This window comes from Anser anser (assembly GCF_964211835.1).
Source record: "Anser anser genome assembly, chromosome: 21".
NCBI lineage: Eukaryota > Metazoa > Chordata > Aves > Anseriformes > Anatidae > Anser > Anser anser.
Window position 1 is genome coordinate 9,795,652 of NC_139742.1, and position 278,749 is coordinate 10,074,400.

At 49.4% G+C, this 278,749-nt stretch overlaps 12 protein-coding genes across 52 annotated transcripts in view; 9 read left to right on the top strand and 3 right to left on the bottom strand.

Moving 5' to 3' along the window:
• Window positions 1–481: 481 nt before the first annotated feature.
• On the top strand, window positions 482–41,521 carry NOTCH1 (notch receptor 1). 3 transcript variants are annotated; one of them, XM_083808017.1, is made up of 34 exons: window positions 482–765; window positions 2,373–2,454; window positions 17,695–17,957; window positions 18,286–18,624; window positions 21,453–21,575; window positions 21,743–21,976; window positions 22,109–22,264; window positions 22,369–22,554; window positions 23,023–23,136; window positions 23,829–23,942; window positions 24,906–25,139; window positions 25,473–25,583; window positions 26,355–26,547; window positions 26,647–26,792; window positions 27,014–27,127; window positions 28,069–28,188; window positions 28,315–28,467; window positions 28,856–29,084; window positions 29,232–29,433; window positions 29,602–29,755; window positions 30,051–30,235; window positions 30,416–30,548; window positions 30,863–31,120; window positions 31,220–31,332; window positions 31,799–32,370; window positions 33,074–33,502; window positions 34,280–34,428; window positions 35,024–35,240; window positions 35,595–35,685; window positions 35,962–36,127; window positions 36,896–37,191; window positions 37,514–37,661; window positions 37,763–37,860; window positions 38,221–41,521. In XM_083808017.1, exons 1-34 carry the CDS (start codon window positions 708–710, stop codon window positions 39,685–39,687), a joined length of 7,647 nt encoding a protein of 2,548 aa, XP_083664143.1. In that variant the 5' UTR covers window positions 482–707; the 3' UTR covers window positions 39,688–41,521. The 3 variants fall into 3 exon arrangements, with proteins under 3 accessions (XP_083664143.1, XP_083664144.1, XP_083664145.1); XM_083808018.1 differs by having other exon boundaries at window positions 31,001–31,120; XM_083808019.1 differs by lacking the exon at window positions 30,863–31,120.
• On the bottom strand, window positions 11,154–17,687 carry LOC310885128 (uncharacterized protein; the record flags this gene model as incomplete). The annotated part of the gene is made up of 2 exons (XM_083808073.1): window positions 15,339–17,687; window positions 11,154–14,963 (listed from the first exon to the last, which is right to left on the bottom strand). Exon 2 carries the CDS (start codon window positions 12,363–12,365, stop codon window positions 11,154–11,156), a length of 1,212 nt encoding a protein of 403 aa, XP_083664199.1. The 5' UTR covers window positions 12,366–14,963; window positions 15,339–17,687.
• Window positions 41,522–45,990: 4,469 nt separating the features above from the next.
• SEC16A (SEC16 homolog A, endoplasmic reticulum export factor) lies at window positions 45,991–76,294 on the top strand. 16 transcript variants are annotated; one of them, XM_083808022.1, is made up of 34 exons: window positions 45,999–46,158; window positions 48,771–48,927; window positions 49,865–52,447; window positions 53,204–53,710; window positions 54,258–54,403; window positions 56,573–56,658; window positions 57,515–57,650; window positions 58,421–58,619; window positions 59,394–59,571; window positions 60,322–60,464; window positions 61,249–61,310; window positions 61,543–61,681; window positions 61,923–62,165; window positions 62,460–62,557; window positions 63,243–63,324; window positions 63,514–63,631; window positions 63,865–63,976; window positions 64,249–64,354; window positions 64,827–64,967; window positions 65,083–65,196; window positions 65,775–65,979; window positions 66,184–66,432; window positions 67,077–67,165; window positions 68,146–68,193; window positions 68,381–68,539; window positions 69,099–69,176; window positions 69,349–69,405; window positions 70,089–70,200; window positions 70,516–70,653; window positions 71,367–71,467; window positions 71,889–71,963; window positions 72,720–72,779; window positions 73,698–73,772; window positions 74,665–76,294. In XM_083808022.1, the coding sequence occupies exons 3-34, from the start codon at window positions 49,940–49,942 to the stop codon at window positions 74,731–74,733; spliced, it is 6,633 nt and encodes a 2,210-aa protein (XP_083664148.1). In that variant the 5' UTR covers window positions 45,999–46,158; window positions 48,771–48,927; window positions 49,865–49,939; the 3' UTR covers window positions 74,734–76,294. The 16 variants fall into 16 exon arrangements, with proteins under 16 accessions (XP_083664147.1, XP_083664155.1, XP_083664157.1 ...); XM_083808029.1 differs by having other exon boundaries at window positions 45,993–46,158; window positions 49,865–53,710; window positions 70,519–70,653; XM_083808034.1 differs by having other exon boundaries at window positions 45,994–46,158; window positions 49,865–53,710; window positions 59,517–59,571.
• Window positions 76,295–76,666: 372 nt separating this feature from the next.
• On the top strand, window positions 76,667–87,461 carry INPP5E (inositol polyphosphate-5-phosphatase E). 2 transcript variants are annotated; one of them, XM_083808052.1, is made up of 11 exons: window positions 76,667–76,796; window positions 77,569–78,638; window positions 80,186–80,309; window positions 81,024–81,121; window positions 81,780–81,904; window positions 82,060–82,179; window positions 82,578–82,685; window positions 83,445–83,606; window positions 84,178–84,293; window positions 84,771–84,907; window positions 86,052–87,461. In XM_083808052.1, the coding sequence occupies exons 2-11, from the start codon at window positions 77,782–77,784 to the stop codon at window positions 86,182–86,184; spliced, it is 1,980 nt and encodes a 659-aa protein (XP_083664178.1). In that variant the 5' UTR covers window positions 76,667–76,796; window positions 77,569–77,781; the 3' UTR covers window positions 86,185–87,461. The 2 variants fall into 2 exon arrangements, with proteins under 2 accessions (XP_083664178.1, XP_083664179.1); XM_083808053.1 differs by lacking the exon at window positions 76,667–76,796 and adding an exon at window positions 76,840–77,389.
• A 198-nt stretch (window positions 87,462–87,659) lies between these two features.
• Window positions 87,660–94,525, bottom strand: PMPCA (peptidase, mitochondrial processing subunit alpha). The gene is made up of 13 exons (XM_083808058.1): window positions 94,368–94,525; window positions 94,081–94,271; window positions 93,794–93,873; window positions 93,327–93,409; window positions 92,929–93,023; window positions 92,667–92,767; window positions 92,020–92,283; window positions 91,683–91,775; window positions 91,298–91,416; window positions 90,732–90,822; window positions 90,430–90,492; window positions 89,833–89,977; window positions 87,660–89,491 (listed from the first exon to the last, which is right to left on the bottom strand). The coding sequence occupies exons 1-13, from the start codon at window positions 94,418–94,420 to the stop codon at window positions 89,322–89,324; spliced, it is 1,548 nt and encodes a 515-aa protein (XP_083664184.1). The 5' UTR covers window positions 94,421–94,525; the 3' UTR covers window positions 87,660–89,321.
• ENTR1 (endosome associated trafficking regulator 1) lies at window positions 94,500–98,449 on the top strand. Its single transcript, XM_083808072.1, has 6 exons — window positions 94,500–94,872; window positions 95,423–95,496; window positions 95,806–95,917; window positions 96,509–96,571; window positions 97,098–97,237; window positions 97,516–98,449. The coding sequence occupies exons 1-6, from the start codon at window positions 94,612–94,614 to the stop codon at window positions 97,607–97,609; spliced, it is 744 nt and encodes a 247-aa protein (XP_083664198.1). The 5' UTR covers window positions 94,500–94,611; the 3' UTR covers window positions 97,610–98,449.
• SNAPC4 (small nuclear RNA activating complex polypeptide 4) lies at window positions 97,911–114,555 on the top strand (the record flags this gene model as incomplete). Of its 3 annotated transcripts, none has more annotated exons than XM_083808043.1 (23): window positions 97,911–98,061; window positions 98,936–98,973; window positions 99,338–99,496; window positions 100,024–100,149; window positions 100,986–101,064; window positions 101,666–101,747; window positions 102,601–102,705; window positions 103,355–103,427; window positions 103,750–103,914; window positions 104,122–104,269; window positions 104,602–104,708; window positions 105,057–105,151; window positions 105,902–105,996; window positions 106,162–106,247; window positions 106,691–107,086; window positions 108,155–108,244; window positions 108,474–108,717; window positions 108,824–108,894; window positions 109,207–109,302; window positions 109,424–109,451; window positions 110,035–112,136; window positions 112,935–113,065; window positions 114,043–114,555. In XM_083808043.1, 22 exons carry the CDS (start codon window positions 97,911–97,913, stop codon window positions 113,052–113,054), a joined length of 4,656 nt encoding a protein of 1,551 aa, XP_083664169.1. In that variant the 3' UTR covers window positions 113,055–113,065; window positions 114,043–114,555. The 3 variants fall into 3 exon arrangements, with proteins under 3 accessions (XP_083664169.1, XP_083664170.1, XP_083664171.1); XM_083808044.1 differs by having other exon boundaries at window positions 106,694–107,086; XM_083808045.1 differs by lacking the exon at window positions 97,911–98,061 and adding an exon at window positions 98,463–98,592.
• A 1,131-nt stretch (window positions 114,556–115,686) lies between these two features.
• On the top strand, window positions 115,687–125,245 carry CARD9 (caspase recruitment domain family member 9). 4 transcript variants are annotated; one of them, XM_083808056.1, is made up of 13 exons: window positions 115,687–116,501; window positions 117,914–118,137; window positions 118,746–118,883; window positions 119,282–119,607; window positions 120,031–120,210; window positions 120,404–120,553; window positions 121,033–121,158; window positions 121,296–121,487; window positions 121,808–121,849; window positions 122,298–122,343; window positions 123,777–123,847; window positions 124,611–124,693; window positions 124,860–125,245. In XM_083808056.1, exons 2-13 carry the CDS (start codon window positions 117,954–117,956, stop codon window positions 124,954–124,956), a joined length of 1,635 nt encoding a protein of 544 aa, XP_083664182.1. In that variant the 5' UTR covers window positions 115,687–116,501; window positions 117,914–117,953; the 3' UTR covers window positions 124,957–125,245. The 4 variants fall into 4 exon arrangements, with proteins under 4 accessions (XP_083664182.1, XP_083664183.1, XP_083664180.1 ...); XM_083808057.1 differs by having other exon boundaries at window positions 115,690–116,501; window positions 120,407–120,553; XM_083808054.1 differs by lacking the exon at window positions 115,687–116,501 and having other exon boundaries at window positions 124,611–124,705.
• Window positions 125,246–125,542: 297 nt separating this feature from the next.
• DNLZ (DNL-type zinc finger) lies at window positions 125,543–134,032 on the top strand. 13 transcript variants are annotated; one of them, XR_014574562.1, is made up of 8 exons: window positions 125,544–125,774; window positions 126,444–126,583; window positions 129,984–130,164; window positions 131,003–131,098; window positions 131,565–131,637; window positions 131,894–132,002; window positions 132,944–133,100; window positions 133,875–134,032. XR_014574562.1 is itself a non-coding variant. In XM_083808064.1 (7 exons), the coding sequence occupies exons 1-7, from the start codon at window positions 125,589–125,591 to the stop codon at window positions 133,933–133,935; spliced, it is 894 nt and encodes a 297-aa protein (XP_083664190.1). In that variant the 5' UTR covers window positions 125,543–125,588; the 3' UTR covers window positions 133,936–134,032. The 13 variants fall into 13 exon arrangements, 8 of the variants coding, with proteins under 8 accessions (XP_083664190.1, XP_083664192.1, XP_083664193.1 ...); XM_083808064.1 differs by lacking the exon at window positions 131,894–132,002 and having other exon boundaries at window positions 125,543–125,774; XR_014574563.1 differs by lacking the exon at window positions 133,875–134,032 and having other exon boundaries at window positions 131,025–131,098; window positions 131,502–131,637; window positions 132,944–133,085.
• On the bottom strand, window positions 132,384–204,550 carry GPSM1 (G protein signaling modulator 1). 6 transcript variants are annotated; one of them, XM_083808051.1, is made up of 14 exons: window positions 204,361–204,550; window positions 182,351–182,572; window positions 181,685–181,820; window positions 181,268–181,410; window positions 179,281–179,404; window positions 177,976–178,091; window positions 177,539–177,694; window positions 175,691–175,799; window positions 172,767–172,893; window positions 159,191–159,261; window positions 155,787–155,966; window positions 137,069–137,228; window positions 134,715–134,923; window positions 132,384–134,580 (listed from the first exon to the last, which is right to left on the bottom strand). In XM_083808051.1, exons 2-14 carry the CDS (start codon window positions 182,569–182,571, stop codon window positions 134,392–134,394), a joined length of 1,941 nt encoding a protein of 646 aa, XP_083664177.1. In that variant the 5' UTR covers window position 182,572; window positions 204,361–204,550; the 3' UTR covers window positions 132,384–134,391. The 6 variants fall into 6 exon arrangements, with proteins under 6 accessions (XP_083664177.1, XP_083664175.1, XP_083664174.1 ...); XM_083808049.1 differs by lacking the exon at window positions 204,361–204,550 and adding an exon at window positions 204,190–204,353; XM_083808048.1 differs by lacking the exon at window positions 204,361–204,550 and adding an exon at window positions 203,836–204,096.
• A 13,317-nt stretch (window positions 204,551–217,867) lies between these two features.
• CCDC187 (coiled-coil domain containing 187) lies at window positions 217,868–259,532 on the top strand. The gene is made up of 33 exons (XM_083808081.1): window positions 217,868–218,556; window positions 218,921–219,004; window positions 219,753–219,796; window positions 220,603–220,696; window positions 221,753–221,822; window positions 222,314–222,813; window positions 224,510–224,608; window positions 227,366–227,494; window positions 228,108–228,856; window positions 229,216–229,307; window positions 229,949–230,622; window positions 230,983–231,082; window positions 235,558–235,748; window positions 242,052–242,158; window positions 242,615–242,725; window positions 243,582–243,685; window positions 244,330–244,463; window positions 244,863–245,008; window positions 245,122–245,309; window positions 245,869–245,956; window positions 246,679–246,825; window positions 247,262–247,434; window positions 250,091–250,275; window positions 250,849–250,961; window positions 251,494–251,662; window positions 252,592–252,713; window positions 252,966–253,105; window positions 253,609–253,688; window positions 254,098–256,973; window positions 257,192–257,533; window positions 257,857–258,000; window positions 258,462–258,587; window positions 258,872–259,532. Exons 2-33 carry the CDS (start codon window positions 218,962–218,964, stop codon window positions 259,061–259,063), a joined length of 8,472 nt encoding a protein of 2,823 aa, XP_083664207.1. The 5' UTR covers window positions 217,868–218,556; window positions 218,921–218,961; the 3' UTR covers window positions 259,064–259,532.
• Window positions 259,533–262,933: 3,401 nt separating this feature from the next.
• The window catches only part of QSOX2 (quiescin sulfhydryl oxidase 2), a 26,181-nt gene continuing 10,365 nt past the window's right edge, over window positions 262,934–278,749 (top strand). The window contains exons 1-9 of the mRNA XM_083806933.1: window positions 262,934–263,197; window positions 267,215–267,315; window positions 268,246–268,294; window positions 269,423–269,528; window positions 269,725–269,815; window positions 271,664–271,809; window positions 272,801–272,944; window positions 275,123–275,252; window positions 277,412–277,534. Of these exons, the coding sequence (XP_083663059.1) occupies window positions 262,957–263,197; window positions 267,215–267,315; window positions 268,246–268,294; window positions 269,423–269,528; window positions 269,725–269,815; window positions 271,664–271,809; window positions 272,801–272,944; window positions 275,123–275,252; window positions 277,412–277,534 (1,131 nt within the window). The 5' untranslated portion in view covers window positions 262,934–262,956. The remainder of the gene's footprint in view (window positions 263,198–267,214; window positions 267,316–268,245; window positions 268,295–269,422; window positions 269,529–269,724; window positions 269,816–271,663; window positions 271,810–272,800; window positions 272,945–275,122; window positions 275,253–277,411; window positions 277,535–278,749) is intronic.

A 278,749-nucleotide genomic window follows, 5' to 3' on the forward strand; every position in this document is an offset into this window, starting at 1 on the left:
GGGGGGGGCTGCATGGGAGGGGCTGCATGGGGGCGAGGGGCTGCTCTGGGATGGGGGGGGGGCTGCACAGGGGTGTCCGGAGGTTGTTTAGAGGCCTGGGAGGGGGTTGCATGGGGACCGAGGGGGGGCTGCATGGGGGGGGGGGAGCTGCATATGGGGTGCTGCACGGGGGTGAGGGGCTGCACTGGGGGGTGAGGGGCTGCACTGGGGGGTGAGGGGCTGCCACGGGAGGCGGGGGCTGCACAGGCGTGCCCGACTCAACCCCGGACCCCCCCCACCCCACTCCCACCCCACTCTGGGACCCCCCTCTCCGTTCAGGGTGCTCCCAGCGGCCTTCCCCCCCGCTCCCCCGAGGGCCGGGCAGGGAGGGGCGTCCCGTGCCGTCCCCTGCCGTCCCTTCCCGTGCCGTGCCGAGCCGAGCCGTGCCGAGCCGTCCCGCCCCGCACCGTCCCGCCCCCCCCTCCGCCCTCCGCCCGGCCCGGCCCGGCCCGCCGGGGCTGAGCAGCCGCGGGAGGCGCCGGCGCTCGGAGTGGCTGCGCTGGGCGCTGGGGCGCGCTGTGACTGCGGCTCCCGGAGCACCGGCTCGGCTCGGTTCGCCTCGGTTCGGCCCGGCCCGGCTCGGCCGGGGGCCTTCCCCCCCTCCCGTCCCCGTCCCCGTCCCCCCCCCCTCGGATCTATGCGGCTGTGAGCGGTGGGAGCAGAGCGGGATGAAGCGGCTCCTGGCCACCGGGCTCCTGCTGGCCCTGCTGCCCGCCCCGACGCGAGGTGAGGGCCGCGGGCAGGAAGTTCGCCCCGAGAGCCCCGGGGAGCCCGGCGGGGCGGCCCCGGGGGTGAGGGCACCGGGCTGGGCTCCGAGGGGGGGCACCGAGGCTCGGGGCCGTCGAGGGAAGCGGGGGCCGGATCCCCGGGGAGGACGGAACCGTGCCGGGGGGGGGGGGCCCGGGGCTCGGTGTCCCGGAGGAGAGAGCGGGAGGGGAGCGGAGCTCGGGGCCGTCGGGGGGGGAGCGGAGCTCGGGGCCGGGGGCACCGCCAGGAGCGGGGCCGTCGGGGGGAGCCGGAGCTCGGCGGCGCGGGGGGGGGGTGGGGGGACGGAGCTCGGGGCCGTCGGGGAGAGCGCCGGAGCTCGGTGGCGGGGGGCAGCGGGGCTCGGGGCCGTCGGGGGGGGGAGCCGGAGCTCGGTGCTGCGGGCTGCCGGGGGGGCCGGAGCTCGGGACGGGGCTGGGCTCCGCAGAGGTGCGAGCAGCAGCCGCGCTCCTGCCCGTTGTTCCGCGAGAGTTTTTGACCGTTTTGCAAATTTTTTTTTTTTTTTTTTTCTCTCGGTTTCCTGTTTCTTGAAAGTCAGCCGGGTGCCCCTCGGGCCCCCCCCCGGCGCCGGCTCCGGGTGTTTGGCCGCAAAAAGTGCAGAGCGACCGTCGGGGGGCGGCGGCTGGCCCCGCGGGGTGGCAGCGGGGTGGGCCGGGGGGGGGGGGGGGGGGGGGCAAGGCCCGTCCTGTCCCGTCCCAACCCGGCTGGGGGAGCCGGGGCTCTGCAGAGCCCCCGGGGAGCAGCAGAAAACCCCCACATGAGCTGGGGGGGGTGGGGGGAGCCCTTGGGGAACGCAATCAGTGGGGACACCCCGACGGGGGTCCCGCAGGAGACCCCATCCCGGAGCTTGCCCCCTCGGGGGTGAAGTTTGTAGGGGCGCGGGGCGCACCCCCAGCTCCCTGCTGTGTCCCTAAAGCAGGGCCCGGGGGGGGGGGGGGGCTGGGGAGGGAGCCCCCCAGGCTGCGGGGTGGCCCCGGGATGGCAGCGCCTCGGGCTCGGGGCCCCTCGGGGAGAAGTTGGGTTCGGGCCGCGGCGGCGCGAGGCTGCGTTCGTTCGGTGCGAAACTGCGAGGGCTGCACACGAGCGTGGCGGAGCCGGTTACCCTGAGGAGCTGGCGGGGACAGAGAAAGGGGGAAGAGCGAGCCCGGGGTGGAAATCGGAAGCGATTCTGGTACTTTTCAGCGAGTTGCTGTGGTAACTGCGCAGAACTCGGCTCCGAGGGCCAGACAATGAAACCTTTACTCAGAGCGAGTTGCGAGGAGCCACTCATTTCGCGACCGAGCTGATGGTAACTCACGGGCCCTCGGGCAGGATGGTTTTTCCCAAATGGCGTTTGTCACTCAGGGCCCGGCCCGCTGCTTCTCTCCCAGCCCTGCTGAAGGCGAGGGCAGTGCCTGCCCGCCAGCCCACCCCGAGGATATTTTTAGGCCGGCCTTCCCGTACCAGGACCCACGTCACCCCCCCGGTGTGGACACAAGCCCTGTGAGCCCGTCCCCGTGCCGGGGGGTGCCGGGGCCTGCAGCCCCCCGGGCCCTGCGCTGTGGCTGACACTCTGCTTCTGTTCGCAGGTTTGCGATGCACGCAGCCGGCCGAGTCCTGCCTCAACGGGGGCAAGTGCGAAACTTTTCTCAATGGGACGGAGGTGTGCCAGTAAGTATGGAGGAGCCGGAGGATTTTCATCTCCCTCGACCGAAGCATTGCCACGCGTGTTGACTTTGCTTTGAAGGCTCTGGATTTAATAGGGGCAGCGTGCGTTTTCTTTCCTTGAGTGGCAAGAATAACCTGCTTGTGTAGGAGTCGCCGCGAGTTTGGCAGGATCGGTCTTTGTTCCTAGCTGGGTGGAAAAACATGGGCAAAGGGCCATGTTTTGCTGGTGTTAACCTATGCAGGCTGCCCTGCTGATGGAGCAGGAGGTAGGGCCAGCCCGCGGCGCTCACGGGCCTGTCAGGAGGGCAGGGAGGCTGTCTGCCTTCCAGCTACCCGCCCCGGTCCCCAAAACGTTGCCCTTCAGTCCCTGGCACCCTGGCAGCTGTGGTTTCCGGTACATCTCCAATAAATGTTCAAGAGAAGTTGCGTTGCATGGCTCTGGCTGCCGGAGCTGCCCCACGGACGTCCGTGTGTCCACGGGGCAGGTGGCAGAGCGGGGCTGCGCTCTCCTGCGGCCCCACGGTGCCGGTGCCATGGCACGGTCCGGCCCGGCACTACCCGCGGGTCCTGGCACGCGGGCAGGATCCTTCTCCAAGCTGATTGTGGGGAAACGGATGTGAGAAGCGTTGGGACTCTTTGAAGGACCAACCGACCCACCGCAGCGATGGCCGATTCACTCCAGGCTCCCAGGGAACAATAACCAAGAGAAATGAATAAGGCTGCAGCTCCCTTTTTAAAACTATTCCATAAAAGAAATCTGAATGGGCAAGGCTCTGTTTTCCGGCCAGATTTCCCCTCTGCCTGTTAAAGACGGCCTGAGCTGAGAGCAGGCAGGGAGACGTTCCCACCCACCCCAAATTTCCCAATAGGAAGCTCTCGGTGGAGGAACCCGAAGGCATTTCCAATCCCGACCTGTTGAATGGCAGTGTTCCTTGACAATGTGTGTTGCTTTTTTGCAAATCTGCCTGGGTGCCGTTACTCTGCCCAGTAGCCGGGCACCTCCCGCCCCCTTCTCCAAGCTGAGCCCCCCAACCCTTTGGTGAAAATAAATCAGCAAATCAATCAGGCACATGAGCAATTTAATGGACAAAGGCTGGGTCCTTTTGTGAGCCACTAATGAATGCACGCCACTTTTTTTTGCACAGAAGCCCTTACCAACGCTTGACGCTCTAAATCTTGTTTTCTTTCATTCAAAGAGCGACAGCTGGGATTCGGTCGAAATTCGGCAGCTATTGTTAAGGGAGGCAGATTAATGCTGTGTGACTAATCATGTATGGCTTCCCAGAATGCCCAACCCTCCACCCCCTCCCCAACCTTACACCCCTCCTTTTCCTTGTGGTCATTCTTTCCTTTTTTTCTTAAGTCTCTGCAACTCCTGATTTACATTTCATGTGCAGATGGTGATGGAATCTAATTAGATCTGATGTGTGCAAGCTCTATTTGGACGAGAAGCCTCCAAAGTAGGCTTGGGTTGCTGGTGTGGCTTTTTTTTTTTTTTTTGGTTTCTTTTTAAGAGAAAAAGTTAAGTTTGCAGAACTACAGAACTTCTTCATTGCTAGCTGTGAACAACCGCCTCTCCCTTGGCTGCAGACACCAGGATGGCTTCGCAAGTACGTGCAAGTTATTCCTGCAGGAAGCTGAGGTGCGTGCTCACGGCGTGGTGCAGCAGTTGTGCCATGCCGTGGCATCTCGTGGGCGATGGAGGCAGATTTAGAGGTGCTGGCAGACCGGACGAGATGCAACTTTCCAAGGTGTCTGATAGCAGCTTGCAAAATCCCGCTTTTCACTTGTTTGAATATCTCTTTACGAGGAGTTCTGCTTCCAAGCTTCTTAAACAAAGCAGAGCCAAGAGCACAGATACCAGACGCAGAAAAGCTGGCACTGCCCTTTGGCGCCTGCGTGAAATGCACCATTTTGGCTGCTGGCCACATCTCCGCTCGGCCTGGCACTTAACAAAGTTTGGCCATAAAGCCCCATTGTGCTGTCCCCACAAATCCAATTAGAAAAGTGGAGTGAAATAAATAGCGTACGAGGGAGACGCTCCTCGAGTGGACGAGCGTCCCGGCGCTTGTCGCAGCGGAGAGCTAGCAGGGTTACTTGAAGGCGCCTCTGATAACTCCAAACCCCAGTTATCAGTTCTGTGGCGGAAAGGAAGTCACCGGTGCGAAACGAGGAGCTTTCTCAGCCTTTATTATTTTACAGTGGTAGTTTGTAAAGCTCCAGGTGCCTTATCTTGCTTGTCCCTTTGCCAGGCAGTCGGGGGTACACAGAGCTTTAATTGAACGCGGAGGACTGAGCATTTGATCGGCTGGAGGGCTTGCGGGAGCAGCGGCCTAATTAAGCCGCCTTTGGAGTTGCTTTGCACCTTGGCAGGGACAGCAGGCTCCGCCAGGGCTGTAAGAGCAGTGGCAAAGCTTCGTGTCCCACGCGTGGCACTGGCACAGACCTGTAGCTCTTCAAGGTCTGCCTTAGGGACGGCCGGGACCGGGGGCGGTGGCTGGCGGCTGCGGTGTTTGAAGTGTGGTTTCGTGGTGCTGGTGAGCTGTGGCTTTCCAAAAAGGCGCTCGCCTTTGACTGAGGCGTTTTCCCAGACGAAATGAGAAGGTTTTCCAAAAAATCGTTCCGACTTCCAGTGGTAGCTCCTAATTAGACTGCTGGATAACTGTGTTTTTGACTGGCAGCCCTGCAGATGAGCAGGGCTCGTTTTAGATTGCTGTGCCATGTGACTTTTATTCCCAGGACCTCCCTTGCTCCACTAGTTAAAAGCAGATGGCATGAAAGGGGGCTGAATTTCAAACCCTGCTCCACCAGCATTGCCCTGTTGAAGTCGGAGGAGCTGTGTCTAGGTTGTCGTACTCTTGCCTGGAGAAGCAAAATAGTCTGCAACGGAAAAGAATAAGTTAAATTAATCACTAGGTTTGCCCTGAAAAGGGGGAAAAGTCAGTTTGCTAAAGTACTTCCTCTGTTTATGAATCAGCGTAGTGCTGTAGTGCAGTCGGGGAGGTGGGTCCTGAGCCGTGCCCACTGCACCCCCAGCTTCCAGGGCCGGTGGACCAGGGCTGGTTGCGCCTGGAAGAAGCATTCAGAGAGGGACCACAGCAGCAAGAGGTGATTATTTCAGCTCAAAACTCTTTCTGGAGACAACCAGGAAGGCAGAGGAGCGATCTGAGTCCTGCAGCTCTCCGTGCCCTTCAAGTTATTCAACTGCTCAGTCATTGTTATCTCGTTGTAAAGGGCGGAAGTTTCCTTCTGGTTTGATTTTTTTTTTCTCATGTGCTTTAACTCAACGTTATTTCCATGAAATAATAACAAAGAAAAAATGCAGTCTCCGCGCTGGAGAGGAAGAGGGTGGAGTGTTGAACAATCGAGCAGAGGAAGCTCTTAAAGAAGTAGCCGAGCGGTGATTCAGCCATGTTGAGAACTCTCGATGGCTGTTTCAAGTCTGATCTCATTCTCGGGAAAGAACAAGGTGGAAATGGGTAAGAGGGGAGAGATTAAAAAACACAAAAGCGTCACCTGTTGCGAATTCCAGTGGAAGAGAAACTGAGCCGAGGAGCTCAGCTGGTGAGGTCACTGGGACAGCGGGGACATTGTGTGGCTCTTTTCGAGAAGAATCTGTTTATGTCCCTCCTCGTCCCTCCTCGCCGCAGTGGTTATCAGTTGACTCAGGTGGTCTCGCTGCCTGCTGATAACTCGCCTTGGGACTTTACCGTTTGGACTGTTTTTTTTTTTTCTTTTTTTTTTTTCTCACGGCTTGGATACCTGCGACGGATTTCTCTGGGCCGGAGGCGTTGCCCTGCGTTTGGGCAGGGGTCGGCTCTGGTCGTGCACCAGAGGAGACGTCTTGGTAGGGCCCCCAGCGGTGCCCGAGGTGAAGATGCTCGGGGGCTCCCCAGGATCCAGAGGGGATGAGGTCTTCACACCGGCGCGGTCTCCTGCAGTCACAAATGCCCATTTGTTCCAGCTGGTGCTGCACACGCTGGTCTCACCTCCAGGGCCGTTATGGTTTATTGTATGTAGCGTGCAGGTGACACGTATAAGTGATTGCAAGACCAAGCTATTCACCAATTAGGAGCTTGGATAACATAATCAGTAGGCAGTTAGCAAGTTTTAAAATAACATTGTTTGGAAATTAACTTGCTCTTTCCAGGCCCGGAGGCGTGGTGACCCTCGTTTTTCTCATGTTTGTTGGTGTCCTGAGTGGTAACTGCGTGTGTACATGAGTGGAATGTGAAATTTATAGAGCACCGGCGTTTTTAACGAGGGAGTAGCCTCGGGGTGCAGTTACCACCAGCTGGTAAGCTCTGGATCTGGATGGAGAGTTCCCCGTGGTTAATGTAAGCTCTGGATCTGGATGGAGAGTTCTCCGCGGTTAACGTATCTCCAAACACCAAGGTTTCAGACCATGTGGGTACGGAGTGGAAGAGTCTCTGGGATGTCCCTTAGAAGTCCCAGGAGACCTGCAGAGGGGTCTCGCGTGCACCCTGCCTCCAGCAGGGGCCAACCGGCCACCTCTCTGCCTTTGGTGGGGTCTGGCTGCTCCTCTTGGTGCCTCTGTGCGGTTTGGGGTGCGTTGGGGCAGGAGCGCGGCTCTGCGTCCAGCCAGCCCCGGGTGCTGCCCAGCTCCTGCTGCCTCCAGGGTGGAGCGGTGCTGTGGGGCTGGCCTCCTGCCTCCTGTTGTTTTGGGACCAGGGTTAGACCACCAGGCCAGAACGGGGCAATTCCAGATGTTTCCCAAATGGGGTTTCCGTTTCGTTGCATGCCCTTGGGACGCGGCTGTGCTGAAACCCCAAAGGTGCCTGATGCTCCCAGCTGCCTGGTGCCTTCTTGATCCAGTTGTGCCGTGGGGAGATGGTGTCCTGGCTGTCCCTGTCCGTCTGTCTGTCCCTGCTGGGGGATGACTGCGGTTTTACCATCCTTCATGCAATTCCTGTCCTGCAGCCAGGTTACGAACACAAAGTGGTGATAAGAGAGGATAAACACGAACCTTGTTTGTCCGCAATGGGGTGGCAAGTAGCTCCTTGGGGTGCTCCATCCTGCAGCACCGGGCTCCTCGGGGCTGTCCTCAGTGGGTTTTGGCAGCAGCACATCCTTGTTGCCCCCATCCCAAGGACCCCCAGCCGTGGGCGCTGTGTTGGGTCCTCACCAGGCCAGGGCTGAGCTCATCTTTGGTCTGGGGCAGGACTGCTGCTGTTTGCCTCAGCCAAAACTGCTGGTAAGCAGCATGTGGTGTAGGTGGCAGAAGTGCTACTCGTGCGTTGGGGCTTGCAGGAGCAGAGGCTCTGTGCGCATCTGTAGGGTGCGATGTTGGGAAGTCTTCGCAGCACCACGGCAGGTCTCAGAGGCACCGGATGAAGGCAGTGAGAGATGGCCGCCTGGTGACGCCTGGCTCTTTGCTTGGGCGCCTGCGAGGCTCGCTGGTGGAGCTGCTGGGTGCTGCTCCAGCTGGCGGGGGCGCTGAGCTGCGGTGGTGCCCGTTTATATGGGCACACCTCGCCTGGGGTCTGCTCTCCTTTAGAGGTGCACGGCAGCAGCTGGACCCGTGGCAGGGTCTCCGTGGACAGCTCCAGCACACGTCCCGCAGGTGGGCTCACCCCGGAGGGTTTCCTATGCTGGGTGCTGCTGTGTGCCTCAGTTTCCCCCGTTTGCTCTCGCCTATCTGAGCGTCAGGGCCCGTCTCTGTGCACGACGCACCCCAGCACACGAACGCGGCTAGCAGAGGCGAACTGGGCACCCGAGGTGCTCAGCGGGAGCGGTGCGGGATCGTGACCACGACCGAAGCCCCTGCGTGGGGCTCAGGGGGGGCTCCCCGTGACCGAGCAGCATCCTGCACGGGTTCGTGCAGTGCTCGCAGCCCCCCCCCCCGGCACGCTCGTGTGTCTGGGCACTGCTGCTGGGAGCATCGCGGCGGCGAGGTGCGAGCAGCGCGTGCTCAGGGCTGGGTCGCACAGCACCAACACCTGCTTCAAGCTCTCACCCGTCACGTCCTCCCCTTCCCCCACGGCAGCCTGGAGTTAATATTGGAAAAGTCGGTTAAACAGTTAATGTTTAGGCCGTGGTTATTAGGCTTTTGCACATTTCGAGCGAAGGGAGCGGAGTTGCATGTTAATGGGAAACTTTCACGCTCAGTCAAGTTGCAAAAATTTATTTGCGCCTAAGTCGTTTTCTTTTAACAAGTTTTCACCCTAATTCCCTTCCCCAAAATCTGAATTTAATGGTATTTATATGGGAAATGGATTTATTAAGTTTTAATGACGCTATAACGTCGCCCTTACTTAATAGCTGGGGCTCGCTGCGGGCGAGCGGCCAGGTGGCGGTGGGCTGGGAGCCGGGAGGAGCACGGGGCTGCAAAGCCTCGGGCTTTGGGCTCGGGTGAAAGTCGGCGTGGCCACGGGCAGCGGTGCCAGGCTTTGCTTGGGCCACCGGGGCTGTGCAGGATCAGGCCCGGGCTGTTGCGTGGGCTGGGGCCGCAGGGCTGAGCCTTGCCGGCTGCTCGGCGCCTGGCACGCCGTGGTGCTCCGTGTCCACCTACGGCTGTTCCCGGGGGAGAAGCAGGAGAGCGGGGGGGCTCCGTGCTTCCCTGACCGCTCTGTCCCTTGCCAGGAGATGCCGGCAGGGCGATGGGGACCTCCTGGAATTTATACTCCCCGCTGGCATCGCTGCGCGCGAGTTGGGTGTTCCTGGAGGTGATGGATGTCAAGGTGGGAATTAGCAACTGGCGGCTGTGCGAGTCCCCTCTACTGCCTGGCTGGAGCGTCCTTCACGGAGGAACCCCCAAAAAGCCCCTCCTGAAGATATTTGCGGGCAGCTAAAGCACTGAACGACCGCTCCTGGGCCGGTGGAGGAGCGTGGCTGCCGACAGAGGCATGCCCAGCGCCGCCAGCTCGCGCCCCTCGGCGCGGAGAGCCCCGCGCACCCGTGCGGGCTGGGAGAGTGACCCCGCGGGGGGACGGCCCGCGAGCAGGGGGGCCTTTCCCCAGCCCCCGGCCCCTATTAAAATGTTAGACACAGGCCTCGGAGTCAAAAGGCAGGGCGACAGACGGCCCTTTCACAGGGCCCGCTGCTCCTGGTGAAAGGGGGTTTCTAGGGGACGCCGGGCAGGAATGCGGGCGCCGGCCGGAGGGCAGCGCCGCCCCTATTGTCCCCCGGGGCTCAATGGGGCTTCATGTTGACACAGGGATTTCTGCCGGCAAAAGGTGTCGGAGGCAGCGCCTTCCCTCCCTCCTTGCTGTTTCCTTGGTTAAACCCGGCGGCGGCAGCAACGGCGGGCTCGGGGAATGCCCGTCTGCTCAGGCGGGCTTCGAGCCCCTGCGGCGTTGCTTCGAGGGGCGAGGGGTTTGCTGCTGCTGGCTGTTTTTGGGGAGCTTTGCTTGCGGAGAGAAAGCAAAGTGTGAGTTTGGGGGTGGGCTGCACCCGTCACTGTCCGGCCGTCCTCCTCTTTGCCTCCCGTCTGTCTGTCTGTCTGCTGCACCTCCCCAAAACAGCCCCAGCCCGGTGGCTTTGGCTTTCAGCGGGTTTTCGCGCTGTAGGGGCACTGCTGGGCTCTGTAAAACCCCCTCCTCTCCTCCTATTTATAAATATCGGAGCTAAATATAGGTTGTTTAAACTCTCGGTAGCTGTTCAGATCCTAATCGCAGGTTTTATTTCCAGGAGCGGAGGAGCGGGACGGAGGGCTCGCGTGTGTTCCTGGGGGAGTTCTCCATATACGGGGAGATCGGGCGGCTCAGTGTTTAGCCGAAACTTGGCTGGGGAGGGGGGAAAAAAAAAAAGTAACAGAGTTCGTTCGTCATCGCTGAGCACGGCGGTGACACCGGCACTGCCACGAGCGCCAGGGCTTTCATCTCCCCAAGGGACAGGGGATGCAGGGTGGCCTCGGGCTCGGGGTTGCCCCGGGGATGTGGGGATGCCCTGGTCCCCCTAGTTCAGACTTTCCTCTCTGCTGGGTTAAAGAAGAAAGTGTTTTGTATAGGGAAAGAAATTGAGGAACCGGCGCAGGCAGGGGGAGCGTTTCCTCCCAGATGCTGAAGGAGCTCTGCGGCCCGAGACGAGCGGCTTGACGCGGCGGAGACCCGAGCTCTTAGGGCAGCGCAGCCCCGCAAACAATCGGGTTGTGCGGATTTACACCGGCAGAGGATATAAAAAGCGTCAGCTGGGGGGAAAAAAAAAAACAAAACAAGTTCCTAGTACCCATTGTTGAGGGTGGGAATGAAGCGAGTTGTGTCTTGGTCTCTTCCTCAGCCATCTTTCATGTGTATTGTGAATGAAGCTCCATTGAAAAGCAGCTCCTTCCCAGGTAGCTGCTCGCCACTCGGGGTGAATAGCCTGGCCACTGCGCTTAGTAATGGGATTATATTGTTTTTCATTACAATGGGAACGTTGATTCCCAAACTGTCCTGACTAATGTCTGCTGAAGAAACAAAGCCGTATAATTTTTTTTTTTTTCCTTCTCTCTGCTCCGTGCTGGTAGGAGGAACAGCGGCTCTGGTACGTCTCTCCCCGCTCCTGTCCGTGAGCGTATCCAGCTTTGGGAATTCCTTGAGTTTCTCTCCAGATGAAAGTCTGGGTCTTAAAATCCCAATTAGATGGCTTGGGCTAGGTCAAAAATGAACTGGAACAAAAAAAAAAAAAAAACACATCAAAGACTTTGGATTGCAGCGTGCTTTTTTTTAATTAAACAAGACCGTAGATCGGCTCTTGCTTTATTAACCTGATGTCACTCGAAGGAACCCGCTGCTTTGCCAACCACCCTCCCTAGGTGAAACTCTGTTTTTTTTTTTTTTTTTTTCCCAGGCTGGTGTCCCGGCGCGTTTAATAAAGCAAGACCTGGATGGGACTTTGTAAAGAAACCGCCGGTTCAGCCCAGCGCCGCTTTTCGGTGCCGCGGCACGTCGTGTCCCACGCGGGCGAGGAGGAGCCGGGCGGCTCTGCCTGGGCTTTCCTGGGAGCGCGGCGCAGCCTTTGCTTTCCTCCCGGCTGCGTGTGCCAGGAACCGCGGGGCGAGTGGCAGGAGAGGCGCCGTCAGCCCGGCCGTGCCCGCTTGCTGGCACGGGGTGGATGCCGAGGGGTCGCGTGGGCGAAGGGAGCCATCCCCTGCCTCCTCCGTGCTGCTGAGAGCTCAGCGCGGCATCCCCGACGTTCCCGATCTCCCTGCGCCCACCTTCTGCCCGCCGTGTGGTGCTGCGGGGCCCCGAGCCATGCGGCGGTGCCGGGGCAGCAGCTGAGGGTGAGGTGGGAGCTGACGCGGGACGTGGGGCTCCGCTTTGCCGGCGGGAGAGGTTTTCCTTCCCCTCGCCCTGCGGGGAGCTCGGTGGGGCGTTCCCGAGGGTGAGGCTGCTGGGGAGCTGTCCCGGGGCCGGCCCTGCGCCCACACGGCCCCCGGTGATGCTCCGTGCTGGAGGGGCCAGTGGGGAGGCAGGAGGATTTCCTCCTTTAGCCAGTAGCGTGCAAATAAAACCAGGAGAAAGGTGGAAACACGTCCCCTCCCTCTGCGGCACGGTGACGTTTCCCCCCGGGGGGGAGCTGTCGGGGGACGAGGGTCCCCGGTGGTGGCAGCGGATCTCGGGGCGAGGGCCGGAACCTGGGGAGCAGTCGGGGAGCTGCTGCCAGGCTGCGCCGGGCAAGAAGGCGCTGGCACGACTGGGAGAGTGACTCCTCCGCGCGGGTGCCTGGTGGGGCAGGAGGGGCTTAGCACGCAGGGCCTGCACCTGCCGGGCTTGCCCCGTTTGCATACGGGAACGTGCAGCGGCAGGCGGCCGTGCTTCCCGTTCGGCTCCGCAGGTCCCTCGGTGGGGACCCTCTGCACCGCGCGAGGTCCTGCCAGTGCTTTCTGGCCCCCCTTCCCACACGAGGCCACCCCTGGGTGCTCGCTGAAGCACTCCTGGGCTCCGCTGTCCCTGTCCTCGAGGTATTTCCATCCTGGCAGCGTTCGCTCAGCCCCAGCGGGGGGCTCACCCGGCCCCGTGAGCCCGATCGCCCCGAAACGGGGCTCGAGTAAAGACCCGAGCCGTCCTTCCTCGGCTTTCCCACGGTGCTTTTACCTTGGGGAGAACAACCACGGCCGGTTATGCTTCCAGCAGATGAGGGCGAGGAAGAGGTTACGCGATGGCAGGGCAGATAAGGGGCCGCCTGGACGCGGGGCCCCACAGCCTCCGTCCCCTCCCTGCTGGGGCTGCCCGCGGGACGGGGACACGGGGACACGGGGACAGCCGCTGCGTGCGTCTGGGGGGCCGTGCTCCGGTTTGTTTTGTGCGTTTTAAGCCCCAGGGTGGGTTTTACCTCCAGCCTGGTCCCAGTCCTTGGGGGTGATGAGCACCCGGACCCTTAGGGCCCCGCCAAGGCTCAGGGCAGCACCGTGCGGGGCCGGCGCGTCCCGAATTGGAAAAAAGCCGTGGGGAGCGAGCGTGCCTGGGGCGGGGAAGGGCCGCGGCAGCGCCCGGGTGTCATCTGCGCCGGGGGGGGGTGGCAGATGGCAGCTTAGCGCGGAAAGGAAAACAGCAAAACCCCTTGAATTAGGCGGGGGTTAAAGGTCGCAGGAACATCTGCCTCGGGATGCTTTCAGTGCCCGCATTGCTGCGGAGGGAGCGCGCCGGGGACGGAACCTGTTGCTGGCGGGCTGGGGAAAAAGCCCGCGCGCTGCGGACAAAGGGGCGGCAGCGGGCTGAGATGCACGGGGGGGGGCAGGAGGGGCGTCCCCCCCTTATCCCTCCTTCCCCTCCCGCCCCCAGCACTGCTCTGGGAGCCCGGCGTGCGGCTCGCACCGCGGGGAGCGGCATGGCGTGGCGTTTTTTTTTGGAGCCCTGCTGGAACGCTGCTGGTCCGTGGCTCGCGGAGGATGTCCAGCAGACACAACAAACGCACGTGCCCGCGCTGAGCAGATCCAGATTTGGCCTGGGCTCGGCGCTGGGAGCGGGTTGGGAGTTTGGGGCCGCTGTTCCCATTCCCGGGCCGTCCCAGGGGATTTGCTGTCTGCCCTCAGCCGAGGCCCTTCTGCATCGCCCTTTGCGCCGCCTGCGAATCGTGCTGGAGATGGCTGGGTCGGGAGCCTGGTGTGTTATAACCGAGCCTCCTCCACGCAGCAGCCTGTGCTCGGGGACGGCGTGGAGCAGCCCGACGTGGTGGGAATCCCCCCCCCCCGCAGCCTCTGCCTCGGCCCCAAAACACAAAGTCCTGGGGACAGGCAGGAGCTGCAGGCACTCGGGCGGGGTAAATCAGCGTGCTCGTGCCTGCAAGGAAAGCACTCAGCATCCCCGTCCGCGGGGATGGGGACTGGATCACCGTCCCCTGTCCTGCCTGGCACGTAGGTGACAGCCCTGGTCCCTTGGGGATGGGGATGGAGGGAGCTGTGAGGCCGTCAGCCCACCTCGCTCCTTGTGCCGGGAAGCTCGTGGTGCATCACCGCCACCTTCCAAAAGCCCGGGGTGGGTCGTGGCGGGGGTGTTCGATGCTCCCAGCGGGTTAGCGGTGAGCAGAAACGTTTCTCAGCTGCTGCTCAGGGCGGAGAAGTGCTGGTGTTTGTAGGGTTGGGAGCGGGGACATCCAGGAGGCTCCTGAGCAGCCACGGAGCTTGGCCAGGTTGAAGCCAGTTTCTAATGGCCCTTTGGAGATGTTTTGATGCTGAAGCACCCGCCCCGTCCTCTGCCAACACTGAAATCTCTAATTAAAGCCTAGCTTTAATGTCTCTTATGCTAATTTCCAGAAGCTGCTTCGGGTTTGGACTGGGTAGCCCTTGCTTGGGAAATGCCAAAGGAAAAACCACGGGGTGATCTTCCCTGGGCTGAGCGCTCAGCCCGCGGCGACGTCGGCACCCAGCGCCCGAGCGTGCACCAGCAGCACCACCAGCCAGGCGTTTTTTTTTTTTTTTTTGCAGAAAGCGAAGCTTTGCTCCCTGGGCTGGACTTTGGGAGAGGTTTTTAGCCCCTGAAGTAGGTGGAGGTGTGACGAGGTTTGCAACCAGGCTGCGTGCCCGAGCGAGGCTGGGAGCTGGACCCGGCGCTGCTGACTCCGGGCTTCCCAGACCTGGGAGAGCTGAAAACCGGCCACTGGCTGCTCGCTGCCTTCATCTCCTGGGTTTTGATCTCTTGCTTTGCATGCACCGCCTGGATCCAGGCTTCTCGCTGCAGCCAGGACTCTTTAATGCGCTGTGGGCGCCAGGCTTTTAAATGCAGCTCAGGAGCCTCCGCTTGTGAGCGGGGAGAAACCACCGCTGGTGGAAGGGCTGGGGGCACCGAAATCCGTCCCCAGCAGTGCTCTGCCCTGCCTGGTGCCAGACCTCGTCCCAGACCTGCTGTCACAGCCGGGGGCAGGAGCAGCACGACGTCGGTGTGGCAGGGACAGAGGTGGCTTTCGATGGTGCCTGTGTTGTATCGCTTATGTTCCGCTGTACCAGTGCTTCCCAGCGTCTGGAAATACTTCCCTTGCGTGGAAGGGAAATCTGATGCTCAGCATCCCCCAGTCCGCCCGTCCTGGCGTCTTGTGCCCGGCTGGGACGGCCGGGGGGCAGCAGCACGTGCGTGCTGGCGGCGCTGCGGGGGAAGTTTTGACGCCTGTGGCTTGGGGGGAGCTGGTGCTGGTGTCGGGAGGGAGCCCTGTGGGGCCCTAAAAAAGTCATACAAGCGTGCGTATGCAGCGAGGCAGCGCTGCAAAAGGCCGCAGAGCTCCCTTCTGCCTCCAGGCAGGGGGCGGCCGCCTCCCCAGGTGAGTTCCTGCGATCGCTCATTAACCTCCCTGCTAATAACCGTCCTGCAGCTCGGCCTGGGGTCTGCCCTACTCCGGCTTCCCGGCCGCGAGCTCCCGACGCCTCTTGCCGGCGTTCGGAATTGGAAACGCTCCAAAACCTAATGGGGTGGGAGGGGAGGGCTCCCCCCTCCGCCCCGCGCCGCGCCGCGCACCCAGCCTCAGGGCAGCCCCGCGGCGCCCGGTCCCGTGGGCGCAGCGTCGCCCGCGCTGTCCCCGGGCTCTTTGCCCAGCATCGCTTTTATTTTCCCTCTTTTTTTTATTTTTTTTATTTTTTTTTTAATTTTTTTTTACCCCCTCTCCCATCGGAGAACCTCGTGACGCTGCTGCCCCATCCGCCAGCCGGCCGCGAGAGCGCCCGGGGGATTGTTTTAAGAAAAAAAGCGTGTGTGGTGCGGGCAGGCGGGGGCCCGCGGGGGGGGGTGGGTTTAACAGATGACTGCACACTCGAGCGCTTTGCCGGCGGCGTGCCTTCGCCTGGCCCCGCACAATGGCCCCTCTCAGGCGGCCGCAGCCCCCGGCCCTCGCGTCCCCCCCGCGCGGGGCCGCGGCGCAGCCACCCAGAAGCGCCGGCGTCGCCCCACGGCCGCGGCGCCCCGGGTTCGGAGCCGCCGGCGAGCCGGGCATCGTCCGTCCGTCCGTCCATCCGTCCGTCCGTCCGCGGGCGCCGGCAGCTGCTCTCCCTCATTAAGATGCACACCTGCTCCCCGCCGCCCTTTGTGTGCCGAGCAGATGCCCTGATTTATTATTGGACGCGTTTTCTTTTTCATTTGGCCGGGATAATGCCGTCTCATTAACTCAAAATGTCTCCGAATCCTGACAAATTCTCACACAATCCCCAACAATGAAATCAGAATTGGGTTAAAAAAAAAAAAAAAGAAAGAAAAAAGAAAAAAAGTAGGAGAGGAGAGGGGGAGCGGGGCAGGGACGGGGTCCTGCCTGCGGCACGGCTCCGGGGCTGGGGCCGGCTGGCGGGCGAGGGTTTTGCTGCCTGTAGGGTCCCCGCGTCCTGGCTTTGGGGTCCTCAGGCTGCGGCGTTGCAGACGGGTGCTCTGTGGCGTGGGCACGGGGCTGTGGCTTTGTCCAGGATGGTCCCCGGGGCCGTCTGTCCCCGGTGCGCCCCTGGGTGCGTTGTGCCTTGGGGACACGAGGTGCCGCCAGCTCTGTGGCTACGGGTGCAAGCACACAGCAGGTGCCCCAGCCCCGTCCTGCCAGAGCAGCGCCTTCCCCGGACATCAGCTGTCTTACTATTTATTAGCCTGCATTTATTTCTGCTCTCGAGGCCTCTAATGGCAGCACAGGCGTGGGGCTGAGCGTGGCGTGGTGGCATTGCCACCCTGCTGCGGGACAGGGCTGCAGCATCGCCCGGCTCCTGCCGTGCCCTCCCCACACCAGCGCTCAGCCCCGAAACTGCCCCTCGGGGCGCGGTGTGCCACCAGCAGAGCCGCGCAGGGGAGAAATGAAACGAGCGGCAGCTCGTGTTGCAAACACAAGAGGGTTTGTGCCAGGGAGGTGCTCGTCCCCGGGCTCTCCGTTCGATATTCGGGTGCCCTCGGTCTCTCCACGCGCAGCTCGGCTCCGTCCTCCCCTTCCCAGAGCCAGGTCCCCCCCCCCCGCAGCCCTGCGTCCTGCCCAGCCTCTCCAGGCGGCGTGGAGCCACCGCCGCAGGGTTTGCCCTCGTGCGCCGCGTCCCCGTCCCTGCCTCGTGGCTGCTGGTGACAGATGGCTGAGCCGGTGGCCATCGCTCGGGGCCTTTTCTCAGGGCCCCCATGCGGGGCCGCGGGGCCGCCGGGAGCTTGGCGAGGGTTTATCTTGGGGGGAAGACCTCAGCTGCGCCGAGCTGGGACGTGCCCCACCTGTTACCAGCCAACGGCAAGCCCGCGGTTGTTCGCGTTTGGCCGATTTCTCGGGACGCAGGGAGGGCAAAAGCTGCAGGGACCCCGCTGCAGGGACAGCAGGCGATGCAGCGCAGGCGTCCTGCACGGCTCAGCCCCGGGGCTGCTGCAGGGCTTCCCCCCCTGCGCCGGGTCCGGGGGTGTCTGCATGGGGGGGGACAGGGATGGGTTCAGTGCTCCCGGCTCTGCCGTGCTGCTGCCGCAGGCGTGGGGTGAGCCACGGCCGCGTCCCCCCCTTGGGCCCTGGTTTCCTCTTCAGCGAGGGGTGGGGGGAGCGAAAAAAGCACTTAGCGCCGAAAAGCAGGATGTCGGCCCTGGAGACTGTGGTTTTGCAAGTCTGTGCAGGCCCCTTGATGGGGGAAGCCTTTGTTCCAGGCGCCTCTTTCATCTTCCTCTTCTCTCAAGGTGCAGCTCGGCCCGGAGCCGTCAGGGTAGAGCCTTCAAACTGCCAAAGCAGCCGTGCTGCGGGGCCGGGCACGGGCAGCGTGCCCGCGCGGCTCCACGCACGTGCTCCCGGAACCGGTGCCGGTACCCGACCGGGGTACCCCGATCCCCCCCCCGGGGGTTTGGGTCACGCTAATGACATCTCTCTCTTCTTTTTTCCCCCCGTCCCCAGGTGCAGCAGCGCCCACGTGGGCGAGCGGTGCCAGCTGCCCAACCCCTGCCTGAGCTCCCCCTGCAAAAACGCCGGCACCTGCACCCCGGTGGTGCGCGGCAGCACCGTGGACTACACCTGCGCCTGCCGCCTGGGCTTCACCGACGAGCTCTGCCTGACGCCCCGCGAGAACGCCTGCCTCAACAACCCCTGCCGCAACGGGGGCACCTGCGAGCTGGTGACGCTCAGCGAGTACAAGTGCCGCTGCCCGCCGGGATGGTCAGGTGAGGCCGGTGGCGCTGCCGCCGCGGGGACCGGGGGACGGGCGGCCCTCGCTGGGGGGTTTGCTCCTGGAAAGCTCCCCCCCCCCCCCCCCCAGGCGCCGGTTGCTGCTTCCTCCCGTGGTGCTGCTGGGGGGAGCGGAGAGGGTTGGCAGCGCCGAGCGTGGAGGTGCCCATTTAGCTGCAGAAATCCTGCACCGATGGGGGTTTTAAAAGGGTGGAGGTCGGGGGGATTAACCGCAACCCCCTGTGAGCACAGCGTGGTTGTGCGCCAGGACTCCCAGCGCTAAGAGCTGCGGTTTGCATCCTCGCCCTCCTCCTCCCTCCCCAGGTAAAACCTGCCAGCAGGCCGACCCCTGCGCCTCCAACCCCTGTGCCAACGGGGGCCAGTGCGTCCCCTTCGAAGCCCACTACATCTGCCGCTGCACGGCCGGCTTCCACGGGGCCAACTGCAAGCAGGACGTGAACGAGTGCAACATCTCGCCGCCCGTCTGCAAGAACGGCGGGAGCTGCACCAACGAGGTGGGCACCTACCAGTGCTCCTGCAAGCCGGCCTACACCGGCCAGAACTGCGAGCACCTCTACGTGCCCTGCAACCCCTCGCCCTGCCAGAACGGGGGGACGTGCCGCCAGACCGGGGACACCACCTACGACTGCACGTGTCTGCCAGGTAGGTGCCCGCCGGGTGCTCCCTGCAAAGAGGTGCTGGGGAACCGGGAACCAGGGTACTGGGGGCCCTTTTGTAGCTTTTTTTTCCCCCAATTTGCTTCCTCAAGCACGTAGTGCCCGGCCTTTGCTCGCATCACAGCTCTAGGGAGCGACAAAACCGAGTGGCCGGAGCAGGGCCATCCCGGGTGTGTTTGGGGAGATGCTGGGCAGCCGTGCCTTTAGCAGAGAGGTCATCTGGGGGCTTTTTATACTTGGTGATTCACTAAAATAGCTCTTCCAAAACAACTGCTTCAGCAGAGGCCCCTCTGCGGATGCTCATATTCCAGAATAAGAGTGCCTTTTTCCGTTTTAGCTTAATCCACTTCCAGAATGGAATAATTGTCCCGGAATAGCTATTTTGGAAAGTTTCTGAGTGCAGGCAGGCTTGGGGAAGGGAGACCCTGCCCGTGCTCGCTGCTGCTCCCTCTGGCGAGCACGGGAGCAGCCCAGCCGCTCGCCGCACGCAGGGCAGCGCCGTGCAGGCTGAGCTCAGCCCAGGCTTTGCTTGCCGGGAGGACAGCGCCATTTGTCACCCGAGCCAGCCCCACCAGCTGTGTCCTCTCCCGGGGAGAGATGCCGTGAGCAGTGGTGAGCTGCCTGGGAAGTTTCTCGTGGGGTTGTTTTATCTCCTCTTGTCACCCATATAAGCCCGGCTGGGGCTGGGGCAGGGTGAGGGGCGAGCGGCTCTTCTGCTCTGCACCCCGGGTGGTGCGCAGCGTTCCCGCGGGAGCCCCATCCGCCCTCCTGCCCCATCTGCGTGGAGCATCCCTCTGCACGAGGTGGGCACGGGGTGTCCCAGCTGGCAGAGACGTACCCGCATCCCGGTACCATCATCCCGGTACCTGCCTCCTGCCAGCAGGATGGGCTGGCGCTGGGGAAAGGTGCAAAATCCCCTGGGGTGGCATGGGGGAACCTCATTTTGGTCTTCGACAGACTCAGAAACCAGAGGCTCAGCGCCCATCCCAAGCTTCTGGCTGTACTGATAGCCATCGAAGATACCCAGGGCACTGTAGGATCTCCTGCTTCCCCTCCACGCCTGCTTGCCCAGGCTGGAGCAAAGCTCCCGTCCTCGCAGGCAGCGAGGTGCCGGGGCTGACCCGGGGAAGGAAGCCTTTCCTTCCAGGACGAGCCACGAGCCGGCAGCTCCCACGGGAGCAGCTCCCAGCGCGGGCAGGGCGGCGCGGCGCTGCCGCAGGGCCGGGCAGGTGCCGGGTGGCAGCAGGAGCGGCGCTGGCCTGCCCCGCCGTACCGCTGACAAGGCACTTTTACCCCCAGCAGCCTGGGCGTCGGGCACGGCGGGGTGAGGAATCGCCTCGGGGAGCATCCCTGCTGGGGGGTGGGGGGGGGAACGGGGACCGGCGCGTTCACACCCAGCCGTGGCTTCGCGGGCGGCTGCAGGGAGATTTGCATGCTGCACGAGCCGGTTCGCCTCCCGCGGGGTGGCACGGCCCCTCGGGAACGCAGGGTGGCTCCAACGGGGGGAGACTTTGAGGTCCCTCGGCACCTCGTGGCTCGCTGCGAGAGCTGCCTCGGCTTTTGGCAGAGGCACGAGGAACCGGGGGCTGCTTCTCATGATAAGAGGGTGATTGATACGCTGGTATGCAGCGCGCCCGATCCGAAACAATGTCCCCTTTTCATTTCCAGAGAGGCCTGGCTGTACCGGGTTTCTTCAAGTTAAACTAATCTTGTCTGGTTTATCATGCCATCGCTGCAGAATGTAACCCGGAGTTTAAAGTAATTGCAGTACTAATTACTCATTCAGGTGGTTCGAAATGAGTTAATCCTGGTAGCTAGGACGTTGCCGGTTGTTGCTGCTCGGTCTCAGACCAGCTGCTTGAAAACAGGGCGCAGAGCAGTGCTGTCTGCTTTGGGCTCCTATCGGCGACCGTAAATCACTGCTACTGCTGCTCGTGTAGCGGGGCTGATGTAGCGGGTCCCCAGAGCAAGGGCCTAAATTTGTTCTAACCCTGGAGCAAGGACGAGCGACAGTCCAAGGGGGGACAGGGTGGCTCGACAGATCTCCTGATAAGGACCCGGCCGTTTCGTTTCTGCTGCACGTGGGGAGAGGTCAGGGGCCGCGCGGCTTCATTGCATGCCGCGCCGTCAGATGGAGGCGATAAAACAAACCTGAGCAGCCAGGCTGCAGCGAGGAGAGCTGGGACCAGCGCAGCACGCGGGGCCGTGATTCATGCTGCCAGAGACCGGGGAGCGAAGAATTCCCCTCTGGGGGAAGCACTGCTTATTAGGCTCTTTAAATGCGAAATTAAAACATGGTGATTCAGTGCTGGCTGCCGCGAGCGGTGGTGGGAGCAGCCCCGGTTCATCCCAGCTCGCCGTGGAGGCGGCGGGGCTGGCGTCCCCAGCGGAGCCTCCGCTGCTCGGGGAGAGCATCCTCGGAGCCGGGGGCCTTGGCAGGCGCGCCCCGCGCCGGGGACGCCCGTCTGCCCCGCGCAGGGGATGCAGCCCCTTGCCAGGCCCGGGCGATTGCTCCCTTCCAGGGTAATGTGCGTGTCGGAAAGCAGCCCCGGAGGAGGCGGGACGGGGCTGGAGATGAAACCGGGCGGCTGGCTTCAAAGGCGGCAGGGTGGAGAGCGCCTGGCGGGCTGTCTGCGTGCTAATGAGCAACCGGCTGCAGCGGGGAGGGCGGCGGGAGGGCAGCTCCCGAGCCCCAGCCTCGGTGCAGGGAGCCCTGCAGGGGCTTCGGGGCTGTCCCCCGTGGGACAGTGGCACTGGACGAGGGCAGGGGCACGGCTGGAGGTTGGTGTCACCTCGGCTGTCTCTTCCGTGCAGGATTCGCGGGCCAGAACTGCGAGGAGAACATCGACGACTGTCCAGGGAACAACTGCAGGAATGGGGGCACCTGCGTGGACGGCGTCAACACCTACAACTGCCAGTGCCCCCCTGAGTGGACAGGTAGCACCGAGGGTGGCAGGGCTGTCCTGGGGGCTGGGGAGGTGGCTGGGGAGAGCCGTCCTGCTCCGCTGAGCACGGCAGCACGCATCTCTGCAAGGAGCGTGGCTCACCAAGCCGGTGGGAGTGGGTCCATGCCAGCCTCACACCCGTGTCCCTGTCCCTCGCAGGCCAGTACTGCACCGAGGACGTGGACGAGTGCCAGCTGATGCCCAACGCCTGCCAGAACGGGGGCACCTGCCACAACAACCACGGCGGCTACAACTGCGTCTGCGTCAACGGCTGGACGGGCGAGGACTGCAGCGAGAACATCGACGACTGCGCCATGGCCGCCTGCTTCCAGGGGGCCACCTGCCACGACCGGGTGGCCTCCTTCTACTGCGAGTGTCCCCACGGCCGCACAGGTGAGGTCCCCAGTGCTCAGGGTGCGGGGTGGCAGCTCCCCGAGCATCCCCTGGCCGATGATGGCAGAGGTCTCGGTGCACGGAGACTTGCGTGCCCAGCACCTTGACGTGCGCTTGCCGTTCGCTCCCCAGGTTTGCTGTGCCACCTCGATGACGCCTGCATCAGCAACCCCTGCAACGAGGGCTCCAACTGCGACACCAACCCCGTCAACGGCAAAGCCATCTGCACGTGTCCTTCGGGGTACATGGGGCCAGCCTGCAACCAGGACGTGGACGAGTGCTCGCTGGGTGAGTGCCTTGTGCCAGCCCCGGGGCTGGGCAGCTCGTGCAGCAGAGGAGGGAGCTCACTGCACCTGGGAGCACGTCCCGTAAGCAACTCTTGTGTTTTGCAGGAGCCAACCCATGCGAGCACGCAGGGAAATGCATCAACACCCAGGGGTCCTTCCAGTGCCAGTGTCTGCAGGGCTACTCGGGCCCTCGCTGCGAGATAGACGTCAACGAGTGCCTCTCCAACCCCTGCCAGAACGACGCCACCTGCCTGGATCAGATCGGGGAGTTCCAGTGCATCTGCATGCCCGGTAGGTGGGCGGGCGGCCCCATGGCCCCCTCGTGTGTACCCCCTGCCCTGGTGCCGCATGCAGGCAGGGGAAGGCTCCAGGTGCCTGTGAGCATCAGCTCACCGTCAATTTGCACTCAGAGCTGTGAGAGGCCGGTGTGCCCGTGGGGAGCACTGAAAAGAAGCGCGCTTTGCTCGGCGCAGCATCCCATGGCAGTGGGGGCAGGGGAGCGGGGAGCTGGGCACCACCAGCCCTCCACACCCTTCCCCTTGCCAACCCTGCTGGCTTAGGTAGGGAAATCCCCGGTGGACAGCCACCCAGAAACTTGTGCGTAAGGCCGGATGGGCTCCCACCAGCTGGAGCACGGCTCCTGGGCTGTCTGTATAAAATCCCAGTGCCTTCTGGTGTAACCTGCACGTGGAGGGGGCACCCGTCCTGCTGCGCCCCGTGCCGCCGAGCTGACGGGGCAGTGGGTGGGTCTGTCCGCAGGGTACGAGGGTGTTTACTGCGAGATCAACACGGACGAGTGCGCCAGCAGCCCCTGCCTGCACAACGGCAACTGCCTGGATAAGATCAACGAGTTCCACTGCGAGTGCCCCACCGGTACGTGGCATCCAGCGCGGCGGGAACCGAGCCGTCATGCGTCCTGCACCTCCCGGTGCCGGCTGCTCGGGGTCCTCAGCAGCTCGGGAAAAAGGGGCTGCGTTCCCCGCGGAGCCGCCCCGGCTCTGCAGCGACGCGGGATGCTGGCGGTGAAACGTCGCCGCGAGCCGCGTCTCCCCGCGCGCGGGAAGCGTGGTGCAGAGCCGGCGGGAGCTTTCGGGGAGGTTTATCCCATTCTGGCGAGGGGCTGAGCGCCATGCAGGCGATGCTCCACCAAGCCATGGGAGAGGGGAAGGAGGATTAAACCCCTCGGCTTTGCACTTGAAAAGGCCCCTCTTTGGGAAGGAGGGCCGGGGGCCGGGGCGGGGAGGGGGGGCCTCGCCAGCCGCTTTGAATGCGGTGTCAAAGTCACGGGGTGGAGCAGAGAATGGGGAGACGGTTAATCTGTGAAAGGAGGTTTTGAAGTTCAGAGACTTTGCTCCTCTAGAGATGTAAATAAGATGCTCTCAATGGCGGGTCGCAGCCCCGCATTCAGGGCCCCGCGCAGCCGTCCCCATGGAAACCCGGCGCCCCGGCTGGGATGTGGGGGGCCCGCACGGGACTTGCCCGGCACAGGGAGGGGGCAGCGGGCGGCCCCCCGGCAGGTCTGGCCATCCACGCCGCAGGGGCACAACTTCTGCCTCCCGTTTCAGGCTTCAACGGGCACCTGTGCCAGTTCGACATCGACGAGTGCGCCAGCACCCCCTGCAAGAACGGGGCCAAGTGCGTGGACGGCCCCAACACCTACAGCTGCGAGTGCACCGAAGGTGAGGGGTCCCCACGTCCCCCCCCCCTCCGAGGAACAACCCCCCTTCTGCCCCATAAAGTGCCGTAAAACCGCAATATTGAGTTATTAACGAGGAAAGTGCCCAAATCCCTGCTTCCAGCCAGCCCCGTACCGGGTGTAACGAGCGCGGCGCTAATGAGGTGTGGCCCCGCAGCACCCGTCCCGCTGCGCTCCCCGCCGCTGCGGCAGGCGGCGGCGAGGGGGAAGGAAGGAAGGAAGGAATAAAGCTGCCTCTATGGGGACGCAAGGTGCAGGGCTCCGGGGGCTCGCGGACCGAAACCCAAGGAGCGATTGCACAGAACGATGACTCGAGCCCTGGTGGCAAACAGTGGCTCTTTTGTGGAGCAGCTCCCGCCAGAAATCTTCCAGCTGAATGGCCTCTAATTAGTGTCTTGCTAATGCCAAGCCCCGATGAAAAGCTGCTATGTGGGCTTGGCGGGGTCTAGTCAAAGCTGTACTTTGTCCTCGGCTCTCCACCCCCAGCCCGTCGGGGAGGGAGCCGGCCAGGAGAATAGGATCTGCCGGGGGGGTGATTATTCGGGGGTGCATGCGGCCGGCCCCCCCGCACGCTCCGGGACGAGACGCGGGCGAGCGCGGGGCCCCGCTCCTGAGCCGAGTCGGCTTAATGCAGGTCATTGTGTGCCCCGGGACAAAGCCCGCGAGCCGGGCTCTGAAAGGCCCCACAGCCAGGGGGGATCCAACCCCTTTGCACCCCATCCCCAGGGGGTTCCTGCTGCACTGGTGGAGTGGCTGGGTGCTGCCCAGCACCCGCCTCGGGTGGGCAGGAGCATCCCCCGTCCTGATCCCGCATCCTCCATCCCTCCATGCTCACCCTGCACCCTCTCCATCCTCCACCTGCATCCTCCATCCTCACCCCACAACCTCTCCGTCTTCACCCCACAACCTCTCCATCCTCACCCCACGTCCCCCTGTCTGCCCCCAGGTTTCTCGGGCGCTCACTGCGAGATCGACATCGACGAGTGCGACCCTGACCCGTGCCACTACGGGACCTGCAAGGACAGCATTGCCGCCTTCACCTGCCTCTGCCAGCCTGGCTACACGGGCCACCGCTGCGACATCAACATCAACGAGTGCCAGAGCCAGCCCTGCAAAAACGGGGGGACCTGCCAGGACAGGAACAACGCCTACAACTGCCTGTGCCTCAAGGGGACCACAGGTGAGCAAGGGGAGCGGCCGGGGCAGCCGTGCCAGCGAGGTGCCTGGTCCCACCCCTGGACAGGTTCGCCGTGATGCTCGGGGAGGCCCTGGGCCACCGCCAGCAGCCACCCCGATTTTGGGGACGGCCTGGGGCAGGGGTGTCCTCGGCCAGGACGAGTTTTCCTGGTTTAGCGCCCTCGCCCCAGCCGGGAGCCTGGAAGCTGCCTGCGGGGGAGGCTCTTTGTTGTGGAGCGGGGAGCAGCGCGGCGGGGCCTGCCCGCGGGTTTTGTTTTGCCTCGTCAGCAGGGCCGGGGCCCCACAAGCACCTAACGCCCCTGCTTTCCTCCTCAAGGGCCCAACTGCGAGATCAACCTGGACGACTGCGCCAGCAACCCCTGCGACTATGGCAAGTGCATCGACAAGATCAACGGCTACGAGTGCACCTGCGAGCCGGGCTACACAGGTGAGAGAAGGCACGGCGGTGGCCGCTTGCAGCCTGGCCCAAGTTGGGACGCTCTGGGTGACACGGGGATGGGGCGAGGAGGGACGGCGCTGCTGTCCTCCAGTGGGGGACTTCTGTGGCAGGGAGCAGCCGGGGTGACCGAGGTCCCAGGGAGGCCCTGCCCCGGCCTCCTGCAGCCGGCGGTGCTGCCAGGAGCCCCGCGCACTCCCACCCCAGCCCGGATCCCCTGCGTGTCCAAATGGGGCGATTCCAGCTCAGGCCAAAATCAAAGGGGTTCCAGTGCCGCGAATTCGACTCCCGGTGCATCCACTCCCATGGGTATCGGGTTGCTGCCTTGTCTAACTGGTTTGTTTGATCACCGCTGGAAAAAGCCAGCGGCTTTGATAGCAGCAGACCCCGCTGGCTCCCCGCTCGCGGCAGCGAGGGCCGCACGGCTCTTTGTGCTCCTGCTCGCCAGGAGCCTTCAATAAAGCCTTCCTTTGTCAGCCGCGGCAGGTAGGGTTACGGGCTGAAACTGGCTCCCTTTGCCTCGTGGACCAAAAGGGCCCATGGCACGGCCCCCTCCCAGCTGCATTTCATTAAGCCAGGAGGGCGATGCAGCGGTGTGAAATCACCGTACCCCAAGGGCAGGCCTGCTTGTACGTGGCTGGCACACGTGCGCCTGGAGATCCGAGCTCTGATGGCACCCTCAGCACGGCTGGAGGGGAGCCACGTGCTCCGTGCCCCGAGGAGGCTCCTCGCACGAGGTAACGCTTCGCTGCCCCTTCCCAGGGCGCATGTGCAACATCAACATCGACGAGTGCGCCAGCAACCCCTGCCACAACGGGGGCACCTGCAAGGACGGCATCAACGGCTTCACTTGCCTCTGCCCCGAGGGTTTCCACGACCCCAAGTGCCTGTCCGAAGTGAACGAGTGCAACAGCAACCCCTGCATCCACGGGAGATGCCACGACGGGCTGAACGGGTAGGCTGGGGGCACGGGGGCTGCTGGGACCAAAGGGCGACCCAGCAACGTTGGGTCACACCAGATCCTCTCCTTTACGCTCTTAATTCTTCCCCAAAGGTACCGGTGCGATTGCGACCCAGGCTGGAGCGGGACAAACTGCGACATCAACAATAATGAGTGTGAATCCAACCCCTGCATGAACGGTGGCACCTGCAAGGACATGACCAGCGGCTACATCTGCACCTGCAGGGAAGGGTTCAGCGGTAAGGACGTGGCCAGGGCGTGGGTGGGAGCCCTGGGAGATGTCACTGTGGGGTGATGGAGATGCCTGGTCTGGGTGGAAGACGTGGCAGTGCCATCAGCCCAGGGACCTTCAGCTGTGTCTGGGCTCCCAGGGCTTGAACTTACAGCAGGAGGCTCCCTTCCCATGAGCACCCCTCCGTCACGGCCAGTTTTGCACCTGCATTTCTGTTTTCTTTCCTAGGACCCAACTGCCAGACCAATATCAACGAGTGTGCTTCCAACCCCTGCCTGAATCAGGGCACCTGCATCGATGACGTGGCCGGCTACACCTGCAACTGCCTCCTGCCCTACACAGGTGAGGGGGCAGCACCCCACGCCCCCAGCCCTCCCGTGGGGCTGCCAGTGGCAAAGCTGTCCCGGTGTGCGTGCACCGCACGCGGGGGCTTCCCTAACACTGCCCCGTGGGGCTGCCCACGGCTCCACCTCCCCGTGCCACAGCACAGCTGGAGGAAACACCGAGGAGCTTTGGGAAGCAGCCGGGCAGAGCTTCCTCCTTCCTCCTCCTCCTCCTCCTCCTCCTCTGGGGCACCGAGGTGGTGGCAGGGCCTCGGCCGCAGCCCGCGCCCTGGGCATCAGCACCGGGAACCCTCCTCGCTGCCAGGGGGGCCCCGTTTGCTCGCCCGCCCTGGTGCCCCCGCTGGAAAAAGCGAGCCGAGGCCGGGGGCCGGGGGGTTCTGCTGAGCCGATTCCTGTTTGCCGTCCTCCCGCTTCCGCTCGCGCAGAGCGGCCGCCGGAGCACAATTGCAGGAAGCTCTGAGCTGTTTCCTGCCTTCGGCAGTGGCCATAGAAACCCCTGGGGGGGGGGGGGGGACGGGACGGGGCAGGCGGGGAGTGGAAGGCTCTGGAAAATAGCAAAGGCCAGTTTGGGAGATACTGGCTGACAGGGAAGATAAGGGTTCGGAGGGAACGTGTCCCTTGGCTGGACGTAAACAGGAAAAGCAGCTGAGGGGGGGGGGGAGCATAAGGGGGAAAGCCACCCCAAGCAGTGCTTCCCCTTCCAAAGGAAACGAGCGGCCCTTTAACGAAGCCCAGATTTTAAGTGTTTAAAGGGTTCCTGGGGGACCGGGGGTCACAAAGGGCTCAGGGATGGAGGAAGCAGCCCAGGGGAGGCTGCCCAAGGGTGGGATGGGGGGGCCCAGGGCTGGCAGCAGCCCCAGGGGTGTGAATGGGGACTGTGGGGACTTGGGCTACCCGTTATTTGGGGGAGGGCATCAGCGGCCACTTGTGCCTGCACAGGAGCCACCTGCGAGGACGTGCTGGCCCCCTGCGCCGGCGGCCCCTGCAAGAACGGCGGCGAGTGCCGGGAGTCGGAGGACTACGAGAGCTTCTCCTGCGTTTGCCCGCCCGGCTGGCAAGGTGGGCGCTGCTGCGGGGGGCGCTGCCCTGCTGCGGGCTGCGGCGGGTGCTCGGGGCAAGGCGTCCGTCCCCAGGGACGTCCACCAGCGCCTCCAGCTCACGGTGCCCGACCCGCTGTGTCCGCAGGTCAGACGTGCGAGATCGACATCAACGAGTGCGTGAAGAGCCCCTGCCGCAACGGGGCCACGTGCCAGAACACCAACGGCAGCTACCGCTGCCTCTGCAGGGCGGGCTTCGCCGGCCGCAACTGCGACACCGACATCGACGACTGCCAGCCCAGTAAGAGCAATATGCCCCCCGTGCTTTTAGCCCAGCGCCGAGCCCCCGGCTTCCCTGCGCTCCTGGGGTTGGGGTCAGCCTCCCCGTGCACAGGGAGCCCTCCGTGTGGGTCTGGGTCGGCCCCGTTCCTTTGGGAACGTCTCCATCCCGTCCCGATGGAGCTGCGTCAATCCGGGCCAGGTGGTAGGTGGCAGGAAGGAGGCTGGGGGGGGGACAGTGACGTGCAGGCAGTGAGCAAGCGTGTCCCACGTGCCCTCCGCGTTCCCAGTCCCCAGCTAGGGCTGGGCTGGCCTCTGTCCCATCCCTTTGCGTGGCTGGGGGACGTGTGTGTGGGCAACACCAGGGCTGGACCCGCTGCATCGTAACGTGCACATCCTCTCCCGTCCAGATCCGTGCCACAACGGCGGCTCCTGCTCGGACAGCGTGGGCACGTTCTTCTGCGAGTGCCTGGCCGGCTTCCGCGGCCCCAAGTGCGAGGAGGACATCAACGAGTGCGCCAGCAACCCCTGCAAGAACGGGGCCAACTGCACCGACTGCGTCAACAGCTACACCTGCACCTGCCCCTCCGGCTTCAGCGGCATCCACTGCGAGAACAACACTCCCGACTGCACCGAGAGGTACTGCCGTGTGCGACGGGGTCCCCGTGCTGCCCTATGGCCCCAGACGAGCCCTCTGGGTCTGCGGGGGCTTTGGGGCTGGGGCCTGGCACGGAGCACGTCAGCCAGCGGCACTGGCTCACACGGATGCGGCGTTTGTGTTCCCAGCTCCTGCTTCAACGGTGGGACCTGTGTGGATGGCATCAACACGTTCACCTGCCTCTGTCCGGCCGGCTTCACGGGCAGCTACTGCGAGCACAACATCAATGAGTGCGACTCCAAGCCGTGCCTCAACGGGGGCACCTGTCAGGACAGCTACGGGACGTACAAGTGCACGTGTCCCCAGGGATACACCGGGCTCAACTGCCAGGTAGAGGAGGCTTGGGCGGTCATGGGCACTGCCCCCGGTCCTGTCAATGCATGCCAACCGGGGGGATTTCGGGGGTCTCTGTGGTCTCTGCCCTGGGTGCAGGGCTGGGTCTGTATCCTGTAGAAGCCCCACTGGGTCCTGACTCCATCCCCTGCTGTCCCCTCCCAGAACCTGGTGCGTTGGTGCGACTCCTCGCCCTGCAAGAACGGGGGGAAGTGCTGGCAGACCAACAACCTGTACCGCTGCGAGTGCAACAGCGGCTGGACCGGGCTCTACTGCGACGTCCCCAGCGTCTCCTGCGAGGTGGCTGCAAAGCAGCAAGGTGCGTCCCTGCCGTCGTTCCCTGCAGCCGTCTGTGGTCTCACAGGGCTGGGGGTTCCCCAAGATCTCCCGTGCTGGGCTCCAAGCGGGGTCTCTCGGTGGGGACCACGCTCAGGTCTCTTGGTGGGGACCTTTGCACAGTGCAGAGCGATCTCAGGGTTTGCTGTCATGTGCACCCACCGCCCTGGGGCTGTATTTCCTGGTGGGGGACACAGTGCAAAGGGTGGCCAGGACATGGCCCTGCAGTACCTGGGTGTCACTGAGGTCCCCGCGTCTCTCGGTGCTCTCCCCGGCAGGTATCGACGTCGCACACCTCTGCAGGAACTCGGGGCTCTGCGTGGACACCGGCAACACTCACTTCTGCCGCTGCCAGGCCGGCTACACCGGCAGCTACTGCGAGGAGCAGGTGGACGAGTGCTCCCCAAACCCCTGCCAGAACGGAGCCACCTGCACGGATTACCTGGGAGGCTACTCCTGCGAGGTGGGTGCTGTCCTCTTGTGGTGCCGTGGGGCAGGGCGAGGGCAGCGAGGGCTGTGTTGGGCCCTTTCTGGGGGTTGTGGTAGCGCCAGGGGCAGGAACAGAGCAGCCGTTCGTATGTCCCAGGCACTGTGTGGCAACTGGGTGAACATCTCTGACAGCTCCTCTCTTCCCTCCTTGTAGTGCGTGGCTGGTTATCATGGAGTTAACTGCTCGGAGGAGATCAATGAGTGCTTGTCCCACCCGTGCCAGAATGGAGGAACCTGCATCGATCTCATCAATACCTACAAATGCTCCTGCCCCAGAGGAACCCAAGGTAAATTAATTCCCCAGGCTGGGGCATTAGCGGGTTGAATGCAGATATCCTCGGTATCTGCTCATTAGCTGCTCAGGCTAGCAGAAGCAAACGCAACGATAGAGGATTGTGTTTGCTCGCGAGCTTAGCCATCAAGGCCACGCAACCTTGGACACGAGCTGCACGGTGCTGCGTGCTTCCCGCCAGAGCGGTGGCTCAGACTGCCATTGAGTTGGTCAGGCTCAGCCCCTTTGCAGGGAAGGTTCGCACGAGGGACCACCGGGCACCCCGATACTGTTTGATGAGCTGTGTGGGTTGTTCCCCCATTTCTCTAGGGGTGCACTGTGAAATCAATGTGGATGACTGCAGCCCTTTCTTTGATCCTGTCACCCTGGGGCCCAAGTGCTTTAACAATGGCAAGTGCACGGATCGGGTAGGTGGCTACAGCTGCATCTGCCCCCCTGGCTTTGTAGGGGAGCGCTGCGAGGGAGACGTCAACGAGTGCCTGTCCAACCCCTGCGACGCGCGCGGCACCCAGAACTGCGTGCAGCGGGTCAATGACTACAAATGCGAGTGCCGGCCTGGCTACGCAGGTGAGCGCCGCGTCCTTCCCGCTCCCTGCGGCGCCTGGCCACCCCGAGCACCTCGCACGCCTCCCTCCGCCCCTTACACCCTCCTCTCTCCCTCTGCAGGGCGTCGCTGCGACACCGTGGTGGACGGCTGCAAGGGCAAGCCCTGCAGGAATGGGGGAACGTGCGCTGTGGCCAGCAACACCGGCCGCGGCTTCATCTGCAAGTGCCCCCCGGTAGGTACCTGCTGCTCTCCAGCTCCGAGCACGGGGCATTGCACGGGCCCTGCAGGTCGCAGAGAGGAGGAATATCCGTGCATTTGTACCTTCCTTACCCCCATGGGGATATGGTGCCTGTCAGGGAGGAGGAGGAGGAGGCTCACCCTGTGACACCCAGCTCTGTAGGACAGGCTCCTTGCCATCTTGTTGGTGGACGATGAATTTTCCGTGTTGCACCACATAAAGGTGGAGCAGGCAGCTGTGGAGAAGAGCTCTCTGTTTTCAGGGGGATGCTCTAACGGGGTTCACATCCTAGATTATCCTTGCCCGTCACTAGTTTCAGGGGAAGCGCCAGCGCCGTGCCCTGGCCAGGTCTATCTGATCACCCCTGCGTTTGCGCTCAGTTTCCCAGAACACGCACGTGGTTTAGGACACAGGGCAGCGTCGCTTTATTCTGACTCCCTCTGTGCTGTCACCTGCCCAGGGCTTCGTGGGTGCCACCTGTGAGAACGACTCCCGCACCTGCGGGAACTTGCACTGCCTGAACGGCGGCACCTGCATCTCCATCCACAAGAGCTCCAAGTGCATGTGCGCCCCGGCCTTCACGGGGCCCGAGTGCCAGTACCCGGCCAGCAGCCCCTGCACCTCCAACCCCTGCTACAACGGGGGCACCTGCGAGTTCCTCAGCGACGCTCCCCCTTATTACCACTGCAACTGCCCTGCCAACTTCAACGGCCTCAACTGCCACATCCTCGACTTCGATTTCCAAGGCGGGTTCGGGCAGGACATCATCCCACCCAAAATTGAGGAGAAGTGCGAGATCGCGGTTTGCGCCGGGTATGCCGGCAACAAGATCTGCGACGGCAAGTGCAACAACCACGCCTGCGGCTGGGACGGGGGCGACTGCTCCCTCAACTTCAACGACCCCTGGAAGAACTGCTCGCAGTCGCTGCAGTGCTGGAAGTACTTCAACGACGGCAAGTGCGACTCTCAGTGCAATAACGCGGGCTGCCTGTACGATGGGTTCGACTGCCAGAAGTACGAAGGGCAGTGCAAGTAAGTGACACTCTTGCTCATTGACCCTCTTGCTTTAAAGCCCCGATCTCTGAGATCTTCTGGTTGTATCTGCTAAAGTTCCTCAGTGCGGAGCTGTTGTTGGCTCTCTTCGTTCTCTTCTCCTGCACATGGGGCTGCATCTCAAGCGACCACGCTTCCCCATGGTCATACAGTTTTATGTATGCTTTGAAGCTTTCTGTGCTTGGCTTCCCTGCCCTGGCCTGTATCATGCCACAAAAGTGAATTTTGCAGCTTGCAGTAGTGTCACAGTCAGTTTCAGTGTAGTAAGAGCTCAGATGGAAGACCAACCACAAAACACGGTATGAACATCCAGGCGTTTACCAAACGTTGTCTTTGGCAACAGCAGGAACTTGATCCCAGATTTCTGGACAAATGCTGGTCTGAGCAACTATTCCATGTCCCCATGTCTTTTCTGAGTCACTGTAATTTGTCCTCGTTTTCTGGCATCTGAATTGTGACTTACAATTTCACAGCTGCTGTCTTTCACCCCAGATGTGGATGCTTTGCAGTCCTGCATAGAACAGATCCCTTCTATGTAAATTGCTTTCATGTTCATTAGGATAAAAAGTGTTGACCCAAAAGAGAGGTCTTTGTGAAGCACGAGTTATTTTCTTAGCAGACAGGTAATATGCACAATGCTTAGCCTAATTCATTCTTCTGCCTCTCTTTTTCTTCTGCCCAGCCCTCTGTATGATCAGTACTGCAAGGACCACTTCTCAGATGGTCACTGTGACCAGGGCTGCAATAATTTTGAGTGCGAATGGGATGGTCTGGACTGTGCAAACAATATGCCGGAGAAGCTTGCAGACGGCACCCTGGTGGTGGTGGTGCTGATCACCCCCGAGAACCTGAAGAACAACTCCTTCAATTTCCTGCGGGAGCTGAGCCGCGTGCTGCACACCAACGTCGTCTTCAAGAAGAACTCCAAGGGAGAGTATATGATCTTCCCCTACTACGGCAACGAGGAGGAGCTGAAAAAGCATTACATCAAGAGGTCAACAGAGGACTGGTCAGATATGTCCAGTGCTGTCATCAACAAAGTAAAGACCAGCCTCTACTCCCGGGCTGGCAGGAGGCAAAAGAGAGAGCTCGATCAGATGGACATCAGAGGGTAAGGGGGACCAGTGGGTTCCTTTTCGCCGAGCAGCGTTTGTTTTGTGTGTTGATAATAGTAACACGCTATAAAGAAGAGGATGTAGGCCAGATAATTGTATTTAGATGTTGCTTTCTGTGTGAATAGAAACCGGATTTTGCTCTCATGTGGGAAAAGCGAGCGATCGCTCAGGAATCGCTGATACAATGCTGCGCCGACTCTCACGGTTGAGGGAGCCTTGTGCATTGTTGGGAGCCGGGCTGGGCTGGGTGGGACCTGGAAGCCGAGGCTGGCCTGACCGTCTGTCTGACTGCAGGAAGTCATTAAGCTAAGCCTCAGTTTCTCCCTGGGAAATGCTTCCTAGAGCTTTGTTGTAAAGCTCAATCGCTGCAAACTGTGTTTGGAGATCTCTGGTATAAACATATAGATCTAACCCTCTCCCTCTCTGCGGGCTCAATCAAAAGTCACCAAAACCAAAGGAGTTCGAGCAGCGAAACTGATGTGAAAGGTTTTAAGGCTCCCAAGCAGCATGATTTAAGACACTCTGGTGTCTGGGTAGTCTTAAAGCATTGTGAAGCAGACACTCCCCTGCATTCCCGTGGATAAGGAGTCAGGCTTTGTCGTGTTCATTGAGATAAATCCAATAGACCACCGGTGTGAGCTCAGGGAAGCGGGGAAATGGGTTCCCACCTTCTAATTCCCACTGATGGGGGGTTAAGGAGGGGAGGGAGACGGATCTTGCCTGCCTTTGCAGCGTGATCGTCGCACCTCATTTCTCATTGACTCTTCTCGCAGATCCATCGTCTACTTGGAAATTGATAACCGTCAGTGCATCCAGTCGTCTTCCCAGTGCTTCCAGAGTGCAACCGACGTGGCGGCGTTCCTGGGTGCCTTGGCCTCCCTTGGCAACCTGAACATACCCTACAAAATAGAAGCCGTTAAAAGTAAGCAGGGCTGGTCGGCTGGGGGAGAGAGCACTGAAACCTCCCAGTCTCATCCGTGTTTCGTTCTCTGCTGGCTGGCTCAGATGCCGCAGTTGAGCAGAGCCTGGTTTTGAAACCTTGCACCTTGTTTTTAAGTCTGTTTTTAAAAATGATACAAAAAACTGTTTATTTTTGATTATTCCTGGTTTATTTCAAAATCATTATCACTATAAAAGTTTAAAAAAAACACAGCCCAACCAGCTCCAATCAATCAGTGACATGCAAGGAGTTGAAGTTTGTATCTTGAAAATCCCCCCTAAATCCTTTTGTCTTAACAGCTCAATGCGAGCGCAATGATTTGAAGTTTGCTAATCCTTTTCCTTAAAGGAGAAAAAAGTAAAGCTGTCTCCTGATGCAGGCTGGCTTGTGCAGCGGAGAATTTGCCGATAGTTTGCAATTCTGATTAATAGCGTATAAAATGACCTTATTTTGGGGGGGCTGATTTAGATCAGCCTTAGGTACCTTTATTAACTAATTTTGCTTCATTTCCACTCTGTCACTGGTTTGCTATGCAGCTTAATGTCTCAGCGTCTCCTTGTGCCCCACTGTTTTTCAGGTGAAACGGCTGAACCCACGAGGAACTCCCAGCTGTATCCTATGTACGTGGTGGTAGCTGTGCTGGTCCTGCTTGCTTTCATCGGAGTGGGAGTACTGGTATCTCGTAAGCGGCGCAGGGAGCATGGGCAGCTTTGGTTCCCAGAGGGCTTCAAAGTGACAGAGTCAAGCAAGAAGAAGCGACGAGAGCCGCTTGGGGAGGATTCTGTTGGACTGAAGTGAGTAATTTGCGTGTTAGCCTGTTAAACACAGCGGAGTGGGGCTGTCTGGGGGCTCTTCTGGAGAATCCCATCAGAGTTTTGTCCTCTAGTGCATCCTGGCAGAGTAGTTGGGAGGAGAAAAATTGGGTTTCGTATTGTTCTGCATGGGGAAAATCACGTTCTAGTTTGGAGGAGGTTTTTAAATGATTCTTGATCCATTTGCACTTGGTAAAATATGAAAGGCACCTCGAGGGGAACTTCCTGAAAATCTTCTTTTGATTCTTCTTCTGTGCATGTGTATAAATAAGCACAGCCCATCCCGTACCAGTTCCTGCGGAGGAGCTAATTTTTTGCATGGTTTTGTTTTTAAAGACCCCTCAAAAACGCTTCAGATGGCACACTGATGGATGACAACCAAAATGAGTGGGGTGATGAGGAGACCTTGGACACCAAGAAGTTCAGGGTAAGCTACCTGCAGGATTTCCTTTCTGTGCTGCAAGTAGTCACTCGCTCGGCTGTGGCACGGAAGGGCAGAGCACTGGGAAAGCAGCAGGACGGATTCCCCTTCGGGGCCCGGTCCGTGCTGCTCACCACGTCTGAAGGCTGCTTTCCAAACCTGCGTGTATGGCGAACGCGCCGTTGGGGCTTGCAGAATTTTCCGTGTTGCAGCTCAGCTCCCCCCTCCCACACCTGCCTCGTGTGTTTTTCGTGGTGCTCATCCCCTTTTGTCCTCCCGCAGTTTGAGGAGCAGGCGATGCTGCCCGATTCAGATGATCAGACGGACCACAGGCAGTGGACCCAACAGCACCTGGATGCCGCCGACCTCCGCATATCCTCCATGGCACCTACTCCACCGCAGGGTGAAATCGATGCAGACTGCATGGATGTCAACGTGAGAGGTCCCGGTAAGGCGGATTCCTTGCCTTTGCTGCGCTGCTCCTCGGCTAATCCGAAATCCTCGCTGGCTGCCTGCAGATGGGCAGTCCCAGACAGACCTGCCCAGCTCTGTTCCTAATGCTACTGTCCCTGCCCTCTCAGCCCCATGTCACAGTCACTGCTCACCACTCTGCATCACACGATTGCTGTTCTGCATGAGAGAGGGACCCTGACAAATTTTGCTTTCCATAAGATCTCTTTATTTGATCACAGAGAGGGAAACTAGAGGATACAGGAAAAGTGCCTATTAAATCCTCCAGCTTCCCTCCCTGCCGCTCCAAGATTCCTCTCCTCCCACCGAACTGCACATTTAACGGTTTTCCTTTCAGGTTTTTAACTATGTTAATAGTTACTAGACTTTTAAATTATTTCAAACATTTGGTCTTCCTCACCTCTGTGCAATTGTCTTCTCAAATACTGAAAATATTTAAGGCTGCGCTGTAGTGCGCTAAAGTTTGCTTTGAGCAACCTCCCGTAGAAATTGCACCTTGCACGTTGCAGTGTGCAGGCTAGCAGATGAAACAGGAAAACCAGCGAGCGGTGAGATAACCACTAAGGAATTTCACATCCATATCAGAGGAAGGATATTCATGTTTGATGTGCAGAGCCAGTCAGGAACTCGGTCTTTATGCACCCCTGAGAATAAGCATCTCTTGCAGGCAGAACATCTCGCTGAGCCGCCTGCATTACAGAAAGGTACAAAAAAAGCCTTTTTTTTTCCCCCCTGTGCTTTCCAGATGGCTTCACCCCCCTCATGATCGCCTCGTGCAGCGGAGGCGGGCTGGAGACTGGCAACAGTGAAGAGGAGGACGATGCCCCCGCCGTCATCTCGGACTTCATTTACCAAGGCGCCAGCCTGCACAACCAGACTGACCGCACGGGCGAGACCGCGCTGCACCTGGCCGCCCGCTACTCCCGCTCCGACGCTGCCAAGCGCCTGCTGGAAGCCAGCGCCGACGCGAACATCCAGGATAACATGGGCAGGACTCCTCTCCACGCGGCCGTCTCCGCCGACGCCCAAGGAGTCTTCCAGGTAACCGATCCCTTCTCCTTCGCCGCCGGTTTTCTGCAGAAGGTACTCGTGCTGCACGTCGGGTCGGTCACAAGGCCGATCTTATCTCGGTGTCGCCAGTTTGTCCCAGCAGGGTGCGTGGTGGAAGTCTGGATAACCAGAGCCACCCGAATCCCACGAGGCAGCAATCCTGGGCTGCCCTCCTGATGTGCACCCAGGGCAGGGAAGGGACGGGAGGGACCAGCCCATGGGAAGGGGCTTCTGGGTTCTGAGCTGTGGGTGTCTCTGCTGTCTGTCCTGCCTGACGTTTGTGCTTCCCGTGCTTCGATCCTGGTCCCGGCAGATCCTTATCAGGAACAGGGCAACCGATCTGGACGCCCGCATGCACGACGGGACCACCCCTCTGATCCTGGCTGCTCGCCTGGCTGTGGAGGGCATGCTGGAGGATCTCATCAACTGCCACGCAGACGTCAACGCCGTGGATGATCTAGGTACTGCAGGCGACTGAAACACGGGCTCGAAGAAAAGGGCTGTTTTCTGGTCCTCTAACCTCTCGCTAATGCTCGGTGTGTTTCCTGGCCTTCCTCTGTAGGCAAGTCAGCACTGCACTGGGCAGCGGCCGTGAATAACATTGAAGCTGCAGTCGTCCTTCTGAAGAACGGTGCCAACAAGGACATGCAGAACAATAAGGTAGGGGGCTTACTGTGTTGTTCTGCTGTGACTCGAGGAGTGGTATTCAGCTCGAGGAAGCAATGTGGGGTTTGGTGTTACGGGTGATGCCGATGGCCTGTGCAGTGCTTGGTAAGGGGTTTGATACGGTGTTAGTGCGGCCATCTCCCTGCGTGTTCTGGGGCACTCATGGGGCTCCTGGTTTGGTATCAGTACAAGGCCGTGGCTCAGCAGCATAAAAACAGGCAGCGGCAAAGCCTCACCAGAGGAGGGGCAGTTACAGCCTCTGCACCCAGCTGCGTGGTGCTGGGCGAGGAGCTCAGGGAAGCGTTAGCCAGGAAAATCTGAACACGAACCTAATCATCTCTGCTGGGTTTCTAGGAGGAGACCCCGCTGTTCCTCGCGGCCAGAGAGGGGAGCTACGAAACGGCCAAAGTCCTCCTGGACCATTTTGCGAACCGCGACATCACGGACCACATGGACCGGCTCCCGCGGGACATCGCGCAGGAGCGCATGCACCACGACATCGTGAGGCTGCTGGACGAGTACAACCTGGTGAGGAGCCCGCCGCTGCACAACGGCCCCCTGGGGGCACCCACGCTGTCCCCGCCGCTCTGCTCCCCCAACAGCTACATCGGCAACCTGAAACCCGCCGTCCAGGGCAAGAAGGCCAGGAAGCCGAGTACCAAGGGCCTGAGCTGCAACGGCAAGGATGCCAAAGACCTGAAAGCCCGGAGGAAAAAGTCACAAGATGGAAAAGGCTGTCTGCTTGACAACTCCAGCGTGCTGTCCCCAGTGGACTCCCTGGAGTCGCCCCACGGGTACCTGTCAGATGTCGCCTCTCCTCCGCTGATGACCTCTCCGTTTCAGCAGTCCCCTTCCATGCCTCTGAATCACCTGCCGGGCATGCCCGATGCCCACATGAGCATCAACCACCTCAACATGGCGGGGAAGCAGGATATGGCCATGGGAAACTCCAGCAGGATGGCCTTCGACTCGGTGCCGCCACGTCTCTCGCACCTCCCCGTCTCCAGCCCCAGCACAGCCATGAGCAACGCCCCGATGAATTTCTCCGTCGGCGGAGCCGCCGGCCTGAACGGGCAGTGCGACTGGCTGAGCAGGCTGCAGACGGGCATGGTGCAGAATCAGTACAACCCCCTGAGGGGCAACATGCAGCCGGGGGCGCACCAGCAGACGCAGAATCTGCAGCACGGCATGATGACCTCCCTGCACAACGGCTTGCCCACCACCAGCTTGTCGCAGATGATGAGCTACCAGGCCATGCCCAACACCCGGCTGGCCTCCCAGCCTCACCTGATGCAGAGCCAGCAGCTGCAGCAGCTCCAGCAACAGCAGCTGCAGCAGCCCGGCATGCAGCCGCAGCAGCCCCCGCAGCAACCCGCGCAGCCGCCGCCGCAGCAGCCGCAGCAGCACCACAGCGCCGGCTCCAACGCCAGCGGCCACATCGGCCAAAATTTCCTCGGTACCGAGCTGAGCCAGCCCGACCTGCAGCCGGTGAGCGGCAGCACCATGGCGGTGCACACCATCCTGCCGCAAGATTCGCAGCTGCTGCCCACGTCCCTGCCGTCCTCCCTCGCGCAGCCCATGACCACCACGCAGTTTCTAACGCCGCCCTCCCAGCACAGTTATTCCTCCCCCTTGGACAACACCCCCAGCCACCAGCTCCAGGTGCCCGACCACCCCTTCCTAACGCCGTCTCCGGAGTCGCCGGACCAGTGGTCGAGCTCGTCTCCTCACTCCAACGTGTCCGACTGGTCCGAGGGCATCTCCAGCCCCCCGACCAGCATGCAGTCGCAGATGGGACACATCCCCGAAGCCTTCAAGTGAGACGCCGGGTTTCAGAGACGCTGCCGCGCGGGGGGAGCTGGAGGGAGATCTTTTTTTCACAGGACGTTGGATGCTTTTATTAAAGGATCCTTTTTAAATATGTTTTTATACGAGAATAAAAAGACAAATTAATTCTTTTTTTTTTTTTAGTATTTATTTATGTACTTTTTATTTTACATGAAAACACTGCCTTCTTATTTATATGTTCTATTGTTAAGAACTCAATGTGAGACACCAGTTGTGTTTCAAGAAATCAAGAAACTAGGTGTTTATAGGACATTCTCTTTTGATTGGGGGGTTCGTTGTGCTGTTTTGAGAGAAAATGTTTATGTAAAGCTATAAGCAACCATTTGGGATTCTGAAATGCCATTAATTTATTTTTTTGCTCTTTCAAGTCAGAAAGAGATGTAAAAAAGAAAAGAATTGACTAAAAATACCACTCCTTTTGGGGAAAAAAAAATTAAGCATGGACAGATTTTTGAAATGTACTTTAAAATGTTTCCTTTGCTGTTCTATCTGAGAGGACATTTTATGGTACCAGTCATGAATCTTTGTTTAAATTTCAGTATTATATAGTTGTATATTTGCCTTGGTAATAGAAATTTTTGTTCTCTCTCTTTTTATATATATATATAAAAATATATTTAAATGATTTTTATGATCTAAAAAATAAATAAATCAGGATTATGGACCTGTAAGAACAGGATCTAAGCTTAAAAAAAAAACAAAACAACAACAACCTTACATAACACGAACACTGTTCCCCACCAAAAAGAAGAGTATCTGCCAAACTTTCTAAGACAGCAAACCCATAACTATGGAGTATATACCAAACCCATAGCTGTGGAGTTTATACACAAAGGAGACTTAATTTTACTTTGAATATCTTTATTGTGTTTTTTTTTCTTGTTGATGTTTTTGTGTTTGCATTTGAGGAACTGTTTAAGAAATAAATGCCAATATAAACTTGTAAACCGCATCCTTATTTTAAGGATGGCCTGCCTGTTTTAAAGAAGGCGTGTCGATTAATGCAGACAACCTGAGCGAGACTGCGAAGCATTACAACGCTGCCACCACCGCGTGCTCGCCCGTGCCCCCGGCTCCCTGGCTGGGTGTTGGGCGAGGGGCACGGCCGGGTTTCGTGGGATGCCGGGCTGTCGAAGCAGGGGGCGAGGACAGCACAGCTGAGCCTGTGCTTTGAAACGTTAACATTTTGTTCTTGTTAGTCTGGAGTGATGCATCTTTTTTTATACTGATGTGCACTCGTTCTGTGTATCATGTAAAATATAGTATAAGCCTGTGGCAGATTTAATGTTTGTAAATATGTTTTTTTTTAAGAAAAGGTGGATTTTGTTTCAAAAATCTAAATGAGCAAGTCTTAAATATATCATAAATATATCACCTTATAGAGGTGTTGGAATATCACTCGCTCGGGTGCGAAGGCAAGCAGACACCCTCCGACTAGACATGTATGGGACAGGCAAATAGAGTGCAGTTAATCCAGAAAACCTAAGAAAAAGGTTCCTTTTCCTCATTCCTTTTTATTAGAACGCCAAATAAAATGGATATTTCTCAAGGCACAAAGCTTTGTTGAGCACTCATCTTAGCAACATTTCAGACCACAGTTATTGTGACATCCCTAAAATGAGTGATAAAAACATCACGTGGTGTTGAATCTTCCTATGTTTTATAAACTAGAGTGTAGTTTAAGAAAAGATATCTTCTGTAATAAAGTTATCTACATGCAAAGTTGTAGTTTGCAAAAATGATGTATTTTTTTTGGTTAACTGATTTGCAATAAATGGTGCTTCTCAGCATCTAGATTTTACTAAAACTGGAACTTAGTGTTTTTGTTACCAATCGACTGAAACCTGGGCTTGACACCCGCTGTCCTTCAGTACCGCAGGGCTGCCTCGGCACAAAGAACTGGCGCTTTCCTAATGTTGTTCTCCTAGACACAGCTCAGAGAGGGCCTTTGGTCAATGAAGCTTTCTCCTTACCTTGTGCCAAACTCTCACAGACGCTGGATGTGCGGTGTGAGCAGGGCAGGAGGGGCTCTGCAAGGCGTTCGGCCTCCAGGTCCTTCGCGGTGCTGTGCGTGCCTCGATGTCCGCTGCTGCCTCTGCCGTGAGGTCGGGATCCCAATGGGCTAACACTGAAAATGTGTTTCATGTGTCTTTCACATCCATGCCAAGCACTCCTCTGTTGCTTAAAAACATTGTCTCCTGATCGCTAGCAGCAGATTGTTAGGATAACTCCCCAGCTGATGGGAGAAGGGTAAAGCACGGCCACATGCCTTTAATTATTTGGGGTCTCTAGAAACACAGCCCTCTTGGAGTGGTGATAAGAATTATGTATCGTGCTTCCTACTTCACACACAGCTGAGCATGTGGCAGAGCTCTCAAATGTGGTTGCTTGCACAGACACAGACTGGAGGCGACTGAGGGGAAGCAGCACCAGAGCGCGAGTCCCACTCCTGTGCACAAAGCCCGTCACGCAGCAGCACTGAGCTTGCTGCACTCGGATCTTTAAGGCAATTTATTTCAATCCTTTCTCTTTCCCACAGGGAGTCTGTATTCCAAATGCAACTGCAAAGTCCCCAAATACCCGGACATAAATAGCCGAGCCGCGGACCTCCTCCCAGGCCAGATAAGCCCAGTACCCCTGGAATGCTGCTGGTATTTTCCACTCGGCGGCCGGGGAGGAAGCGGGCATGTGTGTACACGTACCGAATGCCCAGCCCCAGTTGGATTCGGGGCCTTCAGACAGTTGCTGTACAACAGGTCAGAAGCCCCAGCAGAGCACTTTTTGCCCTGGTGTCCCCTGCCAGACTGCAGAAGCTACAGCAGCTGCTGCAGCAAATGCTCGTGGCCCCCAGCACCTATCCGTATCACTCAATGCAGGCTTCAGTGAGCTTGGGTTTCTTTGCCAGTCCCAGGCACCCCACAGCATTTTTGCACACCATCCAGCACCAGTGAATTTTGGATTTAAGGGGGGCGATTTGTCAGCCTGCACTCCGTGCAAACGTTGTGGAAAGGAGTATTTTTACTGAGAATCCCTTTTCCCCCAGTTTACCAGCAAGGGCTTTGTTACCACTAGGGATACCCTGGCAATGGTTTTTGTGAGACATGCGCTTTCCCCCAGCTGTGTCTCGTTGCCTCCCATCTGGGAAATGCTAGAAGGGTGCTGTCGGCCTTCACCACAGTTTTAACATGTGGTGTCCATGAAACCTGGCTGCATGCTCGCATGCAGCCCGTCCTGCCAGGCTTCTCCCCCACGTACACGTCCCAGAGCTCGTGCCCACCGCCATCAGCAAGCGTGGCAGGCCTCGGGGTTGGCAGCAAGGCCGGGGCACGTGAGGCATTAGTAAGGCTTTCTCCTGCCCTCGCTCCTGTCTGCATGTAACACTCCGGTCACTCGTGGTCAAGGCGGGAATTTGGCCCGGAACAGGTACGAAAAGGGGCTATGAGGATATGCAAAAGGTGGCATTGCGAGAGGCAGCTGAACACATGGCTCATTTAAAGAAGCGAGGTGGCTGCACAGCCTGTGAAATCTGTGAGGGTCAGTCGGGGGGATGGCACGAGGAAAGAGAAGGCTGAATGCTGCAAATTTTGCTGAAAGGGACAAAAGGAAAAGGTCTGCATTGGCACGTGAATATATACGAATAAATTGGCCACAAAATAAAACTAGAAGTCAGAGAAGGCTTCCACAGAGAACGTTTTTCTCCCCCCACACTTAGGGCTTTCCCACAAAATCTCTTTCCAGGAGGCTTTGCATTTCTCCAGCCCCCTCCAACAATTGTCTGACCACAATCTCAAGCCCTTGTGTCGGTAAGGATGCCAGGAGCTGAATCTCAAGCCCTCATGTCAACAGAAGATGCCGAGAGATGAGTGGGTCGTGGCAGGCACTGTTGTTTTAGGATTCCAGGTGAAAAAGGCTGAGAAGCACTGAAATTATATCCCACGCCAAGGGAAGAGTTCAGAAGTGTTTGCATAAAACAAGATTAGAACCGAGCTGTTCCAATGGTACGCATGTTGTTGCTACGAGGGTGCATCTGAACTATTTATTTACATGCTGGAGGGCTTTTTTTTTTTAAAAAAAATATCTTTGTTTTCATTATTCCTGCTCAATTAGATGGGACATTTAGAAATTGCTACTCTGTATTGCTTTTACCTCCAGGCTATTGGTGTTTGCTCAGCCAGTTGCTAACAGCTGCTTGAACCCTGATTGCTGAATTGTTACTGCAGCTCAAATCACCCCCTGAAGAATGTACAAAAGGAGCCAAATTCATCTAAGGTGTAGCCTCTCGAATTACACATCGGTTAGTGTGGTTGGGGTAGCCTGAATAAGCACAGCAACTAAACCAGTAAATAAATAAAACTCAGCTTGTCCGAGTTGGCTAACCTGATACAGATTACCAATACTCATAACAGAAACTCTCCTTTAGACATTGTTCCTGTTTCTAAACTCGGAAGAATCATTTTAATTGGAAGCTCTCTGGGGTGGTGCTGTGTTTACGGTTGCCTGCAACCCGAAGGCCGAGTTATCAGAACGTCACGGCAAAAGGTCAGTCTCGCTTGTGCTGGACCCCAGAAATGCCGATGAAGGGGGACAGAAGGGTGTGTACTGTCCTCTTCCCTTCAACATGCCTTTTTATTTGCAGCCTGTCATTCAAGTCCAGAGCTGGCTGCGTTTGCATAAGTACAGCAAATAAGTTAGGAAGCTTCATGGTAAAAAGGGATTAAATGCCTTAATGTGACAATTCTTTACAGTCACATATTTAACAGGAGAACAGAAAAGGTGAGATCCCATCATTAGTATTGAATTGTGTGTGTAAAAAAGGGTTAGATATATAATGTAATTATCTAGCTATAGATACAGGTGTAGCTGATGATGGTATTTACAGAATACGTATATATTTTAAAAGTCAATCAGGCTAATTAAAATCGTGGTTCCTCAGATGACACCTGTTGGGGAAAATATCAAGGGGACACCAGGGCTTTATCTGCAATTCATGCCTGTGTAGGGAAATTGTATTTGACAAGCTGGTTTATAAGAATGTTCCTACAAAAGAGGGAGATGAAAGGCACTTTAAAAATCACAGCACTGCCTCTGGTTCCCACACCAGCATCAAAGTGCTGCTTCCCCTACTTGGACTGGGCTTTGAGGATATTACCCTGCTTTAATGATCAAGCGTGCAGAAACAGCTCTTGCACTGATAATGACCCTTGATTAAGATGTTTGTTTAGGTCATTTGGATTTTCCCCTTCAGGGCCTGTTGTTCGGTGTGGAGTGCGACAATATAGGCACAGTGACCACTGCTTGTGTACAAACTCTGCTAAATGAGACCATTCTCACACGTGAACAATGCCACCCCCCCAAAAAAAAGCTTTGTGTTCACGTGAAATAGGCCCTCAGAGCAGCACTGGAACACAAAGAAGAGTCGAGTAAAATCTTTAGACTTGCACATAGCTGTTTGATATTATGCTCCCATCTTATCTGAAATAAAAGAACACTGAACGTGCTTTTTTTTTTGGAGAAGTGCTTTTTAAAGTCTTTTATTTAATGCAGCACAGAGGTGGCTACGTGCAGAAGGGCTGAGCCGTGGCATCTGCGACACCACAGACTTCGGACACTTGTCTGCCCGTCCTCCACGCCCCCACACAATTAACATCCCCCCCCATAATTAAGCACACTTCACAAATTAAGCCCACGTTATCCGTGAGGCCGGGACCTCGAGGAGGTGAAGGACAGAGGCGTTTTCTTGAATTGCCTCTTTCTCCCCCAAAACAGCTTCGGGTGCTTCAGCAGGCCCCAGGCCGGGGGGGGCAGTGTGAGGAAACCCTGGGCAGAGAAGGAGCTGTGTGGGGAAGGAGGGAGGGAAGGAGGAGGGCCAGGAGGAAGGGAAAGAGGGAAGCCACGAGGCAGGGACGCCAGGAGGAAGGGCCCGACCGCAGCCCTCTGTCCCGCCCTGGCGGCCGCCTTCAGCACCGCAGCCTCCTGAGAGGGATCACAGCGGGGCCCTGTCCACAGGGGCCGGGCTCGGCTCAGGCTTCACGGAGGAGAAGGAGGAGACCTCCGCGGTCGAGGCCGGGCGGAGCGGGGCCCGAGGGCAGCGAGAAACCGCTGTACCGCCCGGCCGCGCTACGAGCCGCCCCAGCCGGGATTCGAACCCGCGACCTCCCGGCCCGCAGCCGCGCTGCGCCTGCGCCGAGCCACGGCGCCGCGGGGCGGAGCCCTCGCGGAGCCGCTTCCGCCCTCATAAACAAGCGCGTGCGCGCGCGCGCGCGCCGCCCTGTACACACCGGCGACGTCATCGCGCGTGCGCGGCGCGACACGTCAGCAGCGGCGGCGGCGGCGGCGGAAGCGGGGGCCGGATGTGCCAAGATGGCGGCCGGGGGGGCCGCGGCAGCGCAGAGGGGGGGCGGCGGCGCCCGGCGCTGAGGGGGCTCCGGCGGCGGCTGGCGGCAGGTACCGCGGGGCGGCCGCGGGGGGGGGGCCGGGGTTGGGGCGTCGGGAATGGGGGGTTCGGGGGGCGAGCTGGGGGACCGGGAGGGGGGTTCTCTGCCCGCCGGGGTCCTGCTCGAGGCGGTCGTTACCGGGTATTGCTGGGAGCGAGGCGCTTAAAGCCCGTCTCGTCAGGTGGAGGGCGGTTTTTATTTTCCCTACACCCCGATTACGGAGGTCTGCGTGCTCCGGGGGCAGCGGCTGGCGCTGACTCAGGGGCACGGCCCCCGAAACGCTGGGGTTGGAGCGAGGGGCTCGCGGCGGCCGGCGGAGCCTGGGGAAGGTGCTGGCTGCTTTTATTTCTACCAGCTGCGAGTCGTATTTTTTGTGGCTTTGGCACTGGGAGGGCTCTCCTCCCAGCACAGCGTTCTCACCTGTAGGTCCCACGTATAAGAAAGCTGGCAGGGAGCGGTGAGCGCTGCTGAAGGCGCAAAATGCCCTCAGCCCCAGGGCCGTCCGCCTGCAGCTCTCTGCAGCGGGAAGATAAAAACAAGTGGCCCAAATGCTGATTTTATACGAGCTGCATATCCCAGCTATTCGTGTCTTTGGCACAGCGGTGCTTTGTTCTATATATTCCTTTCCTTTAGTTAGGAATATCTGAATACATCTGTTGTTTGGTATAGGCACATGCATGCACAATTGTGTGTACGTACATACAGACATAGGTATAAGCACACTTGAGAATTAATATTAGTGCTCTGTAACCTGTTTTGTGGGCATACTTATTGTTGTTTAAGACTAATTTATTTAGCATAAATACATGGAGATGGTATTAAACAAATTTCCCCCAGTTGTTCCTTCATATAGGTAAGTTCTCACAGGGGAGTTAAAACCCATCATGACCATAGAGCCTGTCAGGTGGGACTTATTGGTGGCCCTGTCTCGAGGGTAGTTCTCGTTGTTTTTCTCCTCTTTGGTAATATTTTCTTGACGTGGTTGGAAGTACCTTCTGCAGTTGTTGTTTCTAGCGACTAATGTTTGGCAGGCTGCTCTGTATTATCCGTTAAACCTTCGGAAAGTTAAGAATTTCCAAAGCAGATAAGGCAGAGAGTTGGATTGTTCTTAGGTTATGTAATTATTACTCATTTACACAAATTAGCGTTTCTGTTAATACTGGAGGCAGGGAGGGTCAGTGTCTAGGAGCTGATACCTCCTGTTTAAACTCCTGCCATGGGCACGTTCATTTTATTTGCACTTAATTCTTCAAATTCTGCATGCTTTTACTACTGTGTGGTATCTGTTAATATTAACTTCTGCAAGGAGTCTGGTGCCCTCGTATTGAACCTCTGAAACGTGATGTTAGAGGTCTTGTTGTAGGAATGGCAAGGCAGCGCTTAAGCGTAGGACTTTACGCTGACTCTAATTAGCTGATTACTAGCCCAGGCTATTGCAAGAGTGGGGCCAACATTAGCGCTGTGTGTGTGTACATCTGATGGGACGCTGGAAGCAGTGAAGCCCCCATGAGAAATGTGGAAGTGGGCATTTAAGTTACAAAACAGCTGGCTTCTGCGCTCAACGGCTTCACATAATCTTTCTATTAATAACCGAACTGTTCGGTAAATATTGACCTTTTGTTCAGTGAAGTTAGTGCTTTCCAGGAGGGAGCTGTCTCTGCAGGTGGTTTTATTACCTTTTTTTTTTCCTTCCCACTTTTCGATGTGTTGCATAAAAGCACTAGGTTATTTAAAGGGAGGGGAGAGGAGTTTTTGCAGTTAAACTAATACACAGAACATGACAGACAATAAGTTGGGATGTCCAGTACAGTTTTAGAGATGTCCCTGGGGTTTCTTAAGCATGTGGAAACTGAGGGAGGTGACCAGGCAGGGTTTTGTTGGTGTCATCTTGGTTGGCAGTAATCGTGCACAGCTGGAAAAACTTCGCCTTGGTGTCAGTGTAGGAGTAATGATTGCACAGCACCAAAACCCTTCTGTAAGTATTCCTTGAGACGAATTCAACAGGCAGCTGTGGTTTTTAAAAAAAACGAATACAACTGCAAGTAATGCGTGAAACAAACGAAGCTTTCTGTTCAGTGCTTTTCTGTTGAAATCTGCTTCTGGTCCCATTTCCCATTTTAACAAAAGAAAAGTTTTAACGAGTTTGTGAAGTCTAAGCTTAAGAATTGAGGCAGTCAATCAAGGCTACGAAATGTACGAATATGGAGGAGAAATTGAGAGACGCAGTCCCTGCTGACTGATGTTTCTGGTCCCCTGGAAGAGGGGCCTCGATAACACACCAGACTGCTGGGTTCTCAGTGATGAGCAGAAGAGGTTAAGCTGTATGGATTCTGAAAAAGGCTACACAGATTGTGCTGCGCGTGCTGGCCAGGGTGCTTTGTACAGGAGTTTTTTCTTTGGAAATCTTCACGGAATGCACACAGTTATGCGACGTTTACTCAATGCGTCTTTTTCTTAAACCCCAAACCAGATTTTTTTTGTTTAAACTTTTCTATAGCGATGAAAATTTTGGCTTGACTAGGAACAAGTGATTTATTACTGTTACTGACAAGATGCTGAATCTTTAAAAATAAGAAAATAAAAACAAGACTTGCACAGCTTTTGTCTGTCTTCTGTAAACAGACTTGCATCTGGTATGACAGAACTGGTGGCAGCCTGTATGATACAGACCACGTTCGTTACATACAATTAGAAAAACAAGAGTATCGCATGTTACGAAAGCCTTGCTGAGCTGGACAAGTAGTGAAGAACTCATTTTGTCAGCTGCCCTCCTCCCCAGGTTGGTAAGGGATGGTAAAATTGAAAAATACACGTTCCTAATTACCGAACTTCATGTGCACCGAATTCCTGGCTGGCGTTGTTTGGAGTTCTTGTTGGCAGAGCTGGGATACTTCTGTCCCTGCGCTGTCCAGCCGGCAGCGCGGCTTTAACTCTGTGGCACTGTGCCAGAGTCCTGCTAAGGTTAAAGCGAGAGTATTGATTGATTAATAGGTGGGGAGTAGATTGTATTTTATGTTCCTAAATGCTGTTTTACTGCTACGCAGCACTCATCTCAAAGAGAATATTTGGGATGAAAACACAGTTGCCAGTCTCAAAATAAATAACACTACTGCCCTGAATGATACCTTTTTTACCAAAGTGCATTCTGCTCAGGAGAATAACATCTGATGAGTACTTGGAGAGCTTCTCACTTTACCTGTAAAACGGTCTGTTCGCATTAAGCAACAAAGCTGAAGAAATGTTGTCTCTAACAACATTTTCTCAATGTTCCTTAGCTAAATTGAGCTTGCCAAAGCGATCGCAGATGCTGTTGGAGACCAGCTGTTGCTGTGTCTTTCCTTTATGATGTGTGCTTCTGCTTCAAACAGATTTGGGGGAATGTAACGGTATAATCCCACTGGTGCTATTATGAGACTGAGACTTTAAATTTTGTACAGGACCAAACTGTGTTTCTGTCACTCTTACTTGGAGCTATTTGTTAACACAGTTGTTAAATTATGTGCACTGTTACCACTCAGCGTTAAGCTTCATTAACACTGTACTTGCATTCAGAAATACAATGTTAAGTGTGAATTTCTGGTAGGTTCTGGAGAACAGAGACATCTCTTATTCTAAGTTTTTTTGAGTAATTTTGTTTCTAAAATAAAAGTTGCTGAAGTGCTCGCTACATGTGTTGCAAGAAAGCAAACTGACTCGTCATCTTTTTGCCTTAACAGGGTGGAAGAAGGAATCTGTTTACGGCATCCAGTGCTAGCTTTTCATCTGGCATCTGACCCTGCTGGAAGGCCATCATGCAGCAGCCTCCACAGACTGTTCCAGCGGGAGCAGCAGCTCCACCTCCTGCGGGCCTTGCCCGGAACATTTACTGGAGAAACACCTCGCTCAGTAAACGAGCAAATGCAGCAGCTGCCCCGGTGCAGCCTGTGACAGACCCTTTTGCCTTTGGCAGACAGACTCCCCAGGGTTCCCCTTTAGATAACCCATCCAAGGGCAATGCCTTGGTTATGCCGAGTTCTTCCCCGGCGGCGTTTCCCCAGCCGGCTGTTGTGCATCCTTCACCATCACACGCAGGGGACAATCCTCACGGACTGCATGCGTCTTTGTCAGCTCCTGTATCTCAACCAGGAATAAATACCAGTACCTTTTCTAACGTTCCAGTTCCTTCACCGTCCCCAGGATACGTTACAAATAGCGCTACAGAAGTGCATCCCAACGCAGATCTGGGACTCCATGGGTCTGCGGTACCGTTGCATTATAATACAGGAACAGCACTTGAAAATTCTTTCAGTGTGCATCCTGGAATGGTGTCTCTGTCAAACAAACCCGGAGGTAGGCAAGATGCTCACAGAGATCCAAGCGACGTTCCTTCGGGACCCGCTGCAGCAGCAGTCTTCCCTCCACCTCCTCAGCAGCCCGTGTCTCAGTGGAGACCTGGTCAAGGTAACCTGCAGTCTCCGGTTCGAAATTTTGTGCCCCATCCTGAGCCGTCTTCTCAGCCTGACATTCATAGCGTTTCTCAGTCTTCGGTCAGCCCTCCTCATCCTCCCCCACAGACAAATTTGCAGCATGGTCCTGTACATCAAGGTATTCCACAAAATCCCGTGCAAGCGCCTTTATCCGTTGGTTGTGAAAAGACTGGGAAAAATGTCTCTGCAAACAATGGTCATCACATGAACAGCATCCAGCCTGGAAATGTGTTTAGGCAGAACGCAGAAATGAGTAATGCTTGGTTAAATCAAACTTACCAGGACCAGTTTTACCCACAGCCACCCTTGCAAGACTCCAATTTTGTCATTCCCACAGCTCAGGAAAACAACCCCAAAAAACAGTCTCCAGGTGTGTCTGAAACATCAAACAGACCCATTCCCACAGACCGAGATTCAGGAACAGTCTCGATGTTTTTCAAAGGGGATGAGGCAGAAAATGAAGAAATACTTTCGTCTGAAAAAAACTACGTGGTTGAGAAAACCGAGTTTGCTTGTCAGCCAAATTCGTCGCCCTTGTATCACCAGCCTATGCAGCCTCAGTGGGTTGCAACGAATGTTCTGTCTCAGGCGCACATCGGTACAGGTTCAGCCAACGAGGTGGTACAAAAAGGAATGGATGTCCAGTATTTCCCTAAAATTGTAAGTCAGCAGGAGGCACAGGCTGCCAAGCACGCTGTGTTTATCGGTGATGACAAAGCGCGTGCGGGTGATGCATCCGGTAACGGCGGGTCACAGTACGAAAATGTTGAGAACCTGGAGTGCATTCAGAATCAGGAAGTGCTGCCAAGCGAGCCACACAACGTGACTGCTTCATCCCCTTCTGCTCACCCTGATCCGTACAGATACGGACCCCTACCGGGTCAGATGCTTCCAAAGAACGCTGTTGTGAGCCATGCTGAAGGAGGACCAAATTTGGAGGCACCTGATTCCTTACCTCATCCTGTCCGGCCCGATAGCGTATCTTCAAACTATAGCAACATTAGCCATAGGAGCGCTTCGAGCTCCGCGAGACCTCCGGAGCAAGTCGGTACGTTTATTCAGCAAGAAAGCGGGAAGCCCGATGAAGAATCTTCTGCTCGCTTCTTTAAACAGATCGACTCCTCTCCTCTGGGAGGTGATTCGAGTGAGGTAAACCTGAGCAAGAGCTACCATAGTAACCTCTCCCAGCCTCCAACTCCAAGTCCTCCTAAGCCTACAGGAGTGTTTCAGACGAGTGCGAACAGTTCTTTTGAACCTGTGAGGTCCCACGGAGTTGGCATAAAACCTGCAGAAATTGACCAGGCGAAGATGGTGGTTGAGTTAAGAGAGAACCACCCAAACCAAAAGAATAACAAGAAGAACACAGCTGTGCCAGCTGCGTCACCAGGCAATCTCGAACAGCCACCAGATAATCTGGAAACTATTTTTATGCCTCAGGTATACCCACTGCCTCTCGCAGTTACTGGTGAAGCTGGAAACATGTTGCACTCCGGATCTGTTACAGAAAACATGCAGTCATTGTCTGAGCGAAGGTCTTCAACAAGAGCTCAGGGAGCAATTAAGAAGTGTGACAGCCCAGCAACGACTCTGTGGGCTCATAATGAGTTACCTAATTTTGGGGGAAATGTTCTTCTAGCTCCTGCTGCTCCTGCGGTGTATGTACCTGCCAAACAAACTGTGGAAGTCATTCAGCCACCGGAAGAAGGCCTGCCTAATCAGCAGCCAAATAAACCAGGGAATATTGCTGTGCAGCCTTCCCAAGATGGAAATATATCTTCTGAAAATCTTGAGAATCCTCCCAAAATGGGAGAAGAGGAGGCACTTCAGTCTCAGGCAAGTTCTGGTTATGCAAGTTTGTTGTCTTCTCCACCTACAGAGTCTTTGCAAAATCAGCCTATCCTGATTGCTCAGCCTAATCAAAGCTATAACTTGGCTCAGCCAATTAATTTTTCTATTTCTCTATCTAATCAGTTAAGCAGCAATGAAAATCAACCAATGAAGGATGCCGGGGCTGGGGACAAGCCTTCGATGGGCCCCCAGACTTCACATACTGGTGGGATCATCTCGGGGGAAAATGCACCGCTGCCTGTGATGCAAGTTGGATCTCTATTAGTTAATGCACCTCCAAATACTAATCTGTTAAAACATAATTTATTGCAAAGCCCCGTTAATTCCTCTGACACTGCCTCTAATCAGCCTGCAAACTTGCTCATGAAAACACCGCTTAATTTAGCTCCTGAAGGGCAAAAGAATGTTAATTTTGAAGGTTTTGTTCCTGAATTTGCTAGCAAACCAGGAGCTAATTCATCCGTCTCTCCTGGGATTAATCTTCCCAGTGGAAGTGCGCTGCTCCCACCTGTTAATTCTGTAGTACAGGCTAATAACTCTGCAAATCGCTCAAATAGCAAAGAAGAAGCTGCTGGAGTGCTTGACTTTACAGCGCCACGGACGTTGGAGAAAAGCAGTGCGAGTAACTCTGTGCAAGTGCACAATCAGTCGCTTTCTGGTGGTCCCGCGTATCCTCCGCAGGCAGTTGGTGCTGGCCAGGTGGGTCCTGAGATGCATGACAAACAACATTTCTATCAACAGGTTACAAAAGATGTACAGCATCAGGCTGTGCCAGACAGAGCTGTGCAGGGAGCGTTGCCATCTCAGCCCCAAATGCAGGCAGCTCAGATGCAGCAACCGGCATCTTCTGGGCAGTCCTCAGCTCCCTCAAACTACCCGGCTGCTGCAGGGACTAGTGCCATGCAGGCATCGCAGCAGCGCGAGAACCAGGAGCTGGGGAACCAAGAGGCCAGTTCAGCGCAGCTGGCGAGGTACGACCAGATGAGCCCTGATAAGCAACCCGCGTCTGGACAGCCACCGAGTGCACAGACTTCCACAGCTCCTCCTACCAGCACCGGCCAGCCGGTCATGGCAAGCGCACAACAAGACCCGCAGCGTCCGCCCCTGCCTCAGACTCCTCAGGATGCCTTTGGTCCACCACAGAACCCCTACTACTACTATAGACATCCTTATGATGCTTACCAGCCTCCATATCCCCCACCGTACCCTCCTGCGGATCCCAGGGCAGCGTCTCATCTTTATTACATGGTAGGATATGTTTTTATTTTCCCCTTCCTTCCCCACTCAGCGTGTATCAATAGTTTTCATTTTTGAATTGCAACTTTTAATAGTTGTGTTACGATCAGCGTTCAGTATGGCATTCATATTAAGGATTTAATATGGAAAATCTAAATTGCAGTAATAAAATTTAAGTAATGGAGATTTAAAAAAATTAAAATAGTTGTTAATACTAATTCCAGTTGGTACAGATGTCAACTGATAACTGCTTATTTCTCTGGGAAAAGTTGACAGTTCTGTCTTAGCTGCACAGTTGTTCAGATTTGGTTCCCACCTGCTGCCTGACTTATTGGCAGTTTAGCAGGATGACCACCGTTGTGGTTGAAGTAGTCTAGAAGTAATGTTTCCAGAAGTAATATTAATAGACCTTGCCACAAGGTATACCAAAAGCTGTCCTGTAGACTGTTGATCTTCATCTCTTCAGGTATCACAGTGTGGTGTTTGTGACAATTTGTTTTTAAAGGTTTATTCTTGGACTTGGGCAGCCTCTTACCTTACACGTCAATCTCTTTTCTAGGAGGACAGCTACGGACAGTACGACCCACGGTACAGACACTACGATAGCAGCAGCGCTGCTTATATGGAGCCCGGGAGCTATCGTTATCCTGAGCCCGAACGTCCCAGTTCCAGAGCCAGCCACTGCTCCGACAGGCCTTCTTCCAGGTATGCAGTTCCTAAACTGAAGATCTGGTAAAACCCAACACAGCAAGTGCAATTATACCTGTTCAAGTTTTACAGCATAAGCTGCAGTGAGGAAGTTCAAAAACTCATTGTGTGCTGCCATAGGAACGTGCGGTATCGAATGCCGTGCCTGAAAAGGATACTGATACGATTCCAGCAGTCTGTTCTGCTGCTACAGCTCGGTGCCCCTTTCATTCGGTTCTGCAGGTGGTTGTCAGCTTCTCTGCCAGGCTGAAAGTCACTGCAACAGACTCGATGCTCTTTTGCATGCGTGCCGTGGAAGTGCAATGTAGGCCATGGGTTGGTTAACCAGTGCTAGTTTATTTTCTTGATAGCACTTACACAGCGGCCCCCTAGTTCTGTTAATAAATGGCGCTTTTGCACATTGGTGTGGGGATGTGCTTTGCAAGCATAGCAGTCTGCGTGGCTCACTGACATACAGTATTTCGTTTTTTTTGGAAAAGAGCAGATGAATCCAGTGAAAACAGCTGGTGTTTTGTCAGGTTAATTTGTCTGACAGGTCGAACCAGGACACGTGTTTCACTCATGGAGTAGTCTTCAACTTAAAAACGAAATTCTCTTTACCGCCTTCATAAGATTATAGGAAGCTTGGCATTGAGGAGTACAAAATGATAAGCATATCTGTTTGTGATAACTTGTGTCATTGTCTTAAGTGACTTTAATTGCCCTGTGAGATCTCCTAAGGAGATAACCTCTAGTAGCACGAAGAAAGCACTCCTTCTGATGTGTGCTCTTTTTTACATAGTGTTTTGAAGAGGTTAAAATTCCTAGGAGGGCTTTGGGCAGATCAAAGCCTGTTGTGGGTTGCTCTGTCAGTGTTGATGTGTGATGTGACTGCAGTTGGATGCAGGCTGTCGTGTGGCACCGCAGGGCAGCACAGACTAAGAGTGGCAAGGCACCCAAAGCTAGTGTTTCTGAAACTTTCCCACAGTGTATCAATGATGTATTGATTTCCGTAAATAACTGATGAAGAAGATTCTTAAATTCTGTTTGGGGAGGGGAAGGGAATAACATCTTTCTGAGGGGGACTGAGGAGGTTGGTTAGGTGGCTAAACTTGATCTGATAAGATCAGAACTCCTCCTGCAGAGCTAAGTGCTGTGTTAGCAAGGCTCCCACCCGTTTTTCCAGTGCTGAGTATCACCTGACTGGCTTGGCCACTGCAGGGTTTGCACTATCACTTCTATGAATAGTGCTTTGGAGAGGAGCATGGAGTTCCCGTCACTCCACGCTGTTGTTAAATCACTTTCCCTCCTGTGCATATGTGTATGTATACATAGGAGTGTTTGTGAGTGCATGCACGCGAGTGTTTATATCCACACGGAAGTTTTTATTTATGGACATATAGCTACACATGGATGTGTAGATATGTATGCATATAAGTGTACATGCATATATGTACACACACTACTACTTTACGTTCTTATCTAACGTTCGTTTAGCTTTGTTTCATCAGTTTTGGATAGTGTCCCCAAAATGGCATATAACAGAGCTCCAAGTAGAACAAGAAAATGATATCACTGAGTTCTTTGATGTCCAGGTAGCCAAAGAATAGCGTAGTGCATTTCGGTTTTGTTTCTCTTCTGACTTGCATGGTATGCTGGTGACAGATGCTGCGATGGCATCCCCAGAGACTTCAGTTTGGAAGCCTTCTGTTTGGAATTACCTACAAGAGCACTAGTGCATGTCCTGACTTGTTTTCATGACCTTGTCTCCAGACTGCAGTCCTCTTTTCCTCTCCATAAGATGTATAAGAAAACGCTTCTAAAGTTGAGGGAGCAATTATTTCATTATTTAGGTTGCTGATCTCTCTGTTGAGACAGTTCATTCTAATTATAGCAGTAGTTTTTGTGATTAATTGCCCATAAGTAACCGATCTCATGACCAAAGCAGCTCACAAAAGCCACTAAGGTATTGTACTGTCAGTTTGTTATGGCACAGAGCAGCTTAGTGATGTATATAACTTTGTAAACATCTGATTTTACAATTATGATTATTTGGTTTCCTGTAAATGCATTAGTTTAAATATGAAACTACCTAACCAATCATGGCATGTAGTTCTTCATATCTCTTGCTAACTTTCGGAGAGATTGAAGGAGGGATAATAATTTCTTATGCCTGTGTACTTTCAGGCAGGGATATCCTGAAGATTATTATGCAAAAACTGGATGGACTGATTATTATCCAGGCTATTACCCAAATGCATATGACTATGGAGGTAAGGTGTCAAAGTATTCTCTGAATTTTTCTATAGCAAATTGCAGATCTCCTTTGCCCCATAAATTTTTCTCCAATTTTAAAATCGGAGAATTACTGTGTTTTTTTTCTGTAATTAAATATATATATATATAATCTCCTTCCTACAACCAGCGAGAATAAAGTTACACTTGCTAGAAATTGATCTTTGGTCCTACTTTAGTAGTTCTTAATACCATGCTGTCCTTCCTATGTTTCTTTTATTCAGCAGAAGTAGTAAATAGAAAATAAATAAAGGTCTTTCATCACTCCCAGACTTATCTTTGCCATTTCATTTATAAAAATGTACCATGATAAGTCCACAGAATGGTTTTCTTTGGTGTTTTGCAAACCTGTCACTTGTTGGCTTGTATCCTTGGTGTGTAACCTGCAGGCAGAGTTCTAAAGTAAAATTTAGGTGGGGTGTAAACAGAAATTGACTCATGACTAGAATTTGTTTTTGTCTGTAATTATCTGAATGCTCACAGAGACATAGTGGTGTTAGTAGTCTAAAGGCAATTGCTTAGATAGTGCCTGGGAAGACTTTAAGCAAAATCTGTCTGTATCGTGAAGCACATGGCATGGCGCTCTGAAAACTGATAGCAAAGATTCTGCTAATATTTGTTGAATTATTTTCATGCTATGATTAAGTTTGAAAGTTGTTAGAAAGGATCTATCTGATGGTTAACACTGTCTTCTCAAGAGTATCTAGCTAACTATAGTCATGTTTTCATTTTTCTGGGGTGCTGACCAAATTGGCAGGTAATTAAAGAGAAAGGAGAGAAAAGTTATAGGTAATAACTTCCAGTATCTAACCCATTTATTTTTATCTTCCAAAGATCCAAGTCGCTGGGAACGTTACTCGTCAGCATATGACCCCAGATACAGAGATCCTAGAAGTTACGATCAGAGGTATTGGTATGATGCTGAACACAACCCGTACCAGAAGAGAGAAGCGTATCCATATGGCAACAGGTTTGTCCATTCGGTCCGTGCTCTTTCCACATCTAGGGCAGGGTGGGACCTAGGTGCTGACTGCGTCCAGAGAACCACTGTGAATGAAGGCAGACAGTCTGGCATTGCTTTCTTTTGGACTAAGTCCCTCATATTCAAATGTGTCATCAGGAAACTAGATAATGGCAGTAAGTGTTAAGGCAAGGACTGAAGCGTCACCTGTGCACCAACGGAAATACTGCTTTGTTTCAGATCTACCCCAAAGCCTTAGAAAATTGTGTGCTGTTGTGGTAATTGTATGGGCATCAGAATTGTTGAGGTATCATGCAGCTTCATAAACAAAATCCTCTCAGTACTGTACTCCAGGAACACAGTTGCATCCTGTGACAGACTATTAAAATGCAGTATTATGCTTTTAATAGCTACTTTTGCTAGTTTGTTCTTTTGCTTGAACACAGGTAATTGAGGAACAACAGATGAGTTGTCATCTCACTCTTAAAAGGATTTAAGGCAAATATGACGTTTTCAGATAAGATAAATGTTGTTTGGGTTTTATTTTTTTATTCTAAACAGCCTCGGAGCATGACGTTAATCTTCATCTTGAATATTCTGGATGAAGTTCTTGAAGTACCAGTTTGTTTACTGTAATAAAAACCTAAATCTAGGTAATGATCTAGAAGCCCTTTTGAAGCTAGGTACAGTTCCCTTCTGAAGAGGCAGGCAGTGGAGTCACTTTCCTTTAGATACAGTTGGCTATGTTTATTTTTGTTTGGTATGTTTTTGTTCTTCAGACATGACCGATACGAAGATCACTGGAGATACGATCCTCGTTTTACTGGAAGCTTTGATGATGAAGCAGAGCCTCACAGAGATCCTTACGGTGATGAATTTGATAGACGCAGCGTTCACAGTGAGCATTCTGCTCATAGTCTCCGTAGCTCCCACAGTGTTCACAGTCACCGGAGCAGTTTTAGCTCTCGCTCTCAGCAAGTAAGCTTCAAATGGTCACATCAAGTATTCTCAGACAGTTAAGCTGGGTCTTTCTCTTAGGTGTGGGTGGAAAGTTAGAAGTATTTAAATATTTCAGTTTTTAGCTTGGGAAAAAATGTATTTTGAAAACCTGTATTCTGTAGGTTAAGGCTGTTTTGTAATATAGTTCTGAGTTTAGCATTTGTCACAGTTGTCAAGAGAACTTTAACCAAAATCAGCACTCAGCTGTGTCAGTTGCCACACATACAGAAATGAAAAAAATACTGAACCCATATGGTTGTGAGAACTTTGCCTTTACTGTGCTTGGCTGGAGTTGATATTGCCTGGCTTTCAGTGTTGTGTCATTTTTCTGATCACAAGCATGGGATCTGTTAAAAGACTAACTCAATGTTTGTATGATGGTATCTTGACTTTACAAGCAAAACTCAAACCTAGCTGATTACTTATCTATTTATGCCATGAATACAAATACCTGAAAAACACAAGTAATATTCAGGTGATTGTTGTGGTGATGAGAGAGCTGAACATGGATGCGAACAGATCAAATGGTAGTAAAAACATTGAGGGGAGAACACTAAGAGATTATCTTCTGCAGGTTGTTGACCAGGTGATTTGCAGGGCAGTGTTTTCAAGTGTAGCAAACCTGGTTTAAGAATCATCCGAAGAAGTGAAGATGGTGGGGTGGAATGCTTACCGTCTTGTCATGCTTGCAGTATTGCTTGCTTTGTGTAACTTCACGCTCTCTGCTGACAACTACTAATATGATCTATTTAGAGCCAGCTGTATAGAAGTAACCATGATCTAACGGCTAATGCGTATGAAACTGCTGCACAGGCAGTGTCGCTGCATGCAGATTATACGTATGGTGGATATGCTCCTAACTTTGGTGGACAACAGCCTTTTACAGATTATGGCTACCCGGCTGAAACTGGATGGTCAACTGTAGAACAAGGTATTGGCACCATTGGGGAAGGAGGAGGGAAGGGACTGTGCTTGTGAGGTTGTTCATTGGTAGTAGTTTGTGCTTCTGTTAACGTTTGTAGTGTGTGAGATCACTTTTGTGCATTTGTTAAGCCTGTTAACAGGAAAGCACTCCTGTTTACAGTATGTATACGTGAACAAAGTTCTTCCCTGTTCAGCAAAAGGATAGCTTCTTGCTTGCTGAAGCATGGGTATTTCACAGAATGGCAGTAGCTAGATGGTGATTGCGATTAAATATTGCATACTTGCATTTGTAAACACTTTTTAGATACATTTTTGAATTGTATTGTGCGTGCTTCTGGGGGAATGATTAAAATTTAACTTAAACTTCAGATTTATCCACATTTTTTACCCTTTTCCATGAGAAACAAAACACTGTTCATCTGGAAAATGTTTTCTAGAGTTTCTTGAAGTCATTAGCTCTTTGACGATGTCATATGTTTATATTGAGATGTCTAAGACAAACAAGTAAAGCCCCTGCATTAAAGCAATAAGTGGATTTTAGAGTTCTTTAGTCTAGTTTTGTTCTTTATGGCAAATCTTCAGAAGATCTGAAAATTTAATGGAACTGATTAATTGTTGCTTATGAAATTTAGCCAAATTGTATTTCTTTTTTTTCCCACTAGTACTGCGGGATTACTGAATTAAATAAATACATCAGCATGTCTATTTTGTTGCAAGTCAGGTCACTTTATCTTATTTTCTTTTCTCCCTGCTTCAGCACCTTTAAGGCCCTCAACGCCTGAGAAATTTTCAGTGCCTCATCTGTGTGCTAGGTTTGGTCCTGGCGGATTCTTAATAAAAGTGCTGCCAAACCTGCCTTCAGAAGGCCAGCCAGCTCTGGTTGAAATACACAGCATGGAGGTAAAGTTTATAAGCAAAAAGGAGGGTGGTGGAGTTACAGGCCTTTCTTTTGGAAGGGGAGTAGGGAAGTTAGGTCTGTAGCTTCCTGTATTACTTTAGTATGTCAGTGCATGTAATCCTTCTGTATTTACCTGTTGTGGTTTGCTCTGTAGCTGTAAGTAAAGTGGTAACTTAACAATTCCTTTTCAATGAGAGATGACATAGGCATGATTAGATCATCCAGCTCCTTATAATTTTGTTTGGGTAAAATCCTTACTTTCTAGAAGTGCTGGAGTTTTTTGTTTGCTTGTTACTAATGTAATACTGTTCCTAGAGATATCATAGCCCTGCAGAGAATGTACAAGGACAAAGGACAGCTTGTTATCTTGATTGACTGGGGATTAAATACTGTGTGCATGTTTTTATTCTTCCTATGCCTCTACAAAGAACAGCAGCACTCTAGTGATGTAAAATGTGTGTAAGGACTGGTTTACGTGATGAGAGTAGGGATTCACTGGTAGAATATCGGTAGAAGGAAGTGGAATTGCACACAAGTACTAGAACGGCAGCAGGAAAATTATTGAGGAGGTAAGAGGAATATTTTTGTATTTTGCTACAGAATGTTTCCCCCGTCAAGAAGTAGATCTTGTCATTTATTATCCTTATGCAGGTTGCAAGCCACCATAAATAATTTAAGATCAATAGCCATGATTATAATATAGATATGTTCAGGTCTGTTTTTTATTCTTAAAATACAAAAAGCATAGTTATAAAAATTTCTTATGGTTTATATTTGTGTCTTTAGACTATGTTGCAACATTCTCCAGAGCAAGAAGAGATGAGAGCGTTTCCTGGTCCTCTTGCTAAGTATGTCCTAACAGATTTTTAAGAAATTTCACATTTCAAGATTTCATTTCTTCATCAAACTTTTTATTGTCCTGCAATTGTAGATTACAGGATTTAAACTAACTCTAAATATTTGTTGTTTTTCACTTGTATAAATGGTAGGTGAGCTTTAAATTTGTTCTTCATACTAGTCACAATAATGATCTGAATGTTTTGCATTTGTCTCATTAAATGCTTTTTTTTCTTCTTCCAGGGATGACACCCATAAAGTGGATGTTATTAATTTTGCACAAAATAAATCTACACAGTGCTTTAAGAATGAAAATTTAATCGACAAAGAATCTGCAAGTCTGCTTTGGGACTTCATTGTTCTGTTGTGCAGGCAGAATGGGGTATGTTTCACTGCTTGAACTTTTGTCCTTCCTGAAATCTTTTATACAGAAACTGGCATTTATGTAGAAGTAATACGTGTACAGTGACTTACCTGTAACAAACAGTTCATACGTTGATGGAACAGGTAATCTGGTCACTTGTGCTCGGAGGTGTTGATAGTCAAGTCTTGTTGAAAATAACATGAAGGCAATGTTGAAATAACAGCTTTTTTTTTTTTTTTCCCCCTACCATACATTATAGACTGTTGTGGGAACAGACTTGGCTGAACTTTTGCTCCGAGATCATAAAACAGTATGGCTTCCTGGAAAGTCCCCTAATGAAGCAAATTTGATCGATTTCACTAATGAGGCTTTGGAACAAGTAGAAGAGGAATCTGGTGAAGCCCAGCTCTCATTTCTCACTGATAGTCTTATAACCACAATTGACAGTCTTGAAAAAGAGACAGAGAGATTCAGAGAGTTGCTGCTTTATGGCCGTAAGAAGGTGAGTGCTTATATTCAAATCCTGTGTCTTATTTACTTATTTTTCGGATATCTGAAAGCTCTAAGCATCAGTGAAAATCATTTTGCTACTTGCAGTGTGTATATTTCATAACACTGCGCTGCACTGATGAAAAAATGTCCTGCAGTTTATAAAATAAAACAATTATATTTCTTGTGTTAGCCTATGACCGAAACAAACACTTTTCATTTGGTCAAAATACTACTGTAAAAAAATCACTCTTACTGAGTAGTATGTTAAGCTAACCCGGGAAACTAATTTCTGTATTAACTTTAGGATGCTTTGGAATCAGCCATGAAGCATGGCTTATGGGGTCATGCTCTGCTACTTGCCAGCAAGATGGACAGCAGAACACATGCAAGAGTTATGACCAGGTACAGTTTTGCTTGTTATTGATTAATACGATGTGGTCTACCTATTCTGCTAATGAGTGATCTGGTGCTTCAGACATCTTAATGTCAAAATCATGAGTTATCTTTAATAGCTCATGCAAGAATTACGCTTTAATTTTACCTCTGTGTTCAGTTGATTCATGTAAGCTGTTGCTTTTTATTCTGAGGTCTTCAGGCCATAAACTTAAACTTGAGAAGTTATTCTATGCACTCTTTCCATTTAAAGGACATTTTAACCACAGTAATCCATGGGCTAGCTTGACAGGTGCTGTTAGTCAGGCTTTGTGTGGGGGGAGAAAAGGGGGTGGCACAAAAAACCAACTGTCAACTTCTGTTGATGTGTTCATGCATGCTTTGTCTATAGACAGATAAACTTTCTGCCTCCTGAGCTTGTGAAATCAGGTACTAAGTCTAGTCATCTGCCATGGGGAGAATCATGAGGTTTTTCCTAGCTTGGATTGATATATGTCAAAGTGGCAGATCCAGGTAATTAATAATACTTTGCTTTTGGATATTATCCACTGGGGGCAATTGCTTATTCGATATATTTTCAAGCAGTGCTTCCTTGTCTTAAACTAAGCAAGATAAACTGTGACTGAGTGTTCAAATACATTTTAACTGCTTACCCAATGTTTGTTGTTTGGTTTTCTGTATAATGTCTCTGTAGATTTGCCAACAGTCTCCCGATTAATGACCCTCTGCAGACTGTTTACCAGCTCATGTCTGGAAGGATGCCAGCTGCATCCACGGTAAGATTCGAGTGTGAGCTGCAGTTGAGTCTTAACAGGGTACTGCAGTGAGTAGTGTAGTTCATAACAGTAATCTTTCCATGTCCTTTTCCTAGACGGTCAAATAAGCTTTGTCCTTTTTTAGGTTTAAACACGTAACCATGCAGAGCTTCAGTCACTGATTTGACTAATTAATTCTTCTCATTTTAGTGCTGTGGAGACGAGAAATGGGGAGACTGGAGGCCTCATCTAGCAATGGTGTTATCCAACTTGACAAACAATGTGGACTTGGAATCCCGGACCATTGCAACCATGGGAGACACTCTTGGTAAATCCTGGGGGATGAACTGGTGATGATTGAAGGAAAAGCTTTCTGAAAAATTTTAATTACTCAGCACTTACACAGCAATTGCTATGTAAAATGTAAAGTGGAACAGTTCTATGCAGGCTTGTCTGTGCTGTGAAGGTGTTTAAGTACAAAGCCAAAACAGTGTGGGCCACTGAATTATGATGTGTCATCAAGACGAAATATTCTGAGTTCTGTCACTTATTTTCCTACAGCTTCTAAAGGATTGCTTGATGCTGCTCATTTTTGTTACCTTATGGCCCAAGTTGGTTTTGGAGTTTACACAAGGAAGACGACAAAACTTGTCCTAATTGGATCAAATCATAGGTTTGGCTTTCCTTTTTTTTAATATCCCCTTTTTGATGCAAAAAAATGAAAACTTAATAGTTGGCAAGACTGAGTTGCACTGCTCCCCTCATCATAACTAGCTACAGCGGTCTTTGAGAACTGTCTGATGCGCTGTCCTTTTTCGAGGAGTTAGTTTCCCATACTGTATGTTTAATAGCTACCTTTCTGACTTTATTTCTAATCGACAGATCTGTATTGATTATATATGATCTGAATGTCAAGTATTATTTTTCTTCTCCTATTCCCAATAGCTTGCCATTTTTTAAGTTTGCCACCAATGAAGCCATTCAAAGAACAGAAGCCTATGAATACGCACAGTCACTAGGAACTCAGCCTGGCTGCTTGCCCAATTTCCAGGTGAAGAGATATTTCATATATTTTTGCAGCTTTTATGCGAGGTGTTCATCTCTCATGTGCTTTATTCAGCGTAGAAGACACTGTATCTATGGTAGCTGGAAAGATTTATAGGTAGCATAGCGCAAGATAGCTTTTTCCCTGTTTTATCACTTAATCCGTCTTTTTACATTTTTCATCCATGCATTCTGAACTTTGGAATTTTAAATTCTGTTGTTACCATAACTCTATATTCCAAAAGAAAAATCTAGCAGGATTTGTTGATGCTACCTGTTGACAAATAATTACTTCCATTGGATACAGTTAGTAGAAGAGGAGTATTGAATGCTTTTTTTCAGACTTTTTTTTACCTGCTTAGTGTAAACATGATAATGGAACATCTGAACTTTTGGCTGAAATTACAAATTACCGTTCATTTGGTGCTCCCAAGAATGTTCTGACTGCTTGATTTATTTCACCTGCTTGTGTTCCGTAGGTTTTCAAATTCATCTATGCTTGCCGACTTGCTGAAATGGGACTTGCTGCTCAGGCCTTCCATTATTGTGAAGTGATTTCCAGAACTGTCCTCAAAGATCCACACTACTATTCACCTGTACTTATCGGCCAGCTAATCCAGGTAACATACGGAAGAATTAAGTATTTGTAGCTTCATGCTGTAGGTGATATGCTGTGGCTAAAGTTGCCTTTTGGTTGCTGGTTAACTGAAATTTTACAATGATTTCTTTTTCTAGATGTCATCGCAACTGCGCCTGTTTGATCCACAGATAAAGGAGAAACCAGAACAGGAATCTCTAGTTGAACCTTCCTGGTTGGTAAGGCTTCGCCATGTGGATGGACAGATTAAGGTAAAGAATGTACTTTCCAACATGAACTATTCCCTTTTAAGGATTAGTGTAAATCCAATTTTTGAATGGTTTTATTTATATTGCTAATTACAGAAATGTATAAAGTGATTACCTCATGATATATTCATGTCATAAAATACAGGCATCATAATTCAAGATAAGTGGATTTATCACACTTTAGTGCCTTAAGATACAGTACTGAGTAGTTTAAAGGGTAGTGTATGTTACATAACATATTTTTCTTAGTACTGTAATGCAAGGAGAATTGCAAGCCTCATTAAGGAACTAATGCAGCAACTCCTGTTATAAGCAGATGATCTGCTTGCCAGTAAAAAGGGGGGGAGTGAGAAAAAGCAAAAATGCTGTGTGAATTAGTATAGCTAAATTGTAACAGAATGGAAAGGGAGAAATATTTATTGAAGGAGATCCATTAGAGATATGAAAACTGACCTAACAGTTCAATAAAACAGCAGGAACAAAAATTATGGTGTAATCACCCTAAGATTTAATTTTCTATATATTTCTTTAGTTATGAACTTAATATCTGGTAGAGTTAATATCTTTTTTTTTTTGTGCAGGAGGGTGCAATAGCTTATAACACAGACAGATCCACACCACAACAATATCCATGTAGCACACCAAGCTCTGAATTAGACCATACCAGTCAATATGATGGAGGAGGAGTTGGCCATGACATGGGCCCAGGCACTGAAAATGCATTGTTAGCATCCTTATTACCCAATATGTCTCAACAGATGCAAAGTGTGCAGCTGATGCCGTCAGGTTAGTGTCTCATATCCTTCTTTATGATGTTTCATATGTTACTTCATGACAAAGAGAGAAAGTAAACGTTTTGGGTTTCTAGTATAAGAAATCATTTACGAGGGTGGTAGAAACAGTGAAATTTAATTTCTGCATTATTTCATCTTATTCACAGGATGAAAGGTTCTGTTTAGTTACAGCTCTTAACTTTATTTTGTGCCTTAGCACCTCAGGCTATACTTGATGGGTCAGCTGCTGTGATTCCTCCTGGTGACCAGGAAGCCGTCCGAAGTGTCCCCTTCTACCCAGTGGCTTCTCAGCCCATTGGTCCAGGCCCTGGCTTTGCACCTCCAGGATTTTCAAATCAGTATGGAGCTGAGCCATCACCGCTGTATTTAGGGTCAACGCTACCACCAGGAGGGCCACCACAAGAAACTGAGTCACGGGAAGAAGAGCAGACAAACCTGGAAACAGGTCTGGAATCTTAGGGGAATGAAGTATTTTGGGGGTTAATACAAAACACCTCAAAACTTATAAAATAGTGAGACAAGTCTTGGGTAATTAAGTTTAATAAGACAATGGAAGGTTACAGAAGCATCTGTGGAAAGCTTTAGTATTCACTTAGTATTGGCTTAGTTTAAAAGAGAGGTCAGAATCAGGAAGTTATGATTTAGACATAAACCAGGCAATTTTTCTGTACCATGGAATTGGTGAATGCATTGCAATTGCCACTTGGCTCTGTCTTGAAGGTCTGTGATTGGAGCATCAGGGATTTCTGTCTCTGGGCATTAGCACCTTATTAATTTTTAATCCTGTGACAGCAGAACGTGATGTGTGAAGGCAAGGATGGATGCATTGCCAGTTGTGTTAGAGATGTGAAGAACCCTGTATTGCCTCCATTCTGATGGTTGCATTGCTCACCCTGCTCTAACCTGTATATAGATCAAACAATACCCATGCAGGAGAAACAAAAAAATCACAGCAGCTAAATTTCTTGTTCTGTAAAAGATCAGGTTCTTAATAGCACAAAACTCAGAACTAGTGAAAAACTTTACTTTAAAAACATTTAGTTGTGTGTTTTTTTTCCCCACTAACATAGTCTAATTTTGCTTTTTAAGGAATGCAGGGAATTCCTCCAGAGTCTCCTTCACGAAACTCTTTCCCCGAACAGAGAGAGGAGGATTTCTATAACAGAATGGCTAGCATGGTATCTTTATTTTATACAGCTCTTCAGCGTGTCAGCTATGTTGCATGTCTGTGCAATCACAAAGTGTATTGGGGGTCTGTCTTGCTCTTCATCTAGATTTGAAGCTTAATTTTTCTTCCCCATCTCCTTCTCTTCGCTGGAATAAATAATGAACTAGTATAGAACTTTTGGCCATTTTTAATCCCCCTTTTTTTTTAATTGAGCAGGGGAAACCAGGCTGTTGTCTGAAGAATTTATTTTTTCTTTCACTGGCCTGTCTTCCTTTCCCATCTTCCAAAACAATTCTTCCTACCCTGAAGAACTTGTAGCATACATGTGAGGCAGCCTGGCCATAAAGAACAGTTCTGTGACTGAGTTTTAAAAGCACGGCATTGCCTAGCACTTGGTCATGACTGGAAATATGCATGGTGTTTATTGAAATCCAGATAGCCTTTTTAAAAATGTATAGTATTTTTCCCTGTTTAAGTATTGCTGGAGTTGGTATTTCCTTGGAAGTTATTTCAGTCTCTTGTTTGAAGGAATTAAAACATAAACATTTTTAATAGGGATACATCTGGCTACTGATAAAGGATGGGGAGAATTCTTAACTATGCTAACAAAAGAAACAGTGATTAATTTTTTTAATGTTAGAGTTGCTATATGACCATTAGAAAAACAACCGGCCTAATATAGAGGGGGAGGGTGGAATTGCAGCAACTGCTGTCTGGTGCAGCATTTTTATCTCTTTCCCCTTGTGGGCTGATTGGTCTGCACAGCAGTGACCTGATTTAACTTTGTATTGGATTAGTTATATGACCATGTAATTACTTGGCCAGACATCAGCTCTTTTTCTGTCCCTCCTATACATGTCAGAGGACATAGAAGTAACCAAATAACCAGCTTTAATGTCTTGAATGATATGGGAATTTGTAATAGTGAATGTTGTGTTGGATATTTAGCTGCTTGCTTATTAAGCATGTCCTGGCTTTGTATCTAACCAGGCACCAGGACGAAGATCCAGATCTGCATCTCAGTCTTCAGCATATATGGTATGCCATGAGCAGGCTCCTTCTTCCACTAAGTCTTTGCTCTTATTTACATTTACGTCTTACTGTTGTATTTGGATTTCTTCCTATTACTAACTTTTCAAAGAAAGAATTTGCTTAGCAAGATGGAGTGTAATCAGTTCACTCCAGCAGTGACAGCTTTGTGCTTTCCCATGTATTTGTGATGCAGGGCTATGGGCGAAGGTCACGGACAACTTCAGAGTCCTCTGCACATTCTGTGGGACGAGAAAGATCCAACTCTGCAGCAAAACAGCCTTCTCCTTCTCCACCTGTTCCTGTAGGGAAAGAGACTAAAAAAGAAGTAAAAAAAGAGACAGCATCTAGAAAGGTAAACTTGATAAGTGAGGTAGTCATAGGTAGAGGAGATTTGTGGGATACGTGGTAACATTGCCTTGGCTTTTACAACATCTAGACATTTTTATACACCAATATCAAAGTTTGTGCTACCGTTAGCTGCCCCTACGTGCGCTGAAGCATTGCTGTACTAGCCACTTGTTTTCACTGGGAATGAATTCAGAGCAATTTCCCTTCACGTTAAAAACAAACACACACCCTCTCTTTCATCCAACTCCTGTTCTCCACAGTGGGTTTACCCCTAGTTGTTTATTTACCTCTACTTACACCACTTCTGTGTGTTGGCCCTGTTCCCCTGTTTTCTCAGGCTGCCATTTATAAGGACTAGTTTTCATTTGTGGCATTACCTCTGAATTCTTTCTTCCGTCTGTCAGAAAGATACAATTTAGTTTAGCTGAGGGCATCTTTCCTGGTGTTTTTTATATTACAGTTGAAGTCTCTAACAGAAAACTAATTATTGCATGAAATTCTTTTGATTTGCCTGTAAAGACGGTGTTGAGAAAATTAACTAAATAGATGTATTTATATTTTAGACCGGTGCAAACTGGTTTCGCTGGCTGATGGGGAAAGGAAAGAATGAAGCTCACCTTCCAGATGACAAAAACAAATCTGTAAGTCCACTAAATCACAAAAACCTTTGTACATTTTAATTGGTTCAAAGAGGCTTCCTGTATAACAGATGAACCTTGTTTTAACAAGTAAACAGATGTGTGTAAAATTTAAAAATTGTGTCTATTCCAGCTTTGTTTGAACTGCTAATTTTTGACTCTGGTTTCCATGTAGATTGTTTGGGATGAACAGAAACAGCGCTGGGTTAATTTGGATGAACCAGAAGAAGAGGTAAAAAACTGAGGACCTTTTTGTTCTTCAAACTAAAATCCGTACTGGCTTACAATTTTACTAACTTTACTGAATTTGGCTTAAAGTGTGCAACATTTTGAAGCTAATCCACAAGTTACATATTTGTATAGTCCACGTATTTATGAAACCATTTATGTCTTCACGTGCTGGTGTAGATCCAGTTGCTGTGACTGAGTTTTTACAAAGGAATTTATTCTAAACTTAGTTCAATTATCTCTTGATACAAGTTGATACCACCTGGAAAATAGCTTGTTAATTGATTTGCTGAAAACAGACTAGGGGGGTGAGTGGGAGAGGGGAAGTAAAGAAGAGTCCTTAGTTCTGAAAACGTAACGCATTGTAAAGCAAGGAAAATCACCCACCCTGTCTATCCTTATTGGTAAAGAGCTATTTCAAAACGTAAGCAAATGATGAGAACCATGGTTGTGAATGCTTCCTTTTAGAGTGAGTGTAGATGGGCTGTAGAAATATCTTGACATTAGATAAGGAGTTATCGTATGGAGTGAGATAAGGAATATTGATCCACACAGCAAGATGCATGTCAGTATACCCAGCATTGTGTGTTCTGTAATAGGTAAAGAAGAGGAGAAGTCAGACAGACACTTGCCTTTTAATACTCTTAGTCAATGATGTGTTTTTTTTCTTTTATGTTCTCCTGGCAGAGTAAACCTCCACCGCCACCTCCAACAGGATTTCCTAAAGTTCCCCAGACTGCTCCGTCTGGGCCTGGAGGCCCACCTAGTGCCCCTGTCAACATCTTCTCTAGAAGAGCAGGTAACAGACATGGAAGACTTCAAATTTTCTATTGCATAAAATATGAAGACAAAACTCGTGGCTTTTCTGGGGGCATTTGGGAACAGTTGGCATCTCAGTGATGTCATGGAACTGTGGCTATTTCTGGCTTTGTGCCTAACTTCTGCATTGTGGTTGCTGTCACAATGACATTTTGACTTGGATATTATTGTTTGTATCCCTGCAGCATTATTTTCTGATTCTGAAAGGCAGTTTAACCAGCAGACTGTTGAAAATAGACATGGAGATGAATAACACAAGACTTATCTCTGTTATTTCTGGATTTCTCTGTTTTAGCAGGAAGCAGAGCCCGTTATGTCGATGTTCTGAATCCAGGTGGAACCAAGTCAAGTGGTGCTGTTCCTGCACCAGCAGACCTATTTGCCCCGCTGGCACCGATGCCAGTTCCTGCAAATGTCTTTGTTCCAAATTCAGGTGTGTTGTGCGTGGTTAAACTTGTAAGGAGGTTCTATGGTTACCTTAAAGTCACTTTTGCCAGTGTGTGTATTATGTAGCCTTTAATGAATGTTTCACAGCATTCGGTCTCACTAACTCCAATCCCTTTTAAAGAGGAATCTGTCTGGGAACCGCAGTAAAATAAATTAATAAAGCCCAGCTTTTCACTCTGCAAACAAAAGAGATTGGGTTTTTGCTTGTTTTGATTGCGTTTATTTTGTCTTTTTTTTTATTTTGGGGGGTTGATTTTTTTAAAAAAATCGATACAGAGCACCTAGGCCATCATAATAGCAGAATTTGAATTATATAGTATTCCTGTGTTGCTAAATACCTAGTGCTCATTTCTGACACCTGTTTTTAGTTCCAGTATCCCTATCTGAGGAAAGAATGGGGGAGGTCTTACTTGCTTACAATGTTTTTTTTGGCTTTCACTACATGCTGCCTTGCACCAAGTTGATCTGTATAAACTGTTTATCTGTGTGTAAACTGTATGCATCTCCTGCTTGCAAACTTGTAACAATACTGAGACATCTGTAGATACTAATACTGCACTCTTTAAATTGCCTATTTTTTTTTCCCCCTGGGAGAAGACTGGTATTGTACAAATTCAGTTCTGCTTATGACCCTGCTTCTTATTTTGTGAAGTCAAACCCCCTGATCTGGTGTCTGACTAAATCCCATTTCCTTTGTAGTTCCAGGGGAACCCCAGCCGATGGAAGGGAGTGGTGCAGCAGAGCACGCACCAGTTGCAAACCAAACCAACACAGAACCTGCTGCAGCTGCTGATCCAGAGGTGTGTTAAAAAGAATGTCTTGTATATATTGTTCAAACTTCTCATAAAAATAACTTAAGATTCTCAACAGTAGCTTCATAGTTGCAGAATGTACAAAGCATTACTGTTGTTGTACACAAACATAATCCCTATGTTTTAGTTTATGAACTTGAGAATGGAAAGACAAGTGAAAATGGAAGTAGGAAGCCCATGAAGAGTTTTATTTCCCAACTTGGCAGGACTGCACATCTTGCATTTGCAGTATGTGTTAGGAAATGGACCAAGAACATTGGAAGTAGCCATATGCGGCATGTTTTCATCTGACTTCATGTATTGCAATGTTGTTTTGCTACAATGGGATTAATATAGCAGAAAGGTGAAATAACATTGTAATGAGTTGCAGTAATTAAGATTAAAAAAAGAGTGCATTGTTTTTCTTTAGTATTTAAACCCTACAATCCTTCCACCTGGATCCGGGCTACCTGTTTCCAACCCTGATGGCTTCCAATCAGGAGAGGTAAGACTTCTAAGACTTGGTTCAAAGTGGTTAGCTAATGACTCGTGCAGCATATTTTTAACCATTATTTTGTAGTGCTCTTAACATGGGCCATCTAAATGGCAAGTAACTGATTCAAGATGCGATTGGACAGGATGCTAGGTAATCTCATCAGGTCTCGCTTTTCCCATCAAAGGTGGGACTAGATGATTTTTTAAGGTCTCTTCCAACCTGCGTTGTTCTATAATTCTATGATGGATGCAGTTGCTCGTGACCAGGCAAGATGGTGTCATATGACTGCCTCCAAAATTGCACAGAAGAGACCTCTAAGTCCATATGAGAAGTTCAGCCTCAGAGTCCTACCTTCTGTGGTGTGATCTGCTTGTTCGATATATGTAAACTTATAAAAGCCTTTTCAGAGTAAAATGTCAATAGTACTTTAAGGATCTCTTCTTGCCTCTGTGCATGCATATAATTTCACTAATATTAAATGTGAGACACAAAGAGGAGAATAGATTGCTGTGTGCCAGGCAGAGTAACATTACCTTTATTCCTACTAAATGTTTTCTGTATCTACATAATTTTGTGCTTTAAGAAGTCCTTTTGATTTAAACTAACTTCTGGCTTTATGTTTTTTTTAACTTGAAGTTGGTTTAACCTTTGGCAGAGTGAGACTTTTGTAATTAAATAAAACAACTGAAAGCTTGGGGCAGTGACATGCATGACGACTTTTTTATTTGTGTTTTGTTGTATTTGTGTGTTCTTGCTGTTTTGTAGCTTTCGCGCTCTAGTTCAATGAGTTCATTATCACGTGAAGTAAGCCAGCATTTTAATCAGGTACATGTGGCTGGCCATTCTCATTTATGTTAACGTGTTTCCTTTTCCACCCTTTATTTTGCATTTGCTCAAATACTAATGCTACTTTTAGTCATTTTCCCCTCTTCTCATTTCACAGAAATAACATTCAAAGTGACTAATGATGCAGTGTTCCTTTTAACACTCAAACAGGGTCTTCAGACTTTTGTGTTTATGATAATGCATGTAATCCAGGCATGCTTTTTGTTTATGTTCATGTTCCTAAGAGATTTACCTAGTAATTTTGATTAGCTCTTTCCTGGGTTACCAAACTTGTCAATTGATGTAAAAAAACAACAACAAACAAAAAACCTCCAAACAAAGACAAATCAACCTAACACTTCCCCAAATGACCCATGCAAACTGAACCTTGTCATTCTGCTGCTGCCAATCTCAAGTTGGTAATAATACCATTGCCTGTTTCATCTGCGAAAGCCCCTGTAGGAATTAAAGGAATGCTTCATCTCTGCTGTTCTGGGAGTACTCTGGGGTCACTGTAAAGGAGTGACACAAACTCTTTCTGATACTTTTTAGTAAAGCAAAACTTGACATAGAATGTTTATTTTGGGGCAAGTCCTGAGGTCTACTAACAAAAACAGAAGGTACTAATGCAGTGAAGTCGCACCAACGTCTTGTTTTGGTTTTGCATGCCTTGGATTTTCAGAGCTATTTACAGTTTATGCATGTGACATTGTTTTGCCAATTCCTACATTAAGCAAATAATATTAAAGAAATGGATGCAAACTGTACCAGCACTCTTTGCAGTTGTTATAATATGCTGCTCTGTCCATATTGTTGGCATTATTACTGTGAATATTTTCTCTGTATGACTAAGCAAACCAAGTCTGAGAGGCAGTGAAGCTCTGCAGTTCCGTAACTTTAGTGTAATCTACTTTCTAGCCTGCTGCTGTACCACCTTCGGGGGGACCTTCAGCAGGAACAGTACAGTTCTACAATCCTTCTCAATTTGCACAAGTGAGTAAAGGCCTCGTTGTTACTTTGAACTGAACTATTGAACAAAATGATAGAGATTTGTTAGTTCTGAGAGTTCAAACAAGTAATTAAATGTTGCTTGAGTAAATCAGTCATGCTGAACCGTCTTGTTTTAAGTGAGCTGAGTCCACGTCTACCTTTTAATAAGTAACTCGGTGTGGCCTTAAATATGAGTACAAATTTTGCCTTTTTTTTCCTCCCATATATTTTTACCATGTAGTTGTGTTTCTTCCCCCACTCCCATTCCCAGGTGATCCTTATGGTGAGATAATCCAGTCTGTCACGGAGTTTACTTCTGCACTTTCTCTGCCTTTGTAGCACTTAAGAATTTTGCAAGATAAAATAATGGAATGAGCAGCTGCCCATTCTGGAATGTCTGAAATGGCGCTGTATTTTTTCATCTGTTTTCTGTGTGAAGGATTAAAGGGTTAAAAAGTACTGTAACAAAAGAGAGAGTCTCGCTGTAGCCTAGGCACCTTTATGGAAAGGTGTGTGTACGTAGAACCAGGCTCTCAGTACTGCAGGATGAGTTTCTCCTGCCTTGTTGAAACCATACAGATGAGAACTATATAAAAGCATATTATTGTGAGAATTTGGTGCTTCAGCAGACCTCTGATACGTGATATAGCTTTGATATTCAAACCTGTCTGATGGGAATGTCAACCCTGTTCATTTTTTATACGGTTTGATTTTGGTTTACTAGCTTAATCTGGACTATCACATGCAGGGTGTTAAACGTGCACATGGACCAATCTAGCTCCTTTAAGCTAACAATGTTGGGATCAAAACTTTACTGACAACTTCTTGTATTTTGTCTCCAGTATGACACTTCTACAGAACATTTTTTTTGTTTATTCTTGTTACTCTTTTTCAGTCTCCTGCAGTCACTGGAAGTTCAAGGCCAGGAAGAATTGGACAGAGGAAGTATCCAACGCTGAAGTAGAATACAGTGGCTCTGCTTGGAATTCTCATTCATCTTCTGAATATATGAAGAACTATTCAATCTTATGGCACATGGTATCAGAACTAGCTGCAGTTGACAGGACAGTAATTTAATGATGGGTGATTTTTTTCATGGGTCTCCCTACTTGCACCTCATCTACATAAATCATTACCAAACATGAAATATATGTAACTCTTCCTTCTAAAGAACTGGCTAGAAATAGCTTTGCTGTGATAAAGAATAGACACAAGGGAGGAAATAGTTGCTGTCTGTTACAAAAATTATTCATAAATTGCATAGGCAATTTATTCCTAAAAAAAAATTTTAAACCTACTAGTGTGACTTTAAGGCATAGTTTCAGGGATTCCTTAATTTCTGAAGGATGCTCCCCTCCCATTGTGGGGGAAAAACATGTCCACATTGTAACATAACACTCTGTGGCCTTAAGAGGACCATGCGCAATTGTAATGCTTATAAAACAGGACTTGGTTTGTCAATGTGTGAAATTCAAGATGTTCATCTGGGAAATGCCTCGTGCTAGTTTGTTTTTTGAAGGGGGGAGGGGGCCACAGCTCATCCAAATAAATTGACCCATATCGAATGAAAACTGTGACTGTAATCTAATACTAATTTGATTTGGATCTTATCTAGTATGTATGTAGTTTGTGGTTTAGACTACTTGTAAAGCAAATTGTATAGTCTGAAAGCTCTCTGTATAATAGCCGACGCTGTACTATTTGATGAGTGAGTGTTCTTTTAAGTGCAATACGGTTACTTGCTTTCTCTCAAACTGCTGGCACTGTGTAATTAAGGTGGTAACAGCTTGAAAGTTGTCTTTTCCTCTTGAGTGCCAGAATCAGCATAATACTGTTCTTGAATTTCCATTACTAAAATAACCAAGGTCTTAAATAGCTAACAGCTGAGTTTCAAACATACTAAACGTAGATGGGTTAGACCTCTACCGCTGGACGTTAAAATCTATAGCATTAATATAGGAAATCTTGAAAACCATGATATGCAATGTTCATATTGACTGAAGAATCTGAATCATCTGCAAAGAGGGAAATAAACTTTAAATATTTATTAAATTGTTAGGCCATATTTTATTTAGAATTTGCCACCACACTATTTGATTTTACTTGAATTTCTGCTCATGAGTAGAAATAATGTGAATGTGAAATTGCTGGTGTTGGTCCCTGATAGTTTTTCTTTTCCTGAAGAATGCCACCTTTCTGAGATCTTGATAGCCTTACATTTATTCTAAAGGGGGTTATGCGTAGTTGAAGCGTAATGCTGTTTGGGGGAATCGGAAACCTTGGCATAGTGGTCCGTACTCAATTCCAGGCATGGTGAGCAGCACCGTGGGTTACTCTTCTGTGACTGAAACCCAGTCAGACACTTGGCTTCCTCTAGTTCAGCCAGGCCGCTGATTATTTTCTCCTTTCAGTAGAGACTGCCAAACATCTTAATTCAAGAAGGCTTCCTCTGAGCTGGGAGCGGCTATCTTTCCTAAGTGTAAGATTTGACACTGTAAATTCTTAAATAAAATATTTTGCGCTCTGGAGCACTTTCACATTTTACTACTTCTTGTGGTTATTGCTGTGGCAAGTCGAGTGAAGGTCCATCCATCTCCCGAGTGTTTGGAAAGGGCTCAAAGCCCTGCTTAAAGCGACTTGGAGAACGCTGGGTGTTGAGCACTGGAAGCAGTTTGCGCTTTATAAACGTTGAAATGTTAAAAATAGAAGCCGTAGATTGATAGAAGGAGCTTTTAATTGTTATTTTTAAGTGAAAAATGATTTGTGTTAAAGGTAACTTGAATGCCTGCTTAACCGAAAGCACCCGGGCCGCCTCTGATTACGGCCACCTCAGGGCCGGGGCCTGTCGGGGCGCTCCTCCGGCCGCCAAGGGGCGCTCACGGAGCCGCCGCCGTTGCTCCGGCCGGGCCGCGGGGCCTTGCCGGGGCGGAGCTGGCGGGGCCCGGGCCGGCGGCAGGCGGGGAGAGGCCGGCGGCGGGGGGCGGCGGGGGGCGGCCGGCCCCGTGAGGCGGCGGCGGCCCCTCGGCGGTGAGCGCGGGGCGGTGGCGGCGCCGAGCCGGGCCCCCTCTGCTACCGGGGGCGGCGGGCGGTGGGAGGGCAGCGGAGAGGAGCCGGCGGAGCCCCCCGCGGTCCCTGCAGGGGGCTGGGAGCCTGACGTTACGCGTGAAATCGCGTGCTGGTGTGCTTCAGTGGGTTCGCGTGTTGTTACGGAGCTGTGCGGGCGTGAAGTTTGGTGCGCGTAACGGCGGGATGCAGCCCTTCCCACCGAGGAGCCTGCCTCCCACCCTCCTCCTGCATCCCTAAAGCTTCCAGGCAGACGCCTTCTGGGTTTCAGCAGCAGGGCTTGGGGCAAAACCAGAGGAGGTGGCAGCGGTCTCCCTGCCGTGGGGTCGTGGTGGAGGCCGAGATCGCTGGAAATTTCCTGGCCTCTGGCAGCGAGTGCTGCGGGCAGCCTGGAGGCGGCTTGTCCCCTGACTCACCGCACCGCAGGGCTGTCCTACGGCGATAAAACAGCATCCCGGCATTCGGGGGCAGTTCTAAGTCGCTTTCAGGCTAACGCTTTGCACAACCTTATCTGAAAGAAATACATTTGTGCCCGTGATGCCTGCATCACCTAGGAGGTTAGTTCGTTGTTCTGCTCTTGTAAAAATGAAAATAACGTTGGTTTTCTAACGAGGTTGTCGTAAGGTTTGAAACGTTCTAGAATGAAGTCCTGTCAGGAGCTTGCTCTCTGATTATGGACCACCGTTCGCAGCTCAGTAAATTTTTATTTTTACGTGTTTCTCTTGGGAAAATTCAGGTATTCCACCTCTTGAAATTTTGCAGACGATGCGTCTGCCTGCACGTACGCCTTCCCTTCGCTCTCAACTAAAGACCGAACTGTCTTCAAACCCCATGCCTTTCTGGCTTGGTTAAAGCTCTGTGAACCTACTGATTAAGCAAGGGAAAGACAGGTATGCTGTGAGGAACACTACGTATGGAGCAGTGTCCGTAGCTGGCACGCAGGAGGAGGATGAGTACTCTAAATGGATTTTCCCAGCACTCAGGGGCATGTGTTACCCAGAGCACCGGAGGTGGAGCAGTGCAGGACCTGCAGGCTAAAAAAGCTGGCAAAGCAGCGAAGAAGGAGGCCAGTGGCAACGGCGTGCTTACCTTTGAAGATCCTCTACGTGTAGACACCTCTTTAAACGAAACCTTAAAGCTTCTACCGGATGAACTCAAAGCTAATATGAAAATCAAATCAGTCACCCCAAGGCCTCCTAGGAAACCCCGACTGGAGCGTGCTGCGTCTCTGGATGAGAAAAACTGGAGGAGGTGGAGGCGGTTTAGAACTAGTCAGGAAAGTCTGACAGATCCCAATGAGACGAGTTCCTCAAATGGTTCTCTGCAAGAAGCGTCCCTCAGCCCTCCCGTCAGGGGTAGAGCAACCCCCTGCAGTCAGTGTTGCGAGCCGAATTCCTTGCACAGTTCACCAGATGCCTCAGAAGCAAGTCCCATGGGGAAAAGCAGAGGAAGCACTTCTGACCTGGGGAAACGAGCCTCCGAGATCTCCAGTGCCTTTGGTGGGCTTCTGCGTGGGAAAGCGTTTGCAGGCAGCAAACCCCGGCTGTCCCAGATAATGCCGGCTCGACCTCTGCCACCCATGGAGCTCAATGTGGCCTCTCACACGCTGAGGACAGCTAATAGGATTGACTCAGATTTTATGGATTATCGCCATTATTCTCAGCACAAGTTTGGGAGGGTGAGCAGCAGCTTGAGCGATACCAGGCTACACGGCAATGGGATGGTCTACGATAATTGCTCCACAGACTCCATGAAATCCACGTTCAGCCTGCTCACCCCCATTCGTTCCAAGGATGTCCGGAGCAGGTATGTCGCCCGGCTTCTCGTGGCAAAGTCTGCTGTTTGGGGGCAGGTGCCAGCTGCCACGCAGAATCCTGCTGCTCAGGGGCAGAGAACTGATCGGTAAATCACTGGAGTTGTTCGGTGGTGTTTAACTTGCTGTGGCGAGTGGCAGCAGTTTGAAGATGAAAAGATTAGTACAGATACTGTATTTTTTTCTCCTTGGGGCTGTGTATTGTTTTTCATAAGCAAAAGTAAGATTTGCTGTCAACTTTCTTGTAGTATTTAAGCAAGCTGATTTGAAAGCTAGGGAACAGTAGCTGTGCACGCCAACACTCGGGAATATATATATATATATATAGTAACCTACAAAAAATACCTTGGGTTTGAACTGAAAATTAATTAACTTTTAATTAAGGCAGGAAAAAAATCCCCCCCCCCCAAATATTTTAGTTTGAAATTATCACACGATAGTTGCCCACACGTGCCTGCCACAGTCCTGTAAGGTGACTGTCCTCTGCAGGTGTTGAGAGTTGTTTGGCTTCTGGCAAGAACAAATCATCTGCTGTAAACTGCTTCAGTGTATCGCAGGAGCTCCTCTGCCCCAGGTTTTCCAGGAATCGCTTGAGGAAAAATGTGATTCTACTCAGATTGTTACGTGTTTGTCTGGGGTTTTCTTGCACTTCCTTCTGAAAAGCTGTCGGAGTCAGGTGAGGAGCTGTGTAGGCCAGCGCGTTGCGCAGCATTCCCTAACACCATGCTGTCATCGTTACTTGTGGAGCTTAAGGAAGATTAAAAATGCTTATTTAACCTGCTCTCCTTTTGCCAATAGCCCTTGCTTTTGTGAGCAGCGTGGTGCCTGGAGAGGCAGGCAGTGTGGGGCAGGGCTGTCTGTGTGGAACATGGCCTCAAACACAATAAATCACAGAATTTGGCAAGGAAGAATGTGAGTTTGAATCCTTGATTAGGAGCAACTTGGTGCCAGAACATTGGGCATGGTGGTGCTAGTTCCGTGTTTAGATAAACTGAGCTGCTTCAAGACACTCAAACCAGTCTCTCACTGTGTCTGCAATAGGTATGAAGGGGACTGAAGACTTGGGAAAGATAAGTCTTTGATCACAAAACCCATGCAGCGTCAGTCTCACCATCGTGCTCGTGTCCCGGCTGGTTTATGACAATAGTTTTGTTCTCTTGTGCATGATCCACGAGCTCTCTGTAAGGGTTGTCTCTGGTTGATGAGTACTGACGTGTGCAGAGTGTAAGGTCTGGCACGTGGCTGAAGTTCCCTCTGCACTGGTGACCTGGAGGCATGTTGCATCTGCTTTTGGTCTTACGCCGTGCCAAGGGAATAACCAGGGCTTGGGCTGTCTTGCGTTTCCCTGCAAAGTCAATTGCACTTAACTACAAGTTTCTGAAAGCTGCAAATGTTCTAATGAACTTTAAGCAAGTATATAAAGACTAAACTCTGTTTTCTTGAGCTAAATGTATGTGCTTGAGATTCAAGCGTTACAAATCATTACTCCAGCTGTCATGCCATTTTCTGAGATGCTTTTTAATGGGTCTTCTGTTTACAGGAGCTATTTGGAAGGCAGCCTTCTGGCAAACGGTGCCTTACTGGGAGCAGAAGAGCTTAGCAGATATTTCCCTGATCGGAATATTGGAATTTTTGTGGCTACCTGGAACATGCAAGGTCAGAAGGTATGTGCACGTAAGTCCTCTAGAGTTCTTCTGGCAGTGGTAGAGTTACCCCATATTTATTACAAGGACTGGTGTGATATTTTTTTCTGTTCATGATTGTGTTCCTGATCAACCTGAGTTCAGTGTCTTTACCAAACTTCAGGGCTCTCTCATGCATGTTCAGCTTAGTGAGCTGTTGTAATAGGGTTCCTCAGATATTGGGTATGAAAACAGCGAGCTTACTGGTGCTCCTCTGGCATTCTTTGGCAGCTCCGTTATGTTCTGTTGCAATTAGGGTCGTGTGAAAATGGCTGATTATTAAGTACTTATAGAGAACATCTCTGAATAAGAGCATGGCCTCCTGCTTACATATTTATGTAGCACAGGGAATCAGGATTGATTCAGCCACCTGATTGAGATGCTGTGCTTGGAAGAACACAAGCAATCCTTTGCGGTGTTCAGTAAATAGCCTGTGAACTTGGTAAAAAAAAATGCATTACAGGAAATTAAAAATGTCACAGTTTCAGACCATGTGGCTGAACTGTGGAGTGTTGGTTTCTGCTGGACTGACAGCAGTTGAAGTCTGCCTTTGCGAAAGAATATTCTCAGTATTAGCACTTAACCTGTTTTTGAAGCCCGAGTTGTTTGCGTATACTGTGGAATTTGTAGTTTTGCCTGGGCTTTCCTTCTACTTTTGTAGTAAGTCTTTGCATAATTTATTTTTTTTAATAACAGGAACTTCCACTGAATCTGGATGACTTCTTGTTACCGACAGATCCTGACTATGCCCAGGACATGTATGTCATCGGAGTTCAGGAAGGCTGTCCAGACAGGTAGCAAAAACAATGTAATGAACCGTCCCTTTTTCTTGTTAACAAGTAACTTTGTTTTTCACTATTCTGGAAATATCTCGATCATATTCTCCATAAACCTCCCATTTAATCTGTGAACTTTATTGCATGAGTACCAGGGAAAATGGGTTTTAGAAGAAAATGGCACAAAAATCTGTAAATATAGAACTTGGCCCTGTTTCCAGGGCAGCAAATAGAAAAACTCCTGTTCAGTGGGCTTCTTACCGTAGATCTGAGCCAGCTGTAACCTAGCTCACTGGCTGACTGTAAGCGTTAGCAACCCTGTGCTAATTACTAGTACGTTGCTCCAAATTTTCTAGACCGTCTGAGATTGACAAGCCCTACAAAAGCAGGTTGAAGCCTCGTGTCAGACCCTGCTTTTTTAGGATGTCTTTCCAGTGGGACTTGGTTTTCCTCAGATTCGGAAGCGCCAGCTCACCAGCATGCAGACCCTGCCACATGGCATACGTGGTTACAAATTAGGCTGACCAGCAGCATTGCTTTGGCGGGGGAGGTTTTGCTTATGCTTGCTTGCCTTTCTTCGTGAGAGGGATTACACTGTTCTCAAAATGCTGATTTTCTTTCCTGGTTATTGTCTCTTGTACTGTCCTTGTGATCCAGCTGTTCTTCTTTCCTGCAGAAGAGAGTGGGAGATCCGCCTCCAAGAGACACTAGGCCCCCACTATGTCATGCTCTACTCCGCTGCGCATGGAGTGCTCTACATGTCGGTCTTCATTCGAAGGGACCTGATCTGGTTCTGCTCAGGTGTGTGGCCCAGTATGAGCTGGAGAATAGGGAGGTGAAAGGACCGCTGCCATCAGGTGTCTTGGCCTTTTCTCCAGGGCTGTCCCTCTCCTGACTTGCCTGCTCACTGTCTTTGGAGGCTTCTCTCTAACAGCAGCTTCTCTTTCTCCTTCCAGAAGTGGAATATGCCACGGTGACAACTCGAATCGTATCTCAGATCAAAACCAAGGGAGCTCTGGGAATCTGCTTCACGTTTTTTGGGACCTCCTTTCTCTTCATTACCTCGCACTTCACATGTGAGATACTTACGGTCTTGGTAGAAGTGTCCTGACTGAGGGCGCAGGGGGGTTGATATACAGAAGTAAAAAAGCTGCAGGGGGGGGATACAGGAACCAGACAGATGAAGTTAAAGCTTGGGACCGCTGAACTGAAAACAGTCAGGGACAGGGGACTTTTCGGTAGCAAACTTGAAAAGGAACTGTTTAGAAAAACAAAAATGAATTCTGTGAGTTTGTATTCATTTTTCCACACTTCCTGCTGTTATTTTTTCAGTCTGTATGCTCCCTGGGTCAGTGTTCCATTTTATGTGTGGAACATTTCTGATCTCCATTGGAAGCTGCTGCTCTTGTAATCAGATGTGGTAATTAAATGAAAACGATGCATCGTTGCCAGTAGTGGGCTTTTGGTTTTTCAGCTGGAGACAGTAAGGTGAATGAAAGGAAGCTGGACTACAATAAAACCATTCAAGCACTTACACTTCCCAAGAATGTTCCAGACACAAATCCGTATCGATCCAGTTCTAGTAAGTGCGAAAACGTTCTGGTGTATGAGCCCAAATGAGCAGAGTTAGTGTAGAGTGAAAGTGCACAAAGGCAGAGAGAATGGGACTGCTTATTTGAGACAGTAGATAAAACAAAAGACCACATCTTTTTGTGTCAGGATGGTTATTGTTCCCATGATTTTTATTTTTTTTTTAATTTGAGCTGGGGCATAATCTTTTGGGATATTTGAGAGAAAAAGTTGGAGGGGAGGAGAACATTCAAAAGGCATTTTAATGCGATGTATTTTTTCTCAGAAAAGCAGTAACGTAATGTTGCTGTTATCTTTATAAATCTGTGATTCACTTTTCTAGCGTTTTCTGGAACTAGTAGAAAATGACTTTATTTCAAGACTTAGAGAAAGAACATTATTTCAGTTTGCATATATACAGGTCGATATATCGTTGGCCATATTCCATTATTGTTTCTTAATACCGTGTTGTTAATTTGATGGTCGCAGGCAGAGAACATGCTCAAGTATTGTATTTCTCGTTAATAAAAAAGAATTTATGTCTGTTCCTTGAACATACCCAGCAGTACTCGGTTAACTATGCATCATGCAGTTCCCATTTCTAAAGAATTAAGAGAGTTTAATTTCAATGAGCATGTAGCTTTATCAGATACCATAATTTCCTTAAAAACTCAAAGTGAGATTCAGTGATTTTGGAGGGGATTTTCTTCTGGTTTTGGAACTTTCTTAGAGTGTTCACCTTTATACTGACGCTTCTGCCTTGAATTTGCAGGTGATGTCACAACTCGGTTTGATGAAGTGTTCTGGTTTGGTGACTTCAATTTCCGACTAAATAAGGATCGTGAAACTGTGGATTCCATCTTGAGCCAGAACCCAGAAACAGGCGTGTCCAAACTACTGGCATATGACCAGCTTACTAGTGAAATGAGTAGAGGTGAGCAACAACTATTTTTCTCCCCACTCTCCAGGAACAAAGATTTCTACACACAGAAATAATTACAGCCAACTTCCAATTTCCTTAAGACCTTCGCTGCTTTTTGTTGTTAAGATCTCTAAAAAGAGAATGCAAATGCTGTCAAATCCAGTGGCAGTCTATTAAAGGGAATTCTGCATTTTGCTATGTACCTTGTGTAATTTCCCAGGCTATTTATTGCTTTGTTTCATCCTGATGCCCTTGTAAGCTGGACATCATTCTCTCACAGCACCTAGGGCATCTAGGTTTGAAAAGGCAGCATATGCAAAGCATTGGGAGCTTTCAGGGGAAGGGGAAGTGCATACACCAAGTGTTGTTTGTTTAATAGCAACAGACTAGCTCTTTATCCTCACTGTGTAAGGACTTGAACTTCCTACCTTTTCAGAGCCTAGGCCCAGGTTTCTATAGTCACAAACGTACATGCCTGCAGTTGCCAGCCAGCATTAGTTCAACAGTGTCAAATAAGCGTAGAAATCGTGCCAGGTTGTTGGAAGGAGTTTGTTGTTCATGCTGTTCTCCCCCTCCCATACAGGGTCTATTTTCAAAGGATTCCAAGAGGCTGACATTCGTTTCCGTCCTTCCTACAAGTTTGACATAGGAAAAGACAGCTATGACACCACCTCCAAACAAAGGACTCCTTCCTACACAGTAAGAGAGGATTTCGGAGCAGCATGCTTGGAGGGGCTGCTCAGGCTCTTACCTGCCGCCAGAGGGGATTCTCATATTCAGTAAAAAGCTGCCTTTTTGGATACGCTCCCTGCAACAGGGATGAATTTCTGCATGAAATGTGGCCATGCTGGCATTCGTTTCAAGGGAAACAGGGCATATGGGAGTGGTTTGGAGGAAAGGATTGTTGAATGCATGAGAGTTTGGCACAGGCTGCTAATGTTACTTATTCCTGCCTCGCGTCCTGTTGCAGCGCGTTCTCCCCTGTGCTCAGAACTGGACACGAGTGCTGTTGGGATCAGGCATACATTCTTCATGACTGTATCCCTGTCCAAGACACAAATTTCACTAAGTGGAGCGTGATAAAGGAACGCGTTTGTCTCTTTTGAACCGGTGCTTCTCTTCAGCGTAGATGTGCGAAGGGAGTTGCCATCAGTTTCCTCTCTCTCTCTCCCCCAGGATCGAGTAGTATTCCGCAGCCGGTACAGAGATGACATCCATGCTGTCAAGTACTCATCGTGTCCTGTGATCAAAACTTCGGACCATCGGCCTGTGTTTGCGTTGTTCCGTGTGAAAGTGAGGCCTGGCAGAGACAAGTAAGTGCCTGCTTATGCTGTTCTGTGTAACTGCACGTGACTGCAGTGACCTGAGGATGTGCCGCTTTTCAGAGTTTGTCCCCTCAGGGACTTTCAGGGACTCGGAATTGTTCCTGAAATAGAGTTAATCCCCTGTGGCATGTTTGGGTTTTTTACCCAATACAGACTGTCAGTGGTCAGAGCAGTAACAGTGCTTAAGCCTTGCCCTGACATCAGAAATCCTTGCTGCCAGGTCCCTTAATTCTCCTGAGGGAGATAATTGGAATCCATTGCCATTGACTGTGAGTCTGCGTTTTATCCGAGATGCAGCTCTCTGCTTTCCCTGTTAGCACGGATAACTTTCATCTTCTATTCCTCTTTCCCTTTTTGGGGTCAGCGCTGTTTGCAGTCCCCAGTGGTGGTTGCATTTCAACATAGCTATGTGCCAGTGGAGAATTTTGAGACCCTCTGTTTTTCTTCATGTTCCACTGTTGGCTGCTGTGCTAGTAGAAATCCTTATAAAATTTAGTGAAGTCACTGAAATTTAGTTTGCCACTTTTCTGTGAATAGCATGCTCGAGAATTTCAAAAGCCAAGTATCCAGAAAATGGTGACTTCTCAGAGCACTTCATCAGCAGTTCAGTTAGAATTGGAGTTTTTGTTTGTTTATGGATATTAAATATCCATTAAATAGAAGTATTGCAGAGGGTGGGCTGCTAGGATATCCTTCTGGCCTGTGCAGAACAGAACTGTTGTTGTGCAGGAACCATACTAGTGAGGAAACAGGTTAACAGTAAGCTAGTTTAGCTTTTTGACCGAGTATTGTTTTTGTTTTAGAGACATACATAAAAAAACCAATGCCCTACATCTTATATCCCTTGTGAACGCAGGCATTTTCATGCTTAAGTTGAAAGTACATTTGCCTTCTGTGACCAATATGTTCTTTGTTTAAATTTATTGTTAAGAACACTAACTTGTTGCTGTGGAAGAACTCTGTTTCGCTTATTTTCTCCCACAGCAGCAATATCTGAATGCCTCAAAAAAAGTAAAAAAAAATAAAAAAAATCTGGACTTTTTTGTATGAACTAGTTGAGTAGTGTTGGGAAAACAAGAGTATATTTATGCCCTGATCTAATTGCTTGTGTTTATATTCTGGAATACTGTAGTATTCCACTTGCTGCAGGGCAGTTTGACAGAGAACTCTACTTAATCGGAATAAAGAGGCGGATTACAAGGGACCTTCAGAATCGACGAGTGCAAAAGGACCAAAAATCCAGCAGCATATGTAGCATTTCCTGAGCTGAAAACTCTGCGACGCTTGTGTTAGAGGTACCCAGAAAGAAGATTTCAGGCCACGGCAAAATCTGCAGGGAATTGTCTGCCTAAGCACCTCTGGCAGTTGCTGTGGCTTGTGAAGAAAGTCTTAAACCTCATCCTGGATTCATTTGCATGAGCTAATCCATGTAGCTCAAGTGCTTTCGCTGAAGAAAATGGAGTCAGTTATTTAGGACATCCATTCCAACAGATGCAACTGATTTATTTTTAACCATACTGTCTTTGGAAGCAATCAGATGCAGTCTCTTGGTTCTAAGATAACTCCACGCAGGATTTACAGCTCTTGGAAGTGGCATGACTTGGGGCAGGGGACCTAAGAAAAACCCACAGAAAGGTGAACATTTTGTTTTGTCTGTTTGATTTGATCTGGTAAGCCCATACAGGTTGTGGGGTTGTTCTTTTTTTCCCTTATCTGTAGCCAAACGTGCAGTATTCTGTCAAATACTTAACAGGGACCAGTCAGGGGACTTGGGCAGTTTTGTGTAAGGATGGCGCTCCTGTGCTGGGCTTTTTTGGTCCTCTCCAGCAAGATTTGTGTGCGTGTACTACTGTACGTTCAAGGTGTGTAAACATTTGCCTTTTAATAATTATTCCATAGGCCTTCTGTTGGGGGGGGGGTAAATATCAATCTCTTGCACCCTGTATTTGGCTGGCGAGATTGCTTGAGGCAGTCTCTTTAAATAGCTTCCCCTCCACAGGGGTGATAAAACACTACCTGCCTTCAGCAGCAGGATGCTTGAGGTGAAAACAAGGGTTTAAATACAGCTACTGCGTAACGCTCCACCAAAACAATTTAAGATGTTAAGTGAGTACCAAGGATGTATGCAGAGAAACTGCAGCAAGTCAGATCAGTGCAATTTGTTACCTCTGATGACAGTTACATTTCCTTTGTTTTTATTTTTCCCAATTCAGTGAACTGTGAATAACTTGCTCTTTTTCAAGTAGTGTTGTCTTAAGGCTATAAACATACTATGTGGACCACTATGGCACTGGTAAAATGTAAGTACAACTAATTCTTAAAAAGTCGTTATAGGTACAGATTGGCTGGATCATAATCACCTCAGTACATAACACCATGCAAACAATTTGGAGGAAGTGCTGCTAACTATGCAACCTGTCCAAGACAGAGCTTCTGTTCTGCGGTACAAACATTTATGGCACTGACCTGTCTGTAGCCATCAGAGATTGGGATTTCCTTTCTTTTTTAAAGGAATATAAATAAATTACTATGGTACCTTCAATGAGAGCCAGGTCTTATTGCAGGGCATTGTGACTGTGATGCATGCTGACCCTTGGGCTGACCTTAGCCATTTTCCTTCAGCTGGAAGAGACAGGGTGCTTTTGCTCAATGTCAGTACTTGCAGAGGGCATTTTATCTGCCAGTTCAAGAAACCTCACCGTTCACTGCTGAATTTCAGAACTCCTGCTACTTACTCCAGTGACTTCAAGGGCTCTTTATTTTCTTTAAAAACATACACAACAACTGCATAAGACTTTCATAGTTTGGGTTCTATAAGAAGCAACACCTTTTCTTCCAATTGCATAAAGAAAGGTACGGTGATAAAGCAGATCATAGCTGCCTCATAGTGTTCTGCTCCCAATTTCATTGTTCCTTACAACACACACCAAGCTCATGAAAGGCTGCAATGCAGCTGCCTACATTTTTAAGCCCCTATATTAAGGGATTACATAAATCAAAATGTTTTATCGTCTCTCTTCTGGGTCTCCATTTCTTCAGTTTGAAATTAAGTGGCAAATATTTGCCATCTCTTTCTGTAACGTGATGGCGGTCCCATGGCAGTCACTTTCAGTATCACAAGCTTTCTAGACATTGTTGATCTTAACTGCTAGCTAGCTGAGCTCCATCGCTGCTGTTAAAACTGAAAGATCTGTCTTTTTGCAAGGCCTTAAGTTAATCGTATGACAATTTGAAGAAAAGTAGGGTACAAGTTTAAGGTGCAGCAGCAGCGACTCCTTTGAATAACAATTCAGGCATAAAAAAACCTTCTATTCTTTTGCATAATTCACTTTCAAGTAAAAAAAAAAATTGCTTTCAGTCTAGAGTGAATGTCCATGTAGCATTATGTATAGTATCTCCCTCTATGGACTCCCCAGGAAGTTATGCTATAGGTCTACTTTCCTCTGAGTTCTAGCAAAGTTAAGTTATTCCCAGACATACAATGTCTTAGAGTATTGCAGAGGGTAAATTACACTGACCTGATCCATGATGCTTGTAACAGAACCTGGACTGCAGGAACTTGTTGCCTGATTTCAGATGGGTAACAACAACTATTTGCCTAAGTCACTCTGACCAAATACTTGTTCACCTTGGTAACAGCTGTGAATTGTCTCTGAATTCAGGTATGTGAGCCAAGCCTTTTAACAGCAGTCTTCCTCTGGCCATACATGGCTGACAACTCAGTGCGTTGCACCGGAGTACAACCTGCCAAATAGAACTGTGATGTAAAGCAAGTTCTTTACTAACACGTGTGTAGTGATCAGCCTCCAGAAGGCAAGTGAATGTGAACACCCACCCCTCCTCTCTAACCCTAACAGAGCGGTTTAGCCTGAAGCCTCCTGCCATTTCATCCCACCTGGCCTGCTGCCAACCAGCACGGCCCAGCGTCTGCCCTGCCAGCCTGCAGCAAGGGAGGCGCTGCGCTCCTCGAGAACGGCACACGCTGGGGCCTCTAACGTGACAGCCCCACTTCTGCTGCTGAAAAGGCTGCTCCTATGCTACACTTAATAGTAACGTGCAGCAGTGACTTACTTCTTCTCAGATACATGCTTTCAGTTGCACTGACAAATATTCTGGCTTGCTATGTTCTCCCCAGTGCCAAGAGAAGGCTATACACGCTTGTCTTCTGTTGATGGTCAAAGTACTCATCCAGAGCCAGGACGGGCTGAGAAGCCCAACGTAACGAGCCCTTCACAGACCAATGTTCTGAAGCGGCTCTGCTCAGCTGTAGCATAGCTCCATGTTTGCACAGTATGCCTGGAAAGATTTGGGAAGGAGTGGAGTCACAGCAGTATTATAAACCAAAAAAAAAATTAAAAAAAAAAAAAAGCAAGTCTCTCAGATACATGCAGGATGCGCTGCTTTATCGGAACAGCCGGTACACCCGAGGAAGTCGCCCATCCTTACTGGAAAGTGCTGCTTGGATGTGTTCATACGTGGGCAGATCTGTTAAGTCACCCAGTGCAGCCACAGCTGGTTTTTTATGAAGCATCTTAGTGACCACTCTTTTGATGTCAGCAGATTTCACCTGACCTGCAGAAAAAAAGAAAGCCGGAGCTGTGACAACTACATTTTAAATAGCACGAAGCAGCTTTATTATGCTGCTGGGTCAGCCCCCCAGCTCAGAAGACCAAATCACTAGCTCTAGACCTTCTCTGCTACACTTAGCTTTTTCTTTTGTTGTTGTTGTCAGAAGAAAGAAGTACTGCACTAGCTTGCAAGCAATAGAAAAGATCAGTTTGAAATACGTATCTAGTCTTTATGCCCCCATGTTTTCTCAGGTGATTCACCACTGCTAGAGGAATATATTTGAAGGTGCCACCCCCAGATTGTACCTACAATTCAATGCAGGCAAGGAAAAACAGTTTACTCACTGATCAGGGCACAGAGCTCATGAGGTAGTTTCCTTGTGTTTGTAGCCAACACTTGCCGTCCCACATCTTCAAAGATAACTGGCCTAGACTCGAGGTTCATCATGAGCATGGACTTCAGCTGCGTCTTTGCTCGCTCAAGTTCTACCTGCAAATACGCAGCAAATACAAACATGTTCAAAGAAGACCGTCCACTGTTCTCTAATACAAGCTACCATCACTTGCTGAAAAATAGGGGGATGGCTCTATTAGTGCCACATTCTGGTCCACGAAGGAGCTGGGCTCTCTCTTAGACATACTGCCTCAGAAAAGGGAAAACAGAAGGCAGCTGACTAGTTAAATAGGCAGACTCTTGACATTAAGAATGGACAAAAGGCCTTTCTCTTGCCCAAAAAAAAAAAATTGCTGTGAAGAGCTACAGAGCATCTAAGAGGAAGGCGGTTGCAGAATTCTTTGTGAACATTATGCTAAAATTTCTACGTTCTTTTAAAGTAATACATGAAATAGCCGATCTACAAAAATATCACCCCAGCAAGGCCAACACAATGCACTATTTCAGCTCAAAGACCACCTGCGTAGTCTGCAAGTTAGGCTGCTGACCTCTCCGACTGCTCCTGCCATTAGAATGAATTCTCTCGTGATGATTTCCACCATCTCTCGAACCTAGGAAGAACAGGTTACAACAATGATTAATTATTCTATTAAAATAGCATAACATGCTCAACATCTAGCTGAATTTCACAAGAATATTATGTCACATTCCAATAGTTTTGCAATGTTTATAGAAATCTACCACGACATTATCTTTAAGTACAAAAGTTCTCATATCACTATTTGGTAATAAGAGATGCAATCCCTTTTTAAGGATACCTGGTTTTGAATACAGGGCTATATATATATACCTGTTTTGGATCTGCGCTGGCATGTATACACAGGAGACCTGTATCCTCATAACTGTGGTGGTAAGAAGTTGCATTATACATCCAGTGGTGCCTACAAGTATGCAAACAAAATTTTAAAGTTTAGAAAACAGAATTTAAATATCAAAGTTATACAAACATGGACAGTGAGTCCCCTCCTAGCTCATTTTCAAAATTCTCAGCAGTGCTAGTAGAAATAGTCAGTTCCTGCCTCTGACAATTTCTGTGTGCTATCTACTTCCTTCTTGCCACCAGCATCCTTGAGACCAAAAAGTGTAGGATACATAGCAGTATTACTGGTACCTAGAGCCAATTCTTTTAATATTCCCCGGTTGAAAGGATGGGTTGGGCTAATGGAGGAAAACAGGACTCCTAGTCACTTCTGCCCTTTAATTTCACCCTGTCAGAATACCCGCTAATAAATCAGCCCTGCATGTTTCAAGCAGAGTAAGATGATGGAAGGCCTCATCTTGAGAAAGACAGTTTTACACATCAATGTGCTAGAGAAGACAGTTTCTGCTATCCGTTAAACAAGACGACAAACCAACCTGTTGAGCACATTGAGATACAGTCTAGTGAACATGCCTTTGCCAGGCCCGCCAGCTGAAAAGGAGCCACCGCCTCCCATCATCATATTTAGTACTGCAAAGGGAATGAAGTCTTCCTCCTGAATTGCAACAAGAAATTCAGTCACCCAATAGCAGAGACCAAGCAGGGCTCAAGGGCTAGGGATGAGTAAAGAGGGAAAGAGTCAAAGAGAAACATGGCACGAGAGGAATGTAAAGGTCAGTGCCTTTATCAACTGACAGTGAAAAAGCTGCCTGTACACACACCACCAGCAGCAAGAGTGCCAATGTCTATGTAATGAGAGATAGTAGCCTGGGAGTCTGCAAGTAGAGCAACCAAAACAGAGCATTTCAGGCTGGTACTTACTAAAAACGAGCAGCTTTCTAACCCAATCATAATGTGGGTAAGCTCTGGGATTGGAGTAGGGCCGAGACTCACATCTGACATGTCTTTTTCAACCTGTGTGAAAAGCAAACAAATTATTAAGACATTTCCACGTCTGTTTTATTCAGCATGATGAATTCATGTTAATTAACCTGTCACCCAGATAATGGCTACCATGGCCGGTTTGGACTGCATATTCACAGACTACTTCTACATGAACTGTACGTACTTTTAGAAAAGCAAATCCTATAAAAAGTCAATTCGAATCCAAATCTGAACCTCTAACAGAAAGGAAAAGGCCATCTCCATCTTCCATTACCTTGACAATGCCTCCTGTGTACTGCGCCACAGATCTGTCCACATCCTTGGCCTGCGCGCTGCCCCACACCGGCTCCACGCCAAGCAGATATTTCTTGGCACACTCCACCAGCTGCTCGTGCTCGATTCCCACCCCGGCCAGCACCATCCTGTCGGGCGTGTAGTAGTTGCGCAGGTACGAGTGCAGGACTTGCCGGTCGATTTTGTTAGTGTTTTCCACTGGGCAGAACCTGTTCAGCCCAACTGTATTTTCTCTGTAGGCTGCCTAAAAGGAAACGTAAATTGAAGCAGCAAGTATTGCTTCACCCTCTCAACCTAAACCTTCCCTTTGTTTTAGAATTTTGCCTGTTGGAGACGTATAAGAAAGGAAGGGCTGAGCACTATTTCACTAATGTCAGCATAAATTAACGTGTTAACAACGGTAAGGCATGGTTAGCTTTAATTTATGTTAAAATCTTACACATATAAGTGTGATTTCAAATTGGAGGGAAAGCAAAAGTTCTCCCTCTGTGAAATCTAAGTAACAGAAAATCAGTTTTCAAAACAGTCTAAAATAAACCCTACAGTGAAGGAAAAGCTGAGAAAGAGAGCTCAGCATGTCTCACGCAGGACACTAAACACAACAACACAGACTTTTCAGTGTTTTACCGCGTGGATCATTTCTGTGAGGAGAGGCTCTGGATCAGGTCTCATATTCAAGTCCTCAAGCTCGAATCGTATAGCCATTCGAGTCATCTCGATTTCTTCATCTATAATAAGAGAGAAAGCAAGAGATCACCACCACCACACAAAGTACTCACTTGGTACAGAACTCTGAAGCTTCTTGACAAGCACGATCTAATGTACTCTCAAGTCTGCTCAGAGTCACGCTTTGGGACTCCGTTTTGAGGCAGATGATGTGTTCTCAGACCTGATAACCGGGGCTGCAGCGCCACATCGGCCAGCAAGTTGACCACGGTGTCCAGGCCTTTGGCATCAGCAGAAACAGCGTACATGATGGTGTCCCTGCAAGGCAAGCAGAGGGGTTCTGCACTGGGGAGTCACATCTCTGAGCATTCAGTAAACGTGGTTCAGGGCATAAAGAGGCCATGACGCATCAAGTGCTTTGAAAATGCAACAGCACTGACTTCCATTACCCTGCCAGGTTCACTTTTGGGACTTCTTAGCAGTTGTCAGAAACAGACTTCTGATGCCAAGAACCAAAAAGCAACTTTACACTCACGCACCAGGAAAAGCAAGGGTTCAGCCACCCCAAACCACCGCGTTACAACCATTAGGGTAACGGAGGACGTAGGAAAAGCATCGTACCTTGAAGCCTGACAGTCACAAATGCCCCCATGCTTTTCTAAGGTGAGGAGAATTTCATCTTTGCTGCCAAACTGAGCTGTGGACTAAGAAAGAAGACACCAGAGTTACAGATTAGTAGACTGACAACTACTTAAAATTCTTCGGTATAGCTCAGAACAAACAGCTCCTGCTCTAGCATAGATGCCCCCTATGTTCTTTAAGTCACTAAACAGTCATTAACGTTAGAGATCAGAGCATGACAGACTTTCAGCACCTATTTAAACAAATTAAACCTGTGCTGCCACTGTGAGGACGAGGGCCCTGCCCTCAGCTGTTCATTCTCACCTCGCCCTGTCTCTCACAGAACATTAGGGATTGGAAGGGACCTTGAGTGATCATTTATCTACTCCAATCCTCACACTACTATGCAGCTTTCGGTACCTCGCGCAGGGACTCGGGGACCCACGCATGCCAGGTGCGGTACTCACAGAGAAGGCCAGCTTTTCCAAGAAGTGCGAGATGCCGCTGAGGTACTTCGCTTCGTGCCTGGATCCCGAGTTTATGAGCACTGGCGGCGAGAAGGCGAGGGGTTAGCGGGGCTCTTACCTCGGCAGCCGTTCCGGTAACACCACACGGTCACCCCAGGGCCTCAGTACAGAACAGGACGACATCCTCCTCCTCCTCCTCCATCTCCTCCTCCTCCTCCATCTCCTCCTTCCCCTCCTCCCACCGGTCCCGGGGGCAAAACGCGCCCCCCCCCCCGCCCCCCACTCACGCCCCACGGTGCAGAACTGCCCGAACTTCCTCTGCGAGGCCACCCGCAGCCCGTTCTCCAGCGCCGTCACCCGCGTCTCGAAGCGCTCCCGGCCCTCGGCGGCGGCGAACACCGCCTTGGGCACGCCGGGCAGCGGGCAGCTCAGCGGCACGCCGGGGGGGGCGCCGCCCGCGCTGTAGCTCCGGCCGCACCTGCGGGGACAGCGGCAGCCGCCGTCAGCGGACGGCCGAGGCCCCTCAGCGCCCTCCCCTCAGCCATTTCCCCCCACCCCCCGCGGCCGCGCTCACCGCCGGGCCGGGCCCCACGCGCCGCGCCTCAGCCACGCCATGGCGGCCGCCATCTTGCCGTCCCCGCCGAGCTTCCCTTCCGCCCGGCGCCGCGCCCCCTTCCCCGCGGGGAGCCGGCGGGCGGGCTGCGATTGGAGGAGAGGTTCAGGCGGCGGCTGCTAATTGGCTCGTTCTGAGAGGTGGGCGGGGCGTGCGCTGAGGCGAAGCCCCGCCCCGGGGGCGCCGCCTGAGGGGGGCTGAGGCGATGGCGGCGGAGCCCGGCCCCGACCCCGGCCCCAACCCCTTCTCCTTCCGCGAGTTCGTGCGCAGCCAGGCCCGCGGTGCCCAGGGGGGGCCCGGCCCCCTGCTGCTCCCGGATCCCGGCGAGGAAGAGGAGCAGGAGGAAGATGAGGAGGAGGAGTGGGGTGGCAGCTACCAGCCCTCCGCCGTGGAGCGGGCCCACGTCGCCGCCGGCTCCTTCTGCGAGGCCCCCCTCGGGGCCCCCCCGCGGCCCGGCTACGAGGAGGTGAGCGCCGCCGGGGCCCCCGACCGCCTGCGGGCTGCGGCTCCCCTCAGGCGAGGTGCGAAGCCGTGCATCGGGGCGGTGGAGGAACTCCGCCTCAGCCCCCAGCGCTCCTGAAGGGCGCTGTCGGTACGGGCGGTGTAACGGCGGCAGCGCCTCCCAGCACCTGGGGGAAGAGCTCTGAGAAGCCGCTTCGCAGCCCGGGTCAGGCTCAGCGCCGTGGCTTTTGGCTGCGTGACCCAGGCGACCTCCTCAAGCCCTTGCCCTCTGAGGTCGTGCTCATTTCACATTAACAGCGGTTGGCTAATTGCGTAATTGCGCTGATTGTTTGTTGCCTCGTTTCTGTGCCCTACAGAGTTAGGTGAAGTTAAGTGGGATTGAGAGGGAAAAACTAGGCGTGAAAGTAAGCTTGAATGTAATAGAAAGTGCAAGACTTTTCAGCACTAAAGATAAGAAAGCTGAATGACTTCATCTGGTACTGTTCTTGCAATGTTAGTAGTGTACTAACCCTATTTATGAGTATTCTCATTTCTAATAATTTTTATTTTTTTAGCTAAAAGAAGAGAATGCCAATTTGAGAAGCAAGATCAATAAGCTTCAGATTCTCTCTGAAACTCAAGCAGACAAGTGCGTAAGCCACACTTACATCCCACGGTGATGGGGTAGCCGTTTGTTGGGGAATTACCGTTACCTAGACTGCCTGTGAATGGACGTACTTTCTGTATGGCCATTGTGTGTGTGTTCAGCTGGATAGTTTGCACTGATGCTGGTGGATGATGAATGCAGAAATCCCCTGAGCAACAGGCTAAAATTGTAGTCCTGTGGGAAGACTTAATTCATTCTTTCACATTATAAGTTTCTTGGTCCTTCCCTAGAATTTTCTTACTAGGCTAATTGATGTTCCAGCTGCTTACAGAGCATTCCGTTTATTTTAAGGATGAGGAAGCTTGAAAGAAAGCTTGAGGAAAACAAAATTAAAGAAGAGAAAGAAGCGCAGGACTTAGAAGCAATGGTGCAGCACGTGGAACAAAATCTCCAGCTAATGACTGTAAGTGGTGGCGTTTTATGTAGTAGCAGAACCTTGTTCACAGTTGGAAATCTGTAGTTCCATTTCTCTTCCTTCCTCTCCCAGGAGAGCAAGGGAAGCTGAAGTGATTGCTTCACCCATGTGAGCACTAAACAGCTCTAATATGGGGCCGCATTTTTCTCTTATACCAAGCCTGGGTCCCAGTCTACAACTCCTTTCGTTGCCTGGGATAAGGGAGATCTCTGCAGAAATACCATTTTTTTGTGTTCATAAGCACCGTTAGCTGCTTTTTTTTTTTGCTGCGTTCTGCAAACACCTTCTTTATGAAAAAAGAGCAGTTTTTCCTGCCTTCTTATTCTGAGTAGATTTTCCTCTAGTCCAAGAAAAAAAAAGTAGTGGTTGGATGTAACGGACTGCACCTGATGATCAGAAAGGAGAAACAGGGAGGAGAGGAGGGATGTGACCAGGTGCACCGTCCCCACCTCATAAAGCATTTAGAGCAAGAGGTGCTGCAACACAAACCACATCACTTCAAGTTCCGTGCTGGAATCGTGAATTCTGACATTCCTCAGGCTGCCTGCTGTGGTCCAAGTCATCTTTATTCTCTTTCAGAAACGGGCTCTTAAAGCAGAAAACAGTGCTGCAAAACTGAAACAGGAAAATGCCTTACTTCAGGTACGAAGCGGTGTTGTTAAGGCCTTGCTGAACGTGCTGGGACTTGGGAACAGCTTGACACTGAGGCTGTAAAAGGGATACTGAGAATTCCTAACTGCGCCTCGCTTTTCGTGGCAAATGCTGGAGAAAACGTGCTGGGTTAGAATGCTTAAGCTCTGTGCTGACTGTTAACATCATCTCTGTGACACGTGGTCCTTGTTTTGTGGTGCGATCTTGGAAATTAAAACTTTTCTTAAGTTTCACATGATGTTCAAACATGATTTGGCACTTGGGGTCAGTGAAAGCCTGTAATACTACGAGGCAAATAGATGCCTACCTGTAGGAAATCGCCTTATGGAGAAGGGAAGGAAATTTGAGAGAGGTCACAGCCCCGTGTAGAGGCTCTCAGAGCTGGGAGGACTTTCTCTCTAGGCAGTCTGGTTAGCAATCTGCTCAATAGTTGCTTCACCCTGCTCAAACCTGAGTTTTGGGGTTATTTGCATAACCAGTGTTTTATTTTTTTTTTAATTATTTTTTTCCTCCCAAGGTTCAGCTGAAGAACTACAAGAAGGAGAACGAAGCGTTGAGGTCGGGCCAGTCAGCGAGCCTGGCCGTGGTGAAGCAGAACGCTGAGGCGGCCTTGCAGAACCTCCTCACGGTCATTACAAACTCTCGGTCTGCGGTGAGGTAAGCGTGAAGAGCCGCTCCTAACGCCGCCCGCGGCGCCTCCCCGAACTCCCGCCAGGAGCACAGCGAAACGTCCTGGGATTGGGTTGGTTTTTAGGATTGAAGCCTGGGGTCTTGTGTTACGCGTGCCCGATGAGATAGTCCCTGTTCTTTTTGCCTACCTGCGATTTGATTTATTTTATTTTATTTTATTTTTTTATTTTCTGAAAGAAGCTATAAAAGCACCGCCTGGGTGCGTTATCCTCTCCCCTCTCACGCGGTGTTCTCCCGCGCTGCAGGCAGCTGGTGTCGGGAGCGGAATCGCTGCAGCTGGTGGCCGATCTCCTCAAGTCCATAGACAGCATCTCCGAAGTGCCCGAGGACGGACAGTGAAACTTCCGGAGGAGAACTGGGCCTCGGTCCGGGACCGGGACCGGGACCAGGACCGGCTCCTGCCCTCCGCCCTCGCCCCCCTCCCGCAGCGGGCGGGCAGCAGGACCCAGCGCGGCTCCCGGCTGCTCCGCCTCGCGCCCCATTGGCTGCCCGCTGCCACGTGCGCGGGGCTCAGCTGACCGCGGCGCTGACGCCGATTGGCCGGCGGGCGAGGGGCGGGCCCGGGGCGGGCCTGGCCTGGCCTGGCCGCGGAGCCCGAGGCGCTGTCGCTGCTGCCGCCGCCGCCGCCGCCGCCATCGCCATGTCCGGGCGCCCCGCGCCGCCCCCCGACGCCACGGAGCTGGAGGCGGAGCGGGAGAGGATCCGGCGGGAGATCGAGGAGCTGGAGCGCAGCCTGCAGCCCGCCGGGGCCGGCGCCGAGCTGGACGTGTCGGACTGCAGCCTCGGCTCCGGTACGGGCCTCCGGGCTCTCTGGGCCCGCCGTGCCCGCTGGCGTCCGTGTGAGGTGCCGCCTGCCCGGGCTCCTCAGCCGGTCCCAGCGGAGGGGAGCCCGCTGGCACCGCCGCTGCGCTCGTTTCTGTAACGAAACCCGGGGAAAAAAAAAGCACGAGGGAGGCTCGGAGAACTGCCCCGACCCCTCCCGGAGGCGTTTGGGCATCACAGGCGGGGGACGAGCTGCCCTGGGAAATGGAACCTCCCACCAGACACTGGCACGATTATATCGGCCGTTTCCATGCTCTCTGAACGGACCATGTGAACTCCACTGCATCATTCCATTGCTCAGCCTGGCTGTGCTTCCTAAAATCGTTCTTTCAAAGCAATAAAGGGGGTGAATTAAAAGCTCTGGTATCAGTACCTCTGGTGGCTGTCACTAATCCTTCACCTCAGTTTTGATCGTGCCACTCCAAAGATTACATGTCGGAACTACATAGCCACACTGAAGGCAAAACCAGTACTGCTGAAGGCTGGCGGAAGGTTGCTAGGTGGTTACAGAATATGGAGTTTGTTGGGTGGGAACATTCATTGTCTGCACATTCTGAGGCCTTTATTTTACCATGATGCACAGGACCAAGATGCAGCTTGATTGCTGCTGTAGCCAGCAGAAGCTGCTATTTTGCCTACTCTAGAACCACAAAAAAAGTACACGTGTGGTGTATAACTAAACATTTTTACTTGAGGATGTTGGCAATACCTGAAAACCCTAATGCTCATGTGTGAGGCGCTATGTAGTACTTTATTCTGTGTGCTTTAATTGAAAAGTCTTTGGTTTTGAAGCTGTGTGTTTTTCACTGCAGTCGGCGTTTTTGTATTTTTGTTGTCCAACAGATGCTGAAGATGACGACTCAGATTCTCAGGAAGAAATGGTAACCGTTTTCTCTTTAAGCATGTCTTTCCATCTGTCTGCTGAAGGGGACAGGAAGAAAGGGGAAATTTTGCACTGTTCTGGGTAAAGAACAGTTCTTGGCAAGGTTCAGAGTCAAACTTTGGACCAGATAGTGTGATGAAGTAACGGACAGAAAGAAAGGGAGCTAGGCAAGGCAGGTAACTCTGCCTCTGGGACCATTCAAAGCAGCTATCAGGGAGAGACGGGTGCTTCCAATTCTTTTGGGAATCAGTTTTGTAACACGATAGAAGTACTGAGTTACATAATTATGCTGCATACCTGCATCTGCTCTTAAGAGCAAGCATTTCCCTCATTTTTCTTTTAACCCTCTAAAATGCCTCAAGGAAGTGGAAAAAGAAGAGGACAGTAGTGATGATGATACTGAAAATAGCCTGCCAGAAGACCCAGAAACGTGTCTGCAGATGAACCACGTGTACCAGGAAGTTATCCAGGAAAAGATTGAAGAAGTGGAGCTTCTGATTGCACAAAACAAAGAACAGCAGGTGAGCAAACAGGAGTAAAATGTGCTTTTTGGGTTGCCATCTGTCATCTTCCTCTGCCCCTCATTCCCAGTAAAACTTTCCACTACGTTCTTAATGTACCGTAGGTACCAATGGAATCAGCAGTCACAGTCCTTACTGATGTGCAGGTGTAGTTACCAGCCTGCCTGGACAGGGACAAGGAGACTTGGGTTTATTTTCTTCATGGCAATTCAAACCAGCGTCACCTCAATGGTGACCTTTGGAATGGCTTATGCTACTGAAGTTTCCATTCTTTCTTACCACCAGAAATGCTAACACTGGAGAATGTTTTAGCTAGCAAATCGGTATATTCATATGTTTCTTTTTATCTCCGTTGTACTATGCAAACTTGCGAAGTTCCAAATCCCATTGTTAACACACGCATTAATTTGCAGTCTGGTGCTACAAATTATTTGAATCCTTCCTGAGAAGTTTGTGATGGCTCAGCCACTGTTCTCTGAAATTAGGGAATTTAAAGGTACTGACGTGGTTTAATTCTTTTATTGCAGAAAGAAATCATGTGCGAACTTGATGGCACAAAAACAGCAAAAGCAGGAGATGGTAGAAATTTACCAGCAAATATATTTTTGGGCCATTTTATGAAGCCGTACTTTAAGGATAAAACAACAGGAATTGTAAGTAAATATAAACTAGGTTACATATTGATAGTTTTTTTTTGCAGTGATAGATTTAAATTGTAACTGTTGTAACAGTGTTCCATTGTAACTTGTAACTACCAGTGTCAGTCCTGAGTTTGCAATCTCTTTTTCCCTCCCTTGTTGCTTATGGTCTTTTGGAAACGTGTGTCCAATTCACGGCTGGTTATGACATGTGGGAGTTCAGAACGGTGCCATTCCAGCCGTGGGGTAATCGAGCGCTGTGTTTTTCAATTTAACTTTGATTGTTTGACTTCATCGCCACGATCCAGTTCCACTCTGTTTAACATGAAATCTGGCTGTCTTTAAGTTTTCTGAGGCAAGTGTCACTACTTCTTACAAGTGTTCTTAAAGGGTTGCTAGCAAAAGGTAATCCTGACTAAACTGTCAACTGTCACCGTACACACATTACCATAATCCTCAAGTAATGACTGGGAATTTTACTATACATCTGTACCTAAATTGGTAGTGTAGATTAAGTAGGTACAAACATACGTATTGTGTCTAACCACATTCGGAATGCTGCTTCAACCAACGGTCAGCTGATGTGAGCAGGCCTGGCTTTGAGCTGAGAATGTGCTGTGTAGCTGTGGGCAAACTTGCTTAAGTATCTGCTTATATTTTGTTATGTTTTCTGATGTATCCGCAAGCTAGTACTGGTAAAGGTGACTGAGCAGTTCTAATGTGACAGCCTGTGCAAGCCTGAGTTAGCATTCTTTTTTGTAGTGGCTCATGCTAGAGTTCTAAGGAGAATGGGCAAATTTTCTGTGTACCTGACTCTTCTAATGTATCTTAACCCTTTTAATGTTTATTAGGGCCCTCCTTCCAACGAAGATGCCAAGGAAAAGGCAGCTCAGGGCATAAAATCCTTTGAACAACTGCTTTCAACAAAATGTAAGAAACCGTATGTGCTGCTCAGCGTTCTGCTGTACCAAATGTCTATATTCATAGCATTGCTCCCCCCACATCTGCAGTTAAACACCAACACTTCTGATATTTCATACTTGAATTCACAGAAAGAGTACTTAAAAGTAAATGGGATGCTTTGTGAATTGATTTGCTGAATTATTTATGACTTACTTCCTTTCACTTGCATTTGTTTTGATGTGTCATTCCATCTCTCCCATGAACACTCCAAAAGCAAATGAGATCATGCAGGGGTAGTGCTGAGATGAGAGAAGTTCAAGAGACACTTAAAGCTCTAGGTGGTTACATCCACCTGGGTGGTGATCTTCATTGATGCCTCCTTGGAAGTAAAACTGAGTAAGAGGCTGCAATTTGCCGAGGTCAGACATGACATTAGTGGTTTAGGCGGGGAATATAATTAATTTACCTAGCTTCCGATAGTTCCTTTGCTGAACAAAATGAAAGATGAACTCTTATCGAAGACCTGAGGCATACTTTTAACAGTGATGCTGAAAGCAACGCGTCTCTCTTTTACTTGGCAATGGTTTTCTACTGATCACTGAATGCTTGATTATTTTATTTTGTCAAGGGAAAAGCAGAGAGAAGATACTATTGCAGAAATCAGTCGTAAGTGACCGCTTGCAGCGCCTGCTTCAGCCAAAGCTACTGAAGTAAGTACAGTGCAAAAATCCTTTCTCATGACAACGTTACATCTGAAGTAAGGAGAGAAAATATGTGGACGTGCTGCCTTCTTCAGCAAGTTCTGTGTTAGCTGTTTGCAATTTCAGTAAGGTTACAAAGCACAGAGGGGATTCTTTATCACTTTGGGGCCTGGGAGAGCCACTCTGAATTGCAGCAGGGATATCCAAACTCCGTGTCCTGAGGGCACCAGTGCAGAGGATGGTGCTGTTGTAGATGGCAGCATCTTTCATTCTCTGTTGACATCTGTGTTATCTGTGTACGTACCTGGCATTGATGGGTCTTGGACTGTAAAGTTCTGACCATAAGCAAGAGGTTACAGCATTCAGCTTGGACTGTAAACAGATGAGGACTGTTTTGCAGGTATCTGGCAGGTGGGATGGGTTTGTTCTGAAGATACTGTAGCATTTTATAGCCATCTGTTTCTTCTGTTGACACAGCAGTATAACATAAAATAATCTACAGGGCTTGAAGCTGAACTTGATATGTTGCAAGTGAGCCATAACAGTGTGTCCAGTGAGAGATTTATGTGCCTAGAGCTGGTACAGTCTTGTTTGTTGCTGTTGCAGCCATCAGTGATTATCTCTGTAAATACCAAAATGATTGATCTGAGACCTGTTCTGGGTCAACTGTTTGCATTGAAGCAGTAAAAATAGGATGAGTTTGCCGTGTGGGAAAACCTAGAAGAACAGTTTTGTTTACTGCGGAAATAAATTGAAGGAAAGAATGATACTCATGGGGAAACCACCTTTGCTATGTATCTTCTGATGCCATTGACCTGCTTCCCATCTAGTCTTAAGTAATGTTGAAAATGTCTTTGAACAGGTTGAGTTACTGGAATCAGAAACTGGAAAAAGTCAAGACTGAAATGGAGAAACAAATCTTGGAAAAGCAAATCAAAGAAGTGGAACGAGAAATAGAGGCAATTAAGTGAGAAGTTACCTTTTTATGTTCATGGTGAAAATGCAAGTATGTTCTTGGAGGCTAATTCGTAAAGTTCCCTCCTTCCTTGAGCACTTCTCATTATGACGTTTGGAGAAAACTTTTCACAAGCCAACACAAATAAAACTATGAAGTGCCGTTCAAACCCTGCAGAGCTCTCATCTCCACAGCTCTTCAATAAGAATCATGTTTTGGGTTTAGATCTACAAATGTAATAAGTATAGCCAGTATAGAGGCACAGTTTGAAATAGTTTTTGTTTTAGCAACAAGGAGACAGAACTCTGCAAATTCTAATAATTCTGAGCTTTTGCTTGCTAAAGCATCTGGAGCAATGTAGTTTGACATTGCATTAAACTGTTTCTCCTGCTAAACGAACATCATCGTGTAGAGGGCTGTTTTTCAACGGTGCATTCCTTATACTCAAGTAAAATTACTGTAGTAAACCCGGTAAGAAAGAAACCTTGTTTGGGGAAAAGCTATGGATGTTAAAGAGCCTGATGCTTTGAGGTAGTAAGTTTTTGTGGAAGTTGATAGCAGGTGAGAGGAATAAGATGAAGCAAGGTCAGGCAGAGGAACTGACTGTTCAGTTAACTTTTTTAATGTGGTTCTTTCTTTCTCTTTGTATCTTCTGCTTTAGCCAACTTCCAGAAAGTGACTTGTTAGGAGACAGATTTGACGAGCATGACTGGGAGAAAATTTCAAACATCCATGTAAGTTGGGAGATCAGCTATTTTATTACTTCTGACATGCATCCCTCCTCTTGAGAGAAACTACACCTGAACTGGTGTTGTTTCCACCCACTGTTTCCATTGTGCACTTCTAGAAGTTGACTATTGTGTGATCTCAACATGGCAAGCACAGAAGCATTGGACATTTGTTGTTACTGGTTAAATTTAATAATTTAATTCTGAAAAAAAATAGCAATAAAATATATACGGAATACAAAATATATCCCTTGTATCAGTGTTCACGTCTGTCCAGTTGTTTCAGTCCCAGCTACAAGACAAAAGAGATTTTTGCTATTTCTTTCAGTTTGATGGACAACGTAGTTCAGAAGAACTGAGGAAGTTTTGGCAGAACTATGAACATCCAAGCATCAACAAAAAGGAATGGACAGAGGAGGAAACAGAGAGGCTGAAGAAGATAGCTGCTGAACATGGTTATTTGGACTGGCAGACCATAGCCCAGGAGTTGGGGGTAAGGTGTTCTGAGGCCAGAAACGAGGTGAAAAATCAGTTAGTTCTGACTTGACTGTATCTCATGTCAATTTTCAGAAATCCACGTTAATTCATTGTTAATTAATGCTTTTTTGAGAAGCGTTAAAGAATCTTTAGCCTTGCCTTTTTGCTTTTTGTCCTCATAAGTATTCGTTTTTCTAAGTAGCTTTGTTTTTATTGCATTAAGACAAACAGGACAGCTTTCCAGTGCTTGCAGAAGTATCAAGCCTATAACAAAGATTTGAAAAGGAAAGAATGGACCAGAGATGAAGATCTGATGCTTTTAGAGCTTGTTCAAGAGATGAGAGTAGGAAGTCATATCCCGTACAAGAAAAGTAAGTGACATACAAATAAAACGTTTTCCATTCATGTGTGAGGGTTAGTTGTTGTTTCTTGTTTTTGTTTTCCCAGGCTTATGTGTATTAATATTTCTGCATGCTAGAGCACCCAGACCGCTCTGATTGAAAGAATTAGTAAAGTTTTATTTCCTATGAGTGCTTACATTTCCACAATAGTCACAGTTCTATGTTTTTATCCAACCTTTGTAGCCTGTTACCTAGAGAGTGCCCAAAGAAGGGCAACGAAGCTGGTGAAGGATCTAGAGAACAAATTTGATGAGGAGTGGCTAAGAGAGCTGGAGTTGTTTAGCTTTTCTTTGCATTTCTAGTTGCTTATTACATGGAGGGAAGAGATTCTGCCCAGCTGATTTACCGATGGACCAAGAGTGTGGACCCCAGTTTGAAGAAAGGACCTTGGACGCCAGAGGAAGATTCTGTAAGCTCTGTTCTCTGATTCCCTAGAATTGCAGGGTGCAAAAGTGGAAAGATTAGAACATTAGAAAGTTTTATACACCTGAGCTTTAATAGTGGCACGGAGGAATTTGAAATGGATTGAGATGGGCAGTTTACAAGTCAAGAAGGCTTAGGAGCTCCCAAACACTTTTGTTCTGAGACTTGCAATACAGTGGAAAGAAACAGAGCTATTTTTGTCTCAGGCCTACTAGGACTATTACTCTGTGTGTGTGTGTATATATATATATATGTGTGTGTGTGTATATATATATATATATATATATATATATAAAAAATGAGTTTCAACTCATTCTTTGTGTGATTAACATAGATGCTGTTGGCTGCAGTTAAGAAGTATGGAGAGCGTGACTGGTACAAAATTCGGACAGAAGTACCAGGCAGGAGCGATGCTCAGTGCAGGGATCGGTAAGTACACTAAAGGAAACAACAGTTCTTTCAAGCTTATTATCCAGAGCTAAGGTGCAACTTATTTTACAAATGATGCTTCGCTTAAACCAGTGTCATCTTAAGGACCATTGTTGTGAGAAGTGGTTATGGTCTAAGTACAGTCTGCACTGGTCTTTAAAGGTAGCCTCTAAATGTGGTCTCCATTGCCTCTGCCTAACTTTGGATTTGTAGTTAGAGAAGTTAAAAAGTTGACATTTGAGTCTTAGCAGGGAGAGCAGTGCGCTGTTGCCTTGCAGCATGCTGCTCCCTCTGTAAAGTGGCTGGTGGGTTAGAAGTTGGGAATGTTTTTGTCCCAAACAATGCAAAGTTATCCTGAAACTTGAGTGAGCTCACGTAGGGAGGCAAGGTTGTCATTCATGTATTGTCTGCGTACCCGTGAACATTATCTAGTCAGTCACTTCCTGTAACTGACACCAATATTGTGAGAGGTGCTGAGCAGTCTTCAGCATTGGACCCAACTTCAGGAGGCTTAGAGTGCAGCACGTCATAATTTCAGTGATGTTTTACACCTGCTCATTTTAATTCTTAATCGTGTGGTCTGATGTTTAGAGAACAAAGAGATTGTAGCCATGCTGTATTAAGGGAGTAGGAATGGGACCCCTTAGAAAATCTCATAATGATGCTGGTTTTTTTAGCCTCAGATTATGCAGTAATGATCAGAACTGTACAAACAAGATTGAGTGTTCCTTTAATGTTTTTATTTTGAAGGTACTTAAAAGCATTGCACTGTGATGTAAAGAAAGGCAGGTGGAGTTTAGAGGAAGAGGAACAGCTAATTGATCTGGTGCAAAAGCATGGCCTGGGTAAGTGTTGCTGTGGATTAATCTTCAAAAGCATAGAGAAGCAAGCATTATTTAGTAATTTACCATTTGAATTTCTTCTTTTATTTTAAGTGGCTGACAGAAGCAGGCTCTGCTTCCTACTGGTGATTGCAAGCTTCCATATGCTCTGCTCTTCATCCTTTTTAGGTCACTGGAGTAAAATCGCTTCTGAGTTGCCTCACCGGACTGGCTCCCAGTGCCTAAGCAAGTGGAAACTCATGATTGGGTCTAAGGTACTGTACAAAATCCTGTTATGTCACAGTCCCGTTTATCTTTTTAATTAAGATTCTCTAAACTAAAAGTGAAAGTATGTGAAATCAATACCAAAATTGACCTTGATTTCCTACAATCAATTTTATCAATCATTAATTAATTTTATTGTCCTGAAATGCCCGTAAGGATGGCATAAACTTATATTTTCTTATAGGTACATCATGAGTTGCCAGGTTTGGCACAAAGCACTCTTAAAAATATTCTGGTTGCTTAAGACCATGTTAAAAATACTGTCATGTTTCCATTGTCAAAGCACCAGCAGGTGCTGCTGCACTGTCCATTTGGAAGCCACACATTTCTGATAGGATACTGCCGCACAAAACTTTTTAATTTACTAATTCGAGAGATTTGCAAGTCAGGGGTGAACACTGGCTAAAACTTGTCTGTGCTCTTTTTGGCTAAGAAGAAAAAATCAAGGCCAGCGAAACGGCGACATGCAGAAGGGAGTACCAGCGGTTCGGAGAGTAGCAGCGAAGACATAGAACTGGACTTAGCGGACAGCTCAGAAGAGGAGATGACGAGTAAGGAGGAGTGTGCATTTCCCAGCATCGATTTGTGGATTCCAACACAGACAAGTACACAGGAGTCAAACAAAGGAAGATACCAAACTTCGTCCCTTTTCTCTTCTGTGAGTGCTAATGCAAAGACCAGTAGCAGTGAAATTCCACGTGCACCCTGTGACGGAGGCAAGGACGGAGTTGCTGATAAATCTGCAGAACTGAACACCATCCTGAGGGGCATTGCGCGCCCGCATTCAACAGACATCACTGTGAAGAATCCAGTAGAAGTAATTAACAAGGTAAATCCTGGGATTCTCAGTTTGGTTTTGATGGAATTTCAGCTTAGATCAGGAATTACCAGGAAGTATATTTGCTGCAGTAAAGAGAGCAAGTGATGAGTGATAAGTGGATGACAAAATCTTTCTTGCACCTCTGTTAGTTGCTTTCTCGTTTTACCATTGGGGGGTGCTATTGGAAACTGAGCTATGTGATTAAACAGAAATTTCTAGCAGTGCTTCCTCCCCCCGCCCTGTATTATCTAGAAAATAGCTGTGCTCTTTCCTACCCATAATGTCAGAGAAACAAAACTTTTCCCATATTTTCATAAAGCAGAATTGGCTGGTGAATTGTGGTTACTCTCTCTACCCTGATGACTAGAGTGCATAGACTTAGTTTGTAAGAACTGTTACCTGTGCATCTGTCTCATTCTGAGCTGGGTTTTCATCCCAGATCGGACACTAAAACAGTACAAACCCTCCTTGCACATTTTTGCAGAAAAATACTCCGTAGTAAAATACTAAATGTCAAAACTGCAATTCTTAACACAAGAGAAAATATTTTTGCTCAAGTGAACTTAAGTAGCATGTGCATCCCTCAGCTGCAGGGACAATTGCGCTGATGACAAGTTTGTTGGTTACAGAAGTGGTTATGGTATGCATGGTTTGTAAATGCTTGTCTGATGTAATCAGTCTTTTGATTTTGATTACAGATAAGGCTTGATTTTTTTTTTTTTTTTTTTACCAGTAGAAGTTTAGGGAAGAGTCGCTGACTTTTTTGAACTTCTCCCTATTTCTTCCCTTGTACTGTTAAGCTAAAAGTTGGAAAGAGAATCATCCAATAGATTTTGGGTGGGTTTTTGTGGACACTTCATGCTAAGGCTTTAACGAAATAGGCATTTGGTACTGTGGTAACACACAAGGACTAAAAGATAAGGTAAACATCTGCGCTTTGGGGCTGATCTAATATACTAAGATTCTTTCAGTAGCAGGAACGTTGAAAACTTTTGTACGTTTTGTGTATAATGTCAGCACAAGTAATTTTCTGTGGGATACTTTCCCTTATACCTTTTCTTGTGTACTCTCTTTAAGGCTTCCAGATGTGGAAAGCAAGTGCTACGGGTTACCCTGGAAGATGTGAGAAGAGTATTAAGAAATAACACGTGCTTTCAAAGGAAACTCGTAAGTGCCTCTTCTGTCTTATCTGCTCTTGCAATGTGTGCACTGCCGGGCTGTGTTTAGTGGAAAATAAGCATAGAATCACAGATCTTATTTCACTGTAGTCCCAAGAGGGAAAAGGTTGTTTTCTTTCTTTTTTTTTCGTGACTGCCTTGTGAATAGTTTGTTATGGGACTACCTTTGCTAGAACCTACCAAATTGGGATTCTAATTCTGTATTTATTCATGCACAGCAATCAAAGATGGTAAGACCTATTTCTGCTGGTTTAACAAAAATGTCTGGAGCTGCTACATCTGCCGATCAGAAGCTTCAGGGGCTGCAGAACACCATGGAGAAAAGTTATCGTCAAAAGAGAGAGCGTTTGAGAAGAATAAACCTTGACAGAAAGCTTCTGATGGCAGTGACTCCTTGGGTGGGCAATGTGCTGCTGCCTTGCACCTTGCAGACTGGGAAGATGGCTTTTCATCAGACAAAAGGTAGTGGTAACCCATCAGGGATAGTACTCTCCTACTTTGTGTCCCCAGTTTCTGCTACCTTCTAACTGAACGCCCAGCTGATTTTGATCTTGGACTCTTTTTCTAGCTTATGCTATTCAGGAGAAGATGAAGTCAATCAGTCTCTCGAGCACTCCCCTGTTCACGCTTTTCATTCAGGTAGGTTTTACTGTCTTCATAGCATCTACTTTTAAACAGTGGTGATCTTTTCCTGTGTTTGATACCTAAATAAAAGGTTTATCTTTGCTCCTTAAATTAGTCATCTAATTACTGGATTAATCTACTCTCACGGCTTGCATATGATGTTTACTACATTCTTCATCAATTCTAATAATGACAAGATTTTTTTCTGTAAGTGTGAAAATGTGCCCAGAATCTTTCACGTAAAGCCTCTCCTGTCTAATATTAGCACCGGCTCTACCTGAATATTTTTGTTCTGAATCAAATTTTTATGAATTTCTTACCTTGCAGCTCTTTCAGATTGATACCAATGGTTGCATGAAAGTTATTCGGGAGGGAAGACTAAAGCAGTCAGAGCTTAAGGCTAACGCATTAAGGCCTCAGCAGGTATCGTACATCACATTTCAAAGCTTTCCCTACCGGAGTCTTGACTAAAGTAGACATTTTTCAATGGGTGTGGCAAGTGCTACTGTATCTCAAGTATAATTTAATATATTTTTTTTGGCAGGCTTCCCAAAATGTGGAGACTTCTTCAGGTACGTACCAGAACATTTATTTTTATGATGTGCAAGAACTTTCACTTAATTCTTCACTGCTGTATTAATGGCTAATGTAACTGAAGGAGAACTTCTGGAACGAAATGACATTGTCTTACTCATTTTTGGTAGCTCTTGGATATTTCGGTTATTGGCTAAATGCATTGCTTTTGGTAAGGACTGGCAAAAATACTGAAGGGCCAGGGGATCATTGGCTTCGTGCCTGTCTGGTAGTCTGTAGATTATCGCTGTTAAACTTTTCTCAAGCAAGGTGCTGGCTGTGGGCTGGAGTGAACGTGCTGGCACCGACCAAAAGCCCAGTTTGTTGTTGTCACCCTGGCTGATGTGCAGTGCCTGTGTTGCGCTGACCAGCACGGTTCCTCCTGTGCCGTGTTAAGGTACATTTCTAACCCACCTGCTGGTTAAATAAATGCTGTAGTGTTGTAGGAACTCTCACAAGCAGAAACTTTGCTACTTCCTGTGCTGGGTACTCGATGTTTAATAGCTAAGGAATGGTTTATAAAGGAAAATCCTTTTTGAAGACACTGAAACGTTCCCCCCCCCCCCCTTTACTCCTCTACAGGCAATTCGTCACAACCTTGCACTCAGAGGAACTCCCAAAGGGGCATACCAAGGAATGCTGTCAGAAGACCTGCTGCCTTAAAATCAACGGAGACTTCTGTTGCTGGCCTTGAGAGCAGCACTCCTGCTCTCGCCATGCAGGCAGCTCTTCCGGCCCACGCACAAAGGCAGAAGCCTAAAACAGTCTCAGAACTGCTGAAAGAGAAGCGGCTAAGGGAATCCCAGGCCAAGAAAGCTGTGCAGAGAACAGTATTTATTGCCCCACAGATGTTGGTTCCAGGGCCTTTGATAATCCAGCACCCACCACAGCAAATCGTTCCTTCTGCACAGGCAGGGAGCAAACCTGGAGTAGTTGGTTGTACAAACAGCAACGTGCGGTGTGCACCAGCCCCACTGCCAGCTTTTACTTCTGTTGCAGGTTCAACTTCTACCACCACTGTGTTTGAAAACCATTCCTCGTCAGTGCCCAGAACTGGGGAGAGCTCTGGTTCCTCAGCAGGACCAAAAGTACAATCCAGTAAGGAACTAAACGAGCAAGCTCCTCGAAGTAGCTCTGAAGGAGGTGGTTTTCCAGGCCTGAATCCAACTGGAGCAGAGCAGGCCTCAAATCAAGGAGGGTGCAATGGTCAGGTCCTAGCTGGTAGCTCGGTTCCAGTAGTGCTGCAAAATCAAGCTTTTGTGCCTCGTCAAATTGCAGTGGTGCCTGTTGGCATAGAGTCTGGCACCAACAAACTGTCTCTTTCCACACCACTTACCTGTGACCCGAACAGTAGCGGACCACAGCAGAGGCCGGTCAATTTATTGCCAGCTCTTGTAGCTCCACAAGCCGGCTCCCATTTGGTTCCCAGCAGCGTACTGCCTTTCACCTGGGTTGTAACACCACAGGCGTTGCTCCCCACCTCTGTGCAAGCTGTGGTGGGTGTTCCCCAAGGACTGCCAGCTGCTGCAGTGAAAAGTCAAAGCCGGGCAAGCGTGACATCTGATGGCAGTGGTTTAGGAGTGGCTCCTGTACCAGCTGGAGCAAATACGCCTCACGCTACTAGCGCAGAGACGAAAGCACCAAGTTCCCAGTTAGCCGAAGGGGTACCACTGGGAAAGACAACCCTTGTAAGCCATTCTGCAAGTCTCTTACCTGTGACCTCAGCCAGTCCTGGATGCAACACGCCCGCTGTTTCTTCTGCTGATGTTCCCTCCGAGACTTCTGACTCCTCTGCAGCTCAGCGTTCTCTTCCAGCCGATGCACCAACCCTGCATGCTGTGCCGCTGCCCCAAACACAGCTACCTGCAAGTACTCCAGGGTCTGATTCCCGCTGTGCAGCAAGTCCCGTTAGCTCGGGGAAGAACCAGGACTCCGCTACAACAAACGCATCATCTGCCAACCCAGCTGTCGTTACAGAAGGGGTTGTGCTCCAGCCGAGAGACCCAGTTCCTCCTAACAACGTCCCAAAGAACTCTGAGGGCTCTGCTGCCCAGGTGTTGAAAACCAGACCTATCGCCTCCAAACCACCCGCTACACAGCCTGCTGGGGGTCCGCCCCAGCCAACCACTTCTAGTGCAGGAAAGACTCTGCTTGACTTCAGCCTGATTTCCCTGGAGGATGAGGAGCTAGTGAAAGAGTGGCTGAGTGGGGAGCAAGGTGTCCAGGTACCGCCACTGCAAACCAGGTTGCCCTATTTCCCACCTTTCTTGTGCAACTTAAAAACCCTCTCGAGGCTGCTTCTGCAGAAGGCGGCTCTGGAAAAGCAAGCGGCGTGTCTTCTGCCTTCTGATGCCAGTCGGGGCGAGGGCGCTGGGGTTGATCTGCGTGCCATCACAGAACTGGTGCATCAGAAACTGGGCAATGACCCTGCTTTTCTCCTCCTGAAAGCCAGATTTCTGGCAGCCTTTACGCTCCCTGCTGTGCTCGCAACTCTGTCTCCTCCAAAAGTGGCAACAACTCTGTCAGCCAGCAGGAAGCAGTACGACGAGAGTGATGAAGAGGAGTGGCAGAGTGAGAATGAAGTGTCTGAGGAAGAGAGTTCTGGGAGTGAATTAACGGGCGCACAGTCGGACGGGACAGTCGGTGAGGAGCCGGGAGATGAAGATGCTGATTTTCCAAATGAGGTAAAACAGAGGTGCCAGGTACTGAAAGTGGAAATTTACTGCCAGCCAAGTATTGCTCCCACTGGAATCTAGGGTGAAACTCCCACTGATCTTAAGTGTAGCAGAAATTTGGTCGTCTCGAGTAAGCATAGTTTTGCATCTCATAGCAGAAGCTCTCATGTTCGGCTGTGAGCCTTTAGTCTCCACAAAGGTAAAGGCCTGGTTCCTGTACTTCTTAAATCAGGCCCTTGATTTTCACTGCGTACGTTCTTCAAGCCCCTGTAATGTAAGGGGACTTACATGTCTGTTCCTGTTGCTCTTTAATGTTTTCTTCCTGAATTATTTTATGCGACTAAAGGTTATTAGAGTATATGGATTGATCTAAGCCATGATACCGACCAAAAATCACTCTGATTTTTTTTATTTTTTAAATTAAATCTCTTACTGCCCAGCACTGTTTCTTACAGAACATGCCAGGAAGCTGTGTAGTTCAGACTTGCATTTCAATAAATTGTGGCTCCAAACCAGACAAAAGAAATGCTAGTGAAGACGAATAAACAAGGTCACTAGCTGTTTCTACACAAAGATGACAAAGGTGCAAAAAAACCAGCAGTTATCTTTCTGAAAAATTTATGCATTTGGATGTTTTCTGCTACCTGTGGTCATGGTAATATAACATCGTGTTCCATGCTTAATTTTGAATGTAAATGGAATATTCTGGAAATCTTGCTGAGCTCCTTAGAATAAAAAGATGGGTGAAGGGGTTTTGCTGCAAATTGTGTGTTAGTGTGCAAATAGTCTGCTCTGCTTACCTTGCAGGGTATGGGCACTGAAGAGATTGCTGCACAATCCGTCTCGGGCTCCTACACGGATGTGACTGACGCCAGCGTGCCTCAAATCAGGAGAAGTTCCCGCCTCAGGAAAAGGAGAAGGACGTGAGAAGGAAACGGGTTAGTAATCGTTCTGTGAATCTTGCCTTTCTTCGAAGGGAGAACCTGAAATACCTTTGTCTGTGGCACAGCTCAGACAGTGAATCATGACCCTAGGAGAGGATGGTTTTGACTTCCCTTCCCTTAGCACACAGAGTTCTGCAATCACCCATTAATCATATATTATACTGTGACTTTCACAGCGGGGGAAAGGTGATGTCTGCATGATAAAACTACATATAAAAGCCATGAAGTTCAAGCATTTGGCAGCCCTTTAGACCTTGCTGCTGCCTATTAGTATTACACCTGCTTAGTAGGTACAGACGAGGCTACAGACTTGGCTGCTAAGGTGAGGCCAACGTAAGAATAGAGAGAGGGTCACTGCTTGTGGGACAGGAAAGCCTGGGCAGCTGCTGCTGCTGGCACGGGTTTGTGTGTGGGAGTGCTAAACACTTGCAGCAGAAGCCAAAGTAAATCCTTGCTGCGGGCTCCAGCAGGCTGGTAGCAGGACGTCCTTGCTCTGTGTTGTGAGGCTGTCCCGTAGGTCCTGCGCAGGCAGCGTCAGCTTTTTGCACAGTTTGATGCTCTCTGTTGCCTGGCTCATGAGCCTGTAAGAGGAGGCAAGGAATAGGATTAAAAGATGGCGGGAAGCCAGGGCTTAAACTGGTGGGTACTTCATTGCAGTTCATCTTTGAAGCTTCATCTCTGAAAAACTTTTTTTTCCTCCCATATGGTTCCATTTGCTCTGTGAACACCGGAGCAGCTTCTGTAGGGTACAAGTGTGTGATGTTTTAATGTGTGTTGAGGTCTTTGGTGAAATGGACCAAATGAGCATGAACGGTGTTTGATTTGCTTGCTTGTTGGCTGAGACTGTTTTTTGTTTCTCCCTTTTTCCTTCTGAACTAGTTTTAGAAACTCCAAAATGTTATCTTCCCTATTTAAAAAAAGAAAAAAAAAAAGTCCTGTGACTAACTGGAGTTGTTTGTGCTCTGTTACAGGAGTCACTTGACTGAGGTCTGCCTTGCTCTGTGGCAGTAGGAGATACTCTTTGCACTGTTCACTTTTAATGCTTCCAACAAACTGACCGGACAGGCCTGGGGAAGAGAGGAAAATGGCTGGAGTGGTTTCCTCATCGCCTAACCAAGTCTGCTCATTTAGACAAGTTGCAAATAACGAAGGCAAATTGCTGGAGGGAAGGCTTTGAGGCACGGAGCGATTCTGTTCTCTTCCAAACTAGCACCTGCCATAAATGCGGGGGGGGGGGGGGGGATTGTTGGAGACCTGGGGAAGCCAGCAAGGATGGTTATTTATTTCCTTTTTGTGTTAGCCCCTATTTATGTGAATGTTTATCTGTATTCAGAGTATGTGATTCATTAGGTGTTTATTTTAGTGCTGTGACAGTGTTGTTTGACAGCTGACTGAATACTGCTGAATAAGCAGCAGATTAATTTTGTATCAAATGAGCCTCGAGTATTTGTTGAAATACAGATGTTTTATTTTTCTCACTTAAACTATTGATGTCGTCTGTGTTTTTTACAGTAAATAATATTTTAAATGATGTGTGTATGAGTGTGATTGCTAATGAGAAAAATGAAGTCTGTAAGCCACATGAAAGAAAGCCAAGGAGTGTGTGGGAAATGAATATGCATGTAGCTAAAAATGCAAGATTGAATTACGCTTGGATTCTTTCCTGATTCTTCCACAGCCTGCCCCATACAGCCACCAGCAAATCACTTAACGAAAGCTTGTTTCCTCATTCATAAAACAGTAATTTCTGTCGTACAGAGAGGTTTAAGGCTAGCTGAGTCAAAGCTGGTAAAAATCTAGTGGGAAGCTGCTACAGAAAGCTTCCTTGCACTGTGCCTGGCAACGTTTCCCAAGAGCTCAGTGGTGAGTTCAGTGTGCTGTGAGGTACAACCGTTCTGTGAGGGCCCTTGTGGCAGAGCTGGGGATGGACAGGCGGTGGGGGTACTGAGGTTGCTGCATCCTGATTGCGTGTCAAGACACTGCGGAGCAGGAGAAAGTATTTTGAAATAGCTTTCCTCTTGCAGTGTGCTCTATCTTCCCCATGCCCACATAGGTAACATTTTTTTCCAGTAAATTGATGTGGCAGAAGTTCTGCCATGGAGTTCTGTGCGCCATTCACCACAGGGCTGTTACCACCAGGCATTGGCGGTGAACGTGATCTGTGCTCTAAATGACTGCTGTTCTTGGCAAGTGCCAAGGGAGGTGCCCTTATAATCTTACTGCTTGTGGAAAAAGTTGTATAGCTGTCAGAAGCAGCTGTCTGTTTTCACTCTTTCTGAGTATTAAGCTAATCTGTTGCTAAAGAACAAACCCTCTTGAGCAGAGACTGATCAATTAGCAGACATTCTGATTACTTCTACTTAGCAAGGGCATAGATAATAGATGTACTGCATCTTTGTTAGTGTAAAGCTAATTTAATGTCTAACGAGAAGCACAGGGTTATAGAATCTCTGAGCATCTTTGCCCCGTTCTGAAGGAAATCATTGAGAGACTCTCCAGGAATTTAGCAGAACGAGCGGAGGGGGAAGCTAATGAGAAAATGTGTCATGCTGCCATGGTATCAGAGCGTGTACGTTCTCGAGGCTCTTTTAAAATGAGCTGTTAGTGAGTTTTTGTTGCAGCTACAGTTCTAGGATTGTGGGAAGGGGGAGGGATGCAGTCAAAGGTTTATTGGTGTTTAACATCACCACATTGCTGCTTGCTGGGCTGCTCCTTTAATTACTGGTAGAGCCTCAGCCTGTAATTCGGGAGTCAGGGGCCACGCTTAGCCAGTTCTTGACTCCCTTTCTTTCAAAATACTCAGTTGTCATAATTGTGCTTGAAGCTTAAGGGCATCCAAAATTAGAGGCATTGCTTTAGAAATCATCACTCTCAGCTGAACTCTCAACCACGAATGTGTTCTTGCTGCCTGCGTTTGTATTCAAAGATGTTACACGGGCGGTTAGAAGGCCGTCTTGAAGAGCTCTTGTCTTCTACCTCAGTAGCTTGTTTTGTCCCCTGAAATAAGTTGGACAGACCCGTGCCTGCGACCTTCACTCTTTTTAATCTTTCTGCACAAAGAAACTTTCTTGGCTATAACTGGTACTTCAGCGGTACAGATTGGAAACGCAAGTCTGAGCGAGTCTAAGGTCACTGCGTATGTAGTGCTGGTGACTTGCTATGTCATCAGCTTTCGTTCTCCTCCCCCATCATGTCTTCAGGCTTCCCTTTTTTAGGGGGGCCCCTTGTTATTCTCTCCCTTTTCTGTCTCAGAGTGTAGCTGAGTAGTTCCCCCTTTTCTTGAATCGGTTTTATTTCTGGAATTATTTTTGCTCTAGCCAGACTATAAAGGGAGGCTGCAGCCCGGACACATTTCCTCAGGGACAGGACGCAGATGAGTTTTCCCAGACCAACGTAAGAGACAAGAAGAATCTTGACTGCATAGGCCCAGGTTGGTTCGTGTAATGCCGATTGTTTTATATTGACGGGTAATTTTAATTTTACAGCTCTGAGGGGTGTGTGTGGTATTTATCAACAGGGGAACGCTCGAAGAGATGCGGTAAGATGTGAGTGAAATCTCAGCCCCTGTATAGTCAGAACTCTTTCCTCTCCGCCTCAAATCAAACAAAACAAAACTTGAATGCTAAGGTTGCTGGCATGTGATATAAGCATAGTAATTAACGGCTGGGATTTCAGAAATACTCCTTATGGAACAGGCTGGCTACGAAGGGGAAAAGAAGTGAAAAGATTGCCTCATTTCTTACTTGAATTGATAAAACCGATTTCAGACAAAAGCCTGGGTACAGAAGCGTTGGATTTTCTGCTTTTGCTTAGCTGCGCGGTTCCTGGCTGAAGAGTCGTAGCGTTGGACTGTGATGAATAGCAGGCTGTAATGGGAAGGCAGGTAACTAATAACCTCCCGGTCCAGCTGCTGTGGGGGAGCCCTGAAGTAAGCTCCCACCGGGCACACAGAGGCACCCTTTGCACATGTTATTTGAGAGTATAAATTCCAGAAAAACCAGGTTCTTATACAGCTGAATGCAGTTCGGGCTATCGCCACTGGGGGTTTTCACGGAGCCTTCTGTGGGAGTTATATTTAGGGTTGTGTAGCCAGGCAATAATACAGGGCTCTCAAATGCTGTGAGATGGAGGAGGAAGAGTGTGAACTGTTTAAAAAGTAGAGCTACTAGCTAATTAGGAGGCCTTCAAAGATGCTTTCGCTTCAGAAGACGCTCACTTTCAAAGTGGAAAATTGCTGTTTGCCATCAGCTCATCTCGTGTTGTGTTCCAACCTTTTTGAGTTGTTGGGATAAATTCAAGATTTAATTGTGAGCATAGCTGAGCATCTGGAGAACTCATGATAAAGTCAATGAGATCTGACAGCACCTCCTCGGGGTACGCTGTTGGGAATCTGGAGTTAGTTGGATTTTCCTCTCTATGGGGCTCTCAATGACTTTCCTGTCACCAGTGGGCCTGTGGCTAAGCGGTTTCCCTTTTGTCTTGCAGTTCTCTGGGAGAAGTTCAGCTGGTTGGAGGGAAAGCATCAAGCTTTGGTGACTCTTTTTTTGGTTTCTCATAATTTCACACTGGTCCTCCTTCACGTGCGTGTCAGTAGCGTTGGCGCTGGCCTCACAGCTGCTGCTGTCTCCAGCCTGGCACTGCACTGTTCCTGCAGGTACAGCTGCAGTATTTCGTCCTGTTCTGAAAGTAATTCACAAGTGCTGAGTTAAAGGCTGCACGAGAGACATGTTCCTGTATGTAAAAGTCACTTTTCCATTCTCAGTCAGCGAACATGGTTTCCCCACCACCACCCACGCTTTTCCAGGAGGCTTAGAGTCTGCTTTTTTGTTTTCTGTTTTTAAGGAAGGGTAAGACAGCTCGCGAATACTTCTCACTCGCCGTCATGTTGGAAGAAGATAACGATGAGACATGCTGGAATAACCTGGAGAACTTCCGGGTGAAGCTGATCTCTGTGATAGATCCTTCCCGTATTATGCCCTACCTTCGCCAGTGCCAGGTGATAAACCACGATGATGAAGAACAAGTTCTCAACGACCCCAGCCTGGTCATGCGCAAGCGGAAAGCAGGTGGGTGAAGTGCAGCTTTTGGCTCTGAAGATAAGCTCATGCTCTCATGCTCTGCAGATTGCAATGGCGTGCTACCCTTCCAGTACCTAACGGTTACATTCCATGTTTTTTTTAAATTTACATTCCATGTTTTCCAGTTTGGGAAACTGCAAACACAGACAAGAAGCACCCTGGGCCTGATTTGGTGCAGAGTTATTTCTAGGCAAAGTAGGCAACTGAGCTCAAAGTCTTAAGTCCAGGCTTACTGAGGCTTGTCTCTGCTACCTTTTTCCCAGTGGCACTTTTTTCTTTTCCCTGTATTTGCCTCTGATATTTGGGAGTGGAGCCTCAAGCTGCAGAAACCATCATTGTGTGTCCTTTTAGCTTACCTCTTCTGTAGCTGTCAGCAGGATAACGTAAAGTGCCCTTCTGAGATTTGTGTACCTACTGTAGTAGGAGCTAGAGAGAAGGGTTAAGTTTTATTTGTTCCTCCACTTGGCTTAATATTGGCCAGGAGATTTGATCCCAAGGACTTTAACCTGCATAGGGGGAAATTGGAGGAATTCTTTGTTCTATTAGAAATAAGAAAAGAGAAAAATAGATTAACAGAACTATTGCTGTTTTTTCAGGTGTTCTCCTGGACATTCTTCAGCGAACGGGGCGCAAGGGCTTTGAGGCATTTATGGAAAGTCTTGAGCTTTACTATCCACAGCTGTATAAGAAGATAACCGGCAAGGACCCAAGCAGGGTTTTCTCTATGATTCTAGGTAAAGTTTGAGTTCTGAGAAGCAGCTCGTCACTTAACGTTGCTGTGTAACTTAAGGGGGAATTCACCTCTGATTTTGACTCTCCAGAGCTGAGGTGAGCAGAGTCGGGAGTGTTCCCTGGCTTCCTGCTTTGCAAAGGGGTCTGGCAGGAGCGGCCCTGCTGTCCCGCATCGCTGGACCTGGGAGGGTGGAGGGGGAAGCAGGAGGAGTTGTTCCTGCCTGTTCTGTCAGTGACCCTGTGATGGAGAGAGGGGAAGGGCAGCCGGGAAGCAACGTGTATGGCTTGGTCACGCGTGTCTCCAGGGTTTGCACGTGCCGATAGGTGGGTGGGCTCAGTGCTGCGTGCGTGGCTGGGGAGCAGAGAGGACAGCAGCGGCTGATGCCTGCCCACCCAACAGACACGGCCGGAGAATCCGGCCTGAGCCAGCTCCTGATGAGTGAGATCATGAAGCTGCAGAGGACTGTGCAGGAGGAGCGGCAGAAGGCCCAGGAGCTCACCGTGTGGCTGCACACCAAAGAGAACACGATCAGAGAGATGTGGGTGAGGGACAGCCTGCTCCGCAAGCACCAAGAGCGGGCGCAGAAGATGAAGGAGGAGCGGGACAGTCTGAGCAAGGAGCTGCGGAAGTGCAAGGACGAGAACTACAGCCTGGCAATGAGCTATGCCAAGCAGAGCGAGGAGAAGAGCGCTGCCCTCATGAAGAATCGGGACCTGCTCCTAGAGGTCAGTCGCCCTTTTCTTCACTTCTTACTTGATCCCTGAAGAGCTGTGCTGTGCCCCAGACGGGTCTTTGCTTAGGATGGACCAGACCAGTCTATTATGAGGTACTGCGCATATTCCTTAGCAGATGGCATGTCTTAGTGGTCCCTAGCCCATGTCTTACAGGCTGTGCTGATAGGATTAACTCTCTTGCCCTCACTTAAGACCAGGCCTTCTCAAAAGGGCGGCATAGAACCAGCACATTTTACCAATTTAGCACACAGGCAAGACTCTGATCCTCAGAGCACCAAACTTTTTGGGGAAAACAGAGCTGGGCAAAAGCATGCCCCATGTTAGTCTGGGGAGTGAGAACTCTGCCACAAGAGAGCTGCTTTTGGAGGTCAGACTTTTCTTCCTGTTACTGATACGTTCTGAACCTCCTTGTAGATTGATCACTTGAAGCACAGCCTCATGAAGGCTGAGGATGACTGCAAGCTGGAGCGTAAGCACACGATGAAATTGAAGCATGCCATAGAGCAGCGTCCAAGCCATGAGGTGATGTGGGAGATACAGCAGGAGAAGGAGTTGCTTTTGGCCAAGAATCAGGAGCTGGAGAACACTCTCCAGGTTGGTGGGGGTGATTGGGTATGGAATCCTAAGAAGTGATTGTTTGTTTCAGCCCGGGCAGTGATGGGGCTGTACCGAAGGTTGTGTGGCTCAGCTGTGGCCTTGTTCTCCCAAGTCAAACAGAGCACGTGGGACTGCGGAGAGAGTTGACAGAGTTAGATTGTTGCTGTATCTCACTTTCTTCTTTGTCCAGCAGGTTGCCAGGGAACAAAATTCGGAGAAGAGCCTCTCCAACGAAACTCTGGAGAATGACTGCAGCCAGATACTGGAACGCCGCAAGCTGATGAACACCGTTTACAACCTTCGCAGGGAGCTGCGACGAGCTGAGGTGCTCCAAGACAAAGTAAGTGGTGCAGTGCAAATCCCTGCTGGGGGTCAGTGGGTAATACAGGCAGATGAAGCACCTGCCATGTTCTGCCTGTGGAGCAGAGGAGCTGCTCAGCAGTGATCCCTGCTGCTCCTATTCTAGGGTCCGTGTTACAGTTCGAGGAAAAAAGGCACATTAATATTTTAGCATTCTGTGTCTGTGACAGTAACTATGTCATCTGTTGATGCCTGTGTCTGTTAATTAACAGTCCATGCCTCAGCCTGGAGGGTGATGAGAGCTTTTGTAATGATTGACAGCTCTGGTGCTTGTAAATCCGTCATGTCAGCAGTCCTCAGTCATGTTGACCGGTCTTCTGGTTGGCTTTGCCTCCAGCTGGACAGTCTGGCTGAACTTCGATGTTGCAGGGAGGTCGGGCTGTGGCATGGAGCAGAAGGGGTGAGATCCTAGCTCAGACTCACCCCACCTGCAGGGTGCTTTTGACCATGTCTCAACAGTATGCAGAAGAAAAGGAGATGCTCGAACTACAGTGCACGTCTCTGCGGAAGGACACCCAGATGTATAAAAAACGGATCGAAGCCGTCCTGCAGCAGCTGGAGGAAGTGGCTTCAGAAAGAGACCAGGTGATAAAACATTCCTCCTGGGGTTGCTGCCGCTAATTCCCGGTTTGCTGCTTGAAGCAGGCAGATATTGAGATATTTTAACCCTGAATGTACTGCTCTGTGACGTGCCATGCGTGACACATTGCCTCTTACACCAGGCGCTGCTGACCAGAGAACAGTTCTACACACAGTACTCCAAGAACCTGGTCGAGAGGGACACCTACCGGAAACAGATTCGGGAGCTGGGGGAGCGATGTGACGAAATGCAGCTGCAGCTCTTCCAAAAGGAGAGTCAGTTACTGGCTACTGAAGCCAAGCTGAAAAGGTTGCAACTGGAGCTACCTGCACTGGTATGCCTGTGGGGTTGTGTACGAGGGGTTGGAAAGCTCAGTTTAGGCAGAGTATGTGACTGTTATGAACTCTAGAGACCACGTATGAGCCATTTAGATCAAATGGAAGCAGAGTAAATGGGTTTCTGGAACCAAAGAAAACATCATGGGGCTTTTAATTAGTGCGGCATCCTGTGTACTTTCTCCAAGTGGTCAGACAAGATTGTGGGAGGGAGGAAGTCCACAATTCTCTGTTTTCTGAAGCTTTCAGTCTCCTATACATTCCATTACTGCAACTTCATTGCTCATGAGGAATGATTAACTTACTGGTTTTATTTCAGACTTCTGACCTGGATGACACCTCGTCCAGAGATTCCCAGGAAGTGAGTAGGGTGCCTTGTTTACATTTTACTTTCTGATGGGATAGTTTCAGACTGCTGAGTCTAAGCAGGCTAGTGGAATCAAATTGTTTTGGGTTGCTTCTGGTTGTCTCTTGTGGGAAAACAGGCAAAAGTATTACCCTGGGGTCATCTGTAGTAAAGAGTTTTTACTTAGTTCATAATTTCATTGTGGAAGAGATCGTCACATTGTCTGGAGACAAAATGCATAAATGAGGCCAAAAGAACTGGATATAGTCATGGAGGATAAATTTATGAGTAGATCAACAACTTTTGGCTCAGAATGTCTCCTATTTTGCTGACAGCAAGCTACGATAGGGAAAGGTCAGTTTTATGCATGTGCTGTGTCTTATGTTTCTCCATCTGTTCCTAGCTATTGTCTGAGAAGGAATAAGGGGCTGTTCTCATTTCTTGCTTTGTTTCTGTCCCATAGCTTACTCTTCATGGTCATCTAGATGAAGATGCACAGCTGACTAAAAGTAAGGCTTTTGTTGGGCAAAACATAGAGTAGAATTCTTAAAGGGATGATTCAGTGTTCCAAAGGGATGGGAAAAGACAATCCCCGCTTTTTATTTTTAGTGGAGAAGAGGTAGCGTGACTGGAGACTCAGTCTGGGAGAGATGTTTCTCAGTGGGGGCATGCTTGGCACTCTGAGTAAGGCTTCCTTGAGAGTACTCAGAATAGGCACCCATAAATCAAGGCTTCTAGAATGCCGAGGCATTCTGCCATACCACCATCCTTCTCACCTATAAAAAGAACTTGTCCCCAGATGCTGGGAACAGTGAGTACAGCTTTTTGGAGAGAAAAAACTCCACATGCTGTTTACTACGTGGTCTTTGAAATAGTCTTTCATACAGCTGAATGACGTGGCAAAGTTGTGTCATTAGACTGTCCTAGGTCCTTGAGTCTTTTTTTCAGTAATCTGTCTTCTGAATTTGTCCAGGAAAAATCACCTAGTACATGGTGCCTCTGAGAAACAGTTCCTGGGTGTCCTTTTTTCCCCAAGTCCTCTTGCATTTGTGGCTTAGCTGAGAACAGAACAAGCATCCTTGCAGTTCAGAAGGACCATGTGGCTTTCTTCAGGGATTTTTCCTTCCCCTCCTCCCTTTTATGTTGCAGGCTGATTTCACAAAAGCAGAACCATGTAATTAATGCTGTCACTGGTTCTGTTTTTGTGGCATCCCCAGTGGAAATGATTCAGCAGTGTGGAGAGGAATTAACAGGCTCCTCTAAGAGCTTGAGATTCTCCTTCAAAACATGTTGAGAAAGGAGGAAAACTAGCGCAGAAGAAACCTTCTGTTCTGATCTCTTTTTTTATTTATTGAGATGGGAGATTTTTCACAAAAGCTAAACAACACTGATCCAAAAAGACTTGTATTATTCTACCTCACTCAGTTCAAAATCAGGCAGCACAGTACCTGATCACTACATGAGGAATTTCACTAAAATATCACCTGATGTTAAGCATCTTGATATGCAAGACTTAGTTGTTGGGGAACAGGGACAAATTGTGATTAAAATCATGTTTAGAATGATTTCTCATGGTCATCTTCAACACAATTGCTTTTTTTTTTTTTTGTAATGATATTAAGCAGAGGTGCTGCTTTGCAAAGGTTCATTTTGCTCCCTCATATGCAGAAACTAGATAGATGGTCTCTCTTTCTGAGGCTGTTGGGGAAGTCCATCATCCTAAGCAAGATTCAGGGGGTCAAATAAAATGAACAGTGACTTGCACATTGATTAGAAGACTAAATCCCAAATGTTTTAAGGCTTGGTTTCAGTTCTGCTGTTGACTCTGTGCACTGTTGGGCAGCTTTTATGTTACAACTATTGCTATTTGCTGAACTAGTGGAAGGAGAAGTTACTTATCAGTGGCAACTATGACTAATGCTGTGATTTTTCCATCTTTTAGATGACTGCCCTGAAGGACAAACCCAGCAATTTAGCACCCGAGAGAGCAATCTGCCTCTAGAGTCACCCACTGTAAGAGAATCTTTGTGAGCTTTTCCTTATGCTGACTGGGGTTTGTGATCTTTAATGTTCTTAATGATAGATTTACTAGGTTTGAGAAGCAAACTCTGCTGGAAAAGCTACTGCTTTTCCAGAAAGCACTCTGTGCAAAATGCCCCCTCCAAAAAGGGTGAGCTCTGAACAGTAGAAGAGTAGAATGCATCTGCTGGTTATTTCTCCATCTTTGCTTAGGAACTTCTAATTATTTTCTGGCCTTTATCTCTGGTTATGGTTGTTTTTCAGTTTAACTGTCTGCAGTATCACTGATGAAATAGAATTTCAAATTTGCAGCTGAGAGAGAATAAACATGGTAAAATTGTGTGAAACCAGGATGTATTACCGTCCTGGACACACAGTAGTGGACAGTGCAGGAGTAAACACACTGTACTTCATTCTGTAGGCCCAGGCAGATGCAGGAAGCTAGCTCTACACACTGGTGTACTTCCCTAGGTGAGGGTTTGGGCAGTGAACAGCTATACTTTCTCATTTTAATGCATAGGTTTCCATTTTTTCCCCTTTATTTACACGTGAAATGATTCAGGGCACAAACAAGTCTGAGAGGAGATCATCATGCTTCTTTGGGTGGTTTGCAGCCTTACCTTACCTTGCAGAGGCCAAATACAGTACATCAGCCTCAAAACCAGCCATCTTTACAGAACAGTTCTGCCCTACTGGATAATAACATTGATCTGATCTTCAGAGGAATGCAGTTCATACCTGTTTGCATTTTCTCCAGTTCAAGGAGTGTGGCTTGGCCAATGAGGAACTGGCAGAAAAGGAGCGGAGGAGGATGAAGGACTGCTTTGAGCGTTACCGAAGGTCTGGCCTTTAGTAAGCAGGACTAATTTAGACATAACCTTGCGACTTAATTGATTAGCTTGTTGTGTGTATTTCTTCTATTCAGTCTGTTCCCTGTCCTCAGCCTTACAGAACTTACCTTCAGAGGCTCAACATCTAAAACTGAAATGTCTACCCTTGTTTTCAGAAAAAGGGCAATGCGAAGAGTACCAAAGGGCCAACACCACGAAGCAGACTGGGAAAACACCACTGGCAGCGACAACACTGACACCGAGGGCTCTTAAGGGCAGGAGCCAACATGCGAGGCAAACAGCAGAGAGGCCGCGGTGCGATCTGTATGTGTCTCTTCAAATAGACTACATGGATTTTAAAACCATCTAAACCAACATGTATGAGAAGTTAGTTTGTAACTGGACTATAACCAACACTATGAGAAGTTAAAGTTTGTAACTGGACTGTGTGTTTAGCATTCTGCCTGTCCTCGTCCATCTCTGTCATTGAGAACTTTGTAATTTAGATCCGCAGTAACTTGAGAGGTGTGCAGTGCATCAATAAACAGGGTTGAGGCTCGGAGACCCACGGTCTGCTTGTGTGTGGTAGCAGCTCTGCCAGAGAGCGTGGGTGGGAGCTTCTGCTTCACTCAGAGCCTGCTCTGTGCTCCAGGCTCGCGTGAAAGGAAACAGAGAAAAGCGGGGGCGGGTGCTGCTAACGCACAACACGGGACGAGCCTCGCTTCGTGCCAGGAAGGGGCTCACGGGTCCCTTGGGGGGGTTGTGGCCGCACCCCGCTGGGGGCTGACCGGGGCCCGAGGGCGCCGCCCGGCTCGGGGCCCTTCCCCACAGCGGCTCCCGGCACCGCCCCAAAATGGCCGCCGCCGCCTCAGCGCCCGCCCCCTCCGCGCGCCTGCGCCAGCGCCATGTTGCGGCGGGCGGCGGGGGCGGCGGCCCGGGTCCTGCTGAGGGTCCCCTCGGCACGACGGCCCCGGCACGCACCGATACCGGTACCGACACCGATACCGGCACCGGCCCCGGTCTGCACCGCCGCGCCGGGCCCCGTGGGGCAGCTTCGGGCCTCGCACTACCGCCTGGTGTACACCTGCAAGGTGGGCCGGGGCGGTGAGGGGCGAGGAGGAGCCGGCGCCTTCCCCCCCCCCCAGCAGCCCTCTGGTGACGGGCAGGGCTGGCGGGCGCTGAAATCGCTTCCCCTCTCCTTCCCTTAAACGCGTTAAAAAGACAAAAACAAACGCGTTTCGTCGAGGCCAGGCCCCTGGTTGCCTTTGCAGGCAGCAGGCTTTGGTAGCTGGGTCTCTTATTTTTTTTTAATTAAACATAACGGTAGTATTTTATCAGTGCAATAAACTAATGCTTTTAAAATACGTTCCGAACAGCTGAAGATCCCAGTGAAATTTCCAAAGTTCCCAACATACAGATCCGCAGTACCAGAACTGCCTAAATCATCGGTGTTTTATTTTAGGTTTTGCTCTGTAGTTCTGCACGTTCCCCCACTATGAAAACCATTTGCCACTTCTACAAAGAAGCGAGGGACAGACCGGAGAGCCTGGGAAGAGCGGGCTGTGGGGCTGTGTTTTCTGCAGACCAGACCTGCAAAGTGCCCGTGGAGCTGCACAGCATCATTCCGTGACTGAGCAGCCCTGCCATAGCTAGAGATGAGGGAGGGCAAAATAAATATTCCACTCAGGAAAATATTTCCCTTTTTGAAAGGTCCAGAAGCTGCAGTTATCATCTGTTGTTGCTGTCTGTTTGCTTTGTAGGTCTGCCAGACACGCTCAGCAAAAACGATTTCCAAGTTAGCCTACCATAAAGGGGTGGTCATTGTGAAGTGCCCCGGCTGCAAGAATCACCACGTCATAGCAGATAACTTGGGATGGTTCTCAGATCTGGAAGGAAAAAGGTAGGTGTGCCAGCAACACTCTCATTTAGCAAGGGAAGAAGACTGTTGAGCTATAACCAGATCCTCCTGAGCTGATGTATTGTTTCTTTGATGCTTTTAAAACGTGACTTAAATCAAACCAGAGGTTTTATTTGGTGTAATTCTATATTTCATCCAGTTTCTTAAAGCACGTGAATGGAGGTTTATAATCACCTATAATTTGAACCTCACTACCTAGGATCCAAATAAATGGTGTAAAGCAGCAGCAGAAGCTGCATGAGACACAGACATTCTTGTTGGTGCCAGCAGGTGAATTATTGTGTGTGGCGTTCTTCTGTTCTCTCTCAGGCTTTATTAAATTGCTGCTAGGTTCACCTGGCTAAGTGTTTCAAACGTGGGGACCCATGTGCTGTTGAATTTCGGTGATTTCTAACTCCCTTAGATGCCTTTAAAATTTCTGTTCTGCCGTAATTGCTAGATTATTGATCCTAATGGATAAAAATGGTCCTAGGAGGTTTGGATAGTTTCATCTGCTTCCCAAACTTACGGAAAGGTGCCGTGGTAAAGTGCACGTGCTGATTTGCTGTGTGGCGTTAATATTGCGAGCAAAGTGGAAAGGAAAGAGCACGCAGTAGACTCTTCTGTCCAGCCGTTGCTGTAGTGTCACTGTTGGTTTTCAAATTGCTGTTCAGGAATATCGAGGAAATCCTGGCAGCCAAAGGGGAGAAGGTGAGACGTGTGGTTGGTGAGGAAGCCTTGGAGCTGCTTCTGGAAAGCACGGCAGATACCGGCTCTCAAAGCCATCCTACAGAGGGAGAAGGTGGGGAAGGCCCCCCAGAGACTGGCGGCAAGGGACAGACGTGACAAGTGGGGTTTGTGTCATTCTGCTGATGGCAAGAGAGACTGTTAACGTTTCTTCCCTAATTTCAGTGGTCTATGTTTAAAATAAACTCAGGCGTCGGTCTTCTCTCTGTTGTGTCATTGTCATATGTAGTTTTACCTTTGACCAAGCCAATATTTTTAGAGGTGGAGTGTGGATATTTTTCCTGGTACTTGTTTTGCTGACATTAAAGCAATTTTGAGTGCTTCAGCAGTGTCAGGAAGCCTGCTTTGTTCTCAGGTGAGAAGGGAGCTAATTCTTTGTCCATGTGTTTTGGCCTAGCTCTAACTGCAGGTTTTAGCTCTGTCCTCTGATGCTGTCTAGGTGTTGCACGTCAGCAGCTGATCGCAGTGCTCCTGGAGGAGCATCACAGGGCACAGTAGCTGAGCAGCAGAGGCAATTGATACCACCCGAGGAGGAGGCCTGACCATGTGCGAGTTTGCAAAGCCAAAATGTCCCTGCAGGAGGGTCAGGTAACCAGCTCTCACTGCAGTCACCGAAGTGCTGCTTTTTCATTTCCCCTGCTATCATCCAGAGGGAAGGTTCTGTGCCCCTTCTGTCTATCACAAGGCTGAAAATCCCTGTCTGTGGGTTACGCCGTGAGGCAGGCTGTGCTGCCCCGTGGGAGTGCCAGCCCCTGCTCGGAAATTCCACTTGGGGCCGTGACGCAGCGAGCGGCTCCGGGGTGCTGGGGTTATGCAACTTCCTCACTGGTGAGGGGGAGGACGGGCGTGAAGGCAAAATTGATATTTGTGAAGCACGTTGGAGATAAGTGGAGCACCTAGGAATTTGTCTTATTTGACAGACATTGAGGTGCTTATTAATGCTACTGCTGCACGTTAAGATCAGCTAGAACAAAAAATAATAACTTCATAAAAGCGAAATGTAGGTGTTTACCAGCACCTAACGTTGGGTAGCGATGAATCAGGCAGCAAGGTGATCATACTGCCTTTTCTTAGGGCTTCCTCTCTCTGCCTGGATAAAGGTTTAGCTTATCTTAAGGTCCAGTAGCGTGAAGCACAGGGAAGCATCCTCTTTGTCATGTTTTTAAACTTGATATCAAAGAGTAATTTAGGTTGGAGGAGGCCTCTGGAGGTTTCTAGTCCAACCACTGTACTCAAAGGAGGTTCAGTTAAATAAAGACACTTAGGGCCTAGGCTTGAGTATCTGAGGATGGTGGAGATCCCACAGCCTCTCTGGAGCCCTGGTCTGGTATTTGACCAATCCCTTAGTAAAAGATTGACATAAATCCTCGTACCTAACTGAAATGTCCCAGGTTTCAGCCTGTGCCCATTACCTTCTTTCAAAACACTGCACTGCTGTGTCTCCAAGCTGAATGAACGCAGTTCTTTCAGCCAAACTCGTCCAGGTGTCCATGGCCTTTAATCGTTCAAGTATTCAGTGAGGGCATTGCATGTATTAATGAGTGTTAATGAGTTTTCTTTGTTCATCTGAAGGGTTCGTAGTAATTTTATACACGTTGTATTGTGAGCATGGTTCAGAGCAACAGGAAAATAATCATGTTTTCCTGTCGGTACGTAAGCTCAGAGTGGTGAAACAGCTTTGAAGGGCAGGCGCTCTGTCCCTCAGCTAGGTTTGTGTGTGTTCCTATCCTAATCTCCTATATCCTAAAGAAACACAGCTCTCTGATACAATTAGATGCTGGAGCGATCCACGTGTTAATTAAGAAACAGGCGTCCTGGATCACTGCTGTGTGCTCACCCTGTTGCGAGCTGCTGGCCCTGCTGGACGGGGGGTTATTGTGTTACCGCTACGTGACACAGCGCTCTGCCTCCGTGGCTCTGGTGCCTTTGGTGGGGTGGAACCCAGCTGCTGGGAAGGATCTGCGTTGTCTTGGAAACAGTCAGTACTAAAAAAGCCAGGTTATAGCCATTTTCCTTAACTTTCTTATCAGTTACCGTGCCCCTAGCTACAGTTATACAGAAAGGTTACGCTAGTTTTCGCTCCGTTACAGTAAAAAACTGCAGCAAAGTCTGTCCCCGGCTGTCAGACCGGTCGGCATTTCCTGGCACTGGTGCTGAGGCAGGGCAGCACGCTGGCCTGGTGCTGCCGGCCGGGCAGCCGGGTGCTTGTGGAGCAGGCGGGCCTGCTGGTGCCCGGCGCCACGGTCTGGGGATGGAGCAGGGCCTGGTTTTGCTGCTGCTGCTGCGGGCCAGGACGAGGAGAGAGCAGGCGGCAGCAGATCGCAGGGAGCGGGCAGATCTTCAGGGCGTAGATGCGGGGAGCGCGCTGCCCGCGGCTGCTGGGAGGCAGCTGCAGAGGCAGGGTGGGTCCGGAGGGCAGCCCCCAGGGGCTCCTTGGAGCCAGGCAGAGGCTGCGCCCTGCCACAGCGCAGGAAATGGGTGAGTTTTGTGACAAACCATCCCGGGGCTTTCAGCTGGAAGGGAAAGGGTTGCACTTCTCTCAGGGACTTTGTGTGTAAAACAGAAGGGTTTGTTGCTAATAGACTGTATTTAAAAAAAACGTGCGCCGTTTTGAAGTTGTTGGTTGGTTTTTTTTTTTTTTTCCCCTGAAAAAAAGGAAACCTGTCGGTTTGTTAAAGAGGCCACCAGTGAGCAGGCTTTGTCTGGGAAGAGCCCAGCAGACCGTCCTTCAGCCAAAGGAGTGGGAGAGAGAAGAAGAGAAAAAAGGCTTCCTCCTGAGCTGGAGGTGTGTCAAGGTGGGGGAAAAGTGCCGTGGAGGCCTGGTGCAGCAGGGCACGGTGAGTGCCGGTGCTGTGGCAGGGGTGGTAGATGCACAGAGGAGGGCCGGTGCTCTGAGGTGGGGCAAAGCAGCATTCCCAGCCTGCGCTGCAAACCTTTGGCACAGGCCTCAAAGCATTTCACTGGGGCTGCTAAGGGCTGGATTCTGTTCCCGAATCCTATCCCGTGAGGGCTTTTCTGCAAAATGGGACATTTTGTGCCTCTTGCTTTCTGCCTCTTTGCACAACCCCTTTCCCTCCCCGCCTTTTTTATTGCACTCAAATTCCAGAGTTCCTCCAGCTGCTGTGGGCTTCTGATGTGCTGCGCCTGCTGGCTGCAGCTGGGGCCCTGCAGGGCCAGAACATGAGCGTGTGCGTGCGGGGCTGCGCCTCCTGCTGCGCGTGCAGCGGTGGCATTACAGCCCCTGCCACCCCTGGGTGTGCTGTGCGGGGCTCAGCGGCACCGCGCCGCCTTCCTGATGGGCTCGGGCAGGTAAATGTCTCCTGTAAGCAGCGGCGCAGGCGGCGAGGAGGGGAGCGGGGGGGCTGTGAAGTGACTCAGCCTTGTGCTGCTTGCCCCGGGCCTGATGCGGGGCGGTTCTGGGCCTCCAGGGCCTGCTGCAGTGTGGGCAGAGGCGCAGCGGGGTGAGAGCCCTCTGCTCCGACCCCACGGGCACGTGGCTGGGACCTAGGCCCATGTCCCTGGTGTGGGCTACTCAGCGCCACTGCCTGCTGAGCTCCTTGCTGCGAGGCCACGCAGGAGTTAACGGCCCACGACTGCGTCCTGGGCGATGGCTGTGGAGAGCCTCGGGCCGCTGTCCAGCTCCAGACTGAAATTTACGGCGCCTGGGCGCTCCAGGCCAGCAGAGCCCTTCCTGCAGGCTGCGCGCCTTCCCAGCCGGACGCAGACGGACGGCCGGACCCGCACCAGCACGAGGCTCCGGGGAGGGCTGAGGTAAGTGCTGCGCCTCAGCCCTGACGTGACTTGGCAGCTGAGCACCGCAGAACAAACCCTGCGCGACAGCAGCACCGGCTCGCGAGTGCCTCGCAGGGCATTTGTACAGCTGAGTAGGAGAGCGCGGCACGGTGTGGGGCTGCTGTGCTTTCAGCTTTCCTCCCCCCTCCCTGTCCTGCCCTGGGGCCAGCACCCCGCGCTGTGCTGCAGCAGGCCTCCATGCGGAGCGAGCCAGCCCAGGCCTCGGCAGTGCCGCGCCTGCCCGGCGGGTGTCAGCAGCGGCGAGCTGTTCCCTACCAAGCTCTGCTGGCCTGGGCTTGGCAGAGCAGGAGAGGAAGGGCTGTGCTCTGCGCGCTGTGACAGCCGTTGGACAGCGATAACGCTGTCCTCGCTGTTAATTCAGGCTCCAGCAGAGCAGCGACCGGCGCAGGCTCCTGCTCACAGCGGGGATCTGGCTGTTCCGTAGGTGCGCTGCGAGAGGCATTTACTGGAGAACATACGATGCCCTTCCCCAGCTGCTAAGGACAGAGAGACAGCAGGTGAGCCTCCCCCTTGCTTTTAAGAATTTCACCTGTTCCGAATCCCGGGAATCACCAGCCTTTGCCTAGCTGGGGGCATGGTTCTGTCCTCAAGTCCCACACCTTGCCTGCTTGTGGCCAGGCAGTGAGGAACTTGAGCGTGCCTGATGAGAACGAGCTGGTGGCTCTTCATTAATCTGTGATCAGGACTGGCAGCAGCCTGCACAAGTTAGCCAGGCGTGGAAGGACCAGCTGTGACTTGGCTTTATCCTCACAGGGCTCAGGATCCAAAAATCTGCGGCTCCCTGGCCCCCTTTCAAGCGAAGTCTAATGGCCTGCACCTGCCTGCTGCGCTGGAATGAGCTTGTGCCGCTGCCCGCTGCTGTGTGAGTATCTTCACCGAGCGCTTATGCCAGCCACTGGTTGCCCGTTTTCTCTGGCAGCTCCCACCAGGGAAACAGTACGGCTTTTGGGGGCAGGTGCCGGGAATGCACCGAGACAGGGCAGGAGGGCTCAGGGCTTTGTATCTTACAGTGCCCCCGCAGCGAGGTCAGGCAGGGCCAGGGGTGGTGGCTGCTCCCTAAGAGGCCTGTGTGCTCTGACCGTAAAGGGACACGCAGGTGGTGCACACACCCTTTTCTTAACACTTTTATGTGGCGATGTCTGCCACAAGAACCCACCACGCACCCCCAGTCCCATCCCAAAGGACCACCATTAGCTCTGCTGGCCAAAAAATAGCGGAAATTAATTTTTGTCACTGAAGCTTAGACACAAATATTTATTAAGCACAACCCTCCCTTTCCCTCGCGCTGTATTCGTTTCTAATATATTAATTCATTTGGCAGATTATTTTTTAGAAAAAAAGTACCTGTGGGTTGGAAATTCCCCATTAAAATGACACTAGCAAATGCACATGTAAAAAATAAATAAGCTCATACATTCAAGTATATGGCAAATAATTAACACCTCTGAAAGCTTAATGGTCAGATTCCAGTTCGCCACCTGGCTGAGCTGCACAGGCCTGGGCCCGCAGCTGCTCAAGTCATCGGCATCCTCAGCGTTGTCTTCCTCTGGACAAATTCAAGCTAGGTGGGTACGTAGGTGGCTGGCAGGTCCTCCTGGCTTGTCTCCAGAGCTCCGACCTGCCCCAGGCAGGAGGCCGAGCCTCGGCCCAGCCATCCCTGCAGCAGGTGAGTGCTCCGTGGTTCAGTGCAGGCAGGTTAAATGCCCGATGAGCAGCATCACTGGTCTAAAAATCTCAACTGCTGGTTGGAAATGTTTCCGTCAAATGCGTTTCAGTTAGAAAGTGCTGATTTGTTCTCCGTAGGAACATACCTGCTTTGGCAGACCTCATTACTGGAGGTGCTGAAGTCCAAGATAGCCTCTCAGGTCAAGCAAAGAAAAAACTGTTCCACCTCCTCAGATGAGAAGTCTTCTGGCCTCCTCTCCGGGCTCTTGCTTTTCCGACGTTACCAGAAGGAAATGTAAGTAAATGTAGGTCCTTGCACTCGCGTGCGGTGCGGGGCTGCCGGCCCAGCAAACGCCCCCGGCTGGAGCGGGCGCAAGGCTCCGTTTCCTGCGGGGACGGCGCCAGGCAGCTGGGCAGAGCAGGACGGTGGCGCTGAGGGCAGCTCTGCAGGGCAGGCAGCAGCACAGCCCTGCTTTCAGGAGGAACAAGGCGGAGGGAAGGGCCGTTGTCCCCCACTGCTGCTGGGCACAAGGGAGCAGGGCATCGTTCTGCTCACCCTCATCGCGAGCCGTGACCAGAAGGCTTTGTAGCTCTCGAAGCAGGTCAGTGCCAAGCGCAGGTTTCTGCCTTGGGCACACGATTCGATCCTGTACGAGGCTTCTGGCCCAGCTGCAGCAGAAGCAACACGTTGCCTAAGTTTGTGTTCTGTGCTGAGCAGATGGGCAGAGACTGTCTTCCTCCCTTCCCGGGCACAGATTCCTGTCTTGGTGCTGCAGCTGGGGCTGCACAGCTGGCAGTTACCTTTCAGGCTTTGTCCCAGGCTGGGGTTTTGCTGGGGGTCTCCAAATTCCACTGAAGCTACGGGTGGGAGAGCCTTGGATCCTGCACAGGAGGTTCCAGTACAGCTCTGCACACGGGTGGCTGGGGAAGCGGAGGGGAGGAACAGCACAGGGTGCTCACAGCAACCCCAGAACAAACTGAAGTGGGGGGACCATGGCTGCAGCCAGGGCAGGGGTCAGGTTTAAAAGGACCTGCGTTGCCGCTGACTTGAGCTCATTTCCTCCTTTAGCAAGAACAAAGTTGAGCAAGATATTCCAGGAAAGGATCCAGAGCAGTCTGTCACCTCATGATGCAAACAAGACAGGAGGACTTGAAAATGAAAAAGGTGCTCTTCCCCCATTAAATTAAAAGTGTTTTGGAAATAAAGGACATCAAGGCTGGATTTAACTACCTGCTCCGGGCTCCTCCTTCGGCTGACAGCACAAGTTCCTGGGTTTTTAGGTGACAAGCAAAGGGACTGCCAAAGTCTTCTTCCCTGGTGCTGGGCCCAGTGTTACACTGGCTGCACGTCCTAAAAAACCCCCTTGTTTAAAAACCGTTCCCCGTCTGGTGGGCCTTTTTGTGGCACTGCCTCCGCAGAGCAGCCACGTGCAGTGCACTGAGCTCCAGCTCCCCACGGCTCGGGTCGCTCCTGGGAGAAGTCTGTGGTAGCGCAGGAGCACTCAGCTTTGAAACCACCTACACTTAGTTCTCTTCAAAAAAAAAAACCAAAATGAAACCAAACCCCCCGACCTGAACCCCAGTTCTTAGCTGGAACCAGGCCTCTGCTGCTCCTCTGCTGCCTCCTCCTGGGCTGAGGCCAAATCTACCCTCTGCTCATCCATGCGCTTGGCCTGGACGCGCTGGATAAGGCTGAAGAAGTCTTCGTCTGGCATGGTGGGGCCACGGGGGATGGAGTCGGGTGGGGCGCAGCGCTGGTCATCTATCCTGGAGGACTGCGGGGGGGGGAGAACAGGCGTTAGGGCTGGTACAGGAGCTGCGGGTGGGCAGCTGCTGCCCACAGCCCCTCGCAGGTGGGATCGGGGGGCAGCGTGTGCCCGGAGGGGGGAGAATCGAGTCCTGCCCGTACCTGACATTTCATGAGCATGTTGAAGAACTCGTCGCCGGGCTCCTGAGCGTCCCCCTCCACGCGCAGGTGCCCCAGGTTGTTGTGGGTTATCCGGAGGCCGGGCAGGTTGCCCACGTTGGCGCGCTGGTCGTCCAGCCGTCTGCTCTGGGAGCTGGCGATGAGATCAAAGAACTCCTCCGTCTGCGGGGACGCCATCAGGGAGGACTGCGCTGCAGGCGGGGAGAGGAGCACATGCCGGGGTCACAGCTCTGCCAGCTCACACGCGAGCCGCAGCCCTGCTCGCCTCAGAGCCCGAGTCCTCGCCCCCAAAAATCCCGTTCACCCGGCGGAGCCTTACACCCCCACGGAGGGGCAGGGGCCGGCCGTGCAGCCGGGCCCCCTGGGGCTTCTGTGACCATCGGCCAGCCCCCGCCTCGCTCGGGGCATGGGGCTGCACAGTTACCGTCAGCTGCAGGCGAACGCAGAGTTCTGCACGCGGCTGTGGTTCCGTAATGGGCACCCCACACGCTCCCAAGGGCTGGGTGTAATTACAGGCAGCTAATCAGCACAGCCAAGGCCCAGCTAAGCCGCTCACCAGGCGGCACAGCCTTCGCCCTGTTGGGTTCCCAGTCCAGAACCCGTCCATACAGCCTACGCTCCGCCCATTCTCGCAGGGCGCATCCTGCCCAGGCACCAAACACGCCTGGCTCTAACCCTTGGGGTGCAACACCAGGGGCTGCAGGGCCCCGTCTGGGGGGCAGAGCAGCAACGGGACAACGGGAGGGTTTTCCAATAGCACCCGAGCAATGCTGGGACTGCTGCGAAGCGAGCGAGTCAGCCCCCAGCCAGGAAAACGCCTCCCAGGCAGCGCCCCAGGGAAGAGCCTGATGGCTCCTGGCAGCTGCCGGGCAGCGAAACGCTCCCAAACAACCGGCAGTGCACGGGGGATGGCGACAAGCAAAACCAAAGCGTAAGAAACCCAAACGCCCCAGCGAGCACAAAGCACTGAGGGTGCCCCCGGTCTCCTGCCACCGCGTGCTATTCCTGGAGCCCCGGCTTGCGGAGGGGCAGGAACGCAGAATAATCTCAGCGCTGATGCCAAGACGCGTCTCTTCCCCTTCAGCTGACAAAGAAACCTTGAAAAATAACATGTCCAAAAAGCTCAGAGTCCAACTGACAGCTGAACAGAACATGTGCCTACTTGTACAGTCTTTATAAAGCTTCGTATTTTAAACTCGCTCGCCTAAATTACACAGCTGTTAAAGCCGAATGCACTTCTGTATCAGAAACACGTATCTCGAAGAAGTGATGCTCATTTCCAGCCTATTTTTAGCACCGAAAGAACCGCTCACCTCCCAGCCAACCTGCCTGCCTTCTGCGCCACAGCCTGACCTCGGCGCCGCCTCGCTCCGGCTGCTGCTTCAGCCCCTGCCACTGGCACCGGCACCCCGAGCAGCTTCGTGCTGCGCTCCTGGCCGCACTCAGAGGGAGGTCGGGGTCTGCTCCTCCCCTGCTGGGGCTTCGTGTTGGTTAGGGAGCTGCTAAACAAACCCGTCGGTTCGAATGAAGGGCTTTGAGCCCTCTGTGATGGTGCTTAAGCACACCAGTGGGGCCTGCACGTTTCAGTGCTTCTCTCCAGCTTGCTTTAAACAAAGGCCCTCAACACAACGTCGTAAAAAAGGACACAAAGCCAAAGTGCAGACGCAGACCCGATCTGTCTCTCCTATCCAAGCTACTTGTCAGGCGGCTTCCTCAATTTATCCACGCTCTTCCTACGAGCGAGCTAGCTCTCTGCGTGCTGGGAGCTTCCTATTACTTTCCGTCCTCCCGGCTTCTCTGCTCTGTGACACCTCTCACCACAGCATCCAACAACTGGACAAAACCCAGCAGTTCTTCCTCCAGGGTAACACTGAGAAAACCCGCCGGTACTCCACCCTGCCTATGAAGCCCCCTCCGGGCCCGTACTGCCCCAGCTCTGCGGCTCTCACAAGGCTCCCTCAGCAACGACCACCAGCATCTCCCACTTTGGCAGAGGCCGAAGTCCTCCTGCCAACCTCGGTGTGTCAGACAAGACCTCCAAAAGACTGAAAAAAAAATCCGGGTATATTTTGCATTTCTCTTGCCAGGCTGTTCTCCAAGCCTCAGTTCACATCCTCCAGCTTTTGCTTCAGCAACCATTAACACGGGAAGGTTTCTTTATGCCTTGCACAGTGATGGAGATTGCAAACATAAAAAAAAAAATAATTGCTAGGTTCAGGGAGCTGAGGCTTGGGGAAAACATCACAAGATGCACAATAAAACCACGACAGCCGGCCACGCCATGGGAGCAGCATCACCCCCTCGTAGGAGTGACTTATAAACGCATCAGTGCTTACAGATCCGTTCTCCCAGGGCAGGGACTGGTGTGGCAGCTGCCTCTGCAGCCTCCGATGGGCATTCCTCCAGCGGGCAGCGCTGATCATCCATCCGGTTGCTCTGGAACTTGCTCAGCAGGTCAAAGAAGCATTCCTCGTCCGAAGGGGTCCGGTTGATCTTCTGGAAAGGCGACAAAACACAGCAGGGAGTCAGAACGCCCCAAGCACTGCCCTGTGTCTGACAGCTCAGCCTGCCGTGGCCGTGGCCGTGGCCGTGCCTTGCCCTGTCCTGCTCTGCTCAGAGCCGGCTCCCGGCCGTGCCCGCAGCTTGCCAGGCACCGCCGCCTGCCGGGGCCACTGCTACTCGGTCCCGCTGTGCCCTTGGCTCTGAAGCAGCCTCTCTCTTTTCCTCTTTTCTCACCACCCTACGGTTTGGGCAATCCAAAACCACCCTCCAAGAAGAGGCCACTCCGTGAAGGGCCCCTCTCCTGCAGGGACCCAGACCGGGAGCAGAGCTGCCCTGCGACCTGCGCGCGGCGAGAGGGGCGTCCGTGGGGAGCCGCAGCCCCCCGAGCCGCCGGCACTGCCACGGCCAGACCCGCGCTGGGCTCCTGCAGCAGGCAGATGAGCCTCATGCCGTGGCAGCCCACGTTGCTGTGGAGCATCCTGAGCGCTCGGAACAAACCAGAGGCTGAAGGGGAAAGAGGAGCCGGGGAGGGAAAGGGACGGCACTCACCCCAAGCTCTGGCGCAGCTCGGCAGGACAGGGAACAGAGTCGGGAGCACAGGGGGTGGGGGAACCACACAGACGCCCTCCCCGAAGTGCTGCCGTGTGCCCGGCGGAGGCTCAGCTCCAGCCCAGGCCCGCCAGCCTCCAGCCTTCCTCCCTAACCCGCTAAATTTAACCTTTGCAGGCCACTGCCCTTTGCGCTGCCGGCGCTTCCTTCCGATGCGCCACTCACAGCACCCCACGTGCAGCCACCACCGGGCTGCAGAGGCCACAAAATTACAGCCCTTCGGGAAACAGCCCTTGCGTGAGGTCCCCAAATGAGCACCTCGCACCAGACGGGGATATATTTAAGTCGCGCTGCACAAGGCTCAGCACCCAAGGCAGCCTCCCCGAGGTGCCGTGTTGCTTCCAGCCCCGGACAGGCTGCGTGCTGGGCAGCGGGGTGAACCCTGAGCCCGGCTGGCAGCAGGCAGGGAGCTGGAAGAGCAGAGCCTTCTGAAGAGCCTCCCACAATGGGATATAAAATTAGACAGCAATGAGAAAGGCGTCTGTCAGGAAGGGTCCGGGTCCTGCCAGATGCTGGCAGAAGAACCCCAACAGAAACCAACCCCAAGCTCCTCAGACGGGGTCTGCCTGTGCTGAGCTGCTTCCCAGTGCTGAAGGCAGATGTGGGGCTGGGGAAGCGGCACGGGGTCCCTTGGGTCCTTGGCCGTCCCGGGCAGCCCAGAAGCCCCCCCCAGCCCGAGGTGTGCGGTGCCGTTCCCAGCAAAGGGCCCCCCCCGGGGGCTCGGGGACGCGAAGCCATTCGAGGGAGCTCTGCGCTGGGGAGGGCCGCGTGCCGACAGGGTTAAAGCCGCAGCTCGGATCCTGTAAACGAAGGCAAACAATTCTCCCGCATGCTAAGCGGAGCAGATGAGATGCACTCAGCTTCTATTTAGGGCAGCATCAAAATTAGCAGCAGGCCAGAGAGGAACATTGGCAATGCGGGAGCGGATCGGGGAGGGGCAAAGCCCCTCTCACCTCTGCAAACCTCTGACCAAAGGGCGCCTCAGCCAGCCCCTCGGAGCCAGCGCCCTCCGAAACCAAAACTTGCTGGGGCTGAAAGCAAGGCTGAACCACCTCAGTCGCAGCTCTGCTGTGCTGGCTTGCGTGACCCAAATTTCAGGGTAGAGGCGGCAGCCTGCTCATTCACACCGAGCTCCCTCCAGCTTCCCCGCGCTCAGGGCGGTGCGATGGGCAGAGCGCAGTGCTGAGCCCCAGGGAGAGCCGGGATCCCCCCTGGGTGCTCCCTGGCAGGGACCTGTGTTTTGCCGTGTCAGGATCTCTGCTCAGAACATGCCCGGGGGAGGAAAGGACGCTCTGAATCAGTACAAGAGCGGCCGGCGCGTGCGAAGTGCGGGATGGGGCCGGCCACGTGCGGGGGTACCTCCTGTGCCAGCCTGGTTCAGGGGGTGCCGCAGGCTCCCCTGGTGCCACCCCAGCCACAGAGCCCCCATCCCCATCCCGCACCTATTTAAAACGCCCAAACAGACATCGCACGGAGCGCCTGGCTCCCTGCTTGGCTGCTCCTGGCCCCGAGGCCGGAGCTGTGCGGGCAGATGGACGCGCATCACGGCCCCGGGGCCACCGTCTGCTGCCGAGCTGTGCCCGGGGCTCTGCACGGCCAGGAGGGGCAGGAGGCTTCCCGAGAGCCAGGGCATCCCCTAACGGGGCTGAAAAGCAGTCCCACAGCAGCACAAACAACAACCGCGGGGCTCCCCAGACCCAGAGCCCCGAAGGGTTCCTGGGCAGGGACTTTGCTCCAGCCCCGGGACCGCTTCTCACCCACGGCTGGTGTCTGCACCTGGCCTCGCCCCCCATCCTCTACCTCCAGCACTCGAGTGCTGCCACGTGCCGTTTCCCTCCGGCCAGCCGGCCTCCCTCAGAGCTGAAACACCTCTTCTGTGCTGCGCAGCACGGCCTGGGCTGCGCCGGCTCTGCCTGCAAAGGGCAGCAGAGATCGACCCCGGGCTGCTCGCCCGTGGCACAGAAACGGGGACGCGCGCAGCTCCCCCCGTGCCCCGTGTGAAGCCTCCGCTCCTGCCCCTGCTCCCCGGCCACGGGCAGAGGCCACGTACACAGGGGTGGGAGCTTTGTTCGCATCACCTGTGAGTGGCATTTCCACCCAGACGCCGCCTGCTGATCAGGGAACCGAGCGGGCTGGCTAATGACAGCCCGGGAGCAGGACTCGCTTACCTGAGACAGGCCTCCCCTAACTGGAGGGCATCCAGGCTTTCGCACGCAGCGGTGCGAGGAGCAGGCCGGTCAACCCGCCAGGTCGGAGCCGGGCTGTGTAAAACACAGCTGAGGTGTGGGGAAGGCAGCCAACAGCAGCTGTGGGGCTGGCGGGGGGGGGCCTGCGCCTCGCTGCGGCGACGCCACCCCACGGGGCCCTGGCATGGGGCTGCCCCGAGCCTCCCCACAAGCGCACCTCCCCAGTAAACTCCCACAGGTGCTGAACAAAACCTCCCGCAGTCACTGGCTCAGACAGTGCTGGGCTGCCTGGCTCTGTCGCCTGGGCACGGAGCAGCGTTTCAGGGGGAAATCCCCCACGTTGGCTGCTCGGGATGGGCAGGCGAGGTCAAGGCTGAAACAATCCCAGGCAAAGCGAAACGGAGTCAGAAGAGGCTCCGATGCCTAAACCCCCTTGGCCATTTTCACTCTGATTCAGGAAAGCCATCAAACAATCGCAGGAGGCCCGACTGCAACAGCTAAAACGCTTCCCCCCTGCCAGCACCCGAACGGAGATGCTGCGAGCCGCAGCCCGCGGGCGCCTGGCCGGGCTTCGGTCCCTGGCCACCGCCGCCCAGCGCTCTGCGGAGAGGGGACTTTGTCTGGCACGTTCCCGAGTCCCACCCCGGGATCGGCAGAGGCCGTGTTCATCATTTCCATGCTGGTTTCACACACCGTGGGGCTCCTCGGCAGGCAGGAGGGGGGCTCCTCGTGCCTGGCCCCGCACACGTGCCTGAAGCAGGAGGCAGCTCGGGCTTCCTGCCCCGTGGTGCTGCTCCGGCAGCAAACCGATACAGAAATCCCCCGAAAGACAACCTGGGACAAAACCCCAGGACGAGAGCAGCCCGTACCCACCGTGTTGGGAATGCCCTCAGCCGAACACTCCAGCAGCTTCGCCCCGAGCTCCCCGCAGACAGCAGCAGCAGCCAGGACAGGACAGAGCTCTCCCCTTCTCCGCTGCTAAGCCCCGCAGAAACGCCGTCTGATCGCCGGCTGTGCCACAACGCGCTGCCAGGGCGCCCCGGGACAGGGCTCTGGAGCTCCCCAAGGACCGTGGCAGCTGATTTCTGTGCTGACAGCCAAAAGCACCTCCCCTGCCGTGCACGGGATGAAACGTCCCCTCCAAAGGGAGCTTCACCACCCAAGCAAAACGCAGGTGCCCTCACGAGCCGCCCACAGCTCGCTCCTCCGATCGGCCTCTCCCCTCGGGGCTGGTGTCCCCACGGGGCGCTGGCCTGCCCCCGATCCCCCTCCTCCCGTCCAGGCTCAATTTCCTGCAAACCTGCCCCAGCACAAGGAGCCCTCGAGGGCTGTGTCCACCCCTACTCCTACAGCAGCCCCTCAGACAGCGCCTCCTTGGCTCCTTGTCCACCACCGATCCCCCCTCCGCGTTGCGTCTCGGTGAGGAGATGACCTGGAGCCAAAGGGACTTGCCCAAGTCTCGCAGTGACAGAGCTGGGACCCAGCTCCCTGTCCCCAGGACCAAGCCCTCAGCACCAGACAGTTCCTGGAAAACTCCTGCCCGTTGTTACAGCAGCGCCTATCTGCCCCGGGCCTGGCAGATATTCACCCCGGCACATCCGCAGCCGCATGCCGTGCCTGTCTGTCTCTCCCCCTATAAACCAGACGCACCCCAACCACTTACCTGCTCCCAGTTCAGGCAGCTGACCCCGAATCACCAGGCAGGAGCTGCCCCAACGCCTGCCGATGCCCTGCACGTGGCGTCGCTGCCTCCTGGCATCACCCAAGGCCCCGCTGGAGGAGCTGCCGCCGGGGCCAGCAGCACCGTCACCGCCGTCCCGCACCCCAAATCCCGGCCCCTCGCCGCTGCAGCAGGCGCTGAGCTGGCTCTGCCACCTCGCCGAGCAGCTGCTGGAGGCAGGCACCGGGGGGAGGTTTGGGGGGGAGCCTCCCAGAAGGCTGAGGAGGGGCTGGAGGCACAGAAGGAACCCCCCGGCCGAACGCCTCCGCCTGTTTCAGCAGGAGGTGAAGCGTCTGGAGCATCTGCTCCGAGCGCAGGAGCGGGGCTCTCCCTGTCCCCAGCCACCGGCAGCGGGCTGCTGCCTGGGGTCTCCTCTCCTCGGTGACATCTTCGGATTCAGAGAAGCTGCTAAACTCACGCAGGCTGTGCCGAGGGCAGCGGTTCCCTGTCACTGTCCCTCCCGAGGCACGGCTCCCTCGGCAGCCCCCCCTTCCCCTCCCAGCCCGCTCGAGAACCGCGGGCGGGCGCGGGACAGCGCGCAGCTCTGGGCGCCGCTTCAGCCCGTCCCGGAAAGTCGCAAAAAATCTTAATAAGAAGTGCGAAACAAAGCTATTTGCAAACTTTACGAAGCAGCCGATTGTAAAAGCGCACGCAGGTGACAGCCAAGCCCTGGCCGAAGTAAATCTCCTTTCTCTCTGGATATTCCTCCTCCTCCTCCTCGCCCTGAGCCAGCCACTCTCGTTTCGGAAGCCGGGAGGGAAGCGCAAATCAAAGCCGAGTTTTACTCACTGACCTCCGCAGCCAGCTCTCCCCCGGGCTCCAGCTTTCACATGTCCAGGAGCAGGAACCCCCTCCCCTCGCAGGGGGCTGGCTCCTCGCCGCTCCTCAGCTCCCGCCGGCAGCCGCGAGCTCTCCCCCAGCCGCCGCCGGAGCCGAGATTTATGCCGAGCGCGCAGCCATGTGCACGCCGCGGCCAGCGCCAACGTCCGGCTCGGTGCGAGAGGCAGCTGAAGGCATCACGGCCACGCTCCTCCCGCAGCCGCTCGGGTGCCCCGGCACAGGGGGTGGGCTCAGCCGAGCTCGAATCGCCCTCACCTCGCCGCCACGAGCCGGGCGTTATGAGACGATGCTCTAAAACACCGGAGCGGAGCTCTGTGAATATTTAGCTTTCCTTCCACCTCCTCGCCTCCTACCCGCCACACACACTTTGCCTTAAAAATAGACCGGGATCCATTCTGCCCAACTACATCTGCAAAGGCGCGCAGCTCCGCGGGCACACGCCGCACGGCGTGAGCGCACCGTGCACGCTCAGACACAACGCGAGCGCTCGGATTTAAAGCACCGAAATACCGAAGGGCCATTTTTAGCTCCCGATAGTCCTCCCGCTCCACGTATTATTAGATACATGATTTATTTTTTTTTTTTGTCTTATTGCAGAAGCCGAAGATACTCAGCCACGAGCAGCTCGTCGTTTAAATGTATCCCTGCTCAGCAGGGGGAATTTTCTGATCGTAAAAAGATTTTTAAACACAGAAAGGACGGAAACGCTTTGCAGCAGCCAAAGAGCTCTTCTTATCTCTCATTTATGAAATGGGAAAATCAGAAATGCGAATTTGTGGCTGCGAGGCAGGTCACTGGGCAGAGAAGCAGCTGCCCAAAGGCCACCCGGCGGGGCAGCAGCAGAACGGGGGCAGCCCCGTCAGCTCTCCGTCCGTCCCACCGCCCCCTTACCCTTCATTCTCCTCTTTCATCGCCGACACAGGGAATTTCCTTACCCTGAACAAATGCAGCTTCTGGGGACTGCCCCTGCCTTGCCGCACCAGCACACTTTTTCCCAGGAGTCACGCAGCGGTCTGAAGCCTGGAAAGCTTCTGGGGCCTGAAATGAGGGCTCCTGGCGCCGTGCCCCCAGCCCGCTGCCAGACCACGGGGGGCACCGCGGGGCTCAGCCTCCAAGGGGGGGCTGCTGCAGACACACGAGCCAGGCCCCCGTGAGCAGCAGGGAGCAGGACCCGTGATGCGGGGCCGCCGGGGGACGAGGCCAGCTCTCCGTCGCCCTGGACCTTACAAAATCCAGCATCAGCGCGTGCAGAAAGCACTCACTCCGCATTTGTTCTGGTGCCACAGGCCACGGGAGGCAAGAGGCGATTGGAAACCTGCCTCTAAAGCTGAGCTGCTGCCTGGAGAGCTCACGCACTAAACTACAATCTAGCTGTGATTTAATTTAAAAAAAAAAACAAAATGCTGCAGCAAACGAAGAGGGAAAGGAGGGGCAGGGACGGGGCAGGGCACGGCCGACCCATCCCCGACACGCTCGGCGCAGGGGCCGTGTGCGCCCGACGCAGGCCAGCGGTGCCGCAGCTCGCGTGAGCCGCACGTCTGCGCGCACATCTGGGCTGCAGCTTTGGCAGAGAGAGGAGGGGGGGAAACGAGTCCCAGCCAAGCCTCCGGCCCCTATCTGAAGACCCAGGAGAGCTGAGGGGCGTCGGGCCGGCGGTGAGGGCGACACACAGAAGACGGGGATAACGCAGCTGCAGAGCCAGCACAGAACAGATCGGGCGCTTGGAGCGGCGAGAGAGAACGGCTTTTTGCACCCGGGCTTCGGATGCAGCGAAGGAGACCGAGGGGAAGAGCCGCGATCTGCGGAGACACCACCTGCAGCTCCCGAGGGTGGGAGCTCCTCCAAAGCGCCCGGGCCCAGCTCCCGGCCAGGCCCGTCCGCACGCACTCCCCAAACACAGGACGTGCCCAACGCTCTTCCCTTGTAGGATGAAATTATCGCCCTGCCTTGGACTGTTTTCAAAGATATGTGTTTTTTTTTTCCTTCAAACAACTCGCCCACTCATCCCCATAAACGCTGGTGCTAAAAGCTGGTTCTGTTGTTAAGATTTCAAATAACTCGGCTTTTATTGTTTCAAGCAAAATCAAAATAACTCACCCACAACTCCCTCCTTCCCTGATACACTGACTGACGACCTGCTGGGAGCGTGCCCTGCTGCCACGCGTGGCTCAAATCCACGCCTTCGGATCGCTGGCGGGGTCACAACTCCGTTTTTTGCTTTTATTTCGAGATGGAGCGTGGAGCGTCTGCGTGGGCGCCTGGCTGAAGTGTTACCGACACCTCTGCTACGTGCTGCGCTGATCCGACTGCCGATGTGCTCGGGTTTGGCGACTTTGTGCAACAGCCCCGTTAATTCTGGTTTGATGCTTTCTCCCCAGCTACGCTGTAACCTGCCCTGAAATCACAGCCCAGGCAGGCAACCCCTGCCGCTGAGACCAGCGCATCCACGGCGTGGAAATCATTTCTGGTTTCTCTCTGGGAGGCAATACGCTAGCTGGTGCGCTCAAACGCTCCTCCGATAGCTGCACCAATGTTCCGAAGTTAACGCAGCAACTTTTCCACATCGGTTTTGACAGCGCTTACCAGGTCAGGCTGGGCTCCCTCGTCACCATTTAATAAAAACACCCAAGCCTAGATTTAGCCCTCAAAGCTTAAACTATCAACCAAGGACACAAACTGGAAGCATCACCGTTCCAGGTCAGCCTCTCTAGTCTAGGAAGGCAGACGGGCAGCTCCAGAGGCCAACTTAGCCCCGCAAAAGCCCGGAGGAGCGCTTCGACACCAGCAGCGGGAGCAAACCTGACCGGCTTGCTCAAACCCACCCGGGCCATCGGCAGCTGCCGGCAAGCAGCGAGTTCCTGGAGCGTAACCGATGCCCACGCGCACCCAGGGCCGCAGTCCCTCCCCGCGCACGCCGTAACACAGCCAGGCAGCAGAGCAGAACGGCTCGGCCGAAGCCAGTCGCAGCAATTTCCTTTGCAGTTGGCGAGGGTGGACCTAGGACCGCGCTCGGCTGTCGGGTCTCAGCTGAGCAGCGGTAATTTGCTAAACCGAAATAACTCCGCTGCTTTAGATGCTATAACCCATTTTCTCCATCAATTAGCGCAGACGCCAAGGTTAATAAGTGGCGCTCAACCCCCGGCCCCGTCCACCAGACCTCGCTACCTCCCCAGGTCCAGGCCGGCCGAGGAGCAGGCGGTGGCAGAGCAGGGAGGTGCCCGTGAGCACGCCGCCCCCCAAGGACACGCTCCTCTGAAGCGCCGAAATTATCCAGCGCTCCCCAGATCTGCCCTCCTCCCCACTACACACCGTGCTCGGTGCGTCTCAGATGGGAAAGCACTGACAGTGTGCTTTGGAAAACGCTCTGCAGAAAAGCCTGCCTGTCTCTGGATTGCCAGAACTGTGCTGCTGGCTTGAAACGTACTTTTATTTAGACGCCTACCTGCTCTTGCGCAGCGCTGTTTTACAAAGCAGCTGAGCAGACGCAGCGCCTCGCCAGCGGTGATGCCGATCGGGCAAGGTTGGTCGGTGTGCCTGCACACACCCAACGCACATCTACCCTTCGCATAAACACCCCCCCGCTGCAGCAAACGCCCAAATCTTAATTATTATTTACTCCTATCCCAGCAACGCCCGAAGGCCTCGCCCGAGATCAAGGCCGTGCTCGGCAAGGCACCCACAAAACACGAAACCCTGGCCCTGCTGGGGGCAGGGAGAATCCTGGGGCAGGTCCCTGTGGGTTTGCGATTTCAGCGATGGTCAGGCGCAGCCCCTCTCGGCAGGGCTTAAGCTGGTGAGACAAAACTCATACGCAAACACGTGAACAGCTTCTCCTATCGGCAAAAGGCAAGACTTGCTCTAACAGATGCTGTTTAACAGGGGCAAAATGAAACTGTGCCTCATTTGGGGAAAGCAAAGACAAGGAGGCTGATCTGCTCCTCATGACAGTACCCTGGATGTGACCGGCTTTAGATTCAGGCAAAACGTCCTCCAGGGACTTTTCTGTACATCCCACGGGCCTTGCACCTCCTGCACCCCAAATACGCCTAATTCAGCGGTCTTGCTCTTTGCTGACCGGGGAGAGGGGCTGCACCGACCTGCAGGGGCTGGTTCCCCTTCCCAGGAACTGCAGCGCTCTCTGCGGCACAGATACCACGACCCAGGATGGAAAAGTCGGACCCATGGGACCATTTGGGGCCCTCTCTCAGTACACACCTCCCCAGGAAGCGCATGAAGCACTCAGCTGGGCTCAGCTCTCTGACAGGTTCAGGCTGCAGCCTTCTGGGGCCGCACGTGGAACAGAAAGAAGCCAGGGACTCTAAAAAAAACAACGGTATTTAGGTTCTTTTAGATTAATTGGTGTTAATTGCTTTGGGGAGGCTTGAAAATAGCCCTGCTAATGGGAAACGTGGATGGAGGCTGAAGGTGAGGCGTGAGCAGAGCCTCGTGATTGCCACGTGAAGCCCAGACTCAGGCTGTGCCCTGCCTGGCCGGCAGCAACAGCCAAGAGCAGGGATCTGCCTGCCTGCTCCTCTGCCCTCACACCCCCGGGATGCTCACGGGGGGCAGAGTGCTGCCCCGACACTCTTATATCACGAGAGCACCAAGAAACAGCACTTGGACCTTCCTCACCTCAAGCTCCTTTGATTCCTGGTTCACGTCCGTACCCCTGCAGCCTCGCAGGACGCTCAGCCAGCTCCCAGGGAAGTTTCGGGCCACACATCTAGTCTGAGCACAGACGCGCGGGTAGCCCAGAGAGACCACGAAACCACTCACCCCAAGGGTATCCTAAATCCGGCAGAAGGGACTGGCACTGGATGGGACCGTGTCTACCCACAGGCAGTGGGCTGGACAAGAACCCACTAACGGAGCGGCTTTGGGGAACGAAAGCAGCAGGGTGGCCTCTCGGCAGGATGCCCCGGTGACCGCACAGAACAAGCTGCTCACCTGAGGGGTCCTGGCTCCGACTCGCTGCCATCTGGCCTTCCCAAAGCTGGGCAACAACAGATTAAAGCAAACCTTTCCCGAGGTTGTGCTGGGTTTCTGTCTTGTGGGACAGGCTCCAGCTGCAGCCCTGTCTAGCAGCTGGTAACAGCCATTATACCAAAAGTGCAGACAAAACTGTTGGGGTATGCAGACCCCTGCCTGTAAGGTCTGCCCTTAAGGGTAACCCCTGCCTGTAAGGTCTGTCCTTAAATGTAACCCAGAAAACGCATTATTAGTGTGCATTTCCCTGTGATTTAACCAAAGTTACGCTGATTTACATCCAAAGAGAACTTGGACTATGATTTTTTTTAAAGCTTTTCAGGCATGTGCAGTTTATTAAATGTGAGAAGCCGGAACTGTGAATGTACAAAGTGCCCCAAGCACGGCAGAGACCCTAGAAATGAATGAAGAGTTCCAGATTTTGAGAGAAGTCAAACATTTGGAGTTTTATGGCTCCGGGTCTGGATTCAATTCATCCCTCTTTTTCGTATTGTTCTCTTTAAAGTGACAGTTTCTAGGAAATGGTGAGTGTAACATCTCTTTTACTGTCTCATACCACTTGAGGGCTGACAATTTGCCGGGAGAAAAGGCTGCGCGAGGAGGAGATCAGACCTCAATTACGGCTTCAAAGCGCCAATAACCGAAAACCCGGTTACAGTGAGTCAGGGGAAAAAGAATGTGTTTCAGTAGCTGGGTTAGGCAGCTCCGGACCGCTGGGCCAGCCGGGCTGCGGACCTCCTGTCCTAACCTCCAGCAAAGGCCTGCTGGGGGACCTTGGACAGACAGCTCAGATCAGATTCTTCAGGTAAAACATCTTTCCTGCAGTTTCCAGCTCCAAAACTATGCCCCGCACTTAGCTGGTTATGGCTGGAATATGGGGTCTCAGATGTGTTTTCATGCAGTCCCCCAATCCTCAGCCTAGAGACCTGAGAAGCACCAGACCAGGAGTCCTTGGTGTAACTTCTGCAGAGCTGAGGGCTGGGACAGCCATTCTGCACCTGGGTACGCTCTTCTCTTCTGCTTGTGGTTGATGCACAAGCAGAGGCTTGCTTTAAATCCTGCCTTCTATCTCCTTTCCACAGCACAGCTTTGATTCACAACCTGACCTCGGTCTGGGAGGACGAAAAACAAGACAGGCGTAGCGGGAAGCAGCAGAAAGAGGGTGTTCCAACAACAAGAATACCCCAGAGAAAGGAAGATAAGGAATTCTGCTTTACCTCTGGGACCTTCAGTACTGGAGCGTCTCACTGAGGACAAAGCCTAGGGACTGATATCAAGGCACAGGGGCAGCAAAACCTCTGCTTTGCTCCTGTTCAGCACAGAATGCGGAGAGGGCTCTGCAGAGCAGCTCTGAGCAAGCAGTCTCCAACCCGTCCCCTCCCCAGACGGAGGACACTGACCACCGGGGCCCGTGCAGCTGCCCTGCCGACAGCAGCCCTGTCCCTGACAGTGCACAGGAGTTAGGTGCCTCTTTTAAGTGGGGGCAGGTTCTCTTCTCTGCTTTTGTCCTCCTTACTGTCTGCAGGACAAAGAGGATGGAATAGTTAACACTTGTCCTGTGCTCTGCACCTTGTAGGAGACGTTTCTCCGGCTTCTCTACCCAAAAGATTCAAATATTCGCAGAAGACCCAGAGGCGATAGTCCTGCCTTTTCCTGGCTTAAATTAAGAAATGTCAAAACAATTCACAGCACCTTCAGGGGCTCCGTAACAGAGCGGTCACTTTCCCAAAACTAAAACAGCATCAGCTGAGTCTCGCTGGATCTGAAGAGCCCCTCGCTCCGAGCAGAGACACCCTGAGACCCCGGGGTGGGTAAAGCAGCGCTGCCCCCACACACGGCACTCGCAGCAGCAGAGCCTGCGAGGCCCAGCTCTGCCCTACCTCCCTCGCACTCACACGCTCTCATTGGATAATTACAGAGAAAACCAAGGCAAATCCCAATTTTAGTGCCATTATAAAACAGAGAGGGGGAATTCATTACCTGGCAGCTGTTAATATTTAAGGGAGAAACCGATAATTTACCTTTGAGGCAGCGAATGCAGCAGAGGCAGCGCATGCCAGAAAATGCTATTGCCTCCCCTCCCCACCTCTGTGCAGTTACTTTGCAGAGATTTTCTATCTACCTGCTCGTTTCCCTGCCTCCCATGCTACCTGAAAGTCCCAGTGAGGACTCTGCATTGCAAAACTCACCAGAGTCATGGCTCTGGCTCTGCTGCACCTCTGGATTTGGGGGAGTGTTTTTGAAGTCTGTCCTGGCTCACGCACCAACCAACCCACCTGGTCAGAAAACAGGAGCTAAAGAAAAGAAGAGCCCCAGTGCTTAACAAAAAGACTCACACAGGCGTATGGGCAGGAAGGGCAGACAGCTTAAGAATGATGCTGGGGAGGCAACCAGATCACTGGCTGCTTCTCTGAGCCGCCTGCATCTCTGGAAGAGTCTCCTTACCTCTGTCAGACTCGAGCCTTCCAGGAAGTTCTCCTGCGCATCCTGCCCCCAGCTGGGAAATGTCTCGAGCAGCCTCTCTCCCAGGTCCGCGCCCGCACGAAGCCCTACAGACGGTCCCACAAACTGAACACGAAGACGCAGCATGCCAAGAGTGGCCCACAGCTCTGCCTTCACCTGCTTGGTTGCAGCAGGACTGACACCAGCACAGCAGCTCCGAGGCGTCTTAGGAACAGTCTTAAATTTCGCAGCAGCCGCCTTCCCTCTCCCTGGCTCTGGCTTCTCTCTTCCTCTCCATCCCCCTTGCTCTCAGTTTCTCAGAGCACGTTTACACCAGAAAGTCTGACCAACAATAATGGCATAATTATAGCCATGCAGTTAAACAAACAATAAAGCCCGGAGATAAAGGAGGGTGTGCGTTTGCACTGCCCTCGCGTTGAGTTAATTTACACATCAATGCGAGACAAAGAGGTTACCTCATCTTAAAAGAGAGAAGATGGAAAGGAGAGGGAAGACGCACAGACAGCCACCACAGAGCAGCAAAGGCTCGTGGTGCAGCCACGTTCAAGCTCTTAATGGACTGCAGGGTAGTACCAGTTTAATCTTCTCTCAAATTATCCAAGACAAAAGGGAGAAAGATGCTCTGGGGCCAGCATGCAAGTGTGTGGGAGGAAGCCCCCCAGACTGCGCTTGTCCTTGCAGCCCAGCATCCATCTGGCCAATTCTGCAGTCCAGCACGAAGTCACGGGGATGGATAGGGGCACCAGACATCGGAGCTCTGTGTGGACAGCACATGAGCCTGCAGAGACAGGCAGGACCTCTGCCACGCTGCTCCCTGCCCCGTGACACCGGGAACCGAGCTCTGGCACTTGTCGACCAGGCAGAGGGTGAGCCAAGAGCATCTGACCCGTGCATTGCTCCTGCCATCTAACAATGCGCTGGTAAATCACGAGAGATAAAAACATCAAAAGAACGCTGGCAACCTGCCTTTGGGGGTATAATCTAGAACGTTTTCCCTTCTTTTATGGTTGCTTCTCCCTGGAAGCATAAAACAGGTCTTATAAAAACATTTGTCCTGGGGAATGTTTGGAGCTACAGCACGCTCGCAGATTGTTCGGTGTCTAAATACATCAGCAACCCATCCCTGCAAGTCTTCACTGCAAACATAGCTCTTCTTTCTCTTGACTATAAATGGCCTTTGCAGAGGACAGGGCGGAGGACAGGTTCAAGGAGCGAGGAAGAACTCCCTCAAGCTGATGCACTTCACTGGAAGAGGAGTGGCCACACAAACGGGGCCGTTTCTAGAGCTGATCCCCAACTGGGGGAGAGGATTGAGTTTGATCCTTACCTCTCTCTGTGCTTTATTCCAGCTGTCAGGCCTTGATCCCTTAAAGCGCTTTAGCCCTCGAACCCTGCCACATGCACAGTCCCACTGATCTCGGAGACTTTAGCTCAGTGCTGACCGTGAAAGCAAGGCCCAGAAGCGGGGCAGGTCCCCAGGGTCCCAGGCAGCTTTTTCAGGAATACACAGCCCCTTTCTTCCATGTGCCCTCTCCCTCCTTTTCCATAGCGGTTGCTCTCAGGTGGGGGGCTGAGGGACATGGCCTCACTGACTTGTGGTCCTCTGATGCTTCTGAAGTGTCAGAAAAATCCCATCCTCCCAGTAACCCTCTAAAATACAGCTGTTACCGAGTCATTCAAGAGCCGGAGAGTTATGACCTTCTCCACAGAAAAGCAAAGGGTTAAATTTATGACCAAGCCTTTGATGTCTGCAAGCTTCATGTGGTACACAACCTCCTGCTTTGATGTTGCTTTAGAAAGAGAGAGAAGCCAGCAGCTGCGAGGCGCACGCGTCCCAGGGAGGACCGGGCTCCGGCTGCCCGGCACCGGCACCGAGCCCTAGCATGGGGACTTCTGCTCGTGGCTCTGCTGTGACAGGGGAAAATCTGGCCACGTGTGGCTCACCCCCACCAGCTTCTCCCACACCAAAGCTGCCTGGGGAGAACCGGACGTTCACAGCCTTGCGTTTTCCCCCTGGGAGCTCACACAGGCCTGATCTGGAAGCGTGAAGAGGGCCCTGCCCTTGCCCGTCCCCCACCAGCCTCTCTCCTCGCTGTGGCCACCAGTCAGGCATCTCCCCGCTTCCCATGGGGTGACGAAGCCCGTCTGTGCCCCACCAGCACCACAACCCTCCCGCACGGGCTCCATCTTGTGCAGCACCAGTGGGAGGCTCAGCACCCACGGAGGGGCCCTGCCCGCCGGCCTGGCGCAGTCTCCTACCTTACGCAGCACCTGGGCCATAGCTTCTCCTATCCATCCCAGCATCCCCACGGCTTTGCCGACAGGCCGAGCCCTTCTCCCAGGGCCTGACAGAGCTGCCAGCAGGGCCAGGCTCCTCTCCATCCCCGAGTGCACTTCGCCTCCCTTCACTTTCCCCTGCCTCCCCTCCCTTCTCCCGCCTCCTCCCATGGGGAGTTTCCCAGCAGCTCAGTAATTAGCAGCAGCATCGCCAATGCTAATAACACCACCACAGCTCCTGCCATCCCAAGCTCAAACAACTTTACAGCCATCATCACGCCTCTGTAAGCTCCCCAGGGGAGCAGCATTACCCCATCGCACAGATGGGGAGGACGGAGGTAAACAAGAGGCGGTGGTGGCAGCGGTGGGCAGGGAACACGAGGCTCTGAATCAGGCCCTGCACCTACCTGTGGGACCACGTCCTGGTGAGAAAGACCTTTTGGAAGGAGGTCAGTGCCTGCACTGACAGCAGGACTTATCCAGAGACCGCATCACTCAGTGTGGGGCCCGGGAGGTTTGTTCCTGGGCACCGTCCAGCGGGCAGGGCTGCGCACAGCCTGAGCTGGTGCCTTCTGACGGGACGGCAGGTACGGTGACAGCCCACACGAGCACCTCAGACCAGCCATCAGAGCTCACCTCTAATTAAGGACTTGCTGTTTACTGATGGATAAAAGATTTTTGTTTTGAGCATTCACAAAATGAGGAATGCCGGGGGATTCTCATCTGAACTGCCTGACCAGAGCCAGCTCTGCGGGAAGGAGAAAAAGGGTCTGTGCTGCAGAGCTCGGAGCCAGCATCCACCCGTCTTGGGTGCAGTTCGCCACATTTCATTTAAAAAGGCTCACATGGATGGGAATTAGAGCTTTTCAAAAAAAGCCCACCCACACTCCACACACAGCCACACACAGCCACAGAACAGGCTGACACAGCTCTGTAGCCCTCTGATAGACAGGGACAAAAGCCATATGCAAGGCAAAGGTTCACCGCTTTTGGCAAGTACTCGCGAGAAGACGTTGACTTTAAACGCTCTGAGGTCTGGCCTGCAGAGTCAGGCTGGGGTCCCTGTCAGGTGGGAGCACGGAAACAGAACGAGATTCACCCGAAGTGACCCAGCCTCGCTGCCCAGAACACGCTGCAGACGCCCTCCTGGCAGAAGAGCCCTTTCTGGAGGGTATTTCGTGTGTGGTGGGGCACGGTCTGAAGACACCAGCTGGCATTAGCCACGGCCCAGCAGGGCTCTGCACACTGATCCTTTGTGGGGCTGAAACGGGAAGGGCTGTGGGGCGCTGCTGCCGGCGGGGCGATGGACCACCTCCGTGCCTGGGCAGGCGGCACACGCGGCACCGCCGGGCTCTGCAGGGAGCAGGGCAGAAGCTCAGATGCCCACGCAGGGACCCCTGCAAGCAGCAGGCTCCTGCCCCTCTCCAGCCCTGGCCTCTGGGGCTGTGCAAACACATGGACACAGCGCCTCACCACCCCTTACCCCTCTGCAGGTCTGTGTCCTGTGAGTTCCCTCTCCGCTGTTTGACCCTCAGGTGCACCAGGAATGCTTGGGAATTGAACTAAAATTGGACGGTCGGGGTTTAGCTCACAAATCTAGAGCAAGTAGAGAGCTAATAAACTCTGCAAAACCTGGGCACAGAGGGAAGAGGCCTCAGGAGAACAGCCGGTGGAAGAGTCAGGTCGCAGCACCCAGGCAGAGCCTGCACCACCCCCCTGCAAGAGCAAACCCCGGGTGTCTGCAAGGCACCTCCCGTGACTGGGGTGTGCGTGTTGCTGCCTTCACTTGCTCTTGCCTGGACATTCCCCAAATCCTTGTGTACATGGTCGCAAGCTCACTAGTGGCTGGTGATGTCCCACGGGGCCTCATCTACAGACATAACCTGCGTGTTCACAACTACACTCCTAAGAAATGCTTTTTGCCTTACTCTTGCTGGAGCATGGCTTTTGTTCGGTTTCTGGCTGAATGTCTGAGTTAAAAATACAAAGCTATTTCTGGCAGAAGTGTGGTTTTTTTCTTCTGCCTTTATATTCCCTCGGATGCCCCAGTACTGCTGTCTCCTTTCTGGCTCAGATGAGCTTTGTTTTCCTTCTCAATGATCATGTTTGCACCGGTGAGCAGCAGGAAATGCTTTTCCTATTAGACCATTTCCACTAACACTGTTGGGAATGAAGAATCAGCTCAGAGAAGTCTAAAAAAAACAGTTGGTGTAAAAATCCTGTCTCCAGCGGTCAGACAACCGAACTGAAAATCAGAAGTGCCTGTGGTCAAAAGGGGATGTGTACGTATGCACACCCAGAGCAGGACATGTTCCACCTGTGACCCACAGACCAGGAACAAGGAAACACTTTCAAGCATCCCCCCTCTACAGACAGGCTTCCTCCCAAGCTCTGCAGCTCAGACCCTTTCGTACCCAGCACAAAAATATTTTTTCATTTTTCTTTTCTTAAATATCAAGAAAAAACAGGCCTGTCTTTCCTGGCTTGGACTTAATCCACCTGGATTCAAGTGCATGATCACGGCAGTGTGACAGTGAATTACAGCCTCAGCATAAAGCAAGCAAGCCATAAAGCAAGCACCCGTGCAATCATCACAGCTTTGCTGTTACAATCCATCTCCTGGAAAAAAGCAAGCTGAGGACTTGGGGCTTCTCATTTGAGATCACTAAGTTCAAATACCTCCAAACCCGCTCCCCCAGTCCAGAAACATGCATCGTCTGTGGGTGTGACTCTTGCCTCCAGAACTGAGAACAAAACCAGCACAGCTGCAGGAAACCTCCCCAGCACATTGTATTTGCCAGTGTCACAACATAAACAGCAATACAACCAGAAGATAATAGCCTCAAACAACTCAATTGTTTGGGTTAAAGATGTCAAAAATGCACAAGGAGAGCTTTCCAGGACACAGATGTCCACCACCTTCCGGGGAGCCAAGGACAGACTAAGTCAGAGCTGTTCAACCCCGAACAGGGCCTTGCTGCATGCCAGTAACCTGTAAATGGCAAAGGCATCAGCATTTTTGGTTGATAAGCTATCAAAAACATGAAAAGGGCTCTGTTTTCTGAAGGCAACAAGCACGTTCCTGGTTAGCTCGGGAGGCTGTTCAAGTCAGGCTCTACAAAGCAAGGCCTCCAAATGCTGTGTTCTTCTAGAAGTCAGGGCATCACACCCAGACAGTCCCAAACTCAGGAAAGTTCAGGTCTAAACCCCCTCCGTAGAAGGTTACAAACACCACTAACCACCAAGCTCTCACAAACCAGTTTAAGGAGGTTGGTACCGCAGTTCTGCGTAACAGACAGCGAAACTGAGGCTCAGAAAGGAAAAATAATCTGCCTACAGTTGCCTGAACAGTCGACAGCAGAGCTAGACGCAGGCTCTGCTTTCCAGCCAACAGGCCACACTGCCACCCCCCCACCAGGTTAGAAACAAAGCTCCAAGATGAGTACCAGAGGAGAAAAAACATCTTCCTACCGACTGTGACACCTGGACTCGGACTTCACTGGCATCCAGCGGCGATGTACTTGACCCCTGGGGCCTTCTCTCTGAAGTGGGTTGGTGCTCCCGGTATTTCTTCGACCTTGCAGGTAAAGACAAGAACTCTTTGCCCGAGATCTTCAGGTCTCCCACGTGATGGCTGTCCCCATTCTGGTCCTTGGGAAAGCAAGAAATAGTCATTGCACAAATTGCTTGTCTACGGTTTAACGTGGAGATCTGTTGGCAAACATCCCCAGAACAGGGGATGAACAGAAACGAGAAGTTAACGTGGCATTTAGATGGTGTGAGCTGCCACTCACAGTGTGCAGGGCTGAATAAGGACATTTTGTGTGTATCTGCAGCAGAGGATTTTAATGCGTGGAGAAGCAGCATCACCCGAACAGCACACAACAGTCAACCCCTCCATAGGGAGAAGTAGCATCCTCTTAAAAAAACAGGTATAAAGGTAGAGGCATGAATTAGCACGAGGGGTTGGAGTCTCCCACTCAGCTCTCCCACCAACCCTCCTGCCACCAGCGCGTGGGGACTGCTGTCCTCCTGGGCCGTCTCAAACACTTGTTTGCAGTGCTCCCGTGGCCATATAAAACACAGGACTGTCACTTCTGTGTAATGCATGGGGAAACGAGGTGACAGATAACACGTCTCTTAAATCCTAGGTTTTGTCTCCTCTCACTGCAGCTCCCTGCTTGGTTTTTCAGGCCCTGCCATTCACCTGGCTTCTCCTTCCTTACTGCCTTCCCGTGAGATGCACACAACTCCATCCCTTCTCTGCCAAAAGCCTCGTGTTAATGGCCCTGCCTGTATTATCCTAACAACCTCATTACTGCTCTCACGCAGATGAGGCCCTGATACAGAAACACCAGCAGGAGCATTCAGCATTTAGCTCCAAAGGCACCAGGCATGTAACCAGTAGGATCTGAGTGCCTAAATCTGCTTGATGCTTTGGTGTTTCCACGCTGCAAACCACCTTATGATGGCTCACAGAGCACCGAGAGAACTCCCCAGTGTCCTTACTCCTCCTTCCAGCAGCTGTGTGCGGGCGAAAGAAGCTGGAGCCCAGCTCAGGAGCACAGCTCACCCAAGGACCCACGGGGCTGGGATTTTAAGAGGTGAGCACTGAGAAGGCAAAAACACTGAACAGGACCCGAAGTCACAGCACCCCAGCAGCCCAACGCAGTAGGATGCTGGAGCCAAAATGCCCTCTCCACTCCTTAAAACACAAACAGGAATAGTGAGAACAAGGAAGGGGAGTTTCATTTCCTTAGATGCTATCAACGCGACCAACTGCAGCCGGGCCGGTGTCCACATCTTGGAAAGCAGGCCTAAAAGTGGGTTTCAGAAGTGGAAAGAAGCTGCCTCACAATGCCTCGCTGCCTCAGAAGCCTCGAACAGCTTCCTTCACGCCAAAAGAATAGATGGCTCAATTACAGCATGTAAGCACCTCCAGGGTAAAACCAGCATGTGACAAAGAGATTTTTACTCTGGTGGAGAGAGGAATAAACGAGAGCCAACGGCTGGGAGCTAAAACCAGGGAAGCTCAAACCAAGGAACAGGGCACAGGTCGGTGAGAACAGGACGATCGGGGAGGCAGCACTCCTGCTGCCTGGTGGGGCACAACTCTGTGCAGGGGCACTGCACACAAGTTCCTGGCCTGTTCGGTAACAGGGGGCCCTGCTGACTTTGAAGGCTATCTCTGGCAGAGCTAAGGGCAGAGAGGGTGAGAAAATAATGAGAGGGTGCTGGAGAGGTCACATTTCACGCCGCTGATTTATTCTTTGCAGTCTTAGCACTCTCCCCATAGCAAGCTGGAAGCAAACAGCCCCTTCCCCTGGCTGGAGTCACCTCTCCCTGGGAGCTGCAGCAGGAGAGGAAGGGGAATTGCATCCGCAAGGAGAGGGGAGCTCACACATGCCCACAGGACCACTTCGGGGGGAACAACTCGTTTCTGACTCCCAGGTTACGGACTGCCCACAGCTCCCCCCAGAGTCCCCGAAATCCACCACCCTGCCTGAACCACTGAGCGAGGCTCAGCTTGTAGAGCAAAGAGCAGGGAACCAGCGGCGTTAGCAACAAATCACACGTAGCACAACTCACCCCGCCAGAGCCCCCGGGCCATGCTGCGATGAGTAGGACACACAACTGATCGATCAGGACACACAACCGATCGATCAGGACACACAACCGATCGTCTCCCTGACATTGGGCACTGCGATCACACAGAACCCACGCGGTCGGTCCTCCAGCTCAGGTCCAACCCGTACCCGGAGGCAGGGGTTCTGGACTAATGAATGCTAGTCCAGCGGCATGGGGAATGTCAGGGGGGTTTAAGGCAGCAGCCACCCGGCCCAGAACGTGTGGTTGTGGCTGGAGAAGAGATGGACCCACAGTGGTTACAGCAGGTAGGAGACAAATGGCCTCTGGGCAGGTGGGTGAATTAACAAAAAGGGTGCTTGGAATTCAACTCCCTAAGAGTAAATTCAGGGAAGAGCTTCCGTCAGTCCCTCCAGGTGCCTACCGGGCTGCTTAGGCACTCAAACGTTTCTGCAGGCCTGAGGTTATTTCCCATTGACCCCCTGCACCTACCCACAACTTGGGGGATTATTTTTTTTTGTGACACTTCTGCAAGAGTGGAAATGCTCCCTGGGGCACTCGGGAGAGCTGTGCCTGGAAAGCACCGCATGAATATAAATGACTCCTGCCAACGCCTTTCCCAAAAAGCAGAGCTGGGCTGCCTGCCCCTGGGATCGGGCATGGCTGAACCACACGGCAGCACCGACACCTGCCACGGGGCAGACCCAGCGATCCTGTGCAGGATTTTGTCAGAAATTTAAATGATCCCTGTAGGTGGAAAGGCTCAGTGCCTCCCAGCTGACTGCAGAAACAGCCTTTGCCCTGGGGAGGCAATGAAAACACTGATCTGCTTGGATCTGACATTTCCAGCAGTGAACCAGAGCAGAGGCAATCCTCAGAGCCCCTTGGGACAAGATCCTCTGCCTCCTGCAACGCTCCAGCTCCCGCTCCTGACCTCTCCTTCCCTGTCTGCACGGGAGGGAGCACTCTGCTGGGTTAACAAGGCACCGAGCTGTGCCACCAGCCACTGAAGGGGCTAAACTGCTCGTGCTTATCCTCTTTAATAAAGGGCTGTTTTTTTTTTCAAAAAAAGCACAGAAGTGGCTTTTTCAGCTTTCAGCTAAGTGCCTTTTTAGCTAGACCAGCTGTTCCTTTCCTCCGAGCTCTCTAGAAACCCTCTTTGGTTAATCCCATTGACTCCCGTGCTATCTGCTAATTGCATACTTCCCTGCACATGCAGGCAGCCAACAAGCCATTCCAGATTCCTACCGACATTTCATCTTCGAGGCAAGCCAGCCATCTTTGCTTACCTTTTCAGAAGGGAACTTCAGGAGGTCTAAGCTGTCCATGCTGTTTCTTTGGAGTCTCTTTGGCCTGGCTCCTGCAAAACAACGCACTCTCGCATCAGGAGGGTGTCACTCACCGGCAGCACCGATGTCACGCAGACCAAATTCGCAGCGTGGCAGGACCCTCAGCTACTGTTAGCTGCAAAGCCAAGCGGACGGGATGTTGCAGCTGTGCTGTCCTTGAGATTCAGATCTGTTTTTTCTCTATTGTTTTGGGTCTTTTTCAAAGCACTGTCACAGCACAGTCAGTAACAGCGAGGGCTGCACAAAGCTTTTGATTTCGAACCAGTAGCGGGGGCACACCATGACCCCGGATCTCAGCTGAGGTCTCCGAAATTCCAGAACTATGAGCCCGACCCTAAACAAGGAAGGTCAGGGGACTGGCACTGAGAAAAATCATAACAAAAATACAGTTTAATACATCTGTGGGTTTGTTGCTTTATCTCCATGTTTTCAACTTAAAGAATGCGTCTGGGACATATCTTAAAGCTTTGCTCTGCAGTCACGAGGGCTGGAAAACTAAGTGAAAGAGCAAATATTTTCAAGTTATCACAGGCCCAGCCTCAAGGAGAGAGAAACCTTGCCCTGAAGCTGACAGACAAAACATAAAATTTGGCAACCATTAAGATATTTGAGATTTAATAAAATTAATTTAAATACTGTATTATAACAATAACAGAGAAGGTGAAAAACAGTTCAGCTTCTGACTTCTGTTTTGCACACTCTCTCTACCTGCACATCTCCCTCCAACCTTCTCCCAGCTGCTCTCGCCTTGCTCACCGGCACACGCGGTTTTTACCAAATGGCCCTGGGGTGCCTCTAACACATCCAGGAAAACTTCTGCCCTTTCCCCTTCCTGCTCCCTTTTCCTGCCCTTTCCTGAAGTTTTTTTTTGAAAACCATCCTCGTGCAAAGCCCTGAGAACGGAAACCACTAAACTCTGTGTGGTTCCTGCAGCAGCAAGCTCACCAAGCTGAAAGATTCCCCAGCTTCCCACCAACATCCACCAGCTCCGATATCCTACGGCAGCCCCCACAGACCCTGTTCCAGCCCAGGGTGCCACCGAGCTGCTCACCAGACAAACTTAACGAGAGAAGGCCCAAAACTGACAAACCAATTCGGGACTGACCGCAAACAGAAGGCAGTGATTAAATGGAGAAGCCACCAGGTAGCAGATTCCTGCATTAACACGCACCCAGCTCTGCTGTAACTCCAGGTGCAACCACGGGCATTTCTCAGCTGCAGCACCTCCAAAGACAAAATTCCCCCCTCGCTCAGCATCGTGAGATACGAGGACAAGCTCAGATCATCTGGGGCTTCGCATCCGTACCACAGCTTAGTTACGAATGACCTAAAGGCAACTCCACTGCCCCTCACGACTTCCTTACTACCCCAACGTGATTTACTTCTTGCAGCCACGACAGCCAAAGCAGCAAAACGTTTATGCGCGTTTTCTGTCTCTCCGAAAAGCACGTTAGCATCAGCTTCGTTTGAAGGTGACTTCGGCAGCAGGCTTTGAGTTAAGAAGGTACTGGAGGAGGTGGTGAATAGGTGGAGGATGGATATTGAACACACAGCAAAGTCAGAGAGCAAGAAGAACACGCAGTGACACGCCGCTGCCGTCTGCACCAAGCTTTACCCTCTTGCACCCTGCAGAGCCATCGCTGCCTTGGCAGCAGCTCGGTAAAACCCGGATTCGATCCCGGAAGCTCGGCGATTGCTGCTGACATTGGCTCGGGCTCAGACTCGGGGCTGTTCTCCCGTTGGTTCGGGCAGGAAAAAAGGACTTTGCTGCCCTCGATACAGCAGGCAGAACTCCTGACGTTACCGTTTTCATTTATCCTTGCTTATTTTTACTAAGAAGTCTTAACTACGCTATTTTGTCTTTGCTAAGGTATCATAAGGAGCGACTCTGAGGAGGATGGGAAAGACCCATGCCGCTGGATACCGGTGACACGACGCGGTTCTTTGCTATCTGAACACGTTATCACAGGCTGGATGTGCACCACAAAGACAGCTGAAACGATGGAGCCCAAGCCCTCTCCACCACAGCATGGAGACGGCCGCACAGCTCTCAGTGGGTCGGCGCAGCCCGCCCTGGCTCCCTCTGGGAGGACCCAGAGCTCCTAAAGAAAGCCGAGGTCCTCAAAGACACCTCACACCCGGCTCCCGTCGCTCCACCGTGCTCCCACCAGCCCCTGGGGGCACCAGCAAGAAGGAGGCAGCTCTGCGGGGTCTCCCCCCACGGTGCCACATGAGCAAAGACCGAGCAGAGCCCTCCCGGAGCTGCCACGTCGGCCGGCAGGAGCTCGGCAAGGGCAGAAGCAAGGAGAGCCCGCGATAAAAGACACCCACAAACACTTAACCAGATCACGCGTTTGGGTTTCAAAGCGATGCCCGAGAGGTGAGAGCGGCATCTGGAAGCGAGCGTGCGTCACGGCAGCTTTTAACGGCCACTTCCAGGAAAGCGAGGAAGAAGCAAAGTGCGTCTGATTAGATAAACACACAGCGTTTCCAACAGGCTAAAGAGTCGCTAATTACACACCTCCATCCTCAGGTGCTTTTGTACATTTGCAGTAGCATTAAACCCCTGGCCAGAAACCATTAATCTCTGCTCTGCGAAAGCCTGCCTTCCTCTCTGTTAATTTAATAAACGTCGTCAGCCGAGACGACCCCAGCAATTAGGGCACGCGGAACCGTTTGTCTTTTTCCGTTGTTTTGGTGCTGGTGTTCCGCTGTTACCGCGCAGACTTCGCATTCGGTTGAGCTAAGAGAGGAAGAAGTTAGGAATTACACATTCAACTTCCCAACAGGCCAGCTCGGCTGTTTTCCTCCTGAAGAAAACACGACCAGCACCGGGGCCAGTCGCCAGCCTCGAAGCGCCCGGTTCTGCTCTCGCTCGCACCGAGCTGTCCCACAAGCAGACCAAGCAGCGCCAGCAGCTAGAAGAATTGAGATGCTACCTACAGCCAGGGTTATCATAAGCTGGACGGAAGCAGGCAGCAGCTCCCACCACGCTCGCAGAAAAGTTTCTCCCCTTTTTTCCCCTGGCAGACCCGCTCAGGAGCCCGCACGCGCTCATCCTGCCACAGAGCGGAGAGGTTCCCGTACTCACAGGCACGCCGCGATGCGACGAGTCCCGCTAGCTTGCTGCCTTCCAGCGGGACATTCCCTCTGACAGCTCCGAACGTAACTTCCAGGTGTGCTCAGATCCTCCTCAGAAGCGATTCTCCCAGCAATTCCTGCAGCCCCAGCGCTCGGATCCACGCTGCCCCTTTCTCCCCAGCGCCGACCGACAGCAGCCGCCGTGGAGGCAGAAGATTGAGCGGCTGAAAACCAGTGTCTGTTCCTCTGTAAGGGCTTTTCTTCTCTCTCCGGTATTTATTGGCATGTTTACCAAGCCTACTGCAGAGCAACGGAAAACCTCAGGGGCATTTCTAAATGCTCTCTCTGTCTTCAAGGTTTGCTGAGGTCTCTAACACAGCGAGTCGAAACCTTCTTGTGAACATCAGCTGAGCGCCGCTGCTGACTGCCCGCATTCATGGCTTGTTTTCCTGGAGCTCCTCGGATGTTGTTCTTCTCAGTGCTCAGGCTCAGGGTTGTTGTTTCTGTTTAAATTTTTTTTTTTTTTCCAAAATCTCCCCCCACCCACCCCCCAATGCTCTCAACACCCCCACGAACCAAGGAGGGGTTTCTGTTTGTTTTTTTTTACTTTTTGCTTTTGCAGCTTGGTTCCTGGGGCGTTTAACGGTTTTCACATTCCCGTGTTTTAAAACTTGAAAATCCGTCACCTCCCTACCTGGAAGGAAGCAACGAACTCTCGTGGTGCGTGTGGGATTTTACTGGGGCAGAGCAGGGGAGATGCTCGTGTGCTTGCCTGCATGTAGCTGTGACATCCTTCCTTCTCCTAGCCCCCTCGTATCCCCCCCCGTCACAAATACTCTCCAGTCTTCTGTCCTTGGGACACTCACCCAATACATCCCCGCCATACACCCATCCAGATGCTGCTTTTTTCCTCCATCTCCCTGCAGAGATGGGGACAGTCCCTCCCCACAGCCGTGTGCTACCTGTGATGACACAGATACGAGAAACTTTATCCACAATCTTTTCTTCACAGCCAGAAGTTTGACAGCGCACGCTCCTGCTGTCCTTGGGCTTCTCAAGCTGATTAAGTGTAGGGCAACACTCTGCTTTTCAGGGTTTCTGTTTTTTTTTTTCAGCATATTTAGGGGAAAGACCACACCAGGCCTCTGCTTAAAAAGCCACGCACCCCTGGCAGTGCCTGCTCAGCACAAAGCTCCCCCTGCTTGCAGCCAGGTGGGGCAATGAGACACGGGGGGACCGCTACGCTTCCTCCCACTGCTCCATGCTCCTACAGGACAGCGATGGGTGACCCCGCGTAACTCTGCAGTAGGGTAAAGCTGGGCAGACAGCGTGGGCAGCTTTGTTCCTGCATGGACAGTCTCCAGCTCCAGCTAGCACTCCCGAGAGCTCAGAGCTGACGAGATTGAGCACAACATGTGTAGCAGCGACTCAGGGAGCCCTGCCAGCAGCTCTCATCAACTTGACGTGTGCTTTGATGACTCCTAGGCTCTCCCCCATCTCCAGCTTGGAGAGCTGCCTGCCGCATCCCTGGCTGAGATGGAGCAAGCTCCCCGATGCAGATCGAGGGGCGGTTCTACGTGGGGGCCCGGATGGCACCATGTCCCTCTGGGGTGGCTGCACCACAAGGAGCAGAATTAAACCTGATAGCGAACTCCACAGAAACCACAGGGAAAGGTTACACGGCCAGTGTCATCCCCCGTCTCCCTGCAGCTCTCCCGGCCGAGCAGCGCATGTCGCAGGTCGGTGACGTGCCCCTAGGGCAGCTGGGGGGGTAGGAGATACCCCGCAGAGCCCAGGCTTTGCACAATAAAGAACACAACAAATCTTGGCAGGGGCAGTTGCTGTATTTTCTTGGAAAGGTCATTTCCTTCCACACCTGTATCAACTGAGATATCGGCTTCTCCTTGGGGCAGATTTCACCAGCCCAGGACGTTGCCTTCCTCCCTTTGTATGCACCCCGGCATTTCAGAACCTTGACCGTGGCAGACCGCTCTAAATATTAAATAGGATTAAATTAGACCAGCCAGGCAGTTGTTTGGGGAGGAAGACAGGTCTGTAAACCCTACCAGGCTCCGAACTAACAGTGGAGATATGGTCCAGCGATCTCAATGCACGCAGAGCATTTCAAATCTTTCACTGCTGACATCTAATCAGGAAATCTCTGTTTAGCTGGTGCTCCATTATTACAGCAAGCGCTCTTCAAAAAGAAAAGGAAAAAAAACCAGCAGCAAGGAAAAGAAAAAAAAATAAAAAAAGCCTCCAGTAGGACAAGCAGCTCATTTAGGGCTTTAATTAGTCTTCAAACATGTAATGGGTTCTGGCACTATAAATCCACTTGACCTCTATTATTGCCAGCACTCGCATGATAAATGCCGGCATTTGTTTTCCCAGTTGATGTTACTGGGACAGAACAATACTTTTCTCTAAATAGAGAAAGCAAATAATATCAGTTATTTACAACGACTGAGCCATAAAACGCTGGCACCAAGCTGCTGTGCATCGATCTAGGGGATGGACCATCTGTTTGCCCACCCATCCCTTAGAGCGGAAAGGACCAGGGGAACCCTGACATGGCTGAGACAACTTTTTCCTCCCTAGCAGTTAAATGAGGGCTCTTTGGGCTCTATGGTCCAGACAAAAGCCATGAACATGTACAGCTTGCAACAGAAAGGACAGCACACATGGAAAGGACAAAAATCAACCCATAGCTAAGGGTCAGGGTGGCAGGGAAAGCTGGAGGAAGGTTGCTTCCAGCACGCTGTCACGTCAGACTTCCTCAGAAATGCTTTGGTCCCACGCAAGGTCCTGCATTCTCGGCCCCCCATATCAAAGCTGGAAGCCAAGAGGACAGGAGTGAAACCTCTTCTGCTGGGAAGACTGGGCTCCTGCGTGTTTGCTCTGACTAGCTCCGAAGTGCTGTATTCGTTGGCACACAGACCAGCACACAGCTGAGCAAATATCAGCCTTCCAGACAGATCCTGAGCACTACAAAAACCTTCTCCAGAATAACAAAAGTGTTGTAGCTTTTTTTTTTCCATAGTGAAAGTGTTCCTTTAAATATATACATGCACGTACAATATGCAGTGACAAAAACAAGTTACTTCTGAGCTGAGATGCTCATCTGCTTGATTTGGCAGAAGACGCTTTACGTGTGTCACCCAAGTTCCACGTCCTCCTGAATCCAGTTTGACAGCTGAACAACTGGCTGGAAGTACCAGCAATATCACAGCAATATTGCACGTCAGCAGCACCCAGGAGCCCCGGGACATCGGGCTGACTGCATCCAGGGTGGGCGGCTGGCACAGAGGCTTCTCAGGGGGGAGAAAGGAGACACTCCGGACCACATCCCAGGAGAGCCTTCATTCATGTGGCCGAGGTGTGACTTGGAGCAGAAGTCCTCCTTGGAGAGAGATGACACAAAGGAGTTTCCTTCCCCCAGTAGGAGCAAAACCAATGCAGCTCAGAAGAGCTGCGCTCTTTGAGCATAAGGTTATCCTACATCTTGAAGCCTTACAAACCATTACTGATTGCTGTGATTTTGGGCACGTCTCTGATTCCAGTCCCCCTCCCCACCTTTCCCCATCCGCAACAGGCATCATTTTCTCTCTGAGTAATGCTGGAATATGGCTTTTTGCAAATGAAGTGTTGGCAATTCAGGCCAAAGAATGAAGCATCTCGGTTTGGACTTGCAGGATACAGAACATACAGCGCACCCAATGATGCACCACCTGACAAAGTCAAATACAAGCCTTGTGGGAAGCTTGGAGCCGTGTCAGGGGAGGCCTTGCAGAACCATGACCTCCCCTAGGCAATGCTTACCAGATTAATAGTTCTGGGGACAGAAGGATTTTCGGGGAGATAAACTGAACTGGGTGGAGCAGGCTGGGAGGAGGCACATAACCTCGGGCTAATTCAAGAACAGCCATGGTAGGATTGGCAGGAACACCTGGTCTTCTTCTAAAAGAGCGAGATTTTCTCTGCCAGTATATAGCAGAGCTTCGTGACCTCTGATCTCCCGTTACAAGCTCGTGTTGAACAAGCAGAGATCAAAAAGACACTCAGTTTGAGCTAGGAAGTGACACGCAGTAATTAACACGGGCACCATCAAGCAGCTAAACAAGCCCAGTCAGAGCAGCTGTGTCCTCCGGGCTGACTCAGGGAGGGCAAGAACAACACGTGCCAGAGCCGTGCGGGGATCAAACACCCACAGCAAAATCCTATAGAGAGGGGGCAACATACTCGATCCCTCCTCCTGGAGGCTGCTGTGAATCTGTCACCAGCTTGCAGCAGGCAGGCACCTTCCAGCTACTGGCACGTGGCTGGCCACGCTGGCCTTTGAATTCACGAGCTCCGATTGTCCCTACAAGCCCCAGGTCTCTTTGCTAAGCAAAGCTCTGTTGTCTGAGTGCCCGGCTCCGTCAGGCAAGGGGCCAGCCCTGCTGCCAAGTGGAGCAGTGTGTCCAGTGAAGTGCCAAAGCAGACCAAGTCCCCCGTACAAAAACCTTTAAGGATAAAAAGTAATTCTAGCTGGGATGGCTGCAGGAGCCTGGAACAGCAGCCAAAGGGGATTTCAGGCTTCCCAGCTCTGAGCAGGGGTTTGTGTAAGGAACTGACCCTTTCCATGAAGTTAGCTCTCCCCACAACAAGAGGTTCCTTGATTTAACGGATGGCTTTGCCAAAGGCCACGTTGTATCTTCTCTGCCAAAGGATTTGCGAACAAGCCTCTTCCTCATTCCTCCTTTCCAGCACTTGCAATCTCCCCTGGCACCGAGATAAAACAGGCACCTGAATTTCATCAGCACAATATCCTCTCCTCCGGGCCCGAAGCATTTCGTCTGCTGTGAGCTGGAAGTCTTGCTGCACTTCACATTGACACTGGGAAGGTAGCTCGTGTACAGGGCGAAGCGAGAGGAGAGAATTAAATACTGCTAAAACTTTGGGAAGAATATTTTTAAAACTTCATAAAGCTAATGCTGGGGCAGTCTGAGCTGAGTGCTAAATAACTCAATTTAAATCCAGATGACTCAGAGGTTCATCTCCCCTCATCAGTGCTACTGAAGTGATTTAACAGCTGTAACAGCAGAGGTTACTCAGAGGTTTAGAGAAGACTCAGAGATAACAAAGAGCCATCCTTTAGATATCCTAAATCTTCCCACAAGCCCCTGTCCCATTCAAGCAGCATTCCTCTCATCCTTCCAGCCCTGCTCCATCACGGCAAGGACCACCACAGCTCTCAGGTCATTTTGGAGACCTTCCTGCAGGTGCCTTAGTGGGAGGCAACGCTCATCGCCCAGGAGCATACCAAGCACAAATCTGAACCCACAGCTGGGGCTCTGCTGAGCATCTGTTTGAGCACAAAAAAACCCCTTCCAGGCCACCTTGTATTCTGCCTTCCACTCTGCCAAGAGCTACTCTGTTGAGTGAACTTCTCATCCATCAGAGCTGCACACGCAGGGTGCAGTTAACCAGCTCGGCCCTGGGCTTTCATCCCTTTATTTGGGATGGACAAAGGCTGAGCTGCAGCCCATCAGCTCTTAGGAGAATCAAATACAGTTGAAGATACTTAACATTAAACAATTCCTGTGGCTACGCTTACTTGATCTGAACGGTGAGAAGCAGGGCAGGTTACGTGCTGAAGCCTCCAGCGAGGTGTCCCCGTACTCGGCTGCAGAGCAGAGGCTGCCCACGCGCTGCATTTTGTGCTCCCCAGCCCTGCCGCCTCTCAGCGTGGCCACGGCGGCTCAGTGCAGGCCTGCAGGGTCGGGGGTCCCTGCACCCAGGGGCTGCTGCTCAGGCCTGACCCTCGGCTCCCATCAGCCGAGCCTGGGTAGCTCCGAGCAGCCCTGCCAGAAATCCCTTCTGCTGCCCCAGCCGCGGGCCATCCCATCCTTCCCTCTCCTTCCCCTGGAGGTCGGCTGGGGAAGCTACCGTAACCTCAAAATCCTTCCTCCCCACACGCCCCAAAGCTTCTACACTCTTCAGGCTTTCTCAGGAGCCGCACCATGTCGAGGATGTCTCTGTCTGTCCCCCCACGGCCTTTCTGCACCTCTCAGCTAAGCCTTGTCTGCGGACACTGAAGTCGCAGCCTCGCGCTGTCCCCCTGTCGGAAGGTCTCAGAGGGCCACGTCCCTCGGCTGTCACCCACCACAGCCCCTCGCAGCACGGTTGAGCAAGCCACAGAGAAGGACCATCCCTGCACAGCACCCGAGGCTCAGGCTGGTACGGGTTGGCAGCACTGCCTCCTCCTCGCTTTGCGTCAATAGGGGCTGGTCAACCGAGCATATTTCAGCAGCCCTAAACACTTCTCAGATACTTCAAAGATATTTAAAGCAAGCAAGCAAGCAAACAAACAGGCTGGGAAACATAAAAGCAGATTTCTTCTACCCCTAATTTATCCCAGGGTTCAAAGATTCTTGTGAAGAAAGCAAGCTCAGAATTGCACTGAGGATGCAAAGACCCACACTGAAAGCCACGCGGAGCTGATCGCTGCCCAGGAGGAGACGGGTTTTGTGCCTACCCGGACTGCCCACCTCCTCACCCCACTACCACCACCTGAAGCACGGCTGCCTCTCACACAGGTTCCTGAAAGCCAAGCGCAGACGAGCAGAGCAGCCTCGTAACCCCACTTTTTCAGCAGAGGCTGTGCAGAGTGGGGGAAGTCTATGATTCTGGGGGGATATTCTACGATTCTAAGTCAGGCTCGCAGCCGAGTCCTTTCCTGCCCTCCGAGCTCGCTGAGCACAGCTGGGCAGCGGTGGCTGTGTACTGCAAACAGCACGGAAACCATGCCAGGAACCAGCACGCAACGCTCTGAAAGCATCTACATGTGTGCCAACGCGTTCCAGAACACCTGCATCCCTCCCCACCTACACCCAGCTGCCAGGAGAGGTGCTGCTCAGCACCTCCTAACACTACTGCTGCCATCAGGGGTGACAGCTGAGGCTGACACGCTGCTGAGTGTAAAAGAAAAGCAGCCCAGAATCGGTTTTTCTTTTAGAGAAGCACTGAAAATCCAGCTGAGCTGGCCGGCCAGGGCTGCTCTCTGCCTTGTGCCCGACACCTCCATCCCTTTGGCAGCGGGTGAGCCCCTTCCCTGTGCTCCCTGCGGCTGGCAGGCAGCCCCCGGCCGGTGCCAGCCTCCAGAGGGGAGAGCTGACAAGGAGGAATTGAAGAGAGGAACGCTGCAGGGCAGCGCTGTGCACACAGAACCTCAGCTCACCCACCTCGGTGCCGCTGCCACAGGCTGCTTCGAGGCCAGGTCGAGCGCTCCCGATCCACCACTGCTCGTGGAGCACCAGGCACGGCTCGCGCCCTGCTGAGCAGGGGCTGGAGCCTCAGCCCAGACAGCCCGACCCAGAGCAGGGCGGCGCAGGGCAGCACCCTCAGCCCTGGGCTAGCAGAGCTGGCCGCGTGCACCCGGGGCACCCCCAGCACCAGGCAGCGTTTCTCGCTGCTCACGGTTGCTTTGACCACTGCAACACAAATCCCTCACGAGCGCGGCGAGTTCCCTTCCCTCCAACAGCAAGAGCCTACCCGTACCCAGTTCTTAACTCGCAGCGTGTGAAAGAGGGCAAGACCACTTTGCAGGGCCGTGTATTCGTGTGCTCAGAGAAGCAGACGCAACCTCTGTTTATTTGCTTTGTGTTTTAGCTCCTCTCCAGCTTCTTCTGGTTTGTTGCTTTAAGCTCTCCCTGTTTGCATTTCTTCACAAGGTCGTTGCTTTCACAAGACTTCTGTAGCGCTGCCCCACTTCCCTGGCCTCCAGCTTTGTCTTCTGACTTCCAACTGCTCTCAGAATATTAATTAAATCACAAAGAGCTCAGCAAGAGGAAGCCGAAGCAGCAGAGGAAAACACCAGACACTCCTTCCTCCCCCAGGCTCCGGGTGGAGGACAATGCCCAAGACTTGGAAACAAGAGACCTGCGAAGGACATCCCGGTCTGACGGCTCGGGGTTTCTCAGCCAGCTGGACGGATTTTCCCAGAACCGAAATTTGCTGTGAAGCTTCATTCTACCTGCTTGGTGACATTCGTGTGTCTGATAGCACGCCTGCTCTATCCGACGCTTTTAGCATCCTTATGAATATGCAGCCATTTTACAACCTTAAGCACGGAAAACAATCTGAAGGGGAAAAAATCTGAAAGCTCTTCTCCCCATGACATCAAAAGGCACGCCTGGTTCAGAAGTCAACTTGAATCTCAACTGTCTCACCTGCTTCCTATTACAGAAGCAGATGTTCCTCTTGCTGTAAATTGCTGCTATTAATAATATAAATAATCACGCTTTTCTAATCATTTAATAAGTGCACAGCAGGATACCAAAGTGCCTGGCAGCCATAAAATAGATCTCCCTTCTGAAGGGCTCGGAGACACGTCAGTGGCCTCTTTTATCCTCCACTGGGGTTCAGAACGACAGAGATGAAGTCAGAATGAGAATTAGGGAGAAACCAAGGGAGCCAGGCTCCCCTCCCGCAGGCTGCCCCGCAGAGCCACCTTCTCTCCAGGTCTGTGACAGGGACAGCGCCTTTCCCCCCGGGATGCACACACCAGAGCCAGCTGTGTGCAACGTGCCACGACGCTCTGTGCCCCTGTCCTGGGCCCTGCTCTGCATCCCTCTCCTACACAGCAAGCCCCGGTTATTTGTTGGTTTTCCTTCAGAGAACATTTTGTGCTGCTGCCGACAACGGCCCCGACCTCGTGAACGCGAGCAAGGGCACCACGGATTCACGAGGCCACTGCGACCTCCAGCCAGCTCAGCCCTCGCCTGCTCTCCGTGACCACACACGGAATAACGTGGCTCTCTCAGGAGAGAGAAAACTCACTCCTGGCTCCAGACGTTAACAGCACAGGCACATCTGGATCGCCGGGGGGGTGCGAGCAGCCCGCGGGCCACAGGCAGGCAGGCTCTGCCTCACCAAGTCTCACCTGCAGAGTTCAGCTCAGGGACCAAAAGTCTGTTTTCCTCCCGCACCCCCCATTCCCCAGCCGGTGGGACCTGGCACCCACATCGGCTCCTTTCCTCCACGCTTCTCTCTGGCCTAGGAGCAGCAGCAGCACCAAGGTTAATTTCCTGACCCCCCCTTTCAGGGCAAAATAATTTGCCAGAGGGAAACCTCAGACAAGGTGCCAGGACTCAGCAGAAGGCGCTAGCTAATAAATTCCCCAGCAGTTACAGAGATGGAGCTGACGTGCAGAAGGAGGTTGGTTCAGCTGTCGTGGCCCGCATGGCCTTTGAGGAGACTGAACTCAGCTCTGCTCCCCTGCAGCTCCTGATGGGGCACGGCAGGGCACGCTGGCTCCTCATCCACAGCTCGATTTCTCAGGAAAAGCTTTAGCACTGACGTAGCAGGCTACACCTTCAGGATCAATACACAGAGCAAACCCTCGCAGGCAGCCTTTCTCCCTCCTAAAACACCGTGCCTCAACCAGAGCATCATCTCTGAGCGAGCCCTACCAGCAGGGGAAGAACACACCGCCTCAGAAGATGCGTCTGCACTAACAAGGTCATATTTAATCAGCCCGCATCTCCTGGGATGCAATTTCATCTGTGTAAATTAATAAGGCTGTCCACAGCTACGGGACAGCTGGCCGGAAGCACCCCATGCCAGGCACCCACAAACATCCGTGGTGGCAGCCCCAGGACAGGCAGACGGTCCCCGAGCAGGGGACGCATCGGGCTGGCAGCGTGGCTTCTCCCTGGGGAGCAGAGGCAGAACAACCCCAGGCCCAGTGTGGTAAAATAAAGCCATTTCGTCTGCCGTGACCGAGCCTTGTAACATCTTTGTTTCCAACCTCAGCACCACTGCAGGTGTTCTGGGTATGAGACAGCACCCAGCGTACTGATGCTCACAGCCTGCCTTCAGCTCGTGTTGGAGGCTCGTTCCTTGGGTGCTAATCAGAATGACAGCAGCCAAAAATCCCTGCCAGTCACCTTTTGAAAGCTCCCTCTATCAGTCAAATCAGTTAAAAAGGCCCTGCAGAGCTTCAGAAGAGACAAAAGCTGGTTCGCTACTTGGAACGTGGGATTTCATTCCTAATGCAGATTAACTCCATTAACTCACTCCGTGCCCTCCTTGGGGTAGATCCTTCCCCGTCCTTGAAACTTACGGAAAGCACAGAGCAGGAGTGGAGAATAAGATGCTGTTCGTGGGCCTTTGTCAGAGCAAGCTTTTCACACCAGGTGTATGCAATAACGAAGGGTTCTGCTGTGAAACAGGGGAGATCTGGGTCACAGGGATTCACTACAAGGGCGTGCCAAAAACCCCTTGTCCTCACATTCTTTTCCCTGCAAACGTACTGCAGCCTCCTTTCTGGTGAAGGCACTTGATAGCCTCATCTCCCTCCGGCATTCAGATTTCCTCCCACTTGCCAACACCTCCCACTCCCTGTGCACCATCCTGCGTCTTTCACAGCACCAGCAAGAGCCCAGACACTCACCCTGCGCTTCGTAGCCGGAATAATGCTGCGCCGTGCCCACGTCCTCGTCCCCGGGGCCCAAGCCGAGGGCTGACCTGAGCTGGGCCATGTTCACCTGGGCCGTCAGCTCCCCGCTCCGGTCCCCGATCTGCAGGTGAAAGCCAACAGGCAGCTGGTTAAAAGGGAACACGCTCCAAGGAAACAGTCCCTAGCAAAGGGATGCCAGTCCCATACCAAATGCCAGTCCCATACCAAAGCAAACACATACAGAAGAGAGCTTGGAGACACCCCGAGACACAAACCCAGCTTTTCAACACCACCACAACTCTCCAAAACTACTCTGGTGATGATCTCAGGGAGGGTCCACGCACGGTGTGCCGTGTGCTGGCTGCACCTCGAAAAGCATTTCTGCAGAGCTCACTACAGTGACCTGAAGGGGCACAGCTCGCCCGCAGCTACAGAACTGGGAGATAGAAGTATATGCGCAGATACTAAATTAATACTAAAATTGAGACAGTCCAAATTCCTGTGTATGCTTTATTTTTTTCTTCTTCAAAAGTCCCATCTCTCACCAGCCTGAAGGAGCTGAGGGCAGATATTCAGGAATCTTTCCAGTGGCTCCTGCTACTTAAAAATGGGGATTTGTAGGACGTGCTGCTGGGTGCCCCTCAAAGGTTAACACCAAGCATGAAAATGACTGCGCCGCATTATCACCGGCAAACACAGAGAGGTCACTCAGAAGCAGCCTCCAATCTTTAGAGGAACAGCAGCCTCTGCTACAGAGAGAGACCTTGGCTGTTCCCTGACTCCCTGTTAAACGCTTTGCAACAGCTCTTTTGTGGTCCTCCGAGATAGACTGCAGCGCGAGCCATCCCAGAACAAAATCATAAATCCCCACATTATTTATGACAAAGCCCCAAGCACCAGTAAAGGGAGGCAGATCAAACAAGCTTATCATCAGGCATAAATCCCCTGCCAATTACAAGAGATTTGCTGTTGACATCATCTCCAGTGAAATTACCGCGTCCTGGTTCGGTTTCACAGCCCTTGATGTTAAATGCTTCCCTGATTTCCACTCATTCGAGGTTCTCTCCAAGGCCTTATTACTCTCCGAGGAACACTGGCAGGACAATCAGAGCACCTACATGCACACCACAGCAGGGCCCTGCTTTCTGCCCTCAGTTCGGGTGCCCCAGTTTCCCCAGAAGCCCCCCACCACATGAAGACACGAGAGGTCCTGCAGGGCAGTGTCTGAGAGCCGGGGCAGCCTCCGAGTCTTCCAGGCATCTAGCTTTTACTCGGGCTGTTTCAGCAGAAATTTTGCAGCAACCTCTGATCACCCTGCAGCAGCTTCCCATGCGGTTACTCTGAGCAGATTTCACTCGGATTCAGATGTCACTGTCAGATTTGTGTCGGGGGAGGAGGGGAAAAGGGTGATGGGAAACGAGTTAGAAACATCAGCGTGCGAAGGTTTAACTGCAGCAGGCTTTTCTTGGGCAGCGATGGTGCTGCTCACAACAGCACAGGCGACTAACTTCAGTCCCAAGTCCACAATAAAAGTTTTCTAAGAGAACCACTAGCTGCTAGAAGCTGACACAAGCCCTCCCCACAAACGGACACGGTCTCTGCACCACTCCGTAATTAAGGATGTGGGGGAGTTTATCAGCCACCTGCCATGAGTAACCTGCTCCTGACATGCTCTGCAATCACAGCCATCACCTCGGGACGGGAACAGCGCTGTGAGCCCCCCTGCCCGCCCCGGCTCTCCCCTCCGCCCCCAGCAGTCCCCAGGCGCTGCTCCATCCCTCCCATCACCACCACACGCAGCCCTCTGGCTCCCAGTAACCAGCCCCACACCGCCACAGTCCTGGCAGACTAAAAGCTGGAAAAGTTAATTTGTCCTAAGATGTTCAGGGCCAAAGAAAAGCATTTCTCCTGCATGTCTGATAAGTATAATTAAGCGCATCATTAGGCCGGTGTGTCAGCCCTGCTCCAGGATTCAGCCAGCCTAAAGACAGGCAGGAGAACACACAACGCCTGCATGCAGGGATTTCAATTAGTGCTTCAAAAGGGCAATTTCTTCATCCGGGGAACTTTAAAGAGGCCACAACCAACTTCCTCATAGCACGCTGGAAAGAGCAAACAACGGCCTTCCTGCTTTCTGAACATCTGAGCCATCCGAAAGTGCCTCGTGTTTTTGTACCTGGAAAGCTGCAGCTAGCTGGGCAAGCACACTCGTGAAAACCAGAGCAGCTGCACACGTGGAACCCCAAATGGTGACGCTGGTACAGGGCTCACTGGAGGCTGTGCCCACCCAGAATCAGCAGTAAATCGTGTCTGCACAGTGCTCCATTTCACCACCTCCCAGCTGGGACCCCCTGCCAGCTCCACTGAGAGAGGACAACTTGTCACACGTACACTGCGGCAGCGCAAAACGCAGCGGTTTTATGGAAGTCAGCAGCCACTGGACAGAAGCTGGCATTTTTTCTCCACATAGTAACGTGCTAGGACATCAGGCCAGACCAGAGCTGGAATCACAAGGTCCATCTCCTCAGGATCTCACAGCCTGGTGCTCAGGAGAGGGGGGCCTTACTAACAGACTGGGTGCCAGGAGGTATCCGAGCTCCTTCATACCAGCTGGGTGCACAGCACCTTGACCAGCAGGTGAGAACTGGTCCCTGGGCCCTTCCTCACCCAGGAATTATCAGTTACTAGCAACGTACAGCAAATACATTAGCCTTAAGTAAGCGGAGGCCTGGGAGCACCTCATGAAATGAACACTTCCCAGCAGTTCCTAAAGACAACATTGAAACAGCACACAGGCAGGCACTTTCCAGAGCACTCCTAGCTAGAAGAACTATATCAAATTAACTTATTGGGATAAAAAACACGTCTTCCTCAACAGGGAGGACTGATTCTCTCTGACCTGAACCAGCTTCTCATACCTCTTGGGAGATTTCAAGATGCTTCCTTGCAAAGTGCAGAGCTTGTTCATGGCTCCCCAAGGAGACATAGGCATTTCCGAGACTCCAGCAGGCTCTTCCTTCTCCCACCCTGCAAAACAGGAAGCTGTCAACCACAGAAATTCTGGGCAAAACCCAGCACAGCAACCCTTTCATGGCCTCCTTCTCAAGAGCACCAAGTGCCAGACCTCCTAGCTGAATTTACATTTACAGAATATTCTGCAAAGGAAAATGAAACGCACTGTATACCTTAAACGACTCTTACGCTGAAGTCAGTAAGATCAGAGGATAAGCAATAGCCTCAGAAACGGGCCTGTACCCACAGCAGCAGGCAGCTAAGCCGTGTAGCACAGACCCAGAATGGTCTGACTTTATTTGTGAGCGCCAGACTGAGAGCAGAAGTGAGAGCTCCCATCTAGCTTCCACCTCACACAGCAAGGATTCTCCTCCAGATATACACAGTGCATCACGAGGGCAAGTAACATCCAGCCCTTCTACTCCATAACAGCCCAGAGCTAAATTAGCAGGAACGTGGCAAGGAGAAAACATTCCGGGGATGCAATATTTTCCTGCTATATACCAGCAGGTCACCCAGGATGCACGCACAGACTGCATGCAGCAGCCAAGCAAACGTTGACCTATTTCCACCAGACCTCCGGGGCACAGCTTCTTGTTTTCAGATGCCAGAGAACGCAGGCAAATGTGAAACCTGCCCCAGGCAGCTCAGCCCCTGAGCACAGCCAGTCCGCACCAGCCCCACAGGTGTCTCCGGAGCAGATTTCAGCACCTGCTTGCACGAGCAGGCAGAGACCCAGTGCTCAGAGCCTGCTTAGCTCTGCAAACGTGCAGATGTGGGGGGTGAGGGGATAAAAAAAGCACATGGGGGCGCAGGGGGAGGTTCAGCGTGACTGCAACTCCCTTTTCAGAGGTTTGGGCGGGTTGATCAGCATTTAAACATTTTTCTTGTCACCCAGTTCAATACCTTCTGCTCATGGGGTGTGTTCCCAGAAATGCAGGAGCCCACAGGCCTGCACCCCCACAGCATGATTCACCCTTGGGTGGGATTATACCTTCCCAGAGCAGCTAATGCCCTGACAGTGCCACGGAGCTCGCATTTTAATGCCTCTGCTCCATCTAGTGGAGGACACCCGGCTTCCCAAGAGCCAGCAGCAGCAACACTGAACAAGTGGGCTGCAAAGTCACTTAACGAGCTGCGGGGAGGCTCCAGCAGTATCCAGAGAGGAAAGAGGAGAAAGGAACTAATGTCAAAAAAAAAAAAAGGAAGAAATAAAAGAGAGAAGGGAGACTAAGCTTCAAAGAATAATGAGGCCAAGAAGCAAAATATATCATCTCCCCATGCTGCATGCTATTATTTATTTCTTCATGGAAGTTCCCAGCCCCATCTCAGAGCATCAGGACAGGGTGACACGTGTGTCCTATCTGCACGGTTTCCAAAGAAGAGGCAGTTTTTGTGACGTGAGAGAGCTTTAGGGAGGCCCCACTAGGATAAACCAGCAGTAGCTGCACGGCAAAGCACTGGATACAATGCATTTTCCTGAAGTACATCTGACTAGAAATCTCTCACCCCAGACAGGCTGAGCTTAAAGGCATGATCCCCAGGTTTCAACGACACGATAAAGGTCTCACTCATATTACTTTTCTGAACCATGGCTGGACTAAGGCCTGGGCCCTGAAAGATTTCTGAAGGCCTTCAAGAATACATCTTGCTGCTCTTTAGTGCTGGAGGTGGAGAACAACAAACCCACAGGGAAGGAACGGTGCTCTGAGCCCACCAGAGCAAAGATGCCACCCCCTGAGACACTCCCTTACCTGTCTCCAAGCTCCTGTGCTATCACCAGGTGTTTTAGATGGTACTCGATTGCTCTTTCATAGTCTTGAAGCAGCGTGTACGTGTTTCCAAGACTGTAGCAAGCCTGGGCTTCTACTGCTTGGTCTTTGAGTTGTCTGGAGAGCTGGAGTGTTTTCCTGCACGGAAAGGCAGAGATGAACAGACCTGATCATTGCAGGGCACCTCCACGAGGCAACAGGGAAGTCCCAGCTTTGGTGGGCACTGTGCTGGGGTTTATGCCTGTTACACTCTGCAGGCTGGCTGGCAGGTGGCAGCATCACTTGCCACCGCTGAACGCCACACAGGCAATTTGCCACCAGGCCCCTTGTCACATTCCCCCGAGCCTATGAATTCACTGCTATAGGTGGGAATTTCCAGGGAACGTCTGCCCCGAGTCTGCTTTAACCCCAGCACTTACTTGTAGTATTCAGCAGAGATGTCGAACCTCCCAAGGAAGATGTGTGCGTTGCCCAGGTTGCTGTATGCTCTCCGCTCGGCTGCCTTGTCCCCAAACTCCTTGGCAATAGCGAGGCGCTGCAGCAGACACAGACAGTGAGTACAGGCTGGCTACTGCCAGGTTTCTGTTACACAACAACTTTTCTGGGAGTTTAACTTCTTGTTTTGCAAAGTTCACATCCAGCAAAGTAGGGGTGCCCATGCCTATCGGGGCTAGGTGCAGCAGGAAAGCTCTCCATCTTTTGCACTTCAGCATCAGGAAGGACCTTCGGAAAAGTGGGAGCAGAGATGCATCCTCTCAACTCCTACTCCAGCCTGGTCAGTACGCAACTGTTCAGCTGAAGTGCAAAAGGAGCTGTGTGTACTTCAGCTGAATCAATAGGAGAACGGAGAGCTCGAGGTCAGGGGACGGGATGCAGTTATCTACAGACTGTAACGACCAGGAGCACGAGCATGTCTATCACGCCGTGCGGTGCTCCAGCACAGAATGAACACACACATGAACTGCATCTCACCTTCTGTGCTGCAGCTGCTCCCCAGGCCCCCATCCCTGCCTGTACCTCCATCCTGCCCCTCCCCATGGTTCCCCACCTCTCACTTTGCAGCACCTGCTCCCTGCTCACTGGTATTGCATAATTTTCCTGCCCCTTTCAAGTGCCTTCTCCCGACGTACTGCTGGCTGCTGCCCCCAAGCCTTCTCACACAAACAGAAGAGCTCTGGCAGTGCCTGATGTCCCAATGTGCTCAGCACCCTCTGCTCTGAGGAAACCAGAGCAGACTCCAAACTAGAAACCAAATTGCATTTGAACTGGGGCAGGGACTGTGTCATCTCGCCCCTCTGTAAAGCTGTACAGAAAGTAGCTATGTTCTACAAACAACAATTATTCCTGATCAGCAGCTCTTTCAGCAGCTTAATTAAATTCATGGCTTGCATTTATTAAAATTTAGACTGACACAAATTAAGCACAGAAAAGCCTTGCTAGGCCCAGCTGCAATTTGCCCTGAGAAATCTCCTTTGGTTTCCAAGCCAACAGCACCCTTCCCTCAAGTCGCTCATTAAGCGCTGATGAGGAACGCAGGAAGGTGCTGCTCGGCAGAAGCTAGCACAGCACAGCACGGGCAGGATCTGAAGCACACACAAGAGGGAGTAAAACAGTCGTGGGGGGGTTAAAACACCTCCCAGTATTTCCTGGGAGGTGGTGAGAAGAAAGGAAGGCTGCTCCCTACCAGGTACCCAGCCCCAGAAGAAACTGAAGCAGTTCCCTACCTCCTTGTGGAAGGCGATGGCTTCAGTGAAGTTGCCCAGTAAGTACTGGGTGTTGCCAAGGTTGCCGTAAGCACGGCCCTGTGCAGCTCTGTCCCCCAGCTCCTTCACCAGGGACAGGTTCCTCCTGAAAGAAATCCGTGATAGATCTTTACACGAGGCACAGCAAAGGGACTCGCACCACAAAGAACGGGGAACACACACTGGAGAAGGCACTTCCCCTTCCCAGACACGTCCTGCACGCTGCCATCCCACGCAGGTCACAGCCTGGTGATCCACGCTGGCCGCAGAGCTCTGGCAGCCTGGGGGATAAATTGTTGCTGCTCTCCTGACCTCGGGCAAGCTGCAGCTCTGTACAGTACCTGCACGAGTGCTCACACACCCAAGAGCCTGATAGGAACCCACATTAAATAAGAAATGGTCATGCCGCCATACAGGTGGAACTAGGAGCAAAGGAGAGAGATTATCCCCAAGTTTTTCCTTGCCCTGCTAGAGGTAGGGACAAGATCCACATTTCCATGCCAGGGCTCTTCCCAGCACCTCTCTACACATTTCCCCCCCCTTTTCATGTACAGCACACAGGGGGAAGCACAGAGCTCCCAGCTGGCACAAAGGTAATCACCAGCTATGCAATATTCATCGTTCTTTGGGAAAAGGCTGGTGGGCTATAGATAGGCACAATCACATCCTCAGAAATGAGGAAACCAATGTAAGATCTTGACACCCTCTCCACATAATAAAAAGGCTACTTTAAAAAGCTTCATTATTGGAATACAACTCCAAGATAAGAGGAGAAAAACATTAGCCCGAAAGCAAGTCTGGGAACAGCCTTCCTGTGTGGAACAACAGTGGGAACTTTGCGACTGTTTAAGAAAGGGAAGGATGTTAGAGCAGGATGAGCTACAGACCCATCAAAAGGACAACCAGCACTTCAGGGAAAAGCCTCTTCCCCTGGGGGAAGGAGAAGCTCTGTTGTGGCTCCAGCAACGCAGATACACAGGAACACATTTTCATCAAGGCCAGCAGAGAGCAGCAGGGGCTACAGGAGCTAATAGCTCACCTTCCAAATATAGCTCTGAGAAGGAACAGACTATTGAACTTAGGTGCGTGATCATACTTCAAAATATAAAGACTTTTATTAAGGCAATACCAGGATGAATTTTAGCTCTAATTTTATAAAATCGTGCAGTCCCTCTCTTGCCTTCCTTGAGACAAATTTGTTACCATACCTTGGCCTCCCAGGAGTGGGGCAATATTCCCAGTTGATAACATCTTCCCAAGAATGATTTTTTGCATGCTAAGAGGGGAACAGACAGCTGCACGCAACTTTGGCCTGAGAGAGGCAATTCAGGCGCAGCTTTGCCCCTGTAAATGATATAATTTCCACATCTCTGCTTGTTCGCACGCAGCAGCTCCTGCCAGAGTACCAGATTGCGCTGTGCCCATTGCTGTTGGAGCTAATATGGCTTATGGATGAACATGCTGAAAGTAACCGCGGCTTGCACGCTTTCATAAGTTTCACCTGGTCAGATGAATAACAGAGTGTGCAGGCTCCTAACCTTCCTGGGTTGCAAAATCAAATGCACTGCCTCATACTGCCAAAATAACGTGGTCCAGAGCATGGGATTTATACCTCTCTTGCCCATTTTCTACAAATACCCAGATCCCCAGCATTATCCTATTTTACACATTCACTGTGCATGGTGAAGGAGTAAAGAAGCGGGAATTAAAGAAATGCAGAGTCTTAAGGGAAAACTGAACTGCTTCATTACAGGAAGCAAAGGGGTTTTCCAATTTCAGGTCCTTCAAAAATACAAAGTAACAGCATGCAATTAATTTTTTGGAGATGCAGAAAGCCTTTTGCTGAAGGCTCCACAAGTGAACCACACAAGAGCACTTAGCCCTAATAAAGGTGCACCTGTGTGCATTTTATCAGTCACTGATGACTGTTCCCTGCAGGACAAAGGGGTGGCTGAGCTTCAATACTTACTCATAATATTCTGAAGCTTTCTGTAGAGTCTCCTTGACGTCTTGTGGCAGGTAGCCTGGGTCTTGGGCCATGTTCCAAGATAAATGCTTTCCCTTTGCATGGTAAACGTTTCCTATATTATAGAGTGCTCTGGCTTCACCCACCTGAAAGGAGCAAGAACAGTAAGGACATTACACTTCCCATCCCAGTACAGAGACAGTCAGCCAGAGCCAGGAAGCCCACATTTTCCTTGCCCACCATCGCTGCCATACAGCTGTTACTGTCGGTGGCATCTGACCTGTGATGCAGCCACAAGGGAGAGCTTGACACTTCACCTCCTTCCAGAGCCTGCCTCTACCCTTTCACATTTGCTGGCTTGCAGATGGATTAATTTTAAAGGTAGGAAATATTTCCTGTTGGATGCCATGAAGCAATTACCTTGTCTCCCTGCTCCTGGGAAATGTCCAAATGTCTCTGGCAACAAACAATAGCTTCATCAAACTGCCCGAGTATTTTCAGTGTATTCCCGAGGTTGCCACTTGCCTTGGCTTCTCCAATGCGGTCCCCAATGGTTCTACAGGATGACCAAAGGAAGAGAAATAGGTATTAAAAAGCTCACAGACTTCGATTCCTCAACTGTTGGAGGCGAGATTCAAGTTACAGTGAGTCAAGCTGTAGCAAGCACTGCACAGTACAGACACCCCATCTGGCTGTTCCCAGCCCACATGAATGGCTGGAGGGCTTCATACAAGTTCTCTGAATTTTGAGGACAGCTCACTGTTTTGCTTTCTCAGTTCTTCGTTCTAATGACATCAGGGGTGCTTACAGCGAGTACCTGGGGAGGGGAGAATCAGACAGGGCCCTCCTCTTGCTCCAAGAGCCCTCCTACAATCCATATCCCCCCTCTCTACCTCCATGCCCTGAAGGTGGCTGGCCCATTCTCGTTTCCTTCCAAGTTCTCCACAGCACGGTCGCCCCAAGCCCCAGAGCTGCTTTTGGATGCTCGTTTCTAGAGCAGGGTCCTTAAGTCTGCTGGGCTCAGACCCCACAGAACTTCCCTTTGCTCAGACTCTGATTAGGATGAAGCAGTGCCAACATGCTTACCTGGCCAGCGTAAGGTCGTGCTTATGGTACTCCAGGGCCTTGGAGTACTCCTTTAGGTAGAAATAAGCATTGCCCAGCTGGCTGTAGATGGCACTGAGAGTCTTCAGGTCCTCCGTCCCCACCTGCACCGCTGCTTCGAAGAAGGCTGCCCCAGCTTTGAAGTCCCCTGCCTTGCACAAGCGCTCTCCTTCCAGGGCCAGCTCCAGGCAGGACGCCTCCATTCTGCAAAAGCAAGACGGCCAATTTTAGAGGCGTCAGACTGCAGCCACACAACGGTTAAAGAGATCCTTCGGCGTGTATCTAAAATTACTCACCGCACCTGGAAAAGCTATCAGTGCAGTGCATGTCTGCGCCTCCAGAGGCACAGCGAACAGCCTGAGCCCAAAGCCCAGCCAGACTTTAGAGTCTACCATCAACATTTGCAGGAACTATTATGGCATTTAGGAATACGCCTCATTTTCTGAGTGGTGCCCACAGGTAAGAGACAGTCTGACAGGAGGTCAAATTGTACATGGCTCCAGCAGACCACTTCTAAATCACCAGGCTGACTTCGTCCATTTTAACTCTACCTTTTGGGCAGCGAGAAGGGAAATATTAGAGAGCAGACGACCCTCTATGGACAAGGCCTACAACCACAGGGACCAGACAGTCCCTTTCGGACAACAACTACCGAGCACTTGCCCGCTTCCCTGGCAGCTGCCCCCCCTCTAGAAGGGGCCAAGGCCACGAGCACCCAGGCTGGGGCCCTGCCTGCCCTGCCCAAGCCTTCCTTGGGGCATCTGCTGCCTCCCCTGGGCTCCAAGGGGCACGAGACAGGAGCACCCAGATTTCCAGACGGCAGCCTCTGGGTTCCCGGTAGGACCTGGACAAGAAACTCGTGCCTCCCAGCTCTCACCTCACATGCCTGCACCCTAAGTGTGGCACGGCATCTGTTTTTCTTCAAGGTGGTGCGCAGCGCAGAAGCCACAGACCCGAGTTGTTCGTGCCTGTGCCATTTCCCTGGGGTAACGGAGAGGGTAGCCAAGTTGTAGCACATTTTTATTGGATACCAGAGAAAACCCTGGGCTGTGCAGAATTTCTTGGCTGAGCAGCTTCCAGCGCTCCGTGTCTGCTTTCCATTAACTCCCCGTCTGTCACTTTTTCCACCGGCGCTCTGCACGTTGGCCTGCAGGCGAGCCGTTCCCCCTCGCATTTCCCAACGCCTTCGGCGGTGGCACACGCCGTGCTGCTGGCACAAGAGCTCTGCGAGCCAGGGGAGAGCAGCGATGTCGCCAACGCTGCCTCAAGGGAAAAGTGCTCCACCAAGCCCTAAGTCACAGCCCTGTTAGATTACAGAGCCATGCGTCCATCAGCTCTCAGAAGGGACAGAGCAGGCGTTTGAAAGCTTGCGTTTGGGAACGTCTCGCCTGTTGCAAAGTCAGCCCCTCCACGAGGTGGATGGACACGGCATGTTCCCGCTCCTCCATGCAGAGCGTTCCCTTTGCTCTTTTCTGCTTAATGCATTTTAAAAAGTCAAACCCGCGGAGGTCAGAGGCAGACAGCTGCTCACAAAAATTACAGCTCACTTGTCCAGAGTCAGAAAGCAAGGGTCAGAGATAAGATGACGAACATCCAAAGGAGGTTTTTATCCCGCTCTCCTCGCAGGGAAAGAGCACTGCAGGAAGCTCGATCGTGGTATGCAGCCCAAGGGAACGACGTGCCCACCCTCGCTGCGATGGCAGCAGCCCCGATGCCTCCTGCAGCAGTTTCCCGCTGAGCCCTTGAAGACGCCTCCCCCAGAGCCACCCTTGCAGCCACCCCGGCTCTCTCCCCGAGGACACAGCCTGCCGTCACACACCCCTCACACACACGGGCTTCGGGGCAGAGCTCCTCCTGCTCCAGGACTGTGCTCCAGCATCTTCTGCCCATGTCAGCAGCACCTTTACTCACGTGAGAAGACTGCTGGCAGTGCCAGTGCAGCATCAGGCCCTGCCTGACTCCCCTTTGATACAGGAAAAAGCAAAGTGTCGACTGTTGAAACTAAAAATGTTCAGCTCCTCTCCACTGATCCTCTTGCCAGGCCACATGAAAACGAACAAGAACAAGCTTCTGCTACAGTGAGTTGAATTAGAGGGGCCCGTTTGGGGATCGCACCAAACTCCCATCGGTTTAAGGCACTTCTGTGGCCAGCAGATCATCAGAGCAGACACCTGGTGTCACCGCCAGCTATTGACAGGTACCTGCCGGTGTTTCCCAAACGGCTGAAAGAAGGTTTGAGCCTGGAGAAAGGCAGAGAACACCTTATACTCAAATCAGATAAACTAAATTCAAGAAACTGAGCAGAGATGAATCTTGAAAGGACTTGAAATGGGGGAATGAGCTGCTATCATGGGATCTAACGTTGGGGTCCAGTTAAAAGACCACAGACAGAGAAGCACATTTCATATAATTCCACATTTCAACAAACAAAGATCTTCCCAATAACCAGGTTCTCCTTGAGAGACTGAGTTCACCAGCTGTAAACAGCCTAAAAACCGAGCTGGAGCTCAGTTTGCCTGATTCATAGCATCGCAGCCACGTACAGACCTAATTTTTAATGCGCTCTGGATAGCAATGGCTACACAAAAAGCCCCACAGCAATACAGCCCGGCCACATGCTCCAGGATCAGCATCCTGTTCTGACTACCTTTTACCAGTGGAAGTGTCACCAGAAGTGAAGCTCGTGCACTGACACACGCACACACACGCGTGTGCACTCCCTGGGTGCCTCCCCGGGGCTCCCACCGCCACCGCTCCGGCACAGCGCGGGGACACGGCCCCCAGGGCACGCAGCCTGGAACCGAAATCCGTTTGTCCTTGGCCAGGCTGCTCTGCAGAGCATCTGACCTACCCGATTAACATCACGGCTCAGCCTGGGACCTGAGCAAGCGAGGGGAGGGGAGAGGCGGCTTTTTCCCTGCGTCACCCTCAGCCAAGCCTCCGCTGCCACGCGAAGGGACAAGAGCTGGGGACAGCAGTTAGAACTGGAAACACAACCCACTCGTAAAACCCACCTGCCCTTCCCACATCCTCAGGGCCAGCTCCAGGAAGCACCTTTACGTGCAATTCAGTCACCGCAGGCTTAGCAGTGCTCAGAAACACAACACGAAGGGCAGAGGAGGCAGCTAAGGGTTCAGCAACAAATGCAAGCACACCAAATCGCTCCACACACAACAGCTTCTGGTGGCCACGGCTCAGCTGTCTCTAGGAAGAGACAAGAAGGGCAATTTGGGCAGAAGACAGGAATCCGCTGAGCAAGTGAGCCAAACTGAACCGATCTTGCCAGACCCTGGCAAAAGAAAGCCGTGAGCAGAGCCAGCCTCGAGTCAGAGCCCCACTTCCTCCCACAGGAAGCGCCTGAGCCCTCTCCTACCTCTTCTTCTGCAGGTTGCGCATTTTCTGAACGTACACCCACAGCTCCAAGCCCACTGGCAGGAGGAAGCAGCGGGGCTGAGGTCTGCTAGGCACAATTTTGCAGACAGCTCTTGCTGTTAAGTTCCCAGGTGAGACCTGGGGTTTTGAAGACGCTGATGGCATCTTCATGCTCTTATGACGCGCGCTGCTCTCCGGTTTTCACTCCATCCACTTAGGCAACGTTATCAGTGAGCTGCTGGAATCTTGAACTGCGTTTATATGGGACACTTCTTTTTCTCCCCTGTATGCTGCCCATGAAAGGGAAGGGGAAAAGGAGCGCTGCTTTTATTTCAGAAGACCTGCAGAAAGCACTGTCCTCTTCCCTCTGAGAAATACAATATCCTTTGCCATCTGTTGGCTTCAGGTACCAGAGAGGTGAGTCCACAGCTGAAACTCCAGAACAAATGTCTTGGCTTATTCACGTATTTTCAGCACCTCCCAAACAAGAGAAAGGGCTCTGGATGAGTCCATGAGATGGCTGGGATCGAAGGCATGCATCTCCCTCCTTTCTGAACCAACCTCTTCCCAAAGCTCTTTGCCTCTGTGGTTGCAGCGGCTGCTTCTGCTGGTGCCTCCTTGCTCTGGCTGCAGCAGAAGGGCTGCTGCCACGAAACGCCTCTCCTCACCAGGAGAGCTCAGGGCTGCTCCAGAGCAGGGTCACCCTTGGGCAGAAGCACACGTTAGCTTGGCAGACCCCAAAGAAGCTCCGCAAAGTCCACAAACGATCCAAGCAGTTCCCTCTTGTCCCCAGTCTGCGAGAGGCAGATGCACGGAGCACGCGCCTGCCCATTGAACCGGGCTCCAAAGCCTCCCCACCTGGGCAGGCACAGCCTTCTGTCCCCCCGCCCCACCCAAGGTATTAAGTTTCTCCTCTGCTGACACACAGGCAACACGCCTGGGCCTGCACCGCCTCAGCAAGCACTTCTACTCACGCCTTAATACCAGGAAAGAAGATTCACTCCCTCCTGAGCCAGCAAATCACTGCCGACAAGCTGAAGGTGCTGGGCTCGGCCATATGGCGTGGCTCAGAAGAGACACTGCAGAACACGAGCTGCTTTTCTTACTTCCACAGCCACGATGCCGAAGCTTGAAAACGCAATTCCCCCACCACACACAACCTTGCAGCTAACGGCGCAGCGTGTCCCCAGCTGGGGCTTTGAACAAAGATATGGGAGAGAAAAATCGAAGGAAAATAAAGCCTGCTCACAGGCATTGCCCTCAGTCGTCACAAACCACCCGTGCAGATCTGTGCGGGATTTCCAGGCACGGGCAGGACTCCCAGCCGGACTCCAGGCCCACCACAGGCAGCCAGGAGGCTCCGACATCCCCCCCAGGTGCACAGGTCCCAGACCACAACAGGAGCACACCAAGCAGAGCAAAAGGCTTGTCTGAATGCACGGAGCGGAGAGACCACGTCAAGCCTGGGCCAGGTAAGAATAAAGCGTTAAAGATACTAGTTGTAACGTCAGAAAAGCAGTGGGAGGCGAAATATAAGCCTAATGTTTGGCCACAAACGAGTTAGGCAATCTGCACAGCATTCTGCCAGGGGAACGAGTGAATGGCATAACGCTGGCAGAGGACTCGGCCCCCATCAAGGCGACGGCTGCGAACTTCACAGACGGGAGCGGGCGCTGCTGCGACACGCACGAGGCAGGGAAGGGTGGCCCTGCGCCGTGCGGTGACAATGCAGCACACGCAGGGCCACCCTCCCTCCTCCTTCCCTTCTTCTTTAAAGGGTAACCGTGATCTGAAGGCAGAAGGAGCCGAGACGACCAGGAAGGGCTGATATTGCCTTAACGACGAGATTTCCCAGGGTCATTCATCACTGTCAGATAGCAGCTAATGACGGTGTGTAGCACCGATTGCCTTGTGGCTGCCTTGGAAGCTACTGAAAGAATTAGAGAGCAAAAAAACCCGTTCCTTTACAAAAGGTGCGCAGCCAAGACACAAGGACTCTTATGCAGCAAATAATTTCAAGCGACGCAGCAATACAGAGAAGGCAGCGAGGGTCCCAGGAGTGCTGGGGATGCTGAGAACACTGCCAAGTTAGAAACAAAGCAAATGGCACGAGGTGTTATCAGTGCTATTAACAACAATCACCGTGACTGCTGTCAAAACAGCACTATATATAGGACTTCTGTGATGATACAGGTCCCCAGAGGGGAAACACTGCTCACAGCACGCGTTTAAAGGCTTGGAGTTACAGTTTGACCTCCCAATACCCTGCTCTCCCCAAATCTTTGCATCTCCCTTGCCAAGCATTCCAAGAAAACAACACTGCACGGATGTCACGCTCGCCCTCTAGCTTAGAAAACACCCCTGCACGTTTCTTTTAGCCACGAGCCATTCTGCAGGGTCACCGGCTGCTGCAGACCCGAGGCTCAGGGCTGCTGCTGCAGCCACGTCCCAGCTCTCGGGGCTGCGCCGCGGCCCCACGTCCGCCCCAGGCAGCACACGGGCGGAAAAAGGGGAAACCACAGAGTGATCGGCAACTCAACCCTTCTCGCTCAAACCTCCCCGTCACCCGCTCGGGGCCGCCTTGCTTGGACCGCCTTGCTCACAGCACTTACCCTGCCGACAGGGAATCCATCAAGTACGTGGAAAATAACCCAAGACAGGGCTAGGAGAGTGTCCTCTGCTGCCTTCAGTACTGGAGCAGATCGTCCAGGAGGCAGAAAACTTGTGTAACGAAAGCGCTGCCTAGCTCATGGGGCAGGAAGACCTTTTCCTACAAGGTGAAACTGCCTCGTTAAAGAAAATAGAGATGTTCATACATATTTGATTCATATTAGTGGGGGCAACTGCAGAACTCATTCCCAACCAGAGCTGCTGTAGTCAAGAGGGAAAAAAAGAAGAAAAGAGGAAACTCTTAAGACAGGAGGTAAGGAGTAAAAAGAAAACTCAAGAAAAAAGCACAAAAAAAGCAGTAAAAGCCTCCTCAGTCAAAACTTACTTCTATTGGTACAAAGTAGCGATCCAACAGATTTTAGCATCTTACTTGCAATCTGATTGAATTTTACATGAAAATAGATGTAATTCCAAAGCCCTGATGACAGGGGAAATTAAACATTTTTTGCAATCAGAAAGGAACCGTGTTTATCAGGTGCTCAGTGCAAGTGTGCATTCACTGGCTTAACGAATGAAACATGCATTTCAATAATTAACTGGCAGCACACCCCTAAAGAAAGTAATCAAGCTGGGAATCGCTCCCCTTCAGTAGTTTCCTTCCCCGGTGGTCACACAGCTCCAGCAGATGACTGCACGGCCAGGTGAGCTGCTCAGCTCCCCAGGGGACACACTCCCTGCACCGGGACATGCTGCAGGCCGCTCGCATCCCCCATGGGCCAGCTCCTGCCTGTCCCATGCACTGTGCTCACCAGAGGCTCTGACTCCTCTTCGTGGTCTTCCTTACGCAGGAAAGCTATTTCAGAGCCTCCCGATGCACTGCCTGAATTTATTCGGGGTGAGTTTGTACCTGTTTAGCCTCGGCCAGCACCGTAAGCCAGACCAGGCACTCACAGCCCCTTGCTTCCCCCACAGCCCCAGCACCAATCCCCCCCCAACAAGCAGTTTCCCCACCAGGCAGCATATCAAACACAGGATGACAAGAAAGGGTGACAAACAAACCAAGACACGTGAAATGAGCCTGACTCGAAGTGCCTTTGTTTGAAGCAGGGTGTCCAAAAGCACGCGCAGATGCCGGTTTCCCAACCAGCAGTAGCACAGCAGTGGGTCCTTCCAGGGACCCCCAAACTGAAATACGCAGACATCCATATACTTACTGCTGCCTGAAAAACATTTGTTCGAGCTGGAGCTCCTGGGAGTGCCAGGATGAAGTGATTTTCACTGCAGTCTTGATAAAGGCATGAAACAAGAGAATCCAGAGGGGAAAACTACGGGGTGTTCTGGAAGCTGCTGGGCCTGCGTGCTGGCTCCACATCTCCTCTTCCACTCGCTGATGGTAGCGTCAGCGCTCAACAGTACTCATTTCAGTTAATTGCTATCTACCATTAGCTGCAGAGTACTTACAAGGGATTCAATTCCACTGCATATTTGCTAATAAATACCAAATGACAGCAAGGAAGACAGCTGTATTTAGTTGCATTTACCCTCTTATTAGCAGAGCTGAATACAACCCCATTTCAAGTCATAATGGCTCCGACAAGCTGTGTCATTGTCAGAAATTCAAATTCAAACTTCTGCCGCCTGCTTAAAAGCAGAAGTCAGCCAGCGCTCCCCTGCTCACACAGCTCCCCAGGGGGTCACGTGTAGGGTCTTGTGCAGCCAGGGCCATGCGGAATGATTTCCTCTGGGGCTTTGGTTCATAGGGACGGTGAGACCTGAAGGCACGTGGGATTTATTTGCTGTTTTAGTAGCGTTTTGTGAAGCACTTATGATGCTGAACTTGTACGTGTAGAGACTTTTTGACCAAAGGACTGCAAAATAGTTACCACTGTGCCTTCATAAAATGTTATCCGTTTCGTGCAAAAGGAAGCCAAAATCCAACAAGGAACTTGTCCGCAGTAAGTCAGCTGTAGAGGATGGACAGGAACCCATAAATTAAGGTTACCATTAAGATATAAATGTGAATTTCAGCTCATCCTGGTAAACAGTTTCACTTGATACCCAGATTCAAAGCACTTATACAAGATGTAAAAACTTCCCAGGATCTAGGGAAATGAAGATTAAGGAGATACCAGTTTGGAAAATAATTCATTAACGCATGTTCTGACTCCCAGACCGAACAAATCCAGGAAAACATATGAACTGATCAAGATGCCTCAGAAGAGGGACTGTGCAAGAGAATTCGCTTTCAAGAAGTGAGAACGAATCCTTCTCATCCTTCTAAATCCTTCAGATGAACTCACTGATTTCAGCACAAGGAAAACTTCCCAAGTTCTGCAAGAGCATTCTGCTTGCTTGTGCGCTGCTAGGGCCCTCAATGAAATTAATTCATCACGCAGCAGTGAAACAACACTCCTGGGATGATTTCACCAGAAGTGAAGTGCTATTTCCCTCAGTCACTTCCAGAAACCAGAGGGCAACAGAGGACGCGCAGCCTGAATGGCTTTTCATTACAGCGTTACTTTGGCAGCTAGGTCACACACACACATCCTCTCGCTGAAGTGTGTGCTCTGATTTAAATCCGCACTGTTCCTGCTACAACGCACCCGGAGTCACAATTACGATGCGTGTCAGGAAAACAAATATGTTTACAAGCAGTTGACTCACCAGCAGCCATACACCGAAGGCAGCTGACCAACTCGACACTGTTTTTCTGGTGCCGTTCACCTCCTTTCACCCACCAGCACACAGGGCACATTCACACCAGATTTGTTACTGAAAACGGCTGGATTCTGGTTCAGGGGGGCTATTTTTCCAAATTCTGAAGCAGTGCCCAGCCCTGCACCTAATTCCCGCCCCCCCCCCCCGCCAGCTCGAGCCCCCAGGGCTCCACCTCACAGAGCCGCCCCAGCAGCACGGCGCAGCCACACAGGCCGAGGGGCCTTTGGAGACTTCCTATCCTCCACACCCCAGACTTTTCTGAAGCTTTCTGAAGCCCAGAAAATCAGCCTGGTTTCCCCAGAAACACGGAGGCCACAGGCCCAAGCCCTTTCTCAGCCTGAGCTGCCTGGAAGCCCCCTCGGCTGCAGCCCCCCTTCTCCTTCCTCCCTCCAGCTGCCAATTTCTCCTGCCTCGGAGCACCGACCGTGGCAGGAAAACAACTGCACATTGACGAGACGCTGCCAAGTCCCAGCAAGGGCAGGGATGCGGCATGGTTAACCCCTGCCTGACAAAGGAAGCCCCCTCTGCCTGGTGCCCCGTCCCCCTCCATGCAGAAGGCCTCATCCTGAGCCTGCCCCGCATCCACCCAGCGCCAGCACCCGGGGGCTGCACGCCCTTACTGCCTCGCTCCTGCCCACAGACCCAGGGCAGGGCAAACCGATCATCGTGGTGTGGGGCACAAGGCAACGGTAACAAAGTTCAGGCCACAGTTTTCCCACTGGCTCCTCAGCACCCTACAGCCGAGCTGGTGCTGTTCCCTTCCTGGCTCGTCTGCTTCCCTTAGCCCCCAGCCAAGCATTTCACGCCTTCGGGACCCTTCGCAAGGCACACGCCACCGGGGCCATGCTCCTGGGCCACCCGGGCATCAAACCAGGGAGGTGCTGAGCGATCGCAGCTCACCGAGAGGCCTCGGAGCACCGCTCACACTTGAAAGGGGCCTGGATGTGTTCTCAGCAGCAGGAACAGCAGGAGCCTGGCCCTCCTTTAGTCTGCAGAGCTCACTGAGAAGCCATCAGCGGGAACAGAGGGATCAAGTCCAGTGAACTCAAACAGGCGGCAGTTCCTTTTTTCAGACTTCCCCAGGTAAAGGCAACAAAGAGGGTAACACCAGGCCAGAGAACCCCAGCAGGACAGATCTTCCTTGGCCAGGCTGCAGCAGCGCAGGTTGTACCAATTCTACGCTGCTCTTCTGCAGCTGTCTCGTGCTCCGAGGGCTGTTGAAAGCACTGTCAAGATCCCCCTGAAAACTTCTGGGGTGCTGAATATTCAAAGTTAACCCAGACACGTGTACACTTAGAGAGCTGCCTTGTAAACTCAATGCTCAGGCACAGGTTGCTGCTGCTCCCCCTGGCAGTTTCAGAGCCCCAGGGCACCCCTCTGGATTTCCTAAACACAATGTTCCACACGTCTGAAAAACCAGGAAACGGAGGTCCCCTGAGAGCTCAGATATCAGCTGCACAGCCCTTGCCGGCATCTCAAGTCAGTTTGTGCAGCTCCTCTGTGCAAACCCAGACTCCGCACAACAGCAGCAAAAGTGCTTCTGGGTTCTTCGTGACATTATAGAGAATCTGCGTGCGCCATCAGATTAATCTGCAAGCCCATAAATCAGAGTGTGGCAGGATTTCCAGGCGGCCAGGCAGTTCACATGCAAGGTGAGAATTATGCTCTGCTCTGCTAATCTGAGAACAGACCCACTGTCTAGCGCCATGCAGCACAGCGTGTCGGGCGTCTGCTGGCTCTGTGGGAAACCCTGGAGCTCCAGCATCCTGCAAGCTGGTTTTCCTCCTTCCAGAGGATCATATGGCTTAGTCCTCCGCTGCATTTTCTAGAATTCTCAGCACTTCTGTCCTGGTGCGACTTCGCAGATAACACCTACCCTGGGAACGCTTGGGTCCACCACAACGAACAACTGCATGGACCAAGCATATGGAGACAAGTCCCCCCTCGTCCCCAGACATGGCACCGCGTGAGGTTTTGCTCCGACATGGCGATATCGGTGTGTAAAGCCCGTGTGAACAGCAGGCAAGCATGCCTTGCTGCATGAGTCGGCCTCATAGAGCAAAGCATGGTACGTCTCTGCAGCTGTGAGATAGACTCTGGTACTGTTCCTCCATAGCAGGAATTTGTATAAAGGGTTTGTTTCTTGGAAAGTCTCCCAGGATATGGCAAGAACATTATTACTTTCCCTAGTAATTTCCCCATTGCTAGCACAAAATCGTGTGTTAGTCCATACAATGATTTGGTTTTTAAGCAAACTGCAAAAATTATGAACAAATACAAAAAGATGATGTCCTTTTTATGTTCCTTGGAATCAAGCCTTGGGTAAGAAGAAGAAAAGGATGAAGCATCATATTTAAAATAAATAGTTATATTTTTAAGGTTTTATTTCTATGCCAAAAAGCCTTCTCTGTTTTCCTCACAGACTAAAAGACTGCAGCACATCCAACTCCAGCAAAGTGCCCAAGACTCCTCCAAAACTCAGCACCTCTCTCCCATCCTGACAAAACGACTCCTGTTACGCCACAGCAGCTGCTCTCCCACCCCTAGGGTGCCAGGGGTGGGTTCTAGAGCACAGACACCAAATAACCCAAGCCCTCTAACAAGGATTCTCTCAAGACTACACCAGGCCCAGTACAAGCAGCATTGCCAGGCAATCGCGCATCCTGCCCAGGGCAGCCCTGATGGGATGCCTGATTTTGGGCGCAGCACGGCCAGCACCCCAGCCAGGAGCTCGCAGCAAGACTACCAAGGGTCTGCGTGCTGCCCTGGCAGCAGCTCTGGCTGCTCCATCACTGAAGAAATCTAAGTGAGAGAAGGTTTTCTGAAGGGTAAACCACTGGTCATGTTCTTCAGAAAACCAGCTCAGAGCAGGAGCAGCTCTGCAGCTTACCGGGATGCTCTGTCACTGCTGCATCCAGCCACAGAGCTGTACCTTGCCTACAGCCATGCCTGCTGGGGGGAGGCAGAACAATTCCCATGGGAAAGCGCCCCCCTTCCAAACCAAGCTTCCTAAGGCCATGCTCTTCATTGTTTTAACTTCCAGTTCCTTTTTCTCCCTCCCTTATATTTCTTTCACACCCTCACCTTCCCTGCCGCAGCACAGTATGCCCTGCACAGCATTTGTTACCATGCACGTAGAAAGGATGAAGCCATAGGTTTAATGTTCTGCCATTATTACCTGCTGACAGAAGCCCACAGCTGAGGCAAAATGAGGAACGGGCTGTGGAAACCTCTCCACGGACCTGTTTTAGGTTTAGGATGGCTCCTTGTTGCAACCTGACAGGTGCTGTAAGGGCTGTGCAGTGCGCAGGCTGTGCTGTGGCACCGAAAGAATTCGCTGCTCCCTCTCCCCACCACTGCTAAAGGAGGAAAGAAGATAGCACTAGGGTTACACACATCCAAAGCTAGGGAGCTCATTTTATACTGACTCTTGAATAATGCACGTCTTCAGAAAAATCTCTGCTCCTGCACGGAGACATCTTCATCTTCCAGGGAAATGCAGACAGGGCACGCCAGCAGGCTGTGCTGAGACACGCTTCAGGAGCGCAGGCAGCAGCGACAGGGAGGGCGAGACAGGCGACAAGACAGCTCCTTACCTTAACCCGAGACAACTCCTCACCTTAACCCGCCAGGCCCTGGAGGCTGCTGACACACGGGAACACCACCGCTTCCCCCAGGGTTCGCGTGCTGGAGAAGCCTGCCTGTTTTAACGCAGGGCACCACGGAACGGCTGCATTCGTGCTGTACAACCAGCCTCCAAGAGCCTTTCAGGAGCAGTTACATCCTCCAGCACACACGGCTTTAATTGGTAATTCGTTTTTTTTTTTTAAATTCCAATCACATGTTTTGAGCCGTTACTTTTCTCTCCCATGTGTGTATATATATATATTTACATCTCCTGTCTCTGTGCCACGTTAGCCTCAGGCAACCAGCTCTGGGAGGGAGCTGACAGCCTCGACAGATGACTCAGATCTCGTTTGGAGCCAGGACTGCACAGCTTCTCCTTCCTCTCCTTCCCAAGGCTGCTGGCAGCGTAGCCACCCCGGCCCTCAGCAGGTGAGCTCTGCCCTCTGCACACAGGCACGGAGCTTCTCCAGGCACAGCTGGGGCCTGATCCTGCTTCAGCGGACCTGAAAGGACTCCCTGATGTCCCACGGATCAGGTCCCTCAGAAACAGGTTTCTGCCCCAGCAGAACATCCAGTGGTCAGTGCGGGGGAGCCAGGGACGGGTCATGCAACAGCTTTCTCTGCTCCTCATCCTTGCGACACCACCTTTGGCTTCACATTTGGGTGCTGGGGCCAGCCCCGGTCACAGACAGCAGGGACACAGAGCCCGAAGCAGAGGACGCCAGCAGCACGTGGCCCTGATGCTGCTTCCCGCAGGCAGCAGCCCCACCAGCACAACAGGAGCCCTCCACGCCAGGCCGGTCCCTGACACCCGCACAGGTTTCGCGGGCTTGCTTTTCCCAGCGCCCACCGTTCACCCAGACCTGCAAAGCGCTGCGAGCCGGGGGCATGGCTGATGACAAGTTTCTGCCAGAAACACCAACACCAAAAAATAGATTTATTGAAGGAAACACATTCTGCTGAGTGAGTTTTCATTTTCCTCCACAACAGCAGAGGAAAAACTGGGTACTTTCAACCATTTCACTCTTTAGATGCTCGAGTATCACACAATCGAAGCTCCCTGTCGAACACAACCTCGGAGCCAGGGGCATTTGATGGCACGCTCTCGCTGTTTACACTCCCAGGGGTGCACTTGAAAGGGATGGATGCAGATAACGTGACAGCCTCCCTTTCTCCAGTGCCCTTACCCAGCAAAGCATCAAACCACATGCTTCAATCACCTCTCTCCTGCTGGCAGCTCCCTGGATTACAGCCCCAATGGAAGCCGTCGATACAGGAGCTGGCCAAGGGCTGCAGCCTTAAAATTCTGGCTGCAGTGAACTCGTCTGTTTTATTAGTTAGATGGGGCAGGGGCTCAGACACTCAGGGAGACAAACAGGCCAGGAAACGCCTCGAGGCACACACGGGACTCTCACAATTCCAGGACATTCATCTGCATTTAACATGGAAGCCCCTTTTCACCTGACTCGGCTGGCCCTGAGCTTCCTAAGCAAGCTGCTCCTCCCTGAAATCGAAGGGGATTTTTTGTCAGAAAGGGAAGAGAACCAACACTTTGCTTACGGTGCTTGAGATTTTCATTCATTTAGTCACTGGTGGTTTGTATTTCTGCTTTCATGCCGCAGAAAGCTTGGCCAGTGAACAAGGCGGAGCCGATGGCCTCTGTGTTTTGCAGCAGGATACGCTCCCCGCTGCCCTTCTCTCGGCACAGATCTCTGCAGCAGGGAGCTGCCTAGAAAGGGGTTGGTTTCTGGCACAGCGTGAGCTGTGATAACTTTACAGGAGCCCAGCAAGAGCACAGCAGGGAAGGGACCCTTCCCAGAGCACCAGCAGCCGGTGCCCATCCCAGAAGCTTCCTCCCAGCTGCAGGAACAGGGCTGTGTAGTTTTCTCTTTCCACCTTTCACAACATCCCAAAGACAAGCCCCACGCAGCCAGGACACCCGGGAACTCCACTCGGTTCCTGGGTGATTTAACCCGCAGGTGATTTTCTTATAGGAAACGCTTTTCTCTGACTGCTTCTCTTTTAGAATTAACTGCTCTCTTCTTGGAGCTGGTGAGACAGCTAACTACACAGAAGCACGAGTCCCTGAACACTCCAAGAGCTCGGGAATGTTTGCCTGCCTTCTCCCAGCTGATGCCTGGTTGCCCTGAGAGCCCAAATCCAGACCCTCTGGCCACCCAGGCTGCTCCTTTCCTCTCCCTGGCCCGTGGGTTGCAGCAGCCCCACCACATCTGTGGGGCGCACCTCGCAAACAGGCAGAGCCTGGGCTTTAATTGCCCAGCTGCTGAATTTCTGAACATCTTACTCCCTCCCGCATTAAGCAGAACAGCAGCACCATTGTAATGTCGTGCATTACGAGTGCTGTGCCTGCACAGCTCACCAAAACGAACCCAAGGTCTCCAGTTCCCAGTTAACCTCGTTGACGTGGGTAAGGAAGCACCAAAGGGAAGGAGTGGGAGTCAGGACACTCAGTTCCCAGCTCTGCCACCTATATTTGCTTTCACCCCGAAGGATGTACAACTTCTCACCCTTGAAAACAGGAACAGCATTTCCCAGCAAGGCTGCAATAAAATACTAATGTTCACTAAGCACTCTGAGAGCCTGGAACGGATGTAACCCTTCGAGGATCCGCTCAGTCGGGTACAGCAGCGCGGGACGTTCGGCAGCACCGTAATACAAACCACGAACAACAGTAATTAACAAATAGCCACAGAGAGATGAATATTAATTGACGTTTTCCAGCTCTCCTCAGGCATGAATGGAGGCTCCACAGATGAGGTTGTTCTTTGGGCACGCCATCCTGGCAGCGCAGATCACAGGACAGCAGCCGGGATACTCGAAGAGCAGATAGAGCCCAGCGGTCAGCAAAAACCTCAGGGGTGTCGAGGACGCTAAGGGAACGTATTCTGACAGAATAACGAAGCAAACCCCTCAATTCCACCTGTAAACACGCACAGCAAACCCCTCCGCTCTACCTGGAATTGGCACAGGTTTATTTTTTAATCAATGCATGGGGAAACTCCACTGCACGCACGCGCAGGCCACTCGCCTGTCCCAGCTGTGCACAAGCACCAGGCAGGCAGCAAATCAAGGGATGGCCCCAGGTCTCATCACGGACCAGCAGCGGGAGTCGTGTCCGCAGCGAGCTCGGCACAGCACCCAGGAAGGGGGCTCGGGGGCGACGCTTTGCCCAGGCACCAGCCCTCTGCGTCTGCCCCTCGGCAGCCAGAGCAGGGGAGGGGAGCGGAGCTGGGTCCCCAGGGCAGGCGAGGAGCCCGGCACGGCGCATGGTCAGAGCTGCTTCCCAGGGGCATAACGCAGCCGGCATTTTCTGCAGCTCAAGGAGCAAACTGCATAGATCAACTGACGGCACGAAGTTTCATCCATACATTTTTCAAAGCAGCTTCCAAGACAGAACAGCTGCTTTCGGGTGGAGCCAGGGCTCAACATGAAATGGCTCCTACACCGAGGTATGTCAGTAGTATGAGCACAGATTAAGAAAACAGCCTTAAAATGGGGGAATACGTTTCTCCTGCAGCATCTGGAGCAGAGGTGCATTTACAACAACCTCCCAGAGAAGAGCCACGCAATGAACCTGGCTGCTCCAGAGGAACGCAAAGAGCAATAGGAGAGCACAAAGGGAGACAAGACAATCAGATGGCTGAAACCCCTGCAGGCATAGCAGCTGCACAGACCTCCTGGCTCACAGAAGCAGATGAAGCTTCTTGAGATTATGAATGATGTAGCTGAGAGTCAGAAAGCAAAGGCCTATGGTTCCAGTGCCTATCTTCCTCGGACAAAATCCTGAAAGAAAACTGGGAATAGAAGACTTGAGCTATTTATTTCTACCCTGACAGTAGCAACTAGATAGTAGCACTGCCAAGTAATCCATTCAGGTTTTGTGCTATTGCTCCAGTGTCTATGGTTTTGCTCTCTGACAGGGTCTTTTTATTTCATTGAAAACAATAAGGAAAAACAATTGGGTATTAATGAGACACCTCAGCACGTGCTTGCTCCTCCATTTCCATGCTTGCATGGGACAGGAATCAGCCAGGCACATGCAGGATCAGGCCGTGACACCAGTTTGGAGTTTGACTCCCCACGTGGAGGGCTCAGTGCAGCGCCTCAAACCCTCAGCTCTAGGAAGAGCCTGCAGTGGCCCCACTCCTGGAGTTGAATGAGGTGCCCTCACTAGCCCTGGCCTTCCACCCCAGCAGACGTCAGTTAAGCAGCGTTGCAGCGCAACCCGCTCATTTAATATCACCCTTGAAACTGCATTGTAATGATAAATTTTCACTTCCTTCCCTAGGTAGTTGCACAACGCCGCCAGGCATTGCTCAGCCAGCAGCTGCACCTCCCTCCCACCTCCTCGGCGGGGTGTCCCCTGCCTTGCGCTGCCAGCTCGCCGCGCTGGACGACAGATGTGGCCTCTGCAGGTAGCCTGCCAACAAGATTCCTCCTACTTCCTTCAGCTTCCAGCAGGAGAAGGAAAAAAATCCCGCTTACACCACTTAAATTCTCAGCCAGTTAGAAAAATTGGCTCCCTCAAGTAATGTTTAATTAAAAGTATCCTAAAGGAGAGAGCAGCTCGGTGAATGGAAAGCTCTCCCACTGATGATATATAAATAGCCCAGGCCCAGAATTCAGCAGCCCCGCTCTGTGGTCGGGCTCCGCAGCCTGCGTGCCCAGGCGGTGTTTGTGTTGCACGGCTTCGGTCGGCGTGTTTGGGAACAGGGAAGTGGCTTCGGGTTCTGGGAGCTGGGCTGGCCCATCAGTGACACACAGCTGGCCTGGGAGGGGGGAGACAAAGTACACTCGAGCAGCAGTTTGGAGACAAAGCTGTTCTTACAGCAGAAGAGCATCAGGAGATAAATAAGGCAGCCCCCAAATTGAAGAAATGCGCTGCTGGTGGCTCCTCGCAGTGTAAGGCCTGACAGCTCAGACTCGCTCTTCAGGCAAGGCTGAATGCAAGCCTGGACATCACCAGAAGTGCAAAAATACAAAACGGCAAAAAAGCAGCCACACCAGCACAAAAAGATGCAGTTTATGTTCTCTGATCAGCCAGATCTGCTGGAGTGGAGGCAAGGCTAGAAAATGAGAGTACAGGCGACGAGGCTTCAGACATGCCCGTGTTTGCTCTAGGGAGAGCACAAACTGCACGTAGCTACGGTGCACTAACAAAGCTGTTTTATGTAAGATCAGGAATAAATCCAGTGTCTGGGACATTCTCATCACTGACCTGGAGAAGGGGAATGCAAACCGAGCTGCGCAGCCAGCTCCCGTCTCCTTCGCCCAGATATTTCTGGTCTCCCATCACAGCCAAGTCTCTGCTGTCGTGGTTCAGAGGAATACCCACAAAGGATTTTTTAAATCACTCTAACAACAAATAGTTCTCCCAGCCTTCATAAAGGGTTCTCATCCTTTGGTGCAGTAGGCACTGCTTCGCTCAGTTACTTCACAAATAATAGGCAACAGATCCCCAGTTAGTTACGCCCACCAGGAAAACAGAAACTACTTACACCCGAGAAGATTTTCATAAGCAGGCAGTGGTGCAGACGCCACCCAAAGCTCCGACCAGCCCCGGATCCAGCAGGAGCCAGAGCAGGACTCCCTCGTTAGACAAGCAAATTGCAGCACCTGGGCACTGCAATCCACCTGCAACCTGATGGCAAGGGGCTGTTAGCACCACGGACCCCAAAGACCTTTGCCACCCTTACCACTCCCCCAGCCTCCTGCTTACAGCCACGGGCAGTGCCGCTCGCTCTCGCTGCAGCATCCCAGGGTGGAAGGGTCAAAAGCTGCCTCCCTTCAAACCCACGCCCAGGCCCTGGGGTGGCCAAATACAGTGTAAATGTTCCTCTGATGGCGGAACGGGCTTCACGGGGTGTCAAGACAAGAAGCACAGGGTCTGGCGTGCAAGTCAGCAAGCACAGCATGGGGAAGAGCAGCACAGCATCGTGGCTTGTATGTGCACACACATCAAATTAACTCCCCCGAGACAATCGGTTGTATTGCAGCAGCACCTAGAGGTCAGAAGACAAAGACCACGCCATGCTAGGCACTGTACAGATATCGGGTACCTCCCCTTCCCAAAACATATACAGGTGAGGAGCTGTCTTTCCCTATGTCCCACAAAGTTGGGACATGGGAGAATCGAATGGGATGGCCAAGGCCCTGGGGCAACCTGCGTGACACCCAGACACCAACTCCCAGCCCGAGGCCGGAACAGCAGCGGGTCGACAAACGTTCTGCTGGGCTTCGCTCTGGGATGAGCACACCACTCACAAACGCTGGAACTACGAGAAGGTTGTTCAAAACTGTCCCAAACAGATGCCAAGATAACCACTACTGCACACTAAGCTACCAGGGAATTTTTGTCCATGTCACCTGTTATGCAGCACAGCTATTTTAGAAGTGTTTGTCCTGTTTTTTTTTTTTTTTATTTGTTTGTTTAAGAACATCTCTCTGCCTAAATCAGACCAACTGCATAGGCCTACAGAAGAAAAATTGCTGTTTTAGACACAAAAAGAAATACATTCTCAAATGTAATAAGCAGTTTCAAGATGGATCTACATACCCAAGGGACAAGAAAGGGCCATTCCCAGCTTCCTGGTGGTGCAAAGCAGCACATTTTCACTGATGCGCCGACTCGTCCCCACCCCACAGAACCCCGTCTTCTAAAGTTGGGGAAGTTAACAAGTACTAGCAACCCAGAAAGTGACCGGAGGATGCCAGGGTGTTGTGATTCCTTGGACACCTATGCAAAACGAACAGGAACTGTTCCAGAGCAGAGTCCACGCTAGCGGTGGAGTTTTTCCCACAATTTGCCTTGTAAACACAGGTTTATCCTGTCTTAACCCCGTGCCGAGTTATGCCCTCTCTCGCTGCCTTCAGCAGCAGAAAGCCGACAACTCCTCCACCTCAGTTTCCCAGCAGAACAGGAGAAAGTCACCTTCTCTAGAAAGATCCCCGGTGCTCTGAGAGCACTCTAATTGCCCGGTGCACATTCAGGTCAGGTACCCACTGAAGTGACTTTAATGAGCGAGATGGAGACTGTTTACAGCACAATCAAGAGAAGTTCGTAAACATTACAGCAGCCAGCAGCTCCCCTGAACGCACGGCGCCGCAAGAGAACGGAGCGAGGGAAGAGAAGGGGAGGCCTGGGGGGGGGACACCAAGGAAGGAGGAACGAACGAGGCATGTTTTTATCTGAGTTTTTGTGCTGGATTTATACATTTCACTCCCGGACTCAGATACCTCCAGGGGGACTTTAAAAAGCAAATGGCCAAACCCAGCAGAGCTCCCTGGCCAGCAGCAGGCTCGCCCTGCCTTGACATACACAACTCTCAGGAACCGCGGTCCTAGGGAATCATTTGATGGGCTTGGTGCCGGCCACTTCCCACCCGTTTGAAGCCAGCCAGCACAAAAAGACAAGCAAGATCCTCTGCAGCTGTGGAGAAGAGGAGGACACCTGCTGCAAGCAGGCATTTCATGGGCCTCTCAGTCCACATTCTGTCCAACCGAAGTCCTCAGAGGTCACACACAGCTGAACGGGACACACGTAGATTAGCACCAGCCTGAAACACCACGGAAAGTAAAGCACCAGCCCAGGCTTATGTCCATGCTTGCTCAGCTCAGGTTTGTGGGGTGTGACCAGAGAGCTCCATGTTGCCAGCAGGCCCCAAACGCTCCCATTTCACTGCACGCTTCTTCCCAGCCCAGCCCTCTTCCTCTCCCTGGCCGAGGGGTCCGGCACCCCCTGCCCACACAGGGGCCCACCGCAGGTCTTACACCGGAGTTACTGCCCCGAGGGAAAATAAACGCACGTGGAGAGAGACTTTGATACTATTTGATAGTAGTCATTATAGCTTTACTACCTGAGGAGTCACCCCAGACATGCCTACTGCCGGACAGAGCTTAGAGTCATTTATTCCAAGCTAGATGTTTCTACAGGGCAATGCAAGTGAAGCTACAGAGAAACTTAGAGAGTTACAACCCCAGCTAGCAGCACAGGCTCCACTGGCACACATTTCCAAGGCCTACAGAGCGCTGCAGGAGCTGCCCAGACTAAGTCACCAAGTCACATTCCCCACCGCTCCTCTGCGCAGCTGGCAGCGCTGCCTACGGTGCAGGACAGGCCCACGGGGGGGGTACACAGCCCCCCACCAGGATTTCCATCCCAAAAATGACAAGTCAATTCCCCAAAAAGTTTTCAAGAAGAAACAAACAAACAAACAAAAAAAGAGATCAAGCCTGATGAAAAGCCAGTGCATTTCTCTGCAGCTCCTGCGCTGCCAGACCAACGGCTTTATCCACATTGACTTTTCATTTTCCCCGGGAGTTGACACACCAGAAAACACCTGCTTCCCTAACGAACTCATACTTGGAACTAGACACCCTACTAGCTGCTTTTCTAATAATTGCAAAGCAGAGGAAGTGAATTGATGGAAAACTACTATCTTGCATGCAGTACGAGTATCCCCCTCCCATCCAAGCACTGCGTTACCCCCACTTGTGACTACTAGAGGGGAAATAAAACACAACGAGGCTATAACAGAATAAACAACAATACTCCGAGCAACACCGCTGGGCCTCAAATCGCCTCCTGCTCAGACTTTTTGATTTTTTGACCTGGACGAAAAGGAGAGCCAAGCCCTGGTATTTGCACAAACCCCGGATAGCCTGAAGCTATTTTCTCCAGCCTTGCACAAATCTGTGTAGCGCCCAATTTTAAAGCCGAGCCTTAAAGTCTCTGCAGTGCGACTGAGAGCCTCCCATACAAAAACGCCCAGCACAGGCGAGGTCTCAGCATCCTCAGCACACGGTGCCGACGGCTCCGGGCTGGTGCCGAAGCAAACCCCGGCTCCCCCCCGGTATCCTCAGCCCCCCCCCGTCCTGGGAACTGGGCAGGAGCCACCCCACGGGGGGAGCGCCACGTCCCGGCGTCTTTCACCCCGCTCCTGCTGGGCGCAGCAGCCCTCTCCCTCCCCGGGAGGAGGCTCCTGCCCTTCCCCTCCCCTCCGCTCCACCCGGCGGGGGGCTGCTGGGTCCCGGGGCCGCCCGGGAGGCTCCGGGGGCGGCGGGCAGGGACCGATCCCGCCGGGGCCCCGCTCCCCAGCCCCCGGCCCGGCCCCGCTCACCTCGAGTAGAGCCGGCGGGCGGCGGAGCCCGGGCTGTCGGCGGCGGCGGGCGGGCACGCCATGGGCACCGGCACCGGCCCCAGCACCGGCCCCGGCCCCGCCGCAGCCCGGGACCGGGCACCGGAGTATGGCAGCGGCGGGAAGTGATGCGCCGAGCAAAGAAACTCGCGGGCAGGCCCCTCCTCCGGCTGATGTCAGCCCCGGGCGGGCAGCGGCCCTTCCTCCTCCTCCTCCTCCTCCTCCTCCTCCTCCGGCCCGGCCGCGGGGCTCCGCGCCGCCGCCGCCCCGGGAGCCGCCGCTGGCCCCGGAGCGAAGCAGCTCCCGTGGGGTGCCCTCACCCTGGGGTGCCCTCACCCTGGGGTGCCCGCCTGCCCCCGGTGCCCACGTCGAGGCGCAGAGCAGGGCTCCCGCACAAAGGGCTCGGTGCAGTAGCAAACCACCCTGCCCGCAGCCGCTCGGCTCCGCTGTAAAACCTCTCCCGGCTCGCTCAGCTGAGGCTCTGCTCCCAGCACCAAGTGCCCGCACCTGGAGGAGCACCGGGACCTGGCCCAGCTGCAGCCACGCCAGCAGCAGGGGTGCGCCAGCAGCCCCCCGGCAGCCTGACACCAGCACCCGCCGCCAGGAGCCACCGAGCAAGCAGCCAGGACCTGTGGCGGCGAGGAACGCGCTCGGAAATGGGATGTTTCCCTCCAGCCCACGGCAGCTGTCCCGTTGGACGCTGGCACCTCTTATTTATTGTCCCTCAGGTGTCCAGAGCTGGATGCAGGGCACTTCAAATGGTGCATGCGTCTCCCGCTGTTTTCCACAGCCTGCAACGCTCCCGTAGGTTTGTGAGCTGATCGCTCGGCAGGAGCCTGCCTGTAAATGAGTGCTGCTTATCCAGCAACACCAAATTAAACATCATTATCGTCGCAGACTCCCCAAAGAAGTGCAGGCATAAATTGTGGCTTTCGGCGGGTTCCAGCAGCTCGCCCTGCAGTCCCGTCAGCCGTGCGGTCATGTGGGACCGACCCTGTGGTCGTGGGGAATCCAGAGCCACGTCCCACTTTCTGGCGCGTTTCACCCTAGGGACCTGCGCAAAAGCCCCTCTCAAGAGCAAGCAGAGATCCTGCTCAGGGAAAAACACCATCAATAACACCCTACTAGCAAACCACAAAAGCCTCTCTCCCAAGAATTAATTGATTGGGCATTTAAATCCAAAAGAAGGCTCATAAACAAAGTTGTATCTGTGTCTTAGCTTTGGAGTGGTCTCAGTTGTGCAGATAAACCACAGCAGCAGAAGCAGAACCCATCCTGCTGAGAGCCCAGGGAGGAGCGGGGGGGTCCTGGTGAGCGCCGTCCCACGCAGCAGAAAGGGAGCCCCTCAGCACCCCGAGCAGGCAGCCAGGAGGACCCCAGGCAGCCCCACAGGCCAGGCTGGGGTGCCATGCCTCACACCAGCCAGCGTTTCACCCAGGTTTGTGGTTTCTCAGAGAGCAGCGAGCATCCTGGCACAAGCAGCCGTTTGTGAGTGCATGGGAAGGAGCAACCATTCAGCCCGATGAGATTCTGCATTTCCCGAAGAGGGGGTTGTCCGTGCCTCCCCACAAGCCCCTCTTCAAGTGAAAAAAGAAAAGTGAAAAAGATGAAAAGCAGCTGCTCTTGCCTCTGGCTACAGAGCTTCCTCAACCGCAGGAGACAGAGGGTGCTTTGCTGCCCGGGGCCCACAGCGCTGGGTCGGCATTTAATGAACGTGGGCAGATGGAGTAATTGCCCTTTAGAGAAACAATGCTGGAAAGGGGAGCAAGAGAAAGGCGGGTGGAGGCCAGCTTCCAGTTTGGGCTCCCGCCAGATCTATGGTATTCCACAGAGCTCTGAGCAAACGAGTCACCCACACGCTAATGACACGGGAATCGCCGGGTCGAATTCCCCAGCCTGGGTTATGCGGGAGGTCAGGCTAAGATGAGCGTAATGGTCCCCTTTGGCCCTAAAATTCATGAATTTGCTATGGATAATTTATCATCTGACAAACTCAGTTTCTTTCTCTTCTTGTACAAGTGGCAAACGGGTCACAATAGATTTGAATTCATTAGATGAAATAATTCAATTACTTTGCTGTGGGTTGGGTTTGGTTAACCCTACATATTCATGCCAAGAGCTCCCTGCAAGTAGTTGGACCTAAGCCACAGCTCAGATCTCTTGCTCAGCTGCAATGAACCAGGCAGATTACATGTGTGCAGAGAGAAAGAAACCCCAATGCTTTTAAAAAAATACCACTAATTCATCTGGTGGATTGTGTCCACATTGCATCACACGTTGGGAAAGAGATGGAGAATTAGAATGACTCCAGATGAATGTGTTCAAGAGTGACCTATGAGAAAAAGGTAAAAGAAATGGATTTGTTCAGTTTGGGTAAGACCAAGAGGAAGTGGAGTAATAGTCTTTAAATATGAATAGGGCTGCTGCAAAAAACAACAATGGATCACAAGGAAGGGGGTAGCATACAGAATAGGATAGAATCCATCACAGGACATGAAGGGTTTGTGTTGGATAGACATTACTTACCTCTGCTGACAAATACCACTGCCAACAGCTTTTTATTCATTGTAAGACACCGCTGATTGCTAGTAAAGAGCAAGACCCATGAAATTACCTGAGTTCTTCTTCCTCCTGGTTCCTGAACGCCTCTGTGTCTGAGCACAGGCTGGATACAACTTCACTTCATGCACAAACCCAGGCAGAATCACAACGCTAAGCGACAGGATTGCGGGATTCTTAACTCCTTGAGGCGTTCTTAGTATTTCTTTAAGGCACTGATATCCAAAGCTATCACAACACAGCACAGAGGAGCTCTAACTATCGCCACGTTTCCTACCATTTAGAAGAGACAACCGTGAAAGCAACAAGGCACAGAAAGCCGAGGGAAAGGCGGTGACAGTAACACAGAACAGCGACGCAGTAGCCAGCCAGCAGATTTTGCAAAGCATATATGGATCATGAGGATTTAGGACCGTTCCCCCACCGCCTTGATGTCTTCACCATCCAGGCACACCAAGGAGTCAGGCACTTCCTCCAAGACATTAAGATCTCTCTTAATTAGCATTGTAGCTTTCCTGTGGCTCCTGAAATGGATAGCTGGTGGCCTCTGCTGGGGTTTATGTGCAAGAAAAGCATTGTAATTCAGGCTCCCAACACCGACAGACCCAAGCTGGAATCGCTGCTGAACTGGCACTATAATTGTCAGCTCTTACTAGCAACAGCTGGAATTATACACCATCACCTTGAACTGTCTTTTTTTTTTTTCCAAACTGGCAGCACATTGTTCTTACACTGCAATCTGAAAAAAAGGCTGACATTTTCTAAATTCCTTTAAAGGTAGCCTGCAAGGAAAAGCAGGCTGTGGTCTCAGTTTCTGTGGATATAGAACAGAATATTTTTTCTTGCACTCATTTTGTTGTGGCTGCCTGTGAAAGAACACAGGTGATCCTGGTATACAGCTGATCCCAGTGTATGGACAGGTGCATCCAGTTCCTGCCTCTTCCCCACGGACAATCATTTCACTCCTAGCTCACTTCCAACATGTTTGACAGAAAAGCAATAGTCGTGAAGATGCAGGGTCCCTATCAATTCCCAAAAACATTAGGATAAAGAGACCTATTATCTTCCCAGCCAAGAGAAAAAGGCAACAGTTACTCAAATGTTAATAAGTGGCTGAAGAGGATGTGAGCTTGAGCCCCAGAGAGGGTCTCTCTGCCCTGCAGTTGTGCCTGTTTCAGGCATGCATGCACACAGGTAAATTATTCAGAGAAGCTCGTTACTCAGAGATAGATGCTATAAATGATCTGCTAGCAGGCAGACAAAGTGGTTTGTCAACACTTGTCCAGCACAAATGTTCACACAGCCACACACTGAACTGAATCAGAGAAATGATCCAAGGAAAAGATAACCCAGCAAACCCCCTCTCCGCACACCTGCGGGGGGATGTTCCAGCGAGATCCGTTTCCTTCCCAGATGAAGAACACGGGGCTAGAAGGGAGGGGATGATGGGACTGCTTTCCTGTGAAACATCCCCCTTGGTGCTGCCATACGCTGGTTTGTAAAATGGAGACAATGAAATTACACACTCTTACCCGTTCCTCCTGGGAAAGAGCAGAGAATTAATTTCTGAAGATCTTAAATGTATTTCTGAGCTGCAAGCAAAGCAGTCTGAATAAGCCTGAAATGGGTGTGAAGATGGGTAGGAGAGAAGTTAGCCTTATGTGAGAAAAAAGGGATAATAGAAATGCCCCTGGAAGGTGTAAAGGCTGATGTACAAATCTGGGCCACACACAGCCCGTCTGAACCTGGAATGTTTGCTTTGGCTTTGGGATTTTCATAAAACATAATTAAGTGATTTGCAACAACATCCTCCTCAGAACAGCCCAGAGCCATGCAGGAAACTCTTGAGGGGGCAGGGATGGGTTTCAGCAGGAGTGCTGAACCATTCCTGTTATTTAAAACAATACATTAAGAAGAATGAGGTTTAATATCTGTCTTTGGGGAACAGAACCCTGCATGCATCTGGAAGATCTAATGGGTCTAAATAAAACCGCTGCGATGCACAGCTTTTTTTTTTTTTCAAGACCTGGAAAGGAATTACATTTTTCAAGAGCTTTTGCAACCCTTCCTTCCACTGAATCTGGTCCTAAGGCAACAAAACTCCTCTGTTCGGGGAGTGGGACTCCGTAATGATTATTTCCTCTCCAAAGTAGACGCAGAAGAGTTTATTACAATCTGCAGATAACCTGTAATAGAGACTCACAGCCAGAAATATTATTCATACCTGAAATAAGCGCGATCATCCGAGAGTTAGGAGCTGCTTTGCTGCCCGTGGTTGTCTCTTAAAAGCACCTGGAGCACAGACACCCAGGGAAAGCTCTGAGTAACGAGCTTCGCTGAATAACTTACCTGTGTGCATGCGTGCCTGAAACAGGCACAACTGCAGGGCAAAGAGACCCTCCCTGGGGCTCAGGTTCACACCCAGAGCTACAGTGCCCAGAGCTAGCAGCCAGAGTCATGGTGGGTAGGATGTTATTGGGCTGTCAGGCCAGGTCGAACCCCTTCCCACAGGCTGGAAGGTGACACACCGAGGGTGCTCTTAGCTTCCTTTCCCCACCCCAGGATGAGCCTTTCACGCCCAGCCCTCTCTTCCACTGGTAAGAAGAAAGACTTGAGTGTCAGCAACAGGAGGCTTTTCTTAGAGACGTTTTTATCACAGCTTTATTGCTCAGGCAAATAACCCCGAGCTCCTATTCACGATTAGCTCATATTTACAATGATGGCAAAGGGTTTGTTTCACCAGCTTCAGTTCCAATAGCCAACAGACAAATAACCAATTTCTCCTGCTGGAAGTCTGGGAAAACCGCCTACTAACACTAACTCAAATAAGAAGTCATCTTTTGTTATACTTAAAAGCCCAGGGGGAAAATACACATTCTCACCTTGGAAGGGGGCTTTCTTTCCTTTTTAAATTGGAACAGTTGGTAATGGCATCAATTACAAGCAAGCGTGTTTGGGTTTGTTTTTAAAACAGATTGCCAATATTTACACTTGAACTCCTTTGCTTAGCCAAGTTTCTGCAAGTGCTTCCCAAATACTCCCGTGTAACTGACAGCGTTTATTTCTGTTTAATTGGCCAACGGCTCAGGACCAGAAATGGAAGGCGCAAAAGGAGACCGCTCCGTGTGGTGTTAGCAGCCACACCGCAAGGTCACGGAGCTTCTGAACGCCGGGCTGCATAGCCCTCCGGTCCCCAAAGCAGCACTTGTGACAGGAAGCACTTTCTGTTTATAACCAAAGAGCTGCAGTCTAACCACACGGGCTCATGTCTGAACACGTCAACTACTTAATTAGCAATGAAATTCAATGCAAAAATGTCACTACTTACATCCCAGCCCTTCCAGGTGCTTATGGCAGGATGTACAGTTTTGGGGGTGGTGGTGGTGTTTTCTACATTTCTTCCACTTGAAAATAAGTGAAATAGAATACTAAGACAATTTTATGACAACATTAAACAACATTTTCTTAGAATAATAATTCCCATTTTAGGAATGTTAATGGGCACGGTTAACATAGCACACTATCGGCGCCATTAATGCTGATTTTTGAGCAAATAACAGAATGCAAAGACAGTTTCAAAGGCCTGAAAAGAAACGAATAGTGAACTGGTTTTTTTTTAGAAAAGCAACTGGGATGACCCAAGTATCTTCAGCCTTCTTAGTCCAGTACAGGACACAGTCAAAAAGGGTATGGAATGTCAATCCACCACTCCCAAAAACAGCTCAGTTCGGATGACACGAACAAGATGAAAATGCACGTGCTAAAACAAAGGGGCAGTGAAAGGCTATTGGTACTGGGAGGTAACAAACCAGGCATAATTCCACAAAGCAACACAATAGCAAAGAATATAAATATCAGCTACTGGCATGATGCAAATCTAAGCAAGTCAATTAACTTAACTTGCTTAAGGGAATTAAGGTGTGACAATCATAGGTGACAGTTAACTTTATAGACAAGAAAAATTCTGGCAATAGAAGGAAGGCTTTTTAATCTAGTAGAGAAAGGCACTTTCAGAACTTGCAGTTAGGCAAATTCAGACTAGAAATAAGACGTGATGTTTAAATGTAGGTAATTAAGCAGTGAAACAACTAACTTATTAGGAACCTAGTGCTCTCTCCATTAGTTTCTATCTGAAAGAATGGTGTTTAACTATGCTGCAGTTCAAACACAAGTTCTGGGTCTGATGCAGCATTCACTTAGTGAGAGCATTTATGTCAGAACTCTAATTAGACAATCTGCTCCGTCATCTGTAAAATCTGTCTTCTTATTTTACCTATTGATTAGTTGTATCCTTTGATATTTTGAATTTTTCCTGGACTGGCAAATCTCAACATCATGGTTAACATAACACTCATGTTTTCATTGTAACGTACTGAAGTATTGATCACACTTGTGATTAGCAGCCTGTATTGCCTAAGGGACAAAATGAACGTTAACGTTTGTTCAAGTTGTCCATTGAGATCAAACATTTGTGTCCTTTGTTGATTGCAGCCTGAAGGCTGCATTGGCCTCTTGGAAAAAAGCAGAGTTCTGATTCTGTATGAGATGTTTGGGAGTGGCAAAACACAGCGGTAGTCTGCGTTTACAGTCCCATTCCCTTACTTCTCCCTGGAAATGCAAAGGGAGCCAAGGGAGTGGCTTGGCTGCTCAGAGCAGTGTGTCTACCTCCTGGCTGCTGCTTTTGACTTTCATTCGAGCGCTGACAAATGATGTTGTCATAGAAACACACGAATCACATCTGGGAACCCTTCCAGTTGAGACTATGCACAGGACAGAGCACTTCACTTGCCTGTCTCTGCATCTCTACAAACTTCTCACCTTTCTACCAGACAGCAGAATTAAACAAGCCCAGATTTTCCTACCAAATTCTTGCAGTTGCGGCACTCCTTGCTCAGAGCGGCTCAGCAATAGAAATCCATCGTTTCCAGGGGCATCACTTCTTTCTCTCAGTGAAGACAGCGGCAACACTCCCACCAGCTTTGCTGCAAGCAGAGATTCCTCAGGGTCAGCTCCTCTACTTACATAAACTGGGATAGCTCTATTTACTGTAACAGGGCCGCATCGCTTTACATCAGCAGAGAATTAAGCCTTCAAACATGCTATGCTTATTTTCCATTGGAGATGTGTATGCAGCTAGTATCTATTTCCCTTTGCACTTAGCTCCATATAGATTAATTTCATCAATAGTAAGACAATATTTTTGCCAGCTTATATCCAAAGAGACAGAAGAAAATGCCCAAACAAATACCAGTCACAGATATGAATAATCTTGGGTTAAATGACCATGCTGTCTAGAATCCCAGGGGACAACAGCAGAAACAGTGCCAAATCTGAGGGCAACCTGACTTGACAGAGCATAACAAGGCAAAAAACAATCAGTTGCATTAGCTTATCCTGCTGCTTCTCCACTGACAATATTTTGGATTGGCACTTAAAGGTAAAGGAAATGTAATCAAGGGGAAATCAGGTAAATTTATGAGCAAACATAGTGACTTCTGGGACTGTTCTTAATAGGTGGGATATATAAAGCTCTTCTGCTCTCACAGCTTGCTAACTGTACTGGTGTCCCAGCTGGGACTGGGCACATCAGTGCTGATACAAGGCAGCTGTTGTAAGACAAAGACAAGCTATCACGGAGTACCTGTACATGCCACAATATACTCATCTACCCAGGAATTTCTACCTACGTAATAAGATAAGCTTCTCACCTGTCATTTGCAAATGGTGCAGGTCTGAAATGAATGGCCTGCAAATTGCTGAGCAGAGATAAAGAACTGAAAGGTGCAGGAGGGACTCTGAGAGTCACTGAAGGCCCAAGGAGAGCACTATAAAGAGGAAACCCTGCAAAAGGGAAGTGGAAGCTCTGGTGGGCAGTATCTACTGTGTGGGCAGGACTTCAACAAAGAAATAAGCAGCAGCAAAGGCAGGACAGGAGGACCCAATTCCTGGATATTTGCTTTGTTTGGAGCATTTGGGTTTTGAACATAAAACATTTCCTGAAGGAAGAGGCTGAATTCTTGCTATTCTTGGTAGCTCTTTGATGCTTTGGTGAAAGATTGAAGCAGAACAAAGTAGCATTGGAACAAAAAGCACAGTAAAACATGATTAGAGTGTACAAAGCTTTGTGTCTTTGCTGCCAAGGACTCTGTATTCTCCAGATCAAAATGAATTTTCCTTCTTACGTTTAACGTCACAAGTATACCCAGGTGCATACTAAACTGTATGCTTAAATCCAATCACAGTAAGCCCCGGATACACAGTGAGTCAGGAGATTCTGAGCTTCGTTACTAGTTATGGTAATAAGGCAAATTCCTCAAGTGCATGCAGTTCTGCAGGAGCTGATGAACCCCCTGGCCTCATGCTGGTTCCACGTATGTTATGTTTAACCATTGCCCTGAGATGGGAGCCGGATCAGACAAGTGTGCAGTGTCTGATACAGAAGATATGTGGCACTGTCATTCAGGTCTTGGTAATGTCGATGAAGGCAGCACTGCAAAAATGATATTGTTGTTGTCTCACATGGCTCCATGTCACTGTGCTTGGATGACAGTAAATGGGAGAATCTAAAGACAATAAATCATTGTCTGATCCCTCCTTACAGAAGCACTGGTTGCAGCTTATAGCAGACTTGGTCTCATTTATATGTGTTACCAGCTGTTTTGGAGGCCCTTGTCAGGTAGGCTCTTCCACAGCTCCAAACCAAAGGCACGAACTGGGCAGTGATTCTGAGCTGCAGACTCCACCATCTGCAGGGCTGTGCAAGTAGGGAACAGGCTCTGCTTGTCCTCTCTCTGAGTTTGTTGTGCACAGGTATGCCGCATCCTTCGACCTACTGCCCTGGTTTTGTGCACAAGGAACGTATGCCTGCTCCTTGCATGCCAGGTCCAGCCCCTACCAAAAACCACAAGAATCTTTGCATCAGCTTCAGTGGGTTTAAGGTCAGGCTTTAAGATACCTCATAACTTTGTAATGCTGTAATTCTGCCCTACCACCTACCCTTCCTTTCCATTTTACAGTGCATGGAGACAATGTGCAGGGAAATGTGCCATTTTACCTGGGGATCGCTGAATTAAATTGCCTCCTCCTGGCCTGGTGCTATAAATCCTCTCGCAGCTGAAGAGCCCCGTTTACTACAGCAGGTTTCCATGGCAATCGTGCGCTCTCCCACGTTCAGCTGCACAGTGCAGGCAGTCTCTCCATCCTTTGCTTCTGATTCCATTCACATAGTCTCCTACTTATAGGAAAAAAAAAAAAAAAAGGACCATGAATAGCTATTTCCTATCTTTACACACTTTTCCCTGATAACTGTACGATTTATATATATTTTAACACATCAAGCGAGCACTTGCTGTTTTCCACGCACCATTCGACATGCAGCATAAAATGCAGATATTCCGAAGGTATAGTTCTTTGATGACACACATTATCCTTATTATTTCAGGCCTTCAATGGGGAAATACAAGCTTAAGATTTCCTTGTGTTTCTGGCTGTAATGACTGCAAAGGAAGAGCATCTCTATTGCAGTAAATCCCCCCCTAGGCTTGCGGCAGCCTCATGGTAGCTCATCTGCATTTAAGCAGTTCTCTATACAGCACTTAGTACAACACAGTAGCTGAGTGTATGACACAGGCCATGGGAAATGTATCTGCTTACTGCTAACAAGATGGGAAATAACAGGAGCTGCTAGGATTAAAAGAACAGAAAGAAGATCAGTGGTACCAGCAAAAATTCTGCAGCCAGGCTCAGACGCACCCGTATGTATCTCTGAGTGTTGTGCACGAACACTGCTATTTTACAACAGTTTCCTTCTGTGAAAGAAGAAATTTGTGTCTTATCTCAGGAACTGTGACAAGGCTTTGTCAATGGGGCAGCAAATTTATCTCTGTCTTAGTTTCCTGCTGGTTTGAGAGATAATAAGTACCTTTATGAATGACTTCAATATGTAGTAGCCAAGCCTAAGTTCTTTGCAGCTCCAAATCAATTCCCAAATTATTAAGTGTCTTTACCTTTGTCCCTTTTCAGTTCAGCTAGTGTTTTGTCATGGATTTCAATGGGTACAGGATTGGGCCCTTGGCCGTCAGACTTCAGAGCAGTACACTTTTTTTTAATCAGCTGCCTTCCCACCATATGCTTACTACAAAATTCTTGTCACATCCAGTTTGCAGCTAAAGCCTAGATTTGTGGTTTGATTGTTTGCTAACGGAGAATTTCTACGAAAAGTGGTTTACAATGTAAATTGCTTAGTCAGGCACTGTGAAAACAACAACAACAAAACAAAGAAAGAAAAAGAAATCAACAACAAAAAACCCACACCACCAAAAACCCAAGTACCATTTTTTCCTTTCGGCTGGACCTATTTCCTATCAGTGAAGGAACTCGCAGTGCTCCCACAAAGGCAGGCACACAGGGCAAACCTGCACGACAAAGAAAGGAGTGTACGTGTACTTGCCAGAGCGGTGAATTTCTGCTTATAAGACCCTTGGAGCACATCTGATGGGGACAAAACTATGTCTGCACGATATGCAGCAGCTTCAAACCACAGAGACTTGGGAGGAATTTCTAGTTTGGGTTCACATACATATGCACTTCCTGAATTTTGCTAGGCCTTGTGGGTTATTGGTTTGAATATTTCCTAAACAGTGACAGTGCACAGCAGTGACAGTGCAAACTGCTCTGGAAGGTGAGCCTGCAGCCGAACCGATGTGAAATAAACCTGCAGGCTCCAAGCACCCTTCTACAGGGCTCAGCCATTACCAAGCTCGCCCATACCTTGCTGAAACACTGGAAAAGCCACACCGAAGCTCAGAGTGCCACAGCGTGGCAGAGCTGGGCACTTCTTGTCCCACCTCACTGGGCATGTAAGGGTACCTGCCAAGATCCCCAGAAACTGCTGGCCAGGAAACAGCAGGCTCGCATCTTGTCGGTGTGTTCTCTGCGGGATAATGCCATGCAATGGCTTATCAGCATCTCTCCTGGCAGGTTTTTTAGCTACAGAAACTTTGCAATACCCTGCCCTGAAAAAAGCTACAATGGCTTTTGTAAAACCTGTACCAGGTATGGGATAGCCTGTAGTTGAACCTGCTTAAACTAATGGGTGGTGGTCTGAGTACGCCTGCAAGGGAAACTGAGTGTTTGAGGACTGATGCATCATAAATGCCACGTGAGTAAAAACATGGGGCCCAGTTCTGTCTTAGTTCCACGTGAGGGGGGCTGGGGAGTCAGCAGGACAGAACTGTGCAAGACTGACTCATTTTGCTCATACAGACTTAAAACACACATCCAAGTGGATTTGCTCCTCTCTGACTCAGTTCACACTTGGCTCCCTGACTCGGGAGTTTCGCGCTCTGCAGCAGAGGGATTTGGCCCAGTGATAGGTAGGTTCCACGTCCTCGTCTCCCAGCAGATTTGTGGTCTAACACTCCACGATGTGCAGCACAACACGCTGGCAATCTGTCACTCTCCTGGCTCTCGTCAGCTCCAACAGCTTGCTGAGAAATAACGGTGCCAAAATAAATGCCAGTCCGACCCGAGTGGCTTCAGAAGCATCGCCCGTGTGCAGCCGAGCGCGCTGCCTGGCGCGGCTCCTGCAGTCCTGCTCCTCCTGGTGCCTCCCCAAACTGAGCAGATGTGGGACGAGCCCTGGGCTCTCCTGGTTGCTGTTGGCCTCCCAGCTCACCCAGCCTTCCCTGAAAGTTGCCCTCCCGCTGCTGAGGTTTCACGTTGCTGTTCTGTCCTCTCTCCTCTGTGCCAGTCTGCTCTGCTCGATGGCTGCCTCTGAACCCTCAGGCTGCAATTTAGGCTCTTATCTCTCGCACACCCTGAATAGCTGCGGCTCCCCTCTTGGACAAGCTCTGCATTCTTCGCACTGAAACCTCTAATCAGGCCGAAACCTTGGCTTGGAACAGCTTGAGATGGGAACTTTGTGACTCCAGTCTGCAGCTCAGGAATTCCTTGTTTGGTTAGACTTGAAAAGCTGAAATGCTGCGGATATCTGAGCACAGACTGCAGCGACACTTATTAGATTAGGAGTTTGAGTCTGTATCTTCAAGAGAACTTCTGTAGAGACCACAGGGATCCTTGTAGATGAAAGGATGTGGTGTCAGTATCTTGCCTCACCATCTGAGTACTTTCCAGTAATAACGAACACTTATGATACTGACATTGCTGCTGAGAGCAAATCTGTAGAATTATAAAGCACGAACAAATAATTGAGGACATAAACCAGAAACAAGCGTCAGATTCAATATAAACCAAAATGCTGATGGAACAGTACATTAGTCTGCTTTGCTCTGCAGCGAGGACACCTTGGAGAAGACATGATGTCTTTCCTCAGGGTACTTACTGAAATTCAGCCCATGATGGCAGTAACTGATGGTCACTGCTGTAGGGAAACAGATCATTTGTACCCTTGTTTCATGTGCCCTCCATGACTATCTGAGCCAACAGCACCTACAGCTTTGGGAAGTGCAGAATTTCAGCTTATGCGAGAGGGTATTTGTGGGAAGGAAGTTTAGAACTCAGAAATGTAAGAATTTCACAGGAAATTAATATCTAAGGATCATCCAACTAAGGAAAAGAAGTGGCATCAAACAATCAGCCTACTCTTGGCCGTTATATATCGATCATAACAGTTTCGGCTGTAATCACAGATGCAGGGATTAGCTGTAACTTTGGGACAAACAGCTGCAGGAACCAATGCTCCCAAAGCAATGCATGGGCAGCACGCAAACAGAACAGGGCAGGTTCACCAGCTGCGATGTGACGTAAGGGACGTTTAGCCTTCTGCAGCCACCGTTTTGGGAAGGTTTAAGAAAAGCACTGGCAGGCCTCAGCGTGGGACACCACCGCCCACTGAAGCCCAGCACAAAGATGCTCTAAAAGGGCTGGGTATGGAAAAGAAGAGGAGAGCGAATCACTGCTACAGCAAGGGTTTTCCAGCTGCTACCCGTTCCGGGTTGTCTTTGACCAAGGGGCAACTGCCACCCTCCCGGGTTGTCCTGGCAGGAACCGGGCTCTGAGCGTCCCAGTGCTGACAGCTTCACCTCCTGTCTGTGATCCGAGGCCGCCCTCTGCTGTTCGCTGCATAAACTGGTCCCTCTCGCTGAAACGCCAGGTAAGAACAGCAAGAACCGGGGTGGTTACCCCCAGATTTCATGTAATGAAACTTAAACACTTTGACACCAAAAAAAGTCACTCACAAAGGTGGAAAAATCTAATCTGATACCGTATACTCGCTTTATACTCTCAAGCTTTTCTTTGTAATCACAAAGGCAGGTTATTATTATTTTTTTTTCCCTAAATATAAACCAAATTTCAGAATTAAGCCCCCCACTCTCCTGAAACCAGGATTCAGGTGTGCAAGACAGGGCTGCTGGAGAGCGGGCTCAAAGGCTGGACCAGCCCAGGGAGCAAGGTGTGAGGAGAGGTGCCCTGGGATGAGGACTTGGGTAGGGCTGGTTTCTCCCCCTGCACCAGCACCGTGCCCTTTTCCCATCCCAGAACTGCAGAGCTGCTTCCAGCTGGCCCCGGGCTGGGCTCACTGCTCCTGAACCACCTTGCCCGCTGCTCCGCAGCCATCCAGCCCCGGGACCCATCGCCGCCAGGATGCCAGGCACCCCGGGAAGGCCACAAGGGCTTGTCAAGAAAGCTGCTGGCGCCTTGCCCCCAGTTTGCAAGCTGAGCTCAGCCTTCGGGCACCTCTCGCTGCTGTTTGTTTTCCTCGCTGTTCCTAATGGCCTCTCCCCGTGCTGCCGTTGCTGTCGCCCTGCATGGAGAGGCCCAAACAAAGGTGTGGCGATGGCTGACGGCTGGCAGGGCTCCTGGGACTCTCTGGATGGCCTCGTGCACCTCCCAGCACTCAGGGGCAGGGCAGGCACCAGCCTGGCCTGGTTTCAGAGGAACCTTTGCATTCCCAGCTGGTGCCGGGGAGCTGGTGCCTGCAGGTGGCTCAGCTCCGGGAAGGAGCCGAGGATGGGTGGCTGGTGCCGAGCTCTTTCTCACACCTTCCTTTGGAAGCGGCTTCTGGGTTTGAACACAAGAAAGGTTTCAGCTCGCCCACAGATCGGCTCTAAAGTGCTCCTCTAGGTGCTTTTGCATAGCTCCTAAGTGGAGACGCTGTTCCACGCATGGATGAGGCTACAAAAGGTAAGTGCTAAGCAGGCAGTAACGGGGCCGTGGGAGGGAGCTGACCTGACCCCCTGGTCACACAGTATTTGTCTCAAGTGAGCACACAGCTCCTGAGATCCCAGAGCAACTCTTCGGGGTGCATTGACCCAGAGCAGGGCATTTACCAGCTGTGTCATATGCCTGTCTCCCCCCGGGACTCCTTCACAAGGCTGAGAAAATTAATGATAGCAGGTAACATTTGCAGCAACCCCAGAAATGTAAATGGTGAGGCATCATTGGCAGTCAGTAATTATTGATGTGTAAAAATATATAGAGGCATAAAAAAGGCCTAGACTGTTCTCAAAGGGCAGCAGTAAGTAGTCTTTTTGCATGTTTTTTTCAGCCATGGATATTAAGCAAGCAGAACTGTAGCACAGCTGAAGGATGGCTAGCAGTTCTGTACCTGGAGGATCGGCTCCTCTAGCAGGTACGTGGGTAATGGGCTTCCATTTTCCTCTCCACAGTCATTTTCAAGTATAACTTTATTTTAAACTAAACATTTCTTGTGTTTTAGTGTTTAGTTTAATTTGCATGTCTTCAAACACAAGGAAGGAAATATTTTGAAGTTTGGCAGTGCTGGACAATTTTGTAGCTCTGTGCTTGCAGCTCTTACAGCAATACCCTGACTCCCCATTGCCCTTCTCTCAGCGGGACGGGCTCTTTGAGTCTTCCTCAGCCTGAAGTCACCAAGACTCAATTTCTGTTGAATGTATGCAATAAGTTTGTAGCAGAAGTTTCTCTATCTGATGTGTTGCTTTCTTGCTGTTTGTTTGCTCTTCTGTAAAAAGACATTGAGTAAAAGCCATTCTTACTCTCAGAAGTAATCCTGTATGTTTTTTTTTTTTTTGTAATTAACTAGTACCAAGTAGGATGGAAATGGGAAAATTCATCTCAGTCTTTCTTAAACACATGCAAAACTACCAGCTAATATCAGTGGAGATTTTGCTGACTAAGCAGTAATGTAGCTCTAAGAGCATTAGCTCTGACAGAGCTAAGCACTCGTTGAATACACCACGTATATAAACGCAGTCCAGATGCAATTTTTCAGGAGCAATTCTGTGTTTCAGCCACCAGCTCTGTAATCTGTTCAGGGCTGGGCATGAGGGTAAATTGTCTCTAGTGAAGACAGATGTGAAGAGATGTTAAAACATGCTTTCATTTCCTGTTTTCCACAGATGTGGTCCTGGCTTGGAAGAGCCTTCAGAAAGCCAAAGCAGTGGTACGTGTGGTCCAGGGAGCGTTACCTGTCACATAGCTTTATTGCTCCCTGCCAGCTCCCCACGCGATCCCTCTGCAGAAGTTTTTTATGGAGATAGTGTAGCTGAAAGCAAGGGAAGCATGCCATTTTGTTTTCCTTTTGCAACAAACATACAACCTCTTTAATCATTCACTAACTGACCAAAAGGGGATAAGGACAAAAGCAAGGAGTCTTAAAAAATTGCACAAAACTCTTCAAAAGGAATGAGGACAGGTAAAGGTTTGCCTTGCTTGTGGTTGAAGCCCTGAGCAGAACAATAGCTGACCCCCACTGAGCTGGGACATCCTCTGGATTCTCCCTGTCTTATTGTGCTCTTAGTAGGAAACACGATAATATTTACATCAGGCACACCCAGATGCAATCATAACCGTGAAGTTATGTGGATGAGCAGATAATATTATCCTAATACAGTGTTGCTTGCACGGCCTGATGCTCGTACCACGCTGCTGAAGTCGCTATTGGCTTGAGCTACTTCGAGCTTGAGATGTTTTTAAAAGCTGTCAAAACACCTCTGGTAGAAACCTGAGGCACACATACATGCAAAGTTTAAATAATGGGGAGAGAGGTGATTTCATCTCTTATCTTCCCAGTCAATTGCATTCTTTCCAACCGTAGGAAATAGCACCTGGAACATGCTCAGACATGCCAGTATTTACAGAGTAACTAGGAGCTGCAAAATTAATCAGAGAAGCAGTGTATGCCAGCAAAAGGCTACCATGAAAAAAAACATATGTCTCCCTTCAAAGGAAAAATCTGCCTTTTCACAGCTACAAAGGATTGAAAACAAATTGTATCATCAAACGTGGAGCTGTGCCAAATTGCAGGCAGCCAGAAGAAAGCTTTGGTGTGAAAAAAGCTTTGGTGAGTTCTGAGTTCCTGGGAAACTGCTGAGGCTGGGGGACTGCTTCAGTGCTGCTGGGATGGGGAGGGGACCAGAGATGGTGGAAGGCTCTCCTTACTGAAGAAAGCGTGTATTTTCCTTAGCTATCTACTGCTGTTCCCAGAATTTCACAATGCCCAAGGAGTCCTGCCTTGTTGGAGAGAGCTCAGGCAAAAGATGCAGCACTAATACCCAGCAGCTGCAGCAAAGGAAAAGCTGTTTGTGCTTTACCTCGGAGGGTTCTTTTTTTTTTTCTTATCAATAATTGAAGTGATGTAAATGCAGCATCTTGTCTGTTTATTCTTTTTTACAATGTGTTTAAAATAATCTATAAAAGACAAAATGGGATATGGAGAAAAAAAAAAACAACACAGGAAGTTAAACCAAATTCCACGAGACTTAAGAACTAATGACAAGAACAGACTTCACTTGTACTTATTTTTGCATCTGCTGGGTATTTGTTTTTGATCTGGCTTACTGGCTGGGAACAGTTTAACCACCGGCCCTTAGTATTGATGGTTGTTGTTTCCTCCCAGAGCAGCAGGGCTCCGTGTCACACTCCTGAGGACAGCTTGCTGCCTGCCCTCTGCTTCAGGGTACGAGAGGCATGTTGAGCTGATCTGCTACAGGCTTTGCTGGGCCTTGTGGTTTTGCATGTGAATCTTCTTTCTTGCTTTCACACCATTTGTATTACGGAAGGAAAGATGAGATGAAGGTTGGTCTCTGGGTTTAAATGCTGGGGCACGACGTGACCTGTTGGAGCACACTTTAACACCGTGCTGCGGTGTCACCCAGGGAGCTGGGCACAGGTTACCGAAGGCAGCTCGGGTTTCTGTGCGAGCCAGTAACTCGGGCTGCCCTGAGGGCCTGGGTGGCATGGAGACAGCGTACACAGAAATTTTTACAACAAAATCATACCTGGGAGCCCAAAGGGCCAAATTCCATTGGGGAATAGTCCCCAGTAAAATGAACTATTTTAATTTAATGGGTGAGGAACCTTTGTTTGCCAATATTGACATAATGTTGTTGCACTGTAGATGGCAAGAGAAGCACAGATGAAACAGGTTTGAATGAGAAAAAGAGCAATGAGGTTCCCTCGGCCTGCAGGTAAGTAATAACTTTAATGTACAGCACTCGGGGAATGGAGAGAGAGCGGCAAACAGAAAGGGATTTAAAATTTTAGGATGCAGGACTTCAGAAAAAGTTTAGCCCCATTTCACCCTCGGAAATGCTGACCAACAAGCCAATGCCATCAGTCTACCTGCCTTAGTCCACGCTTGTAATAACTGATCAGACCGCGGTTCCCTTTGCACTTTCCCAATATTATCTTCGTTTGCCAAGCTGATGGTAATGGACAAACTGCTGATCCCGTGGACACACCGAGATCACCAGCAGAACGTGCCTAGAAACTCAGCTGCCGTTCACGTTAGCAACCTAACAAACAATTTAATAGTACACCTTACACATTCAGTCTCGCTTTTCTTTTTCTTAAGAGAAGGGATTTGTGCTGCCCTCTCCCCTGCCTGGTCACAGAGCTGTCTCCACGAGAGCCCTGCTGCGAGCTCCGTCCCACCGGGCACAGTCCCCCTGTCCCCCAGGGGACACCCGCGCTCAGCCCCTCGCGGCCCTGCCAGGAGGCACCCTGCGGACGGCGAAGGCACAGCGGGGACGTGGTCTCCTGCGACGAGCCTGTGCAGAGCAAGAGGGGACGGTTTCAGGGAGCAGATGGATTCGAGAAGTCGTGCAGGGCAGAAGGGGAAATGTCCCCGCTCTCCGCATCACCCCGCTCCCTCCCCTGTGGGGAGAGGTCGGTTCTCGGCTCCCGTGCCCACGGCTGGCATGCCTTGTGTGTACTGCCCTGCACCAGGCAGCGGGCCCAGCGATCAGAAGCTGGAAGGACTGTGGAAAAAATCACCCCAAAAGAAGTTAGAGCAGCTCAAGAAGAAAATCCAGGAGCAGAAGCAGAAGCAGCAAGCGGCAAACCAGGCGCAGGAGTGCCAGGCCGCAGCCCAGGCCGCTGGAGGGCTGCCACAGAAGAGACCGCTGACAAGGAAGGTGTGCGCAGCGGTGTCGGCTCCTCCTGCTCCGGTTTGCAGAGGTCAGTAGGGGTCTGGCATCTCCAGAGAAAGGCTGGAACTGTGCCCTACAGAGCTGTGCCTTGGCACAGCTGCGTACTGAACCACACAGCTCCCACCCCGTGTTTAGTTACGTGTTGGGCAGCAGCCGTGTCCAGGCGATAAGTCCCTTAATTTCTGCAGCCCTCGGGGGAGCTATAAACCTCCCCGTGCTATAGGTACCAACCTGCTTACCTTACTTCTCTGGATTTACTCCCCAGCAAGCTCAAGTTTATTAATTTCTTTCCACATAATAGTGAAGAACATGCTGCAAAAATACTCCTCTCTCCCCTTTCTGCCCAAACACTGACCTCTCCTTCCCGCAGAGAAGCACACCACAAACAGCACACTTGCATCAGCAACTTTTTCGTCTCTGGTTGCATTTCTTTGCCCAGGAGCAGGTACACGATGGCCCCGAGTGGCCTGGTCCTGGCACTGAAGCTCTGCGGGAGAAGCCCTTTGGTGGCTGTGCTACCAGGGTCTTTTGGTGGCTTCTCTTAGCCTGTGGCATGGAGCTGCCACCCCCCACGCCTCTCTGCACACTGCAGCTTTTGCCAGATACAAAGCACGGAATGGGTGGCATAAGCACATGGGAAATAGCAGCACTGCAGCGTGGGGAGGCATCCCAGGTATTTAAAGCAGGAATTGTGTAGTTCAGAGGCATTACAGGGGATTTAGCAGATCATTCAGTGGAAGTAGTGGATCTGAGAGCATATATCCGAGTTCTTTATCCTGCTTTGCTGCTAAGTTTGGACCTGGAGTGCCATTCATGTACAGCTGTCACATTAGTTTAGCATAATTTAAGATCTCGGGTTGCTGTGAGTAATGCAGGGACTTGAGAGCAAGTACTTAGTGCCCTAGGGCCAGCCCAGTCGGCCTGCCCGCCCGCAGTCTTTTCAGGATTACTGAGGCTGTATCAGACTGGAGAAGACGAGCTGAAAAGCTCTGCATAATAAATCTTATTGCTGTAATAGCATTAGCGTTAATTCGTTGGGCACTATGATCCCTGTCACACACCATCAGCTTCCAGGGGTGCTTCCCTTAGATCTGCTCCCAACCACTTTTTACAGTGAAGCGTGGAAGTCTTTTACGGAGCTCACCCGGGGTCTCTGGGAGCACACACGGGTTTCCAGAAAGACCCCAGAAGGAGAGGTGCCACACGGCACCCACTGGATGTGCCAGTTAGGTCAGGGCTGTTTGTGCAGCACCCTGTTGTATGCATAGATGGGGCAGCAGACGTAACCTTGGGGATCCAGGCCAATGCTGGCCTTGCTGGGAGACCTCCAGTACCACAAAAAATCAGAGAATCATGGAAAAATGGAGTGCTGCTTCCTCTGTGCCTGATCCGGCTCCGATGAGAGTTAACAGAGGCTCCTGCTGCTGTGAGCAAACGGGACTGGGTCCCCCTCATCTGCCCCTGTGGCTCGGGACAGCTCCAGCTCCCAGCCAGCTTCCCAGGGAGCGCAGCACAATGTGCAGGGAAAGTGGAAATGTTGTTCTTCCTAGCACGCCAGCTGGCAATGAAAAGGTGGCTTGCAGCTGCCACCTAGAAGCTGCCATTTTTGTCACAGTTTTGGTTTGCTGGGGACAGCTCTCATGTGTGCAGTTTAATTTTACCTACACACTAACTCTTTTACGTGTTTTCTTTTTCTTTTTTTTTTTTTTTCCTCCTGATTGAAGACCAAAGGGGGAGAAGTTCAGCACAGAGAATTCAAACACAAAGCCAGAGGCAGCCTTCACCCAAATCCTCTGCGCCGGAGAGAACAGCGGCAAGTAAAGGTAAGGATGAAAATCATGAGAAATGAGAGACTGACAGACAACACTACCTGAGGTCACAGCAGCTGGATACTCACCCGCCAAAATATTTATCTGCTTATTAAAATAGTGTCAGATCCTAGGATGCAGGCAAGGATCAGAGCCTGGTATATCCAGCAAGTAACAAAACCACTGAGAGACAAAAATCAGCATTTGTTCAAGGAGGCAGAAGATGAGCAAGGGCAGCACAAGGACATGAGGCTTAATTTCTGGGTTAGCTGCATGCGAAGCATGCCGAGGCCTCGGGGGGGTGTCTGACCAGCCACCTGCTAGCACTTTCTGTCACTAGCTTTTGGGTAAAGTTTGGCAAGTCACTGCCACAGACTCTCCCTCGGGCTCTCCATGTGCAAAGGATTTGTCGCACGCCCCATGCCGATGCCCACAGGCGTTACCTAAGAGCCAGCCCCTGTGACCTCCAACAATTTGTCACGCCGTTGCCTGCAGCAGTTGAATTCCGGGCCTGCCAGGATTAAAAATAATCAGAAATAAAAAATAAGCCATACGTCCTAGGTGGGAAGGACCGTCTGTCCCCTGTTCCCTTCTGTGCTCGCTAATGAATTAGCAGTGCCACCAAAAGGCAGGGATTTCACAGCCTGCAAAGCAGGGGCCAGGTGAACACAGTGCAAAGTCAGATGAATGATCCCCAGCCTTACTACAGACTCGGCACAGGAGCAGGATTACCGATCACTAGCTCACCATTTTCCATGAAGGGTATCTCTAAGTGCGGGTTTGAATTATCGGAGTAATTTTACCCACTTAACGCTGGCATTGTGCAGTGGAAATGGCTGCGTCCAAACTTTGTGGGAGCAAGACAAGGAGTGGAAGTGCCGCGGGTGCCGCTCACTCCAAGCAGGTGTGTTTTCCACTGGCAAAAGTACCAGATCTGCAACTTCTGGGAAACAGAAAGAAAAAAATCCAAGCTATCTAATACATGCAGACGAAATTATGAGTAGAGCTGCATCCCGCACCCTGCTACCTGAGTAGTATTTAAAATGCATGAAATATATAATAATTTCCCTCTCCCTCCTTTTTTTGTTTTAATGGATTGTTTGAAAAATGGCTTGATCTTCCTCTGAGAGTGGGTCATAATAAGACCATGGCACATGAAACATTCATCATTGTAACTGCCAGTGTCATGGTGTCTTTATTGGCTATTAGTTTCTGTCAGTGAAAGAGCCGAGGCAGGGCTACGAGGAGATGAATGAGGGGTCAGGGGTCAGAGCCAGAGTGCTCAGGAATTTGATGAATTATAAATTTGCTGTAGTTAACAAAAAATTAAGTCACAACAGCTATAAAATATTCATCTGCTCAAAGGTAGGAGAGAAGTGGAGAATATTTAAATCAAAAGATTTCCTTCTAGCGAGTGATTTTATCAGAAACTCAGGCTGTTCTTGAATTTTGACATAAATTTTCAGTAGTTAATAAATACTTTGTAGATAAAAAAGGTTTAATTGAAATCAGACAAGACGGCGAAGCAAAGACCGTTAGAGCTGTATATTAATGTCTGTTGCATTTTGAGAAACTAAGCACAATAAACAAATGCATCCTCCTGCATTTTTAATACCTCTAACCTAGAAAACAAAGCGATACAGCGAGGTGTTTAACTGAAAACACTGATGGATCTCAGCCCGCCCGAGCCCAACAGATTTTGGCAGTTCCACCCATGGTTCGCGATAGCTGTGGAGAGGTCGCCTTGCTTTCTAGCTGTGGTCACAAAGCAAAGGACAACCCCGTTAACCGGTGTCCAAAAGTGCCCCACGGCCAGCAGACGGTTCCCAGCGGTGCTGTACGCACACAGCTCAGGACACGGAGGGCTGCTGAGCAGAGGCTACGAAAGCCAGACTCAGTCAGTTGGTTTTATCCACATCTTTGAACTGAGGCCGACAACTATTTAAGAGTACAGGCCTTTCTCTATAAAAAGCGTGAATATTTTAGCCAGGGTAAAACTTAAGGGGGGAGGGAGCTTCCCTGCAAATACCAAATAAGTGTCTGTTTTGTCACCTGCTGCTCGAGAAGCGTTTGCGATAGATAGATAATCATGCCAGTGCAAGTATTGGCATGCTGTGAATGCGATCTGAAATTATGAAGTAAAACGGTGATAAATGTTGTCTATTATGTGACACCACCTATTAAGCAAGAATAATTTGTTTGTGCTGCATACTGCAGCGTTTATTTTTGCATTACACATGGTCCCTCGTCCTGTATCGCTCATTGATTCTTCCCCGCTGCATCTTGCTGATTCTCACCAGTTTAAAAACGAATTAGTTCACCCTAGTTAGGCTGATGCAATCACAAGGAAAAACATATTTTCATTATCCCCCTCTCTCCAGTTCTCAAATCTGCTGGAACCCAGCAAGTACCAGCTGTCTGCAGCTGCCTTTACGGAGGGATGCTGTCAGATGCTTGTGTCCCGACTTCTTTTTGTTTTTGAGGACTCTGGGGTTCTCTGGCTTCTGAGCAAAGATTTTAAGAGCTATATGAACATGACGCAAGTGATAATGGTATAAATTGTAAGTTTGAGTGCTTTAAAAACTTTTTATTATCAGAGTAGCATCAGCATCTTGTTTTGTTTTGTTTTTTAACTTACTCTGACTGAAACTTTTAGGTCTCCCCACATCTTCAGTGTGACTTCTGGACATCACCATTAAAAAGAATTATGATAGAGCTTCAATTTTCTTTCAAAGAACATGTGAGGGTTAACAATTAAGTCCTCTGTTTCAGATACAAAGCTACCCAGTCCATCTGCATGGAGAGAAGGTCAGAAGCTAGCTAGACAGTTGCTTGGTCCACCCCCTGCATTTCCAAAGCAGAGAAGCACAGCTGAGGAGCAGACCACTGGAAACGCCTTGGGTACAGTTGTCTCTCGCTGCTACACTAGTTGCTTTGGCACACAAACAAAAAAGTGGTGGGCCATTTATTAAATCTAGCTGAAATAAATGGTTTCAGGGCTCTTCTAAGCACCTATCTTTAAAGACTTTTGCAATAACTCACTTGTCAAAGCTAACAACCACCCAGAACAACTACTAAATCTGTTGTCTGTGGTCAGCTGGCACAGTGAACCCATCGTGGTTTTGTAGGGACAGCATGAATGCACTGTGTCCTTAAAGCAAGGCTTGTCTGGATCGTGACACAGGTTATGTCTCCGCAGCGTGGTGCAGTGTCAAGCAGGTACAGCATCAGGCCCATGTCCTGCATGTATTTGCATGCTCTGCTTTTCAGCTGGGCTGGTTTGCCAGACACAGCTGTATGGCTTCCCTGACCACAAACTAGACATCATTTGTATAACTGGACACTGTCACTTCCAAATTAGCAGAGATTTTTCTTCTGTCTAGACCGCAGAAAATCTTACAGCAGTCCTCAGACCTATGGTAGGAAGCAGGTTTTGAGATGCACATGACAGATGTAAGAATTGATACATCACTCGAGTGATAACACCACTGTTGTTTCAAAATCATTTCCACAGAACCTGAGCGAGGATTTGTAGCAATGCCAGCAACGGAAAACAGCTCTAGAGAAAATGGAAATGAACCTGTGGGGAAAAGCCTTGAATTCAAAAGCTGCACAGTTCCCCCCCACAGGCCTGTTGAAGGGAGCAGCAGTGCACCAACCAAGGATACAAAACCAGTACTCAGGAACCTGCATTTGCAAAGCCAGTACCAAGACGAACACAGACGTAGCAGGCTCCCAGAAGACACTGTGAAAGCAGAGGTAGAAGTTCTGCAGCAATACCCGGGGATCCTTTCTCCTTCACCTGAACCTCAGACCACGACTCCCTCTGCCTTCATTGAGGACAAGATAAGAGCTTCGTTAATAAAGGCTGGAGCCAAGCCCGGCAGCTCAGAAAAGTGCAGCAGAGGAAAAAGCACACCTCCTCAGAGATGGAAAGGCTCAAGCAGCCCTCTGCAGAAAGGGTTTGGGAAAGAAAACCTTAAATACCCTTCAAAGAGGAGGGTAAACATTAGAAAACCTCATCCCTACAGCCCTGAAGTTGTTCAGGAATTTATTTATAGAAAGAATGAAGAGAGAAAGAAAAAAAAGCTAGAAGAGAAGAAGTCTTTGATGAAGGCCATTGAAATGAGGAATAAGAGGCTGCAAGAAGTATACAGGAAACAGAGAGAAGCTATCGGAAAGAAAACGCTTTCTGACCAGGCACACAGCCTGGTCGGGGAAACAGCTGCTGCGACACAGAGCCCTCGGCGTGCACTTAAACAAGTAAGTCATACAGGAGTGGCAGGTTGAAAACCCTTCGGTCTTGATCACTGCAGCACCGAGTAGGACATGAAACGCTCCATACAAGTGCTCTGAAGCGTCAGAAAGTTTTATCTGGAAAAATAGAGCAATTAACTTCTAATTATAGCAAGAACCGCTGTGCTCATTAGTAAGGCTGGAACCCTGGACTTCAGGGTCAAAAGCCTGGAAATCTCGATTGCTTTAGCTAAAAGAACAGGTTTGTTGTTTGGCTCGTGCATTTTTCCGGTTACATGAACCAATTATTAAGTGGAACAAAAGCCAAATACTGCTCTTATTGCCCAGTTATTTAGTGCTTACACGAATGGTCACTTTTGTTTCAGGAGCAAACCGGTGGTGGAATCCTGGCGAGGAGTTTCATGGCCTGGGTGGATAAAACATCCCATACTCTACTAAATAAAGACCACAGAGACAGGTACTCAGACTTTAAAAGCATCCTAGAAAGCCTCTCTCTCAGCACACGCTGCAGATTTTCACAGTGTTCTGTTGAAAGCTATAAAAACCAGAGCAATGGACTAGTCTACTATCACATCTCACCTTAAAACTGGCCTCATTGCACCCAAGTCCAAAGCAGTTACAGCTCTGTAAGACATAGCCTGTGTGTTTCAGGATGTGAAATCTGATTTTTTTTTCTTCTGCCAACGCATTAAATGAGCCTGCATGGTGCTGGACCTGGCCTCTGTGTGCTCTGGTTTACCAGCAGTACCTGAGCTACCCAGTGCGAAGCCCCGTGCTGCAATCTGGGAGGGCTGTTGAGCACTGAAGGAGGCTGGAGCTCTGGCTCTCCAGGCTGAGGCAAACATTTCAGCCTACTTTTATGATTTGTGTTTTTAAATAATTATTCCTTGTCAGCCCCAGGCAAAACTCCAATTGTCTCCCCTATTTGTCAGCAGTTTGAGCTCCATCCTGAATCTATCACGTGACAAAGGTATCTACAGACGGGGAAATCTGTTTCTTTTTCTTTTGTGAAGTGCTTTAGCTGAGGATACTGATCAGTGTAAAAACCTAATGTTATTTGGTTTTATAACCTGACAGTTCTCCTTTTTATTTAAACAGGAACCAGCTTCTAAAAACAGGTCAATCACCTAAAAACAGAGAGACATTACCTTCTGCAGCACCACTGGGATCTGAATGCTGGTTCTTCAGTCCTCTGAAACATGAAGACTTGAGGGACTGCTCTCCCCCGGCTCTCCCTATACCTCCTCTCAGCTTTTCCCTTCCTCAGAAAGATGCAAAATTGAACTCCAAGGACTCGATTTCTGGTCTTTCTCCATACAGAAGTAAATGGGATCGAGTGAAAGCCATACACAACCTATCCAAGGAACTTGCAGAAAAGATTGAGATGTCAGCTAAGAGACTCGGTGCAACAAGCAGGGTGAAAGGCCTTGCTGACCAAATACCAGCAGAGACAACCTGGGACCTTTTCAACAAGTCTTCTGTCACAGAGCCTGACACTTCCAAGGATGAGCAAGACAGGACAATGACCTTACAAATGCTTCTGGGAGACCCGGATCCTGCTGAGCTACGTGTGTCTTCAGACAGGGCATTTCATGGACTGGGCAGGATCGGCCTTGTGGGCACTGAGGGAGCAACGGACCAGGCCAGCCAGAACAAAATACCCACTTCTTTGTCTGGGGGGAGTGCTGGGGGCAAGGAATTACCGTGGAACACCCACAGCATAAAACCGAGGCATCTCAGCACTGGGGAAGACATGAGCAGCACGCTGAAAGGTAGGTAACGTTGGTAAGATGTGACAGGGAGGCTCTCATACCATAGCCCAGCTCTTTCTAAACTATGAATGCTAATCAAAGTGATGTGTCTTGGGAACATCCCTGAGAAGCGGGTCCTCTCGGCTGTATCCAAAGTGCCGACTTGGACACATCACTTTACCTTCTGGTGCCTAGGCTTTCCCAGCAGCAAGAAAGGAATTATAAGCCTAACTCGACACACTTCGAAATCTGTGGATAAGAAAAGCTATATGGAAGTTAAGTGCTCACACATAAGCAGGCAGAGAATAGATGCCAAAGCTTGTACATTTCATTTCTACAAAGAGCATGTTTATTAAATGCCTTCATTTGTCTTTTTAAAAGGTTTCCCTGTGAATAAAGGCTCTGAGGTGGACATGAGCCTACTGCATGAAAAGCCAATAACCAGCCCAGCCTTTCCATCTCACGGATTCCTCGCTAGAAGGTAAACAAATTTGGATATATTATTCTCTGCTAAATGCGCCACACACACATACAGTTAAAATAAATAGCACCGGCTCAGCGCGGAGCCAGACTGCTCTTTTCTCCTTACCCCGAGAATTGCCAAGTAGGCAGATTTTGACACAAGATATACTGAAAGAGGGACCCACCTATTTGTAGAGAGCTGGAAGATCAATAGGAAGGTTTCAGCCTTATTTTTTTTTTAGGGAGATGGATCTCCCCTACAGAGGTTTTGCCCTAGATGCAACCTCCCAGCTGTGCGAGGAGGCTGGGGGCTGAGGGAGGGATTCCCCTCCTGCAGCCAGGCCCTGTTCACCTGCGTGGGGCAGCTCGGCCTTTGCATGCCCCATCTTGAGCAGGGGGAGTCACAGGGAGGCAACAAAACCCAGGGGGCATGTTACGCACACTGTAGGGGCTGCTGGCGCTGCTCACCAGGTGGCAACACCGTGCCAACCCATGCAAACCCCATACCGACCTGCACCAACCCACACCAATAGTCTGGGCTTAGCAGAGCTCCTACCTGACCAAATCAGTACAAAATAGTGCATCAGGTGTTAGGAAGCGCCTCCTCAAAAAGCTTCCTGTTAAACTATAAAATGCCTCTGAAGAGGTGGTACAGGAGACGGCTCTGGAAATAGATTGAATGCGGTTCCATCAGCTTTATACTTGCTATGTTGAGAAACATCGGAGCCATAAAGGGGGCTCAAAGTACATTGCTCTGCTTTCTGACTCCAGTCCTGAGTAACAATAAAGCACTTGTCGTGTAAAGGTGTTTGAAAAGCCACGTGTAGATCTAGCCTCCCTCCCCACCCCAGTAAAATAAAAACCTCGCTATCTCAACATATGGCACCGGCAGAAGAATAAATTGATTATCTTTATGAGTACCTAGTTAAATCTCCACTGATCTCCTTTTTGCAGGGGATTAAAGAGCGATTTAATCAACTGAATACTATAAATTCATTTATAGTGATTGTTTTCACTCACTTTGCTCCAAAAGTGGGTAAAAAAATCTGGTTGCTGCAGCTGCACAGATTGTGTGTATGTGCAGCAACACCTACTCGCAGACTCTGAGCTTCCTCGAACAGGATGCATGGCACAGCATGATAATTATGGAAAATATGTTTGAGAACAGGAAGTTTGGAGAAAAGGACTACATTAATGTAGGTTATTTTCAGTCAACCAACATTAATTAAATGTTTAATGTAGATGGCAGTCGACAGAAAACCCCTCACATTAACCTGTATCTTAGAGAGCAAAGCCACATTTGTGTAGCTGCCCCAAGCAGCTTGTCTCTGGTTACAGGGGAGCTGGGAAGGGACCTGGTAGCTCAGAAGCAAGCACGGGCTGCAAATCAAACCGTATCCCTGTCCAGCCCCTGGAGAATGACAGAGTCCCACCAGGAGCCACGCATCTCCCTGCAGAGAGGTCTCCCTCAGAGAATAAAGCCCTGAACCTTAGCAGATTAAATAAGGCCTGGGCAGGCAGTGCCAAAAAGGACACACGTGCAGCAAACTGGCCCCCACGTCCCCAGCTTCCCGTTCGAAGAGCAGGATGAGGTGCTGGTGCCTTCGGACCCCAGCCCAGGCGGGGACGGCGTGGCTCTGCCCCAGCAGGCAGCTCCCTGCATGTTTACACGCAGCTCTAATTCACAGTAATCGAAGGTAGGTTCAGACCCTCCGTGGGCCCCCACGGGAGCAGCTGTAATGGACAAGCATCAGGCAAGGCAGAAGACAGATTGCACTGATCTCCTGAACAATGCAATTACTGAGAGAGCAGAGCTCCCGTGTGTCTGAGCAGTGGAGTCAAACAAAGTCCTCGGAGCACCGCAGAAAAATATCAGCAATAAAAACCTCCCAAACAATAAATCACAACCCTGCTGCGAGTGCTGCTCCAAAAGATGAGGAGAGCTACTTGCAGATAAAATATCACTGTTTTTAGAGTTTACAAGTGGGAAGTGTAGCTATATCGTGAACAGCTCCAGAGTCATCTCCTTGTGAGTTGAGGACTCCCTCTGATGCAGTAGTGACAGCAGGGGGTTGTTATAAACGAAGGATCACCTTGTGTCTAACCCTTCCTTAGGTACTGGTAAAGTAGGTAATACAAAGGTTCAGAGTAAAAGCCAATCTTTGAATGGCCCCGGGCTTTTATTTGCATGTGATCTAGACTCTAATTTGACACCTAATCCTGGAACCTGCACAACCACTCATGGGAAGCAAAAGCGGATGAGAGTCCTGCACACGCCAGCAGGAAGCACACACAATAAGGACAACATGAAGGCCCCACAATCAAGCGATTCCCGAGGTTCCTCCAGCATCAACCGGTTCACGTGCCTGCTGAAGGCACACACCTACAGCCTGCTCAGAAAGCCACATGCTAAAGGAGCACCAGGCTGTTAAGGAGCGAAGGCAGCCAGTCCCTTGGCTAACACACCAAACTTCATAGGACTGTGCTACTGAACAGGGAGAGTGCTTTGTTCTTAGCCACTGGTAAACCCATGCCTATAACACTCCCCACCAACGGAGCTAAGAGCTAGGTTAGAAAACATGTCAGCAGCTGAATCAGGTCTCTGCTCCGACTTCCCCTGTTGCTACCAGTGATAATGAGTTACGTGTCTGCAGCTGGGTGCATACATATCCCCTTCAACACTTCATTTAAACAAAGCCACCTGTTAAAAACTGTTTGCCAGCCTCATTCACAAATACAAAACATCCCGCATTACAAAATCAGTGCTCTTGAACATGATCCTAGCACAGCCAGTTGCGACAGCTCAGTTTTGTGTTTACATGTTTAATTAGAGCTGTGAAAACAGTGATTCATGTTCATGCAAGAAATCCCGCAGGTGCATCTTTCCATAAGAAATGTTCCCATTTCATGCACGGCTGCTCGGCCGTCCGCAGGGGCGGTTGACGGAGATCTGTTGTTAATGCAAATCGCTCACTGATGGGAATTCTCCAAACCGCCACAAAATGTTTATGCAATTTCATCCTTATTTTGATTCAATTACCTATAGAAGTGGCTTTCTGTTATTTCCTGCATCCCTTGAGAGCCAAATTGATCGCAGCACTTTTGCCATAAGTTCATTTCTCAACTTGCACGGGGTGGCCTCACGGTGTAAGGCAGAGCAAGCAGCAGTCAGGCAGAGGCCTGATGTCCTGAGACTGATAGCTGAGGGACCTCAGCTCTGCCTCCTACTGCCTCCTACTCCAGTAATGCTTTCTCTTTGGTTGGTGCAAATACAAAGAGCCTCATCTGGCAATTGCGATGATTTTTGCCGGCTGCAGAGCTGGTTGTGTTTAGAGGAGAGGGGATGCTGGCTACTCCTGTATCATCACAGTGTATTCTGTAGAAACCGGATTGACTTCCGCTGATGTAAGTAGGAGGCTTCCCAGGACCTAGGCAGGGCTGGATTCAGAGCTTGACATCAGGATTTCCAACCATAAGTAGGCATTTCTCAAAAGCCAAAAGAAACAGTGGCATTGACTGAAAAACGAACACAACACAAATGCAGAAACAATACTCAGCATATTTGCCTGACAAATATTAGAATTGCTTTGTAAGAAATCCCTTTTATCTCTTCTCTTTTCCTTTCATCCCCCTTTGCTTCCACTTTCTGAAGACTACATCCAAGATGTGCTAGTGGAGACTGCTCTAATCGTTTTAGCAGTTTCTGGGTCACGAAAAACAAAGAAAAGCTTATTAACAAGAAAAATGAAATGAGATTTCCCTAAGCTGATTGCTGATTAAAAAAATTTCCACATTCATTTTTCTGTATAAAAAAGAAGACATCTGTCACCAGCTCAGTGTGTCCCAGGGTCCTTGCCTGTGTTTCAGCTGGGGCTTGATCAACAAATGCCCGTTTTCACACCTTCCTCCCTAATCTTTTTAGTTAAGCTCAGATAGTCACAGATCAAAACAAAATAAACCCGGTTAGCTGCGATCTTTGTCAGGACTGTGGGGTTTGGTGCTGACATTGTTTTGGAATATTGAAGTGTATATATCAGTAACCAACCTCAGCTGGGCCACAACCATGCTCAGCACAAGTCCCGGAAGCAGTGGAACAGTGAGCGTTACTTCAGTGCGTTTCTAAAAGGATTTCAGAAAGCTTTGCCGAGGTTCAGAGCTAGATTGTACAATGCAGCCTTAATAAATTAAGCTTCAGAACTGCAAGGTTGTTTCTGCTCTCCACCAGGCTGAAAAATAATTCCATCTCTTTCAGAGAGGTAATTAGAGTAGGTAATGAAGAGAGTTTTTAGCTTTCCTGACAATATCAAAGTACAAGAAAGGGGATTTTGTACTTTAGCAGGTATGACTTTTCAGTGAATCTTCTGTTTCCATTTAACAAAATCTAATAAATGATAGACTTGATAAAATGAAATAACCATCCGTTAGTTCAACAGTTGCTTATGGTTGTGCATCAGCTCAAAGACTCTCTGAGTAACCGTTGCTGCCTTGACACAGCCTGCAGAGAGAACCCGCAGCTCAGAGGAATCACCGCTGGCCTGAGACAATTCTGGAAGTTCAGCCTCGGGAGGGAATCGCCCGCTGGTCTCCCCCAGAGAGCCTGAGGACACCAGACGGCCTCAGAGCCCAGCCCTCTGCCGCTCCAACCAGTGTATCAAGGACTCGAGATGGCTTCAAGCAGGACTTTGGTAAGGTGGCGTTCCCCACGGTGTCAGTGCGGTGGGTGCTCCGTGCCCTCCCCAGGTGCTTCTTGCGCTATTGCAGGAGAATGAGTAGCCTTTGCTTACAAGAAAACTCTTGCAAAAAGTTCAGATCATGACTGAAAAACTTGGGGGGGTGAAGGTAAACTTCAAAGAGCCGGCGAGCATTCCAGATTTGGAAGGCGATGAATGAATAAATACAAAAATGTGGAACTGACCAGAACGTCACCTCACAGTGGCTGCTGTGCCGTGACACAGGGACAGCCCCCGAGTGCCCCAATGGAACAAACCCCATCGGGATCGGAGCCCCTTGCAGCCCCTTGCAGCTTCAACTGGAGGTCTCAGGTAGCTTTGCAATGGACTCCTCGTAATTAACACATCAGATGAGTGTGGGCCATTATCCTTCTTGTACAGCAAGGGGCAGCTCAGAACATTCACAGGGTTAACAAAGGATGCGGGGCGAATGGAGACGCACGCTTGAGAATCCCGCACGGCTGGCAAAGGGGAGGGTGGGCTGCCAAGCGTCACTACTGCTGCTGACAACAAGTATTTGCATAGAAACAAGGGGATTTGGTTGTCTGAAGGGTTAAGCAGCAAACGGCAGCGTGCAGGCCTGCTCTGGCAGGAGAGCCCTGCTCGCTTCCACCAAACGGCAGCAGATGGTGCATTGTTTTAAGGGCTTTTCCAGACAAAAGAACAAGCTCAGATATCCTTTCCTCAAAGAGGGTACTTACAAAAAGCCTTTGCTCTTATTAAGGATTCTTCATTGTTTTCCCCACAAATTTTTTTTAAGTAATATTGGATTTTGAGGTGGTGGAGGAGCCAGCGTTGTTTACTCTGCTCCTCCCCAGCCCCTGGGGACTGCGAGGGTACCTTACACAATCGGACACGAGTCCATTGTCTGAAGTGTTCACCGTGAGTGAAAGACACTGCATTTATTGAATATTAATAATTAAAGGCCCCAATTCTGGAAGCTATCTGACAAAAATACCTTGCCAGCCACTACTCAGCACTCGAACAATAGGAGCTGCTGCCTGGTGTCTGTGCCAGGAGAGACTTGTACCTTCCCTCAGCACTTGTAGGAGCTGGCGGAGTTACGGCGAGTCCAAAGCAAGGTTTGACTGCAAGCCAGCAGTTCCAGTTCGGGCCATGTTGCTGCAGATGAGGCACAGAACTGTCAGTCTGAAGACAATGTTGCTTTGAAATATGGGTCACAAGTGGATCTGTTCACCGCTCTTATCAGGGAACGGCTATTCAGCTGCAGGGCTGCATTGTCTGCCGCGATGCATCGCGCCAGCAGCCGATTCTGTTCTATTTCACAGAGCCCAGAAGTTAGCGTGCACACGCAGCATAATGATGTGTAATTATACATCTGACGCAAAATATAAATATTTACATTTAAAAGATACATGCAGCACCTAACCGCTAATTGCTGTGCCAAAGACATTAGATGTTCCTGCAGTAAACACACTTGGCAAAATAACAAATTGCAATTTCAAACGTAACAAAACAGTACAAGAAGCTGATATCCACAAAATTCTTGTAACTATTTACTGCTTGGACTAAGACCATGAACGTGTCCTGAGCTGTTGAATTTTCTTCTTAAACACTGCCAGTACAAAATCCAGAACTGTGAATGCTATGAGCACATGCTGTGAGCAACACAAAGCATTTCCACGGGGATCACTGGGAAGTATTTCACCTTGCTCTTATACACACCTGTAATCGGTTTGGGCACAGAATTTGGCATAACCGAGGGAGCTGACAAGAAAGTGGTTTGTGCGTTCTGCTTATCCCAGGGATGGAGCTGAGATGAGCTGTACTTCCCTCCCTACTGCAGCACCCCCTCTGAATACAGCCCCAGTACCCAGGTTTCTGTATCGCTCTTCAATAAGGGAACGAAGTGGTTTTAAAACCATTTGGCCTATGCCCTTCCTACAGCCTTGTGTTTGGAGTATGAACCAGAAGGCTCATTTCAGCAAGCCAGACCCTTTTTATTTTTTTTGTACTTGAGAGACAACAAAGTATAAGCTGAGATTCATTGTTAAACAGGTATTTTCTTAGTGTTTAATCTTCAGTATAGCTACAGGTTTAAAGTAATTGGCATTAGGAAACCAAATGGGATGCCACCCATTATAATAAAACACACAATTTTATCCTGGATTACAAAAAATAAAAATAAATAATCATAGGTAACATCTTTCCCCTTAGCAGCCGATTGACTGACTTTCTCGTATCACTAGAGGGAGCTGCCTTCTTGCTTGTCGGAGAGGGAGAAATGATTAAACTAATGGAATCAGCAAGTCTAACAGCATGGTTTCAGCTAATTGTCCTCTGATTGATAGTTTAGAGACAAGAGACCTCTTCGTGTTTTGCTTCAAACTACTACGCTATTTTTCCTGTTTTACAAAGTTTCTGTCTGGCAGAGCTTCGGTGAGCTCCACGACCACCTCCAGCGCAGTCTGCAGTGAGGGCAGCGCTGAGGCACAGGATGCTTCGTGACCCTGTGACAGGCAGCACAAAAACTGCTCTTGAGAATCGCTCTCACTTCCTCTGACACCAGCTTTCTCTCTCTGAACTTGCTTCTTTCCATACCCTCACAAACTGTATTTGCACGGCTCTAGCTCGGCTGGTACAACATCCTAGCACCCGTGTGTGCACAGAAGTCAGGACTTGGTACTTCTCCGTGTCACTACCCCATAATGTGCTGCCTCCTGTAAAATACCACCACAAAGCGTGTGGAGAAGGGAGTATTTCTTGCTCTGTTGTGTCCCGAGTTGCTTTGCCATACAGGCTGGGGCTTTGTTATCAATACTGGAAGTGTCGTGGGCTGAGGGAATTTTATAATTGGTGAGAAATAGAAGGAACATTTCGTGGGAATTCAGAGTCCCGGTCAGGTCCGGATTCAGGCCCGTCTCTCTCCCATCAGCCTGCGGCAAGAGCTGCTTGGCTGCTCTGTATGGGAGATGCCCCGCGGGGAAGGGTCACTCGCAGGGAGACGTGCTGCCATGTGCTGCAACATCTGGCTGGAAGCTGAACTCCGGCCAACCCTACGCACTGGAGGATTTAGATGTAAGCACAAAACGTGCAGAGGACAGGAGCAGCACAGGCCGCATTAATCCCTAGTTTAGCAAGCAGCTACTCTTCGGCGACAAGTGGGATGCCAGCTGTATTTATAGAGGAGAGAAGAAACTGATCCGGTGGGTACGGAAATCCAGATTCTCCAAGGTACTCGAGAATGCAAATGAGCCCATTGATTTTCCTTGGTAAATGAGTACAGCCTTCAGGTTTAGAGTCTCCGGCACAGGGATTGCTCGTGGCTCAGGTCTTGCTAGAGAAGGGCCAAACAGCCACACTATTTGTTTGTGCTGCGTATCTCAGTTGTGGTCAGGAGTTAGCAAACCTCGTTTCTGTATCTCCATTCACCTGTCAGCACTATGGCTCTGTTCCTGCACGCTATGGCTCAGCTCCTGCACACGAACAAACACATGGGTAGCATTTCATCCCTTGCCTGAAGAGCATCACTAAATAATAAAGAAACAGAGACAGTGCAGTAATTTTGGAGAGAGAAGGATTGCCTGACTTGGGTATCAAGTGGGTCAGATACTCGTGGATCTGCTGCTCCGTTCCACAGCAGCCTTTCAGCACCATTTTCAACCCATCTTCATATACCTCCAGGCGATCAACGTAGTCAAAGTTGTGCTTCTATCGAAAGTTGCAAGCATGTAGTTTTGTAATAACTGCTTTGGACTGATTGCTGACATGGGCAGAAAGAGGAAAAGCTGTCCTTGAGTAAAGCAGCAGTAAGTGCCTCTGCCTAGCTTCAAGTGATTAGAAAAATGAGACTTTTAGCCCAGCTTTTTTAATTACATGTCACAGAGATTCTACAGGGCTTTACTGAGATTCTGCAGGTGCAGCGGAAAGTGATTTAATAAATAGCATTCTGTAAAAAACAAGACTGAGTGTATGAACATTGAAGCTATCTGGGTATGCAGTAAAATGCCATTCATCATAAGGTAAGAGGACATGAAGTTTAGCCAGATGGTATTTTCTTTGATGCAGGATGTCACAACACAAGAAATGCATCTGGCAACAGCCGCAGTTAGGAGAATTGTGTTCAAGAGAAAGGAAAACAGATCAGAACAAACTTTTTATTCACCTTCAGATCAATACCATTGGTCAGTCCTTGAGCAGAACAGCAATAACATTGTTCAGTTTGAAGCACAAATTGAAAATACTTCCTGACAGTAACAGATTCCCGTACTTCAGAATGGCCCAGATGTTAGCAATGAAACTACTCAGACAACTTAGCGTCGATAGATTCAGGTTGTAAATTTTTTGTATAAGGTTACCTTATTTCTTTGTATTTAAGGGGGCATCCTCATCTAGCTTCGAAAATGATGAGCTATCTGTATACATACTGAAGAGCTGTTGACTTTTTTTCTATTACATTGCTTAAAACAAGTAATAAAACTTTCTTGTAGAAATAATGGCGCTTTCACCCATAGGATTTTCCTAAATATACCATTTCACAAAATTATCTCTGGCAACTATAAGTATTAAAGAGTCTGAATCGGTCCCAGAATTGAAAAGACTGTGGTTAAAACATTTTTTTTTTAATGAAAAAGTTCTTTAATGGCCATGTGGTTTCTAAATGAGTCAGCATGATTTTGCCTTTTCAAACAACCACCCAGAACCAGGAGATATGTATTACTTACATAAAAGATGAGATTTTCACCCAGTCTTAGGGGGGTTAAGAAAAGCCTCCTATTGTAAAAAACTTTGATAACTGGAAACGCTCCAAGATGGAAGTGAAATTCGCAATCAAGCTGTTTATAAAAACGCAGCAACATTCTAACAGAAAATCTGTATCAAGCTTGAAGCATTAACATTTTATTTCACTCACATCCTTGTAAACATGAAAAGCATTTTGGCATGCAAAGAAGCCCACATCGCTGATCCTTCCCGAGTTAAGAATCCTTCAGTATTTAAAACAAAACCAAGCCCTGCATGTTGTGGGCTTATCCTGGGGCATGGGGTAATTTGGGTTCAGACAATCTGAATAGGGCTACAGATTTTATCTGAAGTTTCCAAGTCAAACCTATTTCTATTTATGACCCACACTTCAATTCATTTATGACTCTGGTTGCTCTGACAGTGTCACAGCTCAGAGTAAACACTCAACCTGTTTGCATAAGCTTAGCAATTCATCTGAGAAGCTCAGAGCAGCCGAGAACATATCACTGGTAAACATTACATCACCTACATTGTAAAAGACAGACAGGAGAGTCCCAATAAGGAAGCAGCAGTGCAATAGGTGCACCTGCAACAAGAGATATTTACCCCACTTGAAAGCAAAAGCTTTTTTCCACGGGCTTGTTTCCCCTGTGACAAAAGAGAGAAGACAAGTCTGCACCCCCTGTGGGGAGAAGCTGCAAGACGGAGGGGCACGCGTGATGCTGCTAGAGATCCCAGAGAGGTTGGGAAGTTTTTCTTCTTCTGTAACTGGTGGGTCTGATTCTGACGGTGCAGAGAAGGAGCAGGGAGAAAAAAGAGCAGCAATAGTGCACCCTCTGGACTTCAGGCCAGGGTGTGGCTTGGAAAGGGAATGGCTCCTCCATCCTTCTGCTTCCTGGGGCTGGCCCCCTCTGAATCCTACCCCTTCCCTCTCCCCAGTACTCGCGGGAGTTTATGCTAACAGATTTCTTGTCAGGCTGGAGGTAGCGACAATTCCCTCCTTCAGATATGGTAGAAGACGTAAGTGCATGCAGAGAAGTTATTCCAGGAAAAAAGGCAGATGTCAGATTTGGGAGGCCTCCAAAAACAGGCCCTGGAAGGATTCAAAAGGAAAATGCAGGTAGGAGCCATGTACATGGCCGCCTTCCCCTCTCAGCGATCTCCTCTTTAAGTCTGTGTATTAAGACTCAGGCATGTTAGAAGAAGTACAGCCACATCTGAAATGCAGCAGAGTTGTGGATCAGATGCCCTGGGACCCCACTGAAAAATATCACGATGCTGTTAAATTATTTACAGGGTGCACCAGCCTCAGTTGCGACCCAGCAAGCCATCCCTCCCAGCAAAATACTAGCAAATCCTTAAATCTCCATGGACTTTGAGAGCACAGAAATGCATTTTGAGGGCAACAACCCACTACAATCTGAAAGAATCTGCTTCCACTGCCTCCCTCTAGTAACCTCTGATACTTTGTTCAGCTGGCACCTATTAAATGGAACACAGGTTTTATTTTATTTTTTATTAAGTAATGGTGACAGTTAACATCTATTTTCTAAGCTTCTGCAGGTGCGGGAGACCCTAGCTGTGCAGAACTAGAGGAGAAACACAGGAGCCATCTGGACAGTTTAAGACAAACCTCCCTCCTACTGGCTCACAGACTGAAGGTACAGTAAGCAACCTACACAAAGAGCAATGCCAGTGCTGCTATCACAGGTTGGTTAAATAAGTAAATAAATAAATAAATAAATAAATAAATAAATAAATAAATAAATAAATGGTGCTAGCTACCCCCGGACCCAGGTGTGATTAGGCTATAATCAGTTGGCATCAGCTGGTTCTGCAACAGGTTCATAAGACCCATGTAGCTGCAAGGGGGATGTGCTGACCTTAATTCACTGCTCATAAATCACATATTAGCTCTGGTAGGTAAGAATGGGTTATTTTGCTCTAGCTAAAGCAGCATTTAGACTGCCTTCTAAAGGCAGCAGGGTGCAACAGGAGTTGGTGGTATGGTACCTGTACTGCCTTCTTCTGGAGTTTGCTGCCCTTTGGGGCCCAGCTCTGAGGAATCATGTGGCTCAGTTAAAATATCATTTATAGCATGCTATTTCCTAATGCAGGCCCATCAGCTCCAGCAGAAGCAGCAACTTACAGTGCTGAGTGAGAAAGCAAAGCGAGAGGTTCAAGAAAGCCAGAGGTTCTTGAGTGACCTGCTTCAAGGCAACTTAAAGGCAAGTTATTTCAGTTTGTGTACTATTGCTTCTGAATTCAGCAAAACATTCTTCCGATCTCTATGTTTTGGTTTGTTTTTTATCTCACTTAGAGTCCCTTAACCAAACTTTTTTTTGAACTGGTAAGAAATGTAGATCAGGGTAACGTTTTTCAGAAGTGCCCATATCTCTCAGGTAACGAAGTCCCTTAGGCTGTCATTTGGATTGTGGTTCTGAAATTACTTATACTGCAGCTTTTGTTTTCTTCTAAAATCAAGAGAAGGAATTTTAAGTCCTCAGGAGATAACTACTGTGATATCTGTTTACGCAAGAGAGCACAGTGAGATGCTAATCACAACCAAAAAGTTATAATTTCAGGAAACAAATACCATGCTATTTATTAATTGTTTACCTTTCCGCACTGGATTCTGAAGTCCTGTAGAAACTGATGGACTTCAGCGACTATTTGTTAGAATAAAAAAACTAGCTCCACATACATAAACATAAGCTCAGGCCTCATGTGCAATTTGAAACTCTTACATCACTGAGAACACTTGCTTAGGAAGATACTTCAGCTCAATGAATTCTCTTGATATTTTATTTATTTTTTAAAGCCCTTGGGATGAGCACAGTACCCCAACTCCCATGAACAGAGCTCTAAATAAGAAACATTTTGTGAGCTGTTACACCACTTTTCTTCCATATGCCCGCACAGTTCTTTCACTGTGCATAGTATCCATCTCATTAGTTACTATAGCTCTTTAGGAACTACGAAAATTATTTAAGAAAACATCTGTATCTAAGAGCATGGGGGAGCAGGGGAGTTCTGCCTTCCAAACAGAACATTCAGGTCTATGGACAACTTCTGTTTTTGCAGCTGTGCAGTAGCTCCAAAGGCAGCTATTCTTCTGTGCCAAAACTGGACCATGCAGAGCAAACATGGACAGGACCCCAGTCTGAAGGTGACAACGCATCTGGCAGGTACAGAGTGCAGTACACAGCGAGGCACTCAAGTGGTTTAGCTTGTGGTTTGACCATATGAATGACTTGGGGCTCTAGAGCTGTGCATTGTTCCTAAAACAGATATTTGTTTCAAGTTGTTTAGCAGCTTACATGGCAGTCCCGATGTCTTCAAGACTAGGGTCTAATCCCTTTGATCATTCAAACTTCTGCTGTGAAGTATCCATCTTTGTGATATAGTCTTTCTACTCCGATTGATGCACAAACCATAGGAGAAACATCTTTCCAGGGTTAAGGGGAATTCGTGTATTTTTTTTTCTTAAGGTAGAACCGCCTTTGAGAAATGTATGGAGAAAGAATATCCTTTTCCTCACTTTGCTTTACCATCGCATACCTTGGCATGAGTGAAAATATTGTATGTGCATATTCTTGTGTTTATTTGAAGTGGTATAGATTAAAGACTTGATAGTTGCTCTTAGACTCTTACTGATACAATTACCAGAAAGGAAATTTGCACGGGTAAAGCTTCCAGTATTGCATAAAAATAAGTACCATGCTAGTTTATAAAATATTCAGCCTTCAGAAGACTTTTCTATGAAAGCTAAGGATTGAAATTGAATCTCTGACTGCAATAAGAAAAAATTACCTTTCTTTCCTACCTTCAGTAATGAAGAGATGCACTCACTGAAACTATCTGAATTGAATATGGAAAGAGATCACAGTCCAGTGGATCCCAAAATAGTGGAACAAAGAAAATCTCCAGGAGGAAGGGATTCATATTGCTCAACCCTTCAAGAAGGTGAACTCAGATTTAAGGGATTTGGTGGTTCTGAGTAAAGAAACACTTTCTAGCATTGCTTAAGACATCGCATAGCATCCAGGGGCTAGAACACTTAATTACAAATTTTGTTAACTTCCAAACTGACATTGAAAATTTTGAAGGCAGCACAAGAATAAGCCTGGCTGCTGAGTCTCTGCAGAGACTCCTTGGATTCACAAAGGGATGCTAACTCATGTACTGTGTGAACAGCTTCTTGCGGGGAGCGTATTAGAAGCATATAGCTCTAACTTTCCTTTTTTTATGCCCAAACACTCATGTTTAGAAACAAAATACATCGCTCCATTTTTTTCCCCTTTTGTTAGAGAAATATTTTACTTACAGTCTTTAAATCTTCCTCTCAAATCTTCCTCTCCTTAGGATCCCTGCTGGCAGAGGATGGGGAGCTGCTGCACGTCCACCAAGCCTTGAATCTGTCGTCACCTCTGGGAAATGCTCCCCACGGGGAGCCTGGTGCAGCGGACAGCTCCGCAGAGAGCAGTGACCAGGCCAGCTTGGACAGCCAGGTACCCCAGCTCTACTGCTGGCCTGCGGGACGTTCCTAGTTCTCGGTTTTTTGTTTGTTTTGCCACTCGCACAGCAGTTCTCCAGTAACTGTGGTACTCTGCTCTGTCCCCAGTGGAGCGAAGTCGGCCGGCACTATGGGAGTTCCAGCATGTTCTGCCGCTTCAGCCTGGCCATGGCAGAGCAGTGTCTGAGGGGAGAGGAGCTGCGAGCTCGACACCAGGCTGCCCTCCTCAAGCTCCGCAGAAAAGCTCTCCGGGCAAAAGCCAGGGCTGAGCTGGCCTGGCTGGGCCACCAGAAGCGGTGAGGCTGGGGGCAGGTCACCACAAGCCTGCCCTGAGGGGATGGGTCTCTGTGAGGGGACGGGTCCGCAGGGGAACGGCTGGACACTGACTTGTTTTGCGGGAAAGGAGCAAGTACAAAATCCATATCTCTTAAGGAGAGGAGCTTGCATGCTCTTACTCCCTTCAGAGCATGGCAGAAACGGCTGCTACACCCTCCCTCAGGCGTGGTGTGAGCCCTGCCAGTGTGAGGTGTCCCTCAGCAATGGGTGCACCCCGCTGGGGCTGAGGGCAGAGCCCACCGGGTGGGCTGAGGCCCTGCTGGGGACCCTCACCAGTCAGTGCCCTGCGCTGGGCCTCCCCCAGAGGCCCAGACACCTCAGGAGAGTTCCAGACTGGGTGGCCCTGGGTGTCCCCAAAGCCCAGCAGAACTGCTGCAGAGCCTCCCATGGCTACTGCTGCTTGAGGGCTGTTTTGAGAGAAGCTTTGCTCCTGTCCCTGATCTTGTTTTTTTTTCAAGACTTTTATGTTCATGGCAATAAATTATCTGATGGTGACACCTGTCTTTCTCTGGTTTTCAGCTGCCTGGAAAGCCTGCAGGATAGTAAGGGAGCCTCTGCTGTGGCTGAGAAGCAGCACAAAATTTTAACAGAGCTGGAACAGGAGCAGGTAACGCTACAGCAAGAGGAGCCAGGCTTCCTCTTGTGTGTGGTAGAAAGATGCAACGCTGGGAGGTGGCTGGAGCTGCTGGAGCAAAATTTTTTATTTTCTCTTAAGAGAAAAGGTCACTAGTGTTATTGCTCTGTTTCCTGCACACTCAGTAAGTCTCACAGGGGAGAGAACTTTTTTTTGTGCTACTCCAATGTTATTGTGTATCTTTCTGTTTGTGCCATAAGAAATAGCACCTGATGTACGTAGGATTCCACTGATTTCTGTAGATTTATGCTTCTCATGTTGAAATGTATGAATTTAATCCACAAGTTAATTTTAGTCTGCTTTCCTGACCATAAGGAATGCTGGGCTCATAATTACACAGTAAACACAAGACTTCTATTCTACTCCTTGTGTAGTACAAGCCTCTCTTTTGCTTCAAGGAATTCCTGTGCAAACGGTACCACAAGCATCCTATACTTCTGAGTGACCTGAAGGTACTTCATTTCCAAAGGTCTCACCTCTCAGAGATACCCATCTGTCAGCATTAATGAAAAATAAAAGCCCCCCCCCAAAAAATCCTTTTAGAAACAAACAAAAAATAGCCTGCATGTTGAATTATTTGGATGCTTTAAGAGTAGTATTGCCTTATGTTAATAAATACTAGACGTGTTTTTTTAAGTATATCTCTTTTCTACTATCTTTGCTCTTATACTCCTTCCTTTTTCTGCTTTGTTTAGGTAGAAATACAGCACCTGCAAAATCTCTACAGGGCAGCCCATCAAGAAAGGAAGCTTTTATTAAAGCAGCAAAGAGAAATCTTAATGATGCAGCATTCAACAGCACAGCTCCAGGAAGAGCTGCATAATTTGACTGGGAAGAAAAAGGTTAAGTCACTTTACGAGTGATAGCTTTTAGTTGTACAGTTGCATGTAGAGTTAGGCTTGAACTTCTGTGTGTTACAGTCCAAGGAAGGGCTTAGTCTCTTAAGGATTACATGTTTTTCATTATTTCAATGGAATCTAAGATAGTTTCTTACATAAGAGGATCTTATCTGGATCTGCAGTGGTACTTCAACGCTTTCAGAACATTCAATTCTCACCTAAGGTTGTTACCACTAAACTCAGTCATAGCCCTTTGATTACTTTTGCTGTCCTAATGAGACTGTTACAAGAATTCTTGTGTGTTTTGTGTTATTTTGTGTTTTGTTTTGTGTTGTTGTTTGTGTTTTTTTTTTGAATGGATAATAACTGAAGTCAGAAGAACTGACACTGCAACTAAGGAACCCAGGTGAAAACTTATGCACTATCCTTTTCCTTTTAGCTTACAAGGAGCCCAGCAACTGAAGAAGCAAATAAGCCAAAGACAAGACAGATTTCTAGCTCTACGTTCGACTCCTTGGCAGAATCTACAGCGTGCTCAGAAAGGCCTGATATGACTGGGGATAAAAAGAATTGTGTCCAGCTAAAGAACAAAGAAAGCAAGAAGTACGATAGGTAAGTACAACCCTTTCCACAGTGATAACTGAAGACAAAAATCAATCCAGTAGAAAAGACAGAAGCAGTTATAGCCTAGATAACTGTGTGAGCTTTAAATGGTCCCAAGAGGGACTTTTATAATGATAAGTTTTGAAAACCTCTGTGGTCAAGCAATTGATGCATCAAGATCACTGCTTAACATTCTGACCGATACTATCTCATTGATCGGCATCCTCTATCTGTCTAATCTACCATCTCATGCCTAAAACAGTAAGCTCCTTGGGGCAGGTACCAGCTTATTGCAAGGTATGTGAACAGCACCAAGTAAATTAAAATCTGGATCCCTAGCTGGAGAACCTCTACATACCACTTGCTACACTCTTCAGGTAAAATACATTTACCATTTCAGTATATCAGTAAGAACCAGTGTATTTTTTTCAGATTTTTCTACCCTTTAAGAAGATGAGGCGCTCTTCTGTGCGTGGGGGAAAAGTGTTTTAATTGAAATTTTGGATTTTACGTGAAAGGTATTTGAGTCATTATTTAGCCCAGCTGTACTGTTTATTAGGGACTCCATCTGATGTTCATGCCCACCCCTCCTATACTCCTTCCTGGTCGTTACAAAGGTAGCTGCATTATAATCTCAGTTCCGTCTTATATCACAAACACCAGCTCCTTCAATAGAACAACAACAAAAAAAAACTGAGCCTGAATTTTGGAGAGTGTGTGTGTGTATATATATCACATGTAACCACGTAATACTGTGATTTGGATTTATCATAACAAGTTCAAGAAGCCTGTTTCATGCACAAAAAAAGCCATGTTGATCTGCCATCATAAACTGACTACACATGAGAAGGAATGGAAAGGGCTGCACTAGGTAATAAACTTTAATTCTGTGTGTAAAAGGTGGAGCAATATTTGTTCTCCAGGCCATTGTGCTTTCATTAGAATGTCTCCGTACTCTTGCATTCAGTGTTGCAATCCTCTGTGCTTTGAGAAAGCTTTGCAGGCTTTACACTTTCATTTTTAAACTGCATTTTTGTGCACACAGGTACAACACTTCACTAAGATTATCTATAGTATGAACTGTTAAGCAGTGTCAGTTAAGTGTAAAGTCTGTGGGACTGGGACCTACCACTGTAATATTAGGAACAAATGTAGCTTTGACATCAGACCTAGGCCAGTTAGTTCACATAGCATTAATAACCTGGATATTTTTTAATGATGACATACAACATTTAATGGTAACTCACACTTTCATGATGGCTTTTAAGTACAAACCTGAAGCACTTTGCAACTATATGTTAATTAAACTTCAAAATACCCATATGAAATGAGTAGAAATGTATTGATTTAATTGGTGAAATTCACTCCTTTGTCATCTGCTGGCTCTAAGCCTAGGTATCACTTAACCCCTTAGGGGCAGGTTTGTGTTTCACTTGGGATTTAATCACAGGAGGCTCTTGTACTACATGGGGCTTACTTTTATGTTTAAATTGACACTTAGAGGTGTCACATAAAATACCCGCAGTCAGATGTAATTCAGGAGTTTGGTGAGACTGTTATGAGAAATCATTGGCCTCCCGTTCCCCAGATGCTGTATCCCCAACATCCCTATTTGCTTCACCTTGAGCAGGAGGCGCTGAGCGGTGCAGATGAGGACCCAGCAGTATTCATGCTGCTCAAAACAGCAGTTGTCCAAAACAAGCTCAGATGAACAAACGTACAGTTTACAGAAAGAGATACAATTGAAGCCAAATATATATCTACATGAATTAAAAACCCCTTTCATTCAGTATTACCCAGACCCTTTGCAGACTGGTGAGTCAGGGCTGTGCATTTACTTAAGTTCCCCACAGGGAAAGGCTTTCAAATAAATCCCTGCATGGAACTGATCTATAATTCATGGTGTTATTGATTATAAGTCACAAGAATCTTTAAAAGGTTTCTTGGCTGTGCTTTCACTTCTTATTATTGACAAGCCTACTCATAGGAGAACACTGAATATTAGAGTATGTCTAGGACAGACAGGGCCTGGTGGAGCTCAATGCACCCAAACTCTGGCTGCTGCATTATTACGTATAGATCTGTTCCCTGTGTAGAGTGATAATTATGCTATCTATCCACCAGTGCGGGTATGTTAATATTTCATACTGATCAGGAAGGCAGTTAATAAGCAGGGCTGTAAGGGAAGGGAAGGGGTTGGGAGGTGCTTGTAAAATAAAAGTGAACCGAAACAATAAATAAATTGCCAACATGCAGGAAAAGCTGCTGGTTTGGAGTTTCATTAATAGGTATTAAATACTACAAACAAGGAATACAGAACTTCTAATTGTTATTATAAATAGACAAGCTGGCATCATTCAGGTTCAGAGTATGACTATTTTTGCTTTTTCAGTGCTGATGACTTTTTTTTTGGTCTCTTCCTATTCTTGTCTATGAAGATAAGAAACCTGACTTTATAAAATAGCGTATTGTGAGATGGAGGAGAACAGAGAAATAATTTGCTGTTTTATAAACTTATGCACGTGCAAGCACTCTACAGGTACTGTCAAGGGCTACCAGAAACATTTAATTCATACCTTTATTGACTTTGCATAGATTTATCATGATTAATAAGAGAACATGACGACAACTCCCAATCATTAATTCCTCGTCTAACTGTTTACAGCTTTTCTACTGAGAACAAGAAAACACCGGTACAACATCAGAAATGGGCAGAGGAGTCCCCAAGTTTGGAGCGCTCCCTTGTTGTGCAAGGTCCTGATGTGTCTGGAACAGTGACCAGGAAAGTGTGTGATGCCACCAGTCAAACCACAGGCTTGGTCTTTATGATTAAAGACTGCAAAAACACAGGTACCTGATATAGAAGACTTCTGAGAAGATTTTTCTAGCCAGCTGTGAATGTTTAGCCAAATTGAATGACTTAGAGCAAAAGTAGAAATCTCAGCTGTTTTCTGGAGCAGTTCAGATGATCTCTCAGTAGAGGACTGTCAAGCTGACTAGCCTATGAGAGAGAACTTGTGATGCTAATCTGCTCCTTGGTCACCTCCAGTGTGGGTTTTGGTACCAGGATCTATTCAGGATTAGCAAGAAGGTGTAACAAAGGTGTAAATTGTCTCGTTGAGGTACTTACTACCTGTGCACAGATGAAAAGAGCGTGTGTAGAAATTTCTGGAAGTGGGCATTACAGTTGCTGCTATGTAAGTAGAAGATAAGAAAGATGATGATTAGATGAATAAGGTTATTGCTCCTTTCAGCTTCTGTTGGAGTGACAAGGAATGTGTAGGGCAAAAATAAGTTAGTCAAAAGTGCTTATCTAAAATATTTATAGTTTGAATTAGTTAAACAAAAGACAATAGTCAATTTACTCATGGGGAAAAAAATGCAAATCTTCAAATATTGTAACTTCATGCTGTAACTTTTCAGAACTTAATGTTCAGGATCACATTTTATTACATCTGGAACATGCAAACTCAGCTGGAACGGATGAAGCTATAGCCACATCCATTACAACAGATGGCAGAAAGTGCACGCTTCTGGTAAGAAAAATCACCTCTGGAATTCCATTTCTGTTTAAAGTAATGGTGTCCCAGGTTATATCTGCCTTAAGACAGGACCAGCACAAGACTCATTGGGCAAGTAGAAATAACCTTGTGTGTTGACTGTGGGCACTTCAGCTAAACACTAATTTTTGACATGGGCTGACTTATTATCGCTTTCCTGCCTCTTCCCTTTTCTCATGTTGTTAACTGGTGATGACACGCTCAAGCCATCTCCTGCTGCGAAGTGCTGTGCTGCACCAGGAGAAACTAAACCTCCTGCTCTCGAAGCAATAAACTATCAGCTATCCATAGTAGTTGCAGAGGCTAGTTCCTTTCCTATTTCCTACATCAGTGACACTACCCTAAAGAGAGTATATACACACTTATATTTCGAGTCTGTATACGCTGATGTTTAGATGAAGACTAGTGCAAAAGTGGATTTAATCTCTGATCTCTGTGCCAGTCTGCTAACAGCAAAGTCCCTTTCCCTTAAGACGTTAATTCTGTCTCTTGCATATTTATGCTCTAGGAATCTGTGCTGAAGGAAAAGGCATTTATTTCAAACCCAAAGATAGAACCTAAAGATAATGAAGATATTAATCCCTGTTACAGCAAGTTTACAGCAAAAAGCTTGGGGATGCTTTCTACTTTGTGTAACTTATGCCAGGTTCAGTCAGCAAATATTCCTCAAGAAACAGGTAAATCATATTTAATGCTATTATGTCCAATCTGTTTCAACCACTTCAATCAAACTTTAATCCAGACAGAAAGAGAGACAATCTTCTCATTTATTACCGGAGTGTCTTGCTCACTATACCTAAAGTATAAATCACTGCTAGGTAAGATGGTGGAGATCTCTCTAAGGTTTATTATGAGATATGATTACACTGCTTCCTCAGAACAAAATCATAACTTACTCTGATTGTGTCATTAACAATTTACTTTCTTTTGAGGCATTTTTAAATAATTTAAGGGTGTTCACTTTAAAAGAACATAGATCAGTTGAATATAGACTTCAACAGCGCATGCTGCAGTTATTTTTGTTTCCAGATTTTATTTTCAGTTCATATTTCTTGCTCTCAGTACAACATATAAAAATAAAACTGGCTGTTATATATGAGCCGGTTATATAATTTATAGAGTTCTGGGTATGCATAATCTCTGTATCATTAAATACTTGCATTTTGTGGTAATATTTCATATTTTTGTTTTTCTAATTAGCTACCTTTCTGCATCTACTCCTAGATACCATAGTGAGTGAGACTATAGGTCTGTAATCAAGACCATTGTTACTAATTCTTAATGACAGAAGTTTTGCAGAGGCTGCACACTTACTGGATTCTCAAGCCTCGCTCTTAGCATGTGGACAACAAACTGTCTGATATAAATCTTGTCCCTCAGGTAAAGAGAGCTTCCCATGGATTTCAATGGATTACAATTTCACTATTAGCGTTTTGACTTTATATTTGGCAGGAGTCTCATGCTCTTTCATAACCTATAGCGTGAGTGCATAGGTGACATGAACTCTAGTAGGAAGCCTTAGATTCTTTTAGTCGTGGCACTTAGCATGACTGAGGTGATGGAGAACCTTGTATTTGCCTTCTGTGCTGAGTAACCTGTGTTTCAGGTGGTGATGCACCATCCTTAGTGGAAGATCAAGGGAGTGATTCTCTGACAGTGGAGAAAGTACATGGGGAGCAGAGAAGTCACAGAACTCCAAGAGAAGAGCAGGACTCCTGTCCGTTTCAGGTATGTGGCAAGCTTAGAGTTTTATCTTAACGGTTTCTTTTTTCACCTAAATTTTCATCAGAAGAAATCCTCGGTGTTGGCTGTCATGGAGATATTACACTCAGAACTCAGCTTGCACATTGAGAAGCTGAAGCTGTATTGAGGTTTTGTTGTACTGAGCTAACATATTGTCCTTAAATCTGAGGGAATTTCAGTAGCAATTCATTGGCATTCTTTAGTTTCCTTGTGTAATTTAGTGATTCTTGATCATAGTCTCTTCAGACTCAGACACAGAAGAAAGATCCTTCTTTTGACACTGAAGATAAGGAAAGAAGATCAGCAGTGATTTCAAATGAAGCTACAGTAGTGAAAGCGCAGTTAAGGAAGGAAAACTCACTACAGGAGCAGCAGAGGTACTATATCTGTCAAGGTCAAGACCACCTGTTATACATTCTGCTTCTTATCGATGTGTCAAACATTGCCTTGTTTGGGTTTAATGCCCATAGTTGGTTCTGTTGTGGAAAGGGGGGAGGCAGGCCATAATGACCTTAACCTGGGATTCTTTTCTTGTATAACATTTAAAAAAAAAGCTCTCACAAAATAATGAATTAATACATGCCACATTCATCAAATATTGGCTGCCAGTTTTTCTTAGGATGTTTAATTTTTTGGAGTCAGTTGAAGGTATGTTGAAATCAACTTAGAAAAAAAAAGTATTGTCTTCAGAAGGCTGGGCTAGACAGAAAGCATCAGGAGTAACAGCTTAAAAAAAAAAAAGGCATTTTGTATTATGCTGTCTGTAGGTAGCAAATACACCCAAAGAAATTTGATGTTCTACACCAACATTCTTGAATGCCACTGAGTGCCTTCACTTTATAACTTCAGTTTTAATCTAATTACAATGTGGTACTTCCAGGGTTAGCACAGACTCTGAGAGAAAAGCAGAAGTTGTGCATATGGATGAAAAAGCACCTTCTGAAATTCTGTCTTCAGAAGGTAAGAAGTGCCTTTTCCCAATGTGGCTTCTGCATTTACTTAACATATAATCTGAGTAATAATTCTTCCTGGAGTTGTTCACAGAGGATAATAGTCTGCTGGTTGTTCCAGGTAGTGAAGTTCCTCTTTGGGCTAAAATAGTAAAGATCTTAATGTACACCCTGCATTCAAACCTTTCTGATCAACTACCTTGGACACTATTGTATTAGCTTGTTTACCAAGTTACTGATTTCTTCATCTTTATTTGATGTCTCAGTTTTGTACAATTTGATATTAAAAATAATCTTCAAGTTGACTGTGAATTTAATGCTGCTGACTTTTGAATGCAATTTACTGCTGAGAATTACCAGATTTGAATCAGAAGTTACCTATCAGTACTTCTATAAAATATTTTTCTGAATTTTTTTAGCTGTTCCAGTTAAAGAAATTGAAGTGTCTTTCCCTTGTGAGATCCATCGTGTGGATGACAATCCATGTTTGAAGCCTTTGAACCATAATTCTCATGAAGCTTCTGATGAAGAACTAACTTTAAAAGTGTTTTGCAAAGGATTAGCTTCTGCTGAGTCATCGTCCAAGTCAAACGACTTCTCTCCAAGATGTGAAAGTGCCAAATCAGACTCTTCTCTTTCAGAATTTCAGAAAGTGTCTGCAGTTTGGATTGACATCTCAGAAAGCTCTACTTCAGACTCTGAATTAGAGGTGAAAAATGGAAAGGACACAGATGTCAGTATCCCAGAAGAGTTTATCTATGATAACAATGATGCATTTCCTAACACTTCAAAAGAGATGCCAATAGCAGCAAGTATTGGAAAGGAAACATTACATAGTGACAAACGTAATGAACATGAAGCACCCAAAGAGGACAACAGCACTAAGATTTCATCACTCTCTCAGAACTCCCAGAAATGCCCTGGAGAGGCCTCAGATCAGGGGTGCCCTGATCATTTGCTTTCTTTCCTTCCAACAGACAAGGCAAATACCTTCAAAACAAAGCCACTGGATCCCTTCCAGTTCGAAAAACCAGCCAAGGGAATGGATAAGCCAAATTTGGAAGCCTCAGAAAGCTCAAAAGATGCAGCTGTCAGCTCTTTAGGCAGTGATGGTATTTGCCTATTTAAGATCTCTGAACAGCAGAAGCCTACTTCTACAACCAGCAGAGTGAAAAAGGATGGTGGAATTAACAGTTTATTAATGGATCACAGCAGAGAGCGAAAGCAGCTTCTGCTGATGGATTCTTTGAAACATCTAGATTTGGCTACTGACCAATTTAGTAGCACAGTCTCTCTTCCCCCTGAGAAAGGTATTACAGATGGTAAATTAGTAGCATGTCTGTCTTCCAGAAATGCAGCAGCACAAAATAATCATGCACAGCTTTTGAATGAGAGACTTGCATCCAGAGAACTCGATAAGATTGTATCTCTGCCCACGTCTGTGCAAGGAATTTCTGAGGAAGTACATACAGAAACCTACTCGTTTGAGTCTTTGCAAAGGGTGGCCCCAGGAAATCAAAATCACTCAAAAACTGAAAGGCAAGACCCAAAGGAATTGGGGAAGGGATTTTCTTCCACCTCCTCAAAAAAGCAACTGTTTCAAGCTGAAAACTGCTCTTCCAAAGGTGAAGATGATACAATTTTTATTAGTGATGAGGGCCTCCCTCCAGCTGATGAGGATACCTTGTCAGAAATACTGTCTCCTGTTGATGAAGTGCTGTCCTATGGAAGTGCTGACTTGCCATCCTCTAATAAAAAGGATTTGTCATTTCCAAGTGAAGATCTTCCTCCTCCCCCTTTAGGTGTAAATGCAATGAAAAATGATGATTCTAGCTTTAGTATGGATGATTTCCCATCTCCACCAGAACAAATGACGGTCTCAGAGACTAGACAGTGTATGGATGAAGACACATCACTGAGAACGGATGCATTATCCCCATTACTTGATAACGTTGGGCCTGAAGAATTTCCCCTGCTCAGTCGAGAGCCAACTGATGTTTTTTCAGTGCAAGATGTTAATGTCTCAGAACAATCTTTAGTTAAAGAAGATAAGTCCTCCTTCGCACAAGAACTATCAGAATACCGAGGAGGAGAACATGAGACACCTTTACAGTATTTGGAGTGTCTGCCTGTGTCCAATCCCACTTCTTCTGGTCAGGCCAGTAAAAATCCTGATTCCACACTGAAACAATGTGAAACATACTTAACGCTACCCAAAGCTGAAGAGGATGGCGATGACCCATTATCATCATTTGAAATTGGGGACAGAGTGTTAGTAAAGCAGACCCAGCCTGGAACCCTCATGTTCAAAGGACGGACTTGTTTTGATTGTGGCCACTGGGCTGGTGTTGCACTTGACAAAGCTGAAGGTGATCATGCTGGAACTTACAAAGGGGTGAAATATTTTGAGTGTGCTCAGCACTGTGGTATCTTTGTCAGACCTAATGAGATTTCACACCTCTTGGAGGATAACAACAGTGGTCCCAATAACACTGGGGATGAAGACTCAGACTCCTCCTATGATGATGAATCCTTCAAAAGAGACTGCAAATACCCTGAAGCTGATGAACAGGGCACAGGGGTAACAGAGCAGAACACTAAAGACACAAAAAGTGCAGGAGGATCAGAAATGCCAGAAAACCAGTCTAGGTTACACGTTGCCTTGCTGTCTGGAAAAGGTCAGAAGTTCACGCATTCTGACCAGTGTAAGTGTAATGAATTCCTTTGTCAAAATAATTTAATGTGCTTGGAATCAGATGAAGAAAAAACAGAAGTTACCCAAATAAAACAAGGGATGCTTGCAGATGTGCTTGTAAAGAAAAATAAGACCAGCAGCAGAGATGGGGTAAACACAGGCAAAAATATTTGTTGCTTGTTAGAGGATCAGAAAAGAAATATACTTGCTGATGATATCACAGGTGAACTCAATAAAAAACTTCTGTTTGACACATTAATTGCATTTTCTGAAACAGATCAACACAAACATAAAAGTGCCTTTGAAAAAGACGTGATGATTTATGGCAAAGGCCTAACAGAAGAAGACAATCTGAAACAGTTTCTCGTCAAAGAAAATCCAGTTGCTAGCTTATCTGAGCAATCAGCAAAGGTTTCTGATGTTTCATTGTGTGACTTCAACATGCTTAGCATTCACGGTTGTCACACAGTAGCAGAAAGAATTGTGACTAAATTTGTAGATGATGCAGTTAAAGAATATAAGAAGATTAAAAGGAAACATGGAGCAAAAGCAGACAAGATATTTCATTCATCTTCAGAGTCTTCTCCAACCACTTTGCCTGTAAGTAGAGTCAAAGTTTTTTGTCTGAGTGTTCAATCTGAAATTGGGTCTACACAGGCAAGCATTTCTGTTGCCCACTTGTTTTGAGCCCATGAGTAAAAGAATCTGATTCCTTAGTTTTAAGTGCAACCTTAAATAATTTGCTAATTTCAATACCTCAAAAATTGTGGAAAAATACGGGGTATGTCATCTGTTTTTTCTTTTTCTCCCTACTGAAGTTCCTTATAAAAATCCTTGATGCGGGTGTTTTTGGAAGCTCTGAAGATTTTGATCAGCCTAATTCTGATGAACATACCCTAGAAAGACAAACACAAAAGCAGTACTTGTACAAATTGGATCGCTGGCACTCAGCTCCTTGGAAGAAAACTGTGGAGGTTCCTCTTGTGGTTCCACATTACAGTTCATATGTTAAAAAATTGTCTGCATCTGCTGTAGAAGAATTATGGACTCCAGAAAACATATATTCAAATTTCAAGAGAATTAGTGTGCCAAAGCATTTTGAATGTAATGACTTCCCAGGGAATGGTTTGGAAACAGAAAGCAAGAGGATGTATAATCAGGTATTTTTAAAACAGTTAATATATTTTTTTCTAGCATTCTGTAGCCTGAATCATATTAGCTACTACTTTTATTCTAGCTGCTAATACTAAATATAGCAAAGGAACACTGAAAGAGTTATTGCAAAATATATTGCTTCTTTTAATCAACTGCAAAATAATTTTACTAGGACAGATATCCTTGCTATGATGCAAGCCTTTTGCTAGAGCTCTTCTTTCATAAGACCAAATATTGTCAGGAGCCTTTTATTTTTCATCAAACAGTAAGAAAACTTTTGGAGGGGTATCAGTCGGTACTCAGTTTGGTACTGTTTTTGTTGTTACAGATTATATTTGATTTGACTCGTGAGGTGCTATGTACAGAATATCAAGTAACTGCAAATCCAAATAGAATTCCATGGTTAAAAGAAAATTTGGGATCTCGCTGTTCCAGATCTCACTGCAGAAGAGCAGATGTCAATGAGGTCAAGGTAAGTTCTGGAATGCAAAGTGCACAATAACAAGAGTCAGTGAAGAGAGCAGACATTGCAATGACAAGGGCAAAGATGTTGGGAGGGTGCTGGCATTATAACTGAGGTGATTAGAGAAGAAAACAGCATTGATCTGAAATTCCTGAATACACTGAGCTAATCAGTCTAAATATTCCAAGTGCATGGAGCTCAATAGAGGAATGGGAATTGGACTTCTAAATCTCTGTGGTTATGATCTTAGGTGTAACCTCTAATCTCATGTTATAAATGTATTGGTTGGTCAGTACTACTTAGCTACATCTAGATCTGTTCCCCAAACACTAGGGTGTTTCTAGATTGGAAGCTGGATCTTGACATTAGCCCCTTTGGATCTTGACATTAGCCCCTTTCACTCATTTGCAAACTTCACAGTGATAGGTTTCCAATGAGAACAATTCTTTTCAGCCTCTCTTATTTTGTAGACATTTGTTCAGGGTGAAGTTGTTAAAATAATGAACCTGGAAAAGAATGACTTAGAAATGAAAAGAAAACTTCTTAATATGACCAAGTATGGAAACTGTGAGAAAGACAGAGTGGACCTCATTCTGGTAAGCAGACACCCAGACAGAGATTTGTGTACTTCAGGTTTAAACTAGAAATTTTCATGCTTTTATGAGAACCATGTTTACTTAAAAAATAACCAGAAATTCGAGTTATTGCCTTCCTTTTTGTTACACTTGCAATAATAACCTAGTATTTTCCTTTCTTATGAGTGGTTTGAGTGGATTTTGCATATATAAATTGTCGGGTTAGGCACAGCTTCTTATTGCCTTTTAGAACTGACCATGCTCTTGTTCTTCAAGTAAACATTCATATCCATGTTATATTTTAGATTCAGGAGCTCCGCAGAGAAGAATCTCAGTGGACTTACTATGATGACGATGAATTAACTGTGAAGATGAGAATGACTGAAAATATATTTGATAGCTTGATCCTTGATACAATCAGAGTTCTTAATAAGATTTATCTGAGAAAAGCCTGTGAAGTTTTCCCTAATAGTGGAATTTTAATCCCTGATTTTTAAGGCAAGAATGCGTGATTAAGAATTTTAATTCTGAACTTTACCCAATACCAGTGTGGCCTAAGTTATACATTCGTATTTACAATGAAAGGATGCAAGTGGAGATGTAAGCACGTAGAAAAATATTACATAAAATATTCTTCTTGAGTTCTGAGCTCTGGGAATGCTCATTAAGATCAATGTTCTTCTTAGACTGTTATGTGGAATCTAAGTGGTGGAAATCTTATTCATGTCTGTTTTTTTAATCAAGATGACACTTTATTCACCTATGCATTTTAAGAGCATCGTATGTGTTTAAAATTGAAAATTGTATAGGAGTCTGATTATACAAACAGAGTTCAAAACCAATTTACATGTAAATTATTTTATTTTGTTATGTTCTGATAGTGAATGATGATGGAAGAATTATATTTTGAGAATACTGTTTGGAAAATCAATGTTTTTAGAACATACGGGTACAGATGGAATTAAATCTCCCAGAAACCAAATTGCTATGGACCTCTGTCTTTTGGAATAAACTCTTCCAATTGGATCATCTTTACAGCTTTGCCTGATGGGTGAAGCAGCATAACAAAGGTGACTGAGAAAAAAATGACCATTTTTTTTACACCCTGTGGAATGGTTTTAAATTAGCCCAGAGATGACTTGAGAGATGTGGCATATGGCAGGATCTACAGCCAAACATTCAGTTCTATAATGTCTATAACTAATATATATGTCTATAACTAATGTCTATAACTTCATGTAAATGAGACACATACTGATGTAATGCACTTTAAATGGGATGCTTTTCTATCAGTAACTTCAATTTCTGAATAATAAATATGTGCATTTGATTACATTCCTTATCACGGAATTCACATGAGCCCTTTGAATTCCAACGCTGTCTAAACACCTGAGGATGTACATTAACTGGCAAATCAGAAGAAACCAATCCTATTTTATTTTGTATTTATAAAATTGGAAAAAATCAAGATTTGAAGATGGAAATGTGTTTCTCGAATGTGTTAATTTTTAACAATGTATAGTACTGTGCTTTTACCTATTTTGCATTAAGGCTAATGATAAATTTGTATTTAACAGTTGCATAATATTTATTTTAAACATAATGGCACTCAGAAATTGTTCATTACTAAATAATTGAATGCAAGTAGATTTATTTAATTCCCCTTCCTTCAGGGAGTCTTTCAAATGAAAAGCAGGACACTTAATACAATTTTTAAAAATTGAAAGGCACTTTGTTTCAGTTTTTAAGTACTGACAGTTCAATTGTTTTCATATTGAATTGTTTTCTGAATAAACAAAATAAATCCCCTCTGTCTCTTATTTTTACTGAAATTCTCTTTGACTTCAGATTATATTGTATATACTGCTACTCCCATTAGTGAATGGGAATTGTTTTGTTGTTTTAGAAATAGATCCTTGGAACATTAAAAAGCACTGTCACAGTAGCTGCTGTATGAACAGAAATAAAAAGGCAACTTCTGTTCCAAGCACATTAACTGTTGATCATATCCTATAAACTAGTTTCATGTCCCAAGTGGTACGTCGTCTTAGAAGTCTGGCATATATGGCAGAAATTTATTTCTAACTCATTGATACAGCCTGGAACATCTTACATGCTGAGCTTGGGCTACAGTCTTCTGCAAAGGTTGTATTCCTTCTGCTGGTAAGGACAAAGGCTCAGCCCCAGCCTTCCTTAACTGATTAACTGACTTTGGTGCTGTAGTTGGAGCCTTGACTCTCCTAGTTTGAGATCCTCTGGTAAGACCCTGCAGCTGATGGCACTGCTGAGATGCAGCATTAAATGAGCTCTTCCTTCTTAGGTGAGAATTACCGCCCTCCCGACCTTTATCCTCATTGACTAATTAATCCAGATAACTTATTTGTTCTATGATTAATGCTTTCTTCTTGTCAGCTTATGGTAGAATTTAATTCAATGGTTTTTTTTCCCCTGGCCTTATAGACAAATTGTTGGATATAACGACAGATCTATATATTGAAGCACTACAGATTTTCAGTTTGTTGTCGCTGTGGTTCTGCAGCAGCAGCACCAGGATCCGTGTTGTGTGTTTGGAATGAAAGCTATTAAAAATATCATTTATATATGTGAATGAATAGACGAAGGACTTGTTTAATTTCAGACTGCTATATGTTACGCTTGAGGAAGATAACCATTATGTTTGCAACCAGAGTTGTGAGTGAAGCCTGAACCCGTGCAAGATAGCTATATACAGAAGGACATAGCCATAAAGTAACTACTGCTGATGAGAATAAAAAGTGTATACACAGAACATGTCAGACATATTTAATATCCCCCACCATTATGTGTTCAAAACCTTAGATTCTGGCACCCAGATATATTGACCTGTTCAGTCAGCAGCAAGACTTCAATATCAAGATTACTCTACTTCAAGGTCTAATATTTTGTTTGCCTTGGTTTTGATCAATATTAACCTCCTAGGTCAATAAATCTTGATACTAGCCTCAAGAGGAGTCATTATCTTTCATAGAAAATGATTATTTCTCAGTTAAACCCTACATTTAATTTTCCTGTAATCCATCTCTTTCATCTTCACACATTTAATAATTCTTCTGAATAAAATGAACTCTAAAATACCTTACACGCTGTCGATTTTAAAATCCTAATTAGCACCTGCCACAATTTTTTCCATTTTTTAATGCATTTGGATTCCACCACTGTAACCATCTCATTTTGTTACTTCCAGAACATAGAAAAAATAGAGATGGAAAACCCCTCAAATGGAATGTGATACAAGGAAACAACTTGAGCTGTGAATATGGATGCAAAAGATATGTGACTGAACAACTTTAGACATTAATGGTCAAGAAAAGAGACAACCAGGGAAAAAATAGGTAAACGTGGCAGAATCTGTTACTCAGTTCTCAGACGAGAGGATTTTTACCGCACCTAAGATTCCTACTCTTGCACTGTTTGTGTACTGCTGGCCATAAATGATCATAAACTAGATTCTCACCTCCGAATTTACAGCAGAGTGTGTGAGGTAAGAATTTGGATTCATCTGTTTTCTGTTTGGTCTTGAAGGATTAAAAGGACCGTTTGTGAGTAAAGGAAGCAAGAATCAACTTTTAGGGGACTTTAGCCTTTCGTCATCCCCAGTCCTTAAACTCCACTGACTTCTTCCTCTGGGGACATTCTCTCTGTTGTTTTTCTGCCTCTGTTAACGTAACGAAATTTCTTAACCCTGTATTTACAACTGAGAGGAGACCTTCGTGCTGCGGCTACAGCTGTAAGAGGCGTTACAATGCATTCCCGGCTCACAAGCACACTCAGGTAAAGGACGGCATCTAACAACTTGTCAGACTCACAGCATCCTACGTGCGGCTTTTTACCGGCTCCTGCCTTGAAGAGAAGCTCTCCCCCTCCTGCCGGCTGCGGGACGCCACGGGGCAGCGCGAGGCTGCGCTGTCTTCAACCCGGCTCCCGGCTCTCTGAGGCCACGACTTGTTCCCGCAGCGGATTGCCCGCGTGTTAAACTCAGCCACCGAGCTACCTGCGCTGCTTTAACCTACTTCATCCTCCCCATCTCCTTAGCGAGCCCTACGGGACAAGCGGATCTCAACACAGCACCCGCGGCTTTGCACCGCGCAGCGGGCACCAGGGAGCGATCTCACCCCCCCTCACCCTACCCGAGGGCCTCAGCGGACCCGCGGCCACCCCCGGCGGGACAACGCCCGCTCCCCCGACCCGTGCGGAGCCCGTTTGGCCGCGCGGGGCTGCGACACCCCCCGTTCCCCTTGCGGGGGGAGCCCCCCGCGGCCCTCGGGCGGGCGCCGCCGCCGCTAGGCCGCGTTGCCAGGGCCGGCCGCGTTGCTAGGGCGCGGGCCCCGCCCCTGGCCGCCGGCCTCCCAAGATGGCGGCGGGCAGCGGCCGCCCGCTGGCGGTGCCGCTGCTGCTGCTGCTGGCGGCGGCCGTGGCGGCGGCGCGGCTGTACCGGGCCGGGGAGGACCCGCTGACCGTGCTGACGGCCGGCACGGTGCGCAGGGCTCTGCTCAACTCCTCGGCAGCCTGGGTGGTGCAGTTCTACAGCTCGTCCTGCGGCCACTGCATCGCCTTCGCCCCCACCTGGCGGGCGCTGGCCGGGGACGTTAAAGGTGAGGCGCAGCCGCCGCCGTCCCCGTCCTCATCCCCGGCCCCGGGAGGGCTCCGTCAGGCCGCGGCCCGCTGTGGGGGAACGGGCTTGAGGCTGGCCCGGGGCCTGGCAACGCGGGGGGGCTCGGTGGGGCCCGCCCTGGGCGCTGGGGCCCGGCGGGGGCGGTGGGGCTGGGAAGGGTTTGGGGAGAGCCCCCTGGGGTTGGGGGGTTTGTAAATAAAAAGTAAGTGTTGGGGGTACTGGGGAGGCCGCGGGGCAAAAAGAACAGGGGGAGGTAAAAATAAATAAATACAGAAATCTAGCTCAGCGAGAGTCAGATTTCTCGTATCTGCCTGCTTTTCCTGGCGCACGCTGAAGTGTCTCACCTTCTGTAGATCTGATATGAGGAAACAAGCGGGTCCCTGAGCTCTCGGTTAAATTCGATACCCGTGGCGGGGAGAAGACCTGAGGTGGAATTTGTGGGAAATGTCATGCTGAATACGTGTGTCTTAAAAGGCCTTTAAACTGCTCTGGGCATCGCGTTTTACCCAAGGGACGCTATCAGGATGGAGACCGCGGTTCCGATGCACTGATGTGGTTTCGCTTTGAGAGGCGGCAAAGTGCTCTGGCTTTTCTGTGGCAGTCTTGGGTGTGAAAAGTGTTAACAACGTTTGAAACAAAATGTAGGTGCGGTATTGGGTATACGTGTTTTCAGATGTAAGGAGATGGAGGCCTACCCAAAAATAGGCCCTGACGAGTTTGTCATGTGCTGGAGGCTGCTGACTGTGGAGCAGAAACTCAGAAAAACAAGAAACACAGAGCCCTGGTGGTTTCCAAGCTTTTCAAACACTCATTACTTCCATGGGTTTTGTTTATTTATAAAAGCAGTAGCTTTTTTTCTGCTTTCTTTGCATAAGCTTGTGTCACATTTTCACCTTCTAATTTGATTTGCTTTTGGCCAAAATAGTGTTAGCCTTTGTTCTGAAGAAATGAAAGAACAAGGAGGTGTTAGAACGCTGCAGTGGAGATCATGAAGAGCCTGAAGTGACTGGAGCTTTTCTCAGCATAAAACGGGGACACGTTTATCTATTGTTGCAGTGGCACGATACCTTTACAACAAATACCGCTTATGAATTTTAATGACTTCTTCAAATACTTATTTTCTTACTTATCTGCAGTCATGATAACTGCAAACAATGTTAGGCACCTGTATTACTGTAACCAGGTAAAGGCCAATTTAGTGTAGTCTAAGTCTTCATAAAGACTTTCTTTTAAACGGAGCACTTCTATATTTGTGGATATTGGCCTGCCAAGCAAATGCAAATTGGCGTTATTTGTCACCGAAGGGTTTCCGTCTCAAAACTGGAATGGATGGGTTTGAGCAGGAGACTGAGAACAGTCGCACTTTTCATTGGTAGCTTCATCCGAAAAACATTTCATCCACATACACTGTCTCAACATTTATTTTTCAAAAATATTTACTCACCTGCTAGGATGTTTGCTTTTGGGGATGCAGACTCAAGTATGTGAGAGAATGCCTAGATCACTGTGGTTGTATTTAATAATCGAGTATAGACCAATTAAATTGGTGCAACTTCTTTGTCTAAATAGAAGGCCTGTGCTAATAGATTTAATTTTTGTTCCACTTCTCATTTGTTAAACCTTGGCAATATCGTTGCAAGCTTAAAGATAATGCTCCTGAAAAATGGGAGCAGAGCTTGCTTTTGTGCAATTTACATTTTTCATTTTGATACTTTGTCCTCTCCGTACAGGCTTTGGAGTAGTTGCTGCTGTATTCCTAATCATGCATTTTGTTTTTTTATGGTAGTGTCCAAAGTGGACATTCTAGTTAATTGTACTTCTGATATCTTAGAGGGTGGTTGAATCTATCCCCCCAAATGTCTGTGGGCAGGAATTATGTGCAGCAAATTTCTGTGCAGAAGTAACAAACTCCTGGAAATCCCACATATAACACCCCTTGAATTATATGCAGAAGTAATCCTGGCCAGTTGTTCCAGATACGGCAATAATGATTTCCTTCTAGAAATTGTTTTATGAGGAACATTTGATGAGGAGCGATGGAATCCTTGCCCTTATTCTGGAAGCAGCCTATGTGTTAAATGAATACATCATTCTCAAGTAGCACTCAGAGGGGTTCCTTGTGATGCATTCCTGATCTCCTGGACTGCACATCACGACGGAAGGCAGCACGATGCCTGTAATACACATGCTGCAGGGAGCACGCAAGGTTTGTGCAAGGAAGCATGTTCCTAGTGATGCCCTGCGGCTGGTGTGTTGGATTCTGTAGCATTTCACAAGTGGGAGCAGCATTTCAATCCACCAGCCTGCTGGATTGCCAGTTTATCCCATGTATTCATGTGTTGGTTAATGTGGTGTCATTCATCTGCCCCTTTCGTGTAGTTTGTGAGTTAGTCGTTTGGAGCCTGTAGCGTAACTTCTGTCAGAAATTTTATCTTTCACTTACGTTTTTGTTATAAATTTGGAGCAACCTTCAGTATGTTTAAACACTTTTTCTCAGATTTAACAAAATACTCCACGTGGAATAGGCCGTGCTAGTTGTTCTGCTCTGCAGAACTCTGAATGCCACTAGAATACTTGTACTCTGTCGTAAGAGCAAGCTCCATGGGTATTTTCCTTTGCCCCCTCCTTACAGCATGCAGCGAGTAGAACTGAGGTTGTTTTATTTCAAAAATGCTAATGCTATTTAAAAATTCAGCAGCATTAAAACCCCCAAAATCTATGCCGCAGTGATAGTGTGAACTTACACAGCCTAGGCTGTGTACTCCAGCGACTTCCACATCCCTTAGAAACGAAAAGCTCCTCTTTAAGCAGAAGCAAATGCTAAGCAGCACACATCCCAGCTGGTGCTCTTTAACCCAAGTGTTTAGCTGGAGATGCACTCCATTGTTGTACGTCGGCTATTTGCATTAGTTCATAGAGCTGCTATTCATTGTGCCGAGGAGGATCGAGACAGGTGGAAAAAGGAGGAGGAGTGGTGGAAGTTGAATGAGATAGATACCCAGAAGCCGAAGTTTTGTTTTATTTATTTTGCATTTTGTTTGATAAAATGGACTGTTGTATCCTTTGTGTCCGTGTGAATACATGCCCATCTGCTCTAGGATGCTTGTAGTCACTCCTGGTGCCTGTTCAGCTGTTGGCACGTTCAGCACAACTGAAATTCCCCCTCAGCTGCCCCATCCTCCTCAAAGACAAATAAAGGTCAAGCTACATTTCCAAAGCAGCTAGGCATACAACTGCCAATCAGGTCTTGAACTTGATGAAGCTTCTATGCTCCTTGCTATAAAAGCAAATTTAATTTTTAGTGCCTTTTTTGGTTTATATTTTATTGATCCTTGGGAATTGTGATGTATCTTCAATTCTGCCCAGAGCTGTCTCGATTCGGCTTAGCTTTAAAAAGTAGCTCTACAAGGAGTCTCTTGGAGGGGGTCTTCCGTAAAGTGATTGCCGCAGCGGAGCATGGCTCGAAAAGATACGTTCCTGGCAAAATGAGAAAGAAAGAGCTATGAATGAATTGAAAGCTTTTATTGAAGTTATATAAGCACTTTTATAGAAATACTTGAACTCTTGTGGTTACGGTTATTAAACATTTATAAAGGAAACTCAGCTATTTAGCGCTCTGGTTAAAACTCAGGTGTTTCTGAAGTATCTCTAATGTACTCCTGGAATGTACTAAAAGGTAATGACACTGTTCAGCAGGCAATATGGGAGCCTTGTGGTGAGTGCGAATCTGGAGACCTCTGAGGACGTTGCAAGTTCAGCAGCTAGTGAGTCCTTTGTTAAAATTAACCCTGATACCAGGTGCATCAAAACTACAGTTTTGTAATTGACGGCCACACGAAGGAGTAACTGCTCCATTCATCTTATTCAGTTAAATATATTCCGCATGCTTATCTTCGGAGTTCTGTTGCCCGATTTCCTTGGGAACCAGGCTGATCTGTCAGCTGGGACCTCTGATCACTTCTGCTGAAAATAGAAATATATATATTTTTTTTTCCAGATTGGGAGTCTGCAATTAGAATCGGTGTGCTGGATTGTGGGGAAGAAGAGAACTACGAGACATGTAAAGAATATGGTATTCACTACTATCCAACTTTTAGGGTAAGTGGCATGGTATATTGCCCTATGTAAATGACGCATGGATTATTTATAGTAACTAAAACCATAACAAACTTACTTGTCCAGAGTATTGCATGTAACTAGTTGTTCTTTATCTTGTCTTTTTCTGTGATTTTGCAGAGAAAATTGCAGGGCTGATAAAAGATGGAATCAAGTTCTTCTTGCTCAGTGCGATAGTTGATGCAGTTACTTGGAGTAGTAATTCAGTCCTCAGTTCAAAATCTGAAAAATTTTAACTTCTCTGTCTTTGCCAGTCTGTACAATCACATTGTTAACTGTAAGCATTAGAAGAATGTGGTTGAAGGAGAGGGCTGAATGAGCATTATTACGACAGAAGAAGGATCAGTAGGGGTTTTACTGTAGAAGTTGTGGTGCTCTACCCAGATAGAAAGAGCAATGTGGTTTTTTTGTTTTTTTTTGTCTTTAAAGTTTCAGTTATAAATTATAATACACTCTTTATTAGACACTAAGGTTTTTTTGTAGTAGTAGTAGTAGAAGGTGTCAAGCTCCACTGTCTATCCAGTCTAACCACTAAATTTGAGAAAATTTGAATAATGTTCTGAGTATGTACGTAGTTTGTGGTACTGATTTCATAATCAGTCAATTTTTGTTTGGGTTAATGTTCGCAGTAACAGATTGATATACTCTTTTGAATTATATCTTATGGTATTTTTCCTCTGAAAGTTTCCTTGATTGTTAGATCAGAGTTTTGATATACGAGCTACTCTCATATGGTTGAGAAGCAGGTCTTTGGAACTCACAGGCTAGGAGTAAAGACTAGATAGATAAAAGTGTTTTGTAATTAGAGCTGTAAAAACTCTTGAAGGCTATATTGTTTCTAAACTGAGCTTTTTTCTTAAACAGTGAAGTTATTTTCAAAGCAATAATACTTTTTTTTTCCTCCCCGCATAGTACTTCAAAGCATTTACGAAGCAGTTTACGACTGGAGAAAATTCCAAAGGTGAGACTATCCTACTGTAAGCAATACCCAAAGCAGTTATCCTATCAGCCAGGAATTTGTCAAAAAATTAGCAAAATCCCTTGTCCTGTCAATTAGTTTAGACACCTAGACACTGAAAAGTTTTTTAAGATGTGATGTTACAATTACTGTATTAAACCAAAATATCAGGCAGAATTTTAGACAGGTGAAAACACAACCTTTGTTTAAAAACTTCTATTTCTTACTTTTTGAAATGTGGTTCACAAGTGGTTGGATTGTTTTTTAAAAATTTGTTTGGGGAAAAACAAAAAAACACACACATCTCATGGGCATGAGATCCAATTTGATCAGTCATGGCTCTGGTGCATTTTGACCTGTCAGCCAGTTTCCAGGCATCCTGAATCTCATTGGGAGAACCCCTATTCAGATGTTGACTAACTGAAACCAGGCTTATCCTGTGTGTCTGACAAGATCACAGCTTGAGGTGATTTGTCTGAGGACAAAAGTAATGTTGTCTTTTCCAAGGGATTAACATTCAAAAGGCCAGAGGTCAGAAGCGGGACCACCTGCACCATTAACCCTTCATGTAGAATTAGACTGTAGTTGTACCTGTTATGTTTGGCATTTGTGAGAGCTTCTGCATTTTGATTTCTTTCTTTTAAAGCATACAAAATGTTCTTACACTTCAGTTATTTCCTTATGTTCTGTGGCTTTGTAACCTCACCTGGCCCATTTGATAAGAATGGTACCACCTCTGCTTTAAATCCATGGTGAATATCCTTATTGCAAAAAAAGCTACTGAAGCCTCCCACTGCAACTACTGTGAAAACAAGCATGGATTTAGAATGAAGCATTGTTGTAAGAGAAAACCAGCAAGGCAGGCAGATGGCTAGGTTTGGAAAAGTCTTAATATTTTATAAATTTGGGGGTGGGTTGACAGTTTTTAAATACGATCTCGTCTCAACATTAAAGTGAAATCCTACAACTAAATCCTCTGTTCTTCAGCCAAATAGTAATGCCTGGTTTTTGAGTCCAAGTGTAAATCCAAAAAATGCCACACAAAAGCACGAGAATGGTAACAAATTATTAACATGCAGATTTTCATACAGTTCCCTGATGTTTCATCTTTTTGTAACCTGCACTGAGCAGGAGCAGACCGTGAGCTGCAAACAGTTCGCCAGATGATGATTGACTTCTTACAGAACCATTCTCAAGAGTCAAGACCGCCTGCCTGCCCATCACTGGATCCAGTTTTGTAAGTTCTGTGTTTAAAATACAGCTGGTGTATTCTTGCTATGTCAATTTAATAAATTGTAGATGGTCTTATTAAAGATGGAGTAAGCTTGTTGTTGTTATTAGTTCTGCTACAGGACAGGTAAAAGGAAATTTCATTGATAACAGTGAGTTTATGGCATTCTACCTGTGCTAAATGGCTTTTCTTTTCCTAAAAGGTCCAGTGATATCACTGCTCTTTTTGACAAGAACAGCGATCATTATACTGCCGTTGTGGTTGAGAGTAATAACTCCTATGTTGGGCGAGAGGTAATGTATGATTTATGACATAATGAGTATGAATGAATTTTATCGTAACACAGCTGAGTTTTATGTTAGTTAGCCAAGCAAGAAAATTTGTGATTGTAGGGCTGTATTAAAGGATGAGGAGGGTCAGGTCAGGTGTATTTGGGTTATCACAAAGTCAAGTGATTACATAGGGCTCTTGTATTTAATTGTACAAAGGAACTTGCTTACAAATGAACACAATGTCATGTTAACTTCTGTTTACACTCTGGAGGAAGATTAATATTTCAATTTCATTGTTAGCATAATTCTTTTGTTTCGAGAGCTGGAATACCAGAACAAAAATATTGTCAGATGTTATGTTTTTGTTACTGCTAGAGAACTGTTCATAATACTCATTCTTCTGGGCAGCTCTTATGATTTCAACTGTTCATAATAATGTGAAACCTCTGTTTCTCTTTTTTTCACATGTAGGGTTTAGGAAATTGTTTTCTAAGTTAAGATGATAGCATAAAATTATTTTCACAGCTCTTAGCCACTGATGAAATGAAAGTCTTTGGTTTTTGCTTTCCTCACCACCACCACCCCCCCAATAAAATATTTTATTTGGCATCATTTTGCCGTTTAATGAGCCTGCTGTTAGCTTAGACAACTGTTACTTTTCTCCTGCTGCCAAGATCTAGGATAAGTAAAGAAAATAAATTGCACAATTATCTAGGCATAATCTGTGTAGAAACATCCAATGTCTGTGAAATGTTTCTAATTAGATTTGATGCTGAGATGGCTGAGTTGTGTAAGTGGAGGGTGTGCTGCCAAAAATGAGAATCATTTTGAGAAGCAGGCTGCTACCAGACATTCGTTATCTGGAAGCTGCTGTGCTGATATAAGTGGGCATTACCAAAAAGAAGGTGATGACCATAAAGTTCTCTAGTACTTTGTCAAACTGATTTTAAATCTTACTACCTTCTGTTGTAGAAATAGTTTAGTGAAACAGGAAATAATAACGTTGTAATAAGGGAAAAATGACTTTTTCTTAAATGGCAAATTTTCACTACTTAAAACTGAGTCATCGTGTTCATAGGAGCAACATTGACTGTAGTTGGCAAAGAACTTTGGTAGTTGAAACCTGGCAAATCTTTGAGGCATCTTTATGTTACCACCCTCTTCTGCCTCCTCTTCTATTTGCTGGAGTTTATGCCTTGTAGAGAAATGTGTGCCCACTCCCAGCTGCTCCAGTGCAGAAGTCCAGCATCAGGTTTAAAGAGGTGATGAGGAATGTTTTGAGCTAAGATACTGGACTCTGAACTGGAACTTTTGAGGTATGGGCACTTACTCCTATATGCAGTCTGTGCTGTGGGGTTGGTAAACAACGAGCTGAAGGGACAGCTAGATGCTGTGACACCATAGAGTACAGGGCTCGCCAGGCAAAATCTTGTGTTACTTTAAGCCCTTGATTATTTTCTAAGTCATGGACTTTGACATCAGAATGCCCTAAAGTCATGAGACCAAATCAATGTTTCTTCACTACCTGAAAATTTGCCTTTAAACTCTTACGTATATAACATGAAGCATACCTGTGGAGTATTCTCTGCACTATTTTGAGGTGTATGAGGACATTTCATCATTCATTCTCATGTTTTCTTCAGATGTTAGACTTCAAAGGGAAAAGATCAGGATAGACCAAGAAAAAAATGGAAGATAAGAGTAAATTTCCAGAGTAAGTCTGCTTCAGATGAAATTGTTAGTGTCCACAGAATGCTCATAGATGCACTTTCTTGGTGAACAGCTTGATGATGCACCTGGCCTATTTACCTGTCTTGTCCTCCATATTTCTTGAAGGGTGTATAATTAGTGTTACCTTTCATTGCACAGGTTATCTTAGACTTGATCCAGTATGAAAACATTGTGGTAAAGAGAGCACTGAATTCTGATAAGCCTTTTCTAGAGAAACTTGGTATTACCTCAGTCCCTTCATGCTATCTGATGCACCCAAATGGGTCCCGTGGATTAATTAACATGTAAGTAGTTTCTGTCTCAGAGGAATATAGGGGAATTCACCGAAGCTATAGAAGTAGTTGCTATAGCTTCCTTTCATACTGAGTAAGTTATTTCATAACCATTTTTTGCATGTGTATAATGACGTTGTCATGGCTTGTATTCAGTACATTATGTGGACTAAAATTTTGTGTTCCATTCCTTTGTGTTTGAAAATCGCCTGACTTGAGCACTCTAGCAATTACTAAATAAGTGTATGTAGTGGTCTTGTTACACAGTTTGCTCTTACAATGCACAGATACGGGTTCTGTCAGTGGAAGTGAGATTTCATATTATGGTAGGAAAGAGTGATCAAAATGGTGTGGCAGTTAATTATAACCCTGGGGATGCTTGGCTACAGTAACAAGATTATTTGCTGACAAAACTTACTTTTAAGTAGGCAATTCTGAAGTAGTGTTTCTTACTGGAAATAGAAGCTCAAGGCAAATGTTTGTTATTTGAGTTTGATATGCTGATAGCAATTTGCTGGTAGTTCTTTATAAAGCATTTAGTATTATGTGTATTTTCTTAATAAGAGACCTGGTATTACTTTTGCTTACCACCACTGCCTATTTATAGCTTTAACCTATTACTGTGATACGTCTGAAAGGAAAACACTTGAATAAAAGTGGAAAAAAATAATGACACATCAGAGCTCTAAAAACCTAGCTTCTAAGTCAAAAAGCAAGCTGTACACATAAGCTGTATGTGTGAGCTTGTCTGTATAAGGCAACCTGGTATTTCGATGAAGCTGATGTTCTTCATTTGTATGGAATTTCAAACCACTAATCCCAGTGATTTTTTTTATTACTGTTCCTAAATTGAACAGTTTCGTTTTCACTTTTTAGCAAAACATCATGCATACCAGAACTGTAAAATGGAAAAAGTGAATATGTTATAAACATACTAATTTGCCTTGGATGTTCTTTTAATATGAGATGAAAAGTAATCTTTACTTTGTTCATTTATATGCAGCGTGAAGCCTCTTCGGTCTTCCTTTTCTTCATATTTAAAGTCACTGCCAGGTGTAAGAAAAAAACTACTTTTGCCACTTGAGCTACCTGTTAAAGAAAACAAAGAGGAAAGCACAGAAATCAAGCAGTGGAAAGAATTTGATAAGTAAGTGATACTGATTTTCAGACCTTGAAATTCAGATCAATGCTTGATTATTAAAATTTGCTGGCAGTTTTTTCTTGCCACATAGGAAACTGCACTGTCATTTATTATAAAATTCTAGTGTGGTTTAAAAATTTCTTTCCATCCCAGGTGATGCACCTTGAACTGAATACGTTGGTCACTACTTAACCATGTGCATTCTTCTGCTGAATAAAATAAAAGGCTTTCATGCTTAATACTGAAAGCAATGCTTTCAGCTGTTGCTTCAACTTAATCTGTTTCTCAGTATATTCAGATAACACTGGTCAATTAGTTCAGTTCCAGCACCGAGGTTACAACTTCTAAATGCAAGTAACTGTTGTGACCGTGAGCAGTGTTTCATTGATCAAATTACCGGGCTTTCAGTATTTGTTTTTAGCAGCAAGCATCTACGCTGCTATGGAGAGAAAAGTGGTTGTCTCATTTTGTTTTTTTTTCTCCCCCAAAAAAGTGTTATTAAATATTTAATTGGTGTAAAGACATCAAGGACTTACTACCCCCAACACCTGAATTACAAAGGTCACTGATCTAAACTGTTGGGAGACATAAGTAAACAGTGACCCTGAGAAAATAAACAATAAAATAACAAGCTATAGCACATTGCTGTAGAAGACAGTTTTTCTCTGTGCATGTTAATAACAGAGCAGTGCCCACTTAAAATGCTTGACAAACGCAAATATAATAGAAAATGCCAAAGTCACTGTAAAAGATGTTTATCGTACCAAATCTGGTGAGGTTTATCTTCGCACTCCTTCCCTCTCTCTGTTTGAAAGAAGGATGCAAAGGCTTTGCAGGGAGATAATCCCTCAGCATCTTTAGATGGAAAAGATACAGAACTGAGTGCTTTGATTTTGTACTTATTTTTCTTTTGTGGACACTGTTAGTGTCATCTTCATCATGACCATTATGGAAATATTTTATATAAAACATTGTTACCAGAGCAAATTAGTTAGACTGAGCTGCTTTCCTGTGAGACAAACTCTTGTTGATACAAACCGCTAGTCCAAGTGTCTTCCAAACAGGCTTTTTCTGGGGAAATCTCATGCACTCATGTGGATCTATCTTTAAGAAACTTGATGTCATCAGACTTCTGATTTTTATTTTTTTTAAACTTTGAGTGAGTACACTACTAACTAAGGATATAAATGTAAAATAAGTGTGGTTTGTGTTAAGAATGTAGATTACTCTGCATTTTAATGTGTGCTATTTCATGCATGTTATTTCACAGGTGGGGACAGCCAGTTTCTCGAGTGATTATTCTCTTCATTCTATTTGGTTTAGAAATAATGGTGCTGTTGAACATAAACAATTACTATGAATTTGTTTGTTCAGTTACATTGATCTGCATCATACTATCTAAAGGTTGTGCTCTGAAGGCATTGAAAGATAGGGTGTTTTACTTGTTGCGTTTTATCTGAAGTGCTTTTATTATGAAGATAATTGATTGTGAGAAAGAACTGTTAACCTTTTATTTACTTTAGATGTTTTACTTGTATCTGTCATAAGGTGCATAATTCTGTCTTAACAGTCAATTTTATTTACATCTCTTAAACTTGTATGCAAAGAATCTACAGTAATACTACTACATTTGGAATTTCTAGATTCAGTCCTTTCCAGCATTGATTTTTTTTCCCAGTCTTGTTTACGCTTCTGGTCTGTGTATAATCTACTTGTGTTAAGCAAGAGTCTCCCTTCTTTTGTAGCATGTCATTTTACTGTTCCTGCCAGATCCTGAAGAGAAACTGTAATTTCCTTACACCGCCTATTTCCTTGCTGACAATTGCAAGGTTATAATTTCGTTACAAGGTAAAACTGGCTGGGAGATGAAAAGTTTAGTCAATTATAGAAGAAATTCTTGTGTAATTATGCTTCATTTGCCTAATTTCAGAACCAAGTGACATAAAACTACTCCTTTAAAAGAGTACAGTGAAACTCACTGAACTTGACATTCACCATACCGAGCACCTCAAGTAACTGCTATATCTTCCCATGTATGCTATAGGATATACTGCAATCACTGTGGAGTGGCAAATGTTGAGGTTTTAATGACACCTTACTATATATCAATTTTACCTTCATGACTGGTGAGAAAATGAGCGAAAGAAACCTGCCACTTCATAACATTATATATGTGTGTTTCAGATCTAAGCTGTACATGGCTGACCTTGAATCAGGATTGCATTACCTGCTTAGGGTAGAACTTGCTACGCACAAGATGCTTGAGGGAGCTGAGCTAAAGACCTTCAAGGATTTTGTTACCATCGCTGCCAAGGTATGCACTTCTGGTCCTTGATTATTTTAACAAAAAAATGACTAACACGAAATTTATTATGTGATGTAAGCCTCTCAAAATGTCTTTCGGAACATATTTAAATATATACTTCCTCACTAGCTCAAAAATAGTTTTGTGGATTTCTTTAAATGTTGTTTTTGAGTTATTGTATACAGTTCTGATATACTTAAAGGGCTGAAATGCATCTTTGTTTCATCTTAGAGGGCTCAAATTTAGATGAAGCTTAAGCAGTCTACAGCATATTGAATGAATATTATAAATACAGTCTTTACCAGATTTTCAGGATAAATAGCTATTTAACTCAGTGAGATTAAAAATGTTTTTCACTTCTTAATTTTGGGTTTTGTTAGTGCATGCTTGACAAATAGTGTTGTATTTACAGATATTTCTAATGTCAGTCTAAATTTTGAATATTATTGAGGTACAATATTTCAAAAGTGAAGATGCTCACATTATACTTGAATGAAGGGACAATGTAAGTAATGTATGTGATGTAACTTACAAAGTTAAATTATTTTATTTTTTTCCAACATCAGCCTACTAAAGTCATCAGGGTCACTGACCAACTAACGCTTTGCTTTATTTTAAATAAAATGAACCAATTTAAGGGAATAATAAGGGCTACATGAACTATCCCCAACTATCTGGATTTATCAGTCAGACAGTTTCTTGCCCCCCTGCAGCCATCAGAGGTCAGAAATCTCTAGCTGGCCTCATTTCTTTAAGAAAGTGTAGTGGTAATCTTTCTATCATATTATCCCTAAAGCATCCTCTCTTCTTCCTGATGGCTCCTGGCCAGCTTATGTCATTTGCTTCCCTGGCTATTAGTGTATAAATAGGGAATGCTGTCTTTTAGTTGCATGCTCATCTCCAGACTGCCATTATACAAGTGAGGGTTTCTGTCCTTTATTTGCATCTCTTGTGTAAAGCTTTTCTCTTAGTTCTCAGTCGTGATACCCACTGATTTGTATTAGGACCCTTTAGATTTGAAACAGTCAGAATGCTAAGTTTACAGTGTTGGTACCATAATTATATGTATCTTTTGCAGACTACAGCCTTTGGTTTTCAGAGCTTAACGATGTACCTTGCCCTCTTTTTTTTTAAGTATTTAGCAATAAATTAATAAAAACAGCTTTATGAATCAGAACTTCCAACACTTTTTGTACTGTTCTCCTGTTTAACAGCACTTAAAGTGATGATAAGCTCTAAGTCACAGAGATCTGGTCTCCAGTCCCCTACTAAGGAAATTTTATTTGTTGTAGAATTGGATCCTTCAGCAAGAAGCGTGTTGGTTTGTTCGTTTTTTTGTTTGTTTTTTGACTTCTAGGAGACGTATCTACCTGAGATACTCTGCAACTAGTGTCTTTTAGAAAGCAATGCTTGATATTTTGAGGTTCCTACAGGAGCAAATGCAATTATAGACTTGGTCAGTAGTACAGAGGTGTGCTTTTCTGCTCATATAGTTGGACGGTGGCTGCAAAGTGACTAACATATGTATAGCATCTTATATCATAAATTGCTTTATGTATTTAAGGTAGCAAATACAGGGATTTTATTTCCCCATCTCTAGAAACAGTGCTTCCTCTGCAAAGGTACTTAGAAGATGTTATGTGTACACTATTTAATTCTATAGTATTTACAAGCATCAATCAAGCGTTTCTAATGTAAAATAATGACATTACCACTGACAATTCCTCACACTTGTATGTCAGACCATGACTTTTTAACTTGTAAGGTAAGGCAGTCACCATTTCCAAATCACTTTTACATATATGAAAAGGAAAGTAATTCACTCAGGTTTTATGCTGCTCCTTGAATTATACACTGCTGAATTACCTTAATACAAAAGTTCATGTAATCTGGCAAAAGTTGTTTTGTAGCATTTCTGCTTGAAATTGAGTAACTTCATAGTGGTTGACATTTTGTGAATGCAACATGCTAAATTTTGTAAGCAAGTTAATGTGAGATGGCTTTTTACTGATAAACAGAACAAGCATTTGCATGTAACAAAGAAAATCTTGTCTGTTAAACTTACTGAATACAAGAAAAAGACATTTAGATAAATAGAAAGCTGTCTTGCTGCTAATGAGATTTGTGCTTTAAAATATTGGTATTTTCTTTCTTTTTTTTTTCCTCAGCTTTTTCCTGGCCGTCAGCCTGTGGTGAAGTTGTTAGAGACCTTGCAAGAGTGGCTGGTGAGCCTTCCATTAGACAAAATCCCTTATGATGCTATTCTAGATCTGGTCAACAACAAAATGCGGGTAAGCTGTTACTAGTTTCCAGCATAAAAATGTGGCATTAGTAAAGGATAAGATTCTATATAAATCTAAGACATCACTTACTGATGGTCCCTCAGTCATAATGGAGTTATAAGAAGGCTAAAATGAAAATAAAGTGAAATCATTACCAGAAAAAAAAAATCTACATGAAGAAATTGAAATGAGAGAATTAAAACACCCAATCCTGCCTCAGTTTTATGAGGAAGCAATCACTAACACATACATGTTTACTAACGTCAGTTTCAAATGCAAGTTTCCCAGCAAAAATTTCGAAGTTAGCCTTGCTTGCTTTGCCTGCTATCAGCAAGTTTCTCTCGATTAAACGTCAGAGTTAGAAGATGAGAAATTTACCTATTGAAATTGGTCATTATTCCTGAAGAGTTTTCAAAAAAACTCTTTAATTTCCTGCTGCAGTATAATCCTTGCCAGGGATCCCATCTCGGTTTGGTAATGCAAAGCAATGTGATAGGGCCATCTTTGTACAGAAGTTAATTTGTGTCCCTCCTCCTGTGAAGAGGGATTGCTATCTGAAACTTGGAAACTTAATGTGCGTTCTAGGAAGCAGAGAGATAAGTCACTGAAACTAAAAGTATTGCACTAGATTTTATGTATAATAAATAGTGGGTTTGTTTTAAGAAGAAATAAAAATGAATTCTACATCTTATCCTGTTAATATGTTACTCCTGTAAGTCGCTTAGATCTTGCCAAGTAATGCCGAATTTTTGTTGTGCCCAGGGATACTGTAACTCTACTTACAACAGTATGTGTGTGGTTTATTTTCATGCTGGGCTTGAAATAAAATCTTTACAAGTTAAGCTACTTAATATGCTCCGGCAGACTAATCGGACATTTCTGATGTGCATCTTGGTAGGTTTAACATCAGTGATTGTACACTGTGTATCACGTAATACGCTTGCAAGAGGGATGAGTTTAATAATGGTGCATCAGAGTATCTCAGACTTAAGGATTGTTCCAAGGTTACAATTTGTTTGCCTTAAGCATGAATTCATTAACAACAAGTGCAGAGAATAATTTACTATCCTTTATACTTGGATCTCCTCAGTTTCAGGATGAATTGTCATTGCTGTTAACGCTAGTTGAAAAACTTAGGGGCTGATCTGGAAATGTACTGAATGTTTAAGAGGCATATTTCCTCCCTGTTTCAACTGAGAATTCAAAGCCTTTATCCTTTGGGGT

Bases quoted from the DNA above. Each gene is read 5' to 3' on its own strand.
- INPP5E (XM_083808052.1), top strand. From the start codon at position 77,782: ATGAGTACTCTAAATGGATTTTCCCAGCACTCAGGGGCATGTGTTACC. The intron at 82,686-83,444 runs GTAAGTGCGAAA...TTGAATTTGCAG, and splicing joins TCCGTATCGATCCAGTTCTA to GTGATGTCACAACTCGGTTT. The intron at 83,607-84,177 runs GTGAGCAACAAC...CCTCCCATACAG, and splicing joins TACTAGTGAAATGAGTAGAG to GGTCTATTTTCAAAGGATTC.
- CARD9 (XM_083808056.1), top strand. From the start codon at position 117,954: ATGTTGGAAGAAGATAACGATGAGACATGCTGGAATAACCTGGAGAAC. The intron at 118,138-118,745 runs GTGGGTGAAGTG...CTGTTTTTTCAG, and splicing joins CATGCGCAAGCGGAAAGCAG to GTGTTCTCCTGGACATTCTT. The intron at 123,848-124,610 runs GTAAGAGAATCT...CATTTTCTCCAG, and splicing joins TGCCTCTAGAGTCACCCACT to TTCAAGGAGTGTGGCTTGGC.
- SEC16A (XM_083808020.1), top strand. From the start codon at position 49,940: ATGCAGCAGCCTCCACAGACTGTTCCAGCGGGAGCAGCAGCTCCACCT. The intron at 61,682-61,922 runs GTATGTTTCACT...CATACATTATAG, and splicing joins TGTTGTGCAGGCAGAATGGG to ACTGTTGTGGGAACAGACTT. The intron at 68,540-69,098 runs GTAAACTTGATA...TTTATATTTTAG, and splicing joins AAGAGACAGCATCTAGAAAG to ACCGGTGCAAACTGGTTTCG.
- DNLZ (XM_083808064.1), top strand. From the start codon at position 125,589: ATGTTGCGGCGGGCGGCGGGGGCGGCGGCCCGGGTCCTGCTGAGGGTC. The intron at 125,775-126,443 runs GTGGGCCGGGGC...TTTGCTTTGTAG, and splicing joins GCCTGGTGTACACCTGCAAG to GTCTGCCAGACACGCTCAGC. The intron at 130,165-131,002 runs GTGAGTGCCGGT...TGGGCGCTCCAG, and splicing joins GCCTGGTGCAGCAGGGCACG to GCCAGCAGAGCCCTTCCTGC.
- ENTR1 (XM_083808072.1), top strand. From the start codon at position 94,612: ATGGCGGCGGAGCCCGGCCCCGACCCCGGCCCCAACCCCTTCTCCTTC. The intron at 95,918-96,508 runs GTAAGTGGTGGC...ATTCTCTTTCAG, and splicing joins AAAATCTCCAGCTAATGACT to AAACGGGCTCTTAAAGCAGA. The intron at 96,572-97,097 runs GTACGAAGCGGT...TTTCCTCCCAAG, and splicing joins AGGAAAATGCCTTACTTCAG to GTTCAGCTGAAGAACTACAA.
- GPSM1 (XM_083808046.1), bottom strand. From the start codon at position 185,911: ATGAAGATGCCATCAGCGTCTTCAAAACCCCAGGTCTCACCTGGGAAC. The intron at 175,800-177,538 runs GTAAGGGAGTGT...CCTGTTTTGCAG, and splicing joins GCACAGGAGCTTGGAGACAG to GGTGGGAGAAGGAAGAGCCT. The intron at 155,967-159,190 runs GTAAGCAAAGAT...TGCTTTCCCAAG, and splicing joins TGAAGTTCCCTTCTGAAAAG to GACCAGAATGGGGACAGCCA.
- NOTCH1 (XM_083808017.1), top strand. From the start codon at position 708: ATGAAGCGGCTCCTGGCCACCGGGCTCCTGCTGGCCCTGCTGCCCGCC. The intron at 21,977-22,108 runs GTGAGGTCCCCA...TTCGCTCCCCAG, and splicing joins GTGTCCCCACGGCCGCACAG to GTTTGCTGTGCCACCTCGAT. The intron at 22,555-23,022 runs GTAGGTGGGCGG...GTCTGTCCGCAG, and splicing joins CCAGTGCATCTGCATGCCCG to GGTACGAGGGTGTTTACTGC.
- CCDC187 (XM_083808081.1), top strand. From the start codon at position 218,962: ATGGCTAGCAGTTCTGTACCTGGAGGATCGGCTCCTCTAGCAG. The intron at 229,308-229,948 runs GTACTCAGACTT...TTATTTAAACAG, and splicing joins AATAAAGACCACAGAGACAG to GAACCAGCTTCTAAAAACAG. The intron at 257,534-257,856 runs GTATTTTTAAAA...TTGTTGTTACAG, and splicing joins GCAAGAGGATGTATAATCAG to ATTATATTTGATTTGACTCG.
- PMPCA (XM_083808058.1), bottom strand. From the start codon at position 94,420: ATGGCGGCCGCCATGGCGTGGCTGAGGCGCGGCGCGTGGGGCCCGGCC. The intron at 94,272-94,367 runs GTGAGCGCGGCC...CTGTCCCCGCAG, and splicing joins GCGTGGGGCCCGGCCCGGCG to GTGCGGCCGGAGCTACAGCG. The intron at 89,492-89,832 runs GTGAGTAAACTG...TTTTTTCTGCAG, and splicing joins TGAGCTCTGTGCCCTGATCA to GTCAGGTGAAATCTGCTGAC.